This window comes from Papio anubis, chromosome 1 (genome assembly GCF_008728515.1).
Source record: "Papio anubis isolate 15944 chromosome 1, Panubis1.0, whole genome shotgun sequence".
Lineage (NCBI taxonomy): Eukaryota > Metazoa > Chordata > Mammalia > Primates > Cercopithecidae > Papio > Papio anubis.
In genome coordinates this window covers 112,019,636-112,275,638 of record NC_044976.1, presented here as the reverse complement: position 1 = coordinate 112,275,638, position 256,003 = coordinate 112,019,636, and the positions used below count along the sequence as shown (strand labels likewise).

Sequence of the window (256,003 nt, the reverse complement as noted above, 5' to 3'; positions counted from 1 at the left end):
GTGAATTTAATTTTTTTTATTATTACTTTTGTAAACTCACTTTGATGAAACCTGTAAGCAGTCAACAAGTGGTTCTTTTCACTCAGGGTAGGATAGGGGAATGTGCTCTATGAAAACCCTAGAGGGTAAATTCTCTGATGTGAAATAGGCTTTTACCTGACCAACCTCACTGCTCCTAGGATTCCAGTATAGAAAAATAGGAGCTTCAGAGCCTGACGTCCATAGGAATCCTGACTCTGGTAGGTATTAGGGTATGATGGTGGGCATCTTAATGAGCCTCACTTTCCTCATCCTGAAAATGAAGATGATAATACCTTTTCCTTAACTCCCTCATTCCATCCATCAGAAAATGTCTTCAGGCCGGGCGCGGTGGCTCAAGCCTGTAATCCCAGCACTTTGGGAGGCCGAGGCGGGTGGATCACGAGGTCAGGAGATTGAGACCATCCTGGCTAACATGGTGAAACCCCGTCTCTACTAAAAATACAAAAAACTAGCGGGGCATGGTGGCGGGCGCCTGTAGTCCCAGCTACTCGGAGGCTGAGGCGGGAGAATGGCGTGAACCCGGGAGGTGGAGCTTGCAGTGAGCCGAGATCGCGCCACTGCACTCCAGCCTGGGCGACAGAGCAAGACTCCGTCTCAAAAAAAAAAAAAAAAAAAAAAAAGAAAATGTCTTCAGTGGTACTTCCAAAAGATACCCTGGCTGGGCATGGTGACTCACGCCTGTAATCCCAGCACTTTGGGAGGCCAAGGTGGGCAGATCACCAGAGGTCAGGAGTTTGAGACCAGCCTGGCCAACACAGTGAAAACCCGTCTCTACTAAAAATATAAATATTAACCAGGTGTGGTGGCAGGCACCTATAGTCCCAGTTACTTGGAAGGCTAAGGCAAGAGAATTGCTTGAACCCAGGAGGCAGAGGTTGCAGTGAGCTGAGATTGTGCCACTGCACTTCAGCCTGAGCAACAAGAGCAAGACTCCATCTCAAAAAAAAAAAAGAAATCCTAAATTTACTAATATTCATCTCTACTGATACCACCTGTGAAATTAGAAAGTCTGTGAGAAGTGAAATATAGAATAACAAATATGGATACTTGATACATCTATGTTGTGTGGGAAATATTTAAAAATTTAAAAATATTGGCCGGGCACGGTGGCTCAAGCCTGTAATCCCAGCACTTTGGGAGGCCGAGACGGGCGGATCACGAGGTCAGAAGATCGAAACCATCCTGGCTAACACGGTGAAACCCCGTCTCTTCTAAAAAATACAAAAAAAACTAGCCGGGCGAGGTGGCCTGCGCCTGTAGTCCCAGCTACTTGGGAGGCTGAGGCAGGAGAATGGCGTAAACCCAGGAGGTGGAGCTTGCAGTGAGCTGAGATTGCGCTACTGCACTCCAGCCTGGGCGACAGAGCGAGACTCCATCTCAAAAAAAAAAAAAAAAAAAAAAATATGGCCAGGCGTGGTGGCTCACGCCTGTAATCCTGGCACTTTGGAAGGGCAAGGTGGGCGGATCACCTGAGGTCTTTTTTTTTTTTTTTTTGAGATGGAGTCTCACTCCATTGCCCAGGGTGGAGTGCAGTGGCGCAATCTCGGCTCACTGCAACCTCTGCCCCCCAGGTTCAAGCAATTCTCCTGCCTCAGCCTCCCAAGTAGCTGGGACTATCACACCCAGCTTAATTTTTGTATTTTTAGTAGAGACGGGGTTTCACCTTCTTGACCAAGCTGGTCTTGAACTCCTGACCTCGTGATCCACTTGCCTCAACCTCCCAAAGTGCTGGGATTATAGGCGAGAGCCACCGTGCCTGGCCCTATAATAATCTTAATAATTTAAAAATAAAAAGTAAGGGCCAGGCACGATTGCTCACACCTGTAATCCCAGCACTTTGGGAGGCCGAGGCGGGGTGATCACCTGAGGTCGGGAGTTCCAGACCAGCCTGACCAACATGGAGAAACCCCGTCTCTACTAAAAATACAAAATTAGCCAGGCATGGTGGCACATGCCTGAAATCCCAGATGCTCGGGAGGCTGAGGCAGGAGAATCACTTGACCCGGGAGGCAGAGTTTGCGGTGAGCTGAGATCATGCCATTGCTCTTGAGCCTGGGCAATAAGAGTGAAACTCCATCTCAAAAAATAATAATAATAAATACAAATTAAAATTAAAAGTAAGCGTTGGGTGCGGTGGCTCACGCCTATAATCCCAGCACTTTGGGAGGCTGAGGCAGGCAGATCACTTAAGTTCAGGCATTTGAGACCACCCTGGCCAACACGATGAAACCCTGTGTCTACTAAAAATACTAAAATTTGCTGAGCATGGTAGTTCGTGCCTATAGTCCCAGCTGCTCGGGAGGCTGAGGCAGGAGAATCACTTGAACCTGAGAGGTGGATGTTGCAGTGAGCCGGGGTCGCACCACTGCACTCCAGCCTGGGCGACAGAGTGAGACTCTGTCTCAAAAAATAAATAAATAAAAATAAATAAATAAAAAGTAAGTACTGTCTGATTAATGAAGTTTTTTAAATTGAAGATTCTTAGTTTCTCAGGAAATGTAACCTCTAACCCCAAGACTTGTGTTGACTCCAAAGCAAGTAAAACATGCTATTTCTTTTAAGAAGATAGTTATAAAACATGCCTATTGTAGGAAATAATGTTAATTCATAAAATATTCCAATTATTTACTTATAAACTGGCTTACTCATTTCTTCCCATTTTCTCATTCCTCACAAATATATGTATTTATATATTATTTTGTGTATACATATGGTTATAGATACACTTTTTCTTTGTGAAAGCTTTGGTGGAGGAAAAGGTATTCTTTTTCACTGTAACTGCTTGTAATAAAAAGGTGCTCTAAAAGATTCCTATCTAGACACAGTGTAAATCCGGCCAGGTGTGGTGACTCATGCCTGTAATCCCAGCACTTTGGGAGGCCCAGGCGAGAGGATCATGAGGCTGGGAGTTCAAGACCAGCCTGGGAAACATAGTGAGACCACATCACTACTTTAAAAAAAAAAAAAAAAAAGTCAAATAGAATATAAATTACCTTTCCCCAGCTCCCAGCTCAGCTCACCAATATCTCTGATTGCTGTAAGAGCTTCCTAAGTGGTATCCTGTTTTCATTTTTGCCCCATTCTCTGTTGTTTTCAAAAATATATATCAGATCATATCACTCCCCTAATTTAAAGCACTCCAATAGCTTATAAGTACATTTACAATCAAATTAAAACTTCTTACTTTAAACTATTAAGTCACTTCTGATCCAACACCTGCCACCCTCTCTGACCTCATCTCCTCTTCTTCTCCTTCTGACACACTCTTCTTTGTTTATACATATATCTTTTTTTTTTTTTTTTAATTTTTATTTTTGGAGACAGAGTCTCTCTCTGTCACCCAGGCTGGAGTGCAGTGGCATAAGCTTGGCTCACCGCAATCTGCACCTCCTAGGTTCAATTGTCCTGCCTCAGCCTCCCGAGTAGCTGGGATTACAGGCATGCACCACCATGCCCAGCTAATTTCTTGTACTTTTAGTAGAGACAGGGTCTCATCATGTTGACCAGGCTGGTCTTGAACTCCTGACCTCAGGTGATCTGCCCACTTCGGCCTCCCAAAGTGCTGGGATTACAAGTGTGAGCCACTGTGCCTGGCCTGTGTGTGTGTGTGTGTGTGTGTGTGTGAGAAATATATATATTTCAACTTTTATTTTAGATTCAGGAGGTACACATAACAGGTTTGTTTCATAGGTATATTGGATAATGCTGAGGTTTGAGGTATGACTGATCCCATCACCCAGGTAGCAAGCATAGTACTTAATAGTTTTACAACCCTTGCCCCCCACCCAGTTGTCCCCAGTGGCTGTCATTGCCATCTTTCTGTCTGTGACCACCCAATGTCTAGCTTCCACTTATAAATGAAAGCATGAGGTATTTGGTTTTCTGTTGCCGTGTTCATTTGCTTAGGGTAATGGCCTCCAACTGCATCGTTGTTGCTGCAAAGGAAATTATTTCATTCTTTTTATGGCTGCATAGTATTCCCTGGTGTATATGTACCACATATTCTTTATCCAGTCCACTGGGTTATTTTTTTTTATTTTACACATCACAAGTTACCATTAACCAATCCACTGTTGATGGGCACTTAGGTTGCTTCCGTGTCTTTGCTATTGTGAATAGTGCTGGGTTGGACAGATGAGTGCAGGTGTGTTTTTAGTAGGATGATTTATTTTCCTTTGAATATATGCCCAGAATGGGATTGCTGGGTCAAAGAGTAGTTCTCTTTTAAGTTCTTTCAGAAACCTCCAAACTGTTTTCCACGGGGGCTGAACTAATTTCCACAGGGGCTTATACACTGAACACCAACAATGCATAAGCGTTCCCTTTTCTCTGCAGCCTCACCAGCATCTGTTGTTTTTTGGCTTTTTTTTTTTTTTTTTTTTTTTTAGATGGAGTCTCACTCTGTTGTCCAGGCTGGAGTGCAGTGGCACGATCTCAGCTCACTGCAACCTCTGCCTCCCAGATTCAAGCAATTCTCCTGCCTCACCCTCCCGAGTAGCTGGGACTACAGGCACCCGCCACCATGCTCGGCTATTTTTTGTATTTTCAGTAGAGACGGGGTTTCACTATGTTGGCCAGGCTGGTCTCAAACTTCTAACCTCATGATCCTTCTGCCTTGGGCTCCCAAAGTGCTGGGATTACAGGCGTGAGCCACTGCATCTGGCCATTTTGACTTCTTAATAATAGCCATTCTGACTGGTGTGAGATGGTACCACACTGTGGTTTTAATTTGCATTTCTCTACACTCACTTCTTGATGTTCCTTAGGCACAAAGCTCATTCCCATCCCATCACAGCCACTGATTCTGCTTGAACCCTCTACCTATTCCCTACTCTCGGCAACATAGTGAGACCTCGTCTCTACAAAAACGATTTTTAAATCGGACCTCCCCACCAAGTCTTTACCTGGCTGGCTCATTACTCAGGTCTCATTTTGTTCAGTCCCACAGATGTACTTGAGCAAGTAAGCCAGGAGAAAAAGTTTAAAATTGAAGTTTCAGATGTAGTATAATTTCTGGTAATGACAGGGTGGTGAAGTAGAGGGAGAATAAGGTCTTTGAAGATGAGGTCAAGGAAGCTGAGTGGCCAGGGTGTTGAAATCATCCAGAATGATGACAGGGTTCTGAAGGAGGAGAAGGCTGTGAGTCAGCGACTCAAGTCTTGATAAGTGAGAATGGGAAGGAGGGGATGGTATAGCTAGATAGTATGCACTTCATAGGAGGAGAGATGGTCACAGGAAGAAATGGCAATAATGATTAGGAGGCAGCAAGGAGAGTAAGGAGAACATCAATGTCACCTTCTTACCTTGAGGTGGGGGGAGAAAAAAGGAGCCTGTATGTGAGAAGCTGGCTGGAAAGCAGTGTGCTCAGAGGAGAGCCAGTCTTCAATTTAGGCAAAGAGGGTGATGGATAGTTTCAGAAAAGATGCTGAGGACATAGAGGAATTTGCTGATCACAGAGCAGGAGACTTGAGAGCCTAGTGAAAGAGGGGAGGGAAGGCTGAGGATCCGGCCTTAAAGACTTGAACTCCTGACAATGACTGGGGTTTAAACAAGGTATAGGGGGATTCATTCTGCCACCTTTAGGGTGAGGCTGGGTGACCAGACCTGTTCTTATGGTCCAGGGAAGTTGCCCCAGGGTGTCACAGCTTGGTATCCTTGAGGCTCAAAGGTGTCTTCCTAAGGCTTCACATGTTGTAAGAGTTTGAGTCATAAAGCTTTGTCATAACCACTGATGTACATGGGAGAGGAGGTGGATCGAGGGCATAAAGAGATGAGAAGCAGCTTTGAAAATACCAGAGGCTGAAATCTGTGGTGACACCAGTTGTATGGTTCTTTTCTCCAGTGGTTCTGCCTTCCTTCTGCAGGAGTTGAAAAGGAGAATTCCAGGACTGATCCAAGGTTGTTGGTTTATACAGCTGGTGTGGGAGAAGAATCTAGAACCAGACCAAGCATAGTATCTGGCCCTTAGTTTACCCACAATGTTTTGAAATGCACAGCCCAGACTGCTCTGCTCTGTACACCTCTTTGGATTCTCTGAGCCTCTGATTAACCACTTGTTCTTCTGAGGTGTTTTGGCTTTGCCTTAGGATTTTACAGTTAAATCTACTCAGCACAGCATCTGAAGCTTATCATGATTTCACCCTACTCTTTTTCCATCTGTACAAATGCATCCTTGGATGCTTCGGGTAACTGCCCTTTTGGTTAGACTTGACTCCAGGAACCTCTCCCCCAGGAAGTAACTTCATCAGCCAATCTCTCAGATTTTTCTGGTTCTGAAAGGTAGGATTAGCCAATGGCATTATCCAGAGCAAGCACTGGACATGTCAGTCACTCCTCTGTAAACAGAATTTAAGGTATGTCAGGGAGTTTAAGGCCAAACATTTTTTTTTCTGCGATAGGGTCTTGCTCTGTTGCCCAGGCTGGAGTGCAGTGGTGTGATCTTGGCTCAATGCAACCTCTGCCTCCCTGGTTCAAGCAATTCTGCCTCAGCCTCCCAAGTAGCTGGGACTACAGGCACATGCCACCACTCCCAGCTAATTTTTGTATTTTTAGTAGAGACGGAGTTTCACTATGTTGGCCATGCTGGTCTTGAACTCCTGACCTCAGGTGATTCGCCCACCTTGGCCTCCCAAAGTGCTGGGATTACAGGCGTGAGCCACTGCACCCAGCCAAAGGCAAAAACTTTTTCTTTTCTTCTTTTTCTTTTTTAATGTATTGGATACTCTTGTGAAGTGCTTTGGTTGCTTTATTCTATTTCATTCTCCTCCAAACCCTATGAGGTAGGCATTATTATTCCCACTCTACAAAAAGAAACTTTATGCCGGAAAGCTGAGTAGTTTGCTAGAGATTATATGCACAGCTAGTAAGTCACAGGATCACTATTCCAACCCAAGACATCTAACTTGAAAATCCATCTTTTCCACTATGGCCTACCGTCTTGCACATTGGGAGAATCCTGGGAGATAAGGCTAGAAGGATAGGTTGGGCCTTGTATCATGTGGACCTAAAATGTTCTGAATAGTTTGGGTTTTTGAAGGTGTATGAGCAGAGAAAATGTTCTTAGTAAGAGGTTAATTGAAGGATTTTTATCCCACCATTGAGAGGGAAATTAGAAAGCAGATGGTATGAGCCTGGATGATGGGTGGGAATTTGAAGAAATTCAGCTGATCAAAGCTTTCCTTTCCTCCTGAAGACATGTTTTCTCCAAACTTTGTATCCCTGACTCCCTAAACAGCAGGCATCTGCTCTTGCTCTGGTGCTTTGTCTCCACAAAGCCTAATTAGTAGGGTGAGTGAGCTTAACCCAATTTCCTTAGCTCCTCAAAAACACACATTTCAATGAGCACATTGAGGAAGGAACAGCACAGGGGGCAAATTTTTCATCCCATACTCTCCAAAGTTGTTATAAATTAACCAGAGGAGACAGGACTGGTAAGAGAGCCATAATACAATAGTGTAAATAATGTAAGGCACAGGCAAACCCAAGGCTAGCCAGAAGTTTTGTGTGATTGAAAGATTATTCAATAAGCTATTTATCCAGAAGAAGAACCAAGCCCAGAATCCTGGGAGCTTTTTGTGATCCAGTAGGTCAAGGATATGTTCAAAGAAGACAAAGTTACCCAGGAATGAGACAGTCAAAAATGGAAGGGTAGAGCTAAATGAAAGCATTGTGGTCAAGATAAAGACAAGCTTAACCATTCTGAGAATGCCTCACAGGTAGCTGTAGACTCAGATGATTATAAGGGAGAGCAGCATCATTCTGTTTGGGTATAGGTGGGATCCCCTGGGGAAGAGAAAGGGGAAAGCACCATGAATCTAAGACAAAACAGCTTGTGGTGGTTGGTGGTGGCTGAGGAGCATGAGGGGTGGGAGGCAGCTAACACACTGACAGGTGCTCACTGATGGTAACATTGAAAATATATGCATGTGGGCTGGGCCAGGCGCGGTGGCTCACGCCTGTGATCCCTGCACTTTGGGAGGCCGAGATGGGCAGATCACCTGAGGTCAGGACTTTGAGACCAGCCTGGCCAACGTGGTGAAACCCCATCTCTACTAAAAATACAAAAATTAGCCAGGTGTGGTGGTGCACGCCTGTAACAGCAGCTACTTGGGAGGCTGAGGCAAGATAATTGAACCCAGGAGGCAGAGGTTGCAGTGAGCTAAGATAGTGCCATTGCATCCAGCCTGGGCAACAGAGTGAGACTACTTCTCAAAAAAAAAAAAAAAAAAAAAGAAAGAAAGAAAGAAAGAAAGAAAAAGAAAAGAGAAGAACAAGTGGAGTCACTCATCTGTTTCCTACCACAAAAGGCAATCTGGGTCAAGAGTGAGAGACGGTCCCCCAACGCCAGCCAGGCAGATTTTTTTCTGTAACAGGACTTAAGCCACTGTCAGTCATCTTGTGGAAAAGTACAAGTTCTCCCACAGATCATCCATTAAATAACTAATGGATCTCTAGGGAACCTCCTTTTTCCCAGCACCTTCAAGCCTAATTGCAAGATCTTCATACATCTATAGGATCATCTTTAGAGCCTAAAAATAATTTAAATTGGCTATGTAAAGTATATGCAATGCAGCATTTTTATATGAGGGACTATTGGAAAATCAAACAACTGCTGATCTCTAGTATAAGAAGGCAGACATTTTTCTTTTAGAATAGTATGGAATTTTCCCATTATGAAAATGCAAACATGGCTGGGCACAGGGGCTCATGCCTGTAATCCCAGCACTTTGGGAGGCCAAGGTAGGGGGGATCACTTGAGGCCAGGAGTTCAACACCAAGACCAGCCGGGGCAACACAGTGAAACCTTGTCTCTACAAAAAAAAAAAAAAAAAAAAAAATTAGTCGGGTACGGTGGTGCATGCCTATAGACCCAGGTACTCAAGAGGCTCAGGTGGGAGAATCTCTTGAGCCTGGGAAGTCGAGGCTGCAGTGAGTTGTGACTGTGCCACTGCACTCCAGCCTGAGTGACAGAGCTAAAAGCTGTCTCCCAAAAAAAGCCAAACAAATGCAAACATGCTGCCAACAACTAAATTCCTCAGTCTTTTGCTTCCCCTCCCCTATGTGAATGCATATAGAACCCACTTCAAGGAACAGGTGTGACACAGCATGTGCCAAGAGTAGACAGGCTCCCTTGTTGCTAGAAGATAACGCCAATATGAGGACCCCTGTACCGAGAACTACCTTATCTCTCCCAGCCACCTTCAGCCGCATAGAAGTGAGACAGCTGGAGGATGCTAGAGGAAGTCCGGCTAAATTTGCCCACACAGTTTAGTAAATATTTATTAAGTTAACACATGAGATGATTTTCCATGTGTTAACATGTACCGTTCTCGTGATCTCATTTAAACTTAATGGGTCTTCAAGGTATTTTAATGCTATCCTGTCTGCAGAAAAGATGGTCAGGAAACCTTTCTGGAGGGCAATTCAGCACAATTGGTATCAATAACTTAAAACTATAATCCACCTCCAGTAATTTAATTTAAAGAAATAAAAATACAAAATATATGCATAAGGTTGTTCACTGTAATATATGTCATTAGAAAAACAGTACACAAAATGTTGAATATGGGAATGGCTTAGTTAAGGAATACTCATATGATAGGGTATTATGTTAATATTAAAAATGATGTTTTTGAATAATATCTAATGAGTGAAATGCTTAAGATATCAAGAAATTAAAATGTAGGCTATAAAATTATATACAGTATTATCCCCAACTTTGAAAAACATTTACATATTTAATACATCTACATGCACAGGAAAAAAAAAACTAAAAGAAAGCAAATCAATTAATCTATGACGAATTAAAATTTTTTCTTTATACTTTTTTGACTTTCAAAGTTTCTTTTGTTATATACAGATTAGTTTCTTTCTCGAACCAGAAGCTAAAGAAAACCAACATCTGAAAGACCCATCCTGTGGCAGACATTGACTTAGGGGAATTTTACCAATTATTTGATCTCCATAGTAATCATGAGAGGTAGGCATCCCGAGTCCATTTTACAGATGAGGAACTAGGCTCCACAATTTAAGCAATTGCTCAGGGTTACACAGATTTGAGCCTAGGCAGTGCCCATGTTTCCTGCTGCACCAAATGCCTCACCTGCTGTGGCTCCTAACAGAACACTGGTACTTACAACAAAGGTCACTGACAAAACAGAGCTGTGTACAGCTTTCCCAAGAGCAATTGCTTTCTAAACTCTGTATTTCTCTCTCAAAGCAGAAAACTCTTTTAAATCCCCTGGACAAGAAACGGAACCTTTTTCATTGCTAGGGCTCGAGGTTCCATCCCGAAGCAGTTTTGATCCAGATGCCCAGCTCCACAAGTCTGGCCTCTCAGAGCCTATTCCCTCATAGCCGTGGTATCAGCTATCCTGCTTACTAGTTTGGCATTTTGTCAGGTTATGAGCAGAAGGACAGGGCAGACTGTACACCCCACCCCTTCCAGCCAGCTGGCTCCTTGGTCTCTTCCTTGGATACTAAAACAAACAGGCTGTGTGCTCTGGCTCCCTACTCAATCCAAGGGGTGGGGGGAGCAACAAATATCCCAGCTATGTGAACAATTGGAGGAATATCTGACAACACATTTGATCTTCTGTAACTCTGCTTCAGTCAAATAGGGCCTCCAGGCCTGGGAGTCCCATTACACCCAAAGCCTTGTTCAGCTGGGTTCTAGGTACTGCTAGAGAGTTGCCCAGCCCCCCAGCTGGCTCTGTTCCACATGAATCCCAGTGATACTAACTGCACATCCTCATGAAGGACACAGAGGTAGAATTTTCACTACTGTTTCAAGACCTCTTCATCGCTTCCTGTTCCCTCCCAGAGGCAGAGACAGGAAATTATTTGGATGGAGGGTCACAGCAAGTCAGTGATGTTCAGGATTGAAGCATGCAGCACCATAGTTCATAATTTTAAAAATAGAACTCCCTAGGGATTTTGATCTGAGACGAGGCAGAAGGGGACATGGAGAATGGCACATGACACCGCAAAACAGCAACAGGAATAACCTGGTCCTTTTTGTTTCAGACTCTTTTTGATTCAGACCCACATAAGAGGATTGCATGTTCACAAAAGTTTGAGAAATACTGGGTTAAACAAGGTTAAACAGATTAAGTTACTGTAGGACTTCAAAGAAATTTTAATTTGCTCACGCATACTCCAAAGATTTTAAAACAAAACGTAGTTCTTAAACATAATCAATTATAAAATGAAGGATTCCATAGGCACGAGGACCCCAATGAACAAGTTTTGGGAAGTGCTGCTCCGCAGTGGGCCCATAAGAGTCTTGTAAAGATAGAAAAGCAGGCCCCCAAAACAAACTCTTTCCCACCAGCCATCAGTTACTATCTTCCAAATGGCAGTGTGGGCTCAATGTTGTCCTTCTGTACTCTGTCTTCAGCAGGGTTTATGGTATTTTTCCACTTGCTGGTCAAAGCTCCTGGAAGAATACCCTGCCTGGAATAAGTTCACTGGAGTCAGAAGGTATTTGAGTGCTAGACCCCTGAATTCACTAGCAAGATGAGGGGTGCCCTTGCTGCTGTGGGACGGGGGAGAACCATGGCCCATCCAGGCACTCTGATTCTCTGTGGCTTCTGGACCTCCATCATCATCTCCCAAGGGTACCAAGGGGGACCCTAAACCAATTTCCTCCCTGGTTTTTAGAGAGATAAACTCTTCATCTGTAGACCTTAAGGGCACTGAAAATCCCAATGGGGCAGTTAACATAGTCACCCTCTTTTGGGACTCACAGAAAGGCACTGCCTCGTTCCATTCTTTGCTATAGAGGTCTGGGAACAACTGCTTCTTGGTCCGCAAAGGATGGTGGGAAGGCTGCTTTTCAAGGTATGCAGGCCAGGGAGAAAGTTTCTCTTTCTGGGTCTTCTTCGAGTCTCTGTCAGCTTGAGATTGATCAGCACTTTCCTCAGGAGATTCAAACACAACACCTTGGGTTCTTGGCCTCTTTAGCCTCCTTTCTAACAGCCAGAGAAAGCTTGGTTTTCTAGAGGAAGAACTCATGTATTGCTGTACAGAGTCCGGGATCAGGGGCATGGAGATCCTGGGGCTCAGACTGTCCTGAAAGCCTCCACAGGGCTGCCGACTGACAATGGGTACCACCTGGCAAGGCTTCAGTGCTGCGACAAAGGCACAAAGCTCGGAGTAGGAGGAATGGTCAGAGTAAGGGATGACGTGGATATCAGGATGGGAGCTGTGGATTTTTCGGCTTGTGGGAAGGATAGCAATGGTAGGGTGGGTCTGGTTCCAACGCAGCATGTTGGAATGGCAGATCTCCATATGGCCTACGGCATGGATGCGGCCAGCCTTCTCCTCCACCGTGAACACATCTGCCAGGCCCAGTAGCTGCACCAACTCCAGGCGCCGAGGACTCAATACCACCCAGGTCTGAAACTCCAGGGCGAGCTGCTCCAGCAGTGATTCCTTTCCCAGGTTGTAGAGTCCTAAATAACGTTCAATGTATTGGGGAAAGTAAGAGAAGGAAGAAAATGAAGCTATTGGAAAATCCTAATAAACCAACAAAATGTTTAACAAAAATAGATACAATTCATAGAGAAATCCAGGGAGAATATCAAGGAAGAAGCGACATTTGAGCTAAGATATATGAAGGGGAATGAAAGCATCTAGCAAGCTTCAGGCACTATGAAAACTAATAAAGAAAGCTGTCAGCCCTCAAGAAGTACAATCTACAAGGAGACCTAGAAAAACCACAGTTAAGAGCAATGTAAAGATATGTATACAGGCCGGGCACTGTGGCTCACACCTGTAAGCCTACCATTTTAGGAGGCTGAGGCGGGAGGACTGCGTGAGCCCAGGAATTCAAGACCAACCTGGGCAACCTGGCGAGACCCTGTCTCTACAAAAATAGACAAATAAGCATGTTGCTGCACGCCTATAGTTCCTGCTACACGGGAGGCTGAGGCGGGAGGATCACTTGAGTCCAGGAGGTCCAGGCTGCCGTAAGCTGTGATCGCGCCACTACCCTCCAGCCTAGGCAACAGAGTCAGACCCTGTCTCTTTAAAAAAAAAAAAAAAAAAGTATACAGTATTGTATCCAACAGGTGATGGAATTAGGGAAAGTTAGGCTAAATCTTAAAGGATGGGCAAGTTTAACCTGGCAAGGAAAGGGTAGAAAGGGTATAGTGGAAAACATTTTAAGAGGGGTCAGTTTGTTGTTACTAAAGTAAAGAAGGAATTGGTAAGATATGATACCAGAGAGGCAAGAAAGGGCCATATAATAGAGGGTCTTATATGTACCACTAAGAAGCTCGGACTTCATTGTGTAAATGAAGGGGAGCCCCTGAGTGTGAAGCAGGAAAATGGCTAATTCTAATCATAAGAATAACATGCTCAGAGCAGAACTTTAAAAACAAAAATATGGTAATAATATTATTTGACTGCCAGGATGAGAAGAAGCTGGAGTGGAAATTTCAATTACCCAAATAGTACTTACAGAGAAAGAAATTGAGACATTAATTTGGGTAATGGTTATGGTAATAGATATAGGAGATGTTTAATAGCTGTTCTCAGACCTTTTCTGAAGAAGTTTCAAATCCACAACCAGATTGTGAACGCCTTAATAAGAAGTATGTATTATTTATATCCACTTTATTCCTGATTAGGGTTCAAAATCTCACTCCTTGGGCACACATGGAGCTGATTTTTCTTCTCTCTCTATATATTCCCACTTCCACCTCCCCACAGGTCCTTCCCTACCAGACTGGGAGCCCTCCAAGTCAGAGACTGTATTTTATTCATCTTTATATCCCCACTGCCTATTGGATACTTGGTACTTAGTTGGTAGAGGCTTATTACATGTTTGCAAAATTAATCAAGACTTACTATCGCATCCTCCTAGCCAGCTTTGCTTCTTTGAGAAAATTCTGCATTTAAATATTAAGAATGGTTAGGTCTTTATGAGTAGTTAAGCAATCCTGAGAGTAGAGGATATTTCTCAATCAATTTGGTAGTCACCCTGGAAGGTATATAATTTTTTCAATGCCTTTGTTTAGTCTCATTTTGAAACTCCTTTCAGAATTGAGACATGTCCTTTTCAAATATTTATAATGGTGGCAAATCTTTGCCCTTTTGTAGACTCACAAATTTGGAAACAACCAAAAAAGTAATTTAGAACCAAATCTATTACATGTATTTATTTTATAAAACAAAAATTTATTTTCATAAACTATTCCAAATGGCAACTCAAGAGTCCTCGACAATGTTTTATACTATTTATGATCAGTAGAACAAGCACATAGCTGTTTTTTCAGTATACTTAATTTAAAGCACAATGCTCACTTAAATATCTATGTTCTGATAAATTTCATTCATTCATATTGAATGCATCTGTGTCAGGCATTAGTGGTATACCTATAATAAAACAAAGAGCCTGCCATAGTGGAATTCACATTCTAACAGGGGGAGTCAGACAATAAAAAGTCCAATAAATATATATAGAATATATTGCAAGATGATGAGTGCATATTGTCCCTCTTCTACTTAAAATCCTTCAATAGCTCTTGGTTGGGTTTAGGATCAAGTCCAAAATGGCTTAAGAACACTACAGCTCCTCTTGCCTTTTCAGCCTCCTTGCCCACTGTGTGCCTGTCATACTGGCTGCTGCCTCTCTGTTCCACAAACACACAAAGTCTCTTCCTATTTTCAATGATGCTCTTAAGGAGTTTATGCTTCTGTGTGTGTGTATGTGCGCGCGTGCCTACGTGCATGTTCCAGAGGAAGTGGGTGATAGGCAACAAGCAATAGCATATCTAAAAATGTATAGAATATATGAGTGCTATAAAAAAATGAAAAAAATGAATTGGTATAGGTGATCAGGAGTTGGGAATGGGGATGGTGGGCAGGTTGCAGTTTTACTTATTTTATTCATTCATTCATTCATTGAGACAGGGTCTTGCTGTGTCATCCAGGCTGGAGTACAATGGCACTTACATGGCTCACTGCAACCTTGACCTCCTAGTGGACCCAGGCAATCCTCCTGTCTCAGCCTCCTGTGTAGCTGGGACCACAGGCATGCACCATGCACCACCATGCCCAACTAATTTTTAAATTTTTTGTAGAGACAGGGTCTTTCCATGTTGCCCAAGCTGGTCTCAAACACCTGGCTCAAGTGACCCTCCCGTGTTGGCCTCCCAAAGTGCTGGGATTATAGGTGTAAGCCACCACACCTGGCCAGGTTGCAATTTTAAATAAGGTGGTCAGTGTAGGAGAAAGTGAGAACTGCACAAAGATATGAAAGCACAAAGATATTTAAGTGAGAACCCTTAAATAACCTAGTTCACTATGTACAGGTGACAGGAAACTGAAAGGAAACAACTCACCAATCTTTATGTTATGTTGTGGGTGTTTTCGAATGAGCTGGACAATCTGGTGGGCAGCTTCTTGTCGGGAAGGAAGAACCAGGGCTGGGTTGCAATTGGTGTTGTCTAGGTATAAAGTATGGATCTGTTTCCCCAGTGTCAGGGCTGGCTCCTTTAGCATGGATGGTGTGTATCGAAAATCACCTAGAAGAATATGTATATGGGGACAGAAGGTCAGAGACAAAAAAACAGAAGACAAGCATCTCCTACCTCCAACAATAGATGGGTGTTTGCTTACTAGTCTGTGAAAAAACTATTATGTAGCCTGGCACTGAACTATGCAGTATAGCTGCATGGTTTCTTTGTTGAAATGTCTCCATCCTGCTCCTGTTTTTCAATTACTCTTCACAAGGTTTGGACCCTTAAAGAGTGGGAAATTGGCTGGGTGCAGTGACTCATACCTATAATCCCAGCACTTTGGGAGGCCGAGCCAGGTGGATCACCTGAGGTCAGGAGTTCGAGACCAGCCTGGCCAACATGGTGAAACCTAGTATCTACTAAAAATACGAAAATTAGCTGGGTGTGGTGGTGGGCACCTGTAATCCCAGCTACCTGGGAGGCTGAGGCAAGAGAATCACTTGAACCCAGAAGGCGGAGGTTGCAGTGAACCACCATACCACTGCACTCCAGCCTGGGTGACAAGAGTGAAACTCCATTTCAAAAAAAAAAAAAAAAGAGTGGGAAATCAGTTGAGATGGGGTCACTATGCTCATATGTGATGAAGTTAGAAGGCCTTCAGCGCCTCCAGACTTCTATTGAGTTAAGGCTGCTCAAGAAAAGTCTGCAGGTGTGGTGGCTTGTGCTGATAATTCTAGCTACTAGGGAGGCTAAAGCGGGAGGATCACTTGAGGTCAGGAGTTTCAGACCAGCCTGGGCAATATTGCGAGGCCCCAGTCTATACATTTAAAAAAAAAAAAAAGTAAGTCTGAGAAGTCACTGGGATTCCTTGAGAGGCCCACCTGTGTAGAGGATGGTTCCAAAATATCCTTCAAAGAGAAACATGACAGAACCAGGACAGTGATTGGCATCGAGGAGGGTTACAGTCATGGTCTCTCGTCCAATTTCATCTAAGGGTAATACATGGCTCTCACCAATCTCCAGGGGTTGGATCCATTGCTTAGATACCTGAGAAAACAGTTAGTCATCCCAGTGACCACCGACTCCCCTCCCTGTTACTTCCCCGGGTCAGGGACTATGCTTTACATGAATCAGGAAAGCTGACCAAATCCTGAGTCACCGGGAACAGAAGCTGTAATGGGGATTCCCAAGCAATCTGCCCTTCCTCCTTCCACTCCCCATCCCACCCTTTGTACAATTTAATTAAGAGTTCAGCTGGCCGGGCGCGGTGGCTCACGCCTGTAATCCCAGCATTTTGAGAGGCCGAGGCGGGAGGATCATGAGGTCAGGAGATCGGGACTGTCCTGGCTAACACGGTGAAACCCCATCTCTACTTAAAAATAATAATAAAAAAAAAAAGGTGGCGGGCACCTGTAGTACCAGGTACTCGGGAGGCTGAGGCAGGAGAATGGCGTGAACCCGGGAGGCGGAGCTTGCCGTGAACGGAGTGCCCTCCAGCCTGGGCAACAGAGGGACACTCCGTCTGGGTGGGGTGGGGAGAGAATTCAGCAAACAGTCTAGTCAGCAATTTTCAAACTTACTCCTGACCTTAATATCTTGGAGACTTAAGGGTGGGGTGGGGAGAGAGCTGGAGAATCACCCAGCACGTTAGGTGGATTCTTAAGATAAGGCAAATTTAGGCGGGGCGTGGTGGCTCACGCTTGTAATCCCGGATCACTTAAGGTCAGGAGTTTGAGAACAGCCTGGCCAACATGGTGAAACCCCGTCTCTACGAAAAATACAAAAAATTAGCTGGGCGTGGTGGCGTGCGCCTGTAATCTCAGCTACTCAGGAGGCTGAGACAGGAGAATCTCTTGAACCCGGGAGGCGGAGGTTGTAGTGAGCCGAGATCGTGCCACCGCACTCCAGCCTGGCAGCAACAAGAGCGAGACTCCGTATCAGAAAAAAAAAAAAAAGGCAAGTTTGGGAAACATCAGCCTAGCTTATGTATAAAGGTAGCAATAGTTTCCTTGGCTGGACTAAAATATCTCCTCAACTTATAGCTAAATATCTCAAGTTGGTCACTTGGAAACCACGTTCCTATTCTGAGTTAAAGATGCATTTTTGGGTTCAAACAACTTCCGCATCAGTCTTGGTGGCCCCCATTCTATGACTCAAAGAATGACAGGTCGAAGTCCCAACCCAGATGCCTGGACCACCTCTTGGAGACTGACTCCAGCCCCATACCTGTAGGTGACGATGCAAGAGGTGGGCTGTAATCGGGGAGCAGTAGAGGGGCCGGGCCCAGGTGCTAGACAGGCCCACGGTGTGGTCCGAGTGCATGTGAGACAAGAAGAAGAGCCGTGCGGTGCCAGCCCGACGCAGGCTCCAGAAGTCCACTGCAATGGGCGTATGGGGGATCAGGACCCCATTCATGGTGGCAGGGTTGTAGTCACCAGTGGGATCTTCTCCGTGGGGGCAGGGCTCTTGCGTGAGGCTTCCACAACGGCGCCCCGATAAAAGTCATGCTGGGGCAAGAACAGGGCCAGATACCCTAAGGGAAAGAGCCCAGCAGAGGAATAAGTCACTAGAGTGGGCAGAAAAAGGAAGTGACCGTGCCGGCGGGAGCCCAAATAGCGGAGGACGCTCGACACTCCCAACCGCGCGGGAGCTGAGGCCAAGCCGGGCACTCAAAGCGCGCGCTGCTGGGAGGAGACAGGCCGAAGTAGCCGATTTCCGATTGCCCGCCGCAGCTCCACCAGAGGGAGCCGCGCGACTGCGCCTGGAGGGTGAGAGGTTGGGGGAAGGGCATCCTAAGGTCGGAGTCGGCACCAAGCTCAGCCCTCGCTCTCTGGGAGACCGGCAGCGCGCTTCTGTTTGGTCTCTTGACAAGGGGGCGGGACTTCCGCAGAAAGGAAGATTGGGCCTATCTGCGATGAGAACGGCTTGAAGGCGCAAGAAAAGCTGGAACTGGAGAGGGAGGGGTCTGCGGTCAGTCGGACGCGGCGCTGGAAATCCGGCGGAGGGCCTAGTGTTAGCGGGAGCGATCTGTGGGCGGGGCGAACGGCCTGCCGGGCGAGGGTAGGGCCTGAAGAGCCCAGGGTGGGGCTCGCGGGGTCGCGGAGGGCGTGGAAGTGTGTCAGGGCCAGCGTGCCGGCCCTACGGAAGCCGAGCCTGAGGCGAGATTTCGTCTTTAGTATTTTCACTGACTCATATATCCTTTATTCAGGCTCCCACATCAAGACAAGAAGGAGCCCACGAGTTACCGTGGGAGCTGTGGGAGCTGCCCTGTGACTGTTAGGAAGATGCCGTACCTTGGCTCCGAGGACGTGGTGAAGGAGCTGAAGAAGGCTTTGTGTAATCCTCACATTCAAGCTGATAGGCTGCGCTACCGGAATGTCATCCAGCGAGTGATTAGGTATCACCTAACTCCCGTCGCGTGCTGTTTGCTCCCTTTGCAATCCCCATCAGGGCTCACTAGCCCCAGTCTCTCTGAAAGGGTAAATTAGCTTTCACACGTGGCAATTATATGGTTCGGTCTTCGTCCTGCTGCTTTGGAGTACCATCTCAGTCTCTCCTCTGCAGCATCTTTTACTTACCTGGGTAGTTTCCTCCGTATCACAGGCTTGAACAATTACTGCTAACTCCTGGATCTATAATATAGCTAGTACAGACTTCTTTTTTTAGCTTCAGACCCACGTATCCCACTGCCTGCTTGGCATTTCCACGTGCATGGTTTATCAAAAGTATGTCCGAAATAGCACGGACATTCTTCCGTCTTCCTCAAACCTGTTCTTCGGCTTACATTTGTGTTGATGAATGCCACCAGCAGCGACTATGCGTGGGAACCAACCTTGAGGACACCCGATCCCCACTTCTCATGTCAGATGGTTTGAATTCATAATTCTAAATATCCACCCTCTCTTGTTTATTGGCGTTGTTGCTCTGGTCCAGGCCTTCATCACCAAAGCAATTGCAGCAGCTTACTAGTAGGCCACCTTGCCTCATTTGAGACACAATTTTTCCATTATACAAATCTGAACATATAACTCTTGCCTACAGCTATGGTTCACAAACTTTACGGTGCACAAAAATCCCTGGGGGTGCTTTTTGTCATCCAGTCCAGGGATTGATTCTGATTTCAGTAAGGTAGGAGGGAACCCAGGAATCTGTATTTTTAATAAACATCTCAGCTGATTCCAGTAGGTGACCAGTTTGAGAAACAATGAAGTCCAAACTTACCACAGCACCCAAGGAACAAGTTGTTAATTCAACTACCTACAGACTCAAAAAAATGTATGCCGCTCCTGCTCATGTCTACATACCTCATACCTTCTGTTACATCTATTACATCTGCCTAGTGAGCTCCTGCTCATTCCGGTAAAGTGTTACTTCCTCTGTGAAGAAACATTTTCTGACTTCCTGCCGGTGTTAGACCTCTGAATCCCCTCTGCGCCTTGTACAATACATCTATTTAAATACTTATCTATCATACCATAATTAACGGTATTTTTATCTGGCTCATTAATAGATTTGAAGTTCCTAGAGGTCTGAGACCACGCCTTCTTCGAGATTATGTCCCAAGAGCATGTCCCTGGATGTAAAAGTTGAATTTCACCAAAGTACTAGGGATTCAATAAGTGTCTGTTGAGGCTGGGCACGGTGGCTCACACCTGTAATCCCAGCACTTTGGGAGGCCAAGACGGGTGGATCACCTGCAGTCAGGAGTTCGAGACCAGCCTGGCCAACATGGCAAAACCCCGTCTCTACTAAAAATACAAAAATTTAGCCAAGCATGGTGGCACGCGCCTGTGGTCCCAGCTACTCAGGAGGCTGAGGCAGGAGAATCACTTGAACCTGGGAGGCGGAAGTTGTAATGACCCGAGATTGTGCCACTGCACTCTAGCCTGGGTAACAGAGCAAGACTCCATCTCAAAAATAATAATAAGTGTTTGTTGAATGAATAGAAGAAGAATGTTTATTGCAGGCCTATGGTATGAAGTACTGTGTGATATAATAGACAAGGTAATCCTGGCTGCTACCCTCTAAGAGATCACAAGCTAGTTGGGTAACCAGGAGATATGTAAGTAAAACTCCCTCCATTGTTAGTTGGGGATTTTGCATTTTACTTCTTTCTGTCATGTGCGTTGGTTTCAGGTACATGACTCAGGGCTTGGACATGTCTGGTGTTTTTATGGAAATGGTGAAGGCCAGTGCCACTGTAGATATTGTCCAGAAGAAGTTGGTTTATCTGTACATGTGCACATATGCTCCCCTGAAACCAGATCTGGCTCTCCTGGCCATCAATACGCTGTGCAAAGACTGCTCAGACCCCAATCCAATGGTGCGAGGGCTGGCGTTACGGAGCATGTGTAGCCTCAGGTGAGTACCGTCTTCTCTGTCTGGTCCTAAATGGCTGATGACTTCAAGAGATCACGCGGTAGGTTTTTAAAGAGGATAATTTATTTGAGCTCCTTAATACTGGGGAAAACATTATCGTACCCTGAACTTAGATTTTCAGCCACTGCTTTGGCTTAATAACCTGTATCATATAATTTTATTACAGGGAGTTTTTGATTCTCACTCTAAGTAAAATAGTCCTCAATTTTGGTTAAATATCTCTAAACAATTATGTGTATATATTTTTTTGCTGCCTGTGCATCATTATTCCAAATGAAAAGTCAAATTAGGCTGGGCACAGTGGCTCATGCCTGTAGTCCCAGCACTTTGGGAGGCTGAGACAGGAAGACTGCTTGAGCTCAGGAATTCGAGACCAGCTGGGCAAGATGGTGAGACCCTATATCTACAAAAAATTAAATGGGCATGGTGACATGCACCTGTAGTCTCAGCTACTAGCTAGCAAGGCTGAGGCAGGAGGATGGCTTGGGCCCAGGAATTAGAGGCAGCGGTGTCCTATGATTGGGCCACTGTACTGCAGCCTGGGTGACAAAGTGAGACCCCATCTTGAAAAAAACGAGAAAAACAAAAACATCAAATTATGGCTTTTTAAGCTTGATAGAGGCTTTCTGCAGTTCTTCATGATCTGATGGGTGTAGCATCTACTAAACTCTGTTAGGTGAACAGGGGCTGATATATGTCAAAATTAGTATTTCCGAATCTGGCTGACTCCAGGATGTGTTGCTTAGGATGCCTGGTGTGCAGGAGTATATACAACAGCCTATTCTCAATGGTCTGCGGGATAAGGCTTCGTATGTCAGGAGAGTGGCAGTCCTTGGATGTGCCAAGATGCATAATCTTCATGGAGACTCTGAAGTAGGTAAGTTCAGTGTAATCCATCATGGTCAATGTGCCTCTATTATGTATAACTTTATAAAAGATTATGTAGCTTTGGTAGAAAATAATAATGTGGCCCCAGTTCTGTACATATCTCTTTAAGTAGGATGCAGGGCTTGGTATCTTCTGGAGATGAGAAGTCCTTTCTCTCGGGCCCCAGTGAGATCCTTTGTATTAGCTGCTTAAAACAGTCTGGCAGTTTTTTTTTTGCCTTGCACTTTAGTATGGCCTTTGTCATTTTTGTAGCAGAGAAGTTCAACTTTGTCTACTTGGAGCTATTACTCTGGCTACATCCCTGTTACTCTGAAGCTTTTCTTCTTTATCTAAGAACTTTGTTCTTTTTTATAGATGGTGCCCTGGTAAATGAATTATACAGTTTGCTGCGTGACCAGGATCCAATTGTAGTTGTGAACTGCTTGAGGTCTCTAGAGGAAATTCTGAAACTGGAAGGAGGCGTTGTCATCAATAAGCCCATTGCTCACCATCTCTTAAATCGGTTTGGATGCCTCAGTGCTCTTTTTATTATGAGATCTGCGTCCTTGTGGGATCTTGTTGATGTATTGAACAACTTATGTGAAGTAGAAAAGAAAGTTAACCATTATTATTATTATTTGAGACGGAGTGTTGCTCTTGTTGTCCAAGCCGGAGTGCAACGGCACTATCTTGGCTTAGCGCAACCTCCGCCTCCTGGCTTTAAGCAATTCTCCTGCTTCAGCCTCCTGAGTAGCTGGGATTATAGGCATGCGCCACCATGCCCGGCTAATTTTGTATTTTTAGCGGAGACAGGGTTTCTCCCTGTTGGTCAGGCTAGTCCCAAACTTCCGACCTCAGGTGATCTGCCCACCTTGGCCTCCGAAAGTGCTGGGATTACAGGCGTGAGCCACCGTGCCCAGCCAGTTAACCACTATTAACTCCCTCACATTTCACTAAGAGAATTTCTTTTATTTGCCTTAGTTTCCCTTATTGATATAGGGAAATAGAAATATACTGTGGGAATAGGTTCTACCCTTCTCTAGTCATTATGTCCCCCAAACTAAGCCATTTATAGTGTCTTAAAATGTAGGGAACCTGAACCCAGTGTATGCTGATCATGTCTTTGGTCTTAGATGAGTGTGCATTTGTATTAACAACTCATCTTGGAATTTTAAGCCTTTTTTGTGTAAACTTTAAATAGTACATGAAAAGAATGATTTAATTATGACACAGCCTATTTTTAAGAATTCTCCCTTTGTTATGATGAACAACCAACTGGTCATATGGCAGTGGCATGGAAATGGCCCTAATTTTGTTGCTAAAATAGCTCTTTTGTTTTCTTTTTTGGATAGAATGTCAAAACTGGACCAATGGGGCCAGGCTGAGGTATTGAACTTTCTGCTACGCTACCAACCCCGCAGTGAGGAAGAACTATTTGACATTCTCAATCTGTTGGATAGTTTTCTCAAGAGCAGTAGCCCAGGTGTGGTGATGGGAGCTACCAAACTTTTTCTGATCTTGGCAAAAAAGTTTCCCCATGTACAAACAGATGTCCTTGTGCGGGTCAAGGGACCTTTGCTAGCTGCCTGTTCTTCGGAGAGCCGTGAGCTCTGTTTTGTTGCTCTTTGTCATGTACGCCAGATCTTGCATAGTTTGCCAGGTCACTTTAGCAGCCACTACAAAAAGTTTTTTTGCTCCTACTCGGAGCCCCACTACATCAAACTACAGAAAGTGGAGGTGCTGTGTGAGCTGGTGAACGATGAGAATGTGCAGCAGGTGCTAGAGGAGCTTCGAGGGTACTGCACGGATGTGTCTGCGGACTTTGCACAGGCTGCCATCTTTGCCATAGGTAGGTGTCTGCTGCTTTTCCTTCTTGAGAGACCAGCCAGCGAGAAAGCTGTGGTTAGAGGAACCATAAAGAGCAAAGGGCATGAATCTTGCTTCAGAAGTGAAGTACTATGCACTAAATAATTGGGTCAGTGACTACAAACAAGGGGGAAGAGACTTGTTTTTTTTTCTTTTTTTTTTGGTCAAGATTGGTGTTGCCCTATCTTCCAGGATGGAGAATACAGGTAACTCAAACTACAATACTTAAAATTTTTGTTGTTTTGTATCCAAAATGCTTTCCTATACATCATCTTACTACAGTCTCATGAGACAGTCACGAAAAGTAGACAAATGTCATTAACTTCATTTTAAAGATGAAGAAACTCAGGCACAAAAACAGTTATCAAGTTGCCAAAAGGACATACAGTTTTAGAAATGGGACTGAAATGCAACTTTCCTGACTCAAAGTCCTTTGTTAATCCACCAGTCGTTTATTGAGCTTCTACTATGGGCTATGTATTATGCTGAATGTAGACAAACACAGAATAATTCCTAAATCTTACAGACTTTTTCATAGTACCCTGTCTGGAATTTAAAAGGCTGGAGGTGACTCAAAAACTGAAAACAGCTGTTGAGCTAAGTTTTGAAGGATTTCAAGTATAGGAGGAGGAGGAACCCTCATATTTGGAATAAAACATGGTTATTTTAGGGGCAGAGAAGAGGGAGCAAAGAGGAGACTAGAAATCCTTAGGAGACTGCTGTCAAGTGTCCCCCGCAAAAATACTCCTTTGCAAGTGTGCTGCAACAAAAAGGGTGTCTCATATCTGGCTGCCATGTAAATACCTTTGTTACTATAAGTTTTCAGCCTTGTTTAATGGGGAATTGTTTTGCTATGAGCTTTTAATTTTCTAGTAGTCAGTGAGAAAAAATGATTTTTACCAAAGTTCCCTTTATAGCAAACTTATATTCTTAGTTCATCAAAGAATGATTTGTTTTTTCTCTTTTTTGTTTTTAGATAGCTCTGTTTCTTTTGTCTTTGATTGGTGGGAGATGATTTTAGATTGAGGTATTAATATTTCACTTAGCAGTTTTCTCTTCTTTCCCTTCTTTTGTAGGTGGCATTGCCAGGACTTACACAGATCAATGTGTTCAGATTCTAACAGAGTTGCTGGGTCTTCGACAAGAGCACATTACCACAGGTAATGCCTGCCTTTTTAGGATTTTTGATTTTTTTGTCAAGTGCCTGGCTTATAGTAGTTGCTCAAAACATGTTTGTTGTTGAATGAATAATATAGAGATTTGAACTTTTCTTTGCATCATCATCTGTTGCTGTTAGAGAAGCATAGGGTCTATAGATCTAATAGGATATTGAGTCTTTAGGCTGCCTTGAGTCTATAAGGCTGTACTATAGACAATGAAGGCTACTAGGATGACCTTGCTTGATATTTCACCAATTTTACTTCTCCTTTTGTTTTATGGCAGTATGCCATAGGCAGTGGCTTCCAGGGTTGGGACTAGGGTAAGTCAAGCAAGATGCCTAGGATGCAAAATTTAAGAAGGCACTCAGTCTTAGGTTCCTGCAAGAGCCAATCCTGCATGTCTTCTTCAGTTTTGAACCCTAGGCACCTCACTTGCTTTATCATTTTCCCAAGCCTGGTGGTTCCATTTATACTGTCTTTAGTGTTTCATTCAACAGCAATACTACCCCACACACATTTGCATACGGCTTTACATTTTACAAAGTGCTTTTTCATACATTAGTTCATTTATCCTCACATCAATCTGGTAAGAGCAATATGCAGTCAAGAAATTATTGCTCATTTCATTACATTTCTTAGATAACCATTGACCATACCTCCAAAACCCATTTTATAGAAATCCAGCCAGAACCTTGAGTCTGAATACATGACTGTTCTTAAGATTCCTCCCTACCTGGAGGCTCTAATCCTGTGCTTTTGTACCCTGGCCTGTATTGTAGTGGTGGTGCAGACTTTCCGAGACCTGGTTTGGTTGTGTCCTCAGTGTACTGAAGCTGTGTGTCAGGCCCTGCCCGGCTGTGAGGAGAACATTCAAGATAGTGAGGTAGACTATAATTCTCCTTTACTTCTAGGTAGAGGGAGAATGCTTGAAACCTTGCCCTTTAAAATGGAATCTAATTATTCTCTCTACCCTGTGTTTGAAGTGGACACTCTTCGAATTGATTGCCACCTTAGATTCTCTTTTGGATATAGATGGCATATAAATTATAAAAACAAGATTTATCTGATGGTTTTTATTACAAAACTTTGATACCATTGTTCTCTTGAACAATTTTGTTTTGTTTTGTTTTGCTTGAGATAGTCGCCCAGGCTGGAGTGCAGTGGTGCGATCTCGGCCCACTGCAACCTCTACCTCCCAAACTCAAGTGATTCTCCTGCCTCAGCCTCCCAAGTAGCTGGGATTACAGGTGTGCACCACCACGTCCATCTAATTTTTATATTTTTAATAGAGTTTTGCCATGTTGTCTAGGCTGGTCTAGAATTCTAGCCTCAAGTGATCCACCCACCTCAGCCTCCCAAAGAGCTGGGATTACAGGCCTAAGCCACTGCGCCCGGCCTCTCTTGAACAGTTTTGAGTCAGAGATTTAGACCGTGGAGTTTTTAGCTAGAATGAGAATTAGAGTCATTTGTGAAATTTTTACAAAGATTTGGACGTAATCACAGGTCTACTGACTTAAATATTCAGGGGTAGTGGACCTAGACAGATAACTTTTTTTTTTTTTTGAGACAGAGTCTAGCTCTGTTGCCCAGGCTGGAGTGCAGTAACGCCATCTCGACTCACTACAACTTCTGCCTCCTGGTTTCAAGCAATTCTCCTGCCTCAGCCTCCTGAGTAGCTGGAACTACACGCGTGCACCACCACGCCTGGCTAATTTTTGTATTTTTAATAGAGACAGGGTTTCACCATGTTGGCCAGGCTGGTCTCGAACTCCTGACCTCAGGTGATCCACCCTCCTCGGCCTCCCAAAGTGCTGGGATTACAGGCACAAGCCACCGTGCCCAGCTGACAGATACATTTTTAAGAAGCTTCACAGATGAATTTGATGTGCACTCTAGGTTAGTAACCACTTCTGTGAAAATTTTAGAGAAATTCTTCGAGCAACTTCCACTGAAACACTAAACCCCAATTGGGCCAGAGGCCCCAAACCTGAGGAAACCTTATTTATTGCTTAATCCAACATAGGCTATGAAAGTTTTGAGTTTCCTCTTGTGTATTAGAATTTCATTCCTATTTGTTATAGAGAGTGTAGTATAGTAGGGGGAATTGGTAAATTAAATGAAGTAACTAAAGATTATACCTTTTCTGCTGGCACTAAGCAAAAAGCAAAACCAGTGGCTGTCTACGATCTCCTTTGTTTTAGACGGTCAAGTGTTGAGTGCTTGCTCTTATTCCTTTATTCTCTAGGGGAAGCAAGCACTTATTTGGCTACTTGGTGTCCACGGGGAAAGAATTCCTAATGCTCCTTATGTGTTAGAGGACTTTGTTGAGAATGTGAAGTCGGAAACATTTCCAGCTGTTAAGATGGAGCTGCTCACTGCTTTGCTGCGCCTTTTCCTCTCTCGACCTGCTGAGTGCCAGGACATGCTGGGACGATTGTTGTATTACTGCATAGGTGGGTTTTGCAGGAGGAAATAGTGCTTGCCATGACCCATAGTAAAGATTCTTAATAGCTTTCATTGTTTGGTGAGTCATGTCTGGGACCCAAGAAGAAAATGTTAATGCTTCCTAGGGTTTCCTCTCTCCTTCATTTTTTTCTCCTATTATGGTTGGCACAAAAGTAGGAGGAAAGTGGTTTTGTTTTTAATGAAGTCAATCTGTTGTCTTACCTCAGAGGAAGAAAAAGATATGGCTGTACGGGACCGAGGTCTCTTCTATTATCGCCTCCTCTTAGTTGGCATTGATGAAGTTAAGCGGATTCTGTGTAGCCCTAAATCTGACCCTACTCTTGGACTTTTGGAGGATCCGGCAGAAAGACCTGTGAATAGCTGGGCCTCGGATTTCAACACACTGGTGCCAGTGTATGGCAAAGCCCACTGGGCAACTATCTCTAAATGCCAGGGGGCAGAGCGTTGTGGCCCAGAGCTTCCTAAAACTTCATCCTTTGCCGCGTCAGGTAAAAACAGTCCTTACATTAAATCTTGTCATGATAAATCTTTACCTTTTCAATGATTGGCAGAAAGTAGAGTATCCTAGCACTAAAGCTCAGACTGTTGTCTGAATTGGAAGCATTTGTGAACAAGAAAGAGGTTCATCATTGGTTATTTCAGCCATTTATCCAAAGATGAAAGTCACATTGTGTACATTTGGGAATTTGGGTAAAAAACTTAGCTCCTACAGATTAAGAGTATCTTTCACACAAGTTTTCTGTCTCTTTTTAGGACCCTTGATTCCTGAGGATAACAAGGAGAGAGAACAAGAACTCCCTGATTCTGGAGCCCTCATGCTAGTCCCCAATCGCCAGCTTACTGCTGATTATTTTGAGAAAACTTGGCTTAGCCTCAAAGTTGCTCATCAGCAAGTGTTGCCTTGGCGGGGAGAATTCCATCCTGACACCCTCCAGATGGCTCTTCAAGTAGTGAACATCCAGACCATTGCAATGAGTAGGGCTGGGACTCGGCCATGGAAAGCATACCTCAGTGCCCAGGATGATACTGGTTGTCTGTTCTTAACAGAACTGCTATTGGAGCCTGAAAACTCAGAAATGCAGATCTCTGTGAAACAAAATGAAGCAAGAACCGAGACACTGAATAGTTTTATTTCTGTATTAGAAACTGTGATTGGAACAATTGAAGAAATAAAATCATAACAGATTCTTGTTGCTTGTCCAGAGTAAGATGAATAACTATTACAGTTTCTTAGTCTTTCTTTTTAGAGCTGGCAGTAAGTCCAGATAATATCAGATACAAAGGAGAGTGGAAAATCTAGAAATCAGGATTCTTAAGTTTTTGGCCAAAGAACATTGATTCATTCCTTTCATTCCTATTGGCAATTGACCCCATTTTTCAATGATGATGTTGTAAAGGTTAATGTTGGTAAGGGAATGGGGTAAGGATGGGATTTGGATTATTTCCTAATCAATTTTAGGAATTGTGTTAGTAATTAAAGATGGCTGATGTGTGGAAACTGACAGGGGTCATCATTTATGGGGGTCATCTTTTCTTCCCTGGATTATTATAGCAAATTGCTAACTGTTCTCATATTTCCAATCATGCTTTTTAGGCCAGATTCCAAAGTCCTTAATGTCATCTAAAGTACCTCTTTGGTGTCAAGTCGTGCCACTCCCAAAATGCCTTTTCTTCTGGCAGAAGCAAACCATTTGCATTGCAGTTCCCTGTATACACCAGCTTCTTTCACCTCTGTGCTTTAAACCTGCTTTTATTGTCTAGAACATTTTTTCACCCTCATATCTTCTTGAATTAACACCTTGTCTATCTTTCAGTGTTCAGCTCACTCATAAGCTCCTTCAGGAAGTTTTCTTTAACCCTCACTGCCTTCATTAGGGATCTCCTTCAAGCTGTGAAAGTAGCCAGAGCATACCTCTAGCAGTAGTACTGTGATTGTTTTCTTGTTGCTTGTCCTCAATTTTTATTCTGTTCTTACCTGACCACATTTTGTACATTGAAGCAACTTATGGCAAGAACAAATCTAATAAAATGATGGTAAAATATAAATAAGACTAGCGAATCCAGAATGGGAAAATTAAAATACCAGTTAAGACCAGCTGGGTTAGGGATGGGGAAATACACAAATGTTCAGGCTGTTTGGGTCTATTAGGTGATATAGTTGAGCCTTGATTTGTCTCTATAGGCGATTTAGCAGTCATAAGGGAAACAGTTATAATTGTCATCAGAGAGGAAGAAACATTGATTTCTAAAAGAAATTCACATGTAGTTTCACATAGGTGGTACTAAGATATGTGCAAGATCCTATGAGAAGTTAGTAATGGGTTTCACATGACTTTCTTACAGTATTCTTCAACGAAAGCAGAGACGTTAATATAGAGCTTAGATTGGGTGCAGTCGTTCACGCCTGTAACCGAGCACTTCAGGAGGCCAAGGAGGGAGGATTGCTTGATGCCAGGAGTTCAAGACCAGCTGGGCAGCATAGTGAGACCCTGTGTGTTAAAAAATTCAGTTGGCCAGGCATGGTGGCACATGCCTGAAATCCCAGCTGCTCAAGAGGCTAAGGCAGGAGGATTACTTGAGCCCAGGAGTTCGAGGTTACAGAGAGTGGTGATCACACCACTGCACTCCAGCTCCAGCCTGGGTGACAGAAGGAGACCCTATCAAAAAAAAAAAAAAACATACAAAAAAGTAGGCTAGACATGGTGGCTCATGCCTTTAATCTCAGCAGTTTGGGAGACCAAGGTGGGTGGATCACTTGAGGCTAGGAGCTTGAGACCAGCTGGGCAATGTAGTGAGATCCCCATCTCTACAAAAGTAAAAAATTAACCAGGTGTGGCAGTGTGTGCCTGTAGTCCCAGCTACTTGGAAGGCTGAGGTGGGAGCACTGCTTGAGCCTAGGAGATTGAGGCTGCAATAAGCTATGATCACACCACCGAACTCCAGCCTGGGCTACAGAGCAAGACCCTGTCTCAATAACAACAACAACAACAACAACAACATTGTGCTTAATGAAGGCATTTCTTCAAGGACTTAACATGATCCAAGAATATAGCCTTCATCATCCAGCTTAATTCAAGGATTTCTACTATCTAGATACATAGATGAATACATACCCTTCAGAAAATTTTTCACCTATCACTTCTCTCAATTAGGCTCTTTTTTTTTTTTTTAATCTGAGACGGAGTGTTGCTGTGTCACCCAGGCTGTAGTGCAGTGGTGTGATCTCAGCTCACTGCAACTTCCACATTGCAGGTTCAAGCCATCCTCCTGCCTCAACCTCCCAAGTGGCTGGGACTACAGGCATGCAACACCATGCCTGGCTAATTTTTGTATTTTTAGTACAGACGGGGTTTCGTCATGATGGCCCAGGCTGGTAACTCCTGACCTCAGGTGTTACCCAGCCTCAACTAGGCTCTTAATAGGAGTAGATAACAAACAGTATTGAATTTTCTGGTAAGAGCCTGGGTTTTGTGAGTTGTTTATTGAACGGTCTTCCCCATTGAACAACTTTTTTTTTAAACGGAGTTTTGCTCTTGTTGCCTAGGCTGGAATGAATGGCACGGTTTTGGCTCACTGCAACCTCCGTCTCCCGGGTTCAAGCAGTTCTCCTACCTCAGCCTCCCGAGTAGCTGTGATTACAGGTGCCCACACCACACCCAGCAAATTTTTTGTGTTTTTAATAGAGACAGGGTTTCACCATGTTGGTCAGGCTGGTCTCAATTTCCTGACCTCAGGTGATCCACCTGCCTCGGCCTCCCAAAGTGCTGGGATTACAGGCATGAGCCACGGCGCCTGGCCTGAACAACTTTTAAGAATGATTCTCGCCGGGTGTGGTGGCTCATGCCTCTAATCCCAGCACTTTGGGAGGCCAAGGTGTGTGGATCACCTGAGGTCAGGAGTTCGAGACCAGCCTGGCCAACATGGTGAAACCCCGTCTCTACTAAAAATACAAAAATTAGCTAGGTGTGGTGGCGGCCACCTGTAATCCCAGCTACTCAGGAGGCTGAGGCAGGAGAATCACTTGAAACCCAGGAGGTGGAGGTTGCAGTGAGCCAAGATCATGTCATTGCACTCCAGCCTGGGCAGCAAGAGTGAAACTCTGTCTCAAAAAATAAAAAAATAAAATAAAATAAAGAGTGATTCTCTCTTTCCTTTTATTTCCATAGTGCTTGCCACATAGTATTACTCAGTAAATCTTTATTGAATGAATGGCTGTATATAATTAGATTCTGATGTGTTTTGGGATTGATGTTTGAAATGAGTTTTATGATACTGTATCAACTATATGGAAAATAATGGAATTTCTTCTAGACCAGGATTTCTTAAAAGTGGCAATACTGACATTTGAGGCCAGATAATTATTTGTTGTGAGGGGCTTTCCTCTGCACTGTAGAATGATTATTAGCAGTATCTCTGGCCTCTACCCACTGGATACCAGTAGAATCCTCAGTTGTGACAACTAAAAATGTCTTTAGACATTGTCAAAGTTACCCTGGGACAGGTGGCAAAATGGCCATTACTTGAGAACCACTGATTTAGAGCATGGATCCTCAGGGGTAGGAAAGGGAGGGATTAGAACAACTTCAGAATTGCATTTTCTGTATTTTTATGGTTCAGTTAAATGGTGAATGTTTACATACTAGGAGAAATAAAATTGAAGTGCTGCCAATTCAAAGCGTAGCAAGGGGCTGGGCGTGATGGCTCACACTTGTAATCCCAGCACTTTGGGAGGCCGAGGTGGGTGGATCACAGGATCAGGAGTTCAAGACCAGCGTGGCCAACATGGTGAAAACCCATCTCTACTAAAAATACGAAGAATTAGCTGGGTGTAGTGGCGGGCACCTGTAATCCCAGCTACTCGAGAGCCTGAGGAGGGAGAATCACTTGAACCCGGGAGGCGGAGGTTGCAGTGAGCCGAGATTGCGCCACTGCACTCCAACCCAGGTGACAGAGTGAGACTCCATCTCAAAAAAAAAAAAAAAAAATAGTGTATCAAGGGAACAGGATGCAGGTGGTGGAACTGAGTAAATTGATTGACTTTTTAAAATTAAAGACTATAACTGAAAAGTTGATCTAAAGAAAATTAGGTATGACTAAGCAACTGAATAAATGAAAATACTAAAGTAATCCCAACTATTGGAGCTTTTAGAAGACTATGTTCTTCTTGGTCACTTTTCTGTAATGTAAGAGGCATACATAGAATATGAAATTGTTGCTTTTGGAAAATATACTTTTAAGATTATCTCAATGAAGAACTGATTTTTCCTATAGCCTGGCTTTACTAATTTATAAGCAAAATGACTAAAGCTCAAGTATACTATTAAGTTAATTCTTTAATATTTTCCCCCCTAGGAACTCTCTGTAGCTTCTGCAGACATGGGGTTTGATGATGTGATATAAGTAGATGTTTATATTTTACAATCCATGAAGGTAGTCCATACTGTGCTCTTAAAGCAGCAGCCTTCTAATATCATTCTTAGTTGACAGGTAAACAGAATGTTATGTATGTAATGAGGTCCCACAAAGACAATAGTGTTTTGGAACACCGCAGAGGCAATAATTTGCTTAGTTACCATCATTTTATAGTTGTGAATCAGTGACTGTGATGTATTTCCATTCCCCCTATTTTTGAACAGGCATTCTGTTAAAAGTATTCTATTCCTTTCTTAGATATGGGGTGTTTAGGGGAGAGGGGACACATTGCTTGTTTTCTTAGTTACAAGTCTCCATGTTGAGAGGAGTTGCACCCAAGGATCTTCATCCACATGCACATCTGGTACACATGACAGGATCCTGGACTTTAAGCCAATGATACAATGAGACAAAGCTTTTCAGGGAGGGATGTAAATTGTTGTGGTCAGAGGGTAGCAAGAGAAACAAGTGACGGTGAAAAAATTCTGGCCTCATCATTTTTCAGTAATAATTAAGAGCACAATATTACAACTGCAAGGGTGAAGGTATGTGGGCTGATGGAAAGGGATAGTTTTGGAGGGTGCTTTATTGAAGGCCCAGAAGAACTAAACAAACGTGGAAAATTTACTCCACATTGCCAATGACAGGCTGTACTCTCTTTCTATAGCTTTACAACATTGATTATAAAAGACAATGCAAAGGAGTTGAAATTAGACTTTTTTTTTTTTTTTTTTTTGAGACAGAGACTTGCTTTGTCATCCAGGCTGGTGTGCAGTGGTGTGACCATGGCTCAGTGAAGCCTTGATCTGGCCTCAAGTGATCCTCCTGCTTCAGTCTCCTGAGTAGCTGGGACTATAGGTGTGTGCCGCCACCCCTGGACTCAAGATTCGAGTTCAAAGATGGCATGAGCATACTGATAATGAAATGAGGAAGGTGGTTTATTACTGTGGGAAAAGCTTCAGTCTGATGTAAGACAGACTTTGTTTTATTCTGCCACTTACTGATGTGTTGGGGTCCGCGTGTTTCCTAAACAAAGGAATGAACACACAAGACAACACAAGACAAGACAAACATGGTGGCCGCCTTGAATGGCGTGCTCTGCTTTATTTTATACAGTCGTTTGTGGAATGTTGCCAAGTCACGAGACACATTGTTGTTTTTCTGACCTTTCCCTGACTTTCTGGATTTTCAAGATGTTTACACATAAACAAGCCCCCAACACCCTGCTTCGTTTGCAAGAGCAGGACTTATCGGGAACGTCTCGTTTGCGAGCACATAGTCCTCTACACTGATGTGTGAACTTGGGCAAGCTATTTAATACCAGCTGGATGGTCTCATAAATATTTTTGTTTTTTATATATTGTTTTGGGAGTATGTCACAAATGTATTTTTTAGAATCCTTCAACTGTCAGTGGCTAGCTCTAATGTGAAAGGAGGCTAGCCTACAATTTTCTCTGAGTGCCCTTCTGATGTTAAAGATCTGAAGCCTACTTAGTAATAATGGAGGTTTCAGCCCTTTTGTCTCTAGAGAGAATGAACAACAGATGACAAATGAAAATAGCTACATGGGAACATAATTTGTGTTCTTACTCCAAAAGCAATTTATGATCATTTTTAAAAATTAAGACTTTTTAAGAGCAGTTTTAGGTTCAAAGCAAAATTGAAACAAAGGTACAGAGATTTCCCATATACCCTCTGCCCCCACACAAGCATAGTCTTCCCCATTATCAACATCCTCAATCAAAGTGGTACAATTTGTTTTAAACTGATGAACTTACCTCATCAATTATTACCCAAAGTCCAATTATCACCCAAATTCCTCCTCATCTTTTCATGGCCTGATAGCTCATTTCTTTTTTTATTTTTTGAGATGGAGTCTCACTCTGTCACCCAGGCTGGAGTGCTGTGGTGCCATCTCAGCTCACTGCAACCTCCGCCTCCTGGGTTCAAGCAATTCTCCTGCCTCAGTCTCCTGAGTAGCTGGGATTACAGGTGTGAGCCACCGCGCCTGGCCAGCTCATTTCTTTTTAGCACTAAATAATGTCTATTGTCTGTATGTATGACAGTTTATTTATTCATTTACCTACTGAGGGACATATTGGTTGCTTCCAAGTTTGGGCAATTATGAATAAAGCTGCTATAAACAACCATGTGCAAGTTTTTATGTAGACAAGTTTTCAGCTCCTTTGGGTAGATACCAAGGAGTATAATTGCTAAATCATATGTTAAGAGGATGTTTAGTTTTGTGAGAAACTGCTAAACTCTTCCAAAATGGCTGTACCATTTTGCATTCCTACCAGCAATGAATGACAGTTCCTGCCCCACATCCTCACCAGCATCTGGTTTTGCCAGTGTTCTGGATTTTGGCCATTTTAATAGGTGTATAGTGGTTGTATGTGTTTTCAAATGGAACAGAAAACACAAGATTGGCTTTGATATTTTGCAAGATAGAAATTCCATTCTGAACAACTGACTTACTGTTTATGCTTGAATCTTTTCTTTTTTTTTTTTTTTTTGGAGACAGAGTCTCGCTCTGTTGCCCAGGCTGGAGTGCAGTGGCGTAATCTCGGCTCACCACAACCTCCGCCTCCCAGATTCAAGCAATTCTCATGCCTCAGCCTCCCGAGTAGCTGGGATTACAGGCACGCACCACCACACCCAGCTGATTTTTGTATTTTTAGTAGAGATGGGTTTTACCATGTTGGCCAGGCTGGTCGTGAACTCCTGACCTCAGGTTATTCACCCACCCCGGCCTCCCAAAAATGCTGGGATTATAGGTGTAAGCCACCGTGCCTGGCCTATGCTTGACTCTTTTATTAGTTGGAGCTGTTAATAACTTCACCAGGTCAGAGAGGTTGAGTGGTAAGTTTGCTCATAGATTTGATTTGGGTCTGAGACCCAAACCCAAAATCTAGGTTTAGCTACATTAAAAAGGCAACTACTATAGATAAGTGTCCAATCATGAGATCTCTTAAAACAGTGATGGAGTCTGACCCTGTTAGGAAAATCCTTTTGCTAGAGAGAGAATCTCAGATCTCTTTCATCCTGGTCATTATGCCTTGGGCTAAAAGGAGGACATTTAACATTTATTGTATGCCAACAGTGCTAGGCCATTCTGCATCTTATCTTACTTAATCTTCATAATTTATCTGTGAAATATTTTCCATTGTCCCCATGATAATTCCAAGTTGTTTGAGTTGTTTTTTTTAACTTTCCCAGACTTTATATTTGCTACCCCTCCACCTAGAATAGTATTATGCCTCCTTTTTGCATAGTGAATGCCTACTTATTCCTCAGAGCTCATCTCAGATGCTACTATTTTAAGGAAGCCTTCCCAGTCCCCTGGGCTTGTTTCCCTATTAAACTGATCAAAGGCTTGATTCTCTATTACACTTCACTGATCAAAGTGCACTGATCTCAATAGCACAAATAACTATGTGATTAGTCATTTAATGTCTGTCATTTCTGCTGAAGTGTAAGCTTCATGAGCACAGTAACTGTGCCTGTATCATTTGTCTATGTTATAGTGCCAAGTATAGTTCCTTGTTTGGTAAATAATTATTATATGATTATGGCAAATAAATTCCATAAACAGAAGTTTTTTGTTTTTTGTTTTTTTGTTTTTTTTTGAGACAGAGTCTCGCTCTGTCGCCCAGGCTGGAGTGCAGTTGAGCAATCTCCGCTCAATGCAAGCTCCGCCGCCTCCCAGGTTCACGCCATTCTCCTGCCTCAGCCTCCTCAGAAGCTGGGACTACAGGTGCCCACCACCACGCTCGGCTAATTTTTTTTTTTTTTTTTTTTTTGTATTTTTAGTAGAGACGGGGTTTCACCGTGTTCGCCAGGATGGTCTCGATCTCCTGACCTTGTGATCCGCCCGCCTCGGCCTCCCAAAGTGCTGGGATTACAGGCGTGAGCCACCGCCCCCAGCTGCGTAAACAGAAGTTGAATGCTGGTCCACTGTAACTTCAAAACCTTCCTTTAAATTGTGCCATATGCAGGACCTAAGAAGTAAAGGAAGTATTTCTTAATAAAATTACTCCAGAGGCTCTTCCTGAACTCTGTTTCAGTTCTAGATTGGCTATCTAACGATAAAAGTTAAGCATTAACTTTATGTGGTTAGGGTGTGGTCTGAGATAAAGAACCTAAAGTCTTTAAAGTCTCCCCAGTTCCAAGTAGGTAATCCCCTCCGAGAAGTCCCACCTTTCTGAGCAACTGTGTTTGAAGAAAGCTAGTGGGAAAAGTTCCAGGACTACATGTCAGGAAACTACAAGAGTTAGAAACATTTGTTGATTTACAAGTGTTTTTAACTTCCTGCTGGGCTGAAAACTGCTTGTTTTGTGGAAAAGCGAAACTTGGCAGCAAACATCTAAAATGAAGAGCCCCCAAACTTTTGAGGAAAAAACGGAATGCATTGTGAACGCTCTACTCATGGACTTCTTGGCCCCAACATTGCAGGTTGCCAACCGGAACCTATGCTGTGTAGATGAAGTAGATTCAGGTAAGGCTCCTGGCCTAGGTGGTGATTGCAGGTCAATAAAAGTATGTTTTCGGCTGGGCACGGTGACTGACTCCTGTAATCCCAGCACTTTGGGAGGCCAAGGCAGGTGACTTGAAGTCAGGGGTTTGAGATCAGCCTGGCCAACATGGTGAAACCCCATCTCTACTAAAAATACAAAAATTAGCCAGGCATGGTGACTCACGCCTGTAGTCCCAGCTAAATGGGAGACTGAGGCATGAGAATTGCTTGAACCTGGGAGGCAGAGGTTGCAATGAGCAGAGATCATGCCACTGCACTCCAATCTGGGCGACAGAGACTCAGTCTCAAAAAAAAAGAGTATGTTTTATTTATTTCCTTTAATTTTCAAAAGGCAAACTCTAAGCTTTCAGTAACACCTAAAGGGAAAGAGGTTCTCAATGAAGGGAAACTTTCTGACTATTGGTGTTGACAGAACATTTAAGCTCTTGGGAGATGATGTAAAAATTATTTAAAAACCAGACCAATTTTTCTCATTGCCCAGATTCCTGGGACTTGCCATTGCTTCAAGCATTGTAACAAATGTGTTCCCTCTGTCGTAGGAGAGCCTTGCTCTTTTGACGTGGTTATCATTGCTGGTCGCCTTCGGATGCTGGGTGACCAGTTCAACGCAGAATTGGAAACTTACGCCAAAAACATCATTGCAGAAACCATTCAAGAACAGGTCAAGTTTCTACTTCATGCTATTGTTTGCTGCTTTTTTTCCTATTTCAAACTTCCTTTTCTTACTACTCCCATACTATGGTGACTAGGAATGTTCTATGAAAATATTTGGGGGCTTATATTCCAAGGAGGTATAGCAAGAATTCTCCAATTGCTAAAACCTAAGTGGTATGGAGATGGAAAATTTTTGGCATAGGCTGATGAACCTTCAGCTTGTCTCTACTTGGTCTTCATCAGAGCTGTGCTTAGTGTGCATAGAGCACATTTTATAGCACTTTATTCTTGGCAAAGTATAGCATTTTTTTTTTTGAGACAGGGTCTTACTCTGTCACCTAGGCTCAAGTGCAGTGGTGTGATCTCAGCTCACTGCAGGCTCCACCTCCTGGGCTCAAGCGATCCTCCCACTGCAGCCTCCTGAGTAGCTGGGACTTTAGGCAAGTGCTACCATGCCCATCTATTTTTTATTTTTATTATCTTTATTTTTAGTAGAGATGGGTTTTTGCCATGTTGCCCAGGCTGGTCTTGAACTCCTGAGCTCAGGTGATCCACCCACCTCGGCCTCCCAAAGTCCTGGGATTACAGGCGTGAGCTACCACATCCAGCCTATGCTTTTTTTTTTTTTTTTTTTTTTTTTGAGATGGAGTCTTGCTCTGTCACCCAGGCTGCAGTGCAGTGGTGCGATCTTGGCTCACTGCAACCTCCATCCCCCAGGTTCAAGCAATTTTCCTGCCTCAGCCTCCCAAGTAGCTGGGACTACAGGTGCACGCCGCCACACCCAGCTAATTATTTTTTGTATTTTAGTAGAGATGGGGTTTCACCGTGTTGCCCAGGCTGGTCTCGAACTTCTGAGCTCAGGCAATTGGCCCGCCTCGGCCTCCCAAAGTGCTGGAATTACAGGCATGAGCCACCACACCTGGTCCCAGCTTATGCATATTTTAATATTTATTTTGTTGGAGGTGGGCACTTTTTTCCCTAGGGTCCAGCACTGAAGTATATACAGGAATGACAGGCAGTCTACAAGTTTGATGCAATGAGGGATAAGCCCTACAGCAGCTCACTGGCTTTTCATCAGAATGCTGATTACTGGCAGTAGCACTTGGACTCTGTTTCAGATGTAAAGACAATAAGGCAGTATCTAGGAGATGTTGCTGATATATATCAACAATGACAGCTAATATTAACTTATCACTTACAATGTGCAATTATTATCTCATTTAATCATTATGCCCCTGTATGAGTTATCATGGAAGCTATTATCGCCGCAGCAACCTCTCCCCATCTGCATATAACACCACAAAAGCAAACATCTAACCTGTTTTGTTCACTGCCATATTCACACAACCTGTAACAGTGCCTTATATATAATACGTCCTCAGTAAGAATTTCTTTTTTTATTTTTTTTGGAGACAGACTCTTACTGCAACCTCTGCCTCCCGGATTCAAGTGATTCTCCTGTCTCAGTCTCCCAAGTAGCTGTGATTACAGGCACCCGCCACCATGCCCTGCTAATTTTTGTATTTTTAGTAGAGATGGGGTTTCACCATGTTGGCCAGGCTGGCCTTGAACTCCTGATCTCAGGTGATCTACCCGCTTCGGCCTCCAAAAGTGCTGGGATTACAGGGGTGAATCACCGCGCCTAGCCCATCTGGGTGGATCACCTGATGTCAGGAGTTCGAGACCAGCCTGGTCAAAATGGTGAAACCCCCATCTCTACCTAAAAATACAAAAATTAGCTGGGCAGATAACTTGACATCAGGAGTTCAACACCAGCCTGGCCAACATAGAGAATCCCTGTCTCTACTAAAAATACAAAAATTAGCTGGGTGTAATCCCAGCTACTTGTAATCCCAGCTACTTGAGAGACTGAGGTAGGAGAAACCTGGGAGGTGGAGGTTGCAGTGAGCTGAGATCACGCCACTGCTCTCCAGCCTGGGCGACAGAGCAAGACTCTGTCTCAAAAAAAGAACCACACTCTTAACCATTATGCTTTATTCTTCCTACTATACATAGCTTGAGCAGTGTGCCTACACTACTTTCAAGCAGAACTGGACCTGTTACCTCCAGTTACTTGCCCTGAGGCTGTCCTAGGTAGTTGATAGCTGAGTTGACTTTTTTTTAATTAAACAGATTTTTTTTTGGCTGGGTGCCATGGCTCATGCTTGTAATCCCAGCACTTTGGGAGGCCGAGAGGGGCGGACTGCTTGAGGCCGGGAGTTTGAGACCAGCCTGGCCAATATAGTGAAACCCCATCTCTGCTAATAATACAAAAATTAGCTGGGCATAGTGGCACACACCTGTAATTCCCAGCTACTCGGGAGGCTGAGGTAGGAGAATCGCTTGAAACTGGGAGGCAGAGGGAGGTTGCAGTGAACTGAGATCTCGCCACTGCACTCCAATCTGGGCAACAGAGCGAGACCCTCTCTCAAAATAAATAAATAAATACATACATACACACATACATACAAACAACAAATACAAAAATTAGCCAGGCATGGTGGCACACAACTGTAATCCCAGCTATGCGGAAGGCTGAGACAGAAGAATTGCTTGAACCCAGGAGGCGGAGGTTGCAGTGAGCCAAGATGGTGCCATTGCACTCCAACCTGGGTGACAGAGCAAGACTCTGTCTCAAAAAAAAAAAAAAAAAAAAAAATTATTTGACTTGAACTTGTTTTAATAAAAAAAATATTTTGAAACAGCCCTAAACTCAGGGAAAAGTTGCAAGGATAGCACAAATAATTTATCTCTTTAATCATTTGACAGGAGGGAGTTGACATGATATTTCATCAACCCCTAATGCTTTTATACTTCCTTCAAACAAGGACATTCTCTAATGTAACCACATTCTAACCATCAAAACCAGGAAATTAACATTGATTCATTTTCATCTAATCCTTAGATCTCTTTCAAGTTTTGCCATTTTTCCCGATAATGTAACGTATAGTAAAAAGTTGTAGGCCAGAATCACATATTGCATTTAGTTGTCATTTCTCTTTAGTTTCCTCCAATCTGGAATTTTTCCTCAGTCTTTCCTTGATTTTCATAACCGTGACACTTGAAGACTATGGTCTATCTTGTTGAATGTCCCTTAATTGGGTTTGTTTGATGTTTCTTCTTGAATAAATTAAAGATATGTACCTTTGGTAGGAATATCACAGAAGTATTGCTGTGTTCTCAGTGCATTGCATCAATTGGCACAATATTTCACTTTATCCCAGTATTGATGTTGTTAACTTTAATCACTTAAGATGGTGTCTGTAAGGCTTCTCCTCTATAAAGTTACTCTTTTCCCCTTTGTAATTAATAAGTGTTTTATGGCGAGGTACTTTGAAACTATGTAAATATTCCACATCTCATCAAAATTTCAATGCATTCATTTTTTATCAGCATTGGACCCATGAATTCCTACTTTATTCAGTGGGTTATAATCTGTTAATGTCATTATTAATTTAGATGCTCAAATCATCCTAGTTTTAGCTAGTGGGAGTGCTTTCACTCTAGACTGCACCTCTTTGATGTGTCTCTATTTTTATTTGAGTACTTCCTTAATTTCTGACAGAAGATCTTATACTTCCCTAGCCCCAAACTGAAATCAACCATTCTCCAGAGAGCGCTGGTTTCTTTTATTTTTTGAGACGAGTCTCACTCTGTTGCCAGTCTGGAGTGCAGTGGCACGATCTCAGCTCACTGCAACCTCTGCCTCTCGGATTCAAGCAATTCTCCTGCCTCAGCCTCCCAAGTAGCTGGGACTATAGACGCACACTGCCAAGCCTGGCTAATTTTTTTTTTTTTTGTATTTTAGTAGAGACGGGGTTTCACCATGTTGCCCAGGCTGGTCGCGAACTCCTGAGCTCAGACAATTCGCCCGCCTCGGCCTCCCAAAGTGCTAGGATTACAGGTGTGAGCCACCGCGCCCACCTTTTTTTTTTTTTTTTTGAGACGGAGTCTTGCACTTTCGCCCGGGCTGGAGTGCAATGGCGCCATCTCGGCTCACTTCAACCTCCACCTTCCGGGTTCACGTGATTCTCCTTCCTCAGCCTCCAGAGTAGCTGGGATTACATGCGCCCGCCACCACGCCCGGCTACTTTTTTGTATTTTTAGTAGAGACGGGGTTTCACTGTTGGCCAGACTGGTCTTGAACTCCTGACCTCATGATTCACCTGCCTTGGCTTCCCAAAGTGCTAGGATTACAGACGTGAGCCACCGCACCCGGCCTTTGGTTTGTTTTAATGGAGAATGATATTTAGAAATCAAGATTTAGGTGCCCTCCCACATGGATGTCTTTTTCAGCTTGTTTGGGCTCTGATATTCAGCTCTGGCCAGGCTTGACCCCCCTAAATCCCCACAGATCTTGCTTGGACCCACCTAATGGCTTTTGGATCCCATATTTGAAAAGGAAAGAGGAAAAGGAAGAGCTACTCAATTATTTTAATTAATTATTATTTTATTAATTCTAATTAATTACTATTTTTGAGACAGTCTTTCTCTGTCACCTAGGCTGTAGTGTAGTAGCTCAATGATAGCTCACTGCAGCCTCAATCTCATAGGCTTAAGTGATCCTCCCACCTCAGCCTCCTAAGTATTTGGGACCACAGGCATGTGCCACCATGCCTAGCTACTTTTTAAAATTCTGCATAGAGACAGGGTCTCAATGTGTTGCCCAGGCTAGTCTTGAACTCCTGACCTCATGTGATCCTCCCACTTTTGCCTCCCAAAGTGTTGGGATTACAGGTGTGAACCACTGCACTCGGCCTTTTTTTTATTTGAGACAGAGTCTTGCTCTGTCACCCAGGCTGGAGTGCAGCGGCGTGATCTTGGCTCACTTCAACCTTCACCTCCCAGGTTCAAGTGATTCTCCTGCCTCAGCCTCCTGAGTAGGTGGTATTACAGGCCTGCGCCACGATGCCTGGCTAATTTTTGTATTTTTAGTAGAGACAGGGTTTCACCATGTTGGCCAGGCTGGTCTTGAACTCTTGACCTCAGGTGATCTGCCTGCCTCGGCCTCCCAAAGTGTTGGGATTACAGGTGTGAGCCACCGCGCCCGGTCTTTACTTGAGAGTTTCCCAGACATTTCCTAGTCATTCAAGCAATACCTTTACAATTTAACCAGCTGGACTATCACATACTTAATATTTTTCTTTTTTTTTTTTTTGAGACGGAGTCTCGCTCTGTCGCCCAGGCTGGAGTGCAGTGGCCGGATCTCAGCTCACTGCAAGCTCCGCCTCCCGGGTCTACGCCATTCTCCTGCCTCAGCCTCCCGAGTAGTTGGGACTACAGGCGCCCGCCACCTCGCCCGGCTAGTTTTTTGTATTTTTTAGTAGAGACGGGGTTTCACCGTGTTAGCCAGGCTGGTCTCGATCTCCTGACCTTGTGATCCGCCCGTCTCGGCCTCCCAAAGTGCTGGGATTACAGGCGTGAGCCACCGCGCCCGGCCTTAATATTTTTCTTTCAAATCATTTTTCATTTATTTTGTTTAACCTAAGCAATAATACCTGAAATCATGGGTTTGATGGACTACTTATGTATTTTCAAATGCCCATTAATATAACAAAATATTAAAACGAGAAAAGATTATCCATCTACCCTCTGAGATTTCATTAGTTACCACCAATTGCACATTTGGCACTCTAAGAAGCAATCGCTCTACTGGATTCCTGCACCTGCAGCCTCCTGCACTTTTTGAGGGATACTCTGTTGATATTTCCTTTGTCTTTCCTCAGGCAGGAGCTATACTCCAGAACACAGTGGAATCTCTCAGCAAGACCTGGTGTGCTCAGGATTCCAGCTTAGCTTATGAGAGAGCCTTTCTGGCAGTGGCAGTGAAACTTCTTGAGTATATGGCTCACATCGCTCCTGAAGTAGTGGGACAGGTGGCTATCCCCATGACGGGTATGATCAATGGGAACCGAGCCATCCGGGAGTTCATCCAGGGCCAGGGAGGTTGGGTAAGTGTGTTGGGCCTCCTGGTTTTGCTAGGTATTTGCACTGTTTTTGTACTAATACCTGGGATTCCAATTCATGACCCTTTTGGTAAATTGGAAACCAACAGGAAAACAGGCTTCCCTATTTTGCTGAAAATGCCTAGATTTTCTTGCCATGGAAAAGTGGAGCAGACAGAAGATCAGCCTGTGGGTGTTGGACTCCAGAGTCATGCTACCTAAAATATTGACTGCTGACTACTGTAAAGCTAATCTTCATTTCCTACACATAATCATCTATAAAGGATATTCGTGGTAGAGTTCTAATTTCAGCCTGGCTTCACTCTGTTCCCTTGTAAATTTCTGGGTCTTTTTTTCCTAACATCTTTATGTGTGTGTTAGGGAAGTCAGAATCACCTTAATAGTATCTAAGAAAAAACAGTCTTTGCTGTAGTCGTAACCATAGAAGGTATTCTAAGCCCATGTTTTAGTAATCATTAGAACTTATGCTGTCATAGACCATTTACAGGGTCAGTGGAAGCCTTAATAAGAGCTACATTTCCTGGAGCTATCTGCAGATCATTTCCTGGTTTCTTAGGAAGTTCCTGAAAGCAATTCCTTTGACTGTAGGATTTTCACTGTCTTTCCTAGGAAAATCTGGAGAGCTGAAGAGGTGGAGCTATTCACGAGACTGAACATCACCTCCTTGTTGACTGATTGGGTGATTAACTCCTGGCAATTCAAACAAACAAATAAAAAAACACTTTTTTCATTTTATCAGAACTGAACTTCGCTGAATAAGTTATTTTTTACTGATTGTTCAAGTTGGGAGCAGCTGCCAGAGGCCTACAGAGTTGGTTTTTGTTTTGTTTTGTTTTTTTGTCAACTTAACGCAAACCACAGAGATTTTCTACTTTCTGTTTTCACATGAGTTTTAATGAGGTTCTGTTGAAGCAAAGACCTCTAGACACAAAGTAATGACTTGTTAGTAGTGGAATTATAAACAACAGGGCAGGCCTTTGCTGGAGGTATTTTGAGAGAAAGGGAGAATAATGGAAACTATTCCTTCAGATTTAGCCCTGTCCTTTGGTAAGAATCTTGTCTACTAATTTTGCAATTTAAAGGATTTCAGGAAGCTTTTTGGTTGAAAAATCTTGTTTTTTTTTTTAGACGGGAGTCTCGCTCTGTCACCCAGACTGGAGTGCAGTGGCTCGATCTCAGCTCACTGCAAGCTCTGCCTCCCCGGTTCACGCCATTCTTCTGCCTCAGCCTCCCAAGTAGCTGGGACTACAGGTGCCCGCCACCACACCTAGCTAATGTTTTGTATTTTTAGTAGAAACAGGGCTTCACCATGTTAGCCAGGATGGTCTGGATCTCCTGACCTCGTGATTCGCCCGCCTCGGCCTCCCAAAGTGCTGGGATTACAGGCGTGAGCCACCGTGCCAGGCCTAAAATCTTGTTATTTTAAGTTGAGTATTTTCATTCAAAAATCATCCCTAAACTTCATGTTAATTTAACCTGAGGAGGACTATTTTATGCATTTTAGAGGTTGTAAGCAAAAAAAAAAACAAAAACAAAAAACAAAAACAACCCAAAAAACAAACAAAAAAAATAGTTGTTTCTACTAGGAAGGTCAAAGAAAATAAAAGTTACTGCATTGTTACTGCCACAGGATGCAGCAAGTGCTGGCCCACATCTAGGACAGCAAGGCCACCCCAGCTGACATGAAGCTAGCTGCGTAGCACAGAGCTTTAAAAGTGTGGTTCACACACCACTTGTGGACCTTATTAAATTGCTGATTCGCGTTCCTAGAGATTCTGATTCTGTAAGGGTAGGCTGGAGCCTAGGAACCTACCTTTTAAACTAGTTCCATAGGTGATTCTGATGTACATATAGAGTGTGACAGCCATCACTTTAGAGAATGGATTGACAAATTACAACCCACACGTCAAATCTGGCTTGCTGTTTTATTTTGTAAATAAAGTTTTATTGGAATAGAGTAACATTCACTTGTTTACATATTGTTCATGGCCACTTTTGCGCTACAATGGCAGAGTTGAATGATTATGGAAGACCATATGACTGGTTAAGTCCAAAATATTTACTAGCTGGCTCTTTACAGAAAAAGTTGGCTGACCCCTTCTCTAAGTCAACATTTCTCCTTGGTAATTGAAACTCTATTACAGTCCTGACAATTCCAGCAAACACAGCTGTGGATACAGGGTTTAAACTCAAAGATATTTAACTCTTTTTTGGGAACTTAGTCTCCATATGTTTGTTAGTTCTTGCATAATCCACAGTTTCTCTAAGTCTTCAGCCAATCAGAGAGCTCTGTAGCTCCTGAGTAGTCCGTTTCTCTGGCCCTACAAGTGAGAGTGACTAGAAGCAAAACTTATGATTTGTATGATCTTATATCTCAAAATAGTCCTTAATGATCTAACAGATTAGTAGGCAGTCATCAGGTAGAGACTTCAAAAGCCAGACTACTTTCCTGAATGTCAAGAAGAAAGGCATTGCTACAGTGATTCACGAAAAGCAGCATTAATGACTTTGGCTAAAGTTTAATAAAGCTAACCACTTCCCCTCTATCAGCCAGCCATCCATCTATCCCCTCTAAATTCAGAGAAGTAAATATGTAGTGCTGTTAATATATTTTTGCTTTTTAAAGTTATGCTTTGGCCTGGCGCGGTGGCTCATGCCTGTAATCCCAGCACTTTGTGAGGTCAAGGCGGGTGGATTACCTGAGGTTAGGAGTTTGAGACCAGACTGGCCAACATGGTGAAACCCTGTCTCTACTAAAAACACAAAAAATTAGCCAGGCTGGGTGGCATGTGCCTGTAATCCCAGCTACTCAGGAGGCTGAGGCAGGAGAATCACTTGAACCTGGGAGGCGGAGGTTGCAGTGAGCTGAGATGGCGCCACTGCACTCCAGCCTGGGCGACAAAAGCAAAACTGTCTCAAAAAAAAGAGAAAGAAAATAAATAAAGTTATGCTTTTTCCTTTATTCCTAGTTAAATCACAACAGGTTAGTAATCTGTAAATGATGTGTCCTGTTTCTCTTTAGTAGAAATTATATTTTTGGCTAACCATTAAGAAACTTGTACTCCTTTGTCCCTTATGTTACTATAAACTCAAGATGATGAGTTTTGTGGTATTTGACTTCATAGGCAAAATCAAATTTTTGTTGCTATTCTGTTTTATGAAATAAACTTCTGTCTATGCATTTGAACTAAGTTTCAGCAAATTCAATCTAAATTGAATAATTCCAGCTCCCAGTTTTATCCTGTGTTGCTCATAAAACAGTTCCAAGTATACTGCATTATCTTGAGATTTGAAGATATGGTGCCCACGGGGATTATACTAGGCAAATGCATTAAGCAGCTCTGGCCTAGGTGTTGTCTATTTTAGGAGACTCTATCTTAGGAAAGTTTAAGTGATTGGGCTGCAGGAAGAAGACATTTGTAACCCAGGAATTAAAAATGGATTCAGATTGCCTGATTTTAACACTTTAGTTTCACTATAGGCTAATTATGTGACATTGGGTAAGAGACATAATTCTTCTGTACCTTAGTTTCTACATTTGTAAAATAGAGATGATTTGGTAACTTATTAATAAGATTTTTGTGAGAGATAAATAAAACAATACACTTTGTAAAGGGCCAGTGCCTGGAATATTTTAAGCACTGTGCCATTAGCAATTTGGAATTCTATGTTATGGAGTTCATAAGGTTCTAGCTTGACTTTTTTCTCTCTCCATTAACCCTGGCTCTCACAGATGCAAACCACTCTTAATGGCTTTACCTTTCACATCACTGTGAGTGATTCCTAAATATGATTTATTTCCCTTCTCAATTCCATACCCACAGACGCTTATTATTTATGTGTACCTTTCTTATCCCCATACTCTCGGTTTGCCATACAACTAGCTCAAAACCTCAGTCATTTTTACCTTGTCTCTCTCTCTCCAGTCCAACTCACCCAACAGTTTTTCTCATTTGTTACTTCCTTTTTGTCCTGGTTCTTCTACCAGATTTATTAGCAACTGCCTGGACTATTAATAAAGCCTCCTACTTAGGCTTTCAATAAATTGTTCTGTTCCTGCTCCATTCCAATCTATCCTATATACTGACATCAGATTGATCAAAGCTGTGGTTCCTTTGTCTATTGTTCTGATTCATTTTTGTATATGGTATCATTCATTTTTAAATTTAACATACCAATGAAGATTATAGGACTTAAACATTTTATCAGAAGGGGACATTTATTTGTTAAATCAAGAAATAACTTTCCAAAAGCATTGCTTTGAATGCCATTCTCTTAAAGTCCTTCAGTAGAACTTTTGAGGGTGATTAGATATGTTCATTATCTTGATTGTGATTTTATGGGTGATTTCATACCAACTTATCAAACTGTATACTCTGATTGAAATGTGTAGTTTATTGTACATTAGCACTACCTCAATAAGGTTGTTTAAAAAAGAAAATCTTCAGCGGCTCCCTACTGTTCATCAAATAAAGCCTGACTTTCAGTCTGATATTCAAATTCCCCTAGGATCTGGCCCTAACTGCCCTATATAGCCTTAATCAATCATGATTCTCCTCTACAATCCCAATGCTCTAGTAAAACCGAGCCAGTCACTAAAGCCATCGTCCTACTGTTCTCTGTGTTTCATATTGCTTTTTCTGAGGCTCTACCTGTAGACATCGTCAAGACCCAACCCAACTGTCACTTTCTCCATGAAGGCTATCCATATAACTAGAACAAGAAGTGGCCTCTGCCTCCTCGAACTTTTGTTTGTACCACTTTTATGTTTCTTATCCAAAAAATGGCCTTAAATTGTAATTATCTGTATAGTCATCTTCCCCACTAGGATAAAGGATCGCTGAAGGATACAATTTGTTGTATACTTCTGTAACACCCCTCCTCTTCATTCTCTGTCATGTACATCGATATTAAAAATATTCATTAAATGAATTAATAAATGATTGACTCAGATGAGACTTCAAGTTTGATTATATTTGAACAGGATGCTAAGCTTTAAGAGTCCTGATGCTCTTGGCCAGGCACGGTGGCTCACGCCTGTAATCCCAGCACTTTTGGAGGCCGAGGCAGGTGGATCACAAGGTCAGGAGATCGAGACTATCCTGGCTAACACTGTGAAACCCTGTCTCTACTAAAAAATACAAAAAATTAGCCGGGCGTGGTGGCGGACACCTGCAGTCCCAGCTACTTGGGAGGCAGAGGCAGGAGAATCGCTTGAACCCAGGAGGCGGAGCTACAGTGAGCCGAGATGGTGCCACTGTACTCCAGCCTGGGCGACACAGCAAGATGCTGTCTCACAAAAAAAAAAAAAAAAGAGTCCTGATGCTCTTTATTAAAAAAAAAAAAAAAAAAAAAAAAGCTTCAGGCTGGAGTTGGTGGCTCATGCCTGTAATCCCAGTACTTTTGGGAGGCTGAGGCAGGTGGATCACCTGAGGTCAGGAGTTCAAGGCCAGCTTGGTCAACATGGTGAAGCCCCATCTCTACTAATAATATAAAAATTAGCTGGGTGTGGTGGCTCACGCCTGTCATCCCAACTACTCAGGAGGCTGAGGCAGGAGAATTGCTTGAACCCGGGAGGCGGAGGTTGCAGTGAGCCAAGATAGCACCATTGCACACCAGCCTGGGTGACAACAGCAAAACTCTGCCTCCCAAAAATAAAAAAATAAAAAGAAAAAAATGCTTCAATTGCAATTTATTGGTTGCCCTTTGCCTCTTGAGGATTCTGAAACCAAAGACAGAGTATGCTTCCCTGTGTAGTATGTGGGAGGTTGACTATGAAGTCTGCAGCAGGTGAACTGAAGGACTTAGTGAAGTCTCAGAATGCTGTAGTGACAAGCAGTAGATTAGAAGATGGGTAGGGGAACTTTTCCTACCATGGATGACGTGAAAACATGACAAAATGAAACAAGCTTAATTAAAGGCATTTTATAAGCCTCTTCCGTGTTCATTTATAAAAGGAGAAACAAGCCTATTCTAGAGATAAAGGAGGTCATTTATTTCTGGCTATTGCAGTTCTTCAGAGATGGACTCTGAAGCTCAGTATTGACACCATTCCTTTCATAATAATAGCCTTGCTGCTTGGGCAGCAGCATTCAGGAAAGTACCCTTTGCCAGGTTCCTGTGCCTCCATGTAGGAAGGCCCATCTGCTCCTGGCATAATGAAAGTGCCTAGCTAGAGACAAGAAGCACAGACTGTGCCAGGCAAGAGACTTGGAGTAATTGATATAATGAGTAACCAAGTGAGAGTAGACCCCTCACCAAAGTGTAATCACATTAGCTTACATTATCACAACAGACTTATTTTAGGTATGTATTCTCAAGACCATGTTAAGCACTGTGGGTTACACAAATGCATAGAAGACACTATCATTGCCTTTGATAAATGTGAAAAACGGGGCATCTTTTGAATAAACTCTTAAACTTATAGGAGACAAGGAAATTGAACAAATGAAGAAAATGTCTATAGCTGTATATACAGATTTATATTGAAGAGATTCAGACTAAGGGAAGATCATGGTGAAACAGTTAAGGGTGAGATTTTTGAAGAAAAAGTAATTGAGCTTTATGGCTTTATTTTCATCGTGGTGAAACTTAGGGGTACAGGTGAGAAGTAGAAAAAGAAGTAGAATGAACAAGGTCTGTAGGTGATGTGCTTGGATAGGTTGGCTGGGGATAGTTGACAGGGAGGGGCTTGGTGACAAGCTAAGGAATCTAGACTTGTTCCCATAGACCATCAATAACTATTCTGATTCTTTAGCATTAAAGTGCAGTTTTAAGAACTTTCATCCAGCCTTGGTTAACAGGAGATACTAGAATGGAAACATATAGATAGGAAGATAATATAAGTTTATTGCTATAGGAATCCAGGTGTGAAAGTGGGAATGGGACTAAGTGGGAATGGAAAAGACAGGTTGAATCAAAAAGACATTGAGGAAAAATTTCCAATAGGTCTTGGTGATCAAGAGAATGCTTACAAAGGACTGAATGTTTCACAGACAGTGTATATATCTCATATCAAATCAGTGACCCTGGGATGTAGGGAAAGGCAAGGATAGTGAAACTAAAGCTAAGGTTGAGTAAGTATCTTCTCCAGGGTAAAACATGTCTCTTCCTCACCCAAAAGAGAGAAGGATGTTCTGAGAATCCTGAATGTTTTTCCTATTGAATAGTTTATCTTATCCTTGTAGTCTTTCCTGAAATTCTCTTCAATTAACCTGTATTGTAATCTAATTCCTGACCTCCATGATACTGATATTTCCCCTTAAACTAGCATACTCCCCTCTTGTTGGAACAGCTGACGTGGTGACCAGCACTCTTCTCTATTGTGTTCTTCCTTCTGACCAAACACTACAGCCACATGAGGCAGCAGTGAGATGTGGCCTTGTCACTCCTCTTCAGGTGCTCATCCACAATTTACTTCCCACAATTTACTTGATGGTTCTGGCAAAATGTTGGTAAGTCTTTTTTTATTGCATGGAATTGTTGTATTCACTTAGGTTTTATGCCAGACTGGTTTAAATGACTCATCATAAATTCTGAAACTCTTTTAGGTATTTGCCAACCTTTACTGCAAGTCTTGTTTCCCCTCCCCAGCTCTTTATCTTCCCGCAAGATACAAATGAGTCAACACAATCTTCATCAAAAAGCATTATGCTCTTATTGCCCTTCAGTATCTGTAGAAGGAAGTGTGATAAATTAAGTAGTAGCTTATTTAAAAAAAAATAATAATAATAGCTCCAGTTACTTGGAAGGCCGAAGTGGGAGGATCACTTGAGCCCAGGAGTTCCAGACTAGCCTGGGTAACATAGCAAGACCCTGTCTCAAAACAAAACAAAACAAAACAAACAAACAAAAAAACCAAAACAAAAAAATTTAAAGTTTTGTGTTTTCTTCTTCAGTTTGTTTTTTGCTTGCTTGAGTGGTCTGCTCAGGAAATGGCCTTGTAGCTAAGTGGGTTTTGGGGGTTTGGTTATTTCACAATGTCTCTATACCTTTTGGGTTTACAGTTGAATAGAATCTTAAAAATTGCTGCTTGCTTTTTTAAAAAGTGTGAAGTTCTGCCAACACACTATTTACAGATTCTTAGATTTTGAAGAAAAGGACTATGGAGGCATCTAAGCAAAAATTTTTTTGTTATCTCCTATTTATTTCTATCTTCTCCCTCCTTAAGAAGAAACAAGAAAGTTAGTAAGAGATTGTTCTGAAATATAGGCTTGAGAAAAATAGATTTAAATTTTATTAGGCAGGTTTGCCTAATCAATTAATAAAAATTAATAAAGTTTTAGTTTTGGTGTAATTGAGGACATTCTAAGGGTACAGAGAAATTATAAAACTATATTATCTTATTTGTCCAAACATAGAAAATCATTTTCCTTTTGCGATTATGCTTTGCTACTCTGCAATTAAGCAAGTTAGTTTGGAATATTTTTATTTTTATGTTCTTTTCCAAAGTTACCTAAGGAATGTTTTAATTTTTATCAGTAATCATGTCTGTATCTTTAGTTCTGAGGTGCTTTACTAACTGGCTATGGATTTTGTTTTTTTTTTTTAACCATATTCTGGCTTTCTCAGTGTTGTATGCCCATCTCCTAAGATAATGTTTAGAATTTAGTAGGTACTCAATAAATTTGTTGAACAACTTAATGGATTTTTTAAATGTTTATTTCTAATTTTAAAAACAGTGTAATAATTTTAGAAAGCAAACTTTATCCCATCACACTTATATAATTCATTCTCTTTTGCACCTTTTAGTCTTTAACTATGTACATACTTTTACATGGTTTTAGTTATTATAAACTTGAAATTTTGTATTCTTATAAATCAAAGATTTCCCATATTTTATGTTTTAAAATAGCCAAAGTAAACATCACATTACTTAGAGCAGCAAGAAATTCTCTCTTAATTCTAGGTGGGAATAATTTGAGAAATATACTATTCTTAACAAATATTGCTGAAGAATGAGGGTTTAATTTATGTGTACTGGGATTGAGTTTCTTTATTTGAAATATTGTCTTTAAGTCACCTATAACCAAGATATCTCAATGATCTTACTTTTCTTTTTGCAGTACTTAGTAAAGAGCATGCAGTGTCTTTAATATTCAGAATAAACAGTGTTCAGAATCATGATATCCTGAAAGAAGTTTGAATAATGTTGCAAAACAGAAAGGATTGCTAATATCTTAAATAGAGGAAGCCCTAACAACACATTTCCCAGTTTTCCTAGGATCAAGACTAATTTTGTTAACATTTGTTGAACTTCTGCCTTCAACAAAGATGATATGCTGATTTTGGGATGTTCTCACACTGAATTAGGCACTTGGGTAGACTTGTACCCATTGAGAGGTTATGCAAGCTGAGATGTGGAAGCTTTTTCTAGAAGAGCCTGCCTTTCAGGGCCAAAATGCCACAGGCACAGCATAACTTCCTGAAACAAATTTATTTCCTAAGACATTGGTTGCAGAGTAGAAATGTGTTCTTTAGAAACAGTTCTTCAGGCTTTCTGCCCTAAAAGTTACAATGTTGTCAGCAAGGTGGTTGATTTTACTTTCTTTTCTTTCCATCACAGTTTACCAGCATTACATATGCAGGATATTGTGCTAACTGCCTGGTCAGGTGCTCCTTGTGGGGGTCACTTGCTCTGGATCCTGTATAGACCAACACTCTTAGTCTTTATATCCAGAACCCAAGTGAAGCTTCAAAGGCTACTGGGAGGGTTGAAGAGGTGCTGAAATGAACACTTCCCTTAATGGAGGTCAGCACTTCCCCAGTCCTGGGGGAGACACAGACTGTCAGAAGCATCTGACTTTGCTTCATTCAAAAGAGAGTTGGAGGTATATATAGCAGACTTAAAAGTTATGAATAAAAACACCTTCTGTGATGAACAGAGGTTTCTCATTGATCACACTGACAAGAAACCTTTTGATGAACAGTCGGGGTAGAAGACATGTAACTCTAAATGGTGTCTGTCTTCTTTCCTGGGCCTAACTGAACTTTGCAGAGTTCACCTGGGACATAAGGAAACAGAAGGTGTCAACCGGGCCCTTGTGCTCACTGGAGAAATGGGGAGAGACAGAACTCATGCAGGAGACCTGTAATTCTGCTCTTTCTCTGGGAGGCAAGAAGAAAGGTGGGTTTTGCGTATGAGTGATGGAATGGAATAATCTCAGAGTTAAGCAGACCACAATTTATGTTCCGGTTAGCCTCTTGTTTGTTAAAAATTTGAATTGTAACCAGGTTCCTTTGCTGAGAAGGAAGGCGCTAGGGCCCTGGAGCAAGATGATGGCTGTGTTATGTGACCACAGAAGGTGGTTACGTACTAATTTCCTCTAGGGCTTGTGATGAAGTCAGTAAACCACAGACTTCAGCATGCTCTGCTCAGGCGGCAGCAGTGGCTTTTTGGAGGTGTCTCGGCCATGACACACATTTGACATGCCCTCCCTCAACCTGCTTATAGACTATTTCTCTTGCTCTGCAGCATGGACCAAAGAGAAATTCTGCAGAAGTTCCTGGATGAGGCCCAAAGCAAGAAAATTAACAAAGAGGAATTTACCAATGAATTTCTGGTGAGTTGTGTGTGTGACCCTCTCAAGGTAGTTACATACACTATTTAACTGACTATGTGGGTCCAATTTTCTGAGACCAAATTGCCCTTGGGATAAAGTAAATATCAGGCCTTGAAGGGGAAGACAGAAAAAAAGGCAAACTAAAGTCTGACTTCTCTGAGTGGTTTGCATGTATTTTACGTATTCTCTCAAAATTACTGGTTTTAATATTTTGTTCGCTAGCTCTTTGGAGTTTGGTTAGGAATCCTACAGAAGACATATACAACTCCAGATATAAAACCACTAATATTAATTGAACATCCAGATTTCCCCAGATATCATCCAGATATCTGAGTTGTGGTTTATGCTTCATATTACTAATTTTAATTAATATTAAGAAGAAAGAGACCAATGTTAACTTTTCATACAGTATTACATTTTTAGCCTCCCCTTGGGATTCCATTTGGCTGACAAAGGTTTTTGAAGAGCACCAAAACTACCCACTGCCACAGTTTTGTTTTTTTTTTTTAAGAGTCAGGATCTTACCCTGTCACCCAGGCTGGAGTGCAGCAGTGCAACCATAGTTCACTGTAGCCTTGAACTCCTGGCCTCAAGTGATTCTTCTGCCTCAGCCTCCTGAGTAGCTAGGGCCACAGGTGTGTATCGCCATGCCTGGCTAATTAAAAAAAATTTTTTTTTTTCTGGAGAGACACGCTTTGCTTTGTCGCCCAGGCTCGTCTCGAACTCCTGGCTTCAAGCACTCCTCCCATCTCACCTCCCAAAATGCTGGGATTACAGGCATGAACCACTATGTCTGGCCATCATTTTTCTTTTCTTTTTCATATGAAAAATATATTATAACGTATTTTTTCAATAACAGGCCTTCCTTAACTTCTTTTTCTTGGAGAAGTAGAATGGCTAGGATGGAGAGTAGAGACAAGCGTAGGTCACGGAGAGAAACATGAGTATAAGATAGGTTCAGGTTGGGTGGATTAGATTACCCAGAAGAACAATGCATCTCCTTTGAGAGAACTGTGATTACTGATGCAATGGCAGCTGGGTAGGCCTCATTCACCCTACAAGCTGAGACATCAGATAACATAGGGTGTCTAATAGTACCTATCATGTATTTTAGAATACTTACAGCTGGTGTTTCAGAGATATAAGAATTTTAAACCTTAGCTCTTCAGCTGTGAAGAAATGGGGGGAAAAGGGAGAACTGACGTACAAACCTGAAATTTAATCATGATTTTTTTCACCAAATTACCAAGTATTTGACATGTTCTTAAATCTTTCTGTTTTCTAACTTATAAAATGGGGATAATAATTAATGTCCTACCTATCCTCACAGGATTGTTGTGATGATTAAATATCAATAACAATAATTAAATGTGGTCATTTACTGAGTACTATTTATTGAGCACTTAGTAGGTACCAAGTTCAGTTCTAAGCACTAAAAATACAGCGGTGAACAAAAAGAACCAAAACCTTTGCCTCTTGGAGCTAACACTCTGGTACCAGATAGTAGATGTGAAAACACTCTGAATGTCTTGAGTAATTAGATATTATGACAGGAACTCCGATGTCAGCTCAACGTGGATAATCTTGTGGTACTATGAAAAATGTGCTCTCACTGCCACTGGCTGAGCAGTCCGAGCCCCTCTGGTAGAGTTACCTGAAAGGAGTTAAGTAGGAGGTTCTAGCACATGTGTATACATGTCCCTGCCCCTGCACTATGATTCCTAAGCCAAAGTAACCCAAGGCATAGATGTAAAAAGTGGGCTGACGGGCAGTGCCGGGCCTCTGTTTTATTTTGGTTGTGTTTCTAAAAATAATGCAGACTGGTCAGGTCCTGTGGCTCACGCCTGTAAACCCAGCACTTTGGGAGGCCGAGGTGGGTGGATCGCCTGAGCTCAGGAGTTTGAGACCAGCCTGGCCAACATAATGAAACCCCATCTCTACTAAAAATACAAAAATTAGCTGGGCGTGGTGGCAGGCACCTGTAATCCTAGCTACTCAAGAGGCTACTCAAGAGGCAGGAGAATTGCTTAAACTCGGGAGGCAGAGGTTGCAGTGAGCCGAGATACAGCTGTTGCACGCCAGCCTGGACAACAAGAACGAACCTCTGTCTCAAAAATAATAATAATAATAATAATAATGTAGACTATATCCCTAATATTTTACCTTTTCTCAGCTAAAGTCATTGTACTTTCTCACTAAAATATAGCAGCTACTTCCTAACTGGCTTCTCTGCATCTAGCCTTGCCCTACCTTCAATCAATTTTCAGTTCAACACCCAAGTGCTCTTTTAATCATACAAATTTGGTCTTTTTTTTTTCTTTTCTTGGAGACGGAGTTTTGCTCTTGTCACCCAGGCTGGAATGCAATGACACGATCTTGGCTCACTGCAGCCTCCACCTCCTTGGTTCAAGTGATTTTCCTGCCTCAGCCTCCCAAGTAGCTGGGATTATAGGCATGAGCCACCACGCCTGGCTAATTTTGTATTCTCAGTAGAGACAAGGTTTCACCATGTTGACCAGGCTGGTCTAGCCAATCAGGTAATCCACTCGCCTCAGCTTCCCAAAGTACTAGTATTACAGGCGTGAGCCACTGCACCCAGCCAAATCTGGTCATTTTTTCCCTGCTTAAAAACTTGTTATAGTTTTTTTAAGCTGCTTAATATTGTTCAATATAATACACATTTAGAAAAGTACATAAAACATCTAAGTATAATTGTAAAGCAACCATTAGCAGTGTAACCACCACCCAAGTCAAGAAACTGTCAGACCCCCGAAGACCCCTGCCCCATCAGGTCCCCTGCCCCCATCCCACCCTGTCCTGTCCTACCCTGGTCAAGGGATAATCACTATGCTGACTTTTATATTAATCACTTCCTTGCTTTTCTAGCTCCTGATTTTTAGGACCTTGTTTTTGGGTGGTGATTAAGTGTAACCTCACTGTTCACTGACTCATGTCCTCCAGTGGAAAAATAGTCTTCCTCTCAGCTCCATCTAAAGGTTTCAGATGAGACACCAGAGAGAGAGCTTTGGGGGAGTAGAGGAGTGGTGAATGAGGCTACATTGCTTGCTTGGACAAGGAAAATACTGCCACTAAATCGGAGGGCTTTCCATCTGGTCATGTTCCATGTCCCATCTTGAGCCCTTAATGTATTCTCCCAGGATTTTATGTTTCTGAGGTTGGAGGACCAATTCTGTGACACAAGGCCACTGTTCACTTAACTGGTGGTACCTTTAGGGGAATTATCAAAATGCATATCTATTTCCAGGTAGATTCCCTGTGCATCCTAACCCCTTTACCCTCTCCCCAGGTCCATGGTTCAGATTTCAGTCTCCACTTCCTTCTTGGCCAGACATCTTTGTACAGAGAACAATACAGATGGCCCTCTGTATCCCCAAGTTCTACATCCTTGGACTCAACCAACTGTGGATCAAAAATAATTGAAAAAAATACCAAAAATAACACAACAACAAAAAATAAAAAATGTAAAGCATAACAACAATTTATCTAGCATTTACATTGTATTGGGTATTACAAGTAATCTAGAGATGATTTAAAATATACAAGAGGACGTGTATAGTATGTGTAAATACTATGCCATTTTATATGAGGGACTTGAGCATCCATAGATTTTGGTATCTTGAAGGGGGTAGTCCTGGAACCAGTCCTTCACAGATACTGTGAGAGGACTGTATTCATAATTCGATGTGGCAGTCCTGTTATGACAGCTGAAGCCAATGCCATGCTGCTTAGGTCTTTTCCCTGTGCCAGGACTAAATTCAGTAACTTTTCTGTAGTTGAAGCTACCACTGACCACCCATCTAAGGTTTTTATACATTCATATAAACATTCATTGAGTGCTTATTGTGTGCAAAGTAATGCCCTAGATGCTAGGAATGCAATGCAATACTCCATGCTTTAGTGGAGCTTATTTTGTAAGATAATAGATATGTCTTAGAGAGGCAGACATTAAACAACTAATTAGTATATTAAATATTTAATATAATTGTGACAATCTGGGTGGGGTAGTCAAGGAAACATCAACATTCATTTTCTTATTTACTATTCCTTAAGAAAACCCTGTGAAATAGCTACAACTGTGATTTCTGACTTACAAATGAGGAAACTGAAGCTCTGAGAAGTTAAATAATTGGCCTAAGCTCACTCAGCTGTTCAGCCATAGGGATGAAATTTAACTCAGATCTGTCTTATTACAGAGCTGTGAAATTAATCCTTATCCAATAGTGTTCTACTTCATTCAATGACACTGAGTCTCTCAAAGGACCTAGTTTTAGGGTAAGTGCATAGTGCATAGTTAGTATAGCTTCTACACAGCAGAAACAGCAGGATGCCACTATACTGTTGAAATTTCTAAAGGTACTTTCAAACATTCCTTATTATTGTTATTCTTATAAAACAATGTTATTGAAAGTTAAAAGAAAGTAAACTCACCATAGTACCAACATTCTAACAAATCAAAACTTTTTTTGTGGATCTTGGCCAGGTGAGGTGGCTCGTGCCTGTAATCCCAGCACTTTGAGGCGAGCAGATGGCTTGAGTCCAGGAGTTTGAGACCAGCCTGGGCAACATGGTGAAACCCGTCTCTACTAAATATAAAAAATTAGCCAGACGTGGTGGTACATGCCTGTAGTCCCAGCTACCTTGGAGGCTGAAGTGAGAGGATCGCTTGATCACAGGAGGTGGAGGTTGTAGTGAGCTGAGACTGCACCACTGCACTCCAGCCAGGATGACAGAGTGGGACCCTGTCATACACACACACGAAAACCAACAACAGCTTTTTTGTGTGGATCTTCTAGTTCTTGTCCATTTATATAATTTTTTATATTATGGTAATTATAGCATAGGTACAATTTTGTATTCTCATATTTTCCCTTACCATTATACCAAAATTATCAGGCTGATTAAAATGTATATAATTTTTAATGGTTGATAATGCAGCATCATCACATGGACATGTATTTGTCCATGTGAGTTTTTGTTGTTGTTGTTGTTGTTGTTGTTTTTTAGAAGGAGTCTTACTCTGTCACCAGGCTGGAGTGCAGTGCCGTGATCTCGACTCACTGCAACCTCCTCCTCCCGGGTTCAAGCTATTTTCCTGCCTCAGTCTCTCGAGTAGCTGGGACTACAGGAGTGCACCACCACACCCAGCTAATTTTTGTATTTTTAGTAGAGACAGGGTTTCATCATGTTGACCAGGATGGTCTCGATCTCTTGACCTCGTGATCTGCCCGCCTTGGCCTCCCAAAGTACTGGGATTACAGGTGTGAGCCACTGCACCCGGTCTGTCCATCTGTTTTTTATAATGAAAGAATAATAATCATAATAGAGAATGCTTGTATACCTCTTATAGACACTGTTCTAAACACTCATATATCAACTCATTTACTCCATTGAGGAAGGTACTGTTTTCATTTCCATTTTATAGGTGAGGAAACAAACAGAGAGGTTAATTAACTTGCTCAGGGTCACATAGCTAGTAAGTGGTGGAATTGAATTTCAAGTTCAGGTAGTCTTGCTTTATCATCTGAAGTCATAAAAACTTCGGAGTCATATAAATCTTGCTTTGAATTTAGGTTATGCCCATGATTAGCTGTGTGACCTTTGATTAAGTCAGTAATCGAATAATTACTGGGAATAATATTCACTTTGAGGAACCGCTGTGAAGATAATAAGTATATAAACTTCCTGAGACATAGTAATATCCAAATAATTTAATTATTTCTCCATTGTTAGACATTTGAGTAATTTCTAATTTTTAATGATTATTGATAACACTAATATGAATATATTTTTCCATGTGGTTTTTCCCTTCTTTTGGATTAATCCTTAGGCTAGATCCCCAAAAATGTTATTACTGGGTCAAAGACTATTAGCATCTAATTGGTTAAGTATTACCAAATGTATTTCCAAAGGAGTTTTTCTAATTTGCAATATGTGAATTTATCATCTTCTCTACCACTCTGCTAGACTTAATAAATATAAAAAAGAATAAAAGATAAAAAAAATTTGCCTACTTACTATGTATCAGGCAATCTGCGAAGTGCTTTGCCATATATGATCTCATTTAATCATTACAACAACCCCAAGAGGAAAATATTATGTTCATTTTACCCATGAAATGGCAAAACCCAGATTTGAAACCAGTCTGTTTTTTTTCAAAGCCTCTTAACCTCTTTACTTAAACTGTATCAGGTAAAAATCATGTTTTTTTTTTCTGATATAACTAGCATAAAATAGTACTTTATTATGCTAATTTCACTTATTTGATTTCTGAGCCTGAAAATGTTCCATGATTATTTTAAATCTGCATTTCCTTATATACGTTTTCTGTTCATCTGCTTTCCACAGTCACAACAGCTAATCCATAGAACTGTGTTCCAGACTCTGTGCTAAAAGTGCTTCACAAATAGAACTTCATGTACCTCCCAAAGAACCTTTTAAAATGGCTACCAATACCCTACATAGTGTCTCTCCAGCTTCTTATAGCATGCTCATTTTCTTGTCCTTGCCATGCTTCCTCTGCCATAGGGCCTTGCACACATGTTGTTACCTCTGCCTTGAACATTCCTCACACTCCTCTTTACCTGGATAACATTTAGTACTTTTACTTTATTTTATTTTATTTTATTTTATTTTTTTGAGACGGAGTCTCGCTCTGTCTCCCAGGCTGGAGTGCAGTGGTGCGATCTCTGCTTACTGCAACCTCTGCTTCCTGGGTTCAAGTGATTCTCCTGCCTCAGCCTCCTGAGTGGCTGGGACTACAGGTGCATGCCACCATGCCCGGCTAATTTTTTGTATTTTTAGTATAGATAAGGTTTCACCATGTTAGCCAGGATGGTCTCTTGATCTCCCGACCTCGTGATCTGCCCACCTTGGCCTCCCAAAGTGCTAGGATTATAGGCATGAGCCACAGTGCCTGGCCTTTTTTTTTGAGACAGGGCCTCACTTGGTCATCTAGACTGGAGTCCAGTGGTGTGATCATGGCTCATTGCAGCCTCAACCTCTGGGGTTCCCATCTCAGCCTCCCAAAGTGTTGATTACAGGTGTGAGCCACCATGCCCGACTAATAATTCTTTAGATCTCAATTTGGTGGTCACTTCTTCAGAGAAAGCTTTCTTTTCTTTTCTTCTTTCCTTTTTTTTTTTTTTTTTTTTTTTTGGAGACAGAGTCTTGCTGTGTCACCCAAGCTGGAGTGCCATGGCTTGATTATAGCTCACTGCAGACTTGACTTCCTGGACTCAAGTGATCCTCCAGCCTCAGCCTCCCAAAGTGCTGGGATTACAACCATGAGCCACCACACCTGGCCAAAGAAAGCTTTCTGGACCTCTTTGAATAGATCAAATCTTCTATTATAAGTTCTTATTAGCACCATATGTTATTTTTCATAGCACTTACCACAATTTCAGTTTTTTTTTTGTTGGTTTGTTTTTTTGAGACAGAGTTTTGCTCTTTTTGCCCAGACCAGAGTGCAATGGCGCGATCTTGGCTTACCACAAGTGATTCACTGCAGGCGAAGTTGCAGTGAGCCGAGATCATGCCACTGAACTCTAGCATGGATGACAGAGTGAGACCCCATCTTAAAAAAAAAAAAAGGCATTTATTAAATATGAACGATTCATTGAATCCCAATAGAAAGAAGATAACTAGTTCTGAAGGCCAGGTTTAAGTGCTAACGGTTTAAAATATACTAGAATTCAGACTGGTACTATAGCAACTTCTGGAGACTCAATAGAAGACCAGAGACAGATCAAAGCTCTGGTTACATCTTGGTTCTATAAAGGAGACATAGATACATCCTGGTTCTGTATGTATTACAGTAATGATACTAACCAAACAGTTATCAACATGGTACATCCTACAGAGCAAGTGCACAAACATCTATGAATTGACACTACTCATTCCTGGGAATCAGCCTATCACTTGAACATATCTATCGGCATTTCTTGACCTTTGTGCACATTAATGTGCAATTTTTAAAAATGCCACCACCAGAATAAATGTATCACATCACCTCTGAAGCTGACTTCTCTAACTCCAACTCTAGTCTCTCACTAGGGACCATCTAGTCCTATATTTTCATTTACTCACAGGACACTTAAAACACATTTCTTGGCTAAGCACAGTGGCTCACGCCTGTAATCCCTGCACTTTGGGAGGCTGAGGCAGGCGGATCACTTGAGGTCAAGAGTTCAAGTCCAGCCTGGCCAACGTGGTAAAACCCCATCTCTAAAAAAAATACAAAAATTAGCTGGGCATGGTGGCAGGTGCCTGTAATCCCAGCTACTCAGGAGGCTGAGGCGGGAGGATCACTTGAACCTGGGAGGCAGAGGTCGAGGTGAGCCAAGATTGTGCCACTGCACTCTCTGCTGGGCGACAAGGCAAGACTCTGTCTCAAAAACCAACCAACCAACAGACAAACACACACATTTCTTGCCATTTTCTCACATTTTATGTATCTAAAGTTGAACCTCTCGGTTTACTCACCCCAATTTAGCTATTGCCTACCCACCTACCCATTTGCCCCACTATTGCACTGGAAACTAACCTCGATAAGTTTGTTGATCTTGTTGAAGATGATTGCACTGCACGCTCAGACAATTCAGTCTTGTCCTCCATTCCTGTTGGTAGTTCTCCTGATTACTGGATTTAGAGGCCTGAACTCCTAATGCCATTCCTTACCACTCGCGCTTTTTCTGTCCTGATGGAGGCTTGGGATAATACTGACCTATATTTGCAAGGCACGGAGGAACTACCTTGCAAAGTTCTGGAGACAACCAAACTTTGTGTTCTCCCACCTAGCACAGGAGGGCCAAGTTTGATTTTCCTCTCTCTAAAATGTCTCTAAAATGCTATGTCTTCTATTCAATAATGTAGTCCTTCAAGGCAAAGATATCGTGGTCTTGTACTTTCTTTTACTTTCTGTTCTCTTTTGGGAGTGACTTTATTTTATTTACTAGTCTACGAGAATAACATGCAAATGACTCAATCCGAATTTCTAGAATCTAGTACTCCTTGTTATACTGGCCAGGATCCCCGTTCTCCTCTCCTTTCTTGAAATGAAAGGGGTAGTATCATCTACAAACCAAATGAACTTACTATTAGCTTATCAAGCATACACAGAATCTGGTTTCTCACATATTCCACCCTATTTCAGGGCCCACAAGGGATGCTGAGCTCTCTCTTCACTTTATTCTCTTTTTTATTTTTATTTTTTTTGAGACAGAGTCTCACACTGTCACCCAGGCTGGAGTGCAGTGGCGTGATCTTGGCTCACTGCAATCTCTTCCTCCCAGGTTCAAGCAATTCTCCTTGCCTTAGCCTCCTGAGTAGCTGGGATTACAGGGGTCAGCCACCACGCCCAGCTAATTTTTTTTTTTTTTTTGTATTTTTAGTAGAGATGGGGTTTCACTATGTTGGCCAGGCTGATTTCGAACTCCTAACCTAGTGATCTGCCTGCCTCGGCCTCCAAAAGTGCTGGGATTACAGGTGTGAGCCACCACACCCAGCCTCTTCACTTTATCCTCTTGGCAACTATTCCCCTGACTTCTCTTGATGGTACCTCTTCTAGAGAACCCACACCCCCTACCTTGTACTTGGCAGAGAAATAACTTCACCCTTTAGATCTCGTATCTTTTCTTCCCAAACTTAAACCCATCCCCATGACCCTGCTTCCTCTTTTATACCCTTTTGCTTTCTACTCTCAGAGTTCCTCCTTTTCTGGTGTAGTTTATCACTTCTTCTGCCCTAATTCTGCCCTAATGTGTTCTTTGTTGGGGTATTGGATCCCAGGTGTCTGGCAGGAAGAGAGGTGGAAGAGAAAAATGAAGCCTGCCGGGCGCGGTGGCTCATGCCTGTAATTCCAGCACTTTGGGAGGCCGAGGTGGGGGGGATCACTTGAGGTCAGGAGTTCAAGACCAGCCTGACCAACATGGCGAAACCCCATCTCTACTAAAAATACAAAAGAAAATTGACTGGACGCGGTGGCTCACGCCTGTAATCCCAGCACTTCGGGAGGCCAAGGCAGGCAGATCACGAGGTCAGGAGATCGAGACCATCCTGGCCAACATGGTGAAATCCTGTCTCTACTAAAAATACAAAAAATTGGCCAGGCGTGGTGGCAGGCGCCTGTAATCCCAGCTACTTGGGAGGCTGAGGCATAAGAATTGCTTGAACCCATGCCGCAGAGGTTGCAGTGAACTGAGACTATGCCATTGCATGCCAGCCTGGGCAATAGAGCGAGACACTGTCTAAAAAAAAAAAAAGGCAGAAAGAAAAAGGAAGTCTTCACAGTGGTATGACCTTAAGATGTTTGAAGGAGATGGAGAAGAGGAGCAAGATGGCCGAATAGGAACAGCTCCAGTCTCCAACTCCCAGCGCCAGCGACACAGAAGACCGGTGATTTCTGCATTTTCAACTGAGGTACTGGGTTCATCTCACTGGGGAGTGCCGGATGATCGGTGCTGGTCAGCTGCTGCAGCCCGACCAGCGAGAGCTGAAGCAGGGCGAGGCATCGCCTCACCTGGGAAGCGCAAGGGGGAAGGGAATCCCTTTTCCTAGCCAGGGGAACTGAGACACACAACACCTGGAAAATCGGGTAACTCCCACCCCAATATTGCGCTTTAAGCAAACAGGCACACCAGGAGATCATATCCCACACCTGGCCGGGAGGGTCCCACGCCCACGGAGCCTCCCTCATTGCTAGCACAGCAGTCTGTGATCTACCGGCAAGGCAGCAGCGAGGCTGGGGGAGGGGCGCCCGCCATTGCTGAGGCTTAAGTAGGTAAACAAAGCTGCTGGGAAGCTCCAACTGGGTGGAGCTCACAGCAGCTCAAGGAAACCTGCCTGTCTCTGTAGACTCCACCTCTGGGGACAGGGCACAGCTACACAACAACAACAACAACAACAACAACAAAGCAGCAGAAACCTCTGCAGATGCAAACGACTGTCTGACAGCTTTGAAGAGAGCAGTGGATCTCCCAACACGGAGGCTGAGATCTGAGAACGGACAGACTGCCTGCTCAAGTGGGTCCCTGACCCCTGAGTAGCCTAACTGGGAGACATCCCCCACTAGGGGCAGTCTGACACCCCACACCTCACAGGGTGGAGTACACCCCTGAGAGGAAGCTTCCAAAGCAAGAATCAGACAGGTACACTCGCTGTTCAGAAATATTCTATCTTCTGCAGCCTCTGCTGCTGATACCCAGGCAAACAGGGTCTGGAGTGGACCTCAAGCAATCTCCAACAGACCTACAGCTGAGGGTCCTGACTGTTAGAAGGAAAACTATCAAACAGGAAGGACACCTACACCAAAACCCCATCAGTACATCACCATCATCAAAGACCAGAGGCAGATAAAACCACAAAGATGGGGAAAAAGCAGGGCAGAAAAGCTGGAAATTCAAAAAATAAGAGCACATCCCCCCGGCAAAGGAGCGCAGCTCATCGCCAGCAACGGATCAAAGCTGGACGGAGAATGACTTTGACGAGATGAGAGAAGAAGGCTTCAGTCCATCAAATTTCTCAGAGCTAAAGGAGGAATTACGTACCCAGCGCAAAGAAACTAAAAATCTTGAAAAAAAAGTGGAAGAATTGACGGCTAGACTAATTAATGCAGAGAAGGTCATAAACGAAATGAAAGAGATGAAAAGCATGACACGAGAAATACGTGACAAATGCACAAGCTTCAGTAACCGACTCGATCAACTGGAAGAAAGAGTATCAGCGATTGAGGATCAAATGAATGAAATGAAGCGAGAAGAGAAACCAAAAGAAAAAAGAAGAAAAAGAAATGAACAAAGCCTGCAAGAAGTATGGGATTATGTAAAAAGACCAAATCTCCGTCTGATTGGGGTGCCTGAAAGTGAGGGGGAAAATGGAACCAAGTTGGAAAACACTCTTCAGGATATCATCCAGGAGAACTTCCCCAACCTAGTAGGGCAGGCCAACATTAAAATCCAGGAAATACAGAGAACGCCACAAAGATACTCCTCGAGAAGAGCAACTCCAAGACACATAATTGCCAGATTCACCAAAGTTGAAATGAAGGAAAAAATCTTAAGGGCAGCCAGAGAGAAAGGTCGGGTTACCCACAAAGGGAAGCCCATCAGACTCACAGCAGATCTCTCGGCAGAAACTCTCCAAGCCAGAAGAGAGTGGGGGCCAATATTCAACATTCTTAAAGAAAAGAATTTTAAACCCAGAATTTCATATCCAGCCAAACTAAGTTTCATAAGTGAAGGAGAAATAAAATCCTTTACAGATAAGCAAATGCTTAGAGATTTTGTCACCACTAGGCCTGCCTTACAAGAGACCCTGAAGGAAGCACTCAACATGGAAAGGAACAACCGGTACCAGCCATTGCAAAAACATGCCAAAATGTAAAGACCATCGAGGCTAGGAAGAAACTGCATCAACTAACGAGCAAAATAACCAGTTAATATCATAATGGCAGGATCAAGTTCACACATAACAATCTTAACCTTAAATGTAAATGGACTAAATGCTCCAATGAAAAGACACAGACTGGCAAACTGGATAAAGAGTCAAGACCCATCAGTCTGCTGTATTCAGGAGACCCATCTCACACGCAGAGACATACATAGGCTCAAAATAAAGGGATGGAGGAAGATTTACCAAGCAAATGGAGAACAAAAAAAACCAGGGGTTGCAATCCTAGTCTCTGATAAAACAGACTTTAAACCATCAAAGATCAAAAGAGACAAAGAAGGCCATTACATAATGGTAAAGGGATCAATTCAACAGGAAGAGCTAACTATCCTAAATATATATGCACCCAATACAGGAGCCCCCAGATTCATAAAGCAAGTCCTTAGAGACTTACAAAGAGACTTAAGACTCCCATACAATAATAATGGGAGACTTCAACACTCCACTGTCAACATTAGACAGATCAACAAGACAGAAAGTTAACAAGGATATCCAGGAATTGAACTCATCTCTGCAGCAAGCAGACCTAATAGACATCTATAGAACTCTCCACCCCAAATCAACAGAATATACATTCTTCTCAGCACCACATCGTACTTACTCCAAAATTGACCATATAATTGGAAGTAAAGCACTCCTCAGCAAATGTACAAGAACAGAAATTATAACAAACTGTCTCTCAGACCACAGTGCAATCAAACTAGAACTCAGGACTAAGAAACTCAATCAAAACCGCTCAACTACATGGAAACTGAACAACCTGCTCCTGAATGACTACTGGGTACATAACAAAATGAAGGCAGAAATAAAGATGTTCTTTGAAACCAATGAGAACAAAGATACAACATACCAGAATCTCTGGGACACATTTAAAGCAGTGTGCAGAGGGAAATTTATAGCACTAAATGCCCACAAGAGAAAGCAGGAAAGATCAAAAATTGACACTCTAACATCGCAATTAAAAGAACTAGAGAAGCAAGAGCAAACACATTCCAAAGCTAGCAGAAGGCAAGAAATAACTAAGATCAGAGCAGAACTGAAGGAGATAGAGACACAAAAAACCCTCCAAAAAATCAATGAATCCAGGAGTTGGTTTTTTGAAAAGATTAACAAAATTGACAGACCACTAGCAAGACTAATAAAGAAGAAAAGAGAGAAGAATCAAATCGACGCAATTAAAAATGATAAAGGGGATATCACCACCGACCCCACAGAAATACAAACTACCATCAGAGAATACTATAAACACCTCTACGCAAATAAACTGGAAAACCTAGAAGAAATGGATAATTTCCTGGACACTTACACTCTTCCAAGACTAAACCAGGAAGAAGTTGAATCCCTGAATAGACCAATAGTAGGCTCTGAAATTGAGGCAATAATTAATAGCCTACCAACCAAAAAAAGTCCAGGACCAGATGGATTCACAGCTGAATTCTACCAGAGGTATAAGGAGGAGTTGGTACCATTCCTTCTGAAACTATTCCAATCAATAGAAAAAGAGGGAATCCTCCCTAACTCATTTAATGAGGCCAACATCATCCTGATACCAAAGCCTGGCAGAGACAGAACAAAAAAAGAGAATTTTAGACCAATATCCCTGATGAACATCGATGCAAAAATCCTCAATAAAATACTGGCAAACCGGATTCAACAACACATCAAAAAGCTTATCCACCATGATCAAGTGGGCTTCATCCCTGGGATGCAAGGCTGGTTCAACATTCGCAAATCAATAAACATAATCCAGCATATAAACAGAACCAAAGACAAGAACCACATGATTATCTCAATAGATGCAGAAAAGGCTTTTGACAAAATTCAACAGCCCTTCATGCTAAAAACGCTCAATAAATTCGGTATTGATGGAACGTACCTCAAAATAATAAGAGCTATTTATGACAAACCCACAGCCAATATCATACTGAATGGGCAAAAACTGGAAAAATTCCCTTTGAAAACTGGCACAAGACAGGGATGCCCTCTCTCACCGCTCCTATTCAACATAGTGTTGGAAGTTCTGGCTAGGGCAATTAGGCAAGAGAAAGAAATCAGGGGTATTCAGTTAGGAAAAGAAGAAGTCAAATTGTCCCTGTTTGCAGATGACATGATTGTATATTTAGAAAACCCCATCGTCTCAGCCCAAAATCTCCTTAAGCTGATAAGCAACTTCAGCAAAGTCTCAGGATACAAAATTAATGTGCAAAAATCACAAGCATTCTTATACACCAATAACAGACAAACACAGAGCCAAATCATGAATGAACTTCCATTCACAATTGCTTCAAAGAGAATAAAATACCTAGGAATCCAACTTACAAGGGATGTAAAGGACCTCTTCAAGGAGAACTACAAACCACTGCTCAGTGAAATAATAGAGGACACAAACAAATGGAAGAACATACCATGCTCATGGATAGGAAGAATCAATATCGTGAAAATGGCCATACTGCCCAAGGTAATTTATAGATTCAATGCCATCCCCATCAAGCTACCAATGAGTTTCTTCACAGAATTGGAAAAAACTGCTTTAAAGTTCATATGGAACCAAAAAAGAGCCCGCATCTCCAAGACAATCCTAAGTCAAAAGGACAAAGCTGGAGGCATCACGCTACCTGACTTCAAACTATACTACAAGGCTACAGTAACCAAAACAGCATGGTACTGGTACCAAAACAGAGATATAGACCAATGGAACAGAACAGAGTCCTCAGAAATAATACCACACATCTACAGCCATCTGATCTTTGACAAACCTGAGAGAAACAAGAAATGGGGAAAGGATTCCCTATTTAATAAATGGTGCTGGGAAAATTGGCTAGCCATAAGTAGAAAGCTGAAACTGGATCCTTTCCTTACTCCTTATACGAAAATTAATTCAAGATGGATTAGAGACTTAAATGTTAGACCTAATACCATAAAAATCCTAGAGGAAAACCTAGGTAGTACCATTCAGGACATAGGCATGGGCAAAGACTTCATGTCTAAAACACCAAAAGCAACGGCAGCAAAAGCCAAAATTGACAAATGGGATCTCATTAAACTAAAGAGCTTCTGCACAGCAAAAGAAACTACCATCAGAGTGAACAGGCAACCTACAGAATGGGAGAAAATTTTTGCAATCTACTCATCTGACAAAGGGCTAATATCCAGAACCTACAAAGAACTCAAACAAATTTACAAGAAAAAAACAAACAACCCCATCAAAAAGTGGGCAAAGGATATGAATAGACATTTCTCAAAAGAAGACATTCATACAGCCAACAGACATATGAAAAAATGCTCATCATCACTGGCCATCAGAGAAATGCAAATCAAAACCACAATGAGATACCATCTCACACCAGTTAGAATGGCGATCATTAAAAAGTCAGGAAACAACAGGTGCTGGAGAGGATGTGGAGAAATAGGAACACTTTTACACTGTTGGTGGGATTGTAAACTAGTTCAACCATTATGGAAAACAGTATGGCGATTCCTCAAGGATCTAGAACTAGATGTACCGTATGACCCAGCCATCCCATTACTGGGGATATACCCAAAGGATTATAAATTATGCTGCTATAAAGACACATGCACACGTATGTTTATTGCAGCACTATTCACAATAGCAAAGACTTGGAATCAACCCAAATGTCCATCAGTGACAGATTGGATTAAGAAAATGTGGCACATATACACCATGGAATACTATGCAGCCATAAAAAAGGATGAGTTTGCGTCCTTTGTAGGGACATGGATGCAGCTGGAAACCATCATTCTTAGCAAACTATCACAAGAACAGAAAACCAAACACCGCATGTTCTCACTCATAGGTGGGAACTGAACAATGAGATCACTTGGACTCAGGAAGGGGAACATCACACACCGGGGCCTATCATGAGGAGGGGGGAGGGGGGAGGGATTGCATTGGGAGTTATACCTGATGTAAATGACGAGTTGATGGGTGCAGCAGACCAACATGGCACAAGTATACATATGTAACAAACCTGCATGTTATGCACATGTACCCTACAACTTAAAGTATAATAATAATAAATAAATTAAAAAAAAAAAAAAGATGTTTGAAGGAAAAAAATCAAATCTTTCATACATTGCAAATGAATTATTCTGTAGGCATTTCCTGTGTGATGTTTTGCTAAGAGTGTCTCCCTTTGTCATCCAGCTAGATTACTCCAGGGGGAGAAAAGGAGTAGGACAAATAAAAGCCATTCTGCCTCATTGTTGAAGGTGGCAGTGAAGGCAGCTAAACAAATATAGGACACATACACACACATCCATCACCTTTATCTATAACATTTTGCCAAATTAATTGAAGCATATCTTACGCAAAGGGGTTTGTGTATAGCATTCTCCCTAGAAAGTGTTCCAAAAGCAAAATAAAACAAAAATAAATAAAAACAGTATAACAAGGAGTATGCACTGAGCTTACTTCTGGAGATTCCTAGAATAAACTGTTCTGGGACTTGAGATCTTTTCAGCAGCCTTGGGATCAACAGCAACCTGAAAATGATCATTCTGGGGTTGCTTAAGAGCAGGGAGATTTGAAAAATTGGTGTAACTTCAGCTGAAATTCAGCATAGTCTTTCATGTGTCCTTAAATTCCCAAATTAGTCCATTTGTATCCATATCCATCTTGAAGTAAAAATATGGTATAAAGATAGTTCAATAGCTTCTTGGGGTTCAAAGTAAAGCAAACAAACAAACAAACAAAAAGATATCAGTTCAGTATCTCTCCTCTCAAATCCAGTTCTGAAAATCTAGAGGAATTCAAATTACAGTAGGCTCTCTCTACAGAGGATGTGTTTGAAGACCTACAGTAGATGCCTGAAACTGCAGATAGTACCAAATCCTATGCATACTATGTTGCTTTTACCTATACATACATATCTATAATTAAGGTCAATTTATAAATTAGGCACAACAAGAGATTAGCAATAATAGCTAGTAATACAATAGAACAATTATGATAATATACTGTAATAAAAGTTATGTGAGGCCAAGGAAGGTGGATTGCTTGAGCCCAGGAGTTTGAGACCAGCCTGGGCAACATGGTGAAATCCCTTCCCTACTAAAAATATGAGAACTATTCGGGTGTGATGCTCGCGCCTGTGGTCCCAGCTTTCAGGAAGTAAGGCTGAGGTGGGAGGTGAGGCTGATGTGGGAGGTGAGACTGAGGTGGGAGAATCACCTGAGCCCAGAAAGTTGAGGCTGCATTGAGCTGTGACCAAGCCACTGTACTCCACCCTGGGTGACAGAGTGAAACTCTATTTAAAAAAAAAAAAAAAAGTGACTGCTTTTGGAACTGAAATCTTTGAAATTTTGCTAGATACAGACAGATTTTATTCAGCTTAAGTTCCACTTCCACTTAGGAAAAAAAAAAGTGATCTGAAGTAAAAAGACTAATGGAACTTAATAATTTTCCAGTTGACCATTTAACTAAAAAGCAGTTATGAAGAAAGTAAATTAAGCTTTTAATATCTGCCTGTTGGGTGGAGCATATAGCTTGCTTCCAGAAGATATTTGGTTCTTAAAATATTCACAACTTTCACCTTTAAGTTCACGCTATCTATGGCTCAGCTGCAGTAAGTGTGATCTTTTCACTTCCCCAAATGTCACTGAACTCAGGTCTCTTTATGCTCTGCAGCTCTGTCCTGAATGGAGTCAGAACCAGAAGATAATAAAAGGGTTGAGGTAGAATGTTTTGCCAGTGGAAAAGGAAAGCTCTTTAGAGATAGCTTCTTACCCCATTTCTCTATGAAGATTAATTATTCTTGGAATCTTATTACAGAAGCTGAAAAGGCAATCTACCAAGTACAAGGCAGACAAAACCTATCCTACAACTGTGGCTGAGAAGCCCAAGAATATCAAGAAAAACAGATATAAGGATATTTTACCCTGTAAGTTCCATTTCTCTCTATAAACTCATACTTTCTCCCAACCTCAATCATTATTATCTCTTTGTACCCACTGCTTACTGATCCTGACCTTGGAACATAGTATTGACAACTTAGTTTGTACTATTTATGACTGCAAAAGAATATTCATTCATTCATTCATTCATTCATTCACTTGTTCACGCATGAGCATACACTATTCACAGTGTTAGACCCTGACTTAAATCTGCTGACTAAGCTCTCTTAATTATACTATGTCTGTCTTTTGTATTATAGATGATTATAGCCGAGTAGAACTATCCCTGATAACCTCTGATGAGGATTCCAGCTACATCAATGCCAACTTCATTAAGGTACAGTGAAAGAAAATAGCCGGGCGCAGTGGCTCATGCCTGTAATCCTAGCACTTTGGGAGGCCAAGGCGGGCAGATCACCAGAGGTCACGGTTTCAAGACCAGCCTGGCCAGCATGGTGAAACCCTGTCTCTACTAAAAGTACACAAATTAGCCAGGCGTGATGGTGTGTGCCTGTAGTCCCAGCTACTCAGGAGGCAGAGGCAGGAGAATTGCTTGAACCTGGGAGGTGGAGGTTGCAGTGAGCTGAGATCAGGCCACTGCACTCCAGCCTGGGCGACAGGAGCCAGACTCCCATCTAAAAAAAAGAAAAAAGAAAGAAAATAAAAGCAGTCCACATTTCCCTAGATACCTAAAAAAAGGGGAGGGCTGGCTGGACTCAGTGGCTCATGCGTGTAATCCCAGCACTTTGGGAGGCTGACGCGGGAAGATCACTTGAACCCAAGAATTTGAGACCAGCCTGGGCAACATATGAGACCCCATCTCAACAAAAAATTAAAAAATTAAACAGGTGTGGTGGCATGTGCTTGTAGTCCCAGCTACTGGAGAGGCTGAGTAAGGGGATTGCTTGAGAACAGGAGGTCAAGGCTGCAGTGAGCCGTGATTATGCCACTGCACCCCAGCCTGAGTAACACAGTGAGACTGTCTTAAAAAAAAAAAAAAAAGGGAAGGGGAGGACTAGGTGAGAACACGGTATTATCTGTAGTCACGCCACGTAATTTCTGTTCCCCTTTAGGGAGTTTATGGACCCAAGACTTATATTGCCACCCAGGGTCCTTTATCTACAACCCTCCTGGACTTCTGGAGGATGATTTGGGAATACAGCGTCCTTGTAAGTATAGCGTTGCTTCTGTTACTTTATTCTCTACTTTATTAAAAACAGTGCCTTTAAAAAATTGGTCAGTGGAACTTCAGGGTTCAGGCCTCTTTTAGTCAGAATCACAATGCCATTCTTGTCTAAGGAAATGAAAGTTCTTAGCCAGGTGTACTCTGGGAGGCCAAGAGGGGTGGATAGCTTGAGCCTAGGGGTTCTAGACCAGCCTGGGCAATATGGCAAAACCCTGTCTCTACAAAAAATACAAAAATTAGCTGCGAGTGGTGGTGTGTGCCTATAGTCCCGGCTACTCAGGAAGCTGATGTGGGAGGATTGCTTGTGCCCATGAGGTTGAGACTGCAGTGAGTTGAGATTGTGCCACAGCACTCCAGCCTGGGTGACAGAATGAGACCCTGTCTCAAAAATAAATACATTTTTAAAAATAATAAAAATAAATTTAAAAATTAGGAAGTTCTTACCTTGACAGGTTCATCTGGTAACAAGATTACTGGTTTGAACAGAGAAAGGGGAAGTATTGTCAGAATGAAGGAAGAGTAAGAGCAATGTTTCATAAGTTACCAGGATTTCTTTTTTGGTTAAAAAAAAAACAACAACAAAAAAGAAAAAAGAATGGTTAATACTTTCTGACTCTGGGATCCATGTATTAACTGCTCTTTCTAACTCTACATGAATGTTTAAGTTTCTATCTATTTCATCCCCCAGATCATTGTTATGGCATGCATGGAGTATGAAATGGGAAAGGTAAGTTACTTACTAGTACCTGCTGACCTACAAACAAAGGAAAGAAGAAAAAGGAGGGTGAAATTGGCAGCAGAACTTACCTAAGTGTGCCTAGATAAAACTTGTGTCATCTTTCTAGTTTTCAATTTTGCAATGCCACGTGATTCTCAGGGGATTTTTTTTTTTTTCTCATAAGAATCCTATTTGTTTTCTCAGTAGACTCTATGTTTTAAAGTTAAAAACAAAATATGCTTTTAAGATTAACAAATCACTTGCCCATTTCTATTAATCAGATATCTTTAACTGCCAGCTGGAGCTTTTAATCCTGTGCTGTCCCATATTGCATCCACCAGACACATACAGCTATTGAGCATTTAAAATACGGCTAATGTGACTGGGGAACTCAATTATTTTAATTGATTTAAACTTAAAAACTGACATGCAATTCAGCTATCAGAAAGCTGTTTGAGTATGTGAAAATTTTTCAGATGTAAGTTTTATTAAATCTAAATGGAAATAAAATACTTCCAAAATTTGGCATCCTAATTGAGATTAGCTATAAATATAAAATACACACTGGAATTTGAAGACTTAGTGAAAAATGCCAAATATCTGATAATTATTTTATATTGGTTACATGTCAAAATGTTTTGATATGTAGGGCTAAGATATGTTATTAAAATTAATTTCACCTCTTTTCATTTTTTAATGTGTCTATTTGAAAATTTAAAATTACATTTGTGGCTCACATTATATTTTTACTGGATATCACTGTTCTACTGTTGCCATTCTGAGTTGACAATTCTAATCAAAACCAAGGAAACTAGGTATTTCACTTAGCTTGTGCAGCTGTTTTAGTAGACATATAATTTCTGTTAGTTCCTGTGAAATACTGAAAATAGGTCAAAGATTTCTATTTCTACTTTTTCAGACTCCTGGGAAGTCTGTAATTTATATATCCTTTAATGTTTGTTTTCCCATCTTTGGAGATTTTAATAATGTAGGGGTTGAAGCCCAAGGGGGTTAGACGCACCTAACCTAAGGTGAAGGACAGAGCTAAATTTGCTTCCAGATGAGGGAGTGGGTTTTATTCCCCCGAAGAGACTAGAATACATGGAGGGAAATCACTGCATTCTGCTTTGTGCAACAGAAAAAGTGTGAGCGCTACTGGGCTGAGCCAGGAGAGATGCAGCTGGAATTTGGCCCTTTCTCTATATCCTGTGTAAGTATAATGTCTGTTCTCATGTCTGAGTAAAGCCTTCAGGGTCTACCTTATAGTGAGCTTGTCTTTGCAATCACTAATATTTTCGTCTTCTTTTTCTTTTTAGGAAGCTGAAAAAAGGAAATCTGATTATATAATCAGGACTCTAAAAGTTAAGTTCAATAGTGTAAGTATAAAAACTCTAAGGCTTTTGAGTTTATCAAAAGCCTATAGAGATCAGGCAAGTAAATATAGATGTGTGTCGCTCAGGCTGGGCATAAGACAATGGGGAGTGGTAGGGTCTTTGATGTCGTGAATGAGTCTTCATATTCAAGAGAATTTTGAGCCTGGCCAACATGGCAAAAACCCGTCTCTACTAAAAACACAAAAAAATTAGCTGGGTGTGATGGTGCATGCCTGTGGTTCCAGCTAGTCAGGAGGCTTAGGCAGGAGAAATCATTTGAGCCCTGGAGGCGGAGGTTGCAGTGAACCGAGATGGTGCCAGAGCAAGACCTTGTCTCAAAGAAGAAGAAAAAAAGAAGAAACCGTTGGTATAATATGTCTTCAATCTATTCTCTACCATGACACACATATAAAATGATAATATTTGTAGGGTAAACAGAAGCTGAACAGTACATAGAGACTGGGGACCAGTTTGAGAGCTTAGGCTGCCCTAGGCCCTGCCCAGCTTCTCTAAGGCAAAGAGATTTAATATATCAGCATGATTGTGGCACATTTGAGGCATACCGGTTGGGAAACACTGGTTTCCCAACTATTTTCATATCCAGCTATTGCCTCTTGTGAATGGGGCAGATGGGGTCAAAAGTGACCTGAAATCACTTTTAATTGTTTTCAGAAAGCATCTGGTCACCTGAGATTTATAGAGAAGAAACCGGAATAAATTTCTAAAAGGATATAGATAAAACTTAGTATGCCAGACTGATGTCTTGGTATAATGAGGTGGAGTTCCAGCCTTCAGTTGTCTTATTATCCTGGCTATTTTTAAAATAATTTCAACTTTTTTTTTGGCGGGGAGGAGGGGACAGAGTTGTGCTCTGTCACCCAGGCTGGAGTGTGGAGTGTGCAGTGGTGTAATCTCGGCTTACTGCAACCTGAGCCTCCTGGGTCCAAGCAACTCTTGTGCTGCAGCCTCCCCAGTAGCTGGGACTACAGGTGTGCGCCACCATGCCTGGCTAATTTTTGTATTTTTAGTAGAGACAGGGTTTCCCCATGTTGGTCAGGATGGTCTTGAACTTCTGACCTCAAGTAATCTGCCTGCCTTGGCCTCCCAAAGTGCTAGGATTACAGGCGTAAACCACCACACCCAGCCTCAACTTTAATTCTATGAATATAATACATAAGGGCGTAAATGTGCAGGTTTGTTACATGGGAATACTGTGTGCCACGGAATAATCGCATCACCCCAGGTAGTGAGCATCGTACCTAATAGGTAGTTTTTCTGCCCTTGCCTCTCTTCCCCTCCCATCTGGCTATTTTTTATAGGACACTCGAACTATCTACCAGTTTCATTACAAGAATTGGCCAGACCATGATGTACCTTCATCTATAGACCCTATTCTTGAGCTCATCTGGGATGTACGTTGTTACCAAGAGGATGACAGTGTTCCCATATGCATTCACTGCAGGTATGATGCTATGTATAAACCTTCTACCTAGAATGAACCAAATGTCAGCGTCTGGCCAGGACTTTGTAATTGAAAGGGGGAAAGGTTAATAGCAGAAACAAATGACAATAAATTCAACCTAAGCATTAAATTCATGTTTTTCTGATAAGTTACTTGTGAGTAGTACAACTCTAGAGACTCTTGCTCTGAGATGTTGCCTAGGACCTGTGGCATGACAAATGTGCTCTGGGAAATGGTGGGGTTTGGGAAGTTTAATTGTCCCCAGGCATCTTCTTCCTCAAATCTGTTGGTGAAATTTTCCAGCTACTGTCAATGGTCCATTCTCTCTAGGTATACATGCATACATGCTACTGTAATCTTTCATTTCAGTGCTGGCTGTGGAAGGACTGGTGTTATTTGTGCTATTGACTATACATGGATGTTGCTAAAAGATGGGGTGAGTTTCTCTCAGCAGGCACTTCCCATTTTCTTACTCTACTGCTTTCATATTAGTAATTGTTTGGTTTTTCAAAATATCTATCTTCATGGTTCATTTTTTCTAGAAAATGTACTTGTAGACCCACTCTGTCAGATGATTAAATTAGTTCCCAGGTAGGTGGGTCTTAAAGGGTGGTCCACAGACAAGAAGCATCAGCATCACCTGAGAACTTGTTAGAAATGTAATATATATTGGGCGATGTTATTAAAATTAATTTCACCTATTTTCATTTTTGAATGTGTCTGTTTGAAAATTTAGGCTGGGTGTGGTGGCTCACGCCTGTAATCCCAGCACTTTGGGAGGCCGAGGCAGGCGGATCATGAGGTCAGAAGTTCGAGACCATCCTGGCAAACATGGTGAAACCCTGTCTCTACTAAAAATACAAAAAAATTAGCTAGGCGTGGTGGCGGGCGCCTGTAGTTCCAGCTACTCAGGAGGCTGAGGTGGGAGAATGGCTTGAACCGGGGAGGCGGAGCTTGCAGTGAGCCAAGTTCGCGCCACTGCACTCCGGCCTAGGTGACAGAGCGAGACTCCATCTCAAAAAAAAAAAGAAAAGCAAAAAAAATTAGCCAGGCATGGTGGTGCATGCCCGTAATCCCAGCTACTCAGGAGGCTGAGGCAGGAGAATCGCTTGAACCCGGGAGGTGGAGGTTGCAGTAAGCAGAGACTGAGCCACTGTACTCCAGCCTGGGTGATAGAGACTCCATCTCAAAAAAAAAAAAAAAAAAAGAGGCTGGGCGCGGTGGCTCACGCCTGTAATCCCAGCACTTTGGGAGGCTGAGGCGGGTGGATCACGAGGTCAGGAGATCGAGACCATCCTGGCTAACACGGTGAAACCTTATCTCTACTAAAAATACAAAAAACTAGCCGGGCGTGGTGGCGGGCGCCTGTAGTCCCAGCTACTCGGGAGGCTGAGGCAGGAGAATGGTGTGAACCTGGGAGGCGGAGTTTGCAGTGAGCCGAGATTGTGCCACTGCACTCCAGCCTGGGCAACAGAGTGAGACTCCGTCTCACAAAAAAAAAAAAAAAAAAAAAAGAAAGAAAAGAAAGAAATTTTCGGCTGGGCGTGGTGGCTCACGCCTGTAATCCCAGCACTTTGGGAGGCCAAGGCAGGCTGATCACCTTCAGGAGTTCGAGACCAGCCTGACCAATATGGTGAAATGCTGTCTCTACTAAAAATACAAAATTAGCCAGGTGTGATGGCACATGCCTGTAATACCAGCTACTCCAGAGGCTGAGACAGGAGAATCACTTGAACCTGGGAGGTGGAGGTTGCAGTGAGCCAAGATTGGACCAATTGTACTCCAGCTTGGGCAACGAAAGTGAAACTCCTTCTCAAAAAAAAAAAAAAAAGGAAAGGAAATTTAAAATTACATATGTGACTCACATTATATTTTTACTGGATATCACTGTTCTACTGTTCAACCATTCTGAGTTGACAATTCTAATCAAAACCAAGAAAACTTGGCCAGGTGCGGTGGCTCATGCCTGTAATCTCAGCACTTTGGGAGGCTGAGGTGGGTGGATCACCTGAGGTCGGGACTTCAAGACTAGCCTGATCAACATGGAGAAACCCCATCTCTACTAAAAATACAAAATTAGCCGGGTGTGGTGGTGCATGCCTGTTATCCCAGCTACTCGGGAGGCTGAGGCAGGAGAATCGCTTGAACCTGGGAGAGGGAGGCTGCAGTGAGCCGAGATTGTGCCATTGCACTTGGCCTGGGCAACAAGAGCAAAACTCCGTCTCAAAAACAAAAACAAAAAACAAAACCCAAGGAAACCAGGTATTTCACTTAGCTTGTGCAGCTGTTTTAGTAGACATATAATTTCTGTTAGTTCTTGTGAAATATTGAAAATAGGTCAAAGATTTCTATTTCTACTTTTTCAGACTCCCGGGAAGTCTGTAATTTATATATCCTTTAATGTTTGTTTTCCCATCTTTGGAGATTCCAATAATGTAGGGGTTGAAGCCCAAGGGGGTTAGGTGCACCTAACCTAAGGTGAAGGCAAATTACTGGGCCCCATTGAATTGAATCGTATCTCTAGAGATGGGGGCCCAGCAAGCTGTCCAGGTGATTGTGATGCATGATAAAGTTTGAGGACCACTGTCCTAAATTATATAGTTACCCTTCCTTTATCCAAACTGCTTTAATAGATGGACTCAACTTACTGCAATCATACTTTGCGTTCCAATCTATAAATCATTTTTTAATGTCTAATAGGAAGTTTAAAATATGGCCTTTAGACCTATCTACCAACCTCTTTTATTTTATACAACTCTCATACTTGTGCATCTACTGAATCTTGTCCCTCGTTATATCTATAGTTTTAGACATTTGGTTACACGGTGTGAAATCATTCTGAAGAGTTTCTTTAGTCTTTTCTAGGGAAAATACCAGGCTTTAAATCATGTTGCAAGTGATAAGAAACCTCATTTGTTTTAAAAATGCATCATTTTTTCTGATATTACCCCATGTTAGAAGAGCAGATGCCATGGAAGTACAAGACTATGAAAAAGTAGCAATAATTTATTAACAAAGTATTGAAAGGAATAAGATATTTTCCCCTTTAATTCGATAGATAATTCCTGAGAACTTCAGTGTTTTCAGTTTGATCCAGGAAATGCGGACACAGAGGCCTTCATTAGTTCAAACTCAGGTATGAACTGTAGTGAATGGATCAGAAAGTGTGTCTAAGTCTTGCTCCCTCTCTATGTTTAATGGTGAGGCATCCAAAAACAGCTGACTGCTCAGATATAACACCAATTTACTATTACATGCTCTAGAGTCCATTGCCATTTTCTGTAACTCTGAATATCCCAATATTTTTCCTGTATCCCTGTCCTGGGTCAAATTCCTTTCGTTCCTTATTTTACTGTCTGTTCAGAAAATATTAAGACACCAATGTAATATTACTTACTTCCTTACAAAGGATGTTGTAAAACTATTCAACAAACTGGTTGGCTTGTGAACTTGAAATAGCTAGGTCATGTTAACTTGAAATTTTGTAGTGATAAAATTCATCTCTGAAAGCATAGAAAATCAGGGATTTATAATCTCTACCTCAGGATGTGGTAACAGAATATGGAGAATTCAGTCTATGTGCTCATTTTAGGAAACACTGAAAAATAAAAATAAAAAATATATTCCTATTACCTAGAGATAGCCACTATTACTATTTTTCTATAGTTTCTCCTGATTCTTATTGCATGCATACTTTTTTAAAAAAACATAATTGGGCCAGGCACAGTGGCTCACACCTGTAATCCCAGCACTTTGGGAGGCTGATGTGGGTGGATCACCTGAGGTCAGGAGTTCGAGACCAGCCTGACCAATATGCTGAAACCTCGTCTCTACTGAAAATACAAAAATTAGCTGGACATGATGGCAGCCACCTGCAATCCCAGCTATTCAGGAGGCTGAGGCAGGAGAATTGCTTGAACCTGCGAGGTAGAGGTTGCAGTGGGCGAGATCACACCACTGCACTCCAGCCTGGGCAACAGAGTGAGACTCTGTCTCAAAAAAAAAAAAAAAAAGTGTGTGTGTGTGTATATATATATATATATGTATATATTATAATCACACTATATTTATGTATCACAATCTTTTAACCTACCCCAGAATGCCCACACTTGTTCATTCCATTTAGGAATGCTCTTCCCTTCTCCTCCTAGCTCAAATCTCTCACTGTCTACAATATTAATTTCACTCACATTTCTACACCAATAGTTTTACCCAACAGTTTTAGTTTTCTAAGCGGTATTCATTTTTAATATAGAATTTAGAATTGACCCATTCATTCATCAAATGTATATTGATGTTTATTAACAGGCACTTTTGTGTAATCTGTTAGAACTACTTTTAACGACTTAAATAGCAAGACCTTAAAGTGTTTAAGACACTTAGAAATGAAGATGCAAATAGTTTTAGAGATAAAACCACTTACAATGGCAATTCAGGTATTTTAGTCTAGAAGTTGTTAATTAAAGGGAAAAAATAAAGAGCTATTATAATATAAAACTGGCCTCCACAGGTTTTCCACTAATAGCTGGTGGAAAAAAATAACTTTTCATGTGCTGAGTGTAGGTGTTTTCTATATTCAACCTGTGAGGGAGAAAGCTTATATGAAATGAAAGCATTAGTGGTTTAATGCTGTCAGACTTGAAAGAAGGCTGATCTATGTAAATGCATAAAGATTCCAGAAGTATGGAATCTAGTTACATAAATTGCAATACTAATTTAATAAAACTATACTCCATTTCAAAAACAAATTCCATTTCAGGTCTACTTTTAAGAGTTGAAAGACAGCTGAAAAAGCCTTCACATTTTGGCATTATCAAACAACTAACTGAATTTAACAGTTGTAGCTGTTTTTTTCTGACACTACTCTAACCAGGAAATGGCACTGTAACCAGATGAGAGCTTCCTGTCTGATTTTTCTTTCTTTTTTTTCTTTTCTTTTCTTTTTTTTTTTTTGAGATGGTCTTTCACTCTGTCACTCAGGCTGGAGTGCAATGGCACGATCTCGGCTCAGTGCAACCTCTGCTCTGCCAGTTTCAAGCAATTCTCCTGCCTCAGCCTCCTGAGTAGGTGGGACTACTGGCATGTGCCACCATGCTTAGCTAATTTTTTGTGTTTGTAGTGGAGATGGAGTTTCACCATGCTGGCCAGGCTGGTCTTGAACTCCTGACTTCGTGATCCGCCTGCCTCAGCCTCCCAAAGTGCTGGGATTACAGGCGTGAGCCACCTTGCCCGGCCCTGATTTTTCTTTCTTAAAAAAATTAGCCAGATGTGGTGGCTCATGCCTATAACCCCCGCACTTTGGGAGGCTGAGGCAGGTGGATCGCTTGAGCTCAGGAGTTCAAAACCAGCCTGCGCAACATAGTGAGACCTTGTCTCTACAAAAAATACAAAAATTAGCAGGGTGTAGTGGCAGGTGCCTGCAGTCCCAACTTACTTGGGAGACTGAGGTGGGAGCATCACTTGAGCCTGGGAGGTCGAGGCTGTGGTAAGCCGAAATTGCATCACTGCACTCCAACCTGGGCAACATGGTGAGACCATGTCTCAAAAAAAAAAAAAAAAAAAGAGCATACTAATGACTGTATTGGATGATACAGACTCTGCATTGTTTCTTGCTAAAATTATCTTTGAAAAAATGTTGTTCCTTATTTGTATAGAAATGTGTAAAGCGTCAGGGAAAACTCTGAATAGGCCCATTCAGATAAAAAGTAGGTTCAAAATTAAGTGCTTGAGCAAGTACAGGCTAAAACAGAATAGTAATAACTCGTAAACCTTGTAATAGTAGATGTCTCATTTCTCTATGGTGAAATCCTTTTGTAACCACAAATTTCCAAACCTTATTTAGTGGTTTACTTTTCTTTGGTATCTTTACTAGGACAAAATTTTAGCAACTTTATCTAAATGCACTGAACTAAGAGTGTGGAAATTAAGTTTCTGAGTCAAGTCCTGGAAATTCCTTCTGAATGACCTGGGATAAACTGTTTGTAAATAGGTATAATAGCCTATCTACTTTATAGAGCAATTGAGAGGACCGAATTAAAGCGTATACATTGAAGTTACCTATCTATACACCAACTACTATCTCTTTTTCCAGAAAAGATGAAGGTTGCTTACAAAAAATCCATCTAGAATGAAATACATTTTTTTTTTTAATATGAGCAAAGGAAACAGAATTAGAGGAATGATGGAGAGAAAGATAAGAAAGTAGGGTTAGAACATAAAAGAAACAAGTCATAAGATTCTTGTACATTAGTTACAGGTGTATCAAATAGCTATTTTCAGCAGCATAAAAGTGCTTTGAAATCTGAAGTGAACTATGCAAGCATAAGGCATTGTTAGTAAGTTTAATAACATGCTGATTGTCCTTTTGGGTCTGCTATATTAGGATTTGATTGGTGTTCAAATTCCTAAAATCTGGTCCTGCAGTTCACCATTTTTTTTCTTTTTGTTTTCATTTGTTCTGGGTTGTGATGCTCTTCAGGAACAATATGAACTGGTCTACAATGCTGTATTAGAACTATTTAAGAGACAGATGGATGTTATCAGAGATAAACATTCTGGAACAGAGGTAAAATTTAAACTAGATATGATGTCAAAAAAATTTTCGTACTTGCTTTTGGTCAAGGGATGTCAGATTTGTTGCAGGATTTATCCATTGTCACAACTAAATTGAAAGCGTCAGATGTGCATAGGGCTGCACTAAAAATTTCCTGTGGAAAAGAACAAATTAATTTGAGGTAACTTAACTTAAAAAATTAATCTCACTAGGTCCGGTGGCTCGCGCCTGTAATCCCAGCATTTTGGGAGGTTGAGGCAGGCAGATCACCTGAGGTCAGGAATTCAAGACCAGCCTGGCCAACATGGTGAACCCCATCTCCAAAAAAAAAAAAAAAAAAAAATTTAGCCAGGAGTGGTGGGGCATACCTGTAGTCCCAGCTACTCCAGAGGCTGAGGCAGGAGGATTGCTTGAACCTGGGAGGTGGAGGTCGCAGTGAGCTGAAATGGCACCACCGCACTCCAGCTTGGGCAACAAAGTGAGACCCTGTCTCAAAGAGAAATAAAAATTTAAAAATAATCTCTTGGCTGGGCGAGGTGGTTCATGCCTGTAATCCCAGCACTTTGGAAGGCCAAGTTGGGAGGATTGGTTTGAGCCTAGGAGTTTGAGACCAGCCTCGGCAACATAACAATTTTCTCTACAAAAAAATTTTTCAAAATGGCCGGGCGTGGTGGTTCATGCCTGTAATCCCAGCACTTTGGGAGGCCGAGGCGGGCAGATCACCTGAGGTCAGGCGTTCAAGACCAGCCTGGTCACTATGGCAAAACCCAGTCTCTACTAAAAATACAAAAATTAGCTGGACATGGTGGCAGGTGCCTGTAATCCCAGCTATTCAGGAGGCTGAGGCAGAAGACTCGCTTGAACCCAGGAGGCAGAGGTTGCAGTGAGCCGATATTGCACCATTGCATTCCAGCCTAGGAAACGAGTAAAACTCTGTCTCAAAAGAACAATGGTAGCCAGGCACAGGCATGTGCCTGTGGTCCCAGCTACTCAGGAGACTGAGCTGGGAGGATTGCATAAGCCCAGGAGGACAAGACTGCAGTGAGCCATGATCCCACAACTGCACTCCTGCCTGGGCAACAGAGTGAGACCCTGTCTCTAAAAAAATTATTAAAAAAATTCATCTCTGATTAACCTACTGCATACAGTTAGTTTTCAGCTAAATTTAGAAACAATAGGAGTAAAAGGGCAAGCATATATTCTGCTCCCATGTTTAAAATTTACTATCAGCTATTTTGAAGTATACAATACATTGTTATTAACTATAGTCACCATGTTGTACAACATTGTACAGCTTGAACTTATTCCTACTGTCTAACTGACATTTTGTATACTTTGACTGACATCTCCCCAACCCCATCTCTCCCCCAACTCTCCACCCAGCCTCCTGGTAACCATTATTCTATACTCTGCTTCTATGAGTTTCACTTAAAAAAAAAAAAAGGTTCCACATATAAGTGAGATAATGTGGTATTTGTCTTTCTGTGCCTGGCTTATTTCAGTTAGCATGTCTTTCAGGTTCATCCGTGTTGTCACAAATAACAGGATTTCCTTCTTTTTTAAAGGCTGTATGGTACTCCATTGTGTATGTATACCACATTTTCTTTATTCATTCATCTACTGATGGACACCAAGGTTGATTCTGTGTCTTGACTATTGTGAGTAATGCTGCAATAAACATGGGAGTGCAGATATCTCTCTGACACAGTGACTTCATTTCCTTCAGATATATACCGAGAAGTTGAATTGCTAGATCATATGGTAGTTCTATTTTTAATTTTTTGAGGAATCTCCATCCTGTTTTTCATAATTTCTGTACTAATTTATGTTCCCATCAACAGGGTACAAGTGTTCTCTTTTCTTCATATTCTAACTTTTGTTATCTCTTGTCTTTTTGATAATAGCCATCCTAACAAGTGACAGATGACAGGTCACTGTGGTTTCAATTTGCATTTCCCTGATGATTAGTGATGTTGAACATCTTTTCATATGCCTATTGGCCATCTGTATGTTTTCTTTTGAGAAATCTTTTCAGGTCTTTTATCCATTTTAAAATCAGGTTATTTGTTTTCTTGTTGTTGGGTTGAGTCCTTACGCTATGTAAGTATCCAATGCTGTTGGATACTTATCAGATGTATAGTTTGCAGAATTTTCTTCCATTGCACGGGTTGTCTCTTCACTCTGTTGATTGCTTTCTTGAATCATTGAAGTTTTGAGAATATTTTAGAATATCCAAAGGATTTTCAGCTGGAGGCCTAAGATATAAAAACTATTATGATTTGGCCAAATGCCAATTTAAAAATATTGAGAGTTCTAGGATATGCTATTTTGATCTCATCACAAAAATTGATGTTAAATACTGTATAACCACAAAGTGTTAGATTCTGAACAAACCTTAACAAGACAAAATTACTGCTGCCTTGCCTTCATGTGACATATACATTTCTTTTTTTTTTTTGGAGACAGAATCTCATTCTGTCGCCCAGGATGGAGTGCAGTGGCGCGATCTTGGCTCACTGCAACCTCTGCCTCCTGGGTTCAAGTGATATGTGACATATACATTTCAATTTTTAATATCGCATTTTAAATTATTAATCTGAAAATACTCACTGAGGCTCTACTATTTTCTCAGCATTAGGAATACAAAGTGTTTCAGACGTGGCCCTGATCATAATTCTCATCATTTGAATGATGAAGCATACTTGAGACCTCAGCAAGACAGGTGGGTGGGAAGAAAGCCAGAATAAATGTTGGGGCTAGGGAACTAATTAAGCAATCTTATAGTTAATATCAACTGCAAGGAGAAATGATATGGTGAAGGGACATGGAATAAGAATATAGTTGCTAGGAATTGTTACTTATTTTATATTCATGCCCATTTCATTGGCTAGTAATCCCAGAACAATGTCAAATAATAGAGGTGAAATAAACAATTCTAATTTTGATAGGAATTATTCTGGTGTCTCACTAAGCATAATTTTGAATTTTGATTGGACATATGAATTTTTAAATTGTTTAAAGGAATAATTCATTGATTTTCATTTTCTGAAGAATTTCTTCAGAAAGCATGTTGAATTATTATTATTATTATTATTATTATTTTCGAGACGGAGTTTTGCTCTTGTTGCCTGGGCTGGAGTGCAATGGCGCGATCTCAGCTCACTGCAACCTCTGCCTCCAGGGTTCAAGTGATTCTCCTGTCTCAGGCTCCCTAGTAGCTGGGACTATAGGCATGTGCCACCACGCTTGACTTATTTTGTATTTTTAGTAGAGATGGGGTTTCTCCATGTTGGTCAGGCTGGCCTTGAAATCCTTACCTCAGATTATCCGCCCACCTCGGCCTCCCAAAGTGCTGGGATTATAGGCACGAGCCATTGCACCTGGCCAACATGTTGAATTCTTATCAATTGCCTATTTTTGCATTATGGAGTGATTAGATGGATTTTCCCTCCTTTGACCTATTAATGCAGTCATATAATTATATGATTATTAACCATCCTTACACCCTTAGAATAAAGTCTACTTGAACAAAGAATATTGTCTTAATGTGTTGCTGGAGTAACTGTGCTTATTTTATTTAGGTTCTAGGAAATGTCAGTACTCAAATGTAGCCCAGTAGCAGTGCCATGGCTCTGGATAGCTGGGTTGTTTGGAGTGGGTCCTTAGCCAGTAAATGGGGATACAGGAACACAGTTCAACCCCTCACAGGGGGAACTGGTTAAAGATAGCCATGGAGGACTTCTGCTTCTAGAAAGATCTAGTAGAGATACTTTTCCTATTCCTTCCACTAAGTGCAACTAGAAATCCTGGATATTATACATAAAACAAACACTAGAAAACTCTGAGGGATGGAGAGAAAAAGGCAGACTAGTCAGGGCCCTCCGGACTTGAGGAACAAAATGGTGGTGAGCTCCCTCGGTTTTCTTTGCCTCATATAATTTAAACTTGGTGCTTAAGATGCCAACAACTGAGAAATGCTAACAGTGCAGAGAAAAAAGATGCCCCAATAAAAGCCTGCTATCTCTAGCCAAAGAACCAGTAAATGGGCAGCCTATCAAGACAGAACATTATTAGACAATAATCATTCTACTGTAGCCAACACTGAAGCAAAAGCTGACCCAATCTGATCCATGCCAACAAAGGCTGAGTGGGGAGCCTATACTTCCACCCTTACAAGGCTATAATAAGGTGTCCAATACGCCTTCTTGGGTGGTGTTAGAGAAGGGCAAATAGAGAGCTGGAACTTTCATCCCCACTGGCCTGTAATGAGGCTCCCTATCCTGCAGTGTCAGTGGAGACCATATGTAGCATCAGAAGAGGCCCAGTGGAAACTAAACACTTTCACCATCATTAGTGGTAATGAGGTCACCACTATCACAGTGTCAGTGGAGACAATGTGAGGAACGTAGGCTTCTACCTGGTATTAACATGACCCCACAATGCCTTCCCATTGAAGTGGTGTCAGAAGAGGCCTAGTGGAGAGTCAGGACTTTCACAGTCATCTGGTGGTAATGAGGCCACTCCCACTACAGTGTCAGTGGAGAACAAGTGAGGAGCCTTCCCAACAGTGCATCCCCTGGAGTGTCAACAGAGGCTAAATGAGGAACCTGATGGAGGAAGGATCCACCCAGCAGCAATGAGGAAGCACCCCCTACCATTTCCCCTGCTAGAGAGTATCAAAAAGCCCCAGCAAGGGCCAGGTGTGGTGATGCATGCCTGTAATCCCAGCACTTTGGGAGGCCGAGGTGGGCAGATCACTTGAGGCCAGGAGTTCGAGACCAGCCTGGCCAGCATGGTGAAACCCTATCTCTACTAAAAATACAAAAGTTAGCTGGGCATGATGGTGTGCACCTGTAATCCCAGCTACTCAGGAGGCTGAGGCATGAGAATTGTTTGAACCCAGGAGATGGAGGTTGCAGTGATCTGAGATTGCACCACTGCACTCCAGCCTAAGTGACAGAGCAAGACTCTGTAAAAAAACAAAAAAAGCCCCAGCAAAAAGAGAAGGCTTAACTAGGATTCAGAGTTTCATAATAATGTGAAAATACCCAGATTTCAGTTGAAAATCACTTATTATACCAAAAACCAGGAAGATCTCAAACCAAATTTAAAAAAGGACAATAGGTGACAACACTGAGATGATACAGATGTCAGAATTATCTGACAAGGATTTTAAAGCAGCCAAGATAAAAATGCTTCAGTGAGCAATTAAAAGCATGCTTAAAACAATAACAACAAAAACAATAAAAAGAATGAAAATATAAAAAAAGAAAAAAAGTAAAAACATGCTTAAACCAAATTAAAAAATACAAAGTCTCATCAAAAAAAAAAAAAAAAAAAAGAATCTCAGCAAAAAACGAGATATAAAGAGAAGCAAATGGAAATTTTAGAACTTAAAAATACAGTAACTGAAGCAAAATAGATGGGTTCAACAGCAGAATAGAGGGTACAGAAAAAAGTATTAATGAATTGAAAAGCAGAACAATAGAAATTGCCCAGTCTGAACAACAGTGATAAAATAGACTGAAAAAAATAAACAGGGAACTAAGGGACGAGAAAAAAAAAAAAGAAAGAAAGAAAATCTAGCATTGTGTCATCAAAATCCCAGAAAGAAAAGAGAAAGGGCAGGGCTGAAAAAGTACTGGAAGATACATGATAATTAAATTTCTGAAAATGAAAAACAACAAAAAAGTTTTAGAAATCAGCCAGAAAAAGATGACACCTTAACTGTAGGAGGAAAACAATTAGAATGACAGCATATTTTGCATTAGGAATCATAGAGGTCAGAAGGAATTGGCACAATATTTCCCAAGTGCTGAAAGAAAATAACTGTCAATCCAGCGAAAACATCCTTCAGGGATGAAGTGGAAATCAAGACATTCTCAGATGAAGAAAAACTAAGATAAACTGTTACCAGTAGACCTACCCTAAAAAAATGGCAAAGGAAGCTTTCTAAACAGAAAGGAAATGATGAAAGAAGGAAGAAAGAATATAATAAGCAAACATGGGTAAATATAATAAACTTTCCTTCTCCTCTTGAGTTTTATAAATTATGTTTTACAATTGAAGCTAAAATATAACACTGACTGATGTTGTTCTAAACGTATTAAAGAAAATATTTTAAATGCTTGTAACAGGAGGATGGTAAGAAACATAAAGGAAGATAAGGCTTCCACACTTGACCTGGTAAAATGACAACACCAGTAGAGTGTGATACCATATATCTAAATCTATATCTAGAGCCATGACTAAAAAAAGGCTATACAACGCGATATAATAAAACACACTATAGGTAAATCAAAATGGAATTCTAAAAAATGCAAGAAAGAGAAAACGTCAGGAAAAAGAAAATAGCAATGAGAAACAGAATAAAAATAAAACAAAAAATAAAATAGCGGAATGAAACTTGACCATATTAATAATTACATTAAACATATAAGCCTAAATACACCAATATTTACTGGTGGTAGAGTGAATTGCCAGATTGGCACAGAGAATTAAAAAAACAATTCAACTATATGTTGTCTATGAGAAACTCACTTCAAATATATAAGAGGGCTAAAAACAAAGGAATGGAAAAAAGATGTATCATGTAAACATGAGTCAAAGGAAAGCAGGAGTGACTGTTAATATCAGATGAAGTAGACTTCAGAGTAAAGACAATTATCAGAGATAGGGAGAGATAATGATAAAAGGATCAATCTGCCAGTAAGACATAATAGTCCTAAATGTATATAGACCAAACAATGAAGTTGCAAAATATGTGAAGAAAAACTCATAGAACTTAAAGGAGAGAAACAGATGTTTCACAGTCATAGCCAGATACTTCAATATTCTTCTTTCAACAATTTTGATAGAACTAGACAGAAAACCAGCAAGGATATAGGTGAACTCAACACCACTAATTGACAAAATCTAGTTGACACTTACAGAACACTCTACCTAATAAGAATACGCATTCTTTTAAAGGGCTTATGGAAAATATATATCAAGATAGAGTATATCCTGAGCTATAAAACAAATCTGAAAATTTTTAAAAAATTGAAATTAGTCTGGGAACTGCAGCTCACACCTGTAATCCCGGCACTTTGGGAGGCAAAGGTGGGTGGATCACATGAGGTCAGGAATTTGAGACCAGCCTGGCCAAACCCTGTCTCTATTAAATATACAAAAATTAGCCAGGTGTGGTGATGGGTGCCTGTAATCCCAGTTACTTACGAGGCTGAGGAAGGAGAATCGCTTGAACCTGGGAGGTGGAGGTTGCAGCTAGTCGAGACAGGATCATTTCACTCCAGCCTTGCCAACAAAGCGAGACTCTGTCTCAAAAAAAAAAAAAAAAAAAAAAAAAAAAAAAAAATTGAAATTATACGGAATATATTTTCTGACCACAATAGAATCAAATTAGAAATCAGTAACAGAGACCGGGCATGGTGGCTCTTGCCTGTAATCCTAGCACTTTGAGAGGCCAAGGTGGGAGGATTCCTTGAGGCCAGGAGTTGAAAATGATCCTGGGTAACACAGGGGGACCCCCGTCTCTACAAATATTAAAAACTCAGCCAGGTGTGATAGCATGTGCCTGTAGTCCCAGCTACTCAGGGGGCTGAGGTGGGAGGATTGCTTGAGCCTGGGAGGTCAAGGCTGCAGTGAACTGTGATTGTGCCACTGCACTCCAGCCTGGGTGACAGAGTGAGACCCTGTCTCAAAAATTAATTAATTAATTAAAAAAATAAAAAATCAGTAACAGGTAATGGAAAAGTATCCAAATACTTGGAAATCAAACCACACTTTTCTAAATAATCTATTGGGTCAAAGAGAAAGTCTCAAAGAAAATAAAGAAACACAGTGAATTAAACAAAAATGAAAATACAACATATCACAATTTATGAGACAGAAGCTATAGCAGTACTGAGAGGGACCTTTACAGCACTAAGTGCATCCATTAGAAAACAGTATAGGTCTCAATAATCTAAGCTCTCACTCCAAGAATATAGAAAAAGAAATAAAGAGCAGAAATCAATGAAATTGGAAACAGTAATAGAGAAAAATCAGAATTGGTTTTTTCTTTGTTTGTTTTTGTTTTTTTGAGACAGAGTTTAACTCTATCACCCAGGCTGAAGTGCAGTGGCATGATCTTGGCTCACTGCAACTTCCGCCTCCCAGGTTCAAGCGATTCTCCTGCCTTAGCCTCCCAAGTAGCTGGTACTACAGGTATGTGCCACCATGCCCAGCTAAGTTTTGTATTTTTGTAGAGACGGGGTTTTGCCATGTTGGCCAGGCTGGTCTTGAACTCCTGACCTCAGGTGATCTGCTTGCCTCAGCCTCCCAAAGTGCTGGGATTACAGGCGTGAGCTAAGGTGCCCAGCCTGGTTTTTTTAAAAGATAAAAAAAAATTGGTTCTTTAACAAGATCAATGAAATTGAGAAACCTTTTTAAAAACTGACACAGATAAAAAGGGAGAAAATAAAAATTATCAATATCAGGAATGAAATAGGAGCTATGTTGCCCAGGCTGGTCTTGAACTCCTGGGCTCAAGGGATTTTCCTGCCTTGGCCCCCCAAAGTGCTAGGATTACAGGCGTGAGTCACCACATCCAGCCCAGAATGGATTATTTTCTCAAACACAATCCACCACAATTTATTCGGCATGACATAGATAATTTGAATAGCCCCTTAGTGATTAGAAAAACTGAATTTGTAATTTTAAAACTCCCAAAAAAGAAATCTCAGGCCCACATAGTTTCACTAGAGAATTCTATCAAATGATTAAGGAAGAATTAATACCAATTTTATACAGTCTATACCAGGAAATAGAAAAGGAAGAGATACTTTCCAATTAATATTTTTATTGTGGTACAATATATCATTTTAATCTGCTATTTTAGCCATTTTTAAGTGTACAATATAGTGGCATTAAGTATATTCACAATGTTGAGTGACCATCACTATTTCTGGAACTTTCATTATTCTAAACAGACACTCTGTGTCCATTAAACAATAACGCCCTATTCTCCCCTCCCACTGGCCCCTGGCAACCATCATTCTACTTTCTGTCTCTATGAATTGGACTACTCTAGGTACCTGATATGGGTGGAATCATATAGTATTTGTCCTTTTGTGTCTGGCTTATTTCACTTAGCCTAATGTCCTCAAGCTTCTTCCATGTTATAACATGTGTCAGAATTTTCTTACTCATTAAGGCTGAATAATATTCCATTGTATATGTTTATACACACACACACCACACACACACACACACACATTTTGTTTATCCATTCATCCGTCAATGGATACTTGAGTTCCTTCCACCTTTTGGCTGCTGTAATGCTGTGATAACCACCGGTATACAAATATATCTTTGTATCCCTGCTTTTAATTACTTTGGTATAACCCAGAAGTAGAATTACATGTGGTAATTCTATGTTTAGTTTTCTTGTAGAACAGCCATACTGTTTTCCATAGCAGCTGTGCCATTTTACATTCCCACCAACAGTACACAAGGGTTCCAGTTTCTCTTTCTTTTTTTGAGACGGAGTCTCGCTCTGTTGCCAGGCTGGAGTGCAGTGGCGCAATCTCAGCTCAATGCAACCTCCGCCTCCTGGGTTCAAGCGATTATCCTGCCTCAGCCTCCTGAGTAGCTGGGATTACAGGCACATGCCACCACGCCCAGCTAATTTTTGTATTTTAGTACAGATGGGGTTTCACCATGTTGGCCAGGATGGTCTCGATCTCTTGACCTCGTGATCCGCCGACCTCAGCCTCCCAAAGTGCTGGGATTACAGGCGTGAGCCACCACACCTGGCCTATTTTGTTTTTTTGATGGCAGCCATCCTAATTAGGTGTGAAGTGGTATCTCATTGTGATTTTGATTTGTATTTTCCTAATGATTAAACACCTTTCTGTGGTCTCATTGGCCATTTGTATATCCTCTTCGGAAAAATATCTCTTCAAGTCCTTTGCCTTCCCCTACCCACCCCCACTTTTTTTTTAGTCAGGGTCTTGCTCTGACATTCAGGCTGGAGTCTAGTGGCACCATCCTGGCTCACTGAAGCCTCAAACTCCTGGGCCTTAAGTGATCCTCCCACCTCAGCTCCTGAGTAGCAGAAACTATAGGTATGCACTACCACACGAAGCTAATTTTTTTTTAACTTTTTTTTTTAGAGACAAGGTCTCATTATGTTGCCTAGGCTAGTCTCAAACTCCTGGCCTCAAGGAATCCTCCCACCTCAAACTCCCCAGTAGTTGGGACTACAAGCATGAGCCATGGTGCCCAGATTTTGCTCATTTTTTAAATTGAGGCTGTATGCGGTGGCTCACGCCTATACTCCCAGCACTTTGGGAGGCCGAGGTGGGCAGATCACTTGGGGTCAGGAGTTCGAGGCCAGCCTGGCCAACATGGTGAAACCCCGTCTCTCCTACAAAGACAAAAATTAGCTGGGTATGGTGGTGTGTACCTGTAATCCCAGCTACTTGGGAGGCTGAGGCAGGAGAATTGCTGGAGGCAGAGGTTGCAGTGAGCCGAGATCGCACCACTGCACTCCAGCCCAGGTGACAGAGCAAGACTCTGTCCCCCACCCTGCAAAAAAAAAAAAAAAAAAAAAAAAAAATTGAGTTGTTTACATGTTGTTGAGTTTCAGGAGTTCTTTATATATTCTGGATATTGATCCCTTATCAGATATGTGATTTGCAAATATCGCCTTCCATTTTTGCTCTGCTGATTGTGTCCTTTGGTGTGTAAAAGTCTTAAATCTCAATGAAGTCCAATTTTCCTATTATTCTTTTGTTGTTTGTGCCTTTGGTGTCCTATCCAAGAAATAATTGCCAAATTCAATGTCATGAAGCTTGCCCATTTTCTTGTAACAGTTTTACATTTTACCTCTTATGTTTAGGTATTTGATCCATTTTTGCGTTAATTTCTGTATGTGCCATAAGGATCCAACTTCATTCTCACTTTTTTTTTTTTTTTTGAGATGGAGTTTCACTCTTGCTGCCCAGGCTGCAGTGCAATGGCACAATCTTGGCTCACTGCAACCTCCACCTTCCGGGTTCAAGTGATTCTCCTGCCTCAGCCTCCTGAGTAGCTGGGATTACAGGCATGCACCACCATGCCTGGCTAATTTTGTATTTTTAGTAGAGATGGGGTTTCCTCCATTTTTGTCAGGCTGGTCTCGAGCTCCTGACCTTAGGTGATCCACCGCCTCGGCCTCCCAAAATGCTGGGATTACAGGCGTGAGCCACTGCACCCAGCCTCAACTTCATTCTTTTGCATGTGTATATTTAGTTTTTCCCAGAATCATTTGTTGAAAACACTCTCCTTTCTCCACTGAATTTTCTTGGCACTTTTGTCAAAAATCAATTGCCCACCATATGTAATTGTGTTTTTCTAAGCTCTTCTATTTCACTGGTCTTTGGTCTATACTATGTCAGTACCACACCGTTTTGATTACTGTCGCTTTGTAGCAGTTTTTGAAATCAGGTAGTGTGTCATTCAACTTTGCTCTTCTTTTTAAAGATTGTTTTGACTATTCAGTGTCCTTTGAAATTCCATGAATTTTATTCTGGTTTTTAAACAAATTATGTAGAAATGCCATTGGGCTTTTGATAAGAATTGCATTGCACCTGTAGATCAGTTTTAGTAGTAATGTTATCTTAACAATAATACGTTTTCCACTCCTTGAACAGAGAATGTCTTTTTATTTATATTTTGTTTAATTTCTTTCAGCAAAGCTTTGTAGTTTTCAGTATACAAGTCTTTTGCCTCCTTGGTTAAATCTATTCCTAAGTATTTTATTCTTTTTGGTGCCATTATAAATATAACTGTTTCCTTAATGTTCTTTTCAGATTGTTCATTGCTAATGTATAGAAATGCAACTCGTTTTGTGTGTTCACTTTACATCCTGCAACTTTGTTGAATTTGTTTATTAGCTCTAGCAGATTTTTTGTGGAATCCCATATTTAAAATCATGTCATCTGAGAATAGAGATAATTTTACTTTTTTTCTTTCCTTTCTGCTTTGGAAACAGAGTCTCACTCTGTCGCCCAGACTGGAATGCAGTGGCGTGATCTCGGCTCACTTCAACCTCCGCCTCCTGGGCTCAAGCAAGTCTCCTGTTTCAGCCTCCCAAATAGCTGGGATTACAGGTGTGCACCACCATGCCCGGCTAATTTTTATATTTTTAGTAGAGACGGGCTTTCACCATGTTGGCCAGGCTGGTTTCGAACTCCTGACTTCAAGGGATCCACCCGCCTCGGCCTCCCAAAGTGGTGGGATTACAGGCATGAGCCACCGTGTGCAGCCTTTCTTTTTTTTTTTTTTTCCAATTTCAATGCTTTTCTTTTCTTGCCTAAGAACAAAATTACTTTAAAAAATTACTTTGGCTAGAACTTTAGTACCAAGTTGAATAAAAGTGGTAAAAGTTGGCATTCTTGTCTTGTTTTTGATATTAGGGGAAAAGCTTTAAGTCTTTCACCACTGAATATATGTTAGTTATAGGTTTTCTTTTTTTTTTTTTTGAGACGGAGTCTCGCTCTGTCACCCAGGCTGGAGTGCAGTGGCGCGATCTCGGCTCACTGCAAGCTCCGCCTCCCGGGCTTACGCCATTCTCCTGCCTCAGCCTCCCGAGTAGCTGGGACCACAGGCGCCCGCCACCTCGCCCGGCTAGTTTTTTGTATTTTTTAGTAGAGACGGGGTTTCACCGTGTTCGCCAGGATGGTCTCGATCTCCTGACCTCGTGATCCGCCCGTCTCGGCCTCCCAAAGTGCTGGGATTACAGGCTTGAGCCACCGCGCCCGGCCCAGTTATAGGTTTTCATATATGGCCTCTATCATGTTGAGAAAATTTCCTTACATTCCTATTTTAAGTGATTTTAACATGAATTTTGTCAAATGCTTTTTCTGCATCAATTGAGATGTTCAAAATGGATTTTAACATCTCTGAAATGAAGATATATTTTATAATCAATGGTATTTTAAGATTCTATGAACCACAATAACACATTTCATAATAATTGCTATAAAAAATAAGGATTGCGAGGCTGAGGTGAGGGGAGCACTTGAACCCAGGAGGTCGAGACTTCAGTGAGCCATGTTTGTGCCAGTGCACTCCAGACTGGACAACAGAACAAGACCCTAACTTAATTAAAAAAAAAAAGATTGAAGCCAGGCACTGTGATACACACCTGCATGGTCCCAGCTACCTGGGAGGCTGAGGTAGGATGACTCCTTGAGCCCAGGAGTTTGAGGCCAGACTGGGCAATATAGTGAGGCCCTGTCTCTTAAAAAAGAAGATTGAGCATGGCTGGACAGGCGCAGAAGTGTGATTTTAGGTTGGGTGGTCAGGGAAGGTTTCCTTATGCAGATGACAGTTAAGCAGAGATCTAATTACTTAGAAGGAGACAGCCATGCAAAATTTGGAGCAAAAATATATTCATCAGGAGGAATAGTAAGTGTAAAAGCCTTGACTTGGAAGTAAGTTTGGCATGCTAAAGTAATGGCAAGAAACACAGTATATCTAGAGCATAGTGAGGAGGAAAAGAGTAGAACAAGATGAAATAGGTCCAGAGTACCTATAAAGGGCTGAGATGCTGAAATTTCTAAAGGCAGAGTGTTTTTGAGACTAAAGTTACTCACCAAAGAACATTTTTAAAACTCCCACATTTGCAAAGATGATATACACAAATCCTTTCTAGTTTCTATGACACTATTAATCCTTTATTCTGGCCATCTCAGTATATGAACGAGTTCTTGCTGAGTTCAATATTTTGGAAGCTAATCTAACCCTTTCATGAATTATTTTAAATCTTTGTATTTCCTGAAAAATTACTTTTCAGCCTTCTAAATATTAAAATATCTTATTGACATTGCTTCACTGAAAACCAGCCTTTGACTTATTTCTTTTAAAGAGTCAAGCAAAGTATTGTATTCCTGAGCAAAATCACACTCTCCAAGCAGACTCTTACTCTCCTAACTTACCAAAAAGGTGAGTACAATTTTATATATCTAAACGTTGACTAAATGTGTCTGGGAGATGAATCTCATGCTTATACATCATTGTGATGCTAGGAAGAGGCCTATTTGGGGTATGGTGTCATTATTACACTTTCTTTTTGTTTTAGTACCATAAAAGCAGCAAAAATGATGAACCAACAAAGGACAAAAATGGAAAACACAGAATCTTCTTCCTTTGACTTTAGGACTTCTGAAATAAGTGCAAAGGAAGAGTTAGTTTTGCACCCTGCTAAATCAAGCACTTCTTTTGACTTTCTGGAGCTAAATTACGGTTTTGACAAAAATGCTGATACAACCATGAAACGGCAGACAAAGGCATTTCCAACAGTTGGGGAACCTCTTCAGAAGCATCAAAGTTTGGATTTGGGCTCTCTTTTGTTTGAGGCATGTTCTAATTCTAAACCTGTAAATGCAGCAGGAAGATATTTTGATTCAAAGGTGCCAATAACACGGACCAAATCAACTCCTTTTGAATTGATACAGCAGAGAGAAACCAAGGAGGTGGACAGCAAGGAAAACTTTTCTTATTTGGAATCTGAACCACATGATTCTTCTTTTGTAGAGATGCAGTCTCAAAAAGTAATGCATGTTTCTTCAGCAGAACTGAATTATTCACTGCCGTATGACTCTAAACACCAAATATGTAATGCCTCTAATGTGAAGCACCATGACTCTAGTGCTCTTGATGTATGTTCTTACATACCTTTAGTGGAAGATCCTTATTTTTCATCATGGCCTCCAAGTGGTACCGGTTCTAAGATGTCTCTTGATTTACCTGAGAAGCAAGATGGAACTGTTTTTCCTTCTTCTTTGTTGCCAACATCCTCTACATCCCTCTCCTCTTATTACAATTCACATGATTCTTTATCACTGAATTCTCCAACCAATATTTCCCCACTATTGAACCAAGAGTCTGCTGTACTAGGTAAGTTATTTTTTAAAGTTTGCATAGAATTTTAGGTTTCACTTTGTTTCTATAGAATATTTGGTTTCTTCTCATCTTCCCTCTTCTCTGCTTCTTCTCTTTCTTCTTTTTTTGAGATGGAGTCTTGCTCTGTCTCCAGGCTGGAGTGCAGTGGTGCGATCTTGGCTCACTGCAACCTCTGCCTCCCGGGTTCAAGCAATTCTAATGCCTCAGCCTCCCGAGTAGCTGGGATTACAGGCGTGCACCACCACGCCCAGCTAATTTTTGTATTTTTAGTAGAGATGGGTTTTCACCATGTTGGCCAGGATGGTCTCGATCTCTTGACTTCGTGATCCCCCTGCCTTGGCCTCCAACATGCTGAGACTGCAGGCGTGAGCCACTATGCCTGGCCTACTTCCTTCTCTTTCTTCTTCCCGCTACTCCTCAAATAAATACATCCCAGGAGTGTTTTAATGCTGTAATAAGTTGAAAATAGCAACATCAAACATATAATATTCCATGAAACAGGCAGCAATGGAGGCAGTCAAGATCTGGTACAGGATCTGTACCAGCAGGAGTACCTCTAAAGAAGGCACGCCTCATTCCTAGAAATGTATATCAAAGGCCCACAATATACTGTTTTTCAAAAATATGTTTTGAAACAGAATCTCACTATGTTGCTCATGCTGGAGTGCAGTGGTGTGAACGTTGCTCATTGCAGCCTTGATGTCCTGGGCTCAACCGATCCTCCCACCTCAGCTTCCCAAGCAGCTGGGACCACAGGGACACGCCACCATGCCCGGCAAATTTTTTTAGAAATGGGGTATTGCTATGTTGCCCAGACTAGTCTCAAAAATCTGGCCTCCCACCTTGGCCTCCCAAAGTGCTGGGATTACAGGTGCAAGTCACCACACCTAGCCTCAGAATTTACTCTTAACATATAGAAGCAGCTTCCAAAAGAAGAGCAGAAAAAAATGTGATCAATAGCACCCAGAATTTTTGTTGCACAATTATGTGGCTAAAATGAATTGAACATATTGCTAAAAACTGAATTCTCTTCCTGTGGGAGTTGGAAGGGGAGAACTTGATTTCTTGCTCTTTTGTAGTAATTTAGTAGATGAGAATACATGTTTATATTTTGTGTAAAAATTTTATCTTATGTATACCTTTACTTTCATGTTTTACCTTTTATAATTTTGTATTTTTGCATATCATGCATATTGTTCTGTTTTACTGATTAGTTTGAAAATAGAAATGAGCATCCTGTTAGAGATGATGACAATAATTTGATGTGGAAGATGATGAGGGAAAGCAAAGACAAGTTTAACTCCCTTAGGTATATCATCAAATAATTTAAAAAGCACATTCTACATAGACAGGAGGTGGAGAAAACTTTTGCTCTATAACATTATTTATTGTAGAGTTTCTTCATAAATAGTTGTGTAAGATCATTTGTGGCTTCGCTGCAAAAATATCTGGATCTAAGAAGTTCCTTCTGTGACTAGATTATTTTATACATTTTTAACCATTTAAATGTATTTTCTTTTCTTAGATACTCAAAATACCTTAGACTTCTCTAAGCATCTGCATCATTAAAAATCAGAGCAAGACTCCATCTCAAAAAAATAAATAAATAAAAAATAAACCCTTATTTTCCAAGGATTGTAACAATATCGTCAAGTGCCATCTGGTGGCAGTTTCTTATAATAGCATTTAAAATGTTTAATAACTGGAATGTTTGTATAGAAATACAGACTATCCTATACTATTGTTTTGTAAAATGGAAAAATACCTATATTTTTGGATTTTGTGTAGAATGAAGAGATACTAAAATCTTTATAATTTTACCTAATGTATAACTGAAGCTTTTACATATCAAAGCACTTTATAATGCTTTATTATATAGTCTATATAAAACAAAAGGAGTTATGCGAAAGGTAATTCAAAGCTTCCAAAATTAATGTAATATTTTATGTTAACTGATATACCATGACTCAATCAAAATACTTTTGAGCTTTTATTTATTTATTATTATTTTTTGAGACGGAGTCTCCTGCTGTCGCCCAGGCTGGAATGCAGCAGTGCAGTCTCGTCTCACTGCAAGCTCCGCCTCCCAGGTTCACAGCATTCTCCTGCCTCAGCCTCCTGAGTAGCTGGGACTACAGGCGCCTGCCACCGCGTCCACCACCATGCCCGGCTAATGTTTTGTATTTTTAGTAGAGACGGGGTTTCACCATGTTAGCCAGGATGGTCTCGATCTCCTGACTTTGTGATCTGCCTGCCTTGACCTTCCAAAGTGCTGGGATTACAGGCCTGAATCACCACACCCAGCCCTACTTTTGAGCTTTTAAAACAAACAATAAATGTTAAAGAATAAGCAAAAACCTCGTGGGTTTGTACCTTAAGATAATTCATTTTGCTTTTTCCTCGAATGAACAAGTGCCAACTTTACTGATAATGGTGCTTCAACGGAATTTAAATATAAATTATGGTAAATTTATATTTAATATTAGAATATAAGAATTTCCTTTGGATTGTTCTAATTAACAATTGTTACAATATTTCTGACATTTTGGATAGCAACTGCTCCAAGGATAGATGATGAAATCCCCCCTCCACTTCCTGTACGGACACCTGAATCGTTTATTGTGGTTGAGGAAGCTGGTGAGTACAGTCCAGTAAGTACAAAATAAAGTGTGGGTCGGGCATGGTGGCTCATGCCTTTAATTCCAGCACTTTGGGAGGCTGATGTGGGAGCCTTGAGTTGGAGGAGTTCATTGAGGCCAGGAGTTCAAGACTAGCCTGCACAACATGGTGAGACCTCATCTCTAAAAAAAAAATTTTTTTAAATTTAGCAGAGCAATGGCAGCATGCATGTGTAGTCCCAACTACTTGGATGGTGGAGGCGAGACGATCACTTGAGCCCAGGAGTTGGGGGATGCAGTAAGCTGTGATTGTGCCACTGCACTCCAGTCTGGGTGACAGAGCAAGACCCTGTCTCAAAAAATAAAATGAAGTGTGAATTAACTAGATTACTTCTTAGTTCCTTTCAATGTTTTATGTACTATTTGCTGAACAACATTCGATTTCTAAAAGAATACTACCCCTAAGAACTGAAACATACTCACTTTCTTCCAGGAGAATTCTCACCAAATGTTTCCAAATCCTTATCCTCAGCTGTGAAGGCAAAAATTGGAACATCACTGGAATGGGGTGGAGCATCTGAACCAAAGAAATTTGATGACTCTGTGAGACTTAGACCAAGCAAGGTCAATAATTTTTTAATGACTCTACTCATCTAGATTCAATAGGCTACAGTTCTACTCCTTGTATTTTTAACACCCATCATTCAATAAATCCTAAGTACATACTAAATATAAAACAATGTGCTAGAGGATGTTGGGATAAAAAAGATGTATAAGACACAATTCTTGCCTTTAAGAAGCTTCTTGTCGGCCGGGCGCGGTGGCTCAAGCCTGTAATCCCAGCACTTTGGGAGGCCGAGACGGGCGGATCACGAGGTCAGGAGATCAAGACCATCCTGGCTAACAGGGTGAAACCCCGTCTCTACTAAAAAAATACAAAAAACTAGCCGGGCGAGGTGGCGGGCGCCTGTAGTCCCAGCTACTCGGGAGGCTGAGGCAGGAGAATGGCGTAAACCCAGGAGGCGGAGCTTGCAGTGAGCTGAGATCCGGCCACTGCACTCCAGCCTGGGCGACACAGCGAGACTCCGCCAAAAAAAAAAAAAAAAAGAAGCTTCTTGTCTAGTGGTAGAGATATAGGACGTGTACAAATCTTTATTTTTGCCTATATTTATTATAACAAAGCAAATATGATCAATGTCATATGAAAGATAAAGAATTTCAAGTGTGGGAGATGCCTCCAGGTTGGAAGTGATCAAGGAAGATTTAGTGAAAGAGGAAACATTTGAGCTGATTCTTGAAGGATAGTTAAGGCAAAAATAAATGTTTCATACTTAAGTAGGAAGCTTGTTCACTGTAGTCATCTGGTAGGCTGTATCATGTTAGCTGTGATAATATGTTATAGAGAATGACAGGTGTGCATATTACTTAAGATAAACCTTTTGGAATAGTGTGGTTGATGGTAAAGTCAGAGATGGTGGGGGATTGTGGATTAAATAGAAAATAATTCTTGAAAGTAGACGTGTCCTGCTTCTGGAGGAAAAATAGAAGTGCATCTAAAAATGTTATGCATTTCTATATATTCTGTGAATCAATTATCTTAACATTTGAGAGACTGGAAAAATGATTAAACATTTTAAAGTACCTACAATTGCAATGCTGATAGGCAACTGTTCTCTGCCTTTTAAATTATAATTCCAATGTACTAGTAATTATGATTGTCAATAATAGCCACATATATTTATCTTAACAACTCCCAGAGGAAAGAACAATAATTCTTTCCAATGTTATGAAGTAACTTCAATTTCAATTTTCAGGGAAATGTTTTAGGTGGGACAGAAATAAGTCCAAAGGGGATCAATTTAGGACTAATTGCCATGGGATATAAAAAATCATTGTAAGAGTGAAGGATGCCATTTCCTAATTCAGCACACTTACAAATTAGGAAAAATAGGGTCTACATTTCATAATTATTTCTACAGCTATCTTAAATATAATTTCAAAAATGCCATTTTTTGCTTTGAGTTTGTATAATTCATACATATATTCTTCTTTCACTTTTCCTTTCTGTTTTTCTTTTAGAGTGTAAAACTCCGAAGTCCTAAATCAGGTAAAAATTTCTCTTGGCTTTAGATGACATTTAGCCCTAAGATTGGAAGAATGGTTCGTTAAGTTTAGAGTAATTCACCTCAGGAAGTTACTTGGTTCCCATAATAGCTTCCAGTATTTATTGATTTATTTCTGGTTTTCCCGGACTAGAAATTTTGTTAAGAGCAAGGTGAAGACAGGATTTTAGAATTCTGTTCCTTAATATATAACCATTTAAAAATTATTTCAGAGAGAATCTTTTAAAACTTTGCAGCTTTTCCATTATATAGATTTTCCCACTGTTAACACTGTGATTCAAAAAATTATTTTTGGCCACTTAGTTCTTTAATTTGCTGTTGCCTTTCCAGTACTTTCCTGAGCTTTGCCGGTTTTATGCATTGAAGAACAAAAACTAATATTTACTGGGCACTTCCAGGTACTTTGTTTACATTATCACAGGTGGTAGTTGCCCTTAACATGTTTATTCATATTGTGATGTTATTCAAATACATATACAGACAATATAAGGGTTAAAAAACATGGGCTTTGCCAGGAGTTTGAGGCTGCAGTGAGCTATAATGGCACCACTGCACCCGGCCTGTATGACAGAGCAAGATGCTGTCTCTAAAAACCATGACAATAGGCCAGGAGCCGTGGCTCACGCCTGTAATCCCAGGACTTTGGGAGGCTGAGGCTGGCGGATCACGTGGTCAGGAGATTGAGACCATCCTGGCCAACATGGTGAAACCCCATCTCTACTAAAAATACAAAAATTAGCTGGGCTTGGTGGCACGCGCCTGTAGTCCCAGCTACTCGGGAGGCTGAGGCAGGAGAATCGCTTGAACCTGGGAGGCGGAGGTTGCACTGAGCCGAGATCACGCCACTACACTCCAGCCTGGGTGACAGAGTGAGACTCCATCTCAAAAACAAAGCAAAACAAAACAAAACATGACAACAAAAACATGGGCTTTAGAGTCAGATAGGTTTTTTTTTTTTTTTTTTTTGAGACGGAGTCTCGCTGTGTCTCCCAGGCTGGAGTGCGGTGGCGCGATCTCGGCTCACTGCAAGCTCCGCCTCCTGGGTTCACGCCATTCTCCCACCTCAGCCTCCGAGTAGCTGGGACTACAGGCGCCCGCCACCACGCCCGGCTAATTTTTTGTATTTTTAGTAGAGACGGGGTTTCACCGTGTTAGCCAGGATGGTCTCGATCTCCTGACCTCGTGATCCGCCCGTCTCGGCCTCCCAAAGTGCTGGGATTACAGGCTTGCGCCACCGCGCCCGGCCGAGTCAGATAGGTTTTAAGTCAAATCCCCAGTCTACGAAGAACTATCAACATGCATAAAGTTGGTTAAATTACATACTTTCTCCATCTATTTTTCTCATTTATAAAAGGAGAATAGAATCCCTTAGATAATTTTTATGAGGATTAAATACAATAATGTCATAAAGCTTTTAGCCCAGTACTTGTCAAATAAGTCCTCATTAAATATTATCAATTATAATTTTTATTAATCATTAAATGAGCATTTTACTAAGCAACTTCTGTGTACCTTACATGGTGCTAGAATAGGCACGATGTATAAGAGTACTACTTAATGCTTATATTCAAATTCAGTAGATAAAATTAATACTCACATGGAACCACTAAGTGATAATCTGTGTGGTACCCACTGTAATCACCAGCAGTCTGGAAAAACAGGATGGCATTACTGGAGTGGTTAGGAAAGGCTTTGCTGAGTGGAAGAAAGAACTTTAAATAATTTGTATAGACAGAAAGAAAAAAGGAGGGAACTCCAGCAGCAGGGATCAGCCTAACAATGACTCAAAGGTAGAAATGAGCATGATGTGTATGGAGAAATGGTGAGTAGGCTATTTTTTATTGCAATAGATATTCTAGTTTGTGAAATATAGAAAATAAATTTGGATAAATAAGATGTGAGGCAAGATTCTGAAGGACTTAAAAAAGCCAGTCAGATGAAATACCCAGAATAGACAGATCCATAAAGATAGAAGCAGGTTAGTGATTGCCAGGGGCTGGGAGAAAGAGGAAAATAGGGAGTGATGGCCTTATGGGTGCAGAGTTTCCTTCTAGGGTGATGAAAAATATTCTGGAACTGAACAGTGGTGATGGTTGTACAATACTGTGAATATGCTAAATGTCACTAATGGCAAATCTTATGTGTATTTTACCACATACACCCAAAGTTAGGCAGAGGAATTTAGATTTAATGCAGTAAGTAACAGGCATTATGGGTTCTTTGTCAGGGGAATATTAAGATGAAATGAAAATTTAGGGAAATATTTACTAGAATACTGTTAACGAACAACTTTAGTTTTCAAAATATTCCCTAACAGCAAACTGGAAGATGATGAACTACTTCAGAATAGTTATTAAGTATTTATTAAATGCCTACTGTATGCCAGTTATTTTATTAGGTGCTAGAAATAAGTACTACACTTGTGTGTATTACCCAGCATGTAAGAAATAAGACAATTTATTGATAAGACAAATTCTAAGGACTAAACAAACCCAATGACCAATGACATGTGAACCTCTCGTACTTTACTGCATTTTCATTTTCAAAAGGAATTAATATAATAATACTCAGCACCATACAATGAGATGCTTATGTCAGTAGAATACCATCTGTATCTTTAGAAATTTACATCATGGGAAAATATGTCCATTATTGAAGATCTTCATCATGGAAAATTTCAAACACATTTAAAACCTATCATGATAGCATTATCACACCAATAAAGCTAATAATAATTCCTTAATAGTAACTAATATCCAGACTGTTCAGTTTTCAATTGTCTCAAAAATGTCTTTTTACAGTTGGTTTATTCAAATACGGATTCAAACAAAATCTAAACATTGCATTTGGTTTACATGTTTGTCTTCTTAAATCTGTCTTTTGAAATCTGTAACAGTTCTCCCTTCTTTTTTTGTATTTTCTTTTTAAATATATAACAGTTCTCCTTTCTATGCTTTTCACATCATTTATTTGTTGAAAAGAGTCGGTCATTTTTCTTAAAAGACTGCTTAACATTCTAGATTTGGCTAATTGTATCATGATGGTTTTATTTAACATGTTCCTCTATCCCAAATATTTCATGCAAAATGGTTGTTAGATCTAGAAGCTTGATTATATGTGGCTTCAGTGTCTTTGGGAGAATAGTTCTGAAGTGAGCTATATATTTTTGATGAATCATAGGCTCACTGGCTAACGAGGCAGAAAAACAAAGTTCTTGAGGCTCCAGTCATTTTTCAGATAATATTTTATTTGGTGATTTTTGGTTAAGATTCATTGATTAAAAAATTATACAAAGAGAAAAGGGTGTTGACTTATGACTTTTAATTGATGGATTTCTCTGGTTTGTTGTATACTTTCTTATCACAGAACTACATCAAGATCGTTCTTCTCCCCCACCTCCTCTCCCAGAAAGAACTCTAGAGTCCTTCTTTCTTGCCGATGAAGATTGTAAGTGGTAGTACTTTCTCTCAAAAAAATCATAAAAATGAAAATGTTAAAAGATTAACAATAAAGTAGGACCTAAATGAAAAGGTACAAAAATGATTACACAAAAGAAAACATTTTAAAAGCCCGTAACATATAGTCAAAATAATGCCTAAAAAAGCCAAGCTAATAATTTACTATATGTAACATGAAGGCTTAAGAAGGTATGCAATGAAACATGTTTTTCTCCTTTTTTTTTTTAAGGTATGCAGGCCCAATCTATAGAAACATATTCTACTAGCTGTCCTGACACCATGGAAAATTCAACATCTTCAAAACAGACACTGAAGACTCCTGGAAAAAGTTTCACACGGAGTAAGGTAAAGAAGATAAGAGTTTTGGGAAACATGCCAGAAGCTTTCTCTTACTGCAAGTTTCCCCCCTCCCCAGCATTGAGATGGAAAATTAGATTAAATATCTTTACTAAAACTAATTGTTGATATTATAACAATCAAAATTAATAGAAGGAAACCAAAAAGAAGAAAAAATACAACTTAAGGATTCATTTTTCAGAGACAGAGGACCAGAAAAAAATACCTATTGGGTACTATGCTTATTACCTGGGTGACAAAATTATCTGTACAGCAAACCCTCGTGACACACAGTTTACCTATATAACAAACTGGCACACGTACCCGTGAACCTAAAATAAAAATTAAAAAATAAAAATAAAAAGAAATGAAGAAAAAAGAATCCACTTCTCTCTAAGGTTGATTTATAAATGTAAAAGATGCCCAATGAAACTACCAACTTGTTTATTTCTACAACTATATAAACTGATTTCAAAGTTCATATGGGAGTAGGGGGAAGCAAGAATAGTCAGAAACCTGCAAATAAATAATAAATAAAAATAGTTCAGATAAATGTCTAAAATAATTTTTAAAGATAAAAATAAATAAAAAGAAAAGCAATAAATGAGTCACCTTAGCAGATATTCAAATATGGTAAGTCCCAGCCTTTGGGAGGCCAAGGCGGGCGGATCACTTGAGCTCAGGATTCAAGACTAGCCTGGGCAACATGGCAAAACCCCGTCTCTATCAAAAATACAAAAAATTAGCTGGGCATAGTGGTGTGCGCCTGTGGTCCCAGCTACTCAGGAGGCTGATGTGGGAGGATTGGTTGAGCCTGGAAGGTGGAGGCTGCAGAGACTGCACCACTGCACTCCAGCCTAGGTGACAGAGTGAGATGTCATCTCAAAAATATAAATGTAAAAATAAAATGGCATGCTATTAGTGTATAAAAAGAAACATATACCAGCAGAGTAAAAGGGAAAGTTCTGAAATAGATCCAAATATATGTAGAAATTTAGTATATAATGAAGGTGGTATCTCAAAATCAGGGGATAAAGATGGATGGTTTAATAACTGTTGTTGGATCAAATAGATAACCACCTGAAAAAAACAGGGTCTATTCCTTATATCTATACCAGGATAAATTCTAAATGGCTAAAAGATGAAAATATTAAAAAAAACAAAAACCTAAAAAAAACTTGGAAAGAGTCTTTTATAACCTGGGAGTGTGAATGACCTTTATAACTATGACTCAAAATCCAGAGGCCATAAGAAAAGAGATAGATAAATTCAGCTAAATAAAAGAGAAAATTTATGCATGGCAAAACAATCACCTTAAAAATCTAAAGACAAAGAACAAATTGGAGGAAAAAAAATCTGCAACTGGCACCACAGCCAAAGGGGTTATTACTCTAATATACAAAGAACTGTTAGAAATTCATGGAAAATAACCCCCAAATAAAAATGGGCAAAAATATGGGATCAGATGGTTTGAAGAAAATAAATGAGTGTGGTATGCCCTTTAAACATTGGATATGTTCAATCTCATTCATAATGAAAAAATTATAAATTAAAACCACAATGACATATGGCTTTTCATCTATCAGAATGGTAAATTCCAAAGGTTGATTACATTCTCTGTTAGGAAGACTATGGGGAAATAAGCACACTCAATGTTGTTGGTGAGAATGTCAAGTGGTACAACTTCCTTTTAAAATTTTTTTTTTTTTTTTTTTTTTTTTTTTTTTTTTTTTTGAGACGGAGTCTTCGCTCTGTCGCCCAGGCTGGAGTGCAGTGGCCGGATCTCAGCTCACTGCAAGCTCCGCCTCCCGGGTTCACGCCATTCTCTTGCCTCAGCCTCCAGAGTAGCTGGGACTACAGGCGCCCGCCACCTCGCCCGGCTAGTTTTTTGTATTTTTTAGTAGAGACGGGGTTTCACCGGGTTAGCCAGGATGGTCTTGATCTCCTGACCTTGTGATCCGGCCGTCTCGGCCTCCCAAAGTGCTGGGATTACAGGCTTGAGCCACCTAAAATTTTTTTTTAAAAATTAGAGATGGGGTCTCCCTATGTTGCCAACTTCTGGACTCAAGCAATCCTCCTGCCTTGGGCTCCCAAAATGCTGGGATTACAGGTGTGAGCCACTGTACCCAGCCTGCTACAACTTCTATGAAGGGCAATTTAGAAATATCAAAATTACAAATGCATGTATCCTTTACTCAACAATTTCACTAGAAGTGAAATTTATCCTACAAATATGCTTGCATATACATGAAATAACATGTATACCAAGTATTCATTGCAGCATTATCTGTAAGAGCAGATGACTGGAAACAACATAATTAATAGTGTTAATTGTTAGGGGAACTGATTAAATAAATCATAAATCATGTTAAATCCATACAAATGGAATACTGTGCAGCTAAAAAAGAATTAGGACTTTCTCAATATATTTATATATAATTTATTAACTTTTACTTAAAAAGAGGAATATGATACATATGTGTATTTATATATTCATAAGTAACTCTGGAAGGATACTAACTATAGAGGATGAAAAACTAACAGTGGTTATCTACAGGAGGAACATTAGAAACTGAGTAGATTGAAGACAAGGATGGGAGCATTTTTACTAGGATTTCCTGACTTGTAAATAAATCATCTATTTTTTAAAAAATAACTAAAAATGTTACAAATTAAGAATTTATTAAATATCTATTCCAAGGAAGAGCACATTTCTGTTCAGTGTTAGGAAAATAGAAAAGTCATAAAGGATAACTATTTGCCCTTGAAAATAGTATAGTTAATCTTCTGGAACAGAACACCTTTGAGGAACATGAAAATTATCAAGAAGAATAAAATGCCATGAAGCAGATTAAAAACATACATGCTGAAGAAATGTGGAGTAAAGAAGAAATTTGGGTAGGTTCCTTGAAGAGATTAATTAGAGACACCACCATAAAAGTGGGGGAAGGAAGTATGGCTAACAGTATGGAAGGGGGCCTTAGTAAATTGAATATAGAATATGACTGGCAAAAATTCTTGGCTAGAATGAAAATGTCTGTGTATCATGGATATATTCAGAAGCCACTGTGGGTTCTGAAATGGTCCTAATAAAGGAGAGAAGTGGGAATTTCATCCCCTCTACCCCTCTGAGTCCCTTCCTTTCCCTTCTCCTTTCCCTTCCCTTCCTCTCTCTCCCTCTCTCTTTCTGTTTCAGACAGGGTCTTGCTCTGTTGCCCACGCTAGAGTACAGTGGCATAAATATGGCTGACTGCAGCCTTGACCTTCTGGGCTCAAGTGATCCTCCTGCATCAGCCTTCCGAGTGGCTGGGAACACAGGTCTGCATCACTATGCCTGGCTTTTTAAAATTTTTGGTAGAGATGGGGTCTCACCATGTTGCCCAGTCTGGTCTTGAACCTCCTGGCCTCAAGGGAACCTCCCACCTGAGCCTCCCAAAGTGCTGGAATTACAGGCATGAGCCACCTTGCCAGCACCCCACCGCTCCCTGTCAATATTCTGATAGCATAATTTAAAAAAACAATTTACTGGCTGGGCGCAGTGGCTCACGCCTGTAATCCCTGCACTTTGGAAGGCCAAGGCAGGTGGATCACGAGACCAGCTTGCCCAATATGGTGAACCCCTGTCTCTACTAAAAATACAAAAAATTAGCCAGGCATGGTGGCACGCACCTGTAGTCCCAGCTACTCAGGAGGCTGAGGCAGAAGAATCGCTTGAACCCGGGAGGCGGAGGTTGCAGTGAGCTGAGATCACACCACTGCACTCCAGCCTGGGCGACAGAGCAAGACTCCATCTCAACAACAACAACAACAAAATTTATTAATCTTTCATAAAAGACATGTTTTCACTCTGTCGCCCAGGCTGGAACGCAGTGGTGGTATCAGAGCTCACTGTAACCTTGAACTCCTGGGATCAAGCGGACCTCCTGCCTCAGCCTCCCCAGTAGCTGCTACCACACTCGGCTAATATTTTTTTTTACTTTTTGTAGAGATACGGGGTCTTGCTATGTTGCCCAAGATGGTCCTGAACTCCTGAGCTCAAACAGCTCCTCCTGCCTTGGCCTCCCGAAGCACCAGGATTACAAGTGTGAGCCACTGCGCTCAGCCTCTGATAATATTATTTCAAAACACATAGTGTGTCACTTGCATGGGTGATAAAAATAGCAAGATAAAATCAAGTAGAGGTTGTGCGCTGAATTAAAAATGGCAAGATGGAAAAACAACTTTGTACATTTTCACGGCTATTTTTAAGGAAATTAATTCTTTTCACTTAAGTCTATATTTCTACTTGATTAAAGTATTTCAAATTTCATAGGAAAAAAACTAACATTTTCCTTTTCTTTGCTTTTGTAGAGTTTGAAAATTTTGCGAAACATGAAAAAGAGTAAGTTGGTACTTATGTTTAAAAAGATCATTTTCTCAATATTGTAATTTTTCTTTATATAACCAACCAATCTTGTGAAAAGATTAACAAAATTATTCCTAAACAGAGCCTCCCTAAGGTCCTATGAATCAGAACAATCACCCATAGGCCTCTTTTTTCTTTTGTTTGTTTGTTTGTTTTTGCTAGGCTTCACGATGCTAATATTGGGCAGGGAGTAGGCGATAAGTCTTCTGTTTAATACATAAGAATAATAATTAGTACAATGGCATTTAAAAAAATTTAAATATATTTTAAAATTTATTTTTAATAGTAGAGATGGGGTTTCACCATATTGCCCAGCTTGGTCTTGAACTCCTGGGCTCAAGTGATCCTCCTGCCTTGGCCTCCCAAAGTGCTAGGATTACAGGTGTAAGCCACTGCACCTGGCCAATGTTTGGTACTTTCTACCCATCCTGAGATGCTGTCATACAATTGGGTTACTTAAAATTTCCAGCAGTCTAACCTCAGATGTATTTTCTTTGAAAATAGTCACAGCAAACCATATTGTGAAACAAATGTGTTGACTTCATGAAATAAGCAAAACATTGACACATTTCCATTTTTACCAAGTATTAGTAGCAATAAAAGTCTGTTGCTTACTATTTTTGCTATATTGTAATGAAAATAAAATCCGTTGAGTCCTGAAACTGTGGAAAATTATCTTAGAAATCTTATTTACAAATAGAAAATATAAAAAACATGGTGATGGCCGGGTGTGGTGGCTCACACCTGCAATCCTAGCACTTTGGGAGGCCAAGGCAGGTGGATCACCACGTCAGGAGTTCAAGACCAGCCTGGCCAACATAGTGAAACCCCGTCTCTACTAAAAAATACAAAAATTAGCCAGGTATGGTGGCATGTGCCTGTAGTCCCAGCTCCTCGGGAAGCTGAGGCAGGAGAATTGCTTGAACCTGGGAGGCGGAGGTTGCAGTGAGCCAAGATCATGCCACTGCACTCCAGCCTGGGCAACAGAGCAAGACTCTGTCTCAAAAAAAAAAAAAAAAAAGAGAGAACCATGGTGATATACTTAAAAATTTTTTTGATCCATTTGGTTAATCGGTGAAAGACCAGTTACTTGACACTATACTAGTATTATAGGGAGAGACAAAAAGCACTGAGAAAATCTGATTTCAGGTATAGTCTAAGAAAGAAGGTTTCCTTTTAGGTTTTCATTCTATCTCCCTACCCAAAAGCTCCAGGTTCTTGAGCTAGTTTGATACCATTGCCATCATAGCTGATCTCTGACATGAACTCATGATGGCTGAAGTATAGTTGGAAAATGTACCTTTTCTCCTAAAGAGAGTCAAAAGAGAATTTAAACATTTCAAATGGAAATTATGGTAGGAAACGGGAAATAAAACAGCCAAGTGCAAAGAAATGAGTGACTTAAATGGTCAACTAAAGATTGGTTTGATCAGCCTAACTCAGAAAATAGTTTTCTTTCTCTAGCTCTAACTCTGCCCAGAATATCAAACAAGAAACAGAAACTTCAGGTAGATTTAGGTTGGCACAGCTTTGAAGATATGGTGGAACTTTCAGAGATTGAGTCTTCTTTCTTTTTTTTTTTAATTTAAAAACCAAGTTCATGTTTTTCTTGTCCCAATAATTATACTATTTATTTATTTATTTGTTACATTTTTAAAATTATACTTTAAGTTCTAGGGTACACGTGCACAATGTGCAGGTTTGTTACATATATATACATGTGCCATGTTGGTGCGCTGCACCCATTAACTCATCATTTACATTAGGTATATCTCCTAATGCTATCCCTCCCCCTACCCCCTCCCCACAATACGACCCAGTGTGTGATGCTCCCCTTCTTGTGTCCAAGTGATTTCATTGTTCAATTCCCATCTATGAGTGAGAACACGCGGTATTTGGTTTTCTGTTCTTGTGATAGTTTGCTGAGAATGATGGTTTCCAGCTGCATCCATGTCCCTACAAAGGACATGAACTCATCCTTCTTTATGGCTGCATAGTATTCCATGGTGTATATGTGCCACATTTTCTTAATCCAGTCTGTCACTGATGGGCATTTGGGTTGATTCCAAGTCTTTGCTATTGTGAATAGTGCTGCAATAAACATACGTGTGCATGTGTCTTTATAGCAGCATGACTTATAATCCTTTGGATATATCCCCAGTAATGGGATGGCTGGGTCAAATGGTATTTCTAGTTCTAGATCCTTGAGGAATCGCCACACTGTTTTCCACAATGGTTGAACTAGTTTACAGTCCCACCGACAGTGTAAAAGTGTTCCTATTTCTCCACATCCTCTCCAGCACCTGTTGTTTCCTGATTTTTTAATGATTGCCATTCTAACTGGTGTGATATGGTATCTCATTGTGGTTTAGATCTGCATTTCTCTGATGGCGAGTGATAAGCATTTTTTCATTTGTCGGCTGTATGAATGTCTTCTTTTGAGAAGTGTCTATTCATACCCTTTGCACACTTTTTGATGGGGTTGTTTTCTCTTGTAAATTTGTTTGAGTTCTTTGTAGGTTCTGGATATTAGCCCTTTGTCAGATGAGTAGATTGCAAAAATTTTCTCCTATTCTGTAGGTTGCCTGTTTACTCTGATGGTAGTTTCTTTTGCTGTGCAGAAGCTCTTTAGTTTAATTAGATCCCATTTGTCAATTTTGGCTTTTGTTGCCATTGCTTTTGGTGTTTTAGACATGAAGTCCTTGCCCATGCCTATGTCCTGAATGGTATTACCTAGGTTTTCTTCTAGGGTTTTTATGGTTTTAGGTCTAACATTTAAGTCTCTAATCGATTGAGTCTTATTTCTAAGAGCTCCCAGTTAATTCTCTGGATCTAGGCTGTGCTGTAGTTTTCAGTTTCCTTGATCCTCTGGTCTTTTGCCTGTAAATGAAGAACATCTGGCTCCCAAAACTGATCCTGAAGCTTTAGACTGTACTTCATATGTGTCCTCAGCCCCTTCCAGATGGTTCATGATTCTGGAATTCCATGTGTTCTCCTGGTAGCCTGGATCTCCCACTGGTCCGTAAAGCTGGTCCTACTTTTAATGAAATTAGGATTCTTCATCTGTTATTTTAAGCTAGAATCTAAGCCTAGTGTCATTCATTCATTCATTCAATGAGCATTTGTTGAGTGTCTACTATATTTCAGGCATTCTGTAAGGCACTTGGTATATGATAGTGAACAGAACAGATATGGGCTCTGCCTTTGTGGAATGTAAGTTTGGTGAGGGATTCCATCATTAAACAAACAACATTAAACAAAATTTGGTTGACCATATTCACAAATATGTACATAATAACACATGACAAATGCTATGAAGGAAAACAAAAGGGTAACTAGGAGAGGGTAACAAAGGGGATCCACTTTAGAATGAGGAGTCCAAGAAACCCCCCCCCGCCTTTTTTTCCTGAGACGGAGTCTCACTCTGTCGCCCAGGCTGGAGTGCAGTGGGGCGATCTCGGCTCACTGCAAGCTCCGCCTCCCAGGTTCACGCCATTCTCCTGCCTCAGCCTCCCAAGTAGCTGGGACTACAGGTGCCCGCCACAACGCCCGGCTAATTTTTTGTATTTTTAGTAGAGACGGGGTTTCACCGTGGTCTCGATCTCTGACTTCGTGATCCGCCCGCCTCGGTCTCCCAAAGTGCTGGGATTACAGGCGTGAGCCACCGCTCCCGGCAAACCCCCCCCCCCCCTTTTTTTTAAGATGGAGTCTAGCTCTGTTACCCAGGCTGGAGTGCAATGGCGCGATCTCGACTCACTGCGACCTCCCCCTCCCAGGTTCAAGTGATTCTCCTGCCTCAGCTTCCCGAGTGCTGGGACTACAGGGGTGCGCCACCATGCTCGGCTAATTTTTGTATTTTTAGTAGAGATGGAGTTTCACCGTGTTGGCCAGGATGGTCTTGATCTTCTGACCTCATGATCCACCTACCTCCACCTCCTAAAGTGCTGGGGTTACAGGCATGAGCCACTGCGCCCAGCCCAAGAAACCCTTTTTAAGGAAGTGAAAATTGAACCCGAAACATGAAGGAGCAGCCAGCCAGCCAAAGGGTCCAGAGAAGAGTATTTCAGATAGAGGGAACAAAATCTCTGAGGTATGAGAGTTTGGTGTATTGTAGAAACTCAAAGGGAAGCCATCTTAGTTGCCGGGTAGTAAGTAAAGAGGAGACATGAATAAGGCGAGACTGGAAAGATCAGAGAGGAGCAGTTAGATTCTTATGGGTCATGCATGGTAAGTAGTTTAGTTTATTCTAAGTGTAATGGGAAGCCATAAAAGGGTTTTAGGTAGAGATGTTACATGCTCTGTTTCCTATTTATTTTTATTTTTAAACATGCTTCACAGAAAAGTATAAAACGATCGTGAATGAATTATAGAGTGACAAGAGTGGAAGCTGTCAACTGTGATGCTTGATGCTAACTTTTGGTGGGAAACTTTAATTGCTCAGAAATCCTTTAGTTACAAGTGACAGAAAACCTAACTTAAGCTGACTTAAGCAGAAAAGGGGAATTTACTGGCTTGTAACAATGGTCCAAATGATGTAATCAGAACCTAATCTCTCATTTCACGTCTCTCAGCTTAGTCTCACTCTGTGTTAACTCATTCATAGGCAGGTTTTTATCATGTGAGTTCAGGCTTATGATGGAAAAAAAAATAACTCTTTATTAGTTTTCAAGCCACACTGTGATGACTAGTGCCAACTGGGTCTGATTGTCTTGACTTGGTTCGTCTGCACATCCCTGAACCAATTATTGCCAGTATAGTCAATGTTCTGATTAGGCAGGATAGTGTCATACCCTAATATTTAACACTTATTACATGTGTACACTGTCCAATCAGGAATGAGGTCAGACCTATACATCTGGTGTGACCATGCCAATATACTAACTGAAAATCAGCCTTAGTTATAGGTCATTTCCTTAATCTAAAGGTACAATCAGCTCTACTGGAAGCATGGGAACTGAAAATTGGGGAGGGGTAGTTTCCTAAAGGAAAATTCAAGTTCTATTATTAGAAGTGGGAATGAAGTTTAGGCAGGCAGCATAAATATATCCATAATAGGCCAGGCGCAGTGGCTCACGCCTGTATTCCTAGCACTTTGGGAGGCCGAGGTGGGCAGATTATGAGGTCAGGAGTTTGAGACCAGCCTGGCCAACATGATGAAACCCCGTCTCTACTAAAAATACAAAAAATTTAGCCAAGCATGTTGACATGCACCTGTAGTCCCAGCTACTTGGGAGGCTGAGGCAGGAGAATTGCTTGAATCTGGGAGGCGCTGGTTGCAGTATGCTGAGATCGTGCCAGTGCACTCCAGCCTGGGTGATAGAGTGAGACTCTGTCTCAAAAAAAAAAAAACCAAAAAAAAAAACCCCATGATTTTAAAAATATAACAAAATAGCAGTTTCCTCTGATATATATGTGTGGAATCTGTGCCTCCTTTGTAAACAACCAATATTCTCCTTTGAGACAATTTTGTTTTCTTTCTGAAGGATGTATATAACTTTCAGCTCTATGCAGTATAGAGATTACTGATGTCTCCTGAACTTCCTTACCTTTACTCACTTTCTATTCATGTCTCTATCTTCAGTGCCTAGAGCAATGCTTAGCACATAGTAAGTATTTAAATATGAATAGTATTTTATACTTATACTTTAACTATTTTAATATATTAAGTATAATAATTATGCTTACTATAGTAATATAGTAAGTATAAAATAAATATGTGTTTTAACTGGATCTGATTGAAATTCAGTATGTATTCTAGTGATTCCTACTCAGGTACCTCCTCGAAAAGGAAGGTGTTTCTAGAATCCTAGTATGATGTATGCATGTGCAAAAACACATATGCAGTTCACACAGTGCATTCTGAAAATGTTGAAAACAACAACAAAAATGCTTACCAATATTCTTCCCATTTATATGCAATTTGTTAGAAAGTTATACAAACCTGAAATTATCTTTTTCCGTTGCCAAGATAGAATGTGCAAAATGTGGACAAAGTTTTTAAGGGACTATTTTCAAAACTGCAGAAACTGATACATGAATATATCAATGTAAATATATGACCTATAAGTAACTTATACCTATAAGTAACTAAAATAGCAAAACAAAGCAGCATAACAATGCTTTTGGGAGATTATTGGCCTAAATAATAATCATTATTATCATGTTTTTTTGAGACAGGGTCTTGCTCTGTCACCCAGTCTGGAGTGCAGTGGCGCAGTCTGGGCTCACCGCATCCCTCTGCCTCCCCGGTTGGATCAATTCTTGTTTCTCAGCCTCCCAAGTAGCTGGGATTACAGATGTGCAACACCACGCCTGGCTAATTTTTTCTGTATTTTTAGTAGGGTTTCATCATGTTGGCCTGGCTGGTCTTGAACTCCTGGCCTCAAGTTATCTGCCTGCCTCAGCCTCCCAAAGTACTGGAATTACAGGCGTGAGTCACCGTGCCTGGTTATGGGCCTAAATTAGAAAAAAATCAGGCTGGAAAGTGGAATAAAAAAAGAGATTCCAGCGTAGAGGATTATATAATAAAAATAAGACTTGTCATGGATGAATTATTGTGGAGAACAAATGATGTAAAAATGTACTAAGAGTGGTCAGAGGAAAAAGTTATATGAAGTCCAAAGCCAAAATGTGAATTTCAAAAAAAAAAAAAAAAAAACCATGCTGATTCATGATATATTGGATCTTATTTCTATGGCAATTACCTTTAGTGTTGGGCTTTACTATACAATCTGTTTGCAAAGAAAAGAAACCTTTTAAGAAAATACCAAAAATAAAAATGAGAATATTATAGTGTCAACCCATTTGTAAGCACCTACATTTTGTTAACATTTGACAGTGATATGTTTATTTGGGATTATTAATTACTCTTAACAATTATATGTGATCTGATCAACAGTCATCTGAGTCTGTCTTTAGTCTTTCCCTTATATTTTTTCTTTTAATTCTAGGTATCTGTAATTCTTGCCCACCAAACAAGCCTACAGAATCTGTTCAGTCAAATAACTCCAGCTCATTTCTGAATTTTGGTATGTGTGTCATTTTACTGAAGAGTTAAACAAATTACCTAAATTACTCATTTACAGTATAACAGATACAACTTTAAATATGATTTTAGGTTGCACGTATAGGTCCTTATGTTTATATTCTTTTCCATGCAATTTATCTTTTTATTTTTAACCTTAACTACCTCTTAACATCTCACACAGAACTAAATTATCTAGTATATGTGGAAAATAAAGCTAGGTAACCAAATGATTGTGTTGGCATGTAGTAAATAAATATGACTATCCAAATGAAGAAATTGAGATGCTGTGATATTCCGGTTCATATCTAAAGCAAATTTATGAAAAACATACAAGTATGATAAAAAGAACAGCAGTTGCCACTATTTAGTCTCATATAACTAATTCAATAGTAGGAAATGAAGCACAATTCTGACAGTTTTAAGGTTTGCTTACCCAATTCCTCCTAAGTTAAGCTATAAACTTAAAATGATAATTTTATATTATTCTAAGCATTCTATTATTCTGTGTGATACATATTTATGATACTATTTAAAGTAGTATCAGGTATAATTTTTTGTAAGAAGAATAGCAATTAGTAGTAGGCTATTACTACTAAACATTATTATTAATCAACCCCCTGAAAGAGTGTGAGGCCTCCAGGAGTCCCTGAATCACACTTTGAGAACTGTCGCTTAATGGTATTGTTCTTACTTACACAATCAAAATTAGGTTGCTGCCACATCCAGACTGTAAGTGGCAAGAAAAGAGGAAAAAGTGGAGGTGTGGCCTCCTCTTCTTACTCTACAAAGGCACTGGCCCGGAAATGGCCAGATCATATCAGCTCATATTCCCTTGAAGAGAACTCAGACATGTGCTATAATTAAACTGCAAAAGAGACTGGGAAATGTAATATTGCTGGGCAGACAGAAAAAATTGCCTACATACAATTCTATTTGAGGAAGAAGCAAAGAGGATATTGGTGGATGGGGAGCAATATCTGCCACACCTAAGTTATAGTCCCTGTGTCATCTTCACAAAATGTTTAACTAAAATCTCTGGATCTGTCTTTTTTGCCATAAAATTTTGTTTGGATTTCATTAACTCTAAGGTTTAAAAAGTTATAATTTAGGCTGGGAGGGGTGATTCACACCTGTAATCCCAGCACTTTGGGAGGGCGAGGCGGGTGGATCATGAGGACAGGAGATCGTGACCATCTTGGCCAACATGGTGAAACCCTGTCTCTACTAAAAATACAAAAATTAGCAGGGCAAGGTAGCACATGCCTGTAATCCCAGCTACTTGGGAGGCAGAGGCAGGAGAATTGCTTGAACCAGGGAGTCGGAGGTTGCAGTGAGCTGAGATCGCGCCACTGCACTCCATGCTGGCGACAGAATGAGACTCCATCTCAATAAAAAAAAAAAGTTATAATTTAAAAAATAAGTTATGATTTACACGAAATCACTTAGCTAAAACATTCACATAGAATATTGTAAAAACTACGAAAAAAGCAAGCCAGGCATGGTGGTTCATGCCTATAATCCCAGCACTTTGGGAGGTTGAGGTGAGGGTCCCTTGAGCCCAGGAGTTGAAGACCAGTCTGGGTAACACAGTGAGACAATCTCATTAAAAAAAAAAAAAAAAAAAAAAAAGGAAAAAAGAAAAAGAAAAAAGCTCCCTACTTTGCCCGGAACATAAATGTTCTCTGCTTCCTTCTTTACTCTAAATCAGTGATACAACTTGAGTAACTCTAGGCCTACCTAGCTTAACAACAGTCTATATAATCTAATATGAGGATAAAATATTAGAGAGCTGCCTCCATGCTGCTTCCTCTCAAATATGCCTAGATTTGAACATTTTACCTACTTAAAAAGCAGCACTTTCATGCCTGTAATTCTAGCACTTTGGGAGGCTGAGGAGGGAGGATTGCTTGGGGCCAGGAGTTTGAGACCAGTCTAAGCAACACAGTGAGACTCTGTCTCTACAAATTTTTTTTTAAACTAGCCAGGCATGGTGGCATGTGCCTGTAGTCCCAGCTACTCAGGAGGCTGAGGTGGGAGGGTCACTTGAGCCCTGAAGGTTGAGGCTGCAGTGAGCCATGATCACGCCACTGCACTCTAGCCTGGGTGACAGTGCAAGACCCTGTCTTGGAAAAAAAACCCCAAAACATCAGCACTTACTTTTTTAAGGCAATATCAATTTAAGTGCATGTTACTCAAAAAAGTACTTAAATCGGAATGAAAAAAATTTGTGATTCAGGTTTATTTTCCCTGAATTGGCCCACATGCAAAAAAAGGTAGCTCAAAACTGTTTTAAACTACTGAGAATTGACCAGAGAAAGAGATTGAATATAGGTATTCCTAAAATTTTAGGTACTCAGTACTAATATATATCCATATCTCTATTCCTAGTCCACTTGGGTTACAATCAAGTGATCTGTACTGACAAGATGATTCTGACTATTGTGTGTGAAACATTTTAACCAAAAGTATTCCTTCCATCTTCTTTCTTACCACTGGGAAGAGTAAAATGTACATCAACTAGGCTGTGCGTCCCCTCCACCAATTTTTTTTAATCACCACCATTAAGAAATTTGAATGTGCTTTTTTTTCTTGAATCTTCTTTCCCCTTCCCTACTCTTCTTCTCTTCCAGTTCTGGCATAGTTTTCTAGGTTGGAAATTTTCTTTTTCTTTTCTTTTTTTTTTTTTTAAATGAGATGGAGTCTCGCTCTATCACCCAGGCTGGAGTGCAGTGGCACGATATCGGCTCACTGCAACCTTGGCCTCCTGGGTTCAAGCGATTCTTCTGCCTCAGCCTTCTGAGTAGCTGGCATTACAGGCACTCGTCACCATGCCCAGCTAATTTTTGTATTTTTAGTAGAGACAAGGTTTCACCATGTTGGCCAGGCTAGTCTTGAACTCCTGCCCTCACGTGATCCACTCACCTTGGCCTCCCAAAGTGCTGGGATTACAGGTGTGAGCCACCATGCCTGGCTTCTGAGTTGAAATTTAAGCAACATTTGAGTAGTTACCATGTGCTTGAATTCCTGGCCTCAAGCTGTCTTCCATACTCACCTCCAAAAGTGCTGGGAATATAGGTGTGAGCCAACATGACTGGCCTGAGCAACATTTGAGTACTTACTATGTGCCAGGCATTGTGCTGGATGCTGTGTTTTTGTTTTTGTAATTCTTTTTTTTTTTCTTTCTTTCCCTCTGCAGCCTTGACCTCCCTGAGCTCAAATGATTTGCCCACCTCAGCCTCCTGAGTATCTGGGACCAGAGGTGCAAGCCACCATGCCCAGCTAATTTCTTTTTGTATTTTTTTGTAGAGACAGGGTTTCACTATGTTGCCCAGGCTGGTCTTGAACTCCTGGGTTCAAGCAATCCACCTGCCTTGGCCTCCAAACCTGTGGGATTACTCAAAGGCATGAGCCACTGCACCTCATCCCATTTGCTTTTTACACAAATATCTCATTTGATCTTTACATCAGTTTTTTAAGGTAGACAGTACAACTTGTAAAATGATGAAATTAAAGGTTTAGGAATATCTTTCAGTTTTCCATTTTATTATTCCTCTATACTTCGAACCTTTCATTTCTTACTGTAAGTTTCTAAAGTTGCTAAGTGTAAGATAACTGAAAAATACACTGCCATTAGGCCTGGCTTAGTGGCTCACACCTGTAATCCTAGCACTTTGGGAGGCCAAGGTGGTCAGGAGTTTGAGACCAGCCTGGCCAACAGGGTGAAACCCCATCTCTACTAAAAATACAAAAATTACGCAGGCATGTTGGCTGGCACCTGTAATTCCGGCTACTCGGGAGGCTGAGGCAGGAGAATCGCTTGAACCCAGGAGGCGGAGGTTGCAGTGAGCCGAGATCGTGCCACTGCACTCCAACGTGGGCAACAGAGCAAGACTCCGTCTCAAACAAAAAACAAACAAACAAAAAGACATTACCATCAAAGAAAAGTCATAAAGTCATATGTTGCTGAAATGATAAAGAACCAACATCATCAACCTGCATACCTTTTGAAAACATCCAGAAATAGCCTTCATTAGTTGTGAAAAATTTTCTCATCCTCCTTTTTTGGGGTAGGGTAGGGGGAACAAGTTTGAAGAAGAAAGATAAATAATAATGATTACTTACCTACTTCGTTTTTCAGAATTGTTTATTTTTTTCTAAGCTTTTCAAACATAATCTCTTAGTAAATTGAAGGATTTCTGGACTGACATAGAAGTATATCTAGATGTAATATTACAATAATATTATAAGTAACGGTACTATATTTTGTGAAATTAAAATTAAATTTCCCAGCTTCATTTATTGGGAAGGAGTGGATGACAAAAAGTCATAGATAAATGATATTATATACTAAATTATCAAAGGCTATATATAACCAGGGTCCTACATTCTATTATTACCATTATTAAATTTGTAAATGCTCTTCAAAGTGTTATTAGTATTCTGTTATCATTTGAACTTTATATTACTATAATCCCTTTATAATCTATTACTAAATTGGTCAAGATGCTGCCTAAACTTAAAAAAAAAGACCATGTATTTGCATATATTATACTCTAAAATCCAAGTATTCATTTCTATACTTAAAACATCTTTTTCATTCAACTTCATTTTTGTTCCCAGGTTTTGCAAACCGTTTTTCAAAACCCAAAGGACCAAGGAATCCACCACCAACTTGGAATATCTAATAAAACTCCAGATTTATAAGCATATGGGCTGCAAGTACACCTGCAAATAAAACTACTGGAATACTGCTAGCTAAAATAAGTGCTCTATATGCATAACATCAAATATGAAGATATGCTAATGTGTTAATAGCTTTTAAAAGAAAAGCAAAATGTAAGTTTTGCATTTTCATATCATTTACATTGAGTTGAAAACTGCAAATAAAAGTTTGTCACTTGAGCTTATGTAGAGAATGCTATAGGAGAAACACTTTTAGAATGGATTTTTCATTTTTGCCAGTTATTTTTATTTTCTTTTACTTTTTTACATAAATGTAAACTTCAAAAGGTTTGTAAGATTTGGATCTCAACTAATTTCTACATTACCAGAATGTACTATAAAAAGTTAAAAAAAGAACTTACCTTGTGGGTTGCAATACAAATTGCTCTTGACAATGACTATTCCCTAAGTTATTTTTGCCTAAATGAAGTATACCTTGTAAATCTTCCCGAATATTGTGGAAAACTGGAATATTAAGAAAATGAGAAATTATATTTACAAAAATAAAATGTGCAAATAATGACAATTATTTGAATATAACAACAAAGGAGTTCAACTGCATTACTGAAAGTTTTAATCAAAGTCATTAAATTACCAATTCTAGAAAAGTAATCAATGAAATATAATAGCTATCTTTTGGTAGCAAAAGATACAAATTGTGTATGTTTATACAGGATCTTTCAGATCATGTGCAATTTTTATCTGACCATCAGAAATACTAGTTTAAAATGAATTTCTATATGAATATGGATCTGCCATAAGAAAATCTATTTCAACTCTAATTTTATGTAGTGAATAAATTGGTGGGTAATTGTGTTTTACAAAGAATCCACCTGACTTCCCCTAATGCATTAAAAATATTTTTATTTAAATAACTTTATTTATAACTTTTGGAAACACGTAGTATTGTTTAAACATCATTTGTTCTTCAGTATTTTTCATTCAGAAGCCCAATAGGGCAAACTGAATGAAATATTATTAGCTGTCTGTTGTAGTACAATGTATCCAATAGATAATCAATAAACTTTTTTGTTTTTAAACTGACTTCATTGCAGTAGTGTTTAGGTAATACTTCTCCAGAAACTAGTGAAATCAAACCACAGTAATTTTATCTGCTGAGTATATATATCATTGTAATCAATTACTTCCAAATGTCTTTAACAAGAAACAAATATATTAAAAGAATCCTAGGTAACTATGAGTCACCTAGGGCGCCATGAGTGCACCTGTAGACCCAGCTACTCAGTCCTTGAGCCCAGGAGTTGGAGGCCAGCTTGGTCAATAGAGCAAGACCCTGTCTCTCTCTCTCTCCTTTTTTTTAAGAGTCAGGGTCTGGATCTGTCACCCAGGCCAGAGTGCAGTGGCGCGACCACTCCTCCCACCTTAGCCTCCCGAGTAGCTGGGACTACAGGCGCGTGCCACAACACCCAGATAATTAAAAAAATATTTTTGTAGGGGCAGAGTCTCACTGTTACCCAGGCTGATCTCGAACTCCTGGCCTCACGCGATCCTCCTGCCTCGGCCTAAGCTCTGGGATTGCCGGCCTAAGACACAGAGCCCCGCCCCGCCCGTCTCTAAATAAATACCTAAAAGAACCCCAGGTAAAAGCTAAAGCGAGGATGAAATTCTAAATGAATTTCTGAGCAGCAGCTATCCGTAGTGAACAGTGACGATTTGTGGTGTGTTCTCTGGTAGGCACACTTTTCAAATTTATGCAACCTTATCCTTAAGATTTGAAAAAAAAAACTTACAAAAAATTTTAAACATGGTTTTCCATCTACAATTTTTCTTAACTGTAGGGATATATTAAAAATAAATGCTAGACTCTTCCAGGCATTAGCGGGGATGTGGCCCGATGGCAAGGAGGTGCCGCCCCCACCAGGACCCCAAGCAGTTCTCGGATCTGACTTCGTAGGCCTGTAGTTGTAACCATAGCAATGCCCCAGATGCTTGAAAACATTTCTGAATTGCGGCCCTATCATATTTTTACAGCAAAACCACCCTTATTTTACATATTACTAAATCTTCTTTTCACCTTCATTTCATCCCTCGTAAAAGTTTAAAGGATGAAGATTTTTTTACCTGACAAAGGTTATGAGAGAAATATTAAATTTAAAAGTCACTGTGGAGACCACTTCCTCCGTGTAAACGAGGAAGGGTCATAGGAAGATGCTAATGGGAACGCGCCGCCAGACTCTAAAAGCCATTAACATTGTTTCGGCCGTTAGGGCGGTTGGCGGCAACTCACCGCCCAGCGGCGGTTGCGTCGCAGCCAGAAGCGTGACTCCGCGCACGCTCCCTTTCCGCTCCTCCACTCAGAGCCGGGGACGCGGCGCGGGGCCCGGCGGAACTACAGCTCCCATCATGCTTTGCGCGGCACACGGTGCTTTACAATAGAGCTCGGTTGGAGAGGCCTGCGGAGAAAAGCTGGGAACGGCCGCTTCCGGCATGTTCATCTCTGGACGAAGAACAGCCGACAAGTGGAGGGCGGAGGAGAGACTCCAATGCCCAGCGGGCAGTGCGCGGGCGGCGCTTGCGCGATGCGCGGACGGGGGGGCGGTCGGGCCATTTAAATGTGTGTTTGTGGGTGAAATGGCTGCGCAGGTCGGAGCGGTGCGCGTAGTACGGGCGGTGGCGGCGCAGGAGGAGCCGGACAAAGAGGGGAAGGAGAAACCTCCTGCTGGGGTCTCCCCGCGGGGAGTGAAACGGCAGCGCCGATCTAGCAGTGGGGGGTCTCAGGAGAAGCGGGGACGGCCGAGCCAGGAGCCCCCTCTCGCTCCCCCTCACCGGCGGCGTCGCAGCCGCCAACATCCTGGGCCGCTGCCGCCAACGAATGCAGCCCCAACTGTCCCAGGCCCTGTTGAGCCTCTTCTCCTGCCGCCTCCGCCGCCACCTTCGCTGGCACCCGCCGGGCCCGCTGTCGCTGCCCCTCTCCCGGCCGCAAGCACCTCGGCCCTCTTCACCTTCTCGCCTCTGACGGTGAGCGCGGCCGGGCCCAAGCATAAGGGCCACAAGGAGCGGCACAAGCACCATCACCACCGCGGCTCCGATGGTGACCCCAGCTCCTGCGGAACCGATCTCAAGCACAAGGACAAGCAGGAAAACGGCGAGAGGACTGGAGGGGTGCCTCTGATCAAAGCCCCCAAGAGAGGTGAGAGCAGGCAAACTGCCCGACTTGGGTTCTAGGTCTCTCTCAGTTCCGATATCCTGCATCTTTAGGACTGAAAGACGCCAAACCCCTGCTTACCTTCTGCTGCTCTACTTCCCTAAGCTCACTGGGGTGGACCCTGGATTTCAGATCGTTGACACGGTTTGATCTAACTACTTGAGGCTTCTCGCTCCGAGGCCGAGCTGTCAGTTACTAATCCCTTTGCCAGTCCCCCGGAACCTCAGCATTTGTTTTCAAATTCTGCAGGGTTTCCGCGCCGCGTTAGATTAGTAGGTGGGGTACTAAAAAATGCCTTTCCAAAGAAAAGACATGTTGCTAAAATCCCTTCTCCTTGTTTTGCTTGCTGGAAAGCTTTAGTATCCGCTCTCCCTTGCGCCAGAATTGTCAGGAGTATGGTTCCAGTCTTTCAGAAGGGAATTCATATAAAGGTTACACGACTCACTGGTTGACTTAGCTTCTGCAAGATAAAATATCACACGCAATTAATCTTGGTTCTTTTTAATCTAGAGATAAAAATCATTTTAAAGTTTTCATATTATCCATTTAAATTCTTAGAATAGTCGTGTGGAAGTTTTCTCTACCCTTTGATACTAGGAAATAGGACCAACAGTGCCTCTGAAAAGTGGGAATTTGTGCAGTAGATAGTAGAGGCTGGAATTCCAGTTGCATTTGATTCTGTCTAGCACAATTTGTGAATCTGTTAATTCCAATAGCCCTCAAGAATATTTAACTAGAAAATGTCAGAGTATCCAATTAAATGTGGGTTCTAGAAAAATTAGATTGGCCAAAACTGATGTCTTCCTGTTCCCAAGTACCTGTAGCATTTATTTATATTCTTTGTGGAACAAATATGATGCTTTTGATTATGCCATATGTTTGTACTTTATATATTATTTTATATAATTTGCTAGTTGTTTTTCCTCAAGGAGATTTAAAATACTTCTTTGTTTCTTAGTACTGGGCCAGTTAGGTTATTACGTGTTAATTAACCGATCTTTCAACCTAAAGTTTTGTGAGTCTTGCATTCTTTCCACGTATTGGGTCTTAAGGCTAATCATTTTTTTTGGTGGTGCTATTTCCAGATAGTGTAGTTCATTGCAAATAATTGGTCAGTAAGTATTTATTGAATAGCATTAAATTTTTATTCATTTGGTGGCATCCAAATCTTATCTTTGGCAGTAGAACTTGTGGCAAGATGACAGAATTGCCAGTTTTCACCACCAATATGCAATGATCTTGCTCTCTTTTTATTTTTACCTTTATTCCCTACTTTCTCATTTCGTGTGTGTGTGTGTGTGTGTGTGTGTGTGTGTGTGTTTTAACTGTACAGAACTAGAGGGAATCAGTGATCCTCTGGCTTAAATTTGTATTGTAGAAAAGGAAACTGAGGCCCAAAGTAGTAAAGAGGCCTGCTTAATCAAATCACAGTTAATTCGCACCAAGTGCAAAAAATTTAAATATTTTTTAAAAAGATGAATTATTGACATAACAGGGAGTAGAAACCAGACTCCTGAATCCTGCTTCGAGCTTCATCTCCAGGCCTCATGATGTTGCTTTCTCTTCCTGCTATTCATTTTTTCCACTCCTTTGTTTACCTTTTCCCTGTGCTTTGACATTACAGTGGCTTTATATCATCAAGGATCCCTGACCTGGCCCTGTTTTATGGGAGATAGTGGCAATAGCATGTGTAATAATTCACAATCTGCTTCTCTGAAGATTACACAGGCCCCACGTTCTTTAAAAAACACGCTTCTGACCCAATGCTGACTGATAGAACTTTCTCAGATGATGGAAATTTTCTGTATTTGTGCTGACCAATATGGTAGCCATATGTGGTTCCTGAACAGACTTGAAATGTGGCATGATTGAGGAACTGAAATTTTGATCTTATTTAATTCTAATTAATTTATAATTAGTCACATATGGCTAGTGGCTACCACATTGGACAACACCACTCTAAATATCTGTAGTTTGCCAATATGTGAAGAAGAGAAGTGGGTTAAGATAAGTCCATTTAAACATTTTAACTTTTGACTGAGAGATTGTTGGATCATATACCCAAACTATATTTTGGGTGAAAAAGAGTTTTTTGGTCAAATACATTTGAGAAACACTGTATACTGTAGCCTTCTACATATGTAATATGAACTGGCAAACTGGCATTTTAAAAGTTTTGAAAACCCTACAGAAAATAAACTGATTTAACTTTGTTTAATCCAGGGTTTTGCACATAGTTGGACTGATACCTTTCTTGTCCTGTGAACATGTTTGTTGTTACAGTGGTATGCAGGAGGCATGCCTCTGGTATTAATCTGAGTTTAAATCATGACTCTCTTACTGTGTGAACCTGAACAAATTGCTTTACCCTCTCTCAACCGCACTTTTCCTGTCTGTAAAATGGGATTGTGGTATTTCATTTATAAGGACCTTGTATGGATTAAATAGGGCATTGTGTCAAAGTACTTACAACAGTGCCTGGCTCATGGTAGGCACTTAGTTAAAACTGGCCTTTATTATTTTATTATGCATGGTCCTTAAAACAACTCTAAGATTAATAAGGAGAGTGGGCAGATTCTTGTTACTTGCAAAGCTGTGTCTTTCCTTCGCTTATCCTCAGATTTTTGGAAACTATTTTAACTTTTTTTTTTTTAGATAATTAATGATTGACAGGAAATTGCAAACATACTCGAGTTCTTACCTTTTACCGGTTTCCCTCAGTAGCTACATCTTACGTAACTATTGTATAATGCCAACACCAGGAAATTGACATTGGAACAATGTATATGTAGTTATATGCTATTTTATCATATGTAGATTAGTGTAACCACCACTACAATCAAGATACAGAACTATTCCACCACCACAAACCCTTTACAAACTTTGGCACTCCCTCTATCTCTCTATCGTCCCTGTCCCCTGGCAACCACTAACCTGTTTTTCATCTCTGTAATTTTGTCATTTTGGGACTATTATATAAGTTGAATCATACAGTATGTAATCTTTGGAGATTGCCCTTTTTCACTCAGCATGATGTCCCTGAGATCCATCCCTCTTTTTCATTGATGAATAGTGTTCCATGCTGTGGATGTACCATGGTTCACCTATTGAATCATTCCCCTATAAGAAAGGACATTTTGATTATTTCTAGTTTTGAGCTATTATAGATAAAGCTCCTATGAAAATTGATGTTCAGGTTTTTGTGTGCATGTAACTTTTCATTTCTTTGGTCGTATGGCAAATACAGTTAGCCCTCTGTATCCATGGGTTCCACATCCCTGGATTCAGCCAACCTGGGATTGAAAATATTTTTAAAAAAATTGTCTGTACTGGACTTGTACAGATTTTTTTTTCTTGTCACTGTTCCCTAAACAATACAGTATAACAATTATTTATATAGCATTTACATTGTATTAGGTATAAATAACCTGGAGATGATTTAAAATACAGGGGAGGATGTGCATAGGTTATAAGCAATTATTATGCCATTTTATATGAAGGACTTGATCATCTTAGATTTTGGTGCCCTGGGAGGCTCTGGAACCAATCCTCCGTGGATACCAAGGATGACTGTATATGTTTATTTATTTTGTTTGTTTTTTAAGATATTGCCAAATTATTTTCTGGAGTGTCTGTACCATTTTACATTCCTGTCAGCGATGTAAGAGAAATCCAGTTTCTCCACATTCTTGCCAGTATCTGGTATTGTCACTATTTTTAGCAATTTTAATAGATGTGTAGTGATATATCATCATGATCTTAATTTGCATTTCCCAAATGGCTAGTGATATTACACATCTTTTCATATCATAATTTGCCATCTATATATCCTGGTCAGTAAAATGTCTCTTTATACCTTTTGCCTATTTTCTAATTGAATTGTGTGTGTGTGTATGTATGTGTGTGTGTGTATATATATATATATATATATTTTTTTTTTTTTTTTGAGACAGAGTTTTGCCCTTGTTGCCCAGGCTGGAGAGCAATGGCAATCTTGGCTCACTGCAACCTCTGCCGCCTGGGTTCAAGTGATTCTCCTGCCTCAGCCTCCTGAGTCGCTGGGATTACAGGTGCCCGCCACTACGCCCAGCTACTTTTTTATATTTTTAGTAGAAACGGGGTTTCATTGTGTTGGCCAGGCTGGTCTTGAACTCCAGACCTCAGGCGATCCACTCGCCTCAGCCTCCCAAAGTGCTGGGATTACAGGTGTGAGCCACTGCGCCTGGCCCTTGAATTGTATATTTTTTATTGTTGGGTTTTGATAATTTTTTGCAGATAACAGGTGCAGCTTCTTTGTATGTTTTGCACATATTTTCTCCCAGTCTGTTGCTTGTCTTTCCCTCCTTTTTGTTTGTTTGCTTGTTTTTTTTTTTTTTTTTTTGTCATTTTGGTTTTTATTATTATTATTATTTTTTGAGATGGATTCTTACTTTGTCGCCCAGGCTGGAGTGCAGTAGCATGATCCTGGCCCACTGCAACCTCCACCTCCTGGGTTCAGGCGATTCTCCTATGTCAGCCTCCCGACTAGCTGTGATTACAGGCCTCTGCCACTGTGCCCGGCTACTTTTTGTATTTTTTAGTAGAGACGGGGTTTTGCCATGTTGGTCAGGCTGGTCCTGAACTCCTGACCTCAGGTGATCCGCCTGCTTTGGTCTCCCAAAGTGCTGGGATTATAGGCATGAGCCACCACGCCCAGCCTGTTTGTTTTTGTTTTTTGGGGAGGGTCTCACTCTGTTACCCACGCTGGAGCACAGTGATGTGATCATGGCTCACTCTGGCCTCAACCTCTGGGGCTCAAGTGATCCTCCCATCTCAACCTCCTGAGTAACTGAGACCACACGTGTGCACCACCACACCTGGCTAATGTTTTTTGTTTTTGTTTTTGGTAGAGACGGGGTCTCTCTATGTTGTCCAGGCTGCTCTCAAACTCCTGGGCTCAAGTGATCCTCCCACCTTGGCCTACCAAAGTGTTGGGATTACAGACAGGAGCCACTGTGTCTGGTCGTTTCTACCTTCTCAGTGGGATACTTCACAGAGCAAAAGTTTTAAATTTTGTTGATATCCAATTTACTAGTTTTTTTTTTCTTTAATGGATCATGTTTTTTTGGCATCATATCTAACATACCAAGTCCTAGATCCCAAAGATTTTCTCCTTTGTTTTCTTCTAAAAGTTTTATAATTTTAACTTTTATATTTAAATCTGTCATTCATTTGAGTTAATTTTGTACAGGTGTGAGGTTTAGGTTGCCTTTTTTTTTCTTCTTGCCTAAGGATATCCAGTTGCTCTAGCACCTTTTGTTGAAAATATTAATCTTCCATTGAATTGGTTTTGCACTTTTTTCAAAAATCAGTACAATCTGTAATGTAACAATTTTTTTTTTTTTGAGACAGAGTCTCGCTCTGTGCCAGGCTGGAGTGCAGTGGTGCGATCTCAGCTCAGTGCAACCTCCACCTCCTGGGTTCATGGGATTCTCATGCCTCAGCCTCCTGAGTAGCTGGGATTACAGGCGCCCACCACCATGCCCAGCTAATTTTGTACTTTTAGTAGAGATGGGGTTTCACCATGTTGGCCATGCTGGTCCCAAACTCCTGACGTCAGGTGATGTGTCTCCCACAAGTGCTGGGATTACAGGCATGAGCCACTGTGCCTGGCCTAACAATGGTTTTTACAATTTAAAATAGTTGGAACGACCTTGTAGCACATGGAAATCTTATGAAATTTAAACTGTGTCCAGAAATAAAGCTTTATGGGAATATAGCTTTGTTCATTCATATATATTGTCTATAGTAGTTTTTGCACTACAGTAGCAGAATACAGTAATTGAGACAGAGACCATAAGACCTGCAAAGCCTGCTGTTTGACTCTTTAGAGAAGTTTGCCACCCTTGAGTTCACTTAGGAGACATGTTCCTTCCTGCACAGCAGTTCAACAGTATTTAATCGGAGTTCATGTGGAGACTAATTACGAACTATTACAATCTCAAATATTTGGAGTTGTTCATAAACAGTTGAAACAAAAATTTAATCTGTAAATGCTAGGGTAAACTTGCTCATCTTCAAAACAGAAAGTAAAGTGATTTTCGGAGAGGTAAAGTGAAATGCTTAAAATTTTTTAGTTAGTGATAGAGCTGAATACAGAACTCAGTTTTTTTCACTCATGGCCCAGTTGACCTCTCTTTCTGCTATGCACACTGGGGTTGATTATTTAACAAAGAGATATTTAAATGTTTTTATTTCATATAGGCAGTAGACTTGAGTCTAACTAAACTGGCAGTTACCTATGTGTTTTGAAATCTTAATTTTTTTCTGTCCCTCTTATTGCTCATAAAAACATAGGACAGGCCGGGCGTGGTGGCTCACACCTGTAATCTCAGGCCAAGGTGGGCAAATCATGAGGTGAGGAGCTTGACACCAGCCTGGCCAACATGGTAAAACCCTGTCTCTACGAAAAATACAAAAAATTAGCTGGGCGTAGTGGCGGGCGCCTGTAATCCCAGCTACTTGGGAGGCTGAGGCAGGAGAATCACTTGAACCCGGGAGGGGGAGGTTGCAGTGAGCTGAGATTGCGCCACTTGCGTTCCAGCCCAGGCGACAGAGTGAGACTCCGTTTCAAAAAAAAAAAAAAAAAAAATAGGACAAACATACTTCCTTAAAAAACCATCAAAAGAAGTAATGCTTCTTTTTAATTATTCTTAGTAAATTCATGATTTTAATATTTTGTTGAAAAGGAAAGGAAGGACAGCCCCTATAGGCTGTCTTCTCCAATATCACTACATGACTGGATTGCTCATATGTATGCTCTTGTGAGTCATCATTCCTTTCTCTCTCTTTTTTTTTTTACTCTTGACCACTTGCCTAACTGCTATCACAGAGTGTAAGTGTTCCTGAGCCAGACATTTAATGGAAATTTTCTCTTATGTCAAAAACCTGGGGTTTTAAGTCCAGAAGCACTTCTTTTTGATGTTAGAAATGGAAAATTATTGGGATTATAAGGGAATTGAAATAAACAGATAATCTTATTTATCAGAACAACAACTGTAGGGACTAATATTTTTCCCTGCTCACCCTGAGAGAGGCAGAAACACCTTTAAGGATACGAAAAATTTTGGAATAGGTACTAAGTAAGATATTTGTTGAAGTAATACTCCCTTTCTTCCAAGCTACCTCAGGTCCATTAATTGTAACCAGATAATCTTAGTTAATCATCTAATGGGAGTGTTGCAGGGAGATGTCCGATAGTGGAGGCAGAAAGGAAGAGAGTGTAGTGTGCAGTATGTTAGAAGAGTTTGTTTTCGAGTCAGATAGGTGAGAGGTTTGAATCTTGGCTGTTGTCTACTAGCTTTGTGACCTAATATAAATTACATATCTGGTTTCAGGCTCTGTTTCTTTCTCCATACTTAATTGGTTTAAGGATTAAAATGAGATAACATATATGGTCCCTATTATACACTTGGCAGATAAGTTTTCTTTCTTCTTTCAGAGATCTTTCTTATGTGTTTCTCTTGATGATCAAGATGATAAGAGACTTATTGTGTGTCAAATATTGTGATGAGGGCCTATTATAGTCATTGTCTCATTTAATCCTTAAAATAACTCTGTGAGATAGACTCTAGAATTAATATATATATTTGTTTTCTCTGAGACAGGGTTGCCCAGGCGGGAGTGTAGTGAAGTGATTATAGCTCATTGTAACCTTGAACTCCTGGGCTCAAGTGATCCCCCCACCTCAGCCTGTAGCTAAGCCTAGCTCACTCCTGCAGCTAGGACTACAGGCATGCACCGCCAAGCCCAGCTAATTTTTTTTATTTTTTATTTTTGTAAAGATGGGGTCCTGCTGTGTTGCTCAGGCTGGTCTTGAATTCCTGGACTCTAGCAATCTTCCTGCCTCAGTCTCCCAAAGTGCTGGGATTATAGGCATGAGGCACTGCATCTGGCCTATGATAACATTTTAAGGTGAGAAAATTGAGGTTTAAAGAGATTTATGAGCTTACCCAGAGAACTTAGTAAACAATAGAGCTGGGACATTGACTTAGGTCTATCTAACTGTACACCTCCTGTTCTTAAATAGTACACTCTATGGCCTCTAGAATTCAACTGTTTTTGGCAATAATAGTAGTTAAGATGTATTGAGTATTTATTATGTTCTAGGACAATTATAAGTACTTTACATGCATTTTTCATTTACTCTGTACATGAATTTTATGATGAGATACTGTTCTTTCCTCCAATTTTACCAATGAGAAGCAGTGCAAAGAAATTAACTTGCAAAAAGATATGCCATCTCATTTAAGTGGCCTGCCCAGGTACAAATGATATAGCCAGTTTGGAAGACAGTTTGGCAGTTTCTTTTTTTTTTTTTTTTGAGCCCGAGTCTGGCTCTGTCACCCAGGCTGGAGTGCAGTGACTGTTCAGCTCACTGCAAGCTCCGCCTCCCGGGTTCCAGCCATTCTCCTGCCTCAGCCTCGAGTAGCTGGGACTACAGGCTCCCACGCCACCTACGCCCGGCTAGTTTTTGTATTTTTAGTAGAGGCGGGGTTTCATTGTGTTAGCCAGGATGGTCTCGATCTCCTGACCCTGAAGTGATCCGCCCGTCTCGGCCTCCCAAAGTGCTGGGATTACAGGCTTGAGCCACCGCGCCCGGCCAGTTTGGCAGTTTCTTAACAAAACTAAACATATTGTATGATCCAGCAGTCATACTCTTTGAAATTTACCCAGAGGAGTTGAAAATTTATGTCCACACAAAAACCTGTAGATAGCTGTTTATAATAGGTTTATTCATAATTGCCAAAACTTGGAAGCAATCAAAATGTCCTTCAGTAGGTAAATGGATAAACTGTGGTACATTCAGACAGTAGAATATTATTCAGTGCTAAAGAGAAATGAACTATCAAATCATGAAAAGACATGGAGGAACCTTAAATGCATATTACTAAGTGAAAAGAAACCATTTTGAAAAGGCTGCACATTTTATGATTCCAATTATATGACACTCTGGAAAAGGCAAAACACTATCAAGAATGTTAAAAGATCAGTGGTTGGTAGGGGTTTTGGAGAGGGATGCATGAATAGGCAGAGCACAGAGCATTTTATAGGACAGTGAAACTACTCTTTATGCTACTTAATTAACAGTGGATACATGTCATACATTTATCCAAACCCACAGAATGTACAACACCGAGAGTGAGCCTGAATGTAAACCATGGACTGTGGGCGGATAATGATGTGTCAGTGTAGACTCATCAGTTGTAACAAATATTCCACTCTGGCTGGGGGTGATGATAATCAGGGAGACAGACTATGCATTTGTGGGAGCCAGGTGTGGTTATAGTTCTAGGAACCTGAAACTGCTCTAAAAAAAAAAAAAAAAGTAAAGGCTTAGGGGAAAAAAGTTATACTTCTAGAAAGTATACTAGAAAGTTGTACTTACAGAACAGGGATTTAAACCTAGGGAGTGCTCTTAAAACACCATGATATAGAGAGATGATGGGTAAAGTAAGGCAGTGTTAAAAACATACAATGATTCAAAATGTTTGGCTTTCAAAATGAGTAGTTGTTTGTTTTTCCTTTTTAGTCAGGTATTTATATAGAACTGGAAGAACTCTCAAGAAGACTGAAAATAATTTGTTTTCAGAAAACAACTTTAGTCCTTTAAAAAATCATGAGTAATAAGATGTAAGCAATGACACTTGTTTTGCTTTTGCTTATCTACTATGATTTTTAGGAATTGAAGATACTACCTTTTTTTTTGTTTTTCCAGTTCTAAGTCATAATTCGAGTATAAGAATTGCTGTTAAGACCTTACGTTTTGTAGGCCGGGCATGGTGACTCATGCCTGTAATCCCAGCACTTTGGGAGGCCAAGGCGGATAGATCACTTGAGGTCAGGAGTTTGAGACCAGCCTGGCCAACATAGTGAAACCCTGTCTCTACCAAAAACTACAAGAATTAGCTGGGCATGGTGATGTGCACCTGTAGTCCCAGCTACTTGGAAGGCTGAGGTGGGAGAATCGCTTGAACTCGAGAGGCAGAGGTTGCAGTGAGCCGAGATTGTGCCACTGCCCTCCGGCCTGGGCGAGAGTGAAAAAAAAAAAAAAAAAGGAGAACTTAATAATGTGGAAAGCTATTTTTTGCATTAATGAAAACTTTCAGTAGTATGAAATCAGATGACAATAATTGATAATATTGGAAGTATTAGCACATATGAGGATCTTATTAATAATGTCATGTATTGATAATGACCTTTTTAAGGACAGCCAGCAATTTGTTTCTTAAGTGAATGTTTGTATCTTCCTCTGTAGAATTATGTATTTCTCTTTATATTTAATCACACAGTTGGATATGTGAAAGCTTTTCTAAGTCACAGGTATAGCGTAGGTTGTTGGCTCTTTTTCTATAAAGAACTGTAGTCAATAAATTTTAGCTTTTACACTATGGGGAAATACTAAAAAATGTGCTGAATAGATTCTCCGTTGGAAAGCTAAAATCAGAAATAGAAAGGTTGTGAAGACTTTGGACATTGACTTTCAAATAACGTTTTTAATTCAAGGCAGGACAATTGTTATTTTTCTCATAAAGCAACAGTGGCCAGCGTTTGATAATAACCTTTAATAACTTTTGTATACATATGCCATTCTCAATTAGTTGCCACCTTGATAATTCAGTAATAAATTTTGTTTCCTTATGGAGATTTGTTAGCCAGTATGAAATGGGTAGTCTTAAATTTCTCTGTAAAAAAGTCACGCTTTCTGTATCTTAGCCTAAGTTAGTTAGATAAAAGTCAAAAGCTGGGGCCGGGTGCGGTGGCTCACGCCTGTAATCCCAGCACTTTGGGAGGCTGAGGCAGGTGGATCACTTGAGGTCAGGAGTTCGAGACCGGCCTGACCAACATGGTGAAACCCTGTCTCTACTGAAAATACAAAAAATTAGCTGGATGTGGTGTTACATGCCTGTAATCCCAGCTACTTGGAAGGCTGAGGCAGGGTACTCTCTGGAGGCAGAAGCTGGAGTGAGCCAAGATCACGCCACTGCACTCCACCCTGGGCAACAGAGCGGGACTCCGTCTCAAAAAAAAAAAAAAAAAAAGGAAAAACAGGATTAGTGAGAAGATAGCTTGAGATTTACTTCATATTTAAAATTTTTATCATATTGATTTATGAAATTACAATGTAAGGTTTTTTTCTTTATACAGTGGTTTTCTCTTTTTTTGTTGTTTTTGTTTTTGTTTTTGTTTTTGAGATGGGCCATGTTGGACTAATTGAATGGTTTTCATATAAGTGACTTTTGTGAAACCCGTATAAGTGAAACCCACAGAGACTTGGCCATGTTATAAATACCACTGGAAAGTTGATAGTAATATAGAAAATGTGTTACAATCAGCGCAGTTCCTTCTTGGTGCTAATTTCAGTGGCAGATCTAGGTCGCAATTCATTTTCTGCATACCAAGTACCTCTTTCGAAGCTTAAAATAACAATATCTATTTGGAGATATTTTCTTTTCTTGTTTTCCTGTGAAATTCTAAAACATTAATAGCAGAGGGTAATTAGATGACTATTTTTAAATTGGTCTAACCTTTATATTGAATGGCATTAACATTTAGTTGCTTGGGAGAATTGACTAAATTACTGATATGATATTGGGGAAAGTATTTAGATTCATTTTATGTGGTAAGAAGTATAAGTGACTATTACTAAGTGTTTAATTCTCAAATATCTCAAATATTTAGTTGCATATAGAATAAAAGATGACTTTTTCTCTTGCCAGGTTAACAGGATTTTGATTATATGTAAATTTTGGCATCTAGTCACAGTTTAATTACAAGTGATATTTGCAAATAAAGGGTTTTCATTTTATTGTTCTTAGAAGGAAATATTAAATACAATGAAAGTTATTTGGCATTGGAAAGTCTTTGACTTGGTTTTTAAAGTATTTTATGTAGAAGGTTTTATAAGCCTTGTAATAACTAATTCACTCGAAGTGATTTTATATAGAGTACTGGAACTGTTATATATTTACGTATTGTACCAAGTAAATTCTTAACTCTAAAATTTGTTGAACTTATTCTTCTAGATGTAATAATAGGATTAATTGGAATATTTGTCTTAACTCCAAATTACTTCAATTATGTTAGAAAAAATGATTGTTTGGTGGGTAAATTCTATACAGTAAATACTAGACCAAACTTGAAGGTTGGTCAGGACTGTACCTGGTATTTCATCCTGAAAGTTTCCTGCTAGGTATATTTTCCAACTGGTAAACAAAAGATGTCATTCCATCTTGGGCTTGTTAATCCATGATAATCCTTTAAAAATTAAAAATAAGTTTTTAAATTATAAAAGCAATACATTTATTGTAGAAAATTAGAAAATACAGATAAGCAGAAAAGAAGCTAGACATTTAGAATTCTACCACCAATAGATAACTACTGTTAATAACTTGGTATATATTTCTCCAGATATTTTTCTCTGTGTGTGTGTGTGTGTGTTTGTGTGTGTGTGTGTATAAAGCATCTATAGATCAGACTTTTTCATCGCTTTAGGTCCTTTTCTTCTTTCTGGGAATATTTTCTCCTAGACCTTTACATGCCTGGCTTGTCTTATTCTTTAGGAATCACTCTCAATTTTACCTCCCCAAAAGAGCTTCCCTCAAACTTAATGCATCCCACTTATCACTACCTGGTACTTTGTTTTTCTTGTACAATTAGATCTTAAGATCCAAGAGATGCCAGTCACCATGGCTGACACCTGTAATCCCAGCACTTGGGGAGGTAGAGGCAGGAGTATAGCTTGAGCCCAGGAGTTTGATACCTGCCTGGGCAACATAGTGGGACTCCATACTCCTCAAAAAGCAGGGAGAAAAAGATCCAAGAGATTGGGGATTGTGTATGTCCTAGTCAGCACTATGGTCCTAGTGCTCAGAAGTATACCTAAGCACTTGGTAGGTACTTAAATGTTTGGATGAATGAATGTTTATATAAACATGGGATCAGAATGTACATGTGTTAAGTGTTCAGGAAAGGAAGGTAGGATATACATCCCTAAACTTAGATTGCTGACAGTCTAGGGGAGGGTGGAAAATGAAGTGTTAATAACACAGAGTATAAGTGCTGCAATGGGGATGCAAAGCTAAGGGAACATGTAGCAGGAGTAGCTATCCAAATTGGGTGGGGAAGAAAAGGCTTTCTGAAAGAATGACAGTCTAAGCATTTTGTAACTTTCTAATTTTTATGTCAGTTTTTTCATCTATAATATAATTTATTTATTTATTTATTTATTTTGAGACGGAGTCTTGCTCTGTCTCCCAGGCTGGAGTGCAGTGGCGTGATCTCAGCTCACTGCAAGCTCCACCCCCCGAGTTCATGCCATTCTCCTGCCTCAGCCTCCCAAGTAGCTGGGACTACAGGCGCCCGCCACCATGCTTGGCTAATTTTTTGCATTTTTAGTAGAGATGGGGTTTTACCGTGTTAGCCAGGACGGTCTCGATCTCCTGACCTCGTGATTCGCCCACCTCGGCCTCCCAAAGTGCTGGGATTACAGGTGTGAGCCACCGTGCCCAACCATCTGTGATATAATTTATAATGGCTGGGTAGTATTTTATAATATGTAACTACCAGAGGTTAATCAGTCCCCTGTTATTAGACATTTAGAGCATTCTCTGTTGTGTTGTTTTAAATAATACTGTCATGAATATCTTTTTGTGATCTTCAATTATTTTCTTAGATAACTTTTACTTGGAAGTGGAATTTCTGAGTCTGAGGATTAGAAATATTTTTTAAGACTTTTGACACGTATCATGAAATTGCCTTTCAGAAAGTTGTACCAGTTTAGTAGCAACTTACTACTTCCAGCAACAGTAGTTGAGAATGGCCAGAAACCACAAACTTTGCCAACTTGATAGGAAAAAATGATATCCCATGGCTTACTTTGCCTTTGTTTGATTTGCCTGTATGTATCATAGTAATTCATAGGCCGACAGCAAAATACGCCCAGCTTAAATTTAAATTTCATGATGGTAACTGAACAAAAGGATCTATGTTGTTAACATAGATTTCAGAATCGTCATATTTAGCTATCGTATAATGTTTCATACCATTGCTGTATCATGATTTATTTAACCATTCTCTGTTTTTTGGATGCGTGAATTATTTCTGATTTTTCTCCATTGTCAGTAATACTGCTTTGAAAAATGGATACCTTCAGTTCTTTTAATCTTTTCTTCAATCCAGAATATTATTATATTTTAAGATCTCTGTCTCATTTGTTTTCTAACCATGTAAGTTGTAATAGCAAATTCAGAGAATTTGAGGATAGGCTATTTAATGAGATCAAGTACCTTAAGAAGCTTGTATGTTGACACTAGTCCTAGCAACTAACTTCTTTTTAATTATTGTGGCCAGAAACACCAGATGAAAATGGTAAAACCCAGAGAGCCGATGATTTTGTCTTGAAGAAAATAAAGAAGAAAAAGAAAAAGAAACACCGAGAAGACATGCGAGGAAGACGCCTTAAAATGTACAATAAGGAAGTTCAAACCGTCTGTGCTGGCCTGACCCGCATCAGTAAAGAAATTCTCACCCAAGGACAAATAAATAGCACTTCAGGACTTAATAAGGAGTCCTTCAGGTATCTGAAAGATGAACAGCTGTGCCGATTAAATTTGGGCATGCAAGAATATCGGGTACCCCAGGGAGTACAGACACCTTTTATGACTCACCAGGAACATTCTATTCGTAGAAATTTCTTAAAAACAGGTACTAAATTTAGCAACTTTATTCATGAGGAACACCAGTCCAATGGTGGTGCTCTTGTCCTTCATGCTTACATGGATGAACTCTCATTTTTGTCTCCAATGGAGATGGAGAGATTTTCTGAGGAGTTTCTTGCTTTGACATTCAGTGAAAATGAGAAAAATGCTGCTTACTATGCTTTAGCAATAGTGCATGGAGCGGCTGCTTATCTCCCAGACTTCTTGGACTACTTTGCTTTTAATTTCCCCAACACTCCAGTGAAAATGGAAATTCTGGGCAAGAAAGATATTGAAACAACCACCATTTCAAATTTTCACACTCAGGTAAGATAAACGTTGTTAAAAATTATTTAGTAAATACATTTCTAAACAGAATTAACCTCATTCTGTTGCACAGCACGTACCAGCACATTTTTGGTAACAAATTTATGGTAATAAAGGTGCTTCAAATTGTTTGTCTCTTCCTTTCATTGAAAAATCTTAATTACTGAGTTCTTTGGGGTGGGACTTCTTATTTACTGGAAGGAATGCTTTATACTAATGTTATGTATCATTACAAACTTTATGGAAAACTAGCTTGAAAACTTAACTGGTCTTTCACAAATCAGGTAATGTTAGTATGGAGGATGTGATTGAGATGTGGTAGTCTCAGAATAACTTTAGTTAAGGTTTGCTTTTATATCATAATGAAACACGTGAGGGCATGGGCCTGTTTATTTTCCAGGTTTTTGGAGTTTTTATATCTCTTTCAGTAACTTGTTGGCAGTCCATCCCAGAAATATACCCCAGTTATGTGACTTGGAAGTGTTATTAGGAAGACCGCCATAGCCTCTGCTCCTTCCGCCTATGCATTGTTGTAGGTGAAGACATTTTTTGAAGCCTTGCTTGGGCAGCTAGGCTTAAGTCAGCAGGGAAATGTCTGCTTCTTAACCAGTGGTTTTAACCAAACATTTTTTTCAGTGAAGTTATTTTAGGGCATAAGAAGTTAATAATGTGTCCTAGTTTTTTTTTCTTACTTGCTTTTCTCATAAGAATTGAATATGAATGGTCAGCTATAAGTTTGTGCAGTATGTATTATAAATTCAACTTTAGTGGAGACTCACTTTTTAAACTTTTATGATTGTACGTTCTATTTTTTCAGGTTGTCTAGTAATTTGCTGCCATTCTTTTCCCTTAAGATTTTTTTTTTTTTTTTTAGGTAAATAGATTGTTGCCATAATAAGACTCTCAGCTGCCTGAATTATAGTGGTTTCAAGCCACTTAGATTTATTTGTAACCTCCTCTAACTTGAATCTTTTTAGTGAGTCTTACCATCTTTGCCTCCAATGAGGGGAGTATCCAGTTTAGATTTATGAGCTTCAGAATTTCTCTAATTGAAGTTCTCTCTGCAGTAGAGAGAGCAGGAGCAGCCAATGTGGAGAGGTCGCAAGATGGGGCTGCCCACGATGTTGGAACACCATGTGCAATAAAGGGCTTCGTCTTGGATTTTGGCCTTGTTACCACAACCAGGTACCGAAGTGCTGACTTTTGTAGTAGATTTTCTTTTTTCATTTTCCTTTTTTTTTTTTTTTTTTTAAAGTTTTGCCCTTTGAAGGTCAAGGAATTCTATTTTTATAAATATTGCAGATGAGACCGAAAACATTTCTCCCAATATAGTCCATAATCCCCATAAGTTCCCTATTTAAGAAGGAAAGATATCGCTGAGAGCAGAGTCAACATGCTGTATCATTTTTTTAGTTTAGAAAAATGCAGCAAATTTTCTCTTTTGATAGACCAACAAGCATTTCTGAGAAATAAGCCAGAAATTTGGGGGAAAATTGTCCCAGTTTTGTAAGGGTGACTTTTTAACATTCCTATTAGTTAAAGTGGATTAAATTTGTATGTCAACAGACAGTATCCAATCTGAATAGTTAATAAAAGAAAATATCTTGAAATATTCCCTGCTGATTTTTGTCCTCCAATTAATTTTTTAAAATGGAGCTGAAATTTAAATGACTGTACCAACAACTTACCTTGATATTTACTATGAGATTTAAAAAATAACCACTTTTTAAGAACATATCAGATTATTATTAGATTACATATTAAACACTTCAACCACATAAGAATATTGAGGACTGTTGAATGAGTCCTGTGCTCTCATGGTCCTGAAACTTAATTTGATTTATAAATTTTCAGTCATTAGAGAAGAGTATGGTGTGGATATGGGAGGTTTGATTAGCCCACTAAACTTTTAAGTTTGCAACTTTAGCAGATGTTGGGGTAGAAGTTAACACAATAGTTCAAATGTATTTAGCACTTCATGGTTTATAGAAATGCTTTCAAATTCATATCTGAATATTTGAAACAACCCAGTGGGTAGGTAGGTAAGCAATTTTATCTCTGTTTCCCATGGAAGAAACTGAGCCTGGGAGATGTTCATTGTTTGTTAGCCAAGGTCATATAGCTAGTAAGTAGAAGAGTCCAGATGCAAACCCAGGCCACCTGAACGATGTTCACATCATTTTACCATGGAGAAGAGATTAGTGCTTTTATTTGTCTAACACTGTGGTCATTGAAATTAAAGTATCTCCACAGCATGCAAAAGGCTTTGTTTCTAATATTTTTAACAAATCCCTTTAGATCGTTGGGAATTTAACAAATACCTAGGGTAGTTTGGACTTACGTGAAGTCTTTTGACATTTTGTGAAGTTCTGTTAAACCTAGAAATAAAGTCAAGTAAATTTTTTATTGCTTTAGAGACAGAGTTATTGGAAGTTATTTATAGTTTAAATGTGTAGCCATAATAATTATTTGTGACTATATTTCAAGATAGTTTATTCAGCAAGCACTTGCTGAGAACCTACCATGTACTGGGCACTGTGTTCTTTTCTTTTTTTTTGAGACAGAGTCTTGCTCTGTCGCCCAGGCTGGAGTGCAGTGGCGCGATCTCAGCTCACTGCAAGCTCCGCCTCCCGGGTTCACATCATTCTCCTGTCTCAGCCTCTCAAGTAGCTGGGACCGCAGGCGCCCGCCACCATGCCCGGCTAATTTTTATATATTTTTAGTAGAGACGGGGTTTCACCGTATTAGCCGGGATGGTCTCGATCTCCTGACCTCGTGATCCGCCTGTCTCAGCCTCCCAAAGTGCTGAGATTACAGGCGTGAGCCACCGCTCCCGGCCTAGAGCACTGTGTTCTTAAAAAGACTAATTGTTGAGCTCAGTCTAGTGGGGGAGATGAGTAAACCAGCAATTATAATACAGAGTTCTATTTGAGTAGAGGTATGCATAGGGCAAACCCTATAATAGAAGGAGCACTGTCTGTGGTATTGCCTAATGCAGACTTGAGGTAATTAGAAAAGGCATGTTAAGCCATGTGATGCTCGAGTAAAATCTCGAAAGCATGTTAATACTTAACTTGGTAAGAACATTTTAAGCGAATAACAGCCTATGCAAATACACAGAGGCATTTAAGAATGTGGCACTTAGAGAGAGCTACAAATAGGTTGACATGGCAAGAGTATGCACTAACTGTTAAGGGATGGAAGGAGTTGAGACCAGAGAGAGAGAGACATGATTAGGATTATGAAGAGCCTTATATGACATGCTTTTAAAAAGTTAGTACTTTTTCCTAAAGATAATTGGGAGTCATTGGTGAATTTTAATAGGGAAATGCTTGCTATTCATTTGTTTGCAAGATTACATAATAGTGTGGAGGATGGAATTGGTGGTGCAGGATATGAGATTGGAAGCAAGAATACCAGTTAGTTGTGATAGTAACCAGATCATAAATACTCCATGTCCAAACTGGAACTGACATTAGAGAGAAAAGAAAGTAATTTGAGAAATAATTAGAAGGTTGAGATTTAACTAGTCTTGGTGAGAGAGAGGGATAGTCTTCAGATGTGGTTTGGACAAATGGGTGGATGGTGATACTGGTCAAAGCCAATACAGGGTTGAAAAAGCTAGTTTCTAGGGCCCAGAGGGTGTTGATGAGTTCAGTTTGAGGTATCTTGAGTTGAAGGTACCTGTGGGAATATATGGTTAGCAATAACCATTAGGAGGCTGGGCATGGTGTCTCACACCTATAATCTCAGCAGTTTGGGAGGCTGAGGTGAACGGATTGCTTGAGATCAGGAGTTTTGAGACCAGCCTGGTCAAAGTGGTGAAACCCCATCTCTACTAAAAATTCAAAAATTAGCTGGACATGGTGGCGGATGCCTGTAATCCCAGCTGCTTGGGAGGCTGGCTTGAACCTGGGAGGCAGAGGTTGCAGTGAGCCAGGATCGTGCCACTCAATCTAGCCTGGGCGACAGAACAAGTCTCAAAAAAGAAAAAAAGAAAGAAAAAGAAAGAACTCTTAGGAATTGAATGTATGGATCCAAGTTTGAGAGATTTGTCTAGGTTGGAGATGCAGAAGTTGAACCCATTAATGCAGGAGATGCAGAGGTGCAGAAGATGGAACCAGCGATAGCACTGGAAAGGAGTTGAAACTAAGGGTATAATCTTGTGATGCACCCACAAGTATGATGAACATGGGAAGAGACCAAAAAGAAAGACAGGCAGAAGAAAGACTAGAAGTTTTCTACATTTTAGGAATGAAGTGTTTATTTCATCCATATGAAAGATCCAGAAAGTAAGGATGGGAAAGTGGTAGGTTTATCAGTTAGGAATTGAATTGGAGACGTTATCAAGATTAGTGCTTTGCAAACCATGGATAGCTAAATACTATTGTAAATTACACCTTTTCTTTAGGACCTTGCTACTAAAAGTCTGCTCTATGTATGAATTTGGCGTCACCAAGGAGCTTGCTAGGAATGTAGACTGGGCTCTTACCCAGATTTTCTGAATTGGAATCTGCCTTTTTAAAAGGTGATTCGAATGCACATTAAAATTTGAGAAGCTTTAGAACTCAGCTCCTCTAAGCAGGAGAAAGTAAAATGTAGGTTTTGTGCAAGAAGAATGAAAACTTCTGTTATTTTTATATTTTTAAATTATTGTGGTGGCTAAAGCTAGGATCCACATATAGGGTTTTCTTTTAACATTCTAGAAAACTCAAATGTTCTAACACCAGAGCAGAAAAATTTATATGTCCATTGAAACAGTAAGCTGATCCTTGTTTGATTACTTAACTCTCAGCAGTTGATACAGGATAACTTTATAAAGTTGAGTTTCCTTCTTCCCTTCCGCTTCCGCTTCCCCTTCCCCTTCTCCTCCCTTCCCTTCCCTTCCTTTCTTTCTCCTTTCTTTGATGGGGTCTTGCTCTGTGGCCCAGGCTGAAGTGCGATCATGATGTGTGATCATGGCTCACTGATGCCTTGAAATCCTAGGCTCTAGTAGTCTTTCTACTGTTTCTTACTCCACTGTGCCCCAGTACGTAAACTTCGGGAAGTGGTTGATCTCAACTTGTTCTTTGCTTTCAGGTGCTATTTCCAGTGCCTCAGCCTCCTGAGTAGAGTAGCTAGGACTATGGGTGTGTACTACTACAATTGGCTAATTTTTAAATTTTTTTATAGAGCCAGTCTCACTATGTCGTCTAGGCTGGTCTTAAACTCCTGGCCTCAACGGATTCTTCTGCTTTGGCCTTCTAGCGTGTTCGGATTACAGGTGTGAGCCATTAGCCCTGCTTTTAGTCTGCATTTTCTGGTGATGCTGATGTTGCTAGTAAATGGACCACCAAGGCCATATAGGTCTCAAAATCTATACATAAATTACGCAAATAATAAAAAACACTAAAAATACAGTGAAGTTAAAAGGGAATTGTTTTCAATATCACCATCTGAGATCTTCTGGCAACTAAGTAATTAAAGGATGTACATAGAGAGAAGTGTGTGTTATGTATTTGCTGGTGGGGAGGGGAGATTGGCAAATCTGCATGTTTTAAGTATCTTTTTCAAAAATTTGCATATATAATTTTGAGGTTTCACTGAGAATAAAAGCTTTTTAACTTTAGGTAGTTTTATTTCTTATGTTACTTTTATTAGTCTATAAAATGATAATGTTCTGTAGCATTGGTGTGTACAATTTTAGTGTCTGCGGTTCCAGAGAGAAACAAAAAGTGTTATTCCCTCATTGTGTGTTGGGACAAGGCCTTATATGGGCTAGTTATATGCACTCTGATCTTTGATTAACATTTTATAATGAATTGGTAGTACTAATGAAGAGTAGAACTGGTAGAGTAGTATATAGCTTGGAGAATAACTGAGCAACCCTTAAGGAACTGTATACATTAGTGTGTTATAGAAAAGGAGAAATAAACATTTTAAGTAGCAGGTTTTATAAAATAAAATGGCATAAATAAAAATGGTAGGCTTGATTCTTTTTTTTTCTCATTTTAAGTACTCACTTTGACCCACTGACACTGTTTTTTCACTATATATTTTAAAGTAGGAATGCCTTCCTATTCACAAGTCACAAGGTTAGGAAGATTGCTGGCTAGCTTTTTCCTTTCTGTGTTTTAAAAAAGCTTGAATAGGCTTCTTCCTGAAACGTGAGTTCTGTGGAATAATCCACACCCCCTCTCAAACCCCTGTACACAGGATTTTCCACATAGTGCTTTTTTAGCTTGGTGTTCTCCTGAGTTATTAACAGATTTATAATTGTCCTTTGTAGGAGAACCTGTATGTGTTGGGGACACAGTTGAGCTTACTTAATTCAGAAATTCTTACAGGATAGCTGTGAAGTTGAGTTTCTAATTTAAACACTACATATGTATTGACAGCGTATGTATATATTCAAAGATAATTGTTTAACATTTTATAGATACTATAAATATGTTAAATTTTTATGCAAAACTAACTACTATTTTTTTTTAATAGGCGTATTTCTCTTTGATGCCACATCCTTCTCCCCTCCCCACTTTGCCTTCTGATTTTTACCAAAGGCTGCATTTTTCCTGTTGGCGTTATGTCTCCTGCTTCCATGGCAGCTTTAGTTTTTTCTGTTCTTTGGTCTCGTACGTACCTCCCTCCAGTCCTCCCAATACTGTTTCTTCCTCCACTGTGCTCCAGTACATAAACTCTGGGAAGTGGTAGAATTCAACTTGTTCTTTGCTTTCAGGTGCTATTTCCAGGCCAGAGTTTCCCAAACTTCCCAGATCCTAAGAATAATTTGGGGTTGCTAGTTCAAATATACGTTAGACTCTCGGGTTCCTCTTCTGGAAATTCTGGTTCGTGAGGTCTGGAGTGAGGCATGAAATAAGTACCTTGACTGACTTGATTCCTATGATCAGGCAGGTTTAAGAAACACTGTTTTAAACCACATACCATCTACCATTACTCTAGTTCCTTTCATTTGACCTGTAGATAGCATCTTTTTAGAATTTCAGAGCATCATAAACTAAGAGATAATCTTATCTGACCTCTGCAAAGTGCAAATTTAAAAAAATCATGTTTTGATTGGTCGTCACTGGGGGACTTTGTCTCTTCATAACATTTTATAATGCTTCCCATTGGGTCGTCAACATTGCCTGGGAAGCCTACTTCGTTTCTTTGGTTAGCTTGCTTACCTATTCTTCATAAATACTATTTAAACTTTCTCTGTATACATCTTTTTCTCATTCTCTCCTGTTACAGTAGAGAAGATATTCTATCTCCTCCTCAAAGCCTAATTTGTCAGGCTAATTTGTCTACTTGTGTTATGAATACCATCCCTTAGCCTGCTAAGGTTTTTTAAAAACTGTTGTCAAATATACACAAAATTTACCATTTTAACCATTTTAAAGTGTATAATTCTGTGGCATTGGGTATATATGTGGTTGTACTATTACCACAACTTTTTCCTCATACCAAACAGAAACTCTGTACCCATTAGCTTAGGATCTTTAATGTCAGTTACCCGTTACTACCCCTCCAACCTTTCCCTTCTCCATTCCCACTCCCCACATAACTAAAAGTATAAAATATATTAAGCAAATTTCTGCTTAGTGTCTTTCCCCCCCTTTTTTTTTTTAATAAACTTTTCCTTTCTCCCTAGAAGTAAATCTTTATTCTGAATTTGTGGCTTATCATGTCCTTTTATCTTTTAACATTTTACTAATACCAAATGAACATAAAAACAATATTTGTACCTTTGTGTTTTAAAACTATAGTGTATTGTGGGTATCATTCAGCGGGCTATTTTTGTTCAACATTGTTTTTGAAGATTATTATACACGTAACTCTACATTAATTTTAACCATTATATTTAGTATTTCGTTGGGCGACTGTATCACCGTATTTGAACACCTTACTTTTCCTCTGCTGTCAAACAACAACTATCAACACAGAAGACTTCTTTGTCCAAATGTGGGAGATTTCTCCCCCACAACAAGCAAGCAATCAGTTCTGCAGCAGACACCAGCTGGATGTCATCCAATTCAATTCCGACACTACCCAGAGTCAGTTTTGGATCCCAAATAGAGGGCTCAGTCCCCAGAATTGACCCATCCTTCCCACCAGTCACAAGTCCAGGCCTCTGGAACTTCTGACCAACTGGCTTCAAGTTGGGGGTTCCCATGATCCCCCCTTTGAGTTCAGTGGATTTGCTAGAGTAGCTCAGAGAACTCAGGGAAATACTTATGTTTATCGGTTTAGTATGATGGATATGTTAAAGGGTGCAAATAAACAGCCATATGAAGAGATACACAGGGCGTGGTCTGGAAGGGTCCCAAGTGCAGGAGCTTCTTTCCCCGTAGAGTTGGGGTGTGCCACCCTCCCTACAAGTGTATGAATTCCTGTTCATCTTCCTGTCTGCTTCCACATGTTCAACTATCCAGATGCTCTCTGAACCTCTTGGGTTTTTATGAAGCCTTCAGTACGTAGGCTTGATTGATTAAGCCAGTGGCCATTGGTGGTCAGCTTGACCTTTAGCACCCCTCCCTGGAGGTTGGGGGTAGGACTGAACGTCCCAACCCTCAATTTTCTTATCTTTCCTATTATATTTTTCATTGTCTTTTTTCCTGCTTTCTAGGGGTAGATTTAACTAGCTTCTTAATGTTGATTAATGTCAGCTGTAATTTGAGAGGTTGTTCTTGTTCTCTGTTCCTTTTTTAATAACTTCCTATTGTTTTATGGATACAATACCCTTTTTCATCTCTCTGATACTAATTATACTTGTTTTTAAATTCTCTTTTATGTTGTAAGTTGTTCAAGTTCTTTTTTGTTTTTGTTCTAGTCTTCTATTTATGTCATATGTTTTCATCAAACATGGTGATCTGTTCATATTGAAACATGAGTCGTTGTAAAACTGGTTAGAAACTCTGTGAATACATGGGTAGGATTTATCAATTGAAGACTGGATAGGCAATGTGGTCATATGGTGAGAAAAGCTCTAAATATTAAGTGTTTAAAGATATTGTTTCTTAGGCTTTTAGTTTCTACAGCTAAAAATCTACCACATTTTTGTCAGGGGATAGAGTAGTTTATACACCCGTCTGCTGAAGGAGGTAGGTGATTGCATTGTTAAATAACTGGGATTTTACTTAATTCCTTGCTTTCAGTGTAATGGTTCTCTCCCATGGACTTGTGCCTTGTATCCTTGTGTCTGTAGTCATTTGGTTCACTTTCACCACAAATAAGGTGAGGAAAAAGGAGTATGGGATAGGGAGGTAGAATGTAAGTGGAAGGGTCTTACTGACTCAAGCAGATTTTAAACTCAACTTTTTTGTTTTTAATTGCATGCTTTGTTCCTTGCTTTCTATAAAACTTAGCCAGAGTTCTCATTTTGCAAATTTCCCTGTACATTTTTCACCTTCCCAAAACATTTTGATAGCTTGTACCTATAGTTTTTACTTCTGTTCTCTTTGAATATTTGGGATTTATAGCCTTGCTATTTTATTCTCACTTGAGTGGGATTTTGATAAGGAATAGAAAAAAATCGTACATTCAGTCTACCATGTTTAAACAGCAGTCCTCTTCACCTTTTCATCTTTATCAGATTCTTTCTGTTAGTGTTGAAACATGATCACACAAAAGAGGACTTAAATGGAAAGATATATTACTATGTTCCTGGGGAAGAAGAATCAATATCAGAATGACAGTTTCTCCTAAATTATAAATTGAACACAATCCTAATAAAATAGAAATAGTTGTTTTTTGAGACAAGCAAGCAGATACTGAAGTTTATATGCAAAAATAAGTAGGCAAGAACAGCCAGAAAAGAAAAGAAAAAGTGGAGGAGTGCCCTACCTGGTACCAATATATTCTAAAGATTTAATTATTAAATCAGTATAATTGGTTTATGAGCTCTGTTCAGCAAGACAGAAAATTTGGAAATAGACTACAGACACTGACCACCATGCCCAGCTAATTTTTTGTATTTTTTTTTAGTAGAGATAGGGTTTCATCATGTTGCCCAGGCTGGTCTTGAACTCCTGGGCTCAAGTGATCTGCCTGCTTTGGCCTCCCAAAGTGCTGGGATTACAGGTGTGTGCCATCCGGCCCCCAAACAATGGCTTGAAACAACACAAATTAGTTTCTTACAGTTCTGAAGGCTCTGAGGGAAAAAAATCAAGTTTTTGCCTTTTTTAGCTTCTTGTGTCTTATATTTCCTAGCTTGTGACCCCTTCCTCCATCTTCAAAGTATAATACCCCAGGCTATACTTCTGTCATCACATTGCCTTCTGAAGTATCTGTCCGCCTCAGTCTTACAAAGACACGTGTTATTACATTTAAGCCCATCTGGATAATCCAGGATACTCTCCTCATCTCAAGATCCTTAATTTATTCACATCTGCAGAGTCCCTTTTGCCGTAAGGTAACATTCACAGGTTCTAGGGATTAGGTTCTCGGGGTTAGGCTTTTTGGAAGCCATTTTTCAACCTATCACATACTTCCAGCTCATCATGTCCACAACAATGAAACCTGGTCCTCCTTCGGAAGACAGAGTAGTTTCTCTGTCAGGTTCCAAAGTACAGAAGCTGGCAGTCATCTTTGATACTTCTTTCTGTTATCTATCATATCCAATCTTTGTCCACATCTTGACAATTTTATCTCCTGTATAATTTTCAGATCTCTTTTTTTTCTTTTAAAAATAAGTCCCTGTTTAAAATCAAGCTATTAGCTTAGCCTAACATTTCTTACTTGGCATATTATAGAATACTCCTAGCTGATCTCTTTACTTTTTGTGCCCCTCTGAGAAAACTAAACAAACAAAAAGCCAAAGGCAAATTGGGTAACTTTCCTTCTCTTCAGATCCTTTAGTGGCTTTCCAAAATCCTTAATGTGATCTTCCAGGCTTTCCATAATCCAGCCACAAGTGTTTTTTTCAGTCTCATCTTTATTTTTCTCTTGCTTTCTGTGTTTATTACCATTAGCTTTCTTTTAGATCTTGGAAAGGGCAATGCTTAAGAGATTTTGTTTCCCTCTGAACTTGTTCTTTAGATCTGAGCTCAGTGTTACTTCAAGGAACACTTTATTCCCCGGATCAGGATCCCATGTTCTTTTTCATAGTATCATACACCTTACATTCTGAAGATCATAGTTTATAATTAAATGTCTGTTTAGATTAGTGTCTGCCTCTCCCTACTAGACTGTAAGCTTCAAGTGGCTAGGAGTAGGTCTGGTTTGCTATACCTGTGTTGAGGACAGTGGCATAAAATATATGTTTATGTGCTATGTAATGACATTTTGGTCAATGACAGACCACATATGTAAACTGATTCTGTAAGATTATAATGGAGCTGAAAATTTCCTATCGCTTACTATATTTACTATACCTTTTATCATTATTTTAGAGCATACTTCTACTTATTAAAAAAAAAGTTAACTGTAAAACAGCCTCAGACAAGTCTTTCAGGAGATATTACAGAAGGCTTTGTTATCATAGCAGATGATCGCTCCATGAGTGTTACTGCCCCTGAAGACTTTTCAGCAGGACAGGATGTGGAGATGAAAGACAGTGATATTGATCATTCAGACCCTGTTGTAGGCGTAGGCCAGTGTGTGCATTTGTATCTTTGTTTCTAACAAAAAAGGTTTAAAAAAGTTAAAAAAAGTTTTTAAGTAGAAAATACAGAATAAGGATGTAAAGAAAATATTTTTGTATAGCTGTACAATGTGTTTTAAACTATGTGTTATTACAAAAGTCAAAGAATTTAAAAACTCATAAAGTTTATAAAAATTACAGTAAGCTAAAGTTAATTTATTATTGAAGAAAGAAAATTTTAAAAAATTAGTTTAGCCTAAGTGTACACTGTTTATAAAGTCTACAGTAGTGTACAGCAGTGTTCTAGGCCTTTACATTCACTCACCACTCACTCGCTGACCCAGAACAACTTCCCATTCTGCAAGCATGGGAAGTTAAATGTGTTTAGATACATAAAAACTTACCATTGTGTTTTAGTTGTCTACAGCGGGGGTCCTCAACTGTACTGGTCCCCCAGTACTGGTCTGTGGCCTGTTAAAAACCAGGCTGCAGCAAGCTATAATAGCATTGCTGCTTGAGCCCCACCTCCTGTCAGATAAGCTGCAGCATTCGATTCTCATAGGAGTGTGAACTCTGTTGTGAATTATGCATGTGAGGGGTCTAGTTTGCACACTTCTTATGAGAATCTGACTAATGCCTGATGATCTGAGGTGGGTCAGTTTCAGCCAAAACCATGCCTGCCAACCCCCCACCCTGTTCCGTGGAAAAATTATCTTCCATGACACCGGTCCCTCATGCCAAAAAGGTTGGGGACCACTGGCCTACGGTATTCAGTACAATAACGTGCTGTAAGTTTTGTAGCCTAGGAGCAATAGGCTATGTTATATAGCCTAGGTGTATAGCAGGCTATACCACTTAGATTTGTGTAAGTACAATCTGTGATGTTCTCAAGCACAAATTGCCTAATGATATTTCTCAGAATGTATTTCTGTCATTAGGTGACACATGACTGTACAATAAACTTGTGGTAAATGAATGACACCTGCTTTCCTGTAACTCATGTTACTGGCCTCCAAGTATTTGAAGATTGTTGTGTCCCTCCTTTAATCTTTTCAAGTTAAATACTTTTGAAATACTTTTGATTTCTTGAATTCTTCCTCCATTTTGTATGGTTTGCAAGTCCCTAATCACTTTAAATGTTATATTTTGGGTGTGCCCTAGTTATAGATTTTTTTAGCCCAGATCAGGAGATCACACCCCAGATGATACCTCTGTGCAATGCAGAATATTGCCTCCCTCATTACAAAGTATATAAGATACAGGCTAAACAACCATAACAATGAGGACCAATGTGCAGTGGCTAGAACAAAAGTTTCTCTCTTGTTTAGCAGTCCAGAGGTAAGCAACTCTGTTCCTTGTTGTCATCCAGGATCCTAGTTTCCTTCTGTCTTTAATTTTTGTCATTCCTACTGGTGTTGTCATGTGCATGGTTGAGACTAGCTCTTTACCACTCTGTGTTTCAGCCCTCAAAAGAGAAAAAGGAAGTGGAGGGCAAGCCAGTTCCTTATAAAGGTATGCCCTGAAGATTGCATATGTAACTTATGTGACTGTCTTATTGGCTCAAACTTAGGCACAGGCCACAGCTAGCTGTCAGGGAGCCTAGCTCATTGGCCATATGCCCAGAAAGTTTTCTTACTAAAAGGAAGGAATACTTTGCTTGTTTGGCATTAGTTTCCTACAGTTGGTGAATGTTTTTTTGTTTTATTTATTTATTTTTCTCGCTCTCTCTTTTTTTTTTTTCTTCTTGTCAGCCTTTTCAAAAGGTTGAAAACTGGTGCATGTTGAATTTGTGGTCATAATTGCTGTTCATTGTTATGCTGTTTATTATTTAAATGTAACAAACATTTGCATTTATTAAATTTTTTAATGCAAGTGATAGACTGGCAATCAGCAGTTCTTCTCCGCCCCCCCCCCCCCCCGCTTTTTTTCTTTTTGCCAGAGTTTGTGGTTGATTACTTCATTTCTAGCCCTAACATACAGAAATTCAACAAATATTTATTACTACATACCAGGCACTCTGTATTACAGATATATAATATTGAATGATACAGATTATTCTCTTTCACAAAGTTTGTATTCAAACATATTGCTTGATTTCTTTTGTGCGTGGTTTAAATTAGGGGTTGGCAAACTTTTTCTATTAAGGACCAGATAGTATTTTCTGCCCTGTGGCCTAAAATTTATGTAAAGAATTCAAACAACCCAATAACAACAACGAAATAATCTGATTTAAAAATGGGCAAAAGACCTAAATAGACATTCTGAAATTTGAAGACATACAACAGGTATATGAAAAAATGTTCAACATCATTCATCATCAGGGAAATGGAAGTCAGAACTACAATGAGATACCACCTCACCCCAGTTATGGCTGTTAACAAAAAGAGAAAAAATAAATGCTGGTGAGGATATGAAAAAAGGATAACTTTTATACAGTTAATGTCAATCTAAATTAGTACAGCCATTATGGTCAACAGTGTGGAGGTTCCTTAAAAAATTAAAAATAGAACGACCACATGACCAAGCAATTCCACTTCTTGGTATATGTCCAACTCAAGGAAATTTACTCAGTATGTTGAAGATCTGCATTTCCATGTTTATTGCAGCACTATTCATAACAGCCAGTTTGTTTTTCTTAAAAAATAGTTGTCCTTGACCATTTTTTGAAATGTTATTCTTACATCATTTTAATTGCATTACTTCTTACTTCATCCTTTCACAATTCCTTTAGCTAACTCTTCCTCCTGTCTAATACCTGTTTTAAGTGAAGTTCTTGGTTCTCTGTCTCTCTCTATTCTTTCTCTCAAGTCTTAGTCACTTAAAAAAGTACATGTTATAGACAATTTGCAAATCTATGCATCTGTTCCTTGCCTTTTTTGATCTAGTTATAACTCCAAATCTCACTTATCTAAAATCTGTAAATATTATGTACTTCAGTTCTTTGAGCTTGAAACCTTATTTTGAGTCATTTTATACCATCAAGGAAATAATAGGAGTTGTAGAGGTGGACAATAACATGTGAAAACTTGTAGAGGCAGCAGAAATTATTTAGAATTTGGGAAATGTATATTTAGAATGTGGCAAATGTGGAGAATGTGGCAAATGTTGGTCTGTTACTCCCTTGGAATAATAGATCAAGAGGGGCTTTGTCTTCCTTAAAAAGGATTTTCTAGTTTGATTCTATAGGTAGTATGGAGCTACTAAAGGATTTAAAATGGGAAGGTTTAATGATAAGATGTTTTTCCCTAGATTATTTGTAGCAGTATGTAGGATGGCTCTTGGGGATGGGAATCCTGAAGCAAGGATACTGGTTAAGAGGTTTTACGATTAGGTGAGAAATGATAATTTCCTGAATTAAGGCAGTGGTACTGCAGATTTAGTTAGAAGGATAGATTTTGATTTAAGTGATGAGGAAGAGGGATTTATCAATTCCTGATTTAGGACCTGAGAAAATGAATATTATTAACTGGCGAAGTACATACAGAAGGAAAAAAAGAAGGTTTGGGAGGGGAAGGGAACCTTACAAAAAAACGAGCTCTGTTCTGTAGGTATTAAATTCAGGGGTGTCTGTGGGCTGCCCAGGAGGCATTTGTATGTAAAGATCTGAATCTGAGGCAAAGTTTTAAGTTAGAGATGTAGATATGGAATGTAGTAGGGTACAGGTGATAGTTAAATCTGTAGTATAATTGAAACCACCCGCAGATAATATGTTGAATGAAAACTGGGCCAACTCTGCAACAACCACGTTTTGGAGAGGAGGAAGCCTGGAAAGGGAAATCAAGAAAGCAAGTGATTGAAAAGCATTTCTTGAATTTGGCTGTGAAGAGGTCATCAGTGATTTGTTTCAGGGGAGTGGTGTGGGCAGAAGCCTGATTGCAATGATATGAGATGTGAATAAAAGGTGAGGTGAGGCAGTAGAGACAGGTAATACAGACTAATATTACAGAAGTAGGATTTTTATGTGAAAAAGGTATATCATGTTGCTTTTGATGGCAAGTTGCAGGATAGTCAATTTTAAAATGGGCTTAAATGATGAAAGAGATTTATTGGCTTTTGGAATGGAAAAGTCCAGAGGTGGGATTGATAGTTTGAATGTTTCACGCTTGGGGTTTGCAGGCAGGACTGGTGGAAGGACTGGGATAGAGGATGAGAGTGTGTTTATGAGAGAGGGATAAACCTTGGGGTTTAGCCTAGATATGGAAGCAGCTGGAAGAAGGAGAGGACTGATACTGAGGAAAAAAACGTAGGTCACAGAAAGCCAGAAGTCTAAGTAAAGGAATGAAAACAGGAAGGTTGTGGTTTACTAATAAGGGCTTTCTCTAGCTAGGCTAACTTAGCTACAGTTATCCAAATAGGCTTTATACATTGCAGCTTTCAAAATCCAGTCCTAGTATTTTGTAGCGTAGTTGTTTACTTGATGGCTCTTCTGCCAGGAAATAAAAATTGAACATTGTTAATTCTTTGTCATTCGTGGATACAACATTGGTACTCACACAAAGGTGTGAACCTGAAGATCCTCATAAGATGAGAAGCTTTTCTTTGTGTATATATGAAAATAAACAAGTTGGTCTTGGCAAAATTATGAGGTTGCTATATTTTGTGGTCATACCCTGTCTTTGTCTTCTGTTGTTCCCGCCCTCCTCCTTTTTAAGTTTACTTTTTTTCTCTTTACAAATAAGAAAAGATGCTTCATATTTATTCATGTCACATGTTAATTATTCTAGGTGTTTACCTTTCTAAGGTGTCTTCAAGTTCAGTGCTGTTGAGTTTAGTGGTATTTGAATTAGGTAAACTTGGAGTGGTGTGATATAAGAATATTAATTCTGTCTCACTTTATGTGTAAAATTTAAAGTAATATGAATTCCTTCAAATTAGTAATGCATTGAGTTGCATAACCTCAAAGCCAGCAGGCCAAGTGAATTGAAAACTGCCACTTGGCAGTGTATTTCTTTAGGATTGGTCTTGAGTTTTGGCAGCTTTAAATTATGATAGGTCTTAAGAGTCACTTCTGGCTGGGAAAAAGATTTTAAAAAAGATTATGATAGGTCTTTAGGACATTTGTCCCATAAAATGCCTGTATAGAGTGAAAGCCTTTCTTAGGAAAGGAATTTCTGAGACTGGGAATAGTTGGGAGAGGTGTTTGGGGGAGACTGATACTTCTTTCTTTTTTTTTGAGATGGAGTCTTGCTCTGTCGCCCAGGCTAGAGTGCAGTGGCACAATCTTGGCTCGCTGCAACCTCCACCTCCCGTGTTTAAGTAGTTCTCTGCCTCAGCCTCCCAAGTAACTGGGACTACAGGCATGTACCACCACACCCAGCTAATTTTTGCATTTTTAGTAGAAATGGGGTTTCACCATCTTGGCCAGGCTGGTCTTGAACTCCTGACCTCGTGATCCATCCGCTTCAGCCTCCCAAAGTGCTGGAATTACAGGCATGAGCCACCATGCCTGGCCGAGACTGATATTTCTTATTATCCCATATCATAAAAGCATATGATTCCTAGAAATGTTGCTGAAGGTTAAATCTACTTTAGTTGTTTTAGAGTGCTTAGAAAGGTTAGAAAAATGATTTAAAAAGACTTCCCTTTCTTCCCCTTCCTTATCTCTATATCCCATGGTGAGCCTTTGTTCCATGCTGCCACCCCTGGCGTTTTATGGCATGATGATCATACAAAACTTACGGAAAGTAATTCATATGAATATATATATAAAGTAATTCTGGCCTGGGTGGCTGCTGCTTAAGAATCATCTGAAGTGATCTTGGGGGGAGAATTTGTAAGGATTTGTAAGGAATTAAGAAATCCTCACCCCTGCTATTTGAGAACAAGATCTACGGCCTTTTTTTCTGTGTATATGTGTGTGGGTGATGTTAAATTGTCTATGGAAAAAAAATTGATTCTAAAAATGCTGCTGAAGAACAAATGGTGAAGAATTGTGGTAAGATATCCTAGATGGTCGTTTATGTAGACTGTTTCCTATTAAGGCAAAATAGGTGGTATTTAAAACATGACGGTAGATTCTTTAAATTTTTTTTAATGTTCAATAAAGAGCCATTTTATATAAAGGCACAGCTATATGTTAGGCTTTTAAATTTAATCTGCATTTTAACAGAGGTAGAAAATGCTAGGTAACTGATCTGAAGTGGAAATTCTGGTTAAATGCAGCATTTCTAGTCTAGTCCATTGCCATGTACAGGATCCATCTCTCTATCGTTGAGAAACTCTAAATTGGAGATTACATAAGATACGAACATACATGAAATGACTAGAGGAATAGTATCAGATTGTACGGAATTAATTGATAGATTACATTCAAATGCTAGATAGGATGCTCTGGGCTACATATTTGTATAGGATATGCCCTCAATTCACTAGAGAGTTGATACAGTGAAAATGTATGTTGCTCATAGGTAACATTAGACTTCAGAGAAGGGAGAGATCATGGAGTATGACCAGAAAGATTTCTGGAAAAAAAAAAAAAAAGCTTTTGAACTGCTCTTTGAAGTATGGATACGATTTGGGTTGACAGAAAAGAGGACATTCCAGATGGGCCAAATTCAAGAGAAAAATCACTGGAGGTAGAAATAAGTTTGTTGTAAGTTGAGTAGAGAAAAAAGATTGGGGCCAGGTGTGGTGGCTCACACCTGTACTCTTAAAACTTTGGGAGGCCAAGGCAGGTGGATCAGTTGAAGTCGGGAGTTCAAGACCAGCCTGGCCAACGTGGTGAAAGCCTATCTCTACTAAAAAAATACAAAAATTAGCCAGGCGTGGCAGCGCACACCTGTAATTCCAGCTACTTGGGAGGCTGAGGGAGGAGAATCGCTTGAACCCAGGAGGTGGAGGTTGCAGTGAGCCAAGATCACGCCATCGCACTCCAGCCTGTGGGACAAAGAGTGAAACTCCGTCTCAAAAAAAAAAGATTGGTCTGTCTTGGTAACAGTGAGCCTGGTATCCTGGTATCTGGGCTAAAGTGAAGACTTTGAAGCTAGGGAGTACAAAATGAACATGGAAGATTAATCTGACCATGGTCTTTTTTTCTCCCTGCCCTGATGATTTTACTTTTATATGTTTTTTTCCTTAAATAAAAATCACACTCTAAAATATTTAAAATATTACAAAGTTAAAAAAAATCATTTTTAGAGAAGTTTAAGTATTAAATAGATCTTAATGTCTTCAATATTTCTTTGAGATGTTCAGGCTCACTCACACATTGAAATTTGCTTGTGGCAAATGTATTAGTGTATTTGTCAGTGTGCTTGGGTGCCTCTCTGACTTTATTCAAGGTATTGACCATTCAGTTCTTAGTTTGTAGAAGAAATGGCAACATTGGAAACAATAACCTATTTTAATTCTTTAATTATATTATAGTTGTGCCTCAGTCCATTTTTCCCCCTTTCATTTTATCTTAGGTCAACAGGACATACTGCTGTGGCACCTACCGAGCAGGTCCTATGCGGCAGATAAGTCTTGTTGGAGCAGTAGATGAAGAAGTTGGTGATTATTTCCCAGAGTTCCTTGATATGTTAGAAGAATCACCATTTCTGAAAGTGAGTATTAATTAAGATTATTAAAGTTTTGATCTTTACTTAAGTGGGCCCTTTATATGTTGAAGAGTATTAAACTAATATTGCCTATTGAAATTAAATTTATCCAGTGTTTTGCATAGAAATGTTTAGATATAATAATATTGGTACAAAGTACTTAAATTCAATTATTCTTTTTAATATAAATTACTATGTAGCATTTGTTTCTTTATATACAGTTGTAAAAAAGTCTTCTTAGAACTTTTATTTGGGTGGGGGGATTAACTTATAAATCACTGAAATGATTTTTTAATGTGACTAATCCATCTGATTTCTAGATGACTTTGCCCTGGGGTACACTTTCCAGCCTCCGACTCCAGTGTAGGTCCCAGAGTGATGATGGGCCTATAATGTGGGTAAGGCCAGGAGAACAGATGATCCCAACAGCAGATATGCCAAAGTCACCCTTCAAAAGACGACGGTAAATATTTCTTTTTCTCAAATAAACAAAACTACTTTTTTTTAATTGGTTGCTTATAAAAATGAGCACAGTTTGAAAACCATTTGTCTTGGGCTCCCTTAAGTAAATATTTTAGTTGTCAGTTCCTCGTTTCAGTTCAATCATCATACAGTTATCACAGTGAGGCATTTTTCTAAAACACAAATTTAATTTTTACTTATTTTTTAAAAACCTGTGCCCTAACTGCCTGCAGGATAAAAGATCAAATCCCTTAGTGTGGTTTACAAGGATCTTTCATAATCTGGTCAGCTGTACCTCTTCTAGACGTATCTGGTTTTAGTCTTCTCCGGCCATACTGAATTCACTTTCCAAACCATAGTCTATCATAACGCTTTGCTTTTGCACTATTTCTTTTTTTTTTTTTTTTTTTTCAGATAGGGTCTTACTCTGTTGCCCAGAGCTAGAGTGCAGTGGTACAATCATAGCTCACTGTATTCTTGAACTTTTGGGCTCAGGAGAGCCTCCCAAATAGCTGTGGCTATAGGTGTGCACTACCATGCCCATCCGATTCAAAAAATTGTTTTGTGTATTTTATTTTTGTAGAGATGGGGGTCTCATCATGTTGCCCAGGGTGGCTTTGAACTCCTGGCCTCAGATGATCCTCCTGCCTCAGCCTCCCAAAGTGTTGGGGTTACCATCCCACAGCAAACTTAATACATTTTCAAAACTTAGCTTGAGCTCAGCACAGTGTCATATGCCTTTAGTCCTAGCTACCTGGTAGGCTGAAGTAGGAGGATCACTTGAGCCCAGGACTCCACAACAAGATCCTGTCTCAAACCAAAACCAAAACCAAACAAAACTTAATTTGGACGTCACCTCCTTTGTGAAGTTTTTCTTTCCTCCCTTAGGTAACTTTGCTACAGTGTTCTGTTCATTAAAGTTCTGTTTACATGTTTTTATTTTTAACTAATATTTGAGGTGTGCTTTGGGAAGACAGGGACTCTTTTATTCATCTTTGTCCTCATGACATATACTATAGGTAACCAGTATTTGCTACATGAAACCAGTAATGTACCGTAGTACCGAGCCTCAATAATTCATATTGTGCTAACATGTTTTGTGTTTCAGACTCTTAAGACAAATGTAGATTAACTCACTCTCTAGTATTTTGAAAAATCTAATTTAATGAGACCGAAAATGATTTATACCTGCTTAGACTTTAGCAATTCAAAATAAGTGCCCAGAAGTGAGTTTTAATGGACTAATCTAAACCTTAACTTAAGACTCATAGGAGAATGATACTTGAGCTAAGTATGGAATAATCTTAGGTACTTGAAATGCATGAAAATACTTTGAGAAAATTATGTACGAATGCAGGGTGGTGGGATGGTAAAAACCCAGGAGTTATTTGAAAGTTCTGCGCATTGTTAGATTATAGCAGTTTTTGTTGCAGGATGATGATGAATCTTGAAATCTTATTAAATTGTTAAATACTATATACATTTTTTTGTTCTGTAGTCTTTCCCCCAAAAATCACCATCATTTGTTTCCTGAAAAAAGTAATAGGAAAGAGTAAAAAGAGGGCAGGCGCAGTGGCTCACACCTGTAATCCCAGCACTTTGGGATGCTGAGGCAGGCAGATTGCTTGAGTCCAGGAGTTCAAGACCAGCCTGGACAACAAGACAAAACCCTGTCTCTAGTAAAAATACAAAAATTAGCATGGTGGCACGCTCCTGTAATCCTAGTTATTGAGGTGGTTGAAGCATGAGAATCGCTTGAACTCGGGAGGCCAAGGTTGCAGTGAGGTTGCAGTGAGCTGAGATGGCGCCTCTGCACTCCAGCCTGGGTGACAGAGCAAGACTCCATTTCAAAAAGGAAAAAAAAAAAAACAAGAGTAGAAAGAAGGCAGACCAGGCGTGGTGGCTCACACCTGTAATCCCAGCACTTTGGGAGGCCAAGGCAGGCATATCACCTGAGGTTAGGAGTTCAAGACCAGCCTGACCAACATGGTGAAACCCCATCTCTACTAAAAATACAAAAATTAGGTGGGCATGGTGGCAGCCGCCTTTAATCCCAGCTACTCGGGAGGCTGAGGCAGGAGAATTGCTTGAACCCGGGAGGTGGAGGTTGCAGTGAGCCGAGATTGTGCCATTGCACTCCAGCCTGGGGGACAGGAGCTTCTTCGTCTCCAAAAAAAAAAAAGAAGGCAGAAAGCCACCATTTAGGCATATTAACCTTTCAAATTATATATAGTCATAAATAATCTTTTTACAAAAATCCATTGTTTGTGTGATGTTTACTTTAAAACTTGGGAATTTTTTTTCCTTTAGGCTTATGCGTTATATCAAGATGCAGCTGTATCATTTCTAAACAACTGTGTAGTTTACTGTATGGTTGTATCAAGATTTATTTAACCAATTCTTGGTTGTGTTTTTGTTTTTTTCTTTGAGACAGGGTCTTACTCTGTCACCCAGGCTGGAGTGCAGTGACTCAATGAGGGCTCACTGTAGCCTACCTCCCGGGCTCAGGTGATCCTCCCACTTCAGCCCCCCAAGTATCTGGGACTACAGGTGCCTGCCACCATGCCTGGCTAGTTGTTTTTTTTGTTGTTGTTGTTTTAAATTTTAATTGTAGGCCTCACTGTGTTGCCTGGGCTGGTCTTGAACTCCTGAGCTCACACAATCCTCCTGCCTTGACCGTTACCAACTCTTTATTAGTGTAATATTTTCCCAGGTTTTCAATGTAAACAGTATTTTCAAAACATGATACTGGTGTGCTGGAGCCAGTTTGTACCTGTTCACAAAGGCCATCATTAGCATCACTTTCCAATTCCACATCGTGTGATGTCATGTTAGTAACTGGAAATTGTTTGTGTTAGGTGTATTTATACCATAGAAATCAGCTAAAATCAGCCACCTCCCCGACCCTCAAGCCAGAGGTAAAATATATAGAGTGTACCACTGATTGTATGTGGATGGATCATATAAACAAAAACTTCTGTGAGTAAAGAAAAAAAACACTGAAGCCGAAAGGCAAAGAGAAAAACTTGGAACAGAAGGGAAAAAAAGCTTAATAGTCATAATATATATGGGATTTTTTACAAAAGAAAAACACCAAAATAGAAATATATATAAAGGAAATCACCAAAGACAAAATAAGAAACCCCTCAAAAAATAGCAAATTAAAATGAGACATTTTGGGGTTGGTATGTTCGTGCATATGTGTGTTTCTTTTCTTTTTTTTTTTTTAATATTTTTTGAGACAGAGTCTCACTCTGTTGCCAGGCTGGAGTGCAGTGGCGCCATCTCGGCTCACTGCAACCTTCGCCTCCCGGGTTCAAGTAGTTCTCAGCCTCCCAAGTAGCTGGGACTACAGGCATGCACCACCATGCCCAGCTACTTTTTGTATTTTTACTAGAGATGGGGTTTCACCATGTTGGCCAGGATGGTCTTAATCTCTTGACCTTGTGATCCTTCCACCTTGGCCTCCCCAAGTGTTGGGATTACAGGCGTGAGCCACTGCATCCGGCCATGTGTGTTTATATTCTTAGTAAAAATTCCTAAAGGCTCAAAGTATACACATTTCTAATGGACTTCCAGAAATATACCAATTTATACACCCACTCATACAGTTCCCCTTTTTCTTATACTCTCCACTAACATTTTTAACTATATTGATCTGATTGGATAAAAATGTCTCATTTTATTTTATTTAAAAAAATTTTATTAGACAGAGTCTTGCTCTGTCACCCAGGCTGGAGTGCAGTGGTGCGATCTTGGCTCACTACAACCTCTGCCTCCCAGGTTCAAGTGATTCTCATGCCTCAGCCTCCCAAGTAGCTGGGATTACTGGTGTGCGCCACCACGATTGGCTAATTTTTGTATATTTAGTAAAGAAGGGTTTTGCCATATTGGCCAGGCTGGTCCCAAACACCTGGCCTCGAGGGATCTGGCCAGTTTGGCCTGCCAAAGTGCTGGAATTTTCAGTGGTACAGCCCAACCCCAAAATGTCTCATTTTAATTTGCTATTTTTTGAGGGGTTTCTTATTTTGTCTTTGGTGATTTCCTTTATATATATTTCTATTTTGGTGTTTTTCTTTTGTAAAAATCCCATATATATTATGACTATTAAGCTTTTTTTCCCTTCTGTTCCAAATTTTTCTCTTTGCCTTTCGGCTTCAGTGTTTTTTTTCTTTTTTTTTTTTTTTTTTTTTTTTTGGAGGCCGAGGTCTCCTCTGTTGCCCAGGCTGGTGCGGTGGCGGGATCTCGGCTCACTGCAGGCTCCGCCTTCCTGGGTTCCGCCATTCTCCTGCCTCAGCCTCCCAAGTAGCTGGGGACTACAGGCACCGCCACCTGCAGCCCGGCTAGTTTTGTATTTTTAGTAGAGAGCCGGGGTTTCACCGTGTTAGCCAGGATGGTCTCGATCTCCTGACCTCAGAGTGATCCATCCCGTCTCGGCCTCCCAAAGATGCTGGGGATTATAGGCGAGCCACCGCGCCCGGCCTTTTTCTTTACTCACAGAAGTTTTTGTTTATATGAGCTATCTTTCCTTTTGAGGTTTCTCCTTTAGCAGTAGGCTTAGAAGAGCCTTCTCTTATTCAGTGTTATAAAATACTCACCTACATTTTCTCTTAGTACTTCTGTGATTTCAGTATTTACATATTTAATCTACCTGGAATTGGCTTCAGTATAGAGGAAGAGATTTACATTTTTTCCAAGTAGTTAGGCAGCTATACCAACATCATTTATTTAATAATTCATCTGAGGTGCCATCAAATTTTATTTCTATTGGGATTAAATATTCTTAAGTGAGGCATTCAAAAGCATTTTGAATTAGAATTGAATGAATCAAAATGTAAATGCTAATGTCCATCTTTTTGTGTTAGTGAAAACTTCTTGTTGCAGAAAATGGTGGAATCAATGTGAGAAGCTGTTCAGTTACCAAGGACACTGCTACTGAAGCTTATCTTTGGATTTATGAACTCTGAAGTTAAAGAAATATGTGTACAGAGTTTTTTAAATATCAGATAATACAGCAGGACTTAATAATGGAAAATCCTGCCCACTTTTCCTTCCCAGAGGCAAATATATTTTTACGAGAGGCAAAACCCATTTGTTTATAATACTTTTTTAAAAAGGCTTTGGCAGGGTTTTTTTTTAATTAAACATTTTTTTAATCTTGTGTATATAATAGTTGTATATATGTATGATGCACATGTCATGTTTTCATACAGGTTTTGATTTTTTGGTATGATAGCAGGTATTCCTTCCTCTTACCTGTTCTCTGAATAGTTAAATGACCCCTGCTTTATCGTCTTCCTCATTTCTTCTTTCAGTCAGCTGTCCCTACAACATTGCTGGGGTTAATTCATATTCTGTTTTAAAATTATCGTTAGGTCTTACATGCCTTGTTAATAAGTGGATTCTAAAATTTTATGGCTAGCTGTGTTTACTGCAGACCCAGCTAGTAAGTTATTAATTCATATGCTAAGGTTTCAATGTTATGTCGTCACTCAAAGGAAGAATATGCAAAAGCCTCTTTCTTTTCTCTATTTCACCTACGTACTTAAAACCATGTCACATTTTTTGAAAGTTTTATATTTGGTATCATAACTTCTGTAAAAAAAAAAGTCTTCTGTTTTTCCTGCAGTTTCTGATTGCCCTGTTTTTTGAGGTAGGAACATAAAAAAGTGTTCTGTTTTTCCTGCAGTTTCTGATTACCCTCTTTTTCTTTTTTGGGAGGTAGGAACATAATAAACTTTTCTTGACCATCCTAAATATCTTCTGTTCTCTTTATTGCTTTATATCCTTTTATTTATTGCTTCCATTCTCCTTACTGCTTATAGGGTTAGCGTTAAGGTACATTACTTTCTTCCAGAACCACGCTGACTTTGTCATCTGTCTGACTATGGCTTTCTTTAATAACTTTTTTTTTTTTTTGAAAGGGCATTGCTGTTGGTAGTTACCTAGCATTCTGTTCTTTTATCATATCCTCATGCCTTTCAGAATTTTTTTTTGTACTCTCTGCTGTAACATATCAGTTTTTTTTTTAATCTTTTGGAACTCTGTGTTCTGCCTATAGAAGGCTTATTTCAGTTATGCACCTAGGACTTCGTATTTAATGCTTTTCTGCATTAACCTATGGTGGTTGTTCTCCTAGATTTATTTCCTTCTCTTGCTTAACACATTCTCAGGGAATAGTCTAACAAAAAGGAGGTATTCTGAGTCATTGTATGTCTGAAAATTTATTTTTCTGTTAATAAACATGATTTATAGTTTAGCTGAAGTCCAGAAGTTGTGTTGTCTCTTAGTATTATTAGCAGTGCTCTATTGTCTTCTGGCATCTAATATTATTTATGAGAAGTCCTAATGCTAGTGTAATTTTTATTCTTTTGTAGGTAGCCTATTTTTTTCTTGTCTGCAAGCTTATAGCATCATCTATCATCAGCAGTCTGAAATTTCACAGTGTTACATCTTGAGTCTTTCATTCTTATTTTTTAATTATACTTTTTGTTGTTTAGTAGTCACCTTAAATTAAAAGATTCATGTCTCCTTTCCTTTCTGATAATTTTTCTTACCTAATTGCTTTGGCAGTTTCTTCTCTATTTTCTGTTATTTCTTTCTGAAACTACTATTGGTTGAATAATAGATCTCCTGGTTTGATTGTCCTCATATTTCCTATTATCTTTTTGCTTTTGATTCTGAGACATTTACTGGACATTTGTCTTCTAACCTTTCTTTGGTGTTTAAAATTTTAGCATTGTTCATTTTGGTTTTTCTCTGTCAGGTTGCTGTCTTCAGATAGCTGATGATTTTTGGTTGACCCATTCATATTTTAAAATAAAGCATTGGGTTCATTGCGAGTTATATTTATATTTTGGTGAGTCTTGTCAACAGGTAGACAATTGTCAGTTGTCAGCTTAGAGTGAACAGGCATAGAAATGGACACTAAATGATGTGCCCAAATATCAGAGGATTATGTTCTATTTTTGTGGCAATTTCCATGTGTTTAGAGAATGTGCAGTTTTTCTGGCTGAAAGTTTATCAGGATGTTTTTCGCTATAAGCAACAAAAATTTTGATTCAAACTTGTTTATAAAATAAAATGTCTGTCTTGTATATCGAGAAGTCCAGAGAGGTTGGTTCTAGACACCATATGGTCAGTGTGTCAGTGCTGTTATCAGGGGACCAGATTCTTTCCTTTTCTCTGTTCTATCATTCTCTTGGCCTAGGCTTTGCACTTGCACTAGCTCCCTTTATAGTTGCTAGATGGCTGAGGCAGTTCTAGACATCACATCTGGATCTGGCTATATCTAATAGAAGAAGATAGTATCTTTTCTTGTACTTTCTTAGGAGCTAGGAAACTTCCCAGAAGTCTCTTCAGCATATTTCCTTTCATACTATTAGACAGAATCTGTTCATGTCTATTCATAAATCAGTCACTGTCAGGGGAAATGAGCCTACCATAATTTACCAGGATCAGAAATTAACTCTGGAGCTTGTGAATGAGGTCACATACAGGGCAGGATGAGATGCCTAATGAAAATCAGGGTTCTGTCAGGGAATTAAAGGGGAGGAATGGATGCTGGGTGGGTAGCCATAGTCTACTCCATGTGGGGCAAAATGCCTGTCTACATTTTTTCCTGCACGGATGACTTGTTTGTTTGCAGAATTTCACTTTAATTCCCCTTTTCTCAGCCTTACTTCATTTCTGTTCATCATTATTATGCCTGGCTTCTTTTTGGACTCAGGCTTTTCTAAAGTCTGTTGGGCAGGTCTGCTGCCTTTTGCCTGCTGATCTCTTTTTGTGTATTCTATGCCTGTGGCTTTCTCTGCTCAGTTTTATTAGTCTCAGGTACTATGATCATTTTCCATCTTGTAAAAGTTTGCTAATATTGCTCATTCATTAATTCATTTCCTTCATCACTTATTCACTATCATCTTTAGATTATTATACTTAGAAATTCTTGAGCACATAAAAAAGCAGAAAATAATATAATAAACTGCTGTGTGTTTAATATACAATCAACAGCTGTCAACTCATGGCTAATTCTGTTTCATCTGTACTCTAATCCATTCTCCCATCTAATCCCCACTTCCCCTATTATTAGTTTGAAGACTTTTACTTTCATTTTAATGTAGAAGGAGATAACATGGATGCCTAGTTTGCAATCTTGAATCAGAACTCTAGTCTAACTATAATAGGTTCATTGCCTGATGCACATGGCAAGTCAGTACACCAAAACACCAGATTGCAACAGAGAAAGAAGTTTAATTGTAGGGCCACTAAAAGAGGAGATGGGAGGAAATCTCAAATCTGTCTCTCTGAGGAGTTTGGGGGTTAGGGTTTTTAGAGGTTTTGGAATGGGCTGATGTGTGGAGATGTTCATTGGTCTGAGAGTACAAAGTGAAGTTATGGACAAAGAGATGAATAAACTATTCTCATGCTGATTAGGTTTTTCTGTGGAGGTCTTTAAATTGGTTGGCCGCAGCTGTTTTGCCAGAATTCAGGATCTGCTTAAGCCATTCTTAACATGGGAGATTCTATCTTAAACAAAAGCCTTATGATGCTAATACTTGAATTCTTTTTTTAAAAAAAGTATATATATGTGTGTGTGTGTATATATGTGTGTGTATGTATGTGTGTGTGTGTGTGTGTGTGTATATATATATATTTATTTATTTTTTTACAAAAAGGTTTCCCACTTCAAGAAATTCTATCTGTAGAAACAATGGGGATGCAGATGGTCAGTATCTAGTGTTACCTGAGTTGTAGTTATAAGAAAGTGGTCTAAGTGCAGCCTGATTAACACTTAATTATAGCTATATTTCCGTCCAGAATTTTTGTTAACTGTATGAGGGCAGCCTCACTCGTAGCATATTTTGAGAGTTGGAAATAAGATGATTAAGGGTAAAGAAGCCTTAAACTTTGACTTTTATTTTCTGTTGCTAGACAGAAGCACTACATTTGAGCCTAATCTAAGATAATATTTTCAGTTTTATTATGGCACACAGGGAGAGGAAGGTAATTACATTAAGCATTATAATATAGTGTGTTAAATGCTAATGATCATAATCATTGAACCCTTCTCAGTCCTCATGTTATTTAAATCTGGTATTTTAGCAGACTTTTTTGTCTTACTGGTATTAATTAATTTTTTCCTTTTTTTGGTCTCTTTCTTCCTTGCTTACCCTTTGTTTACCAACCAAATCAACTCTAGATCAATGAATGAAATAAAAAATCTCCAGTACCTACCTCGGACCAGTGAACCCCGCGAAGTCCTCTTTGAAGATAGGACTAGAGCTCATGCTGATCATGTAGGTCAGGGGTTTGACTGGCAGAGTACGGCTGCTGTTGGAGTTTTGAAAGCTGTACAATTTGGTGAATGGTGAGTTAATTGAACTCAACTGCAAGGTTGGTTAATATTGTATAAGACAATGTGGACTCTATTTAAAAGGTTTAGGACTAGTTTTTAAATTGTGGTAAAATACACATACAGTTTGCCCTCTTAACCATTTTTAAATGTACATGGTGGAGTTAAGCATAATTACATTGTTATGAAGCAGAGCTTCAGAACCTTTTCATCTTGCAAGGCTGTAACTCTATACTCACTGAACAATTTCTCTTTTACTCTCACCCCCGGACTCTGGTAACTATCATTCTACTTTTTGTTTCTATGAATTTGACTACTTTACATACCTCATATAGATGGAATCATATAGTGTTTATCTTTTTGTGACTGGCCTGTTTCTCTTAGCATTGTCCTGAAGGTTCATCCCTGTTGTAGCAAGCATTAGAATCTCCTTCCTTTTGTAGGCTGAATAATAATTCATCATATGTGTATACCACGTGTTGTTAATCAGTTTTTCCATCAGTGGGCGCTTGGGTTGCTTCCACCTTTTGGCTTTTGTGAATAATGCTGGTGTGAACATGGGTGTATACATATCTCTTCATGTCCGTGCATTCAGTTATTTTGGCTATACACCCAGGAGTGAAGTTGCTGGATTATATGGTAGTTCCATTTGTAATGTTTTGAGAAACTGCCAGACTGTTGTCCATAGTGGCTAAACCATTTTACATTCTGTTGGGGCCCATTTTTAACAAAGCTCAGGACATAGAAATACAAAGTGGTGAGAGGACCACAAATGCAACTAGTTTAGAATACAACTATTCTTTTTAGCCATTTTTGTTTTAATTTTACAACAGCAAATCTGATTTTTATGGCTTTTTAAGTTTTAGGTTTTTCTCAAATTTTAAAAAAATTGTATACCTAGTCCTTAGAAACTATGCATCTATTTCTCTGCTAGTAGAAGCATTTCCAAGAACAAAAGAACTGAAATTTTTTCATTGTGAGATGTTTGGCTCTAAAACTTAATTTTGTTAGTTTGTCTCTAAAACTTAATCATTTTTCATTGTGAGATGTTTGTCTCTAAAACTTAATTTTGTTAATCTTAGGAGTGACCAACCTCGCATAACCAAAGATGTGATTTGTTTTCATGCTGAGGATTTTACTGATGTTGTACAGAGACTTCAGTTAGATCTTCATGAACCTCCAGTTTCCCAGGTAAAAAACTTATTTTTTATTACCATTTGAGATACTGGAAATAAATATCTGTACCCATTTTATTTTGAATTTTATCTTGCAGTCTGATATGTGGGATAGTGAGTTTAATTTTATTACTATTAAAGACTGGGGTGGGGGTGGTGCTGAGAATCATTTAAACAGAGCTTCCCCAGCAGAATGCTTGAAATCACTTCCATCTTTGGGATACCAGGTGGGCCTGGGATGGTTAGAGGTCCCAGGTGACTCAGTTACGGCCATGAGCTATCTCACTTGTTAACCCCATTGCACTGTGTCCCCTCAACTGCAAAAGGCTGAAAGACACACTGAAAGAAAACATGTTGCCTTTATGTGTGGTGAAGAATATTGGTACTTAGCTGTACTTTGAAATACTTAAGTGATTCTCTAGGCCATCCTGATTTTAACCTGTACTTTGTTACTAAAGAGGTAGTAAAATAGGAGGAAAAGAATTTTCCCAAGCATTACAAAAATTTTTAGAAAGTTACCTATCATTCAGTGTTGCTTAATTTTAATTTGATTGTTGTTATAACACATTTTGTTTCTACTGTTTTCCTTTGCTAATTATAATATTTCATTTGACTAAATTATTACATGTTTTAAAGTCTCACATAACTTTTTTCTTTCTTCAGTGCGTACAATGGGTAGATGAAGCTAAACTAAACCAAATGAGGCGGGAAGGCATTCGTTACGCTAGAATTCAGCTTTGCGACAATGACATCTACTTCATCCCTAGAAATGTCATTCATCAGTTCAAAACAGTTTCGGCAGTGTGCAGCTTAGCCTGGCATATAAGGCTTAAACAGTACCATCCTGTTGTGGAAGCCACTCAAAACACAGAAAGCAATTCTAACATGGACTGTGGTTTAACTGGAAAGCGAGAATTAGAAGTTGACTCCCAATGTGTGAGGATAAAAACTGAATCTGAAGAAACATGCACAGAGATTCAGCTGTTGACAACTGCTTCATCATCCTTCCCACCTGCATCAGAACTTAATCTACAGCAAGATCAGAAGACTCAGCCTATTCCAGTTTTAAAAGTGGAAAGTAGACTGGACTCTGACCAGCAACACAATCTGCAAGAACATTCAACCACTTCTGTGTGATATGTACATATTCAAACACATTTTTTAACTTTTTTAAATTTTGATGTGAAGTTATAGTTTTATAACTGGCTTAAGTTAAGTTTTATTGGAGAAATCTTGCCTATAATTCTATAAAGAGAAATGACATTCCACAAATGTCAAGCATATCTTTTTTACACAGATTATGCAAAGTTAAGAGTTGTATCTTATCCCGTTAGTACAGTATGTAATAGTGGGTCTGCTGCTACTTTCTGTTTTAAGGTGTGAGGTAACAATTCAATCTCTTCTTCAAATCAAAATGAGAATTCTCTGGAATAACAGATTCTTATTTGGTAAATTATTCACTTCCCTTAATTTTATCTTGCCTTGTCTCTTGCCATATTTGCTGTTTTTATGGATAAATCAGATTTATGGTTTAGTATTTGTGTCTTTATGGCACAGGTTCAATTTCTACAGTAAAAATGGCATTAGGTTGCAGGAAAGAATTCCTGCATCTGGTACATGGGCAAGTAAGTTATTTAGTTCTAACCACAAATAACAAGTAGTTTCTAAGGAAATTTCAGTGGCTCTCTGGTTTCTTAACAAAAGAGAAAGCACAGCACTTTCTGATCCAAACTGTCTTTTTTTTTGTATCTGTTATTTAAAGCCCAGTGGATATTTCAATTAAAAAAAAAATCTAAAGATGAATAGTCCTTGGTCATTCATTATCCATGGCTCATTAATCTCTTCTAGAATATATGCTAACTATGGAAGATATTTTGGGTAAAAGAGATAATGTTGACATGATACTCTATTGTTCTGCTTCCTGGCATCCTCACATTTTGTGGGGATAATTTTGCTTCCTAAACTGATCACAACTATTAAACTTAGAGAATAATAATAGTCTTGCTGATGAGGCTGCCATATTTTGAGCATCAATCTTATGATAAACTATTCTTGTCACTTGGCATCAACCTCTTCATGATAAATATCTACTACTGAGACACTTCACAGTTTTAACTCGTGAATACCTGGGTTTATTTACTATTACTCCGTGTTGCTATTTTCTAAGAAAGAATACAGCACTAGACTTCATCCTAGAGTTTCAGGCTAATGCTTAGTGCCTGAGTATTTAAATTTTCTTTTCAAACAGGCACAGTTCACGTTGCTAGTATGGTCCTAACTTTCTGTTATTTTAGAATGTTAACATGATTCACATTATACTTTATCTTAGTTAATAATACAATAGGCCTTTTGTTTATTAAAGGAAGAGTTCTCCCCACACCTAAGACCAGATTCTTGTATCTCCCTGGTTACAGTGCAATTTGGAGATTTTTTTTTTTTCCTGGATGGTAAGATTTGAAATATTTACATTAACATAGGCAAAAAAAAAAAAACAAAAAAAAAACAAAAAAAAAAAGCCAAGATGCTGCTTTATTATGTCTGTCACCATGAAAACTTAGCTGCATCTTTTGAAATATCAAATATGAATTTTCTCTAAAATATTCTGAAATAGGTTAAATCTTATATAAATATTACTTTGTGCAATATTGTTGTGTAGTTAAATGCATATTAGCAAAGTATAGAGGTCACTGTGTAAACAGATAGAAAAGTAACCATCAGCAAATACTGCAGTGATTAGTTAGAATCTGTATTATTCCTTATATATATGTATATGTATGTATTCTCTGTTACAAAGGATGAAGACAAATAGGGATACATTTCAATGTAAACCATTTATGAATTGGAAGTGATGTTGGCTTTAGTTATCTTTGTAAATAAGGTAATTAGAATGGTATGAAAGGTAATGTGATTATTGCAGGGGTGTTTTTAAATCTTGGGTATAAATTCTAGGGTAAATTCCAGTTTATCAATACTAGTTTTTAACAGGACCTGCCTTTGAGGGTGTTTTTTTGTCGTTTTGTTGGGGAGGGGTTTAATCACAAAGTGTGTGGGTTTGGGTTACTTCTTGTTTTTATTTTTCTGTCCAGAAGAGCTTTACCAGGCTGTGCAAAGTAAAATTCTTCTCAGGCAACATTTGCTTTTTAAAATAATCATGAAGAGAAGGCTGTTAAAGCAAAAAAAAAATTTTTTTTTAATTTTTTCTTGTCTTCCAAGATCCGATTTCCCCATCTCCCACTTGCCATCCAGCAGATGCCATCTGTCATCCAAGCTGGTCATTGCTAATAAACAAGGAGACTGTCTCCTGACAGCCAGCACTGTGTATTATCACTCAGGAACCAGCGGATCTGCAAAGACCTACAATCAAAAGCAAATCCCCATTTTCCTTTTATAAAACATTCTACCCTCACCTCCAATATAAACACATTAAGAGTACAATAAAAATGTTTAAAATCATGTACTAATAAATTCATTGTATGTTAGAATTGCAATAGAATGGAGAGAAACATTTAGCTAGTAATGTATCTGAAAACTGAATGTCCTATGTGAGTATTAGATTTTAATAGCATGCTTTAAAGACTGATGAATATAAAAGCAGAAGTTTTGCGTTTTTTACTGCTTTCAAAGCTGTATCCTAGTTTAGTGATACAAATGATTGCAATTTTTCTAAATCATTAAATTATTTGGTTTGGTGGAGTGAGGCATGGAGCAATCTGGCGTCTTCTGATTTGTTAAAGTAGTGATGGGAGTGAAGTTGTAACTGAAATTTAAGCTGATCTTCCTTTTTGATATATTATCCGTTGTGCCAGCTCTTGAGATTACTTGCACAATGTGGCTATAAGTTTTAATATTTTGTGGAGCAGAGGGATGGTTTTTAAATGTGCTTATGGAAAGGACTCAATAAATGAATATTCCTAACTTAGTAAAGTAGAATAATTTCATGGTACCCATTAAAAAGGATAAAAGTCTTCCTCTTGCCCCAGAAGTAATTCTTGATACCAAGATATGCTAGGAGTAGGATGATTCAAAGCGGTAACCCAAATTCATAAAGCAATAATAATGAAAACCTACATAGTATGTTCCCTCCTCCAAAGTTTTAACTCTAAAAATTGATTCCTAGGTTTAATTGTACTTTTAATTTGCTTATTCAGTACTTAGAATTTGTTTAACTGGTACTTTTGTTATTTTTTAGTGAAAGACTTTTGAAAAGTGCCCTTTCCCCTTAAGAGACAGTTGGAATACCAGTTGACTGATATTATAAGCTCTTATAGGGGGGAAAAAGGAGCTTATTAAAGTTCTTTACTAAACTTTGGGACAAGATGTTTTGCATCAGTCTTACTAGGCATAAAAGTCACACTTAATGACTGGAAAAAACTTGCTTATTGCCTTTCCTTATATAAATATTGTCTAGAATGAAAGCTAATATAGGAACAAGACTCCCAAATCCATGAAAACCCTTAGTGAATATATTCTTAATGATTAATATTAGCCCATTATATTTTCATCTGTATTTGCCATAAAAAATTTATTTGCATTTATGCCTTTAGGATAATTTTGTATCTTTCTAATCTTTTATCATTGCTACACGTTTTTAAAAAAGAACCTTTCACTAGCACATGCCAGAGGTTCACATCTGTGCTGTTTTGTTTTTCAAACAGGTTGTAGCTGTATTTATTGGCCATGCAAGTAGAGGAAATGCACAGTACCAATGTTTTTCTTTAGCACGTAAGGGACCTATCCTTGTCTTGAAAGTTTGTTACTTTAAAAGCAAGTATCTCTCCATAAATATTATGGCCTTCCATTTTCTTCATACATTTTTTAGGATCCACTTGTGCATGTAGTTGAGACCACTGTCTCTTAAAATATAGCACTTTTCAATTCTCTCTGAAGAAATACTTATGTACTACTATCACATGTTGTAAATTTTCATGTAATAGTGTTTTCTGTGACTAAACTCCATTTTGATTGGCAGCTAAGACTTTTTTTCCTGTGGCTTTTATTTATCTAAGAGGTCTTTGCATATAGATGAAATGTATATTTGCCTGGCGGACTATTTGCGTTGTGTGGCCTTAGTTTGTTTATTGACATTAACAAGTGTTTTAAAAAGGTTTTTAATGAATAGTCTTAAATCTAAATTTGTGTGAATAATCCTTTTAACACAGTGCTTTTTTGTAGCTGTCTAAGTGTGTTAAATTGTTAAGCTATTTCTTTGTAAAATAGGACAATGGAATGCATAGTTTTTTTTTTTTTTTTCCTGTAAAGTATTTTTTTAATAAACAAAGTCTGATTTGTCCTTTACTGGTGTTTCATCACAAAATGCATAGCATATGCGAGTTCTAAATACCTGGAACCTATTTTTAGAGGACGAATCCTTCACCTACTTTATCCCCTACTACTACAAAAAAATTTTTTAGAAAATCTTACGACTTTTCTTTCTAAAGATGTCTGGGGAAAATTCCATCCATATTGAGATGCAATTAGTTTAGGGGAAGAAGAAAAAATCACTTGGCATTTGTTGTAGTTAATGCCTCTTAATTGCTTAAATTAGTGTGTATCTACTTAAAAGGACAGTCTTAAATTTGTATTCTGGTGATGTGGATTTTCTTGAAGTTCATTGAGTATTAATGAAGATGGCGTATAGACTTTTATGTCATTGATGTATTAATGCAACACCACAAAATGGATTTCTTTCCTCATCAGTTTTTGTGTGAACTTACCTTTAATTGAGGTACCTTTCCTAAGCACTGATAGCCTTTGATTCTGATTAGGAAAGGAAAAGAAAGGGACTGCACAGTTTTTGAGTAACTGCCATGGGCCAGGAAGTTTGTATGAGGGTATCTCATTTAATCCTCACATCCTTAAGAAGGCAACTATCTCCATAGTACAGGTGAGAAAACAGGCTTGTTAGTTGAATAAATTGCCTAAGATCACAGATTATTGGTTGGGAGCAAGGATTCATACCTTGTTCTCTGGTAGCCTTAGGAAGCACTGAATAGTTTCCAACAGGGCACCTGAAAAATGGTTTGCTACTTAACCACTATCCTCTAATACTACTTACCTGATTTAGTTCCTCCACACACTGCCCGGAAAATCTTTTGTGTGCCAAACAATGAAGTAAAGTACTTTTGCTATTAATGTAATTGAGGTTAAATATTTACGTGTGCAAAATTCGACGTTTTTCACTTGTCATTTATCTTTCTTTTTTTTCAAGTTGGTCATTTGTCTTGAAGCCCAACAGAATTGTAATGTTTAGCACTAAGGAAAGGAAAAGCTGTCAAGGATTAAAAGGAAACCACTGCCAATGTGTGCAATGTAAAAAGGATAAAATAATTTTTACTTTATTTGAGACAGGGTCTCTTGCCTAGGCTGAAGTGCAGTGGCGCAATCATAGCTCACTACAGCCTCGAACTCTTGTGCTCAGACGAATCCTCCCGCCTCAGTCTTCGAAGCAGGTGGGACTACAGGTGCGTGCCACCATCTCCGGCTAATTTTTTTTTTTTTTTTTTTTTAAGAGATGGGGTCTGGCGATGTTGCTAAGGCTGGTCTCAAATTCCTGAGCTCAAGCGACATTTCCGCCTTGGCCTCTCAAAGCGCCCGGATTGCAGGCGTGAGCCACTGCGCCCAGTCTGGGGGAAATAATTTGTAAAACTTAGTCCTGTGGGAGTTATTTTAGCTTAGTCGATTTTCTTCATCCGTGAAATGGGATAACTTCCACCTGGTACCCACTCAATAGATGATAAGAAATAATGTCTGTAAAACCGCGCCTTTTAGGCTTTCTTAAGTGGAAGCTATCATCTGTCATTAGCTTTCTCTGACCCAGATGCTACACGCTGTGGGCCAGCAAGAACACAGCTTCAAATAAGGTGGGGAGAATGACTAAGGGGACAGTGTTCCATTAATGGCCAAAAAAAAAAAAGGAAAGCAGCTTAAAAATCCTTTTAATGTATCCTTAAATACTCACTTTAGGGCTCAACTTTTCTTTCCTTTCTCCTGACCTCTATCGGCCCTAATTAACGTGTTCCCGCCGTCACCTAACTTTACCCTATTTTGGAAAAAGCTGTGACTGCTCAATATTTGTCCCTCTTTTTCCCCTACCTTTGAGCCCCAGAAAGCTCCAGACCCAGAGCTGCTGAGGGGCGGGAGAGGAAGGGAGTCACTAAGCCGCAGCCAGGCCCTTCCTCCCAGGGCAGCGTAAATTCACATAAACATTCATTCATTCACTCAACAAACACTGGGAACCTAAGTTTCATGTTCGTGCCAGGCCCTAGTCTCTGACCTCATGGAGCCCACAGCCCACTGGGGAACAGAGATTAAGCCATGAAACACGAAGATGAGTGCCACAAAGACATGAGCCGGGAGCTACTAGAGTATCAGGACCGACCTCCTTTAGACCGCTGGATGGGAGAGTCGTTTGTGAGGAAGTGACTTTTAAGCGGAGGGCTGAAGGGTGATCTGAGGGAGCTGCTCTTGGCCACCGATCTCCGCGCGGCTCCCCAGGCCCTTGGACCCGGAGCCTGGACCTAGGCGGGGCGGGAAGGCCCGGGCCAGGGGCGGAGCCACCTCGGCGGCGAAAGCCGGAAAGCGGAAGCCGAAGGCTGCTACCCGGTGGTCGGCTAAGCGGCTCTAGCCCAGCTCTCAGACGGCTGAGTCACTGCCGCCCGGCCCGGCCCGGAAAAGACGAGCGCCGCCGCCGCCGCCGCCGCCGCGGCCGCCTCTCGGGCTCCCGGGCTCTCGGGGTCCCGGGCCTTTGCACCTGTCTTTTCCAGCTGGGCACAAAGCCTTTTGCTGTCGCCGTGGCGACTGGCGGCCTAGCGAAGACCTCCTTTACTTTTAATCCCCCTCATTTTCCAGTCCATTCTCTGCTTATTTTCTGGTCAGTCCGTGACCCTCTAGGCGGGCTCGGACCCGCGATCGATTTGCCGCCCTCAGGGCGCTGGGCAGCCCGGCTGCCTCCGAGGCTGGGGCAGCCTCCGCGGTCTCCATGGTAACGGCCTCGCCGGCGTTTCCGCCTAGGTGGGAAGATGCGGCCTGCCCTGCCCGCCGCCTCGCCCCCGGCCTTACGGTGGGACCCCGGGCACTGAGGACGAAGGTCCCGGGCGCCGGCCCGCGGGGCAACGGGCACTAGGTGAGAGCCGGACGCCGGAGAGCGAAGGAGGCGGGTGCCGGGCGACTCCAGCGGCCGCCCCTGCCCCTGCCCCGCACCCAGGAACACGCTCGCCCGAAATATTGCAGAGGCTTCTCCGGTCGCCGCTGCGCCAGTTTTTGTTTGTTTGTTTGTTTGTTGTGTTTTCCCTGGCAAACAGCTGGAGAAAGAGCAGCTCATGGAGAGGCTGAGAGAAGCGGTTTTTGAGTCCTACCCAAATTGGGAGAGTAACCTTCAGCAGCTGGACTCACCGACTGGTTTTCCTTCATTTTCAGTGAAATCCCATTCTCTGGCTGGAGACACAGATGGCCTCAAATGAGAGAGATGCTATATCGTGGTACCAAAAGAAGGTAATACCAATATATATATTTTTTATTTGTAACGCATTCTTCCTGCAAAAAGCTCTCACAAATAGTATGTTACTTTCCCCTGAGTTTGGTAGTGCCAGGTGTTCATGTATACTTCAACATAAATGGAAAAAAAAAAAAAAAAGATGTACAAGGTCATTATGTTTTTTAAACCCGGTTCCAGGTCCTGGAATAAGGTTTACAGGCCACCTCCCTTCTCCAGGCTGCGTACACAATGCCACTGCAATGCTTTGAAAGTTTGCTTCTGATCAAACTGCTTAAAAACAAAAAAGACATGAAACCTTAATCTGCACAGCTCAGATTGATACTATTAACAGTCTTATTGAGCTGTTCCTTATCTTTTATTCCTCTCTAGTTTTTCTATTGCTGTTTTCCTTAATAAGTGGATTTGATTTTTTTTTTTTTATTTTTTGAGACAGAGTTTCGCTCTCGTTGCCTAGGCTGGAGGGCAATGGCGCGATCTCGGCTCACTGCAACATCCGCCTCCCGGGCGCAAGCTGTTCTCCTGCCTCAGCCTCCGGAGTAGCTGGGATCACAGGCGCCCACCACCACGCCTGGCTAATTTTTTGTATTTTTAGTAGAGAGGGGGTTTCACCATGTTGTTCAGGCTGGTCTCGAACTGCTGACCTCAGGTGATCCACCCACCTCCACCTCCCAAAGTGCTAGAATTACAGGTGTTAACCACCATGCCCGCCCAAGAAGTGGAAATATCTTTTAAGGTAATATTTAATTTGAAATGTTTTGGGCATTGCTTTTGAATTTACTTTTAGGTCCAGCTATTTTAGATATTTGAAAGAAACAGTCCTTGGAAGTATTAATTTATTCTAACTCCTGAGTAGCACAAACATTTTCCACATAGCATATTGATACTTAATAGGCTCATGACTTTTGTGAGGCTTGACTTAGGTAAGGATTTCCTTTGCATCGTTTAAATACACTACTCCCTCTTTCAGATTGGAGCCTACGATCAGCAGATATGGGAAAAGTCAATCGAACAGACTCAGATTAAGGTAAATTGGTTTCTTTGATTCTGCCTATGTTTCACTGCATTAATATGAAGAGTGGAATTGTACTTACCTGGTAAACTCTCACTTAACTACCAGTATGGCATTCTTTAATCTTTGAAGGTTATAAGAAAAACAGTGCAAGCATAATGAGAAGTGACACTTGATTTTTGGCCTCACTATCAGGAAAACAGAAAGGGGTGAGTTGGTCTGTGATGAATTAGAGAGCAAATGTCCCATGTAAATAGGGCTGGGTTACTTAGCTCTGGCCAGTTTTTACTACATGGCAGTGCAGGTCCAAATATTGCCAGAGTTTCAGATTTTTCAAGAGAAGCTGGAAATACACATTTTTATATGAAATATATTGTGCATTTTATGTCAGATTTTTAAGAGACTCTTCCTTTTCTTCCTCCTCCTCTGCAAGCCAAATAAAATCCATTTGTGGCCCAAATCCAGCATATGGTCCCCCATTTTATTCAATCACTAGCTTAGAGTATGGGTTTTTGTTTGTTTGTTTTGTTATGTTTTTGAGACGGAATCTCACTCTGTCGCCCAGGCTGGAGTGCAGTGGCATGATCTTGGCTCACTGCAAGCTCCGCCTCCCGGGTTCATGCCATTCTCCTGCCTCAACCTCCCGAGTCGCTGGGACTACAGGCGCCCACCACCATGCCTGGCTAATTTTTTTTTTTTTGTATTTTTAGTAGAGATGGGGTTTCACCGTGTTAGCCAAGATGGTCTCGATCTCCTGACCTTGTGATCTGCCCGCCTCCGCTTCGCAAAATGCTGGGATTACAGGCATGAGCCACCGCACCTGGCCTAGACTATGGTTTTAAGTTTTTCAGATTCTTAAACTTTTTTCTACACAGCTCTTAGAACTGAGAGGATTTTTATTTTATACTAACCAAGTGACCAAAAACATATATAATTCAGAATGCCAGTTTATTAACTTATAATAGGGGAGGAGAGGGTTAAATCATCTTCTAATATTCCAAGGTCAGAGTTGTGGGGTTAAGCCATTTGGGGATGCTGGTACAAATTCGTCATGGAATGGTTGCTTGGTAACCAAATGTAATTGGATAGTCTTGAGATGTGGAAAAGCCTAAAGAACTATCCTTGGTCCTCAAAAGAATGTAACTGTCTGCAACTTTAATACTTAAATCTTACAGATTCAGGGCCTCACTTCCTTGGAAAGTACTGATAAATGCCAGCTGATTCTTGTTTTTGGATTATCTTTTAGAAAGTTTTGCTGCAGACCCTTCATTAATAATTAAAAAAACCTGGGTGAATACAACTTAATATTATCTGTTGTGTTAAATAGACCAATCAAGTAGAAAGCTATTTGAACGACAAGTAGCCGACTAACTTTTCACAATTTGGTATAGTCCTTGATTATTTATATTAATGGGAGATGGGGTTAGGATGAATAAGTCCCGGGATTTTATTTTGTAATTCTCTAAATCCTGTCCCGTTATTTTTTTGTGAGCTGCTAAACATCATTGATAGTAAGTATGTTATAATGGAAACAGCATAGAAGTGGAGTCTGATCTTGTTTTGTGATCTCTAGCCTTGTGATCTAACCTTCTTCTAGCCAATTTAAAGATTTCCTTCACTCTTTTTTTTTTTTTTTCTTTTTCTTTTTTGAGACAGTCTCGCTCTGTCACCCTGGCTAGAGTGCAGTGGCGTGATCTCGGCTCACTGCCGGCTCCACCTCCCCAGTTCACGCCATACTCCTGTCTTAGCCTCCTGAGTAGCTGGGACTACAGGCACCCGCCACCATGCCCGGCTAATTTTTTGTATTTTTTTTTAGTAGAGATGGGGTTTCACTGTGTAGGCCAGGATAGTCTCCATCTCCTGACCTCGTGATCCACCTGCCTTGGCCTCCCAAAGTGCTGGGATTACAGGCGTGAGCCACTGCGCCCGGCCTGATTTCCTTCACTCTTATTTCCATGCTATTTAAAACATACCTTCCTTTTAGTGCACCATATGAAAGTTATTTGTTAACCTGTGTGTGTTCATAGGCCTTAAGGGTAGGAAGTGTGTTTGTTTCCTACTCTGAGAACATCTTGATTCATACTGAGAACTCTGTTGCTATAGTTAATTGAACCCTATCCATCATGCATGTTTTTACTCATTGTTCTCTCATAGGGTAAACTGCCTAATCATGCCTTAATGTATGCTTCTGAATTTAGCAGCAGTGGAAAGAATGAAATGTAAAATAACTATAAACATTTACTGAGCTTTCAGTGTGATAGTAGAAAGCTGGAAAAAAAATTACTCAACTAATGTGCCACACTTATACTAGGTGCTGAGAATACAGTGAAAAAGATAAATGTGATGCCTTCGTGGGTTTCACCGTCTAACAGTGATGGGAGAAAAGCCAAGATATCTTTTTAATATGCTTAAGTCTTAAAAAATGACCAAAGTATAGCATACAAAAAAATTAATGCTAAATTTAAAAATACATTAACACAAATACAATTTTTTGAAAACAAAAAAAGAACAAATAAGCAAAAAAAATTAAAATAAAAATATTAACATCATATCACAGTACTGTTATATAATTAAAAATTATATATGTAAAAGTATAATTCAGAATTATAAAAGACATAAATTTTAAAAATCTTAACTTGGATCATGAAAAATGGTACGAACTTTTCCATAAGTGTTTATTGAACTACAATGTTTAAGGCATTTTGTTGGGTGCTGAGCACAAGAGGAAAAGTACTAACAAACGGAAGTATAAGACTTGTTTAAAGTAAGAGCAAGTAAGTAGCCCAATGTGATTGGAGAATAAGGTACACAGATGGAGTGATAGGCCATAAATCTATTTGGAGATTACTTGACTGCTTTACTAAGAACTTTAGATACTATTCTGTAGAAAATTGAAAGGTTTTAATGGTTTTTGAGTAGAGGAGTCACATCATATCTGTGTTTTTGAAAGACAGAAATAAAAATATAGACATTATAATAAAATTATGAAATTATGGAATATTTCCAGAGTCGTACTTATTATTCTTAATGTCTATATTAACAAAAAATGTCTAGTTTGACTAGGAAGGAAGATTTATAATGAATAATATTAATATTGAATAATCTAGAGAAAGAAAATAGTAATCAACCAAAGTAAAACAGGAAAAGAAATACCAAAAATAAAACGAAAGCATCCATTACATATTTATTTAACAAATATTTGTTTACTGCTTACCTACCATGTGTCAGACACTAGCTATGCCTACATAATGGTGAGTAAAAACATTCAATCTTTTGTTTTTTTTTTTCCTGAGACAGGGTCTGGCCCTGTTGCCCAGGTTGGAGTGCAGTGGCATGAACACAGCTCCACTGCAGCCTCAACCTCCTGGGCTCAAGTGATTCTCCCACCTTAGCCTCCTGAGTAACTGGGACCACAGGCATGCACCAACAGGCTTGGATAATTTTTAAATTTTTTGTAGAGACAAGGTCTTGCCATGCTGTCCAGGCTGGTCTCGAATTCCTGAGCTCAAGCAATGCTTCCACCTTGGCCTCCCAAAGTGCTGGGATTATAGGTGTGAGACACTCTGCCCAACCATTTTTATTTTCATGGAATTTATGACAAAGTGGGTGAGAATAATAAAAAGAATCCTTCTAATAAGTGCAGATTACTTTGAGGCAAATACTGAGAAGAGGGCTATTTATAAGCTACTACACTTATAATAAGGGAAATAAATGAGCCTAGTTGCTGGGCATGGTGGCTTATACCTATAATCCTAGCACTTTGGGAGGCCAAAGTAGGAGGATCGTTTGAGGCCAGGAGTTTGACACTAGCCTGGGCAACACAGGGAGACTCTCTCTCTACAGAAAATAAAAATTAACTGGCCATGATGGCATCTGCTTGTGGTCCCAGCTACTCAGGAGGCTGAGGTGAGAGGATTGCTTAAGCCTGGAGGTCAAGATGACAGAGACCCTGCCTCTAAAAAAAAAAAAAGGCTGGGCATGGTGGCTCATGCCTGTAATCCTAGCAGGGAGGCCGAGGCAGGCAGATTGCATGAGCTCAGGAGTTCAAGACTAGCCTGAGCAACATGGTGAAACCCCTTATCTGCTAAAAATACAAAAATTAGCTGGGCGTGGTGGCATGCGCCTGTAGTCCCACCTACTCAGGCGGCTGAGGCAGGAGAGTCGCTTGAGCATGGGAGGCAGAGGTTGCAGTGAGCTGAGATCATGCATTGCACTCCAGCCTGGGCAATAAGAGTGAGACTCCATCTCAGAAAAAAAAAAAAAAGAACCTATTTAAGAAGGTCTCAGATAAGCTTTTGCTAAGGAATTGATTCTTAAAATGAGATCTGAAGCATGAGTAGCAGTTAATTATGTCAAGAACAAATATACTAATTCTACACAAACTTTTTCAGAAAATAGAGAAGGAAATATACTTCTCAGCTTATTCTATGAGACTAGTATTACCCTGAAACCTAAGCCAGACAAAGGCATCATAAGAACATTCATTATGAATGTATGTGTGAAAATCTTTAATAAGATATTAACAAAACCAACAACACATAAAATGGCTTATCTACTGTGACCACGTGGGAGTTATCCCAGGAATGCATTAATTTGAAAACAAAGTAATGTAATATACCATATTAATAGGATAAAGGACAATCACATATGATCTTCTCAGTAAATACAGAAAGAGCATTTAACAAAATTCAGTGCCGGCCAGGTGCGATGGCTCACGCCTATAATCCCAACACTTTGGGAGGCCGAGGCGGGTGGATCACGAGGTCAGGAGATCGAGACCATCCTGGCTAACATGGTGAAACCCTGTCTCTACTAAAAATACAAAAAATTAGCCAGGTGTGGTGGCGGGTGCCTTTAGTCCCAGCTACTCGGGAGGATGAGGCAAGAGAATGGCGTGAACCCGGGAGGCGGAGCTTGCAGTGAGCCGAGATGGTGCCACTGCACTCCAGCCTGGGTGACAGAGTGAGACTCCATCTCAAAAAAAAAAAAAAAAAAAAATTCAATGCCCATTAACGATAAACTAGGAATAGAAGGGAACTTCTTCAACTTATTAAAGATTGTCTAGGAAAAGCTTGCTACAAACTTCACACTTAATGGTTAAAGACTGAATGTTTTCCCCTAAAATCAGGAAAAAAGCAAGGATATCTGCTCTTACCATTTTTATTTAACATTGTCCTGGGAGTCCTAACCAATGTAATAAACAAAGGAAAAGAGATGAAAGGCATTGAGATGAAAAGGAATATGAAAACTGCCTTTACTCATGACAACATAATCCCATGTTTAGAAAATCCTAATAATTCATATAAAAAACTACAGTAACGAATGTGGCAAGGTCTTCAAATACAAGATCAATATACAAAAATCAGTTGTATTTCTATATACCAACAATGGGTAATTCAAAAATAAAATTAAGAAAACAATTTTATTCATAATAGGAACAAATAATACAATTCTTAGGAATGTTTGACATAGAAAGTGTAAGACCCATACATGGAAAACTATAAAACATTGCTAAGAGAAATTAAAGAAGGCCTAAATAAATGGAATAACTTTTCATTTTCATGATCTGGAAGATTCAATATTGTTAAAATGTTAGTTTTCTCCAAATGTATCTATATATTCAATGTAATCCACTCAAAATTCCAGCAGACTTTTGTTTTTGGTAGAGATTGATTAGCTAATTCTCAAATATATGTATGTAATACGAAGGATGTAGAATATTAAAAACAAATTTAAAAAGAATAGTGTTGGAAGATTTACATTACTACATTTCTAATACATCTGTTAGAACAAAACTAAAAAGACTAACGATACCAAGTGTTGGCAAGGTGATGGAGGAATTACAACTCTTCTGCACTACTGGTGGGCATGGAAAATGGAAAACAGTTTGGTGGTTTCTTAAAATGTTAAGTATATACTTCTCACATGACCCAGCATTTCCACTTCTAGGGTATCTACCTATATTTAGGGTATCTACTATATCTAATATTTTCTATCCAAGAGAAGTGAAAACATAAATACATGCAAATATTCATAGCAGCAGTAGCAGCAGTGTTCTTAATAGCCAGAAGTAGGAAAAATCCACGTGTCCATCAACTGGTGAATCAACTGGTATAAGCAAATGTGTTATAGTCATACAATGAAATACAATTCAGCAATAAAAACTGTTAATACATACTGCATCATGGATGAATATAAGAAATGTTATGCTAAGCACAACATATTGTGTGATTGTTTATATGAAATTTCTAGGAATCTATAGAAATAGAAAACAGGGCCGGGCGCGGTGGCTCAAGCCTGTAATCCCAGCACTTTGGGAGGCCGAGACGGGCGGATCACGAGGTCAGGCGATCGAGACCATCCTGGCTAACACGATGAAACCCCGTCTCTACTAAAAGATACAAAAAACTAGCCGGGCGTGGTGGCGGGCGCCTGTAGTCCCAGCTACTCCGGAGGCTGAGGCAGGAGAATGGCGTGAACCCGGGAGGCGGAGCTTGCAGTGAGCCGAGATCAGGCCACTGCAATCCAGCCTGGGCGACAGAGCGAGACTCCGTCTCAAAAAAAAAAAAAAAAAAAAAAAAGAAATAGAAAACAGATCAAAGATTGCCTATAGATTGAGGGGAACAGGGCTTTCCTGCAAACCGGCAGAAAGGAACTTTTTAGGGTAATGGAAATGTTCTAAAACTTGAGTGTGATAATGATTGAACAACTCTACAAATGTACTAAAAATCTAAATTTACTAAATCTGTAAAAGTGAGTTAGTTTAATAGTATGTAAATTATACCTCAATAAAGCTACTTTAAAAATTATACCAATAGAAAAAAGTAGGAAAAATAATAATGTATACCAAAAATGTAAATGTATACATATTCACAATTAAAATTGTTTTCTAAATTTAAAACAAAATTTATATTTTGTAGAGACAGGGTCTCACCACGTTGCCTAGGCTGGTCTTCAACTCCTGGGCTTAAGCAGTTCTGCCTCCCTGGCCTCCCAAAGTGCTGGGATTACAGATGTAAGCCACCACACCCAGCCCTAAATTTTTTTAATGAGATCGTATATTAAATCTAATGTCTAACATTTTCAGTGATGGAGTGTAACTTAGTCCTCCAAGTTCTTATTTTAAGACTAAAATAAGAATCTCCCCTTTTACTACTCTTTTTTTTTTTTTGAGACAGAGTCTTGCTCTGTCACCAAGGCTGGAGCGCAGTGGCGCAATCTCGGCTCATAGCAACCTCCGCCTCCTGGGTTCAAGCAATTCTCCTGCCTCAGGCTCCCGAGTGGCTGGGATTACAGGCACGCACCACCACGCCCAGTTAAGTTTTGTATTTTTGGTAGAGGTGGGGTTTCACCATGTTGGCCAGGATGGCTCGATCTCTTGACTTTGTGATCTGCCCACCTTGGCCTCCCAAAGTGTTGGGATTACAGGCATAAGCCACCATGCCTGGTCCCTTTTACTACTCTTTAGCATGCTGTTTGAGATACATGTGCTGAGATGAGCAAAACATTCTAATTAACATTATTAATATTATCTTTTTTGTATGTTTTCTTTTTAAAAATTAATATTAGAGTGAACAAAAATCACTGTTTGAAGATAGCATGGTTTTGTATTTAGAGAATAAAAAAGGCTAATCAGAAACACAGAGACTACTTCAGCTGTATTTGTAATGTTTTACTTAAGCACAATGGTGGCCCATATGATAGAAGACACTGACACTCCTTATTAAAGATGACAGTTTGAGGCCAGGCGTGGTGGCTCAGGCCTATAATCCCAGCACTCTGGGAAGCTGAGGTTTTTGCTTGAGGCCAGGAGTTTGGGACCAGCCTGGGCAACATAGCTCTACAAAAAGATAAAAAAAAATTAGCTGGGTGTGATGACATGCGCCTGTAGTCCCAGATACTGGGGAAGCTGGGTGGCGGGGATCGCCTGAGCCTAGGAGTTTGAGGCTGTGGTATGCTGTGATTGTGCCACTGCACTCTAGACTGGGTGACAGAGCAAGACCCTGTCCTGAAAAAAAAAACAAAAAACAAAAACAAAAAACACCCAAAAAACGATAGTTCAAATACATGCTCTAATCTCTCCTGAAACCTCTTTAAAAGTACAATAAATAAGAAAAAAACATGGCAGCCTGCAAGGACTAAAAGAATGGAAGAAGAGACTACAGTAAACGAGAGCTATCAATGCAATTTTGAAGGCTGGAAAATGAAGGAAGTAAAAATCTAAGTCTCTGCAATAGGGAAAGCCAATAGGAAACAAGTAAAACCCATGTGATTAACTTCTGCAAGACTCAGGAATTAGATGTATCAGGTATATCTGTAGGAGTGAGGAAGAACTAAAGACAGGATTATTTGAGCATGTGTATAAGGGATAATAGACCTAGCCCCAGATCTTCCTTGTTCCATGTAGCCACATAGTTACCCTTATCTTCCTCTGACAGAAGACTGGACTGAACCTTGCTCTCTGGAGAGGCTGAGCCAGAGAAGTTCTGGATTCTGGAAGACCAAAAACAAATCAGAGTCTGGTGAGATGCTGCACTAACAATGGGGATTAAGTGAAAGTCTGGTGGTCAGATTTATAATCTGCAAACAGAAGACTGGAATTTCTTTTTGTCAAAACTGAGTAACCAAAGAGAACCTAAGGATACTGAAAAGTGAATGACTGGCCACGCCTCTGTAGTGAGGCCCACTATTCAAAATGCTTCACCCATTGCACAGTGAGCTTGCATTCAGTGTGTTAGTGCCTCTTAACTATAAATGGATAATTAAAGATCATCAAATATTTGAGACCTAAAGAAAAAGAAGAAAAAAGAAAAGAAGCAATGCAGGAATCATAAGAACAGTGTTTTTAAAGATACAGTTACTACCTTTAAAAAACTGGATACTATAAAAAGACTGAGATATCTTCAGCAGATCTATTGTATAACATTGGTGACTATAGTTAGTAACAGTATATTGTATTCTTGAAAAATGCTAAGAAAGTGGATATTAAATGTTCTTACCACACAAATAATAACCATGTGAGGTAATGCATATATTAATTTGCTGGATTTAGTCATTCTACAGTGTATATCTACTTCAGAATATGTTGTACACACTGAATACATAGAATATTATCTGTCAATTTAAAAATTAAAAAAGAATGCTTAAAAGATAGACTATAGATGAGAAAGTAAGAAGACTTGAAAATAAAATAATCAGAATAAATTCAGTGGTGTCTGGGTACAGTGGCTCACGCCTGTAATCCCAGCACTTTGGGAGGCCGAAGTGGATCACTTGAGCCCAGGAGTTCAAGGTTAGTCTGGGCAACATGGTGAAACCCTGTCTCTACAAAAAATACAAAACAATTAGCTGGACTTCGTGTTGCGCGCCTGTAGTCCCAGCTACTTAGGAGGTCAAGGTGGGAGATCATCTGAGCCTGGGAAGTCAAAGCTGCAGTGAGCCGTGATTGCACCACTGCACTCCAGCCTGGGCGACATAGTGGGACCCTGTCTCAAAAATAAACACATAAATAAATAGAAATTAAAATAAATTCAGGGGAAAGGTTAGAAGATAAATTTGAGACCATTTTCCAGAAAAATAGTATAAAAAAGAATGACAAAAAAGAAAATAACAAAGTGAGTGCAGTTCGTACAGGAAATGTAATATCCAACTAATAGATGTTCCAGAAAAAGGAAATACATGGAGAGGAAGAATAAATAATTCAAAAAAAATTGTCTCAGAAATTCAGTACTGTATATGTATTTCCAGATTAAAAGGATCTTTTGGTTGGGCATGGTGGCTCACGCCTGTAATCCTAGCACTTTGGGAGGCTAAGCCAAGAGGATCCCTTGAACCCGGGAGTTTGAGACCAGCCTGGGCAACAAAGTGAGATCCCATCTCTACAATAAAATTAAAAAATCATCTGGGTGTAGTGGTGTGTGCCTGTAGTCGCAGCTACTCAGAAGGCTGAGGTGAAAGGATCCTTTGAGCCTGGGAGTTTAAAGGTGCAGAGAGCCGTGAATGCAACACTGCACTTTGATCTGGGCGACAAATGAGACTCTGTCTCAAAAGGAAAAAGAAAATAAAACGATCTTTTGAGTCATCAGCATTGTTTGGTGATGTAATGATCATTAATAGCGTGGAGTATGTGTCTTGCATTATTTTAAGCAACACACACAATTGATCCTCATGATAATCTTATGAGGTATGTGCTATTATCTTTCCCTTTTTATAGGTGAAGGAATTGAGGCATAGAAAGGCTAAATGGAAAGTTATTTCCTCATCTTCAACAGTGAGAAATGAATGGATAACATCTGAAATTGATTAAAGCACTGTAAACTTTTTCTTTTTTTTTTTTTTTTACAAATAAAAAAGAAATAGCTAGGATATATGAATCAAGGGTAAGGAAGGGTGAGACTGGAATGTTATTTTTTATTAGCCTTGTAATATGAGAATTATTTTAGTACAAATAAAGATTTAATTTTAAAACATTTTTCCTCCAAAACCAAATAATATATTAAATGATGTTACCTGAGTAATAGGCTATACATATATTTCCATATGAGATAGGTATATTTAGAGGTATATGAGTATTTAGGTATATTGGCTATACCAATATGCTTTATTTATACCGGTGCCAAAACGAACAAATCTCATCAGCATTTAGGCAAGAGCTTTAGAGTCAGATGGACTTAACTGTATATTATAGTAATTTTCCTAATTATTCACTACCTGTAATTATTCTTTCCTGTAAGAAGATTATATGGCTGCACTTACTGTCATGTGACTTGCAGTGCCTTCCTATAAGAGGAGAATTCTTCCTGGCCCCACAGACTTCCACCTTAGTCATGGAATTTGCTTGGCCAGTGGAGTGTGAGCTGAATGTGACCTTCCTCCCATGACTCAATACTTTTTTTTGTTTTCTTACCTTTCCTATTCAGTGACTTGCTAAAATACTAAAGTCAGGGTTTAGAGTTCTTCACCTTGACACTAATCTCACATTTTCAGTTACCAATACTTCTGGATTATACCTGCTAAATATCTTTTGAATATGAGTACTGTTCCCAGTTCACACTTCTAATTACTGGTCTGACCTATTGTCTACTCATCTGGTTGGCAAACTATTGCTTATGTGCAAATCTAGCTGGAACCCAGCCAGGTTTAGTGCTTTACATATTTATATTCAATGTCTGTGTCTGCTGTAGGGCTACAGTGGCTAAGTTGAGTGGTTGTGACAGAGATGGTATAGTCCAGCAGTCCCCAATCTTTTTGGCACCAGAGACCAGTTTCATGGAAGATAGTTTTTCTGTGGACTGGGGGGATGGTTTTGCAATGATTTAAGCACATTACATTTATTGTGCACTTTATTTCTATTATTACCTTGTAATATATAATGAAATAATTACACAGCTCACTATAATGTAGAATCAGTGGTAGCCCTGAGCTTGTTTTTCTGCAACTAGACAGTCCCATCTGAGGATGATGGGAGACAGTGACAGATCATCAGGCATTAGATTATCATAAGGAGCACACAACCTAGATCCCTTGAATGTGCAGTTCACAATGGGGTTTGCACTCCTGTGAGAATCTAATGCCACCTCTGATCTGACAGGAGGTAGGGCTCAGGTAGTAATTCAAGCAGTAGGGAGCGGCTATAAATACAGATGAAGCTTCCCTTGTTCTCTCACCTGCCACTCACCTCCTGCTGTGCAACCCGGTTCCTAACAGGCCACCGACCACTATTCCATGCCCTGGGTATTGGGGACCCCTGGTATGGTCCATAAAGCCTGAAATGCCATCTGGCCCTTTATAGAAAAATTTTATCCACTCCTGATTAGATTACTGGAGTAGGTTTTTTAACTTTCTAACTGCTTTCTTTTGCTTCCTATCTCTCCTTACTCTCCATCTGTTCTTTATAACGAAGCCAGGTTGTTATTTTTTGGTTTCTGTTTTAATACAAATTTGATTATTTTTCTCATATTTAAAACTGTTTCCTGACTTCCTAGTACCCTTACAATAAAATCATACTCCTAGCATGATTATAGTTTTCACATTATGACTTCTCATCTCACAAGTTTACCTCTTACGCATGTCTTGACCTCTTCACTTCCACTGTGTGCTTTAGGCCTTCTCAAACTTACTTTAGTTTTTACCATGCTATCTCTTATTCCTGGGTCCTCTCATATGCTTTTCTTTCTTTCTTGCCCTCCCCTCCCTTCCCCTCCCCTTCCCTCCTCTCCCCTCCTATCCCCTTCCCTTCCCTTCCTTTCCCTTCTTTGGAGACAGAGTCTTGCTCTGTCACGCAGGCTGGAGTGCAGTGACACGATCTCGTCTCACCGCAGCCTCTGCCTCCCTGGTTCAAGGAATTCTCTTACCTCAGCCTCCCGAGTGACTGCGACTACAGGCTCATGCCACCACTCCCAGCTCATTTTTGGCATTTTAGTAGACACGGGTTTCACCATGTTGCCCAGGTTGGTCTCCCTGAGCTCAGGGAATCTGCCTGCCTCAGCCTCCCAAAGTGCTGGTATTACAGGCGTGTTTCTTGATTCCTCATTTTGCTATATCCCATGCGCAACTTTACAAGTTCTTATACATCCTTCAGGTATCAGGTTAGATACTATTTTTCTTTGTGGAAATTTTTCTTGGACTTCTTAAATGTGAATAAGGTGTTCTTTATGGATGTTCCTGTAGTGCTACACTTGCTTGTAATTGTTGTTTTGTTGTTTATCATATGCCCCAAATCAGGGGTAACTTCCCTCTCTGCACCAGACTGTATAAATAGTTCAATTCTTTTGATGGTAATAAAATAGAAAATTTCAGCACACTAGGAAATAGAGATTTGTCACAGGGTTTCACTTGTTTTTTATTCCTTGTTTAATACAAAGTCCAATTATATTGCATCAATACCTCTAGTGTTTTTGTTCCTCTTCCAAAAAGTGGGAACTTCATTTGTCAAGTGGTTTTGAGCTTGTGATGATGTTGCACAGTTATGTTGGGGGCAAACAATAGAGAGGGCTGCGTACAGCCTACAGCTGGGGATGTGCAGAGAATTCCCCTACCACTACTCTGGCAACTAGTGATTATCCTGATTCTCTCCTACAACCTTTTCCTGGACTGCTGAGGTAGAAGTTGTGGCCAATAGGAAAATCCACTCCTAATGCCCATTGAACCTCTCAAAGTTAAGCAGTCTTGTTTGATTTAACAAAACCTCTCTCTACATTGATTAGGGATGCGTTTTGTGTCATATAGCAAAAGGCAGGATAGTGTAGTGGTTAGAGCACAGACTTTGGAATGAGAATGACAGGATTGGAATCTCTGCCTTGGTTGCCTCATCTGTAAAGTGAGGATAATAAAGGTACCAATATCATAGGACATTTGTGAGGACTAAATGAGTCAAGTTAAGTACAGTCATGTGCCACATAATGATGTTTCAGTCATCGATGCTCCTCATATGGTCCCATAAGGTTATAATGGAGCTGAAAAATTCCTATTGCCTAGTGATTTTGTAGCCATCCTAAAGTCATAGCATGACATATTACTAATGTGTTTAGAGTGATGCTGGAGTAAACAAACCAAATGCACTGTCAGTCATAAAAAGTATAGCATACAGTTACGTACAGTACCTAACACTTGATAATGATAATAAATGACTATATTACTGGTTTATATATTTACTGTACTATGCTTTTCATTGTTATTTTAGAGTGGACTCCTTCTATTTATTTAAAAAAATCAGTTAACTGTAAAACAGTCTCAGGCAGGTCCTTCAGGAGGTATTCCAGAAGAAGGCATTGTGATCATAGGAGATGACAGCTCCCTGTGTGTTATTGCCCCTGAAGACCTTACAGTAGGACAAGATGTGGAGGTGGGAGACAGTGATATTGATGATCCTGACCCTATGTAGGCCTTGGCTGTGTGTGTTGGTATCTTAGTTTTTAATTAAAAAGTAAAAAAAAGAAGAAAGAAAAAAGCTTATAAAGATAAAAAGAAAATGTGTGTTTTTAAACTGTTATTACAAAAGAGTCAAAAAGTTTAAAAAACCTATAAAGCTTATAAAGTAAAAGCATTACAGTAAGCTAAGGTTAAGTTATTATAGAACAGACTGGTTGAGGTGGCTCATGCCTATAATTCTAGCACTTTGGGAGGCCACGGCAGGAGGATCACTTGAGACCAGGAGTTTGAGACCAGCGTGGGTGACAAAGCAAGACCTCTTCTCTACAAAAAAAAAAAAAACTTGGGAGGCTGAGGTGGGAGGATTGCTTGAGCCCAGGAGAATGAGATTGTAGTGAGCTGTGATCGTGCCATTGCACTATATCATGGGCAACAGAGCAAGACTCTGTCTCAGAGAAAAAAAAAAAGTTATTATTGTAGAAAGGAAGATTTAAAAAAATGTGATGTGTATCTTATGTTTACGGTGTTTATGAAGTCTACAATAGTGTACTACAGCGGTGTCCTAAGCTTTTACTTTCATTGACCACTCACTCACTGACTTACTCAGAGCAACTCCCAGTCCTGAGAGCACTATTCATAAGTGCCCTATACAGGTGTACCATTTTTTATTTTTTATTTTTCTTTTTTGAGACAGAGTTTCACTCTTGTCGCCCAGGCTAAAGTGCAATGGTGCGATCTTGGCTCACTGCAACCTCAGCCTCCCGGGTTCAAGCGATCCTGCCTCAGCCTTCTGAGTGGCTGGGATTACAGGTGCCCACCACCACACCCGGCTAATTTTGTGTTTTTAGTAGAGATGGGGTTTCACCATGTTGGCCAGGGTGGTCTTGAACTCCTGACCTCAGGTGATCCTCCTGCCTTGGCCTCCCAAAGTGCTGGAATTACAGGGGTGAGCCACCACGCCCAGCCCCATTTTTTATCTTTTATACCATATTTTTACTATACCTTTTCTAGGTTTAGACACAAATACCACTGTGTTTAAAATTGCCTAAATATTCTGTATAGTAATATGCTGGACAGATTTGTAGCCTTGGAGCAATAGGCTGCCATATAGCCTAGGTGTGTAGTAAGCTATGTTCAGGCAACAGTGAAATCACTTAAAGATGAATTTCTTAGAATGTATCCCTGACATTAAGTGATGCATGACTATATGTGAAAGTGCTTAGGATAGTGCCTGGCATGTACTTCCTCTTATACATACCTGCACGGTGGAAGATAAAGCAGAAGAATTCTAAAACAAAAGTATGGAATGTGGTTTTTACTCTCCTTCAGTACAAAATATACAGCAGTATATGGTGACTTTTCTAATCTTCCTTGAGATCAGTGGTCATAAATTTATTAATGATTTCTGTCTCTTTAGGAATTAAAAAAATGGAGAGATTCAGAGGGCATCTTCCTGAGAAACCCTTGTACATTTGGCCTTATCGTTTGTCTTCCCTTCTATACTGTACATTCGTTGAAGATAGAGCCATGTTTTGACTTATTGTTTTATACCTAGCTCAAGCAGAGTATCTGACATATAGAAGATACTTGTGGAATATTTTTTGACTGAATGAATGAATAAATGTGTTTCTATTGCTAAGGGAGATTTGGATAATTGTACCTCTAGTTAATGCTAATTCTAACGCTGTAACATTATTGGAGAAAAGTCTAGAAAGCAAAGAAAGTAGAAAGATTATTTTGACTCTAAAGTGATGGGGAATACCACTGGTACAAATGTCCGGAAAGCTTAGCACTGGGACAAATGTCCAAAAAGGTATAAAGTAATATTTTTACCTTTAAATTTTTAATTTCTGATTTTGAATATAGCATACAAGATAATTGTTATTCTCGTGAAAATTATGCATATTTCAAAAATTAGTGTACATGTTTCTTCAAAGGGTTTTTTCCTTGAGTTGCCTCATTTTCAAATTTTGATTCCTTCTTTAATTTTATTACACTTGAGGTTTTAGAATATTTTTCTGTAAAATCTACAGCTTATGGTGAGTTGAATAGAAATATATAGGATTCACAAGAGAAATTGACTGCATCTGTTTAAGCAAAGCTAAAGATCAATACTGGTTCAATGACCATGATAGGTAAATAGCAAATTATTGTAAACTTTAATTTTGGCATTAATTTTAATGATTGAATATCTAATTTTTAAGATGTAATTAAGAATTAGCATGTACAAATTATTTTATTATTATTTTCTAAATTAAGGGACAGGGTCTTGCTCTGTCGCCCAGGTTAGAGTGCAGTGGTGTGATCTCAGCTCACTGCAACCTCCACGTTCCCAGTTCAAGTGATTCTCCTGCCTCAGCCTCCTGACTAGCTGGGATTTCAGGCACCCACCACCATGCCCAGCCACTTTTTGTATTTTTAGTAGAGACAGAGTTTCACCATGTTGGCCAGGCTGGTCTTAAACTCTTGACCTCAGGTATCCTCCCGCCTTGGCCCCTCCCAAAGTGTTGGGATTACAGGGGTGAGCCACCGTGCCTGGCCACTATTTCTCACCATATACAAAAACCAAGCCAAAATAGATTAATGATTTAAATGTAAGACCTGAAACTGCTAGAAGAAAACATAGGGGAAATGCTTCAGAACATTGGTCTGGGTAAAGATTTTATAGAGAAGACCTCAGAAGCACAGGTAACAAGCAAAAATAGACAAATAGGATTGTATCAAACTAGAAAGCTTCCGCACAGCAAAGGAAACAATCAAGATTGAAGAGACAACCTACAGAATGAGAGAAAACATTTGCAAACTTTTCATCTGAAAAAGGATTAATATATATAAGGAACTCAAATAACTCAATAGCAAAAATCCAAATACTTCAATTTTAAAATGGACGATTGAGCTGAATAGACATTTCTCAAAAGAAGACAATACAGACCGCCAACAGGTATATGAAAAAATGCTCGATATCACCAGTCATTAGGGAAATGCAAATCAAACCACAATGAGATACCACGTCAACCTAGTTTAGAATGGCTGTTATCAAAAAGACCAAAAAAAAAAATGCTGGCAAGGATGCAGAGAAAGGGGAATTCTTATACACCGGTGGTGTGAATGTAAATTAGTACAGCCACTATGAAAAACAGTATTGCGGTTCCTCAAAAAACTAGAAATAGAACTACCATGTGATCCAGCAGTCTCAGTATATATCCAAAGGAAAGATAATCTATATGTCAAAGGAATATCTGTATTCCTATGTTTATTGCAGCATTATTCACAATAGTCATGACATGGAATTCATATGTGTCCATCAACAGATGAATGGATAAAGAAAATACGGTATATATACACAATGGAATATTATTTAGCTGTAAGAAAGAATGAAGTTGTGTCATTCACGGCAACATGAATGGAAATGGAGAACATTATGCAGAGTGAAATAAGCCAGGCACAGAACGATAAATACTTCGTGTTCTCACACATACATGGAAGCTAAAAAGTTGATCTCATAGAAGTAGAGAGTAGAATAATAGTTACTAGAGGTGTGGAAGTGTAAGAGGGAGGGAACGACAGATAGCCAATGCTTGGTTAACAAATACAAAAGTACAGCTAGATAGGAATAAGGTTTAGTGTTCTATAGCACTGTGAGGTGGCTATAATTAACCAGAATTTATTACATGTTTTCAGATACCTAGCAGGGTGGATTTTGAATGAACCCAACACAAAGAAATGATAAATGTTCAAGGTGATATAGTTTGATCATTATACATTGTATACATGTATTGAAATATCACATTCTACCCCATAAATGTGCACAATTATAACGTGTCAATTAAAAATAGTAGAGCAAAAAAAAAAAGATGAAAGTTATTTGTTTTTGAGGAGTGAAATTCAGAGGAGAGGAGAGATGGCTCAGGGGGCTATTATTTTTCATGTATTGATCTGTTGGCACTGTTCGAATATTTTAAAAAGTGATAAAGTATATGGATGCATTAGTGGAGAGGATTAAAAACTAAAACAAAATGTGTATTAATGGCAAGTTCCTTTAAGGAGCTTTAGGATTGAAGTGTCCTTAGTAAAAGGGAATCAGATATACAGAAAAAAAAATTTAAGTTTATTTTCTGTATTTAAAAGGGCTTTTCTGACTGGGCACAGAGGCTCACACCTATAATCCCAGCACTTCTGGGAGGCCGAGGTGAGTGGATCTCCTGAGGTCAGGAGTTTGAGACTAGCCTGGCCAACATGGTGAAACCCCATCTCTACTAAAAATACGAAAAATTAGCCGGGCTTAATGGTGGGCACCTGTAATTCCAGCTACTTAGGGGGCTGAGTCAGGAGAATCACTTGAACCCGGGAGGCAGAGGTTGCAGTGAGCCGAGATCACACCATTGCTTTCCAGCCTGGGCAACAAGAGCGAAACTACGTCTCAAAAAAAGAAAAAGTAAATAAAAGGGCTTTTATTTATTTCTGGTTTTGTTTTTGTTTTGTTTTATCCTAGGGTTTGAAAAACAAACCAAAAAAGATGGGCCACATAAAGCCAGACTTGATTGACGTTGACTTAATCAGAGGTTAGTTCTAAAATTGTTTTTTATGTACATTATTATATTATTTCAGGTGGTGCCTAATTTTTAATATCTTCTCTATATGATGGTGTACTTTAATTTCCAAATGTAACACTTTACTCTCATCACTCAGGCTTTAGCACTTTTTCTACCTCTGCCTTAGTACTGTGTGGCTCTATAAATTACATGCATACATGGAAAAGAGGGATGAACATAGAGACTTGCTGTTGTGTAATTAGATAAATAGGTTGTTTAACATTCAAGTAAGCCTGACTTATTTTGAGCTTCTGTCCTAGTGATTGAGGCAAGAAGTTATTACATTTAACAGACATCTAAGAGGGTTTTTTCTTTTTTTTTTTTTAACTGAACAGGTTTTGTGCTGATGTTTGCACTCACCTGTTTTTAATGTAGTGCTACAGGTGGGCATCAATACAGTGTATATAAATGTTTGATGTTTTGTTTTATTGTATGTTTAAAGGGTCAACATTTGCCAAAGCAAAACCTGAAATTCCATGGACATCTCTGACTCGGAAGGGGCTTGTTCGAGTTGTATTTTTTCCATTGTTCAGCAATTGGTGGATTCAGGTTACCTCTTTAAGAATCTTTGTTTGGCTGTTACTACTTTATTTCATGCAAGGTAATTGGCAGAGTTGGAATAAGCAATGACAGTTTCTTTTTGCTGCTTTTGCTATTAAATAATTATCTACTGTTTTTACATTTACCCTTTCACTTGATGGTTTAAAGTACGCAGAAGTGAAGAGACATAGGCCATTCGGGGTTCATCTTAAAATTACCTGCTACATTAGAGCAAACATACTTGTGTAACTCTTTCTCTTCACTTGAGTTTCTTTCTACCTGTCTCTCTGGCCAGGCCTTTTCTGTCTTTTCTTGTGTCTGACCTCTGAGCCTTTGAAATTGGGTATGTGTGTTTTTTGTTTTTGAGACAGGGTCTCTCTCTGTCACCCAGGCTGGAGTGCAGTGGCATGATCACAGCTCACTGCAGCCTTGACCTCCCAGACTCAAGCAATCCTTCCACCTCAGCCTCCCAAATAGCTGGCACTACAGGTGTATGCCCCTGTGCCTGGCTAATTTTTGTATTTTTTTGTAGAGACCAGGTGTTGTCATGCTGCCCAGGCTGGTCTTGAACTCTTGGGCTCAAAAGTGTTGGGATTACAGGTATGAGCCACCATGTTCAGCCTGAATATTGGATTACCTAAAGTTTGCACCCTAGGTTCTGTTCTTTAAGTAGTCTCATTAAGGCCTGTTGCTTTAAATATAATTGATATACAGATGATTCCCAAGTCTGTATCTTCAGACCAGATCTCTCTGCTGAGCTTCAGACTTACAAATCTAATTGGCTGCTTGACATTTCCATATGGAGATTTAATTATATAAATCTGGTATCAAGATACCATATGGTATCTTGAACTTAATTATATAAAAAATGGAACTCTTGACTTGTGTGTGTGTGCGCTGCACACATGTGCATGTGTGTGTAAACTTGTTCCTGTTTGTGTCTCCAATTCATTAAATGATACCATCAGTCACCCAGTATTCAGGTGAAAAATGAAAGCTTCCTACTCTACCCTACCATCAATTCTCATGTGTAATCTGTCACCAAGTCTGTGAGCTCTTCCCCCAAATTTGTCACTCTATTTATCTCAGTCTCTGCTGCCATGATCATTGTCCACAGCACCAGCATTTCTTTGCTTAGACCACTGGAATAACATCTACTCTGAGCCTTCTTTCTACCAATCATTCTTTCCACAGCAATTAGCGAAATCTTTTAAAAACAGAAGCCATATAATGTCATTTTCCTGCTTAAAACCCTGTAGTGACTTCTGTTGACCTTAGAATAAAAATCCAAAGTTCTTACCATGGCCTATACTGCCCTGCAGGACCTGGTCCCTGTTCTCCTCTCAGACATCATCTTCTCTATTTCTTACCACTCTGCTTGTGCTGGCTCTAGGCATAATGTCCTTTTTTTTGTTCTTCACACACAGCTGTTTTGTTTTGTTTGAAGCATTTGGAGTTTGGGAGTTTGGTTGTTTTTTCCCAGGCTGGAGTGCAATGGTGCGATCTCGGCTCACTGCAACCTCTGCCTCCTAGGCTTAAGTGATTCTCGTGCCTCAGCATCCCGAGTAGCTGGGATTATAGGTGTGCGCCACCATGTCCAGCTAATTTTTTGTATTTTTAGTAGAGATGGGGTGTTACCACGTTGGCCAGGCTGTTCTCAAACTCCTGACCTCAGGTGATCCGTCCGCCTCAGCCTCCCAAAGTGTTGGGATTACAGGTGTGAGTCACTGCATCCGGCTGTTTGAAGCATTCTTAAGGCTTTTAAAATGGCTGGCTTTTTTCTCACCTTTAAATCTCAGCTGGGATGTAAATTCCATAAAGAGACCATTCCTATCTATATTTCTAAGTAGTCCTAATACCCTCTAGTCACTATCATAAGAATCAATTTTAATTTCTGGGTTACACATCACTACTTGATGTTTTCTAACTGTGTGCAGGGACCCAGTGTATTCTCTTTACGAATGTATCCCCATTGTCTACCAAGGAAGTAGGCAGTATGTACTATGGTTACACCTGTGCAAAAAGGCATGAATTAGAACAAAGAGTGGGAGAAAGTTGGGTTAAGGTGAAAGAATTATGTTTTTTTTTTCTTTTATCTGTGTCAGTTTAAAAAATTTTTAAGTTATAGAGTGAAAAATATATGTATATATTTACAAATTTATAGGTTTAATATTTTTTAAGTTGTGAAAGTGTCATTTATTAGAATATCTGTAATGGAAGTGTTCCACATCTGTGCTGCCCAGTATAGTAGCTACTTAGCCATATGTGGCTATTGAGTATTCAAAATGTAGTTAGTGTCAATAGGAGACCGAATTTTAAATTTTATTTGATTTAAAGTAAGTCTTCATAACCATCATTTTAATGGCTGCATAATCATTCATCATGTGGACATACCGTCATTTAAAACTATCATTTTAATGTCTGTACAGTCTATCATATGTAGTCATATGTATCATATGGATTTATAAACATCTTTATATGGCTGCCTTTTTTTTTTTTTCTTTTTGAGACAGAGTCTCACTGTTGCCCAGGCTGGAGTATAGTGGTGCGGTCTTGGCTCACTGCAACCTCTGCCTCCTAGGTTCAAGTGATTCTCTTGCCTCAGCCTCCCAAGTAACTGGAACTACAGACACACACCACCATGCCTGGCTAATTTCTGTATTTTTAGTAGAGAGAGGGTTTCACTATGTTGGCTAGGCTGGTCTTGAACTCCTGACCTCAGGTGATCCTCCTGCTTCAGCCTCCCAGAGTTCTGGGATTACAGGTATGAGCCACCACACCTGGCCTATATAGCTTTTTAATAGTCCATTATGTAAGAGTACTGTAATTTATGTAACCTTTCTGTCTGAGTCTGTTCAGGCTGCTATAAGAAAAATATCATAGACTGGGTGGCTTATCAACAACACAACTTCATTTCTGACAGTTTTGGAGGCTAGTAAGTCCAGCATCAAGGTGCCAGAAAATGTGGTATCTGGTGAGGACCTGATTTCTGATTCATTGGTGTCAGTCTTCTTGCTGTGTCCTTATCTGGTGAAAGGGGCAAGGGAGCTCTTAGGAGTCAATTTATAAGGCCACTTCCATGAGGGCACTCATCCCCAAACTTACCAACTGGTTATATGTGACTGGGGACCTCCCTAATATGCTTTCTCACTTTTTACAATGTGCATAGGCTGATAACTTTTCAAATCTTTAAGTTAATGCTTCCTTTTTGCTTAACAATTCTGTCTTTTAAGTCATTTCTCTCTTCTCACATTTTACTGTAAGCACATAGGAAGAGCCAAGCTGCACCTTTATCACTTTGCTTAGAAATAGCTCCAGCTAAATATGCAATTTCATCACTTGCAAGTTTCACTTTCCACAGAATCCTAGACCATAAATACAGTTCAGCAAGTTCTCTACCACTCTGTAACAGAGTGTTTTTCCTTCAGTTTCTAATAACATATTATTTCTCATTTCTATCTGAGACCTCATCGGAATGGACTTTACCTCATATTTTACCAATACTCTGTTCATGGTTACTTAGGTATTCTCTAAGAAGACTGAGGCTTTTTCTGTAGCTCCCCTCTTTTCTTTCTTTGTTTTTGTTTGTTTTATTTTGTTTTTCAAGACAGAGTCTTGCTCTGTTGCCCAAGCTGGAGTGCAGTGGCACGATCTTGGCTCACTGCAACCTCCGCCTCTCGAGTTCAAGTGATTCTCCTGTCTCAGCCTCCCGAGTAGTTGGGATTACAGGCGCCTGCCACCATGCCTGACTAATTTTTGTATTTTCAGTAGAGATGGGGTTTCACCATGTTGACCAGGCTGGTCTCAAAGTCCTGACCTTAGGTGATCCACCCGCCACGGCTTCCCAGCGTGTTGGGATTACAGGCGTGAACCACTGCACCTGGCCACCTCTTTTCTTTCTGATTCCTCACCAGAATCTCTTTTGAAAAGGTTTAAGGCAATCCAGGCTTTTTCTACTGTGTACCTCAGTATTCTTCTAGTCTTTACCCATTACCTGTTTCTAAAGCTGCTTCCACATTTTTAGGTATTTGTTATAGTAGGACTCCCATTCTCAGTACCAGTTTCTATCTTATGCCACTTGGGCTGATAAAACAAAAATATCATGGCCTAGGTGCTTTATAAATAACAAAAATTTATTTTTCACAGTTCTGGAGGCTGAGAAGTTCAGATCAGAGCACTAGCAGATTCAGTGTCTGGTGAGGGTCTGCTTCTCTCTGGGTCCTCATGTTGCTGAAGGGGCACAGGAGCTCTCTGGAGTCTCTTTAATAAGGTTAATAATCTCATTCATGAGAGCTCTGCCCTCATGACCTAATCAGCTACCAAAGGCCCCATCTCCTAATATGGTCACATTAAGGATTAGGATTTCAATATGAATTTTGTTGGGGACATACTTTATAGTATCTTCCCATATTGTGGGCATTTAGGTTGTTTCTATGTTTTTTCTATTAATAATGCCATCAGGAACAAAGTTTTCCTTATTTTATATTATTTCTTTAGAATTTGTTCTTTGAAATAGAATTAACAGATCAAAGAATGCGGACATTTAAGGGTTTTTGTACGTACAGTGAAATTGCTGGTGGCACAGTTCTTTTGGAAAGCAATAGATGAGGATACTTGTTTTACCATGGTCTTACCAGCATTATTATAATTTTAAAATTGTTATCTAGGTGGGGGGCGGTGGCTCAAGCCTGTAATTCCAGCACTTTGGGAAGCTGAGGTGGGAAGACTTGAGGCCAGGAGTTTGAGAACAGCTTGGGAAACATAGCAAGATCCCATCTCTACAAAAAAAAAAAAAGAAAAAAAAAAGTTTAAAAAATTAGTGGGGCATGGTGGTGCATGCCTGTAGTTCCAACTACTTATGAGGCTGAGGTGGGAGGATCACTTGAGCCCAGGAGTTTGAGGTTACAGTGAGTTATGATTCATCACTGCACTCTAGCCTGGCTGACAGAGTAAGACCCTGATTGCATCTCTGCCCACACCTGCAACAAAAAATTGTTACCTAATTTGACACGCAAAAAATATTTTGCTTGTTGAATATGCATTTCCTTGGTCACTTGTAAGGGTGAAATTTAGGTATTTTTTCCACACATTTATTATTAAATTATTTATTCCTTCCTTGTTGATAGATACTGCATCATATATAGAGAAAATTTCCATATATGCCATGGTCTGTTTCCAGACTACATATTCTGTACCGTCAGTTTTGGTTATTCTATGCCATATGTTAAATGGCACATAAATAATTTTGGTTATTTTCATATCTGTGCCATATACTAAATTTTCGTATTTGCCATGGTGTGTTTCTGGACTACATACTCTGTACCATTAATTTCTGGTTATTCTCATATCTATGCCACACTGCTTTCATTACTACAGCTATTTAATATGGATTAACATTGAGCAGGAAATTTTTTTTTTTTTCTTTTGGGATGGAGTCTCACTCTATTGCCCAGGCTGGAGTGCAGTGGTGTGATCTCAGCTCACTGCAACCTCTGCCTGGGTTCAAGCAATTTTCCTGCCTCAGCCTCCCAAGTAGCTGGAATTGCAGGCATGTGCCACTACGCCCGACAAATTTTTGTATTTTTAGTAGAGATGGGGTTTCCCCATGTTGACCATGGTGGTCTCGAACTCCTGACCTCATGATCCACCTGTGTTGGCCTCCCAAAGTGCTGGGATTACAGGCCTGAGCCACTGCGCCTGGCCAGGTATTTCTTTATTATTCTGCTTTCCCACATTTTCTCTCATGCTTTCTTGTTTATCCTTTCCAAAATAGTTTAGCATTATTTTATCATGATTAAAACCAAAAAACCCCACAATATAGGAATTTGGATTGGAATTCTCTGATTATCCCCTTTCCCCAGCACACATACACAAATATAGATGTATGCATATATTTTTGGAAGATGGACAGAAAATATGACTTCTTTACAATATTCTCTTCGCTATACAGAAATATGATATTGCTCTCCTTTTAGTCGGGACTTCCTTTTTTTTTTTTTTTAATTGAGACGGAGTCTCGCTTGTTGCCCAGGCTGGAGTGCAGTGGCATTATCTCGACTCACTGCAACCTCTGCCTCCTGGGTGCAAGCGATTCTCATGCATAAGCCTCCTGAGGAGCTGGGACTACAGGTGCGTGCCACTATGCCTGGCTAATTTTTTTGTATTTTTAGTAGAGACGGGGTTTCGCTGCATTGGCCAGGCTGGTCTTGAACTCCCGATCTCAGGTAATCCTCCCACCTCGGCCTCCCAAAGTGCTGAGATTACAGGCGTGAGCCACAGCACCTGGCCTTAATCAGGACTTCTATTTATCCCTCAGTAAAGCTTTGCAGGATTTTTTTCTTTCTTTCTTTCTTTTTTTTTTAAATATAGACAGGGTCTCACTCTTACTCCCAGGCTGGAGTGCAATGGCCTGATGGTATTTCACTACAGCCTTGAGCCCAGGCAATCCTCCTGCCTCAGCCTGTTGAGTAGCTGGGACAGTAGGGGTGTGCCACCACGCTCAGCTGGTGTTTTTTATTTTTTATTTTTAGAGATGGACTCTCGCTATATTGCCCAGGCTGGTCTTTGAACTCCTGGTGTCAAGTGATCAAGTGATCTTCCTGTCTCAGCCTCCCAAGTGTTGGAGTTACAGGTGTGAGCCACCACACCCAGCCCTGGATTTTTTTCTTATCAGGCCCCCTTAGATCTTATTAAATTCAGTTTTTTTTTTATTGTGGTAAAATGTACACAGCATGAAATACACCATCTTAACCATTTCTCAGTGTGGAGTTCAGTGGCGTTGAGTATATTGATATTGGAATACGACCATCAACACCGTTTATTTCCAGAAATTTTTTCATCTTCCCAAACTGAAACTCCATACCCTAAACTCCCTATTTCCCCTACCCATAGTCCCTGGCAACCATCATTCTACCTTGTCTCTATGATTTTGACTACTCTGGGAACATCATATAAGCGGAATCATATAATATTTGTCCTTTTGCAACTGGCTTATTTCACTTAGCATAATATCCTCGAGGTTGCCCATGTAGAATGTTTCAGAATTCTTCCTTTTAAAGGCTGAATTGTATTCCATTGTATGTATATACCATGTTTAGCTTATACATTCATCTATTGAGAGATACTTAGAGATTTCCACCTGAAATTTAAATAGTTTGTCTTTGTTGCTGCTGCTGAAAATACATGACTTTTTAAGTCTATTTTTACAAATTTTAAGTGGTTTTTGCTGTCACATTTGAAAGCTGTTGGTTTATAATTAAAATTGTTATAACCAGCTGCTTTATTAAACTCTTTGTCATCAATTCTAATAGTTTTTCAGTGCTTGTATTAGATTTTATAATGATACAACCATATGGTTGGCAAATAATGAAAATTTGGTTTTCTCCTTTCATATACATTTCATTTACTTTCACCGAATCAGTCAACATTTCAGAGTCATGTTAAGTGATAACAGTGAGTGGTCATGTTGTTTTGTTACTGATTCAGAATATCTTCACTAACATATAATGTGTATTTATTTTACTTATATATTCTTTAGCATGATAAGGAAATATTTTTATTCTTAATAGTTTAGAAAATATGGGCATTTGAGATGAATTACAAATCAAGAACAAATGTGTGTGTGTGTGTGTGTGTGTGTGTGTGTGTGTGTGTGTGTTTGAGATGGAGTCTCGCTCTGTTGCCCAGGCTGGAGTGCAGTGGCCGGATCTCAGCTCACTGCAAGCTCCGTCTCCCGGGTTTATGCCATTCTCCTGCCTCAGCCTCCCGAGTAGCTGGGACTACAGGTGTCCGCCACCTCGCCCGGCTAGTTTTTTGTATTTTTTAGTAGAGATGGGGTTTCACCGTGTTAGCCAGGATGGTCTCGATCTCCTGACTGTGTGATCTGCCCGTCTCGGCCTCCCAAAGTGCTGGGATTACAGGCTTGAGCCACCACGCCCGGCTGTGTGTGTGTTTTTTAATACAATGCTTTTTTTTTTTTTTTACTGTTACCTGGAGTTGGGCCAGACTTCACAGGTTTAGGGCACAGTCCTCTACAAGACTGCTCTCACTTCAGATACCAGCCTCAAGTTTGGGGGTCGCCAGGGTCACTCTCACTTCTGACCAGGTAGCTATAGTTTTAGGTCCCCCAGGCATTCCCTCAGATTTGATGATTGGATGGAATGACTCTCAGAACTCCAGAAAGTACTAAACTTACAATTATAGTTTCATTATAGCAACAGAACATAAATGAGAAGAGAGGTATAGGAGTGTTTGGGATAGTTCCAAACAGGATGCTTCCGTTGTCCTCAGGTAGCAATATGCAGAATATTGCCACCCTGCTAGGGAAGAAGCTCCCCTTAGCTTTGGTATGTAGAGTTTTTATTGAGACTTTATTATTTAGGCTTGATTGATGGGATCATTTACATGTGGTTGAACGCAGTCTCCATCCCCCTTTACTCCTCAGAGGTCTCCTATGGCTCAAAGACCCAAGCCTTTAATCACATAGTTGGTCTTTTTGGGGTGACCAGCAGCCATCCTTAGGTACCTTGTTAGCATAAACTATCAGGCTTGGCACAAGGGGCCCACAATGAATAGCAAAGGTACTTCTGTCACTTAGGAAATTCAAGGGTTTAGAGGTTACCTCTGAGGAACTGGGATCAAATGCCAACCAAATTCTTTTTTTTTTTAACTTCTTAATTTTTGTGGGTATATAGTAGGTATATATATTTATAAGGTACATGAGATTCTTTGATACGAGCATGCAATGCATAATAATCACATCATGGCAAGTAGGGTGTTCATCTTCTCAAGCATTTATCCTTTGTGTTACAAACAATCCAGTTATACTCTTATAGTTCATTTTAAATGTACAATTAAATTATTGACTATAGGTCAGCCTGTTGTGCTGTCAAATACTAGGTATTTTTCATTCTGTCCCATGAACCATCCCCACATCCCCACTACCTTTCTCAGCCTCAGAGCCTTCTACTCTCTGTCTCCTTGAGTTCAGTCTTTTTCATTTTTAGCTCCCACAAATAAGTGAGAACATGTGAAGTTTGTCTTTCTGTGCTTGGTTTTTATCACTTAACATAATGTCCTTTAGTCCCATCCATGTTGTTGCCAGTGACAGAATCTTATTCTTTTTTATGGCTGAATAGTACTCCGTTGTGTATATGTACCACATTTTCTTTATCCAGTCATCTGCTGATGGACACTTAGGTTGCTTCCAAATCTTGGCTATTGTGAACAGTGCTGCAACAAGTGTGGGAGTGACTCTTTGATATACTGATTTCCTTCCTTTCTTTTGTTCTTTTTTGTTTGTTTGTTTTGAGACAGAGTCTCATTCTGTCACCCAGGGACTGGAGTGCAATGGCATAATCTCAGTTCACTGCAACCCTCTGCCTCCTGGGTTCAAGTGATTCTCCTGCCTCAGCGTCCCGAGTAGCTGGGATTACAGGTGCCCGCCACCATGCCCAGCAAATTTTTGTATTTTTAGTAGAGACAGAGTTTCACCATGTTGCCCAGGCTGGTCTTGAACCCCTCACCTCAAGTGATCCGCCCACTTTGGCCTCTCAAAGTGCTGGGATTACAGGCATGAGCCACAGTGCCCAGCCACCATTTTGCTTTCTTTCGGGCATATACCCAGCAGTGGGACTGCTGGATCATATGGTAGTTCTATTTTTCTTTATTTGAGGAACCTCCAAGCTGTTCTTCATAGTGGTTGTACTACTTTACATTCCCACCAACAGTGTACGGGGGTTCCCTTTTCTCCATATCCTCTCCAGCATTTGTTATCGCCTGTCTTTTGGATAAAAGCCATTTTAACTGAGGTGAGATGATATCTCATTGTGGTTTTGATTTGCATTTCTGTGATCAATGATGTGAGTACCTTCTCATTTAACTGTTTGGCATTTGTATGTCTTCTTTTGCGAAATGTCTATTCAGATCTTTTGCCCATTTTAAAATCAGATTATTAGATTATTTCCTATAGACTTGTTTGAGCTCCTTATATATTCTGGTTATTAATCCCTTGTCAGATGGATAATTTGCAAAGACTTTCTCTCATTCTGTGAGTTGTCTCTTCTCTTGGTTGATTGTTTCCTTTGCTGTGTAGAAGCTTCCCCTGCCCCACCTCCCCACTCCCACCCCCACCCCATCCCTGAGATGGAGTCTTGCTCTGTCGCCCAGGCTGGAGTGCAGTGTCGTGATCTTGGTTTAACTTGATGTGACCCATTTGTCCATTTTTGCTTCACCAACCAAAAAATTTTTTTTTTGTTTTTGAGACCAGGTCTCACTGTGTTGCCCATCTGGAGTGCAGTGGTACGATCTTGGCTCACTACAGCCTCAACTTCCTGGGCTCAAGTGATCCTCCCACCTCAGCCTCCTGAGTAGACTGGGAGTGGGACAACAGGTGCGCATGCCACCATGTTCAGCTAATTTTTTTGGAGTTTTGTAGAGACAGGGTTTTGCCATGTTGCCCAGGCTGGTCTTGAACTTCTGGGCTCAAGTGATCTACCCACCAGGCCTCAAAAAGTGCTGGGAAGGCCAGGCGCGGTGGCTCATGCCTGTAATCCCAGCACTTTGGGAGGCCAAGGTGGGCGGATCACGAGGTCAGGAGATCGAGACCATGGTGAAACCCCGTCTCTACTAAAAATACAAAAAATTAGCCAGGCACGGTGGTGGGCACCTGTAGTCCCAGCTACTCTGGAGGCTGAGTCAGGAGAATGGCGTGAACCTGGGAGGCGGAGCTTGCAGTGATCTGAGATCATGCCACTGCACTCCAACCTGGGCGACAGAGCGAGACTCCTTCTCAAAAAAAAAAAAAAAAAAAAAAGGTGCTGGGATTACAGGTGTGAGCCACCATGCCCAGCTGCCAACCAAATTCTTACTGCATAACTGTCAAAATTGAGATGATTTGTATAGATGTGATCAAAATACATTGTATGAAATTATTACATTAATTCAGTTGAGTCAACAAATACTTAAGCCTATTGTGTCTGTGCCAAATATTCTTCTAGATGCTGAGATAAATTTTCTACTTTTAAATGTTAAATTCACTTTGATAGTATTTCAATAATTTATCCAACAAATATTGAGTGTCTATTCTGTGCTCCAGGTACTGGTTTTAGATAGAGCAGTGAACAAACCAGAAAAAACTCCTTGTCTTCACGGTGCTTACTTTTTAGTGGTAAATTTATATTCACATTCTCAAGTCAACAAGGTCTATAGTTTATTGTCTGGGTACTTTCATTATTGTGTTTGAGTATTGGGATTTTATTAGGGCATGAAATAGGTAACTTTCTTTTTCTCCACACAGGAATAGTTTGTATAGCACAATAATTACTATTTATGTGAAAATCTGAAATATGTTAAAATATGGAGATACTTTTTGATATTTTTCCATTTCATTTGCTTCTTTAAACCTGTTATATATATATGCTTTGATTTGCATTTCATACACACACACACACACACACACACGTATATGTATTTCTTCTTCATTATATATGAAATGAAAAGGCAACATAGTTAAGAGTGAGGACTCTGGAGCCTGACTACCTGGATTCAATTTCCATCTTTGCTCTTTGCTTTCTGTGTAGCCTTGGAAAATACTCTTCCTTAGAGCAACACATTTCAACATGCGTGTTATATACAGCATCTAGTTGTTTTTGCGGTGGAAACCCTTTTGAAATATCTAAATTATCATGCTGCCAGAAAGGTAAATCCTTTTAACACAGTATTCTTCACTTGCCGAGGGATCTAGGGCTTCAGGTTTTCACTCCGCTAATGTGCAGCTGGATGGGTGTTGTAGGAAATTATTTATTTGTGTACTTTTTTAAATGATGGATTTTTATAGAAATTGTATAGTTTTTAGAATTAATTTTAAAGATGAGATCTAATGTTTTACATCTTAAAACCTCTTCTTTTCAGTTATAGCAATTGTCTTATATTTGATGATGCCTATTGTGAACATAAGTGAAGTACTTGGACCCTTGTGCCTTATGCTACTCATGGGAACTGTCCACTGTCAAATTGTGTCTACTCAGATAACAAGACCATCAGGAAACAATGGAAATCGAAGAAGAAGGTAAGAAGAGAAATTACACTGTAGTTGTATATTTTCTGGGAGAGGTGTTATAGAGATTTATAAAGTCTTTGATTAATTTAAAATCTCCCTCTTTTGTGTATTTTTTCATTATTTTTTGGCTTAGGAAATGAATGCATTACTTTGCACTTTTCTCCTTGATGCTGAGAAACCTTGTTATAAACTTTCAGTTCCAGTTTGGGATTTTTGTCATTCAGTACAGTTGTTTAAAAGGAAATTTTATATACTATATTATTCTTTATTAAAATTTATCTTATATATTGTCTTTGAAATTCAGTCTTAATCAAAATTTGGTGAAAATTCACTGTAAACAAGGATCTTGGTACATTTGGTTAGTGCTACCAAAATTTTTTCTTTTTTTGTTTTTTTTTTTTTTGAGACGGGGTCTCGCTCTGTCGCCCAGGCTGGAGTGCAGTGGCGCGATCTCGGCTCACTGCAAGCTCTGCTTCTCGGGTTCACGCCATTCTCCTGCCTCAGCCTCCTGAGTAGCTGGGACTACAGGCACCCGCCACCGTGCCCGGCTAATTTTTTGTATTTTTAGTAGAGACGGGGTTTCACTGTGGTCTCGATCTCCTGACCTTGTGATCTGCCCGCCTCGGCCTCCCAAAGTGCTGGGATTACAGGCGTGAACCACCGCGCCCGGCCAAAATTTTACGTTTTTTCAAAAGTGTGTAATAAGAATTGACTTCTAAGTGGTCTAAACTTTTTTTTTTTCTTTTTGAGACAGAGTTTCGCTCTTGTTGCCCAGGCTAGAGTGCAATGGTGCAATCTTGGCTCACTGCAACCTACACCTCCCGAGTTGAAGCGATTCTCCTGCCTCAGCCTCCCAAGTAGCTGGGATTACAAGCGAATGCCACCACACCTGGCTAATTTTTTTTTTTTTGAATTTAGTAGAGACGGAGTTTCACCATGTTGGTCAGGCTGGTTTGGAATTCCTGACCTCAGGTGGTCCACCCACCTCGGCCTCCCAAAGTGCTGGGATTACAGGCGTGAGCCACTGCGCCCAGCTGTCTAAACTTTTAATAAGGATTGATTTGGTTTTTCTTTACATATTGAATTCATGTTATATTTTAATCGATTATATGGTATATGTGAGTTTTGGAACTGTTTAAATGTTCTTAGGTATATGCAGTGTTACCTTCCAAAAGTTATGTTATCCTCCCTCAGAATATCTGTAGATATTTGCCTGCGTAAACAATTACTAAATAAGAATTTTCCATTAGGTGCAATGAATTTCAGCGTATTCTTATTTTTGAATGTTATTTTTAAAACTTTTAAAAAAGATTTCTTGTAAGTTCAGTTAAATTGATTGAATGTTTTCTAAGGAAATAAAATACTATGCTATGTCTTATTGATATATATAGTATATATCTTTTAATTATATAGGATATCAATAAAAAGTGATCAGTTGCTATTATTCTATGTTCCCCTTATAAAATGTGCCATAAGAGGTAGATTCCTAACGTCCATATTTAAAGAAATTGCTCCTTCTGCTAGTGGTGTTGAATGTGCCTGAACAGACTTTTGGTCATACAAGTGGAAATTTTTTTTTAGTAGATTCTGAATAGCAGTTGTATTTCTTTAATGAATGAACAAAATGGTAGCATAGGACTTTGGTTTGGAATCTGGTTTTGCCCTCAAATCAGAAAGTTCTTGTATAATTTATCCTCAGTATGTGAAGTTAAACTATACTTGATTTTAGGTAATAATTTGTCAGTATAATTTTCTATAGGGATATTTTAGGCAGAAATAGGGTCTTGAATAATCTGAAGTTATTGACATTTTTTTTGTAGAAAATTGCGAAAAACTGTAAATGGTGATGGGAGCCGAGAAAATGGAAATAACTCCTCTGATAAAGTCAGAGGAATAGAAACTTTGGAATCTGTACCCATTATTGGTGGTTTTTGGGAGACTATCTTTGGCAACAGGTGGGAGTCTTTTTTACTTGATTTTGTATTCACATGGTGTTTACAGAATGTATAGTATCATCAGGTCATAGGAGTAAGTAGTATAGACTTATCTTGGTGTGATTTTAAGGGTTATCAGAGGGCTTGCTTACTCAAAATGTTGTCTTCACTGTCTGTTTTGTTAACTGTGAATGCAGTAATCTATCATGAAAGTATTCTGTTTTTTGTTTGTTTGCTTGTTTTTTTTGAAACGGAGTCTCATTCTGTCACCCAGGCTGGAGTGCAGTGGCACGATCTTGGCTCACTGCAACCTCTGCCTCTTGAGTTCAAGCGATTCTCCTGCCTCAGCCTTCCAAGTAGCTGGGATTACAGGTGCCTGCCACCACACCCGGTTAATTTTTGTATTTTAGTAGAGACAGGGTTTCGCCATGTTGCCCAGGCTGATCTCAAATTCCTGACCTCAGGCCTCAGGCATGAGCCATCGCACCTGGCCTGATTTCCTTTCTTTCGGGCATATACCCAGCAGTGGGACTGCTGGATCATATGGTAGTTCTATTTTTCTTTATTTGAGGAACCTCCAAGCTGTTCTTCATAGTGGTTGTACTACTTTACATTCCCACCAACAGTGTACGGGGGTTCCCTTTTCTCCATATCCTCTCCAGCATTTGCTATCGCCTGTCTTTTGGATAAAAGCCATTTTAACTGAGGTGAGATGATATCTCATTGTGGTTTTGATTTGCATTTCTGTGATCAGTGATATGAGCACCTTTTCATATACTTGTTTGGCATTTGTATGTCTTCTTTTGCGAAATGTCTGTTTAGATCTTTTGCCTATTTTAAAATCAGATTATTAGATTTTTCCTATAGAATTGTTTGAGCTCCTTATATATTCTGGTTATTAATCCCTTGTCAGATGGATAATTTGCAAAGACTTTCTCTCATTCTGTGAGTTGTCTTTTCACTTGGTTGATTGTTTCCTTTGCTATATAAAAGCTTTTTAACTTGATGTGATCTCATTTGTCCATTTTGCTTTGGTTGCCTGTGCTTGTGGAGTATTATTTAAGAAATCTTTGCCCAGACTGTTATCTGGAGAATTTCCCTAATGTTTTCTTTTAGTGATTTCATAGTTTGGGGTCCTAGATTTAGTTCTTTAATTCACTTTTATTTGATTTTTGCATATGGTGAGAGATAAGGGTGTAATTTCATTCTTCTGCATGTGGATATTCAGTTTTTCCAGCACCATTTATTGAAGAGACGGTCCTTTCTCCAATGTATGTTCTTGGCATCTTTGTCAAAACTGAGTTCACTGTTGGCTGGGCACAGTGGCTCATGCCTGTAATCCCAGCACTTTGGGAGGCTGAGGTGGGGGGATCATTTGAGGTCAGGAGTTCAAGACCAGCCTGGCCAACATGGCCAAACCATGTCTCTACTAAAAATGCAAGAATAATCCATGCATGGTGGTGGGCGCCTGTAAGCCCAGCTACTCGGGAGGTGGAAGCAGGAGAATCACTTGAACCTGGGAGGCAGAGGTTGCAGCGAGCCAAGATCTCACCACTGCACTCCAGCCTACATGACAGAGTGTGACCCTGTCTCAGAGAAAAACAACAACAAAAAAAGAGTTCACTGTAGATGTATGGATTTATTTCTGGGTTCTCAATTCTGTTCTGTTGGCCTATGTGTTTTTATGCCACTACCGTGCTCCTTTGGTTACTATAGTGCTGTAGTACAATTTGAAGTCAGGTGATGTGATTCCTTCAGTTTTGTTATTTTTACTTAGGATATCTTTGGTTATTTTGGGTCTTTTGTGATTCCATATTATTATTATTATTATTATTATTATTATTATTATTATTTTTTGAGACGAAGTCGTCGTCTTTTGCCCAGGCCAGAGTGCAAATGGTGTGATCTCAGCTCATTACAACCTCTGCCTCCCAGGTTCAAGCAATTCTCCTGCTTCAGCCTCCCAAATAGCTGGGATTACAGGCACCCACCACTACGCCTGGCTAATTTAGTAGAGACAGGGTTTCACCATGTTGGCCAGGCTGGTCTCGAACTCCTGACCTCAGGTGATCCGCCCACCTTGGCCTCCCAAAGTGCTGGGATTACAGGTCTGAGCCACTGCACCTGGCCAATTCCGTATAAGTTTTAGGATTGTTTTTTCTATTTCTTTGAAGAATGTCATTGGTATTTTTATAGGGATTGCTTTGAATCTGTACATTGCTTTGGTTAGTATGGATATTTTTAACAATAATGATTCTTCCAGTTCATAAACTATGGAATATCTTTCCATATTTTTTGCATTCTCTTCAATTTCTTAAATCAATGTTTTATAGTTTTCATTATAGAGATCTTTCACTTCTTTGGTTAAGTTAATTGCTCAGTGTTTATTTGTAACTGTTAGAAATCGTATCACTTTCTTGATTTCTTTTTTAAATTGTTTGCTGTTGTCATGTAGAAATGCTATTGATTTTTTATGTTGATTTTATATCCTGTAACTTTAATGAATTTATCAGTTCTGATAGTTTTTTGGTGGAATCTTTAGGTTTTTCCAAATATAAGATCATATCATCTATAGACAAAGGTAATTTGAATTCTTCTTTTCCAATTTGTATGCCTTTTATTTCTGTCTCTTGTCTGATTGCTCTAGCTAGGACTTCTAGTACTATATTGAATAACAGTGATGAAAGTGGGCATCCTTGTCATTTTCCAGATCCTAGAGGAAAGGCTTTCAGTTTTTCCTCATTCAGCATGATACCAGCTGTGGGTCTGTCATGTGACTTTTATTCTTTTGAAGTATGTTCCGTCTGTACCCTGATTTTTGAGAATTATTATCATGAAGGGATATTGAATTTTATCAAATGCTTTTTCATCATCATTTGAAATGATTATATGGTTTTTTCCTTCATTATGTTGGTATGATGTGTCACGTTAATTGATTTGTATGTATGTTGAACCATCCTTGCATCCCTGGTATAACCCTACTTGGTCATGATGAATGATCTTTTTATTTATTTCATTTTATCTTATTGTTATTAATATTTGAGACAGAGTCTCACTCTGTTGCCCAGGCTTCAGTGCAGTGGCGTGATCTTGGCTCAGTGCAACCTCTGCTTCCCAGTTCAAGTGATTCTTATGTGTGAGCCCCCCATGTAGCTGGGACCACGGGCATGTGCCACCACATCCCTCCCTAATTTTTTGTATTTTTTGTAGAGGTGCACAGAAGTCAAGAATTGAGATTTGGGAACCTCCGCCTAGATTTCACAGGATGTGTGGAAATGCTTGGATGTCCAGGCAGAAGTTTGCTGCCAGGGCAGGGCACTCATGGCAAACCTTTGCTAGGGCAGTGTGGAAGGGGAATGTGGAATGTGGGATGGGCACTGCCTAGTGGAGCTGTGAGAAGCGGACCATGGTCTTCAAGACCCCGGAATGGTAAATCCACTGATAGCTTGCACTGTGCGCCTGGAAAAGCCACAGACACTCAACACCAGCCTGTGAAAGCAGCCAGGGGATGCTGTACCCTTCTGGTGATACTTGATATCATTTTAAATTTCTGGAATGTTTTAAGATTTGTTTTGTGGCTATAATATGGTATATCCCTGAAAATGATTAATGCACTGAGGAGAAAAATGTGTATTCCATAGCCGATAGGTGAAATGTTCAGTAAATGTCTATCAGGTCTATTTGGTCTGTAGTGTAGATTAAGTCCAATGTTTTTTTGTTGATATTCGCTTTATGTATCTGGGTGCTTCAGTGTTGGGTGCATATATATTTACAATTGTTATGTCCTCTTGCTGCATTGACCCCTATATCATTATATCATGACCTTCTTTAACTCTTTTTATAGTTAAAATCTATTTTGTCCGATATAAGTATAGCTACTTTATATGGTTAGGCTGTGTTTCCACCCAAATATCAACTCGAATTATATTTCCCAGAATTCCCATGTATTGTGGGAGGGAGCCAGGGGGAGGTAATTGAATCATGGGGGCTGGTCTTTCCTGTGCTAGTCTCGTGATAGTGAATAAGTCTCACAAGATCTGATGGGTTTATCAGGAGTCTCCGCTTTTTGCTTCTTCCTCATTTTCTCTTGCTGCCGCCATGTAAGAAGTGCCTTTCACCTCCTGCTGTGATTCTGAAGCCTCCCCAGCCTTGTGGAACTGTAAGTCCAGTTAAACCTCTTCTTCTCAGTCTCAGGTATGTCTTTATCAGCAGCATGAAAATGAATTAATACAGTAAATTGGTACCAGTAGAGTGGGGCATTGCTGAAAAGATACCTGAAAATGTGGAAACAACTTTGGAACTGGGTTACAGGCAAAGGTTGCAACAGTTTGGAGTGCTCAGAAGAAGACGTGAAAATGTGGGAAAGTTTGGAACCTCCTAGAGATTTGTTGAATGGCTTTGACAGAAATGCTGATAGTGATATGAACAATAAGATCCAGGCTGAGGTGGTAACAAATGGAGATGAGGAACTTGTTGGGAACTGAAGAAAAGGTGACTCTTGTTATGTTTTAGCAAAGAGACTGGTGGCATTTTACCCTTGCCTTAGGGATTTGTGGAACTTTGAACTTAAGATAGATGATTTAGGGTATCTGGCGGAAAAAAAATTGAAGCAGCAAAGCATTAAAGAGGTGATTTGGGTGTGCCTAAAGGCATTCGGTTATATAAGGGAAGCAGAGCATAAAAGTTTGGAAGATTTGCACCCTGACTGTGCAATAGAAAAGAAAAACCCAGGCCGGGCACGGTGGCTCATGCCTGTAATCCCAGCAGTTTGGGAGGCCAAGGTGGGCAGATCACCTGAGGTCAGGAGTTCAAGATGAACCTGGCCAACATGGTGAAACCCCGTCTCTACTAAAAAAAATACAAAAATTAGCCAGGCGTGATGGTGGGTGCCTGTAATCCCAGCTACCTGGAAGGCTGAGGTAGGAGAGTTGCTTGAACCCAAGAGGCGGAGTTTGCAGTGAGCTGAGATCACGCCACTGCACTCCAGCCTGGGCGACAGAACGAGACTCTGTCTCAGAAAAAAAAAAGAAGAAAAGAAAAACCCATTTTCGGGGGAGAAATTCAAACTGGCTATAGAAATTTGCATAAGTAGCAAGGAGCCCAACATTAATCCCCAAGCAATGAGGAAAATGTTTCCAGGCCATGTCAGACACTTTTATGGTAGCCCCTCCCATCATAGGCCTGGGGGCCTAGGAGGAAAAAGTGGTTCATGGTCTGGACCCAGGGTCCTCATGCTGTGTGCAGCCTTGGGACTTGGTGTCCTGTGTCCTAGTTGCTCCAGCCATGGCTGAAAGGGGCCAATGTACAGCTCAGGCTATGGCTTCAGAGGGTAGAAGCTCCAAACCTTTAGCTTCCATGTGGTGTTGAGTCTGCAGGTGCACAGAAGTCAAGAATTGAGGTTTGGGAACCTCTGCCTAGATTTCAGAAGATGGATGCCCAGTCAATAGTTTGCTGCAGGGGCGGGACCCTTATGGAGAACCTCTGTGAGGGCAGTGTGGAAGGGGAAAGGTGGGGTCAGAGCCCCCACACAGAGTCCCTACTGGGGCACCGCCTAGTGGAGCTGTGAGAAGAAGGCCACCATCCTCCAGACCCCAGAATGGTAGATCCGCCAACAGCTTACACTGTGCTCCTAGAAAAGCCCCAGACACTCAACACCAGCCTATGAAAGCAGCCAGGAGGGAGGCTTTACCCTGCAAAGCCACAAGGACAGAGCTACCCAAGACCGTGTGAACCCACCTTTTGCATCAGCGTGACCTGGATGTGAGACCTGGAGTCAAAGGAGATCATTTTGGAGCTTTAAAATTCGATTGCCTCACTGGATTTTGGACTTGCAAGGGCCCTGTAACCCCTTTGTTTTGGCCAATTTCTCCCATTTGGAATGTCTGTATTTCCCAATACTTGTACCCCCATTGTATCTAGGAAGTAACTAGCCTGCTTTTGATTTTACAGGCTCATAGGTTGAAGGGACTTGCCTTGTCTCAGATGAGATTTTGGATGCTAGACTTTTGGGTTAATGTTGAAATGAGTTAAGACTTTGGGGGAGTATTGGGAAGGCATGATTGGTTTTGAAATGTGAGGACATGAAGTCTGGAGCAGCAAGGAGCAGAATGATATGGTTTGGCTGTGTCCCCACCCAAATCTCAACTTGAATTGTATCTCCCAGAATTCCAGTGGGTTGTGGGAGGGGCCCAGGGAGGGTAATTGAATCATGGGGGCTGATCTTTCCCATGCTGTTCTTGTGATAGTGAGTAAGTCTCACAAGATCTGATGGGTTTATCAAGGGTTTCCGCTTTTGCTTCTTCCTCATTTTCTCTTGCCACCACCATGTAAGAAGTGCCTTTTACCTCCCGCCATGACTCTGAGGAGCCTTCTCAGCCATGTGGAGCTGTAAGTCCAGTTAAATCTCTTTTTCTTCCCAATCTTGGGTATGTCTTCATCAGCAGCATGAAAATGGACTAATATACTACTCCTGCTAATTTTTAGTTTCTATTGGCATGGAATAACTTTTTCCATTGCCTTATTTTCAGCCTGTGTGTATGTTTATAGGTAAAGTTTGTTTCTTGTAGGTAACAGATCATGGATTTTGTTTTTTTAATTCATTAAGCCACTCTATGTCTTTTGATTAGAAAGTTTAGTTCATTTACATTCCATGCCATTATTGATAAGTAAGGACTTACTCTTGCCACTTTGTTAGTTGTTTTCTGGTTCATTTGTGATCTTCTTTTCTTTCTTTCTTTCTTTCTTGTCTTCCTCTTAGTGAAGGTGATTTTCTCTAGTGGTATTTTAAAATTTATTTCTTTTTATTTTTTTGTGTATCTGTTATTTTTTTTAAATTTGGGGTTACATTGAGGCTTGCAAATAATATTTTATAACCTATTATTTTTAAACTGATGACACTGATTGCATAAACAAGCAAACAAACTCATAAACCAGCAAAGAGAAAAGTAATAAAAACTGTACACTTTCATTCTGTTCCCTTGCTTTTTAACTTTTTGTTGTTTGTATTTATATCTTACTGTACTGTCTATGTCTTGGAATGTAGTATTCTTTTAAATTGGTTCATCTTTTAGTCTTTCTATTGAAGATATGAATAGTTTACACACGACAATTACAGGGTTATAATATTCTGTCTTTATTGTGTACTTACTAATGAGTGTTCTACCTTCAGATGATTGCTTATTGCTCATTAATGTCTTTTCTTTCAATTTGAAGAACTCTCTTTTGCATTTCTTGTAGGCAGGTCTGTTGTTGATGAAATCCTTCAGCTTTTGTTTTTTTCCGGGGATATCTTTATTTTTCCTTCTTGTTTGAAGTTTATTTTTGCTGGATAATACTATTCTAGGATAAAAAGGTTTTTCCTTTAGCAGTTTAAATATGTCAGACTGGCTGCACATAGTGGCTCATGCCTATAATCCCAGCACTTCGGGAGGCCAAGATGGGAGGATTGCTTGAGGCCAGAAGTTCGAGACCAACCTGGGCAACATTAGGGAGACCCAATCTCTACAAAAATAAGAATAAAAAATTAGCTGGGTGTGGTGACATGTGCCTGTGGTTCCAGCTATGCTGGAGGTTGAGACAAGAAGATCACCTGAGCCAAGGACATTGAGGTGGTAGTGAGCTGTCATGACAGTGAACTCCAGCCTGGGCAACTGAGATCCCCATCTTAAAAAAAAAAAGTAAAAAGAAATAAGTAAATAAATATGTCATACCACTCTCTCCTAGCCTATAAAGTTTGCACTGAGAAGTCTGCTACCAGACATATTGGAGCATCTTTGTATGCTATTTGTTTCTTTTCTCTTGCTGCTTTCAGGATCCTTTCTTTATCCTTGATCTGTGAGGGTTTGATTGTTAAGTGCCTTGAGATATTCTTCTTTGGGTTAAATCTGTTTGGTATTGTATGACCTTCTTGTACTTGAATATTGGTATCTTACTCTAGATTTGGGACCTTTTCTGTTAGTATCCCTTTGAATAAACTTTGTACTCCTATCTCTCTCTCTACCTCCTCTTTAAGGTCAGTAACTCTTAGATTTGCTGTTTTGAGGCTATTTTCCAGAATTTTTAGGTGTGTTCAGTCTTTTTTATTCTTTTTTCTTTCATCTCTTCTGTATTTTTAAATAATCTGTCTTCAAGCTCACTAATTCTTTCTTCTGCTTGATTAATTCTGCTGTTAAGAAACTCTGATGCATTCTTCAGTTGCATTTTTCAGCTCCAGAATTTGTTTGATTTTTTTTTTTTTTTTTTTTAGTTATTTCACTCTCTTTGTTAAATTTATCTGATAGGATTCTGAATTCCTTCTGTGTATTCTTGAATTTCTTTGAGTTTCCTCAAAATAGCTTTTTTTTTTTTTTTTTCAATGGTGCAATCTCGGCTCACTGCAGTCTCCACCTCCCAGGCTCAAGTGATCCTCCTGCCTCAGCCTTCCAAGTAGCTGGGACTACAGGCACATGCCATTGCACCCAGCTAATTTTTTTATTTTTTGTAAAGATGAGGTTTTGCCATGTTGCCCAGGCTGGTTTTGAACTCCTTAGCTCAAGTGATCCACCAGTCCCTTGGCCTCATAAAGTTCTAGGATTACAGGCATAAGCCATTGTGCCTGGCCAAAAATAGCTATTTTGAATTTTCTGTCTCTAAGGTTGTATATTTCTGTCTCTCTAAAATTGGTCACTTATTATATCTTATTAGTTGGTTTGGTGAGGTCATTTTTTCTTCGATGGTCTTGACGCTTGTGTGGTTAGATGTTTATTGTAGTCTTCACAGTCTGGGCATCTTTGTACCTGTCCTTCTTGGGAAGGTTTTCCAAGTACTTGAGGAGAATTGGGTGTTGTGATCTAAGTCTTTGGTCACTGCAGCTGTATCTGCATTCGGGGGCACCCTAAGCCCAGTAATGCCACAGCTGCTGTAGACTTGTAGAGGTGACCGCCTTGGTGGTCTTGGGTCAGATCTGGGAGAATTCTCTGCATTACCAGGCAGAGACTCTTGTTCTCTTCCCTAACTTTCTCCCAAACAAATGGAGTCTCTCTCTCTCTTTGCTGAGCTGCTTGGAGCCAGGAGGGGGTGACATAGCACCCCTGTGGCCTTTAATACTGGGACTGGCCTGGGGCAGGCCTGAAGCCAGCACAGCACTGGGTCTTGCCCAAGGTCCACATGGTGACCACTTGCCTGTCTACCACCTATGTTTACTCAAAGCCCAAGGGCAAATTCAGCCAGGCTTATGTCCTTCCTTTTAGGGCAGCAAGTTACCCCTGGCTCTGGGCAGATCTGGAGATGCTGTCAGGGCCTGGCATTGAGAACCTTAGGAATCTACCTGTCGCTGTGTTCTGTGGCAGCTGAGCTTGCACCCAAACCAAAAGACAAACTCCCCACTCCTCTCTCCCATTTCCTCAAGCAGAGGAATCTCTCCCCATGGCCACCACTGCCCCAGGCCTGCAGCAAGTACTGCACGGCTGTCACTGATATTCACTCAAGGTCCAAGGGCTCTTTGGTTAGCTTGCGGTTAATGCTGATAGGCCTGGGTATCTCCATTCAGGGCAATGTGCTCCCCTCTGACCCGGGGTGGGTCCAGAAATACCATCCAGGAGCCATGGCCTAGAATCAGGGACCTCAAGAGCACACTTGGTGCTCTACCCCACTGTGGTTGAGCTCGTACCCTGCCTATAAGACAGGGTTCCCTTTACTCTTCCCTCTTTTCCTCAAGCAGAAAGAGTCTCTCCCTGTAGCCACCACAGCTAGGAATATACTGGGTCACTCCTGAGGCCAGTATGGCTCTGAGTCTCACCCAAGACCCACAGTGAGTACTGCCTGGCTACCACTGTTTGAGCCCAAGGGCTTTTTGGTCAGCAGGTGATGACTCCTGCTGGGACTGGATCCTTCCCTTCAAATGTGCTGATTGCATTTTGGTCCAAGGTGTGTCTAGAAATGTCGTCCATAAGTTAGGTCCTGGAATGGGGGCCTCAGGACTGTGGTCCCTTGTTCTACTCTGGCTGAGCTGGTCCTTTTTACTCTTCTGTCTCTTCCTGGGCTGTGAGCAACACTGCCTGGCTTTGCAGTAGGGGTGGCACAAGCACTCCCTGGCCACTCAGCTGGTGTCTCAGTAGGTCATGTGCACCCTGAGTCTGCTGGGCTAGTGGAGTGGCAGTAACAGACGATACAAGGTAGGAGTTGCATTGTGTTTGAGAAGATGTGGAGAGGACTATGAACCTACTTTTGTGCAACACTGAAAAGTATATGCTTCCTTTCAGTTAATTGACCTGAGTCTTTGAAGAATAGACTCACATTCTGAGTCTGTGATTGAATATTTTGTCATTCTACACCCTTACTTAGCAAGCTAAAGTCCTGAAAAATATGATTCTTGAATTTTCTTGATTTCCAGAATAATATAGCGTATTCCTTAGAAGAAAGTGGTTTCATGAAAGGTGTTATTTTCAAAAAACTAATCTTCTTTTCCTTTTTTTTTTTTTTTTTTTAAAAAATAGGATTAAAAGAGTAAAATTAATATCTAACAAAGGGACTGAAACTGACAATGACCCAAGTTGTGTCCGTCCTATCATTAAGAAGAGACAATGTCGACCAGAGATTAGAATGTGGCAAACAAGAGAGAAAGCAAAATTTTCAGATGGAGAAAAGTGCCGTAGGGTAAGATTTAGATGGATTTAACAAGCCTTTTTTTCCTCATGTAACATTTTCCTGTTAAGACTCTGTTAGAGATATAAAATAGATACTAGTAGGTTTGTAAATTTGTCCTAACAAGTAAAACCACAGGATATGAAAAGAAGCTATCACATGAAGACTGGAACTTAGTCTTAAAATTTCTAGTACTAGACTTGTTATTAATTTTGCGAGTTATCCAGCCTTAGCAGTAGGCTAGTAGATTTAATAAACAGATTAGTGAAGAGGGTGCTGTGTCATATTCCAGAGAAGCAGTGATAGTATAGTAAGAGTTTGGGAAATTATTTTGTAGGTTTAGGTAGAGATGGTCTGCTCTATGTCTAAAACTAGCTATATGCTTTTACTTTATAGTTTTAAACTGTTTTCTTGTTGGTTAGATCGTGGCATTTAGTCTAATAATTATTGAGCCATTACTATAACCAGGCATTGTTCTAAGTACTTTACGTATACTAACTTATCTCATTTATTTTCAACAAACCTGTGAAATAGATGCTTTTATTATCATTTCTTTTCAGATGAGGAAACTCAGCTCCAGACAGATTTAGTAAATTGCTCAAGGTTATGTGTCTAGTAAGTAGAAGAGTTGTGATTCAGGCTTAGAGTTTGACTTGAGTCTTGGTTTTTGAATACTCCGTAACACTGCCTCTTCATTTAGCATATTTAGTTTCAAGTTAATATTTTTCTTAATTGAGATTAAATAATATATGGATTTATTCAGTTTTGGGTTAGTTTACTTTTGCTGCTTGGTAGTGTTTGTATGATTTTTTTGTTTTTACACATGCAGCTTATTAGAATATTTTGGGCTGTCCCCTGTGAAGATATTGCTGTTCTCTTTGTAGGAGGCTTTTAGGCGTTTGGGTAATGGGGTGTCTGATGACCTGTCAAGTGAGGAAGATGGTGAAGCACGGACACAGATGATATTATTGCGTAGGAGTGTGGAAGGGGCCTCAAGTGACAATGGTTGTGAAGTTAAGAATAGAAAATCAATACTTTCAAGGCACCTAAACTCTCAGGTAATTTCTGTTTTAGTTTATGAACATATAGGACTAAATCATTGAAGTTAGTAACAAAGCATTTAACATATCTTCCTATTGTTTGTTGGTTTGATTTTTGGCAGGTAAAGAAAACCACTACAAGGTGGTGTCATATTGTGCGGGATTCAGATAGTCTAGCTGAATCAGAATTTGAATCAGCAGCCTTTAGCCAGGTAAAGTATCCCTTTGAGAAATCAAGGTATATTTTTGAGTGTAATAACTTTATCCATTCCTTTTTTTATTGGTTGCCCTAAAGTTGCGTTTACATTAATATTTGCCAACCCTTTCCTTGTCTCCAATTATCTGTCTCCTTATCTGGCAGCTTTTAATGACTACATACCTAGAAAGAATATTTTTCTTTTTTTTTTTTGAGACGGAGTCTTGCTCTGTCTCCCAGGCTGGAGTGTAGTGGCTGGATCTCAGCTCACTGCAAGCTCCGCCTCCCGGGTTCACGCCATTCTCCTGCCTCAGCCTCCCGAGTAGCTGGGACTACAGACGCCCGCCACCTCGCCCGGCTAGTTTTTTGTATTTTTAGTAGAGACGGGGTTTCACCGTGTTAGCCAGGATGGTCTCGATCTCCTGACCTCGTGATCCGCCCGTCTCGGCCTCCCAAAGTGCTGGGATTACAGGTTTGAGCCACTGCGCCCAGCCGAAAGAATATTTTTCTACATTGATCCTGAGCTTAAAAGTATCACAGATGATGCCCAGAAAGAGGTTACTTAATCCCTGAATAATGAGATTATTAAATATTCACTTGGAATATGAGGTTTATTTTTAAACATCATAAATTGGATTGACACTGATGAAGACAGATTTTTGAGAAAGGAGTTCTGAAAAGATGGGAGTAGTAAATCTCATCATGAGAGCTAAAGGGCATATTATATTATTTGGAAAATTGTAAGTCAGAGGTGAGCAGAGTAGATGGTGGTGGTGTGGTTTTTCTTTTGTTTTGATTAACAAGGCAATTGTGATCATGGAATAACTTTCATATTTATGTTTTTACTTTTCTTTGCCTGATTATCCTTTATTGGAGCTGAGTAGGTCTGTAGTGAAGTTCACAATATTTAGAGTTGGGGACATTTTGTGTGTGTCAAAAAGCTCAGCTAAGCCAATTGAGTTGGTCATCTTGGTGTGCTTATAGGAATCACTCCCTTCCCAGAATACCTTAGTTGAACAGTTCTGTAACTTGGCAGTAGCTTCTTAGAGGGAGTCCTGCTTGCTAGAGACATCAGAGTTTAACATTTAAATACTAAAATCTATTATTGGCCAGACATGGTGGCTCACGCGTGTAATCTCAACACTTTGAGAGGTTGAGGTAGGTGGATAGCTTGAGACCAGGAGTCTGAGACCAGCCTGGGCAACAAAATGAGACCCCCTCTTTACAAGAAAAAATATATATGTGTGTGTGTGTATCCGGGTGTGATGGTATGCACCTGTAGTGCCAGCTACTCAGGAGGCTGAGGCAGGAGGATCGCTTGAGCCCAAGAGTTTGAGGTTGCAGTGGGCTATGATAATGCCACTGCACTCCAGCCTGGGTGACAGAGTGTGACCCTGTATCAAAAAATAAGAAAGCATTATTGTTATGTGAAGCCCTGTGAAAAAATGAATTCATGGTGATTGACTTTTGAAGGCTTTCAATCCATTGCTGTAGATAACTTGTTTTAATTTTATTTCACATATAATTATTTTTAAAGATGAAGAAAATTTTTTCCTTTTTGTTTTCCTTTAAAGGGCTCTAGATCTGGTGTGAGTGGTGGCTCTCGAAGCCTCAACATGTCAAGAAGAGACTCAGAAAGCACCCGCCATGACTCGGAGACTGAGGATATGTTATGGGACGACCTGCTACATGGCCCAGAGTGCCGGTCATCTGTCACCAGTGACAGTGAGGGGGTTCATGTGAATACCCTTCACTCAGGGACCAAACGTGACCCCAAAGAGGATGTTTTTCAGCAGGTCTGTGCAGGCATGATAAGAATAGCTAGTATTTATTGTGTTCTTACTGTGTGTCAGGCATTCTGTTATCTCATTTAACTTTACAATGATCCTGTAGGGTAGATACTATTATTATCCCCAGTTTAGAGGTGAGGAAATTGAGCATAGCCTGTAAGTGAAGATGTTGGGATTAGAATTCAGGGAGAAGTAATCTAGAGTTACCCTAACCTAAATTTTTTTTATATTACTTTTTCTTATTATTTTCCTTAGAATGGTCCTTAGCGTGTATTTTGTATTTTGTATGAGTAAAGTTTGTATACAGAAAATATACCTTATATTTTCATGAACATCACAGTGTTACATATGAATTACTAGGAAATGGTACTGCTTGCTTTTTGAATAGTGCATAAAATAAATAATGCTTTTAATTTCAGGTTTTATATTAATGTCATAAAATCAGTCATTAGAAGGTATTTCAACCTTCCAACCAATGTAGAGATTCATTCTATATCTGTGTAAATTTTTTACCATCTGTTGTGTGGTGATAATAGTTCCTACTTCTTAGGAATAGTGTGAAATAGCTAATAAGATAAAGTACATAGCGTAATACCTGGCAAGAGTAAATACCCAATAAATGTTAGCATTATTATTAATGTCTCCATCAGATGATCAGTTGGCCTCTTCTTAAATACTTCTGGAGCTGGAGTGCTTGTTATTTAATAATACAGCTTATTCCACTTCTGGATAGATTGAATGATGAAGAAATAGTTCTCATATCAACCTTTCAGTTGCTTAATGTCAATGATTGTTATGATTCTTAGGTTTTTGTTCTTTAGGCTAAATATTTCCACATTGACTTGCAAATAGTGAATGATGGATACATATTTGCTTAATTATCAAATTTTCTTGATTCAAAGATACCATTGATTTAGATGATACATTTTCATTTAAAAAATCACTTCATTAAATGTATATAATTTTTAATAAATGAACCAGAAACAATGTAAATTTTCTCCATTAAAGTTTTTTTTTTTTTTTTTTTTTCTTTTTGAGACAGAGCTCACTCTGTTGCCCAGGCTGGAGTGCAGTGGTGCAATCATGACTCACTGTAGCCTTAACCTCCCCAGCTCAAGTGATCCTCCCACCTCAGCCTCCTGATTAGCCACCATGCTTGGCTAATTTTTAAATTTTTTGTAGAGATAGGGTCGCACTATCTTGCTTAGGCTGGTCTTGAACTTCTGGGTTCAAACAGTCCTCCCACCTTAGCCTCACAAAGTGTTGGGATTACAGGGGTGAGCCACCATACCTGGCTCTCATTAAAATTTTATGCTACTTTTTCTGATTTTGCAGTGAGGCTAAATATTTTTTGCATTCAGTCTGAAGATTCATCTAAATTACATTGCTTTCAGTAGTTATGCATAGCATCATGATGATCTTGATCTCTTTAGCACTCCCCTCCTTTGAGATTTGCAGTATAATTTTAAGACATATATAAGAATAATTGAGTGTGGTAAACTCACCATGTCAAATGCAATAAATCATTTTCCAATCCTGTTCACCTAGCCTATTATTCTTTTATTCCCTGTGTTTCTTAATACTATACTACCCACCCAAGTCAAAAAGCTTGGAGTCATTCTTGACCCCCCCCCCCCCTTTTTTTTTAGATGAAGTCTTACTCTGTCACCCGGGCTGGAGTACAGTAGCACAATTTCAGCTCACTGTAACCTCCGCCTTCCAGGCTCAAGTGATTCTCCTGCCTCAGCCTCCTGAGTAGCTAGGATTACAGGCGCCTGCTGCCCACCACCACACCTGACTAATTTTTGTATTTTTAGTAGAGATGGGGTTTTGCCATGTTGGCCAGGCTGGTCTCAAACTCCTGACCTCAAGTGATCCACTCGCGTCGGCCTCTGAAAGTGCTGGGACTACAGGCATGAGACGCCATGCCCAGCTGGCCCCATTCTTTCCACCCTTAATCGCTTATATTCTTTTGATTCAGCTGTCTAAATACCTGCATCTCTGTGGTCACCCTGCTTGGTGCAGGCCATCATCTTATCTCAACTGGATAAGATAAGAAGCTATTACAGTAACTTCTGTAGGGTTGCCTCTGTTCCTTTCATTTTCCTTGCTACAGCCAGAGTGATACTTCTAAAATACAAATCTGATAATGCCACTTCCTTTAAAATCCTTTTTTCTTCTTTCTGGATTGCTTGCTTCTGTTCCTTTATTTGTTCTAATACAGTTTCATCTCTGACCATTCTGTCCCTGCTCCTCACATGGTGAACTTGACTTGACTAACCTTCTTTGTTGCTGATATGTAACCAGGCCTCATGCGCCTCTGGGCCCGTATGCATACAGGTTTCTTTGCCTGGGACATAATTTTCTCTAATGCCCATTCTTTTGGTTCATTCCTTTTTATTTCCAGGCAGGTCTTGGCCTGAGTGATGCTTCCTTCAGGAAGCCTTTCCTATATACTCCTAAAGCACTCTTGCTTTTCCTTACCATGCTGTATAGTAACTTCCTTCAGAAGTCTATAAACTCCTTGATAGCAAGGACATCTATCTTGTTCTCCATTTTATCCACAGGCATGATACATAGTAGGTGCTTAGTAAATATGAGTTGTATAAGTCAGTGAATCAGTCAAATCAGTGATTCAAATCAATAAATGCTTGTTGGCATTATGCTAAGCGTTTTGGTAGAAAGAGAAAAAATATGCCAGATGGTCCTTTTCTAGAAGGTTATATTTTAGTTTGGGAACAAGATAATTATATAGGAAATAAGTAGAGGACAACATAAAAGCACCATATAATAAGATGCTAATTTGTCTGATACAGACTGTAAAAGTTTTTCATTTCAGAGAAGGTCAAAGTTAGTAAGGCTGAGGCTGTCAGAGAGGACCATGGTGGTGAAATGGGACTTGAGCTAGTATTTAAAGAATGAGACATGATATGGCAGAGGAGGAGAGGGAGCTGTTTTCATTGTGACTGTCTCCACTTGAGCTTTTCTAAGCCTCACTAATTCTCTGTGTCCTGGTTAGACCAGAAACGGACTTAACTCCTCAGTCATTCATGTGATGTATAAGGCCTTTTAGTATCTTCCTTTGCTTCCTATTACTCCTAGTGTAATCTCGTAGCTCTAGAAATTCTTTCTTAATAGCCCTTGACTACACTAAGCTTATCCTCACTTCCATACCTTTAGAGAGGGAAGCAACCTTGGAGATCATGGACTGCTATCTCTCCTCATAACAGAAGACATTTAGTCTCTCTCTAGGTAAGAGAATGGCTTAGTGAAGAAAAATGGCCCTAGCGGGCCATGGTGGTATGTGATTGTGGTCCTTGCTACACAGAAGGCTGTGTAGAGGGAGGCAGATGGGAGGATTGCTTGAGCCCAGGAGTTTGAGACCAATCTGGGCAACATAGTGACACCCTGTCAAAAAAAAAAAAAAAAAAAAAAAAAGAGAAAAAAAGGACCAGCATTATAGAAGCGGTTATTAGAGTGTTGGCAAATGAATGGAGCCTGGGAAAGAAAAACTAATGGAGGCAATAAAGCATGGATAGAAACAATTTTATATTTTTCTTCTCAGAATCATTTGTTCTGGCTTCAGAATTCAAGTCCTTCCTCTGATCGAGTTAGTGCAATAATCTGGGAGGGGAATGAGTGCAAAAAGATGGATATGTCTGTGTTGGAAATAAGTGGCATCATCATGAGCAGGGTAAGATTGAATATGTTTCCAGATTTTTCAAAAAATATACTAAGTGATCAGGAGCTATTTTATAAGAATCTCTTAGTGATTAAAACAGTATGACTCTGCTTTTGAAGCACATATATATATCATCTATATTATATGTAATATATTATTAACATATATATGTAATTTTGTAGTCAGAGTCTTTACATGGTAGTATATATATTATTTGTTATACCTGGTCTCTGTTAGCATAGTCAACTGTTCAGGTATGCTCTACAGGTATTCCTATCTCATTGAATCCGAATTTTTAATAAGATTTAAAAGTCATAAATCTGTATGTCATTTGTATTTATACTTTTAGAATGTGTTTTTAATAGTCTGAATAGTGTTTGATAAATACTGCTTTGTAACTCCATTTAGCTACACAATAATGATAGAAATTGTAAATAATTCACAGGTCAATGCCTATCAGCAAGGAGTAGGTTATCAGATGCTGGGAAATGTTGTCACTATTGGATTAGCATTTTTTCCATTCTTACATCGACTTTTCCGTGAGAAGAGCCTTGACCAGCTAAAGTCCATTTCAGCTGAGGAGATCTTGACTCTCTTTTGTGGGGCACCACCTGTTACACCTATTATTGTTTTGTCCATAATTAATTTTTTTGAAAGATTGTGTCTTACTTGGATGTTTTTTTTCATGATGTGTGTGGCAGAGAGAACATATAAACAGGTCAGTGGAGAAATAAGTAAAATTTTTTACCTCTGTTTTTGTATATGATATTCCATTGAGTTGTTTTTGTTCTCTTGATTTGGTCTCTCTTCAAGCTGATGTGGGCAATAACGGATTGATAAGTGGACTTTTGATATTTGTGGATTTATTGTTTGTGTTATTGACTGTTTACGTATTACACATTGTAATCTGAAATTTTGCCAGGCCCCACGTGTAGAATAAGTGGCTTAGCCAGTGAGTGAGCCTAGCCGACTGCTTAGCTTCTGTACCTCAGTGTTCCTTTTTTGTTTTTTATCCATAGAATAAAATAATTATCTACATGTGATAATGTTTTTGTGAAAAATGGCCAAGTGAGAAATACGTGAATTGAAATTTGATAAAAATTATGGATGGAGGGTTTAAAATATTGGTGATATGCAGAAGAAGTGTGATTTATTTTATTTTATTTTTTTGAGACAGGGTCTCGCTCTGTTGCCCAGGTTGGAGTGCAGTGGTGTGATCACGGCTCACTCCAGCCTTGACCTCCTGAGGATCAAGCAGTCCTTCCAGCTCAGCCTCCCCAGTAGCTGGGACTATAGGCCTGCGCCACCACACCCGACTAATTTTTTGTATTTTTGTAGAGGTGAGGTCTTACTTTGTTGCCCAGGCTTGTCTTGAACTCCAGGGCTCAATTGATTCCCCTGTCTTTCCTCCCTAAGTGCTGGGATTACAGGCCATGAGCCACCATGCCCAGCCCCAGAAATGTGATTTTGAATAGAAATTTAATTTGGGAATAAGGCAGAATGATGTATAAACATTTGAGTTTGTGAAGTAGTGGATCCACAAATGCCAACCATTCTTTGGGGGTCTCCAAAGAATATTCCTTGCAAATGTTGAGTGTACCACATTGTGAAGAAGTATATTACTATGTAATGTGCTTTGGAAACAACAGGGTAATGAGCTATTAATGAAAATTTTCACTGCCCATCTTAGTGATCACTGATTAGAACTTCATTCTTTTTAACATTTTTGTATTCTGCGAATATCATTGGCAATTATGTGAATACACAGACACATACATACATTTCACTGTGATTTTTTTTTAAACCTCTTCTAGAGATTTTTATTTGCAAAACTCTTCAGCCATATTACTTCTGCCAGGAAAGCTAGGAAATATGAAATACCTCATTTCAGACTTAAGAAAGTGGAGAATATTAAAATATGGTTATCACTGCGTTCCTATCTAAAGGTGAGTTTTATTTGATTAACAATAGAGTATATGCAAGAATATGCTCACTGAAGCTCCTGGCAGCAGTTACTCAGTAGACAGTGTAGTTCTGGGTGTCAGGCAGATCATATCAGCAGCCGACAAACTTGCTGGACAGCAAGTTGGATGTCATCTCTCTGCAAAGCTGGTAGGGGTAGGTAAAGAAGAGCTTAGAAAAGGAAAAGAAAATCTAAATTTCCTAGGGGCAAAGTGATAATTAAATAGTGTATATTTTTCTGACTTTTTTGGGAAATATTCCAGCTTTTTTGGGAAATATTCCAGTATGTTAATGAATCAGTCACCCTTAATTTGAAAATGCATGGATTTCAGTACTTAAAGTTGATGACTTTATGTACTGAATATGTTAAAATCCTATCTCAGAAACTTATAAACATTTTCACACGAATGTAGTACAATTCAGAGTGTTAATGATGTGAGGGCGGTTGCTGTCTGCCAGTAATCTAAAACATTAACACGTGTCTCACTCCACAGAGACGGGGGCCACAGCGTTCAGTTGATGTGGTTGTATCCTCAGTCTTCCTACTGACACTTTCGATTGCTTTCATTTGTTGTGCTCAGGTAAAAGTTTCACATCTGCTTTAAGGAAAAATGAAAATTCTAATATAGGATTCGCTTTCTGTTTTAGACTTAGGTCACTGTCTTTAAGTATGTATTTTTAGTACATCTACATTTTTTACTATTTTGGATATTTGGTAATTTTTCTAACTTTTCAAAATGGGAATACAAGTAATTTTGAAGTCCTTTCAAACTGTAAGATCAGTCTAATTTTAGTTGGTAATTATTAATTGATATAAAACTATCGTATGATTGTAAAATACTTATTTTCCAACTACATTATTCCTTCTGTATTTATTAGTTGTCACTCCAAGGTAGATCTTTCATTTCTTTCCCTCTCATTTATTCATTCATTTATTTATTATACTGTGGAATCATGTATTCTCATTTTTATACAGTGGGTTAAAATCTGTTACTATAGGCTGGGCATAGTAGCTTAACACCTGTAATCCCAGCACTTTGGGAGGCTAATGTGGGAGGATTGTGTGAGGCCAGGAGTTGAAGACCAACCTGGGCCACATAATGAGGACCCATCTCTACAAAAAAAAAAAAATCTGTTACTATATTTGCTTTGATGCCTACATTGTCCCAAATTTGGCCAGTGGGAGCCCCTAGAAACCCCCTCCTTTATCCTTTTGATAGGGTCTCCTTTTTGTAAAGCACTTCTGTGCTTTCTGCATTAAAAGAAGTTACAGGTTTATCTTATACTTTTGCATTTATTGAATTTTAATGTAATTCTACTGTGGTCAAAGCATACTCTGAATATTTTCAGTCCTGTTAAATATGTAGAGGTTTACTTTATTATCCAGCATATATTCAGTTTCATTAAATTTTCCATTAGCACATTGACAAGATTTATATTCTGTCATTGTTGAGAGCAGTGTCCTATATGTATCAAATTACCTACATCCCTACTGAATTTTTTGGTCTGCTTATTCTGTCAGTCATTGGTAGAGGTGTGTTCAAGTCTGATTGTGGATTTGTCTATGTGTCCTCTTCTGTCGATTTTTGCTTTATGTGTAACGGGGTACAACCAGATTTAGTTTTGTTATCCATCTTTTTGGGCAATTGACTTTTATGTCCTTTATAGTGATTTATTTTTTTTTTTCTGAGTCCAGGATCCAATTCAGAATTACATATTGCATTTAATTGTCATGTGTCTAGTCTCCTTTAATCTGGAAAAATGTCAGGCTTGGCCTTTCATGACCCTACAAAATGTCTCTCTTTGTAATGTTTCTTATTGATTTGATGTTAATTTCGTTGCACCAGCTGTCTTGATTCATTTCTACGTGTTATATCTTTGTCTACCTGTTTTTATTCTTTTGTTCTTATATTTTAGTTGTGTCTCTCATAATCAGCATGTCCTCTTATGGTTGCTTGGTGTTCGTTTGTTCATTCTTCTTCTTCTTCTTTTTTTTTTTTTTTTTTTTTTTTTTTTTGGTAGCTGGGACTACAGGCACATGCTACCTAGCCTGGTTAGTTTTTAATTTTTTGTAGAAGTGGAGTCTGGATTTGTTCCCCAGGCTGGCCTTGAACTCCTGACTTCAAGGGATCCTCCTGCTTCTGCCTCCAAGAGTGCTGGGATTATAGGCATGAGACACTGTGCCCAGTTGCTTGCTTGTTTTTTAATCCATCCTCACAGTCTTAGATTTGGAGTGTCTAGCCCATTTAAACTTAATGTTATTACTATAACCACAAATATATTTGGTTCTTACTTTTGCTACCTGCTAATTTTCCTTTTTCACTCCTCTTACCATCTTTTTATTAACCAAATATTTTTAAATATTCCACTTAATCCTATTAACTTGTTATATATTCTTTTACTATTGTTTTAAGTAGTAAAGAGATTACAATGCATGCTTAATTTTTTATTGTCTAATAAAATGATTAATTTATCACTCTCTTGATAATGCTAGGCCCTTAGAACAGTTCATCCCATTTACTTTTTCACCTTTTGTATTATTGTCCTTCACCTTAATTTTACATATATTTTAAAACCACAAGATGTAATTATTATTGTTTTGTGTAATTAATCATTTATATTTACTCACATATTTACCTTTTCCATTGCTTTTTATTATTTCCTGAATTTCTGTGTTTCTCTCTGGGATTATTTTCCTCCTACCTGAGTAACTCCTTTAGTATTTATTTTAGTGACAGTCTGCTGGTGATGAATTCCCTCAGTTTTTGCTTGTTTGAAAATATATTTTATCACTTTCACTTTTGAATATATATTTTTTTTTATCAGGAATCGAATTCCAGGTTGCCAGTTATTTCCTTTCAGCACTTTTAGGATTCTATTGCTTTCTGATTTCCACATTTTATCTTGAGAAGTCTGCTGCTAGGGTGCCATGACAAGCCAAAGCTAATATGAGTCAAACTCAGTGGGGAGGCAGAAAACAAAGGTCTTGTAAGGCAATGGAGCTGGCTAAGAGGAGTGGAGATGGGAGCCTACGTAGCCCTGGGGGAAGCGAGATGCAGAGGGCAGCTGCTTGGTGACTTCCTGTTTTTCACAAGGTTTCCGTGAGCATTATCTGTATGTGTTTCAGTAAATTCCATCTTACTTTGGGCTTGTTTGAGTAAATTTCTTTACTTTTAAATCAACAAATTTAAAAACAAAAACAAAAACCTTTTACCAGAAAATTTGACGCATAGTTCCTGCTGCTATTGTTATTTGGAGCCTAAAACAGAATAAAGAACTGATCGTTAGGACTTTCTAGTCATACCAGTGGGATGAGCCACATGTTTTAGGGAGCTCACTTGACATAATGCAAAGTTATTACTTTGAGTAATGGTTGCCATATCGTTGTGAGTGGACACACTGATAGTTAAAGTAGTTGCAAATGCATTTGTCTTACTTTATTTGTGGTATTTTCCTTCTTTGTTACTTCTAGACCCTTGCTAAAGGAGAAAATCTAGGAAACTTAAATATATAATGATTAAATAAATAGGTAATACTTTGGGTATTAAAGCTCTTCTGCTTTGAGTATTAAAATACTGGATTTTTGGAAATGTTCTTAAATTGACAGAGTAAAAGTAATGATATGATTTTAAGGTAAATGAAAAACTAAACTTTTTTTGATCCTTTATATAGGTTCTCCAAGGACACAAAACTTTCCTGAATGATGCTTATAACTGGGAGTTTTTGATCTGGGAAACAGCTTTACTACTTTTCTTATTGCGTCTGGCCTCATTGGGGTCTGAAACCAATAAGAAATACAGCAATGTTTCGATATTACTTACAGAACAGGTATTGATCAGTCCTGTCAATTGGGTTTAGTGGTTAGGGGTAGCATAATACACTGTAAGGTCCCTGCAGAGGATTCAGGGTTTAATCACTGTCTAGCTATCACATTCTAGCTAAAGGACCTCAAAAGTCACTTTGCTGCTCTGTAGTTGCTTATCCCTAATAAACTGGATGTAATATCTCCTCTTGCTCCCAGGATTATGAGAATTAAGATCTAATGGATTGAAAAGACTTTGTACACTATAGAGAGATTTTTATTGGTGGTAATGGAGCAGGCTTTTAATCTCATACTCTATGTCAAGTATTAGATCTTTAGAGTACGTGTCATTTAGCATGTATGATAAGCTTCTTGAATTCTTCTGTATCAGACATAGAATACATTATTCAATGTTTGGAAAATACTTGGTTTTCAGTATGTGAATAGATACTAAGATTGAGAAATATCTCTTGTAAATACAGAGTAGTATAAAGTGTTTTTTTTTGTAATTTTGTTTTTAATTTCAAGTTTTTCCATAAACTTTGAATAAAAACATTTATCATTCTTTTTTTTTTGTCTTAGAATCATACTGGAGAATTCTTCATACAAGGCAAAATATAAGGAATTAGTAAAGTAACAGGAGCTATCTTCTTCCATGTTTAATGAGGATGTTAGATTATCTAGGGGGATAGTGAGATGAATAAGATATAGGTTTTGAACTCAAGGTGCTTATGTGCTAATTATGTTATATTGCAAGTAATATTAAAATTTTTCATTGTTTTGATATTTAAATTGCTTCATCATTAATAATTTTTTCATCACTAAGTATTTTTTCTTTGCCAGAGTGAGACTGATCAGGGCTGGGGGCTAGAGTATGTGACATATGTTCTCTGTATCAATAGTTACTGGAATTTCAAAATTTATTTTACTTGAAAACATGACCTTTGAAATATGCCAGATTTTATGCAGTATACATATTTTTTTCCTAAGAAATTTACCTTAATTTCTATTCCTTCCCTTAGATTAATTTATATCTTAAGATGGAAAAAAAGCCAAATAAGAAAGAACAGCTTACTCTAGTAAACAATGTATTAAAGCTGTCCACCAAGTTGTTGAAAGTAAGTCATAGGCTGTGATACACTTTTACTATCATTTAAGTTAAATCAGTCTCTTCTCTGAGAAAACATTAAATGGCAGATGATACCTTGGGTTGGGAGGAGTCCTGGAAGTGGACTCTTCCACAGTGGCATCAGGGGTAGGGGTCACAGTGGTGGTTAGGACCAGAGCTGAGGTCACAGAGCTCCTGGAGGCAAGGTTAAGAACAAAGAGTGGCTTCCCATCACCAAGTTGGGCCATCTGGTCAAGGACATGAAGATCAAGCCCCTGGAGGAGATACGCCTCTTCTCCCTGTGCATCAAGGACCAGGTTCAAGGCATTTGTCACCATCGAGGACTACAGTGGCTATGTTGTTCTGGGTGTTAGTGCTCCACGTAGGTAGCCAGCACCCTCCATGGGGCTATAATCATGGTCAAGCTCTTTATCCTCCCTGTGTGAGGAGGCTACTGGGGAAACAAGATTAGCAAGCCCCATACTCACACTGCCCTTGCAAGGTGACTGGCAGCCTGCATCTCTGTCCTGGTGGCCTCATCCCTGCCTCCAGAGGCATTGGTAGCGTCTTAGCTCCTGTGCCCAAGAACCTGCTGCTGATGGTGGATACCCACCATTGCTGCACTTTGGGGACTGCGCTGCTACCCTGACCAATTTTGCCAAGGGCACCTTTGATGCCATCTCCAATACGTACAGCTATTTCAGCCCCAACCTCTGGAAAGAGACATGTTCACCAAGTCTCCCTATCTGGAATTCACTGACTATGGCCTAGAGACCCATACCAGAGTCTCCATGTAGAGGACCCAGGCTCTAGCTGTGGCCACCACGTGCTGGTTTTATACCAGAAAAATAAAGTGAGTTAGCCTGTTTTAAATAAATTAATTAATGTTTTACTTCTCACAACCCAGTAAGAGATAGATACTAGGCTGTGTAGATTCAAAATGCTGACCTGATGATTTTGGGTTAATAACTACGATGAAAAAATTTCCAATTTTGTTACCCAGGTTCTGATGATTGCTGATGTCTGTCATATTTTATATATTTTATTTTATTTTATTTTATTTTTTTTTTGAGACAGAGTCTCGCTCTGTCGCCCAGGCTGGAGTGCAGTGGCGCGATCTCGGCTCACTGCAAGCTCCACCTCCCGGGTTCACGCCATTCTCCCGCCTCAGCCTCCGAGTAGCTGGGACTACAGGCGCCCGCCACCTCGCCCGGCTAGTTTTTTGTATTTTTAGTAGAGACGGGGTTTCACCATGTTAGCCAGGATGGTCTCGATCTCCTGACCTCGTGATCCACCCGCCTCGGCCTCCCAAAGTGCTGGGATTACAGGCTTGAGCCACCGCGCCCGGCCTATTTTATATATTTTAAACCACAAATGACATATTGCCCAAATCCACCTAAAAAAAAATCTTAGTTAGTAGAAAAGTAGGTGAGAACGCGTTATGGATGTTTTGAAGGTAGCTCTTTGAATATTAAGGAAAGGCAGCCTTAAGCATTCATCTATACCCAAGACAAAACACAGCAAGAAGTCACTGAGTAGCTATGAGAAAACATGTGTCTCATTTCAATTCTTTGATGTTTTTTGTAGGAGCTGGACACACCGTTTAGACTCTATGGACTGACAATGAATCCCTTAATCTACAATATCACAAGAGTAGTTATCCTTTCTGCTGTCTCAGGTGTTATAAGTGATCTTCTAGGATTTAATATAAGAGTAAGTATCCCCACCACTCTGTAGCATCTTAGTCTTAAAAATTACTATGTACAGAAATCTGTGTTCTTCACACGTGTGTGTGTGTGTGTGAGTGTTTCTAGCATGGAAATAACTCTTGAGGTAAAGAAATAGGCATTTTGATTGGTGGTCCACAGGCTTTTCTTTCAAAGCTTTGGTGTTCTCATTTTACACAAGTATAACAGACAGTGCTCTTGAATGGAACAAAAAAATCAAGTTTGAATTTCACATCAGTTTAATAGCCTGAGCTGGGTAATGGTCTTACTCTTATCCTGGGAAATGTACAGAGGTAGAATGAATGAAAACCAGTTCATGAACTGCATTGTATTATTTTTGATCCTGGAAGTTTTAAATGTTTTTTCTCTATGATGTTCTATGGTTGCTATTGCCAGACTTGATACCTTTTCTTCTTTTATAAAGGATTCTTTGTTTATAGTCATGTAAGTGTACCTATAAATCCCACCTGGTTTTCCTAGAACTAACTTATTTTGGTGATTTTGTTTTCTTAGTTGTGGAAAATTAAATCATAAGCTGAGTTAAATGCCTGGACTCTCCCCTGACCGGTATCAAAATTTACCTATCAAGGAAAGAGATGACTGCAGAAACCAGTGAGATACCCACCTGCTTGTTCACATGCACAGGTGCTCTCAGCTCTGCCAAAGCGAATGAATGGTGTTTCCAGAGGAACAAGTCCTTTTCCAACTGGGCGTGCATGCTAAAAACCTGTATCTTCATGCTTTTCAAACAACACGAATAGTCAGCCGACTAAAGACACTGTGTGTTTTGGTAACACAAGGACAATTTTGTAAGTTAGTAAATTTATTATGTGCACTTCTGTACTGTGACAGTTACGTTTACTGGCCATAGTCTTTTGGGCAACTATGGTAGATGCCCAAAGCATGAAGCAAATGTCTTTTATTGGAAATATGCAAATTCAATATTTTTACATTATAGTCTATAGAATTGGAGATTTCATTTCTCTATCAAAGAGAGATCAAACTATTTTAGGTTAAATCCAAATAAAATAACTTTACTGGAGACTTTCAGTTTCTAGGTTTTCTTTGTTGTTGAAGGAAGAAAAATAACTTTTAAACTCTTGAGTTTCTGTTGAACTGTGGATAAATGTTTTGTTAGTTTACAATTTTGAGTTAATCCTAATAACTGTATAGTTGTTGGTGAACGATGCATGCACACAATATGCCATGTAATTCAGCATGAAAAATTTAAGTATATGCCTACTCATCCATTTCCATCATACAACATGGTTTCCATGTTCTATGTGGAAGTCATGGAAGCATGGTTTCCATATAGATCATCTGAGTTGTGGTTCCTAACACAGTGTTATGTGTCCTATCACAAGCATCATTGATAGTTTATCTGTTGTGCAACTTAATGTATTAAACCCTCAGTACATTTTCAGGTCCTCAGTGTCTATAGTCGTCCATGCCATGCCTCTGATGATATAGATTCTGTAATGCAGCATCCTCTTATACACATGCATATACATATGTTAATGAAACTCTAATAGTCTACTTATAATTCTTGCTCATTAAGTTACCTGCTTTGAAGAATCTCTTTTTTTTTTTTCCTTTTTTTGAGACAGAATTTCGCTGTGTTGCCCAGGCTGGAGTGCAGTGCCACCATTTTGGCTCACTGCAACTTCCACCTCCTGGGTTCAAGTGATTCTCCTGCCTTAGCCTCCTGAGTAGCTGGGATTACAGGTGCCCACCACCACACCTGGCTAATTTTGAAGAATCTCTTGAGGCAAATTGAAAGCTTGAACATTTTAATGATAAGGTTTTGTGAACTTTTAAATAAACATAATTTAGAAACTTGGTTATTACATGTAAAGCATGTATTCATTCAAAATCAGAGTATCAGTTGCATATTTTCTAATAAGCAGGAAGATTTGTGAGTTTTAGAGGTGGATTTCTGAAGAGTCCAGGGATTGAGGTCAGACTTTTCTGAGTTCAAATCTTTGGCCCTGCCACTTATTAGCTCTTTGTATATTAATTTCCTCACTTCTTAACCCATTTATGGGAATAATAACTACAAGTGGGGATAATAACTACATAATAGGGTTGTTAAGATTAAATGAGGTTATCATGTAAGGTACTTGCACAGTGTAAAGTATTTAATACTTAGCAAATCTACAATAAATATGTTACTATTTAAAGTCCTTTAAAAAAAATCTCACTGATAATTCCTGTGAAGATAGAAACATAGAAAGCAAGGTTGCCAAACTAGAAGTTGATTACCAAAAATATGCAACCTTTTATACATGAGTTATAATTTTTTAAATGGTAAAACTCCATTGTAGTGATCTACCTTTAGAAGGAAGTGTTCTGTAGAAGCACTTCAGCATCTCAACAGATGGCTCATAGAAACCATGCTTTTACTATTTCCATAGGGAACAGTAGCAGTAATCTCAAATCCAAAATTGAGCTCACTGCAGATTTCAAATGAAAACTGATGCCTTCATCTTTTTCTTCTACAAAAATGCTGTTCTATTTTTATGTACAACTTTTACACAGTGAATTCTTAGTTTAAAAGCAGTGTTTAGAGTATATTAATTCACTTGTGTGGATTGCTTCAGTTGTGGTTTTGATGGTGTATATTGGTTTAAATTATTTTTCAGATGGGTAAAATTATATGTAAGTATAGTTAATCATATCAGTAACTTAGGAATGATTCTTGACTCGTTTTTCTTCCTCATACCTCACATCCAATCAATCACCAAGTCTTTGAATAATTATCTTCTAGGTATCTTTCTGATCAGTCCACTTTTTCTTCCTCCCCACTGCCATTGCTCTTAAGTCAGCATCCTTGGTTTTTTGAACAAGTTTCTGCTATCTCTGCTCTTATGTATGCTTGACTCCTCTTTCCCCCATGCCTAACCCACTCATCTCAAAAGTGTAATATGTCTTTCCTGAAATGTAAGTTTCGTCATTTAGAATCCATTAGTAGCTTACTAGCACTATGAAGATGAAAATCCAAAATTCTTTTAGCAAGGTGTATAGGCCTACCCTATTGAGAAAGATTTTGAATCTTCATATTTGAAAGATACTTTTGCTGGGTATAAAATTCTAGGTTTAAAGATGTGGTTGTGCTGTTACCTCCTGGGTTGCATTGTTTCTGACAAGAAGTCTACAGTCACTCTAATCTTTGCTCCTCTGTAAGTGTCTTTTTTTTTTTTTTTTTTTAACTCTGGCTACTTTTAAGATTTTTATCTTTACCATTGAATTTGTGCAATTCAATTATAGTGTACATTGGTTTAGTTTTCTTCATGTGTTCTGTGCTTGGGGTTTGTTGAACTTATTGGATCTTTGGTTTTGTAATTTTCATATTTATATAGAGTTTTCTATTTTCATATAAAATTTGGAAACATTTTTGCTATTCCTTAAAATAAATTTTCTATAGTCTACTCTTACCTACTTCCTTCTGGGACTCAAATTTACATGTATATTAGACTGCTGGAAGTTGTTCCTCAACTCACTGATGCTTTATATGTTTGTCCAGCCTTATGTTTGTTTTAATTTTGGATGATTTCGTTTGCTGTGCCTTCAAGTTTGCTTTTTTGCACTGATTTGCTATTAATCCCATCCTATGCATTTTTCATCTCTAGAAGTTTGATTTTGGTCTTTTTTATATCTTCCATGTCTCTCTTTAACATGAGTATTCTTTTCTCTACCTCATGTAACATAATACATTTATAATAGGAATAGTATATAAGGATATTAAAACAGTTATTGTGTCACTTCCCCCCCCCCCCCCCCATTTTGGGTCATTTTCCTGCTGTTTTGCATGCCTGGTAATTTTTTATTGGCTATGAATTTTATACTGTTGGTGTTTGTGTGTATGTATGTATTCTTCTTGGTAGTCTTTTAAATATTCTTGAGACTTTGTTTTGGAACACTGTAAAGTTATTGGAAATAGTCTGATTATTTCAAGGCTTGCTTTTAAGCTTTGTTAGGTGGGCAAGAGCAGCCTTTAGTTTTTCTCCGTTCACTGAAGCAATATCCTTCTGAGTACTCTACCTGATGCTCTGTTCATTATGAGGTTTTTTCTTTGGCTGTAGTAGCGTGAACTATTCCCAGACTTGTGTGAATTTCTGGAATTTTTCTGCCTGCTTCTTGGAGGTTCTTAACTTGTTCTTGGGTATTCCCTCATATGCTTGTGCTGATCAATATTCAGCTAAAGACTTGAAAGGAGCCCTCTGCATGTCTCTGGAACCCTCCCTTCTCTGTGCAGCTGCATTCTCTCTGGTACTCCTACTTATAAATTCTAGACCCCAGGCCTTCTCCAAATTCTCAATTCTGTCTCCTCAACTCAGCAAGACTACTTGGTTCTTTTTGGGTTCTCCCTTTTTGCACCACAGCCTAGAAACTGCCTCCTTGTAAAACTGCTTGAATGAAATAATCTTGGAGCGGTTATGGGACTCACCTTGTTTAATTCTACTATCCTGTGCTGCCTGGTGTCTAATATCTAAAATCCATTTTTTTGTATTTTTAAAATTGTTTTTCAGTTGTTTGAAATTTGAAGAGTAAAACAACTCTTCATTACCTTAGTAAGTGAGTTTCTCCAGTTGCTCAGGCCGAAAGCTCCATATCTAATCTACTACTATGTCATGCCAGTTCTGCATTTCCACAGCTACTAGGTTAAGCCTCCTTCACTCTCACCTGGACTACTGTGTGACCCACTGGTCTGTTTCCATTCTTGTCTCCTACAGTTGGTTTTTCATAGCCACATGAATGAGCTTCAAAATTTGGAAACTAACATTGTTCCTACTTAAACCTTTCCTGGCTTTCTCTTTGGTGGCCTCCAAGGCCCTTCATTATCATGCTTGCCTTGCTTTCCAGCTTTACCTCCTTTACAGTCTCACTCCTTTACCTCACCACCACACTGACCTCCCTCTGCTCTTCTATTAGTCCAATTATTCTATTATTCTGCTCTTCTATTATTCTTTCTCATATCAGGCTTGTGCAAGCTTGTTTCATCTGCCTGGACTGTATTTTCTTAGGTTCATCTCTGGCTGGCTGCTGCTTATCTCTCAGCTGTCAGCTGTCAGTTCCTTAGAGGGCCTTCTCTCATGACCCTAATTAAAGTAGTTACCCATTTTATCCGTTATCAGTTATACCGCCTTGTTAATTTCCTTCATGGCACTTACCACAATTTTATCGTGTTTATTTTTTGACTGTCTGTCTCCTTTCCCACTAGAGTGTAAGTCCCTTGAAGGCAGAGACTTTTTCTTGTCCCCAGAACATATAATAGGTGTTCAATAAAAATGTGTTGAATGAAGAATAGACCTCAAGTAATTTACCATTCATGTCGTTTTTTTTCTGTTAGGATAGAGGGTTGTACATTTGATTCTTGAACAATGCAGGGGTTAGGGGCATCATCCTCCTGTCCTGTCGAAAATTCATGTATAACTTTGATGCCCCCAAAACTTAATAGCCTACAGTCGACTGGGAGTCTTGCCAGTAACACAAACAATCAACACATTTTGTATGTTATTTGTATTATATACTGTATTCTTAAAGTGAGCTAGAAAAAAGGTAAATGTTATAAAGAAAATCCTAAGAAAGAGAAAACGTATTTCCTCTTCACTAAGTAGAAGTGGATCATCATGAAAGTCTTCCTCTTTGTCATCTTCACATTGAGTAGACTGAGGAGGAGGTGGAGGGGTTGGTCTTGCTGACTCGGGGCGGCAGAGGTGGAAGGGGATGCACAAGAGGCAGTCACACTTGGTCTAAATCCACAGAAATACATTTTAATCTGTCTGACTTTTTGCTTTTTTCATTTCTCTAAAAATGTTTCTATATGGTACCAATCCTTCTACTGTTTGCTTTAGTTTCAGTGTCCATATCATAGAAGAGTCCATGTTGTAAAAGAAGTCAAAAGCAGCCTTGAATAATTGGAACCCTTCTGCCAGATTGTCTTACATCAGCTTGTTCTTTGGCATTGCTTCTAAGTTTTCTTCCTTATCATCTTGCACTGCTTTGGAATCACTCATCTCCATCAACAAGTCATCTGTTAATTCCTGTGGTGTGGTGTTTATTAGCTCTTGAATTTCTCTTGAAACCCTTCACACCCCACCTTTTTGCCACATCCACAATCTCTTTCATGACTTCCTTGACTGACTCTTTTGTACATCTTATGAAGTTATGACAATATCTGCATAGTTTTCTCCAGCCAGAATTTAGTGTTTGGGCTTGATGATGGCATCTTCAGTGACATGGCATAATCATTCCTTCCAGACTTGCATAATGTTCTCTCTTGGGCTTCTCTTTCACAGCATTGACAGTCCTTTCCAGAGTACTGTGTGTAATAGATCTAAAAAGTCCTTATGACCCCCTTATTCCTGAATTAAAGATGTTGTGTTTGGGAGCACAGAGACCATTTCATTGCCTTGGTGTTGAATTTATGGGGTTTTAGGTGGTCAGGGGCATTCTCCAGTATCAAAAGAACTTTAAAAGGTAGTGTCTTACTAGCAAGGTACTTCCTGACTTTAGGGACAAAGCATTGACAGAACCAATCCAGAAAAAGGGTTCTTACTGTCTAGGACTTCTTGGTATACAACCAAAAGACTGGCAGCTGGTGTTTTTTATTTTTATTTTTATTTTTTCTTCAAGGCTCGGGGGTTAGCAGCTTTACAGATATGTGTAGTCCTGATTGCAAACACAACAGCATTTGCACAGTGTTAGCTTACCCTTTCCTGCCTAAATCATGGTGCTTGCTTCTCTTTCTAATAAATTTCCTTTGTGGCATTGTTTCCCAGAATAGGCACTTTCTACTGCATTAAAAACCTGTTAAGGCAGATTTCTTTTCTTCTCATTTATCTTCTGAATGGCATCTGTGAACTTGTCTGCTGCTTCTTAGCAAAGCTACTTTCCTTTTGCTTTAAATTGTCATATGACTTTGCTTTTTCTTGAATCACATTGGAATCTATAGATCTGCCTTAGAGCACTCCTGTACTCACATGAAGCTGCATTTTAAGTGCAAGTTAAAAAGCTATTTCACAAAAAGTGTAAGGTTTTCATGCCTGGTGGCATAACTGCAGCAAAAGCTTCATGAGTTTTCTTTTCTTTTTGCTTTCCTTTCTCTTTCCTTCTTTCTTTTTTTCTTTTTTTACAATGGTCCTTATGCTGAACTCATTTATCTTGAAATGGTGGGCAACCACAGACCCCAGTCTATGGTATGTAAGCAATTCAACTTTTTCTTCTAATGTCGTGACTCCTCTGTGCTTCTTGGGAGCACTTCTATCACTGGTGGTACTTCATATGGGTCTTGCAGTTTTTATGTCCTCAAGGTTTACAGTATTGCACTAATCACGAAAAATATGCAGGAACCGCAAGGGATCACTTTTTACTGTGATCCACAGTTTATGAAGAGATGAACTGCCCACACAGAGATGGTTAGCATCACATGGTGTTTTAAACAGACCTTTCGACACTTGAGTTCACCACAATAGCAACAGGAGGTAACTACAAAATAATTATAGTAGCTCAGCATGTACTACAGTTAATTTTATGCAGTTATGATTTAATACTGTATCTTTGTTTACATTTCTCTCAACTGTGAATGGTGCCATGTACAGTTTGTGTTTGTATGTTTTTATAAATTTTAACTTCTTATAATAGATTTGTGTGTATTTTATAGTAAATGATAAAATAGGCTAGTATCTACATACCATTTTAATTTTTCTGTATTTCTAGGCTACATGGTTTCTTTTTTCAAATTGTCATAAATCTCAAAAAAATTTTCCAATATACTTACAGAAAAAAAACCTGTATATAAGTGGACCCACACTGTTCAAACCCGTGTTGTCCAAGAATTGACTGTAATTTCATGGTTCTCCCACCTTCAGTGCTTCATTTATCCCTGTATAGTAATTTCTAGGAACTTGGTCTTTTGTTTTGATTTCAAAAAAGAAATGAGATTTTGGTGTTAATTACTTGTTACTGAGAAATTAAACCAAGATGTAAAAACAATTAGATTAGGCCATTCACACATTTAGTTGGAATAGTAATAACCATAGAAGGGTAAGAAAAATACCTGTTGACTTAATTTTATAATCTGCAGTTGGGAAAAATTCTCTCTCTGAAAGTTGGGTGTATAATATGCAGCAGGGGTCCCCAGCCACCCACACCCCCCACTGGCCAAACAGCAGGAGGTAAGCTGCAGGGGAGAGTGAAGCTTCATCTATATTTACAGCTGCTCACACTGCTTGCATTACTACCTGAGCTCCATCTCTGTCAGATCAGCAGCAGCATTGGATTCTTAGAGGAGCGCAAACCCTATTGTGGACTGTGCATGTGAGGATCTAGGCTGCGTGTTCCTTATGAGAATCTAATGCCTGATGATCTGTCACTGTCTCCCGTCACTTCCAGATGGGACGTCTAGTTGCAAGAAAACAAGCTCGGGGCTACCACTGATTCTACATTATGGTGAGTTGTATAATTATTTCATTATATATTACAATGAAATGATAATAGAAATAAAGTGCACAGTAAATGTAATGCACTTGAATCATCCTGAAACCATCCCCTCCCTGAACCCCCTCCCCCTGCCCCCAGGTCCGTGGAAAAATTGCTTCCCATGAAATCACTCTTTGGTGCCAAAAAGGTTGGGGACCGCTGATCTACAGACTTTCTAAATATGTACAATATGACCTGTGTATAATATAAACACTTTGAGAAGTTAAATAACCAAATAATTGCCTCACTGGAGTATGGTTCTGACTTTCAGAGACAGGTAGAAAAATTCTAAATATCAGGATGTCTCACAAAGTATGAGTTTGTTTTTATTTTAGGTTCATTTTATTTAGAGGCAAGTGGACCTATGCAATATAAAAATAACCTTTCAAATTAATGAAATTTATGTTTGAAAAATTTTATATCTACGCACTTATAATAGGCTAGATGAGCTTCTCTCCCAAATACAGTGTGTCACTTGGGAATATCAAGTTAATTCATTAAACCTAATCTATTCATGTACTGGCTAGTTTAGTAATCTGTTACTCCCTGCAGTTATGGGGACCCATGTTGAATAGTGAAGTGTGAGTTTCACAAATGTGCAATAATTCTGTACCTTTCCTGCAGCATATCCTGAGCCTATAAGGTATAGTAGGGTATTACTCTAGTTAATAAATGGTTGTCTTTTATTTTTCTATTTTTTTTTTTTAATTTTTTTGAGACGGAGTCTCACTCTGTCACCCAGGCTGGAGTGCAGTGGCACAATCTTGGCTCACTGCAACCTCCACCTCCCAGGTTCAAGCAATTCTCCTGCCTCAGCCTCCTGAGTAACTGTGACTACAGGTGTGTGCAACCACGCTTGGCTAATTTTTTGTATTTTTAGTAGAGACGGGGTTTCACTGTGTTAGCCAGGATGGTCTTGATCTCCTGACCTCATGATCCACCTGCCTTGGCCTCCCAAAGTGTTGGGATTACAGGCATGAGCCACCATGCCCAGCCAGTTATCTTTTATTAATGGCAAAATATGTCTCTTGATTTGTGTATTTGCTAATAGTTAAGCTTTACTTGAATGCAATATTGCAAAATACCCACAGGATTATTTGTCAAAATATAGGTTTAGGCTAAATTAAAGCTCTTGGCTATGTTTTCCTATTTTAATGTATAAATGAGAAAGATTCAGGGTTTTCTATTAAATAGAATTCTCTCTCTTTTTTTTTTTTTTTTTTTTTTTTAGACAGAGTCTTGCTCTGTCACCAGGCTGGAGTGCAGCGCCACAATCTCAGCTCACTGCAACCTCTGCCTCCTGGGTTTAAGCGATTCCCCTGCCTCAGCCTCCCAAGTAGCTGGGATTACAGGCATGCACCACCACACCTGGATAATTTTTTGTATTTTAGTAGAAACGGGGTTTCACCATGTTGACCAAGATGGTCTTGATCTCTTGATCTCCTGATCCACCCACCTCAGCCTCCCTGGAGGCTGGAATTACAGGTGTGAGTCGCCGCGCCTGTCCAGAATTCTCTTTATAAGCCTTCATACTCCCTTCTTATACTACTAAAAAAAAAAAAAAAGTTCTTTTTTGGCTGGGCGCAGTGGCTCACACCTGTAATCCCTGCACTTTGGTAAGCTGAGGTGGGCGGATCACATGAGGTCAGGGGCTTGAGACCAGCCTGGCCAATATGGTGAAAACCCATCTCTACCAAGAAGTACAAAAATTAGCCAGGTGTGGTAGTGCGCACCTGTAGTCCTAGCTACTGGGGAGGCTGAGGTGGGAGAATTGCTTGAACCCAGAAGGCAGAGGTTGCAGTGAGCCAAGATCGCACCACTGCACTCCAGCCTGGGTGGCAGAGTGAGACCCCATCTCAAGGGAAAAAAAAAATTTTTGAGATGGGGTCTCACTGTGTCATCCAGCCTGGACTCAAACTCCTGGGCTCAAGTGATCCTCCCAGCTCAGCCTCCTGAGTAGTTTAGACTACAGGTGTATACTACCATGTCTGGCTTTATAATTCTTAAGGCTACTTGCCTATCAATGTTGTAATTCAGCTAACTAAAAGCAAAAATTATAGATTCCATGTAATAATGACATGCTTTAAACAAGTCATCATATTCCCGATAAACTCTAATAGAACCAGAAAAGAGCCACCTGAATAAATAAACATTGTTGTTTCAAAGCACAAATAGTTTTTAGGCCTTGGAGCATGCCATGATGATGTAATAAGTTGCTCTGATGTATTTCTCTTACCAGACTGAAATGTCACATTTTGTAACAAGTTTATTTATATCAATGTTCCTTAGCTCCACTGTGGACTAAGTGTCAAATACAGCTTCCTGGAAGTCATTAGTGAGACTGTTATACAGTTTAATCTGAATACTCCTTGCCTTATTAAATCCTTACTCTTTGAATAGTGGACATATTAAACATAAAATTCTTTGTCTACATGTTTAAAAGCATTTGGCTTCTACATGATTACATTTGCTTCTCTTTTAAATCTTGCTATTAAAAAGGGAAATAACAAGGTATTCTTATGTTGAGTAAAAAGCCAAGTGCCTTTCTGGGTCCAAGACTTCTGAAATAAGAGTTGACCCTGTTCAAAAGCTACCTGGTCCAAGACTGATGTAACTAGAAGACAATATCATAGGATCTTAGCCTTCTCATCTCACTAGTGAGACAATGTAATAGTATCTCAAAGCTTTTCTCCCTGTTGTGACCAGTAAGGAAGTATGTTCACTAAAACAACAAAACGATTTTACTGCCAGTTTCCGCAGCCTCTGCTATGGCACATCTTCACTGTGGTGTCTGGGAACTAGAAGTTTGGGTTTACTTTTGTTGTTGTTGTTGTTTTTTGAGATGGAGTCTCGTCTGTCAGCCAGGCTGGAGTGCAGTGGTGTGATCTTGCCTCACTGCAACCTCTGCCTCCTGGGTTCAAACAATTCTCCTGCCTCAGCCTCCTGAGTAGCTGGGATTACAGGCACCCGCCACCACACCCGGCTAATTTTTGTATTTTTAGTAGAGACAGGGTTTTGCCATGTTGGCCAGGCTGCTCTCGAACTCCTGACCTCAAATGATCCACCTGCATTGGCCTCCCAAAGTGTTGGGATTACAGGCATGAGCCACTGTGCCCGGCCGTGGGTTTACTTTTAGTATGAGTTCTTGCAATGGTAGGTGGGAATTTATATTTCACCTTAAGAGTATAAAATTTACCATGGTTTTGAAGTAGGTTTTAGGCACTTTTCATACCGAGTTAAATCAAAACGCTTTATTCTAAAAGTAAGTATAAAACTAAATAAATGACCTTTAAAGATAATGTGGATCGTTAGTCTGCTGAAATGGAATTTTGTGACCTTGTGGTAACTGGACTTATGTTACTATAGCCATTATAAATGTCTAGTAGCTGAATTTCCAGTAAGAAATTTTCTTCTCTCCCCAACAGTGTAAGAAAGGATTTTTAGTAGCAAATTATTTATCCAAAGCTATTTTCTTTACAATGAAAGATGAAAAATGGGTATAATGATATTCAACTCTAAACAATTTCAAACTCTATGTGTAAATAAAAGAAGTATAGCTATACAGGTAAAATCATTATTATAAGAATCTTCCTGATTTTAGGACTTTGAATGTTTGTTACTTGGAGGGACAAAATCTGTCTGCGGACTCAGACTATGATGGAACCTTGCTCCACCAGTAGAAAGCAACATTGAACCAATGTGACAGTCACAGAAATGCAGGCCAGGAACTCTTGTTTTTTTTTTTTTTTTTTTTTTTAATATCTATATAAAAAATAACGAGCAATTTACAGATCTTTCTCTAATCAGAACCTCAAGTGTATATATAAAGGTACTGTACAATATATAAACATTTACAACCAGTACATCCACATTTTGCTCAGCATTCCAAGGCCACATTGCTAAGTCAGTATATAATCAGGACAGAGGTTACTTAGAAAGGAAGAACCACATAGGACAACATATGACATCAAAGTTATGTCACAGTTAACAAAAATAGGATTTGTTATCACTAATTGTGGACTACAGGGAAATAAATAATTTCTGTGGTACTAAATTCTTAGCATTTATCAAGCCTCCTAATTTTGCTCTATTTGAATAGTTACAATAGGTGGGTAAATATAGTTCTGGATGAAAAGGGGATTTCAAAAATCTCACTCTGGGAAGCATGTCTTATCTACAGGGGCTAATACAGTTGTTGGGTTAAAGAGTTTCACAGTCAGACTCCCAGAGGGAAGGACCTGGACGTAATGTGCTTCACAACAGGATGAACCCAGGTGACATAACAAGTGTGTTCACACACTCCATGGAATAGTCTATTCTCCGAAGGTGCCTTGATTTATATAGATGCTACCGAATGCTGCTTCAGGGAACTGAAAAACCTGGATCTATTTTATGGAAGTTAACAGTCTCCAACTTCTAAGAAACATCTTTAACTAGACTTTTAAAAAGAATTCTGAAAATGTGTACAAGTTAAGCAGATGTTTAGTCTCCCTTTCTTGTTTTTAAATAAGAAAGTTAATGTAGCTAAAAGTTAAATAAGATCCAGTAAGTACTGTCTACACATTTGTCCTCACTTGCTGGGCAGCACACCCTACACAGGTTGTTTCTAAACACCCAAGCGTGTGCACCTGCTACCAGAAGAGTTGGTACCTGGACTGTGAAACTGGTTTCATGATTAAGTCCCTCACATAATCTATATAATAATTTTACTTTTCAAATATGTATTATGTATTAAAGACTAATGACTTTAGTAGTAGGTACAGCCAAAATATCCAGAAATAGTTGGCGTTTTTTCTTCAAAGAGCAATAAACACTATTTCCACATGCTTCTTTATGGTTTCATAATTAAATAAGTGAAATAAAAAGCGTGACCTGAGATGCTGTAAGTATACATCGAGGTTGGATAACACAGCAAGAGATGAACTCTATTGCTTACTTTCTCATTTTGAACATTCAATTGTAAGTAATATCTTTTAACAGTTATTTGAAACAACTTATCCAGCCAAATTAAAATAAAAAGCTGTAAGAAAGCATCAGTATTGGACTACATTTTTTTCCTTAAAGTAGTGATGTTTGGGGGTTTTATTTTTAAAGTGGGACATCATCAGTAGCTGTTAGACGACAACTGCCATCTTTAACGATGAGTTAACAGTCTCGTCTTCTGCAAGGACTCACATATTTCTCTCTGTAAACATGCAACATGCTATTGAGAACATCAACTTCCAAGCCAAACCTAACTTTTTCATTACTGTGGAAATAGCTGAACAAGAAGGATAAAAACAGACATGATACAGTAGATAACTTGGCACAAATACAAAGTGAGTTGTGACCACACTGTTAATATCAACATATGTCATTTGTTCAGACACTCGTGAAGATGAGCTGGGCAGCCTGAGCAGGGCGGGTCAGATGAGCATGTGGATGCAGCTCCTTCCTGAGTGCGAGGGAGGGCAGCCGGCCAGGGGGACAGTTGGTTCTTAGCAATCCTAAAGGCCCTTCATGCAGCCTAGGTAACTTGATGCTCACATTAACATGTACTTATCTGTTTCAGAATATCTGGGGGAAAAAAAGGCTTTTTCTGGAAAAATGCTGCTGTAAGAAAAGATTACAACTTGTTTTTGTTTTATACTAAAGGTTACTGCCGTTTCTCAGCCATACCAATAGTGCCTGTGACTTTATTTCCACTTGGCACCTTCCAGGGCCCTGGAGTTATCGGTGTTTTCTTAACTGGAGAACTACTTTCAGGTTTGAACCTTCCAGTCTCTCTGTTTTTGTCAGCTGCCTCTAGTTCTTTCCCTTTGTGATCTTCTGTTTTGTTTGAAACTACCTTCTCTTCAGGTTCTTGCTTCAGCCTCTTTTCTGATAGCTGGATATTTTCTGCTATTTTATCATTACTAGAACTTGTTTCTCCTGTGGTTACTTTCTTTCCTTTTTCATTTTCAGATACTTCTTTACTTGTAGTCTTATTAGTCTTTTTGGATGGAAGAGATTTCTCAACCATTCTTTTGCTTTTTTTCTCTGGAGACCTTGTTCTGCTTTTTTCCACCTGATTCTGCTTTGCATCTTTCCTGATGGCGTCTGATTTTTCCTTCCCATCTGGGATCTGCTCAGCATTACTGCCTGTATGGCCTGCTATTCTTCGACCCTTACCCTCTAACAAGTTGGCCTCAGCATTTGATGGAGCTTTGCTTCCTTCAATTTTTTGCTGCTTTTTTGGACTGGCAGACCGACCTCTGCTTTTTCTGCACTGATCTTGTCCAGAACCTGCCTTGGTGCTGACCTGGCAACTTTTATTTTCCCCTTTGCTGGGGCTGAGGGATCGATCTCTGGGTCTTCTTTTGGGGTCATTTTTTAGAGGACTAGAAATCTTATCCAAATGTTCCTCTGAATGTTGACTGGCTGGCTTTTTGGGACTAACCGATCTACCTCTTCGTGTAACACCATTTTCTACTTTTAATAGATTTTTCTTGTTACTGTGCCCATGACTGCTGGGTGGATCCCTCTTACTCACATTTTTCTGGAGAAGAGACTGGTGCTTTATCTCAGGTTGATTTTCATTGAAAGTGCTTTTCTTTTCAGGCACAATGTCCTTTAATTCTTCTGCCTTTTCACATATCTGAACTCTCATTAAAGATTCTTCAATTACTGGCATGTGAGACTCTTCAAATATGGAAGCAGAATGTGAAGATGGGGGTAATGGTGACTGTTCATCATAAATCACATTTGACGATGAAGGATTATTAATATCCCAATCACCTAAAAAAGTGATTTGAATGGAACATTATTTTTAGAATTACAAATAGGAACAGTACGTTTGAACTTTGACAGCCATTTGAATTGTACTAACTGCTTAAAAAGCCTGTATTTTATACAGTTTGTGTATGTTTACAACATATCTCTCTACAAATATAGGCAGATGTGTATAAACATCTGTTCATACATAAAGGATAGGTTGTTTATATACATAAAATATTCATTTTTTTCCAATTACATATAATTAGTGAGATAATATATGTTCTGTAAATTCTCTATTAGTAAAGCCCAATTAGAACTTACAAGTTATAAAGTTGAACCAAATTACCTGGCCCAAGAAGCTCACTAATTATTATG

General features: G+C 39.7%; 7 protein-coding genes and 1 long non-coding RNA gene across 38 annotated transcripts in view; 5 read left to right on the top strand and 3 right to left on the bottom strand.

Moving 5' to 3' along the window:
- Nucleotides 1-9,845: 9,845 nt before the first annotated feature.
- Nucleotides 9,846-18,325, bottom strand: DCLRE1B (DNA cross-link repair 1B). 2 transcript variants are annotated; one of them, XM_003892420.4, is made up of 4 exons: nucleotides 17,736-18,325; nucleotides 16,391-16,556; nucleotides 15,393-15,575; nucleotides 9,846-12,497 (listed from the first exon to the last, which is right to left on the bottom strand). In XM_003892420.4, the coding sequence occupies exons 1-4, from the start codon at nucleotides 17,922-17,924 to the stop codon at nucleotides 11,437-11,439; spliced, it is 1,599 nt and encodes a 532-aa protein (XP_003892469.1). In that variant the 5' UTR covers nucleotides 17,925-18,325; the 3' UTR covers nucleotides 9,846-11,436. The 2 variants fall into 2 exon arrangements, with proteins under 2 accessions (XP_003892469.1, XP_017801487.1); XM_017945998.3 differs by lacking the exon at nucleotides 16,391-16,556 and having other exon boundaries at nucleotides 9,873-12,497; nucleotides 17,736-18,221.
- AP4B1 (adaptor related protein complex 4 subunit beta 1) lies at nucleotides 18,315-28,438 on the top strand. 7 transcript variants are annotated; one of them, XM_009215799.4, is made up of 11 exons: nucleotides 18,369-18,479; nucleotides 18,718-18,906; nucleotides 20,646-20,870; nucleotides 21,635-21,765; nucleotides 22,131-22,278; nucleotides 23,108-23,604; nucleotides 24,698-24,781; nucleotides 25,561-25,664; nucleotides 27,027-27,234; nucleotides 27,454-27,735; nucleotides 28,001-28,437. In XM_009215799.4, the coding sequence occupies exons 2-11, from the start codon at nucleotides 18,794-18,796 to the stop codon at nucleotides 28,426-28,428; spliced, it is 2,220 nt and encodes a 739-aa protein (XP_009214063.2). In that variant the 5' UTR covers nucleotides 18,369-18,479; nucleotides 18,718-18,793; the 3' UTR covers nucleotides 28,429-28,437. The 7 variants fall into 7 exon arrangements, with proteins under 7 accessions (XP_021783368.2, XP_009214075.2, XP_021783443.2 ...); XM_003892417.5 differs by having other exon boundaries at nucleotides 18,370-18,569; XM_009215806.4 differs by having other exon boundaries at nucleotides 18,389-18,521.
- An 8,084-nt stretch (nucleotides 28,439-36,522) lies between these two features.
- Nucleotides 36,523-44,562, top strand: BCL2L15 (BCL2 like 15). Its single transcript, XM_003892421.5, has 4 exons — nucleotides 36,523-37,157; nucleotides 37,736-37,857; nucleotides 43,577-43,801; nucleotides 44,426-44,562. Exons 1-4 carry the CDS (start codon nucleotides 37,031-37,033, stop codon nucleotides 44,441-44,443), a joined length of 492 nt encoding a protein of 163 aa, XP_003892470.1. The 5' UTR covers nucleotides 36,523-37,030; the 3' UTR covers nucleotides 44,444-44,562.
- A 9,527-nt stretch (nucleotides 44,563-54,089) lies between these two features.
- On the top strand, nucleotides 54,090-124,715 carry PTPN22 (protein tyrosine phosphatase non-receptor type 22). 10 transcript variants are annotated; one of them, XM_009215733.4, is made up of 21 exons: nucleotides 54,090-54,378; nucleotides 72,635-72,743; nucleotides 73,017-73,093; nucleotides 73,830-73,925; nucleotides 74,631-74,669; nucleotides 75,799-75,870; nucleotides 75,977-76,036; nucleotides 77,353-77,495; nucleotides 77,865-77,931; nucleotides 80,554-80,631; nucleotides 83,974-84,060; nucleotides 97,946-98,022; nucleotides 98,159-98,976; nucleotides 101,536-101,619; nucleotides 102,133-102,224; nucleotides 103,680-103,707; nucleotides 107,090-107,170; nucleotides 107,411-107,526; nucleotides 111,868-111,898; nucleotides 118,873-118,950; nucleotides 123,570-124,715. In XM_009215733.4, exons 1-21 carry the CDS (start codon nucleotides 54,292-54,294, stop codon nucleotides 123,632-123,634), a joined length of 2,385 nt encoding a protein of 794 aa, XP_009213997.2. In that variant the 5' UTR covers nucleotides 54,090-54,291; the 3' UTR covers nucleotides 123,635-124,715. The 10 variants fall into 10 exon arrangements, with proteins under 10 accessions (XP_009213997.2, XP_003892461.2, XP_009214003.2 ...); XM_003892412.5 differs by having other exon boundaries at nucleotides 102,094-102,224; nucleotides 123,570-124,194; XM_009215739.4 differs by lacking the exon at nucleotides 80,554-80,631 and having other exon boundaries at nucleotides 102,094-102,224.
- On the bottom strand, nucleotides 83,619-125,931 carry LOC103887871. 5 transcript variants are annotated; one of them, XR_652128.4, is made up of 7 exons: nucleotides 125,754-125,931; nucleotides 124,034-124,136; nucleotides 123,072-123,167; nucleotides 105,321-105,372; nucleotides 102,084-102,177; nucleotides 84,103-84,202; nucleotides 83,619-84,009 (listed from the first exon to the last, which is right to left on the bottom strand). It is a non-coding gene; the product is annotated as an uncharacterized LOC103887871 (long non-coding RNA). The 5 variants fall into 5 exon arrangements; XR_001892739.3 differs by lacking the exon at nucleotides 125,754-125,931 and adding an exon at nucleotides 125,423-125,466; XR_001892738.3 differs by lacking the exon at nucleotides 125,754-125,931 and adding an exon at nucleotides 125,147-125,388.
- A 44-nt stretch (nucleotides 125,932-125,975) lies between these two features.
- RSBN1 (round spermatid basic protein 1) lies at nucleotides 125,976-177,284 on the top strand. Its single transcript, XM_003892419.5, has 7 exons — nucleotides 125,976-126,822; nucleotides 141,229-141,902; nucleotides 160,869-161,006; nucleotides 161,321-161,463; nucleotides 170,662-170,829; nucleotides 171,897-172,005; nucleotides 172,653-177,284. The coding sequence occupies exons 1-7, from the start codon at nucleotides 126,120-126,122 to the stop codon at nucleotides 173,124-173,126; spliced, it is 2,409 nt and encodes an 802-aa protein (XP_003892468.1). The 5' UTR covers nucleotides 125,976-126,119; the 3' UTR covers nucleotides 173,127-177,284.
- A 2,285-nt stretch (nucleotides 177,285-179,569) lies between these two features.
- PHTF1 (putative homeodomain transcription factor 1) lies at nucleotides 179,570-241,456 on the top strand. Of its 10 annotated transcripts, XM_017945968.1 has the most exons (20): nucleotides 179,570-180,111; nucleotides 180,405-180,479; nucleotides 181,451-181,507; nucleotides 189,931-190,014; nucleotides 199,854-199,923; nucleotides 200,396-200,554; nucleotides 212,404-212,560; nucleotides 214,372-214,506; nucleotides 224,958-225,117; nucleotides 225,990-226,163; nucleotides 226,268-226,357; nucleotides 227,916-228,137; nucleotides 231,697-231,825; nucleotides 232,259-232,531; nucleotides 233,628-233,759; nucleotides 234,270-234,356; nucleotides 237,448-237,603; nucleotides 238,600-238,695; nucleotides 240,273-240,398; nucleotides 240,926-241,456. In XM_017945968.1, the coding sequence occupies exons 5-20, from the start codon at nucleotides 199,878-199,880 to the stop codon at nucleotides 240,944-240,946; spliced, it is 2,163 nt and encodes a 720-aa protein (XP_017801457.1). In that variant the 5' UTR covers nucleotides 179,570-180,111; nucleotides 180,405-180,479; nucleotides 181,451-181,507; nucleotides 189,931-190,014; nucleotides 199,854-199,877; the 3' UTR covers nucleotides 240,947-241,456. The 10 variants fall into 10 exon arrangements, with proteins under 10 accessions (XP_017801457.1, XP_009213951.1, XP_009213945.1 ...); XM_009215687.2 differs by lacking the exon at nucleotides 189,931-190,014; XM_009215681.2 differs by lacking the exon at nucleotides 189,931-190,014 and having other exon boundaries at nucleotides 180,290-180,479.
- An 11,194-nt stretch (nucleotides 241,457-252,650) lies between these two features.
- Nucleotides 252,651-256,003, bottom strand: part of MAGI3 (membrane associated guanylate kinase, WW and PDZ domain containing 3) — a 299,415-nt gene continuing 296,062 nt past the window's right edge. Inside the window, exon 21 of one of the 2 annotated variants that reach the window (XM_003892411.4) lies at nucleotides 252,651-255,649. In XM_003892411.4, the coding sequence (XP_003892460.3) occupies nucleotides 254,529-255,649 (1,121 nt within the window). In that variant the 3' untranslated portion in view covers nucleotides 252,651-254,528. The remainder of the gene's footprint in view (nucleotides 255,650-256,003) is intronic. The other variant, XM_017945961.1, reaches the window with a different exon arrangement.

Excerpts from the sequence above, each read along its gene's own strand:
- PTPN22 (XM_003892412.5), top strand. The coding sequence starts at position 54,292 with ATGGACCAAAGAGAAATTCTGCAGAAGTTCCTGGATGAGGCCCAAAGC. Across the intron at positions 101,620-102,093 it reads TATTGTGGTTGAGGAAGCTG|GAGAATTCTCACCAAATGTT; the intron begins GTGAGTACAGTC and ends ACTTTCTTCCAG. Across the intron at positions 107,527-111,867 it reads AAAGTTTCACACGGAGTAAG|AGTTTGAAAATTTTGCGAAA; the intron begins GTAAAGAAGATA and ends TTGCTTTTGTAG.
- AP4B1 (XM_009215799.4), top strand. The coding sequence starts at position 18,794 with ATGCCGTACCTTGGCTCCGAGGACGTGGTGAAGGAGCTGAAGAAGGCT. Across the intron at positions 21,766-22,130 it reads TCATGGAGACTCTGAAGTAG|ATGGTGCCCTGGTAAATGAA; the intron begins GTAAGTTCAGTG and ends TCTTTTTTATAG. Across the intron at positions 22,279-23,107 it reads GCTCACCATCTCTTAAATCG|AATGTCAAAACTGGACCAAT; the intron begins GTTTGGATGCCT and ends TTTTTTGGATAG.
- DCLRE1B (XM_003892420.4), bottom strand. The coding sequence starts at position 17,924 with ATGAATGGGGTCCTGATCCCCCATACGCCCATTGCAGTGGACTTCTGG. Across the intron at positions 16,557-17,735 it reads TCTTGCATCGTCACCTACAG|GTATCTAAGCAATGGATCCA; the intron begins GTATGGGGCTGG and ends CTGTTTTCTCAG. Across the intron at positions 15,576-16,390 it reads TGGAACCATCCTCTACACAG|GTGATTTTCGATACACACCA; the intron begins GTGGGCCTCTCA and ends ATATTCTTCTAG.
- RSBN1 (XM_003892419.5), top strand. The coding sequence starts at position 126,120 with ATGTTCATCTCTGGACGAAGAACAGCCGACAAGTGGAGGGCGGAGGAG. Across the intron at positions 161,464-170,661 it reads TCACCCTTCAAAAGACGACG|ATCAATGAATGAAATAAAAA; the intron begins GTAAATATTTCT and ends AATCAACTCTAG. Across the intron at positions 170,830-171,896 it reads GCTGTACAATTTGGTGAATG|GAGTGACCAACCTCGCATAA; the intron begins GTGAGTTAATTG and ends TGTTAATCTTAG.
- BCL2L15 (XM_003892421.5), top strand. The coding sequence starts at position 37,031 with ATGAAGAGCCCCCAAACTTTTGAGGAAAAAACGGAATGCATTGTGAAC. Across the intron at positions 37,158-37,735 it reads TGTAGATGAAGTAGATTCAG|GAGAGCCTTGCTCTTTTGAC; the intron begins GTAAGGCTCCTG and ends CCTCTGTCGTAG. Across the intron at positions 37,858-43,576 it reads CAGAAACCATTCAAGAACAG|GCAGGAGCTATACTCCAGAA; the intron begins GTCAAGTTTCTA and ends GTCTTTCCTCAG.
- PHTF1 (XM_009215687.2), top strand. The coding sequence starts at position 180,435 with ATGGCCTCAAATGAGAGAGATGCTATATCGTGGTACCAAAAGAAG. Across the intron at positions 200,555-212,403 it reads ACTACTTTATTTCATGCAAG|TTATAGCAATTGTCTTATAT; the intron begins GTAATTGGCAGA and ends TCTTCTTTTCAG. Across the intron at positions 240,399-240,925 it reads TTCTAGGATTTAATATAAGA|TTGTGGAAAATTAAATCATA; the intron begins GTAAGTATCCCC and ends TTGTTTTCTTAG.